At 40.3% G+C, this 230,769-nt stretch overlaps 11 protein-coding genes across 15 annotated transcripts; 8 read left to right on the plus strand and 3 right to left on the minus strand.

Moving 5' to 3' along the window:
- Window positions 1-414: 414 nt before the first annotated feature.
- ccser2a (coiled-coil serine-rich protein 2a) lies at window positions 415-58,215 on the minus strand. Its single transcript, XM_073482053.1, has 10 exons — window positions 58,180-58,215; window positions 42,589-44,093; window positions 42,286-42,497; window positions 29,376-29,469; window positions 26,551-26,659; window positions 26,257-26,437; window positions 24,343-24,408; window positions 24,039-24,158; window positions 20,257-20,403; window positions 415-6,982 (listed from the first exon to the last, which is right to left on the minus strand). Exons 2-10 carry the CDS (start codon window positions 44,048-44,050, stop codon window positions 6,257-6,259), a joined length of 3,117 nt encoding a protein of 1,038 aa, XP_073338154.1. The 5' UTR covers window positions 44,051-44,093; window positions 58,180-58,215; the 3' UTR covers window positions 415-6,256.
- A 7,016-nt stretch (window positions 58,216-65,231) lies between these two features.
- sparcl2 (SPARC-like 2) lies at window positions 65,232-71,125 on the plus strand. Its single transcript, XM_073481441.1, has 8 exons — window positions 65,232-65,294; window positions 65,930-66,002; window positions 67,052-67,163; window positions 67,425-67,543; window positions 67,631-67,785; window positions 68,778-68,890; window positions 70,069-70,163; window positions 71,070-71,125. The coding sequence occupies exons 1-8, from the start codon at window positions 65,232-65,234 to the stop codon at window positions 71,123-71,125; spliced, it is 786 nt and encodes a 261-aa protein (XP_073337542.1).
- An 8,808-nt stretch (window positions 71,126-79,933) lies between these two features.
- On the plus strand, window positions 79,934-87,289 carry ndnfl (neuron-derived neurotrophic factor, like). The gene is made up of 3 exons (XM_073481380.1): window positions 79,934-80,112; window positions 82,954-83,078; window positions 85,860-87,289. Exons 1-3 carry the CDS (start codon window positions 79,934-79,936, stop codon window positions 87,287-87,289), a joined length of 1,734 nt encoding a protein of 577 aa, XP_073337481.1.
- A 2,307-nt stretch (window positions 87,290-89,596) lies between these two features.
- dnajc9 (DnaJ (Hsp40) homolog, subfamily C, member 9) lies at window positions 89,597-92,102 on the plus strand. The gene is made up of 5 exons (XM_073482313.1): window positions 89,597-89,856; window positions 90,958-91,098; window positions 91,372-91,626; window positions 91,732-91,818; window positions 91,914-92,102. Exons 1-5 carry the CDS (start codon window positions 89,683-89,685, stop codon window positions 92,013-92,015), a joined length of 759 nt encoding a protein of 252 aa, XP_073338414.1. The 5' UTR covers window positions 89,597-89,682; the 3' UTR covers window positions 92,016-92,102.
- Window positions 92,103-92,258: 156 nt separating this feature from the next.
- fam149b1 (family with sequence similarity 149 member B1) lies at window positions 92,259-102,046 on the minus strand. 2 transcript variants are annotated; one of them, XM_073482311.1, is made up of 16 exons: window positions 101,511-102,046; window positions 100,926-101,042; window positions 100,331-100,475; window positions 99,453-99,601; window positions 99,119-99,262; window positions 98,198-98,353; window positions 97,900-98,081; window positions 97,660-97,802; window positions 97,039-97,107; window positions 96,404-96,516; window positions 95,871-96,095; window positions 94,743-94,866; window positions 94,387-94,512; window positions 94,066-94,147; window positions 93,468-93,605; window positions 92,270-93,332 (listed from the first exon to the last, which is right to left on the minus strand). In XM_073482311.1, exons 1-16 carry the CDS (start codon window positions 101,555-101,557, stop codon window positions 93,250-93,252), a joined length of 2,043 nt encoding a protein of 680 aa, XP_073338412.1. In that variant the 5' UTR covers window positions 101,558-102,046; the 3' UTR covers window positions 92,270-93,249. The 2 variants fall into 2 exon arrangements, with proteins under 2 accessions (XP_073338413.1, XP_073338412.1); XM_073482312.1 differs by lacking the exon at window positions 97,039-97,107 and having other exon boundaries at window positions 92,259-93,332; window positions 101,511-102,005.
- A 340-nt stretch (window positions 102,047-102,386) lies between these two features.
- On the plus strand, window positions 102,387-107,748 carry ecd (ecdysoneless homolog (Drosophila)). The gene is made up of 15 exons (XM_073481641.1): window positions 102,387-102,541; window positions 102,652-102,872; window positions 102,969-103,086; window positions 103,230-103,317; window positions 103,722-103,900; window positions 104,053-104,245; window positions 104,349-104,477; window positions 104,579-104,704; window positions 104,865-104,950; window positions 105,287-105,390; window positions 105,823-106,081; window positions 106,232-106,299; window positions 106,387-106,595; window positions 106,674-106,912; window positions 107,550-107,748. Exons 2-14 carry the CDS (start codon window positions 102,677-102,679, stop codon window positions 106,890-106,892), a joined length of 1,974 nt encoding a protein of 657 aa, XP_073337742.1. The 5' UTR covers window positions 102,387-102,541; window positions 102,652-102,676; the 3' UTR covers window positions 106,893-106,912; window positions 107,550-107,748.
- Window positions 107,749-107,751: 3 nt separating this feature from the next.
- Window positions 107,752-116,410, minus strand: LOC141009182 (uncharacterized). Its single transcript, XM_073481642.1, has 5 exons — window positions 116,243-116,410; window positions 113,528-113,589; window positions 112,961-113,162; window positions 110,548-110,848; window positions 107,752-110,472 (listed from the first exon to the last, which is right to left on the minus strand). The coding sequence occupies exons 1-5, from the start codon at window positions 116,243-116,245 to the stop codon at window positions 110,066-110,068; spliced, it is 975 nt and encodes a 324-aa protein (XP_073337743.1). The 5' UTR covers window positions 116,246-116,410; the 3' UTR covers window positions 107,752-110,065.
- A 6,653-nt stretch (window positions 116,411-123,063) lies between these two features.
- Window positions 123,064-137,541, plus strand: p4ha1b (prolyl 4-hydroxylase, alpha polypeptide I b). The gene is made up of 15 exons (XM_073482643.1): window positions 123,064-123,241; window positions 128,431-128,513; window positions 128,733-128,829; window positions 129,001-129,152; window positions 129,390-129,527; window positions 129,831-130,070; window positions 131,465-131,682; window positions 131,785-131,961; window positions 132,238-132,308; window positions 134,775-134,874; window positions 135,122-135,175; window positions 135,271-135,336; window positions 136,500-136,568; window positions 136,857-136,953; window positions 137,112-137,541. The coding sequence occupies exons 1-15, from the start codon at window positions 123,228-123,230 to the stop codon at window positions 137,180-137,182; spliced, it is 1,647 nt and encodes a 548-aa protein (XP_073338744.1). The 5' UTR covers window positions 123,064-123,227; the 3' UTR covers window positions 137,183-137,541.
- A 986-nt stretch (window positions 137,542-138,527) lies between these two features.
- On the plus strand, window positions 138,528-158,102 carry actn2b (actinin, alpha 2b). 4 transcript variants are annotated; one of them, XM_073481802.1, is made up of 21 exons: window positions 138,528-138,729; window positions 143,153-143,267; window positions 143,514-143,633; window positions 143,751-143,837; window positions 143,959-144,046; window positions 144,382-144,460; window positions 147,130-147,211; window positions 147,381-147,466; window positions 147,647-147,739; window positions 147,965-148,195; window positions 148,418-148,565; window positions 148,926-149,076; window positions 151,909-152,017; window positions 153,562-153,702; window positions 153,971-154,153; window positions 154,406-154,540; window positions 154,863-155,042; window positions 155,303-155,449; window positions 156,466-156,531; window positions 157,207-157,365; window positions 157,554-158,102. In XM_073481802.1, the coding sequence occupies exons 1-21, from the start codon at window positions 138,598-138,600 to the stop codon at window positions 157,710-157,712; spliced, it is 2,691 nt and encodes an 896-aa protein (XP_073337903.1). In that variant the 5' UTR covers window positions 138,528-138,597; the 3' UTR covers window positions 157,713-158,102. The 4 variants fall into 4 exon arrangements, with proteins under 4 accessions (XP_073337903.1, XP_073337904.1, XP_073337905.1 ...); XM_073481803.1 differs by lacking the exon at window positions 156,466-156,531; XM_073481804.1 differs by lacking the exon at window positions 153,971-154,153.
- Window positions 150,051-151,328, plus strand: LOC141009708 (uncharacterized). The gene is made up of 3 exons (XM_073482398.1): window positions 150,051-150,095; window positions 150,191-150,258; window positions 150,347-151,328. The coding sequence occupies exons 1-3, from the start codon at window positions 150,073-150,075 to the stop codon at window positions 151,195-151,197; spliced, it is 942 nt and encodes a 313-aa protein (XP_073338499.1). The 5' UTR covers window positions 150,051-150,072; the 3' UTR covers window positions 151,198-151,328.
- Window positions 158,103-161,489: 3,387 nt separating the features above from the next.
- On the plus strand, window positions 161,490-228,944 carry ryr2b (ryanodine receptor 2b (cardiac)). The gene is made up of 104 exons (XM_073481742.1): window positions 161,490-161,604; window positions 164,002-164,121; window positions 164,565-164,669; window positions 165,141-165,215; window positions 165,359-165,437; window positions 165,580-165,692; window positions 166,097-166,220; window positions 167,815-167,911; window positions 167,998-168,072; window positions 168,502-168,658; window positions 168,813-168,977; window positions 169,132-169,253; window positions 170,395-170,578; window positions 170,667-170,802; window positions 171,029-171,124; window positions 171,290-171,408; window positions 171,770-171,903; window positions 173,739-173,980; window positions 175,448-175,640; window positions 175,883-176,102; window positions 176,331-176,435; window positions 176,625-176,728; window positions 176,869-176,952; window positions 177,045-177,204; window positions 177,769-177,916; window positions 178,160-178,368; window positions 179,046-179,220; window positions 179,371-179,579; window positions 179,776-179,962; window positions 180,242-180,374; window positions 180,719-180,827; window positions 181,135-181,295; window positions 181,553-181,712; window positions 181,902-181,988; window positions 182,233-182,459; window positions 182,703-182,916; window positions 183,025-183,624; window positions 183,713-183,913; window positions 184,767-184,872; window positions 185,005-185,145; window positions 185,379-185,655; window positions 185,815-185,929; window positions 186,184-186,316; window positions 186,785-186,888; window positions 188,035-188,170; window positions 188,941-189,127; window positions 189,721-189,829; window positions 191,273-191,393; window positions 191,559-191,728; window positions 192,232-192,452; window positions 193,016-193,106; window positions 193,215-193,355; window positions 195,183-195,346; window positions 195,607-195,685; window positions 195,918-196,007; window positions 196,265-196,402; window positions 196,526-196,603; window positions 197,529-197,604; window positions 197,725-197,848; window positions 198,185-198,300; window positions 198,723-198,799; window positions 199,922-200,043; window positions 200,276-200,325; window positions 200,592-200,652; window positions 201,404-201,651; window positions 202,092-202,173; window positions 202,460-202,590; window positions 202,722-203,042; window positions 203,146-203,383; window positions 204,080-204,167; window positions 204,268-204,354; window positions 204,524-204,685; window positions 204,843-204,905; window positions 205,756-205,884; window positions 206,875-206,987; window positions 207,821-207,917; window positions 208,719-208,849; window positions 209,738-209,789; window positions 210,106-210,159; window positions 210,378-210,477; window positions 210,674-210,753; window positions 211,467-211,543; window positions 211,751-211,824; window positions 212,152-212,232; window positions 212,787-212,875; window positions 213,015-213,143; window positions 213,309-213,413; window positions 213,676-213,757; window positions 213,864-215,137; window positions 215,299-215,354; window positions 215,629-215,773; window positions 215,904-215,990; window positions 216,543-216,755; window positions 216,937-217,067; window positions 217,264-217,306; window positions 218,985-219,121; window positions 220,536-220,596; window positions 220,945-221,091; window positions 221,280-221,414; window positions 222,419-222,575; window positions 222,816-222,880; window positions 225,246-225,346; window positions 227,163-227,214; window positions 228,815-228,944. Exons 1-104 carry the CDS (start codon window positions 161,557-161,559, stop codon window positions 228,908-228,910), a joined length of 14,817 nt encoding a protein of 4,938 aa, XP_073337843.1. The 5' UTR covers window positions 161,490-161,556; the 3' UTR covers window positions 228,911-228,944.
- The last annotated feature ends 1,825 nt before the right edge of the window (window positions 228,945-230,769 follow it).

Raw genomic sequence — 230,769 nt, forward strand, 5'->3', positions numbered from 1 at the left:
GTCACATTACTCCTTTCGCTTGGCAGGCTGTTATCCACCCATTGTCTCTGAGGCGCGTAACCTCATTAGCAAGTGGACTATACGCAAGGTGTACAGAGGCAGCATGGTTTGTAATGAATAGAGATAAATAATGACGCTTGGTTTAATTTATTCAACAGCAAGCCTCTGCTTTGAGACATTTACTGTCAAGGATAAGGCATTCAAGTCAGATCCAAGTCTATCTCACATCTCATGTTTTGTCTAAATAAATTGTGGACAACTGTCATCTCAGTACATCTTGGCGACTTGAAGTCCTTAAAGCAGCATTTTAGGGGCCTCAACAGTGGTTGAATTTTGGTGAAATAGCCTCCGTGAGTTAGAATTAAGAGCGGTGCTCTTAAAAATATAAAAACATCAGACAAAACGATCTTTGTTTCACAATCATACTTTATTTCCACAGAAATACAACCAGTAGACAGTGAAAACATGGAAAACAAACCAAGAATGAGGTTTCTCTTTCATCTTGAACTTGAGATCAGCAGCACACAGTTTGTGTGTGAGCTTTGGCGAGGGTCTACAATCCAGATCAATGAAAAGCACTGACTTTGAGAGTCGTACTTCCCGCTGTAGGATCAGTGCTTTCCACCTGCGGCCTTTCATTGATGGCACAGCACCGTCCTCGCTCTGATCTGTAATATTTCGCCTTAGACCTACAGTTACTCACTTGAGATTATTGGTCTAACATGCGAGCAACTCTGGCGGAAACAACTTATTAAAGAAAACAGGTTACAAAGCTCCAACAGAAGACCAGCCAAAACACCTTCCTCTGACTTTTGGTTCCACCTTTGTTGCTGTCTCACATCTTAGAAAAATATGTTTTTGCAAACAGAGACACACACACACAAAAAAGAATCAAGAAATCATAACTGATAGTGTAAAACCAGATGGATTCTTTGTGGCTTTTAAATCCAGTTTAATGTTCATTCAGCATCAACAACTAACATCATTTAAAGTGCTTCAGATTAGAATTAAAAAAAAGCTTAATTTGCTCTTTTTCATTTGCATAAAAGGTCGCCAGAAATATATAGCGATCCTTCATCTTTTTGCTTCAAACAATATTGCACAGTGTACTGGAGACAGTGCTGAACAAGTGAAAGCAGCTGATACTGGTCATTATTTAGCCATCAACACAGTGAACTTGCATATTTTAGTATGATAAATATGAACAGCTACGATGCGGTGCTTTATCTGCCAACACTTTAAAATGTCTAGGTGGAAATTCAGCTTTAATGAAAATAGCCGATAGTTAGTGGTGGGTTTGAGTACATCAGTGGACTGTACCATGTCTGCTGCTGCTTGGACAACAAAGACACTTAAACACAGGTCAAGTATAAGAGTAGAGGTATATTTGCAGTTTCAAGCTTTGCAGTTTACTTTAAATCTATCAACAGGAGCATGCATTGTAGAGATGCACAATTAATCAAAATAACACAATTGCAAAGGGCGATCGCATAGTTCTGCAGGGATTCCCCTTGTTGTTTTTCAGTGAAAATTACATTTGTGACAGAGAAATTACCATTCCCACTAATCTTGAACCACATCGCAGTCCTCATAAATGTAAGAATGACTGCAATTTTTTTTTTACCATATTGTGAATCCGTACAACAGAGATTGCTCGGAAGCAAATGCTCCTGATGATGGTGTTAAACCTGCGTTAAGTGATTTCTGGAGACTTTGGAGCAGCAGAAACAAGCTGTAAATCATACATATTATCACCTTGGCAGTAGCTTGCAGTATGTACTCATTCAACAGATAGGTAGCAGCATAAGAACTCATTCGGAGTCATGTTTGTGTTCACCTGAACAATATAAGTCAAATATTTCCTCTCCTTTTAGCTCTGTTTTTGGTCTCCACTAACTTCAAAGAGACTTTTTGTTGGCTCTTTGGCTGCTAAACGCTTCACCATGCTCACCCGCAAGTCCCTACCTGTATTAGTGTCTGCTGGGTTTATCATTTTAGCATCTAGAAACAATGTTAATGTTAATGAACCAAAACAGTTGAAGCTAAAGTTGTGGCCTGAAAAACCAAAACAATGAGCTAAAAGGCGCTAAGGTGGGTATCCAGTATCTGTGGGTTTATCACTACAAGTAACTCCCTTTACATACAGTATATGTACATAGTGATTTTGATCCATTGCTACGATGCAGATTACAGCTTCTTTCAAGTAAAAATGAAAGCTTGAAACAGCGAACATACCTATTTTGCAGTAACTCTACTTTATCTTGTAAATATCAGTGGATTACCTTGTCACGAGTCAACTAATGTCTCTCAGTTGACGTGCATTTGCATTATATTGCAAGAAAACCTCTTCATAGATAGATCATGTGCACTCTCTGCTGAAATGCAGTCCGCTCAGAGTGTTATCAAACATCCTGGCCCCTTTGGTAACACTTTTCCTCTTGTGCAATGCAGCTTAATAATTTGTGTTCTCTCAAACTAAAGTGAGTCAACAGTAACCTGCATTAGAATTGATCGAAGTTGCTGCAGAGAGTTTTCAGCGCAGTTGTGGTTTTGTTATAGCACGGCTAGCAAGAGTGATTGGCTTGACTGCTAAACTGAGCAGGGACATTGATTTGGAGATGGGGAATACAGCACAGGGAGAGAAGGATGGCACTACCCAGCTTTCCCTGGCATGCGTTTGCCTTTGGCCTGTGGGCAGACACATCTCTTTTTCTTTCTCTCTCTCTCTCTCTTGCACACACACACATACACGAACACACACACACTCTTCCAAGAGAGAAACACTGGCAGCCAGAGGTGTCTGGAGACGCACATACACACATACAAAAACACACACAGCGGGCAACATTGATTTCCTGTTTGGCATTACTAAGCAGTGAGTGACACAGCTGAGGGGATGGGGCTATTCTCTGGACCACAGTGCAAACAAACAAACATGCTATGTATTCTGACCCGCTCTCCTCTCTTATACACATCCTTGACAACATTTTATAGACAAACACTCATGAGCAGGAACGTCTGCCAGAAACAGCTCATCCTGATCAAAGCGTCTTCACCATTTCATCTCGACATCTCGAATCCGTTGCTCTCTCCTCCTGCCCCGTCTCATTGTCTCTCTCTGTGAATCTCTCTCATCCCCCGTATGTTGCTTTCTGTCTCTGTTTCCGTTTTCATTAAAAGAAATGGGTTTTTTCTTGGCTTCACGCGGCAGCGGTGCTGACTGCTTGGCGGGCTCGGCACAATGTCGAACCATCCAACAGGTAAACATGTTTTATCAGCCACATGGATCCACACAAGACTCTGCCCATTTCCAAGGTAATCTAGATTCGGCCTTCTTCCTTTTGCGACAGCGGACAGATGAATCAGTGTGTACTCGGAGAGCTCATTTTGTCTGAGCTAGCAAAACAACACAAACACACCTTTATGCACTTTGTTGGAGAATTCAAAGTGTGTGCGCATGTAGGTCCTCTTGTGTGGCTTCACCGGGAAGTGAGAAGTGATGTATGCGTTCCCTCTGAGTTTCGTGTCTCTTTGAGTTTTGTCAGAGTTCCTGTGCATGTGTGTCCATGTAGCTTGTGTGTCTGTCCGGATGTGTGTGTGTGTGTGTGTGTGTGTGTGAGTGTCTCTCTCTCTCTGTCTAACTCTGTCTATGTAGGGTGCATTATTGGACGCAGTAGACCGGACAGTGCCAGAGGCGTACACCAAGCGGTCACGCGGCGTGACAGAGAAGAGAGCAGAGTTGCTGTCAGAAGGCCTTTTTAACACACTGCTGCTCTCCGTTCAGGGACATTTCGGGAGCGTTTGACTGCAAAAAGGGCTCCGCAAAGGAGAGATAAACACAATTCTCCAAAACTCCCACAGAAACACCACTAAAGCCCCGAAGGCTCCCTACCTGAAAATACCGCGCTAATACCTTTGATGTTCCCGAAGAGATGTGCAAGAGAGCGAGAGGAGAGAGACGTTTGGGTGGGGGTGTGGGGGCGACAGCTCAGACACTCAAACACACACACACACCAGGCAGCAGCTTCACACGTCTAATGAATCCCTGTTAGTTGATGTTTCCATGTGTCAGTGGGTTATTGAGGGAGAATGATCAAAATAGTCAGTGTAGACTGTACACATGTCCCTCTTGGACAGGTTATTTAATTGACTCCCAAACTCTTATTTCTAAAATCAACGTTACTTTTCTCAACCTGAATTTAACTTGTTATGTTTTCTTAAATCACATTATGATGTCGTCAAATGAGGCAGATCGCCATTTTAAGTTTTAGTGAAGAAACATCATTGTAACTAATTTGGTTGCACTGGAAATATGTGACATTTCCTTCTTCACCTGTCATATTTTCACTTGTTATGTTTTCACCTGTATCCATTTGTTTGTTGGTTGGTTAATCAGCAAGGTTATACAAAATCTACAGAACAGATTTCCACGTAGCTTGGATAAAGGATGGGTCTTGGCCAAGAATAGACCCCATTAACTTTTGGTAGGGATCCCTATAAAGAGATTGATCCAGGAGTTTTTTTCTGAGTTTTTTTAACATTTCGACATTTTCATTTATTTCTCAAGGAATAATGCATGAAACTTGCTGAAAAAAAATCATGAGCTCTACCGAGTGCCATTCTAGGTGTGACTTAGGCTTGAACTGATACAAGTCACTGTTTTGATGACTTGATTGACTCGATTTGGAGGTATAAGTTAAATGCTCGTCATTTAACTATGATTAAAACGACTTCTCTGGGTTCATTTTTTTTGTTTTCAGTTGAGTTTTTATTAATCTGGCTGTCAGTATTTCACTATTTAAAAGTCATGGAGAAGGAAAAATTGTTTTGATTTAGAAGAAATAAAAACATTTTTATAAAGTTATTTGTTTTTGAGTTAATTTCACTGAATATCAATAATTACAATACAAATTCAAGTCAATTCATTGTCATACTTTGTAAACAGGTTAGATAAATTAGCCAAAAATATCATTATTAGACAGGTACCTCTCTTTATAAAGGATATTGGGATACTTGACACTTTACTTGCTTTAATTGAGGACTCCACTTGACTTAACACAACCTGTGACCTGACTTGACCTGCCCAAGAAAAAATGACTCGGAAAAAAATAAATGTGAAATTAGATTTATCACATGCTGTCTTCTCTCTCTCATCATACTTTCTTTTACCCTACATTGTTTTCTAAAAATGCACAAAGTAACCAGAGTACTTTGTGTGTATTTGCACCTGGATGAGTGAGCCTACATTGTACCTAAGCACACTTAAGTGCTGAAATTTTCCGCTACATTATGAAAGCTAATTCCTCCCTTGCGTAATGTTTCTCCTAATTATATCTCTAGCACCAGCATGGTATTCTTTTATAAAAGCCTATATTTACATCTCAGCTGCTTTTACACAGGAGGTCTGCAACCCCTTTTGCTAATATGTGCAGGGGTCAAAAGGTCATTCAGGATGCAAGTGTGGCAAAATGAACTACATACATATACACCTCCAGTGTGGGGCTGCTTTCCACTTTGTCCCTCACCTCCATGTCTCTCATCTCTCACATTCACACCCGCTCACACACTCACATTTACAGAAACACATATTTTCATTCTCGTCGTGACAGCTCCAGAGCACTTTGACGAATTTGCTTTCCAGTCTCTAGCCTCCATTCCACTTCTGCTGCTATTTTTTTTTCTTTCCTTCCCACTTCTTGTTTTTGCCTCCATCCTCCCCGGAGCCTTCTATTACGCTGCAAAGGTCGCATTCATATCACCTCCACGTTTAAAACCAAAAGCACCTGTGTGTCAGAGGGCACAGCTGTGTGAGGACAAGTGAACTTTAACTTCAAGATGTGATAATAGCCAGCGGGTACTACAAAAGACGATGACTTCTCTGAATGGTAACACTTTTTTCTTGCATCAGCAGCATTCACGTGCATGTGCAAAGGTAGTAAACTGGACATTTATACATTCCTTCTTCCTAAATTCCCACTTAATTTGAAAACTGTCATAAGCTCCTTAGTCAGTCGATCGAAAAGTCAGGTGGGAGTTGAAGATGCTAATTCAGAAACAATACAGCCGTCACAATACCAATGTCAACGACACAGGGAGTCCCTGAATGGTCCGTGTAGGTTAATGAGCTTAGTGTGTGCTCCTTTGACACTCAAACACTAAAACAATCACACTGTTATTATGGCTGGGGAGAGAAGAGGATGAATATAAATGTCAGAGTGATTCCAGTTTGAAGTTTTGATGGCTGGTTTTCAGCTCCTCAGGGAATCTTTGGCTTGGGGAGGCATGAGCGACTCAAAGGGATCAGGATCTTGGCTGACCCAGGGTCTCTGAGCGTCCCCTGGTTGGGTTCCTCCAGGCTGGACTTGGTGCCCTGTTGATCCCTGCAAGGCTCTGATGCTCTGCGAGGCTGAAGCAGCGAAGTGCGACAAAGACTTCGAGGCTGCACCTGAGGTCCGGCATTAAAGCAGGGAAGGCCTCGAGACGGAGGTGGCAGCTGCTTGGTCCGATTCGCCAGGGGCCCTAAGGAACACCTCGGCTTCAGAGAGGCAAAGCCACCGGCGCCACCTGGCTTGAGTGCAGGGAGAGACACGCGCTTGTAAAGACGAGGAGGCTGCAGCATGCGAGGGCAAGTCGAACCGTCGGCTCTAAGGGTGACAGAGTTCTGCAGTGTTGCAGCGGGAGCTCTCCACTCATGCTGTGCTGTAGACTGAGCTGCTGATGCTGGACTGTCTCTGGCATTTACCACCTGTGGAGCCCTAGAGCCTGGGCGGTGCAGGTGGGTGCAGAGGAGATGACTCTGCTCGTCGGGGTCTGCAGGCCCGGCCATAAGGTCTTCAAGAGGACAATCAGCATCTGTATTGGTTCCTTCCTCTGGTCTAGTTCTTGTGAGGTCACTGTGGCCCTCTGTGGGGGGAGTTTTTACTAGTTTTCCCTGGTGGAGGTGCTCGCTGGGGCAGGGGTTGAAAGGCTGTAGTATTTGAGGCTGCAGAGAAGAAGAAAGAAAAGCTATATTAGTAAGAGATTAAAACGGAAGAGTCAGTGTATAATTAGGCAGGCCTTGTTTTATGTTCCAGAAATGGCTGGTCCCTTGATCCATGTGGAATATTTTGCAGCCACAAGGGAAAGCCCGTATCAAAAAGCCAACTGAAAATTCTGCCTTCCTTTGACTTGTTTATGTACTATTTAAAATCAGACCCCGTTTCCATCGCCAGCTGCTTAACCATCCCTAGAATGCAAAAGGCAAAGTCACAGAGGAAGCCCTGATTCAGCATTTAAAAACAAGCAGAGGAGAAAACCTTGCCATTTGAGCGCTTGGAATCTACTGAGGAAATCTTTGAGTCATTTTGTGATCGCTGCTGCAGAGCTTCGAAACATTCACCTGAGAGCGGCGATGCCTGCTGCCAGTGTAAGAACGTGCTGAGCTGTAAACCACATGGAATTTAGACCAACCATGGTGTTGTCCTCCACCAGGGGACATAAAAGGTGTGAACACAAAATCGTGAACACCTGTAAGATGTAATGCAACCCTACATCATCCCAGAAACAATTACTGGTTTAGTGAAGCTCATTATGTTCAATATTTGTTGAGTTAGGAGCCAGTAATTATCCTGTACGATAAAACAAAGCACGGCTTCAAAAGAGTTGAATGAACACCTCACTGGCACAGACTCAACAAAATCTCATTAACAGAGTTAGCATTTGTTTCTACACTCACGTCCACTCTCTGCACAGGCTTTATTTGTTTAACACTGGAGAATCCACAGATTTTATGTGCTTTCTGCATCACAGCTCCAATAAAAATAAATGTATATAATTTAGCTTCTACAAGAGGTACCACTATACATCCAAATGTTATATAATTTCATGAAATAACTTTTTTATACAACTATTCTGGAGCATGTTTCTCCCGATAAGCAGCAAATACAAGGCCAGCAGTACTTATTAGTCCATACAACCTCCAGCAGAGGAGAGTTGCTTGGATCAGAAAAGAAAAATCAATATTGAGCTTTATATGAATATCTTATACAGTCTATGAATTCATTTTCTGAACAGCATATACCCTCAACATCTTTAAAGATCCTTTATGTCATTGCTTATGTTAGCCTGCTTGGTTTGAATCCAAGTCTGTGAGACATAATGATGGTGATGCTGTCAGTTTTTACCATCAGAAAGCAGAAGACTGGCATTTTTCCATGAATGTCTTTGAGGAAAAGAAAGAGTCAAATCCACCTGGAAACATGTGGAACTATGATAAAGCATGAACACAGTCTTAGCAGGAACAGACCCGCTGTGAGTTGGAAGTGAAATGATCTCAGAGGATATGAATTTATAGCTGTGCAGGTCAAGCTGCTCTGAGCTGTTTCTGCCGTCAGTCATATGTGAGTGGGAGTAAATGTCCGAGGCCACAGCTCCATCTCCTGGTCCCCTGCCACAATGCGTCCACTAGCCTATTACAAAACTCTTGTCCACCTCTCAGTTTGATGTCAAGCTCGAAAATGCTGTTTTTGGATTTTAAAGTTTGTCTTTTAAAAATAGTTAAGAACAGTTCTGTTGTTTTCTGATTAGACTGTCACTCAAATCAAGAGCATGTTATTAAGTTGCTTTTAAGCTTTGACATACAGTATGAAGACTCCCCACTGACTCCCATTGTTCATAACTAAATAAAGGACTATGTTCCAATCCACATCCATCCATTTTTTTTTTTTAAAATACGTCATGGGTCACAGTCGATAATTACTGGCACCTACAGCTGCTGTCTGCTACACTACTAATAATTAACAGCAATCATTTTGAGCTCCTCACTGCTCTGCCAGGAAGTAAATATCTCAGCTCACTAATGACAGCTATCACTTCGACAGAAAATCATCAGTCTAACCAAGAAACGCACCAATTTGAGGCACCTGGAAGAAGTTAGGGCCAACTGTGACCAACCTCATCTCCAGCCCGTCTAACTGTGAAAAATGGCTGTGATGAGAGAAGCAACATGCAAGAATTTAACAAAGGATCTAAATAATACCAGTTATGTATCTCAGAAGACAATGTGATTGCAGCACATAAGCAGATGAGAGTGGCACTCAATTTCAAAGCTATATTCCATTTCATAGTATCATTTAATATAGGAGGTTGTGGAAATGGTGATTTGGATTGTGTTTGAATGTAAGCTGTGGGAATAGTGAGCAGAGGACTTTTGATTACATAGATTTGTCTCTTGCTTGCTGTGTGGGCAATAGAAATGTTCCACTGATGCCTACATTAGTATTTTTGCATGTTGTGCTGTTATTTTCTAGATTATCTTAAAACGCTTCATATCCCTGAAATCTGTACAATCTTTAGCTAATGGCTGTGAGAGTCAACAACCATCATGTCTGATAAAATTATTGAAACTGTCTCATAAAATCACCCTGTCTCTCTTCTCCTCTGGTGTCACTTTACTGCACCACACGCTATAAGTAATGATGCCATCACAAATATACAACGCAATTACATGAAAAACAGAAGCCTTAGCTTTCTGCTGCAAAAAGAATTAATGCTCCAGCTATTATGTTTTTTATAATATCATTCTTTTAAGGGAATAACAAATAAAGGTGATTGCTCACGACAGTTATATGCATTCACATCAAGTACCACAGAGGCATTTTTTAAAAGTTATTGCTTTCAAAACACTTGATCCAAATCCTTGAAGGTGGACATCTTGAACAATAAAGCACTTGTTTAATGAAGAAAAAATATAGAAAAACAAATCCACACAGAGATTTACCAATGCATGCATAATGGTTCTATACAAAATATGATAAACAAATGATATGACAAATTAAAAGACACCAATGCAAAACCGAGAAAACAAAGTAAAGCAATTTTCAAAAATCCAAAAAAAAAAGACAGGAAATGAGAGTTGAAAAATATGAAAACTAAAACAATATTACTGTGACCTCAATCAAGAAAGTTTCAAGACCACAGAACAACGGAAAATCCAACAAAAACATGCGAACGCAGACTTAGAAGGGCATGCTTCTCTGTCACATGATACCAAACCCCCAGCCCAGCGTGCAGGAGTTGGGGTTAGCATGTTGACTGCATGTTAAAGAAAGGGTTACTGTACCACGCTGTGTCATAGAAGTACTGCACTAGGTGCTCCACTCCTTGTCATAGGCATTATGTACGGAGAGGCAAAGGTAGAAGAGAACATTGGAGGTTCAGTTTCAGGTTGTTGACCGAATACACAGATGAGGAGAAGAAGGGTTAATAGACAGCAAGAGAAGGAGGTGCAGGAGAAAGTGAAATAGAGAAATGTAGTAAGAGGCACAGACATGTAAAACAGGCACTTGTTTGGGTCAAGACATTTTAAATGCACAATTAGCACCCAGTCCATGCTTTCAAGAAAAGATCATACATGAGCTCAACAAACAAACCAATTCACTGCAAAAATAATTACAGCATCATCCATTCAGCAAAACATGTGTGAAGACCTTTCTAACAAGAACTCCTTGCTGGTTGGTTTACAGCCAGAGCTCCCAGTGGGGGTTAGATCATTAGTTTCTGTCTTATATGAAAATATGACTGCATACCAGTTATATCTTGGTATGTTTCAATGTCATTACTTTTTCCTTCTACTGTTTTTCTCCCACTGTACAGACGTTCTTTTGATACTCTGTGTTTTGCTTATTTAGACAGTGCAATCTAATGGTAGAAAGAAAATTTCCTTTGACTGACTGCTGGGCTGTACTCACCTACTTGTCAAAATAAGTATGTAAACACTTGATGTGTAAACACTTGATATGGAAATAACCTGAGATAAACTAAAAAAAATACACCTGTGTCACATATTTTCACCTCCCCTCATGATATAATGCTGAGCCCCACAGGGATAGATCAAAGGAACAAAGCATCTTTGTTCCCTTCTTTATCTTTTTTTTTTTGCCCTTCAGTCTCTCACATAAGCACATTTTCTGAAGTCTATTTACCTGTTGTCATTCTCTTTACCTGCCTCCCCTACTCACTACTTTTCAGCACAGCATAATACTCACTGAGATTCACTGAGATAGGTGAGATTGTGCTGCTCTGTCATTGTTTCTGCAGAGCTGTCTTTCTCAATGAAAACAGTAAATTGACGCTATTCCTACTTGAAGTTATGGATATATTAAATATATCTGAATTGTTTGTGTATTGGAAGAAAGTGTGCAGTCGAGAGAGAGAGAGAGAGAGAGAGAGAGAGAGAAAAAGTAGAGAGTGCGGGTGTGACAGTGAGTATGAAGTTTACAGTAACATTCTAGTGGTGAACTTAAGGCTCTTCGTCGATGAATAAATGCTCATCAAGACCTGAACCAAGCCATGAAGAGGGTTAGCCACAGAGTTATGGTACGTGTCCACAGGGGCATCGTTTAACAGGAAAGCACTCAACACTTCCCAGCTTTGCACACCTGACAAAACAGGCTACAAACTCCAACAACCATGCAAACACTCACTGGCTGCACCTGACTGGACGAACCACTTGCGTGCCATATGCTCTGGGATTTCCAACCGCACCAATGTGGCAACTCATTTGGAAACTTTATCTTACATTACAAATATAGCTCAGCAAAATGTGTTTCTGAAGACAATTTAGGCGAGAAATAAGCCATTCAGTTTCCAGAAGCAGCTCGTCACACCCGACGCCACTCATCTGCATAAAGCCCTGTCTCTCAAAACATAACTGGCCACTACCAGAATACACTGCACAGCTTCAAGCATAGACAATGAATTGGAAGCGTGAAAACGACGGATCTTGTGAACACGTACCATTAGCAACAACTCTGAGGCTCACTTCTCAAGGTGGGCTGACCTTTAAGTTCTCAATAAGAGTGGTGGGGCTTGGAATAATCTAAAACATGCAGGGACGGCGCCCCCAAGGACCAGGATTGAAGAACGCTGCATTACAGTGACAAATCCCTCCTCTGACAACCCTCCACTGGTATCAAATATTGATATTTTCAAGTTATTTTATTGAAGGATAAATTATTTTTGAATGAATGTCTATAAACAGGAGGGGAGTAAAGTCAGGATTATAAGTAAAGGTATCTGCAGGCTTTAGAAAGTCAGCAAATTAGCCTGGTTCTTACTAAATAGAGCTAAAAGAGGGGAAGTGAAGCTATAAATGGGCAACATCGGAAAAGGATAGCAGATAATTAATTGCTAAGGGACAAGAAGTCAGACTGTGTTCAGTAAAACCAACAAGAAAAACTATTTTGCATGTTGCTAATCTTGTTACAAATTAATCCTAAAGTAGACATCCAGCACAAATAGTCCTGTAATTGCATAGTGGAAAAAAGGCTATTTCAGTAGTTTTAATTAGATACAAAGTTAAACTTTTCCAGGCTATTTACAGATCCCTTGGATGTGTTGTGTTATGAAACGATGGAGAAGAGAGCTTGCAAAGGATGTTAGTGACTCACTCTGTCTGCGCTGGGGCATGCTGGTACGGGTCAAGACCTGGTGCTGTGCCTGCCACGGGGACAGCAGCGGGGTGGGCAGCACACCCTACGCAGAGAAAAACACAAAGGACAAAAGGCATGACGTAACGGAACACACACACACACACACACTCTCTCACACAGGAGCATGCTAACATAGAAAACACACACTCACATGCATAAACACATTGTTAATGAGTATGGATAGCCCAATTAAGACACACACAGGCAGACATGCACACATATACCGACTCACAGGGACTGATACACCATCCATCCATCCATATTAATCCATGCTAATGAGACAAAATTAAGCCTTTAACATCAAGTCTCCCTTTTATACTTTCCCTTAAGCTGCTTTTTGGGTGGAAAAATACTCTTATCCCACACTGTCTGAGAATATCTCTATTGGCCTGTTCCAACTATTAATTAAAAGTACATACATAATATATATTACACTGTGAGTGAAATATTCAGCCTCTGATCCATATTTTTTATGGCAGCACTATTAAATGCAAATAATCTGGATGTACGTGAATTTTATATCATTATCCTGAGACTATATAAATGTTGTCTTAGATTTTAGATATCGTTATATTGCGATATGGCTTCAGTGTTGTTTTTTTCCTGATTTTAAAGGCTAGAATACAATAAAGTGATGTCATTTTCTGAACTGTTCTACTTGTTCTAAGACTTGCCTTTACCCACTTAGTCATTATATCCACAGTAGGTTTGGGTGATGCCGATGTCCACAGTTGTGGGGGGCGTGACAAAAGTAGCCGGCTAGCTATACTGAGGAGGCTAAGCTAAGAAAACTCAAATAAGAACAGCAAGATTGAGAGAAACACACTAACAGCAGCCCATTGCAGCCAATGTAAGACACAGCTGCTACCAGGTCTAATATGAAAATAATAAACGAGACATGGAGACGTAACCTTAGTGCACTGAACAGAATAAGACTTCTTTCCATTTTCTCCAACAATTCATGCCTTACAGCAAATCTGGGACACACTACTTTTGTGCTATCTGGTGGGACTCCTTTTAAATCACAATGTTACGATGGCACAGGGCTCAGAAGTCGATCACTGTCAGCCATCAGTGATAGATGATGGCATCGTCTATCAGCCCAGCCCTAATCTACATTACTGATGTTTATTCATCAAAACACGTGAAAGCGTCATCTCAACATTATTGCTGCAAAATCAATATAAAAGTATATGATCATAGTGATACAGTATATATCATGATTCATGATACAGCCTAAAGTATTGCAATATTATTCTAAGGCTGTAACGTCCAGCCCCACATGAAGCCTGTCATGTTTGGTGTCTGTGGACACTTGCAGACCTCTACCAGAATTCAAAATACATCTTTATGATTTGAACAATGTTTGGCTGCACACATACTTCAAACCACAAATGTATTTGAATGGACAGTGTTTTGATCCCAGTCTTCGTCAGGTCAAAATGTTCAAAAATGGCATCACCGCATTAATATAAATAAGCTGACAGTTTGAGTTTAAATAAATGTGTTTTTGAAGTCAGTATGCAGGCATTAATCTTTCCATCAATACTGATATCCAACAGCCTTGAACTTGACACAGCCCCTCTTAAAAATATTTGGCTGAACATCTTGAGTCACTGGCAGTTCAGAGGGATTTAAGACTGTTTGCACTTAGAAGTTTCCAACCACATCACAATATTAAGTTATTGTTAATAAGAAATGGTTAGGTATCCAAACAAAAACACAAATCAAAACATTGGTTTCCACACCTTCGCCAACTCTACTGTGTTTATTTGCCAATTTAGTATTTCTAAAACCCAGATTAATTTTCTCACATTGTTTGACACAATATTTAACTCATTATCCAATAAAACATCCACTACCTGGAGACTTCCAATGTTGTTTCTCCCTGGGCCACAAACATGATTTTTTTCTACTTTGCAATTGTTATACTTTTATACTTTTTATACAAATAAAGAGTCACAAACTTATCAATTGTCACTGGTGACCTAGACTACAATCCATTGTAGAAGAGTACAAAAACAAGGTGACACAAGACAAGTAAACAGTTTTCACAGGTGAACTAAACAATCTAAAACTTTTCCACCCATCACTTTGAAAGTTGACAGTTTCATAAGCTGGAAGGGGAAGTGGGAGGATTTTTTCATAAAGCTATTATGCCATGGGTAGCTGTGAATTTGATTCATGTCCACTGATGTGCTGAAGATATATTTCTGTTTTACTTCAGGACATCAGTCTTGGCTTACACAGTAAGATGATTTGTTAGAAGAAGAAATTAACACTTAATGTATAATAAGTTACAGAAAGAAGTAAATCTATAGGTGTTTAAAATCAGCATCTAACTAAAGCGCAATGTGACAGCTAGAATCATTGTCAATGCGGCCATTGTATTGTATTTCTCATTTTATTACACTATGCATTCTGTCGTCTGAACATTTTGTTTGAACAGCATCTGTCCGTGCACAAACATACACCTGAAAGAATACAAGTCCTTTTCTTGATACAAAACTCAACCCTCAGGTTAAGCAATTCAAAGATCCCTGACCCCCATCGGAGAGGCAAAGTGACGAGGCAGCAGGGCCATCACGTTAAGCACACAGACAGACTCAAACCTTATCAAATGCTACTCCTTTCCTCTGCTGTGGAGAGGGCCACTGCTCAAATAGGACTCTAATATAAAAGAGAGAAGTACCAAATCTGTCAGAGGCGATAGAAAACACACAGAGAGACACAGAATACGAGAAAGGGGAGGGAAACTTCCCAGCAGGTCCAGCCCAAGCTATTTCACTGCCCTCCTAGTGAGACTGCTGGAGGAGGGAGGAATGAGTTTCCCTGATCTGCTCTCATCCATGTCCTTCCTTGAACACCAACAACTGTTTCAGCGGGAGGTCTCAGCAGAAGACACCCGTCGAGGCTTCATTTTCTGAGAGTAAAACCTTAGGCGATGAGAACAAGAGGGTATGTTGGAGGGCTCTCGAACGATTCTGACAGTGCCTGGCAGCTTTATTAGACCTCCACAGCAGCTTAGCCTGTCAATTTTTTTTTTTTACAGTTTTCCATCGCTGCAAAGGCTCTTCAATGAAGGGCTAACAAAGCTTCACAGGGGCAGGAAAGACAGAAATTGGGAAAATAGAGAAGTTTTTTATTTTCCATCAACTTAATCAAAACCGTATTTAATTTCACGCCCAGTAGCACTGGGTTCTATGTATTGAATTTCAGCTCAGTTCTTTCAAACGAACACAACTGTTCCATGGGTCGCTCTTATGACTCTCATCTGGCTGTTCATGCCTTCACAGTGGGGGTGAACTACTGTGTTTTCAGGGTGCTCGGGGAATATCCTAAACAAGTCATTTACAACCAGAGGTACTTGTACGTTAGGGCCCGGTCCTATTACAAGTATGTATAAAAGGGGGGCCCACAGAAAAAGTTTGGGAACTACTGCATTAGTGGGTACTGCTGTTGCCAGGAGGTACATGGGGAGATTTTAGAGTAGCTCAACTAATTTGAAAAAAAAAAAAAAAAAATATGTATGATTTCATTAAAACATACATCCACATATTGGGTCAGCCGCACTGCAGTGTTATTCCAAATTTAGTGTGTGAATACTAGTTAGCGAGCAAGCAGAGGAAATTAAATAGTAATAAAATAATGCCTTCACCACTATATATCCACTTTTATATTATTAATAGCTAAATAGCATCCAGTTTGAATGTTCCACATCAGGAACATAATTGGTATTGTCGTTGAAGAGGTACTTGAGATCATTGGACTGGGCTTTGGGGGTTCATCTTACAAAAAAGTTTGGGAACCACTGACCTAAACCACCCACGCAATGCAGCACAAGGTAGTGGAGAAGGCCTTTCAGCAACTTTATAACCAGTGTTTCATTGTAAAACCACATTCAGAGTGGAAGGCACCGGAAGATGTTCATTGTACAGACTTTGCCTTTGAGGTTTATGCATAAAAAGTAGGTGCTTGTTCAGGGTTTAAAAATCTTACTGAGATCTGAGAACAGAGAAAGAAATGAAGAGACTGAACATGAATAAATAATAAATAAAACTGAGCAGTTGTGTTGGAAATATATTTTTTCTCTACAGAAATAACTGCCACATCACTAAACGTCATAGTTCACTAGAGGCCCCCTTCATGGTGAATCAGACTTTCTGGATTTGTTAAGCTACTTCTGCTGGGTCCCAAAAGCAGATGTTGAAACTTGTCGAAGTAGGAGTGGAATTTAGAAGTCTAGTGTAAGTTGTTTTCCGTGATCCTACAACCTTTTCACCGAATAACAACAGCGTTTACAAGAAACCATGATTCTGTGCCCCTAAAACGGCCTCTCTCTGCTTGAATCCACTAATCCACTACACAGAGCTTCTCGTGGTTTTGGCTACAGCTAATACCTCAGGTCGTGCCACAACGTCTCATTTCACTGACTTTGGCAATTAAATCCTCACCTGTCCAAGATGACTCTGCCGTTCATTGTGTATTAATGAGTGTGCATGCGTAAGTAAGTGTGTGTCTGTGTATTTGCAATGGCACGTCTGTGATGCAAGGGGGCAGACAGAGGGGATTGTGGGTGGAGAGATAACATCAGGATCTGAGAAGGGGAAACTTGTTCTTTCAACCTACAGCTTAGCACTGATCACTAACCTTATTCCACCCTCCTGTCTCTCCCTTCCCTGTCCTCTCTTGCTCTCTCTCTCTCTCTCTCTCTCTCCCTCTCTCTCTCTCCCTCTCTCTCTCTCCCTCTCTCTCTCCTCGTGACAGCAAATTGATCTAATTACATGTTAGGTAAAGAAGTAGAGAGGCCACGTTGAAGAAAGATTGACAGAGACAAAAATACAGGGAGAGAAAGAAATCACTGAAGTGAGAAAGAAAGAAAGAAAATAACAGAGGGAGAGAGCAGGAGCGATAAAAAGACATGAAGAGGGGAGGTGTGAGGAGAGAGGAGATGAAGAAGAGGTTGTTTAAAAGGCAGAGAGGGAGTAGGAGGGTAGCTGTAATTATCTTCTCTGTCTGCCACTGATGAAACACTGCCTATTGTGTTGCCATTGTTTCACTGCTGTTGCTCATCTGCGTGTTTGTTTATCTGGGTTATTAACATGGTCGGCTCCCCGGTCCTCAGTCTGCTGAACTCATTGTTGAGTCACACTGAGTGTGCCCTGCACTTGAGTACAAGAGATACATGTGGCATATCCCCCCCAACACACACACACACACACACACACACACACACACACAAATAAAGCATATGCAGACAATCAGGGTCTCATACACACACAGGAAAACACACGTCTGTGTAGTTTTTTTATTGTGCGACACACAAATTACTAAAATCATACTGCCCATGTTTTATTTGTTGCAAAAGGCAGAGGAGGCACAGAAAGAAACATGTCTGCTATTGTGATTGCTCTGGGGAGCCATTCAAGAAGCTTATTTTTCTACAAGTGACATTTAAGTGGTTTCTAATGTCACACTACATGTGCGTCTCACTGCAACAAGTGTGTACAGACATTTATTCATACCATATTGTGAGATGTTTTTGTTTTTTCCCGAGCATGCTTTTGGACTCTAAATTGGATTGTAAGCAGATTAAAATGGGAAGCTGCAGGAGCTGGTGCCCAAAGCAGTTGGTTAGGATATGTTGCCAAAGCCTTCCTACGGACTGTGAAGTTTAGAGATGAGTACATCCCCGCGCTCAACAAGAGAAGGAATTGATTAAAGCAGCCTACAGAGCAATAGAAAAAATATTTTGAAAAGAAGTGATGTGAAAGAATAGCTCGCTTGAGGAGAAAACAATAACTCCTTGAAGAAGCTGCATGAATAATAAACTGAAAACTGGAAAGTAAATGCCCTTAAATAGCCAAGTCCAAGGGTCACTGGTCATGAACTTTCTCTTTTGCTATACTTAATCTGAGTTTATAGCACAGTGAGATTTCCCTGATGTCCATATTCAAGTTGTTAGCATGACTCAACTCTACACATCCCAGTATCAGGGTGTAAATTTCACCCTTTAGGCTACTGATAAGGCAACTACATATCAGCATTAAAGCTATAAAAAGATTAGAGCTACTGGCCTTTGACATAAAATTATTCTTGGCTGATCCTTAGAGCTTAGAACTAAAAAATACTATCAGAGGGCAAGAGCTACTCCAGAACTGTGATACAGCGGCACTTTAAATGTCAGAGGAGAAAAAAAATCAACACAAAACGGCATTTCGGGGAACAAGAGGAGAAAAAAAATAATAAAAATAACACCAGATTATGAATTTGTGCGTGTGGTATATGTGTGCGTTGGAGAAGAAGTAATGAAAAGTGAAACAAATAAAGTGCAAGTGGGGAAAAAATAAATAATACTTGAAAAATGTCAAGCTAGAGAGACAGACACACAAAAAAAAACACACCAAACGAAGTATGTGAAAACCCACAAAAGGTAAAAGCAAAGAATTGCATGAGGAACACTGTGAACCCGAGCCTGCTGAAGGTGCTAAACCTGTCAGTGTGACACCAAGAGCTTTGATAACATCTAAAAGTATAAAAAGCAGAGAAACATCTGTTTCTCTCTGGTATTTGTTTACTCTGTGCTCTCTTTTCTTGGTACATTTTCAAAAAACGAAAAAGCTCACAGCTTACCTTTTACAGCAATTTCAAGCACTGAAAAGTAAAATGTTACTACCATAATGTGTTTTTGCCCGCAACACTATAAAACACAGGGCAGGAAATAGTCTCCACTCTGCTGATGACACAGTAATGTAGATTAAAGGAAGAGAAAAGAAATGTCTATCAACAGGAGTGAGCAGAACAGAGAGAAAAGGCCTCACTGCGTTTTAGTGTGTTATTATACAGCAGGTACTACAGGTCACACAGAGATGTTCCCACCATGGAGATGATTCCCATTGAGCACAGCCAGCCCAGCTTTGATTGTTGCCATAGCAACAGTTACACCGTACACTCTTGTGGTAAGCAGGGACCAATTGTACCTACTGTTACTAATTTGTGCTTTATTTGTATGTGTACTTCACTAAATATGCTTTTAACCACTGTTCATCAGCTGGGCCTCATTTCTTTAATTTATTTTCATAATTATACTGGTAACACAGCTAATCTCTTTGGTATGTTTTAGTTATATTCTTTCCTCTTTGTAATCTCCTTCTTCTTTTGATGTGTGCCTCTATGTGTGACTGTCACCTTTAAGCTGAGAGCAGGTCAATTAGGGAAGTGTTTACCAGGCACCCTGCCTGTGGCACTCCTGCTATTCAATCAATACTTGGCTGCCACACAGCATGCTATTATGGCATGATACTGAACACACTGAACACACATCCACCAATCTTCCATCTTTCTCTCTGTGTGTCTCTCTGTCTACTTCCTCCCTCACATGAAACTCTCTTTTCTGTTCTCTTTATCTGTCACTCAAACATTAACACCTGCCTCTGTTCAGTGTGAAATGTGGGTATTAAGACTGTGGCACAGAGTGACAAGCCTACTGACAGCCTTACAAACCTTATTCCATAGAGAGGTGTTATCATCTAACAATTCAGACAAGGAGGGCCAGAGAGAGGAAGCAGATTATTGGGAAACTGGCTGACTGATTTAAATGGAGTAATTCAGGACATACTGCACAGTATATACCAACGTAAAACTGAGATGAGCACTACTGCACCAGGCAAGTGATAACATATAATATCTTGATAACTGCTGAAATATCAGATTTTAAAAGTCCTGTTTCGCAACAAAAAGGTTGAAAGAGAGCAGGTTTATGGGTGCTGTGAATATTTGAACTCACAGCATGGCTCGGCAGTCTCCAGTACGTCTGGGTGGCCTTGTCATAGTGATGCTGCATCCGTTTGTCCATCTGTCTGTCGCCCTGTCGTAGTGAAGAGGGAGCCCTCTGGTGGTGGCACTGACACCTGAACTGTCGGCCTTGAGCAGGCTAAGGAGAAAAGAATATATGAATCAATGATAGAAAGTTCAAAAAACATTAACTTAATGCTGTTCATGCTGCCACACTTTCCTACTTCTACATTTATTTTGGTTAAAAGTTTGTCATTCTGTAAAGAAGTTGAATTAAATCAATCAGGACAAAGAAAAAGGCAAAAGTACAGTACCCAATTCAATTTTTAAATCCTAAATGGCTTGAAACTCTGAAACTACTACTAAATAAATACTTCAATAGATATTTACTTAGATGCTTAGAAGAGCATGATAAAGTAATGAAACAAAAAATCTCAAATTGGTTATTCAATGTGTGATCATTTTTTTTGGGGGGGGGCTTAATAACTTTGATTTGGCAACACCAGTTGCCTAAGTGTACAATCTGGACAGTTACCATAGCCATCCACAAGGTTGTCACACAAATACAAATGTAACACTTATATTAACATTTAAGAACAGACAGAAACCTACCATCAATAAAAAATTGCAATATCTGATGCACGTGACATGGTTTTAAATACATAAATAAAACTTTTGCAAATATAATGAATATCATCTCACATTTCTTCAGATCGAATGTGGAAGAAGACTGTGATTCATCAGGTTATCGCCAAGTTTTGATTAGAACTGACAGGCATGATGAGGCCAAATCAGGGAAAATCAAACCTAGGCTGTAAATCACTATTACAGGGTCACTGAATGATCCTGCAGTAAATTATACTCGCTGACATTTACTTTGAGCACATGTCCAGCCAATATTACCTCCTTTTTCATGTGTTAAAACCTTTACTAACAAACCTCTTTGACTGACTACCTGTTTGATCTTAACCTTTTTAAACTCAACTTATATCTGAATTATGTAGGAAAGGAACATCAGAGCAACTACTTTTGTGCATTACATCATTTTATAAGAATTTCTTAAAGAATTTAGTACAAAATCTATTGTACTTGTATAAATAGCAGAACAACTTGTACTTGGCTGCAAAGACGATGGCACAATCTGACAGAAATTGTACGCTTTTGCCAGCCTTGGTGAAAAACTTCAATGCAGCTCAAACATGAGGAGCGAATAATCATGAGCAGTCTGTCTGAGCAGCGGTGGAAGCAGCATCCAAAACTACATTCTGTCAAGTAAGACTGAGAAATCCCTTTTCTATCTTTGATAGCTCCACTTTCCTCTCCCCCATTATTTCATTTTCTCTTCCATTCTTCACTCTCTGCCCAATACTCTCTCTCTCACACACAGGCAGACACACACACACAGGCAGTGTGTACTGCGGTAGACTTTGTCCCCAACACACACAGCTCCTCTATTGTTTCCTCATTACTCCATTATGTTCAATTCAGTCAAGTGTTCCCCCTTCTGTCTCTCAGCAGTGTCTCTGTAACACTTCACCACCCTCTGTTTACCTGACTCTTTACCAACTGCAATATCATCTCTCAACCAATTTCAAGGACAAACAGCAGGTCAAGCTGCCTTTGACTCTCCAAATTCTGGTTATTATATGAACCAGATGACTGGCAGACTCTGAACCAGAGTTGTTTTCATCAGGGTTCATCAGCAAACGGATCCATGCCCTGAGTGTTTGGTTTTGTTGCCTTCATTGTTGATCAGTCCTGTACTGCAGGGACATTCCTCTACCCTAACATTCGGATGCCCTCCCAGTGCTTCAACAAAGACTCAGCAGAGTAAACATCTCTGTTTGTTTCACTCTTACTCTCTTTCTACTTCCCCAAACATCTTCACTCTTTCAGCCTCTACACTCATTAATGTCAGGCACAGATTGGGAAATATGTCCTCGCTTTTTCTTAGTTTGCTTGTCGGGGGCGAGGGTGCAGCAATATTGTGCAGGGCTGAAGAAACTGCAGTGGGTGGGTGCTATTTCTAATTGGAGAAATCGCATGCGGCTGGCGTACAGGCCTCGCTTTGACATTTTGGTATTTCTCAATGCGGTGTAGATTTGAATAATGTCAGCCAAGCATAAGGTTGTTTGGCTAACAAGGGAGCCTGGTCAAGACACTAATGAATGTTAGAGTGCCAGCTAAAAGCGAACAGAACGAAGGTTACTGCTAACCATGTGAGTACACACACTAGAGTGCATGTAGGAGTCCGGCAGCATGCCGAGCAGAGACTAAACTCCCACCTACAATGACTGGTACTACAGTCGGTCTTCACTGTGTTTTTATAAATCCCTCTCTGTCTTTAACATGCTACAAAGCACAGGGGGATTATGTTTATATAAAATAATTTCTCCTGTCTGTTCACTTTATTCCTTCCTTTCATGCGTTCTCTTTGTAAGATCTGATCAATATGAAACTGGAATAAACAAGATAATAAAAGGCAGTAATTGTGCTCAGACATGCTTAGTTATCTCAGATCTGTGAAGAGGTAAACTACCAGAAGACAAACTACAGGATATGCTTGTAGCACATGAAAACAACACGAAAGCAAAGAGCAAACATGACATTGGAGCCATTATAGCCCATTTGTAAGCACTCTAGGAACACACAAAGCTACATCTTATAATACTAAACTGACGCCTGTTTTAATATTCTACATGCTGCACTGACATTTGTAGTGTACAACCCAATTACAAAAAAGTTGGAACGCTGTGTAAATAAATGGTAATGGTTTGAGTTTTTGGTTACGCAGCATTTTAACTTTTTTGGCACTGGGGTTGTATGATCCCTGATCTCTTTTGTCAGTCTTAAGCATCCCCATAGTTTTGACCATTCTGAGACTCATTTGAAGATACCTCATGCTCAATGTTTGTCAAAATGTATGTTTATTACATATCCAGCCTCTGCATCTTATTATAAGAGGATGCTGCTAATTTCCTTATACTTGAGCTGCTTGATAATTGTCCTTCATAACAGCAAATATATATTCTTTCAAGGTAACAAGTCGAAAACCATTCTTCATACATGTTTCCACTAAATTCATCTAATATAGTCATTCTTGCTTAATATTGTAATTTCACGGTTGTTTTTCCCTGTACATACATCACTAATTGCATGTCCTCTTTTCCTAATCCAAGTCAACCATATAATGATAGAGAGTGTCATTTGTTTCCCTTTGAGATAAATATATGATTTGTACAAGCTGCCAATCCTCTCAGCGAAGATTTGTCTGTGTCTAATTTCACTAATGACTAATTATCAAAGAACAATACTTGGAACAATTAAAGCATCAAAACAACAGCCATCAACAACAGAAGTAACTCTCATGCTGTACCTAAATAAAAACGATCAACTGTCAAGAGCAATTTCTCACAGAGTCAGACAAAAGATCTGCACACTGTACTGATCGCTCCCAGCAAATTTAATTTAACACAGCAATGTTTCGATCGAACAGAGATGTTTGCCAGGCATTGTCAAACCTATTTGACAAGTCAAATTTGCTGGGAGCTATCAGTACAGTGTGTGGATCTTTTGTCTAAGTTTTGTTCCAGTGTCTGTAGAAGAATTTTGGATGTGCATGCCCTACACATTTAATAAGGAGAGTCTAAAACACAAGGCAGGGGGACAATGTATTCCTTGAATTTAACTGTTACACTATAACTATATATCTGTCCATACAATATATAGTCCTCTTTTCACTTGTCTTGTATCAACCTGTTCACACCAACTCACCATTTGTTCCCGCTGATGTTGTTGTAGCTGTTGACACTGCAATGTCAACTGAGCAATGGTCTTGTCTCGACTCCTCAGCTCTTCTCTGAGCACCTGCACTTCCTTAATCAGCTCCTCCAACTGAGAACACACACACAGACACATAGTATACTGCAGGTTGCAGCAGACTGCCTCAGTTGCAACATGGTAAAAAAAAAAAAAAAAAAAAATATATATATACATATATATATATATATATATATATATATATATAAACAGCGTATCCAATCAATCACTGCTGTAAACCTTAAGTAAAGTTTCTTACCTGTGATGTGGTGGTATTGTCTTCAATCTCCTCAGGGACATCTGCTGGAGAATCTGTATCCTCAAGCTGGAAACCAACAAACACACACACATACACAGGGTGAGTAACACAGTGAGCTGAATCAATGACAATTGCCTTAGGTATGCCTCAAGAGCAAAATTTCACTAGGGTGGAATAAGTTTGCTCTTTAGCACATATACTCTGCCGACCCTGAACTGTCAGCCACCGATATTAGCTACCGCAGGCATAGTTGCTGAGTATGTTTTTGAACATTCAATACGTTATGAAAAATTCCCTCATTTTAGAGGTGGCTTAAATGAGCGCATCACTGTTTTTTTGTCTGAAAAAGGGTCAGGATTTCATCTTGTGTATATAGAATGTTCAGTACATTCTTTGATTTTACCAATAAATGTCTGATGAAGTGTGGCTTGAAATCACATATTTCAGTGTTGCAAAAAGGTATTCAATTATACCTGAACTGATATAAAAATGAATCCTTAAAATGTTGTAACAAGCAAATGTTTGGAAACTAATAATGTATATTATATAACTACTTTGTCATTTTGTTGAAAATGAAAGAATTGTTACTGATCATTTAGGTCAGGGAGATTCATTTAGTCAGAACCAGCATGTGTAAACAGTAGTGGTGTTGGATATCTGACTGTTAGCACAATGAAGTAAAGATCAATTAGGATTCATCAAGGCTGGAGGCTTATTTTACAGTCGCTGCCTTGAGCTCAACATAATACCAAAAAAATATATAATTAAAAACAGAGTTACTAATGGGAGACCAAGATATTTCTCCTCTTGAGGCTTTATAGCCAAAGCATTTGACTAATTGCAGTGAGCACAATGAACACATCTGAAGGAGACATTCGATTTAAATGCAAACGCAAGTATCACTTTTTATGCCATAGAAAGAACTGAGTTGAGGCATTCAAGATGATTTCATTTTACAGAGCGTGCGGCGTGAAGTGCTTGTGCCTCTTTGCATTTCCTAGATAGGGTTGTGTTTTTTTTGGAGGAGTGTGGGTTTTTTGTGTGTGTTGGTCTCATATGTCAGTGCAAATTTCTATAGCTGGCATCTTTTATCTCTCTTCTTGTTACCCTCTCTTCTTCACATTAAATGGATTTCTCAGAATGACAGACTGACAGAGAAGGGTCTAATAAATGATCAGTTTCATACAAGTACAGATATATTCTGCACATGCAAGCACAAATGCACAATACAAAACACATACTGTTCATTAAAAGAGGAGGAGGACGCCCAGAAAATGTATTATCTAATATAAAACTTCTATGAGATTGTCACAGCACATTTAACCCACTTGTAGAGATGTCCCTATTCCCTTTACCTATCAAATTCTGTCTTAACATCTTTCTTTGTTTATATAAAGTATCTGTGCCGCTCTGCATGATGACAGGATTTACTAAAACAATGTAATTAATCATTTAAAAACGTTTAAATATTTAAAGTGGAACCACATTAACAATTAAAACTAGCTTAGTTCAGTTTTGTCAGAAAATACTTTTCTTGTTGCGCATGCTGAGCACCTGAGGACAGTGATGCAGCGTACTCCTGGAAAGCTTCTGAAGATTAGTCAAACTAACCCTCTGGCAAACTAATATAAAGCTGTATTTAATTGACAAAACAACAGTTGGAATAAACCCAGAATACCGACAGTTCACAGTATGTGGCCTCAGTATAACAGCAAACAAAAACTTGGGGTTGGTGACATGATCTGCATGTTATTTATGTGGGACATATTCAAAGGGTGATGCAACATATACAGGTCAAAGAGTTCTGTCACTTGACAATTCATACTGAACACACATATGTATTTGTGCATGTACCAATCTAACACATGTATGTGTTGCTGCATATGTGTAAGTGTGTGCAAACGTGGGTCGAACCTGTAGTAATGTTTTGAGCCTGAGCAGCTGGTTCTTGAGCGAGCTGCAGTCCTGCGTCATGTGTTCAAGTGTGAGGTCATCCAGCATCGCAATGTAGCCATGCTGCCTGCCCTCAGAGGGGACGGGCCTTGAAGAGAACTTTGAAGCCTTGAGACCATCATAGTGCTGGAACACATGGGCCCTGAGACAGAGAAAAACAGTCACGCAGATAGAAAAACAGAGTAATGTTGGCTTTATTGTGTTTGTATTTTTTTTTCTGGCAACATGTTTTTAAATCTTTCAAGCCTAACCAACCTGTTATCATTGTGAAAGTTATCTGGACCACTCCAGCGGTGGTGTTTACGCCGCTGACCCTGCCGACCAGCCCTCTCAGAGCGCTCGAAGTGGGACATCCTGTCAGGGTCTACACAGGCAGAATTTAGAGCACAGTGAGAAAAGAAATGTAAGTGCACTTCTGAAACAGAGAGGATAAAAGAAAATATACACAGTGCTATTTAAGCTGAAATTTACAAAGCCAGTGCTTGTGATATACTGTTGTTGCAAAGAATAAAAGCTCAAGAAACTCATTGTTGTTTCTGCTGTTATTTGTTAAGTGAAACCTGCTTGTGGCTGAAGATGGCTATATATCTGCAAAGGTTAGAATTTGTTTTTCTCTTTCTCTCTGTCTGTTTATGTCTTCTGCTACCACACTAAGGTACACAGGCATGCAAAATGCAAGACTTTCAGTCAGTTTTTCATACCTTGTGGTAATGAATACTCCTGTGTATATTTCAAATACTCTATTCTAGAATATCTGCATATAAATCATGATTTGAACCATCTCATTCTCTATTTCTCTCAACCCATCAAATGCAAACACACGCTCACACACACAGCGACAGGCCATTTCATTTTCAACGAGGTAAAAGGACACAGTATTTGGCAACACTCAATAGCATATAGCTGTGAAATGAACCATGACTGCAACAAAATTGACAACTAACAGAGCGCAACCCCCAGGAAATCAAAAGGACCCTTGACTTTTTATATGCCAGATAAGAAAGGGAGCAACGGGAGAATGAGAGAAAGAAAAAGAGAGATAAATAAATATTGGCAGATTGAAAGACCCAATCCAAGGAATGCAGCAGTGGTGGTTAAAATACCTTACCCTGAGTGTCACCACAAAGCACAGCAGCAGCCAGCCTGATTCATTCTGAACTGGAAACTTGAGCGCTCCCAATAACCTTTCCTTTTCAGCTCAGAAAAAGTAAAAAAGCAATATAACCGGAATATATTCCAACTTGGGAAAGGCAGAGAAACTCAGACGGAGAGTGGAGAGAAGTGACTCGTTGTCCTGTCAGCTGGTGAGCAGTTAAAGGGCCAGAGAGAGAACCTAGCTCCCACCCTACCGGGTTCTGTCTTTGTTGACAGCCTTGTTTTTCTGGGAACTCCCTAGGAACTGGATCTGGGAAGAGATGACTGTGGTGTTGGTGAGAGAGCAGCTGAGGAGGCTGGTTTGGGTCCAAGCTAGGAAGTCACCAGCTGAGGCAGGCGAGGGAGAAAAGCTGGGGCCTCTCTCCTGTCACGAGACCCGACAACTGGATGAAAATACAGGCCCTTTCTACTGTTCCCCTCTTCCTGATCTGTGGCAGAGTCAGGGTGTCTTTGGGAGAAAGGAAACACCCTTTCCTATCCCACGTCTTAGGGCCTGCCTTGTGGGCTGGGTCTAACTGGACACTTCAGCCTGTCTTGCTTTCACTCTGCCTATGTGTCACTAGCTCGAGCCATGACATAGAGCGCTATAAATATGGCTGCTTCCTGAAAAGGAGTAGGAAGGAACGACACTCACATTCACATTCCTACGGAGTTAACATTCCTCTCCCTCTCTCTCTCTGTCTATCTCCTGTCTCTCAATAACAAGGAGATCACTGTTTACAGACTAAAGAATGATTTCAGGGTGCCTCGGTAATGTAAACCCAGTTGAAAGTTAGGTACACCTAGCTAAAACTAAGGAAGTCTAATACAACAGCCTAACCCATAAAATTTACCTTTTGTTGGAGATGTTATAGATAGGTGTGTCTACAGGTATGATTTTCAGCAGGGCTGCTGCATTAGAAAGTGGCAACAGTCTGTATAGGCACTTAAACAGTCATACCCTCTGTTTGTTGCATTTCATGGCGCTTGTTTGTACATACCAAGCTTGTCAGTGTCACTAAGGTGTCAAACACATTATCCAAGAATGGCACTTTGATAGGAATGCCTTCATGACGGACGAGGGAAAATTCACTTCCCAGAAACCGTTACATTTCATGACAGGTGAGGTCAAGACTTCTCAACCTTTCTTTCCCTCACCCTTCCTCTTCTCTGCAACAACTATCTGATGAATCTTTAATAACGTTGTCACCACTGTTATTATGTGCTAATACTGTGACCTGATTACCTTTAACACCTGCAAAGAAGCCATTTCACTGATTGGCAATTGATTTACAAGTGAAAAGTGGTTACTGAGAAAACCACAACAGATAAAATATCAAGATGAGAGTGGTTGGTTTGTTTTTGAATAGTAAGCTATTAAACTAATCACGCTTTCAACATATTGTTGCTGTCGAGATAATAAAATGTTAACTATGCTCCTACTAATCCTGGTACCATACGTGTGTGTGCATCTGTTCTTATGAACAGAAACAGACAGCTGGCTGAATATTTGACAGCTGCCTAGCTGTCATTCAAGGCCAGTTGTGAGGCAGTGGCGAAGTTGTAATTTAATAACTCTTCAGCAACTAAATATTAAAAGGGTAACAACGCATTATAGAAAACAAGGTGTCCATTAAAAGATTTTAATGGATGTTACAGAGGCAAATCTTCACCCAAGGCAAGGAAGGATTCAATTTATTCAAGCCATTATATGCCATAAAAGGATATAGCCAAAAATAGAATGCTCAGACCTTGGTAATGCATTAATTTACAATTATGATCAGAACAGTTTTGCTGGAGGTGTTCGCTTATACAAAATAATGGGCAACCTCCAGCCAATGAAACTGAAGAATTTGTCATGGCCATAGAATAACCTGACAAATTAAAATTATGTGTAGGATAACTGCAATTACATTACAGTGTTGTGTGTCTTTGTGTGTGCTGACCGTGCAAGCCATCCTCTGGGAGGTCCACATCCAGCATGAGGTCATCATCGTCCAGTTCTCCAGTTCCCGGAGGGTCCAGGTTGTTCAGAATATCCTGAGAACCATGAAAATCACAGGTAACTTTCAATTCATTTTAGGTAACATTACAGGCACATTATGAGTGCATTAGAGTCATTATGTCATTTTGCCTCTGGACAAAACTGTTTTCTGCTCTGCAAGACCCACTGCTGGGAGAGATATCTCTAGACATCAGGGGCCGGATACATGTTACTCTGCTAGAGATGGAGTCAGGAACAAAACAAAAAACATTCACAAAGGCACAAACACAGCTGCAGTTGTTGCCTGCCAAAGCATATTTTTGTGTGACACATAATTTGGAAATTGTGTGCATCTCTACAAGCCCTAATCCCACTCCTCCAATTAGCCAGAAATGGATGTTCACATAGCCCTGTTAAATCTTGTTTTGACATATATCAGGATCCTTCTGTCTTTGCTCAGCATTAGCAATGCTCTTTGTTGCAACCCATCAGTATACATTTTGAGATATAAAATTTCATATCTAAGCACATAAAGCTTTAATTTATGCTGTTATATTTTGCTTTTTCATTCTTTACTGTGCAATTCAAAGGGCTACGTAAATGTACAGGAACTGGACCCAGGTGCAGAAACACCCAGGCCCCATTCTCCTTCTGATTAATTTACAAAAAGAATTAAACATGACAATGAACTTTAGTAGTCGATGTTTTTTACAGTTACTTTGTATAAAAGCAAGTAAAAAATGACTTTGGGCATATAGATTTCTGAAAAACATTTAACTTAATGTAATCAAGCCATAAATATTACCCTTGTGGACCTTTAATTTATTATCTTCTAAGAAATTAAAGAGACTAGAATGTCATGCTGTATAATTGCAATTATAATGGATGATGTTTTTAATTTTCATTATGGCATGTGTACCTTAATTTTCTATGTTGTGTTTTTTTATCGTTCATTCTGTGTTATTGATTAATGTTTTCATTAACAATGACATTTTATGAAACACTTATAATGACTTTTTCTACAATACTGTTTCATGACTGTCTCATTTCAACAGCAGCTAAATCCATATATCCACACACAGATAACAGAGCAGGCTTATGGAAAATTATCTCTCAATTATGAATGATGATACAGAACAGTTTGAAAAGCCAACAAAAACACTTTTCATAACAGCCTCCGAATATGCAGTTATTCTGACTGCTGTGCTGCTGTCTACCGAATAATTCAAAGCATACCCAAAAGCAAAGGCATGAATCAATAGTTCAAAGCTTTATTTTTCAAGGCAATTTTGTGCTTCACGAAACTAAATTGACAGGGCTTTGACTAGAAGACACAAGCATAAAATTACTCATTATAGGAAATCTCATGTGTTGCACGATAACTGACTGGTGCTCAGTGTTTCAGGTTTAATGAAGAAGGAATAATGGAGAAAATAGAATAAACATAGCATACTCCTGCACTCCTCCACATACTATCGACCAAGTTGTGGGTGGAATCTTTGATGCTCGAGTAGTCCATGTTACTATCAACCTGTCTCATCTGTTGTATTTCCTCTCGATTCCTCTGTCTTCAAGTTTCCGTCTCTCTTTTCCCCTGCACCCTTTTGCTTTCTTTTCTCTGATCTTATAACCTCCACCTTTTGATTTAAATAGAAGACAGACAAATATTTAATAAGTAATATAACCAGTTTCACTGGGACGGATGCTCTCTTTTTCATTAGCACCTTGCTCTACACTCTAACCGTGAAATGTTAGCCATATATTGGCATCAAAATTGCAATACTATCATACAGTACTGAGGTATAAATACATTTTTCCTTGGCTCCAGACAGTCTAGAATGTTTCAGCTGTCTGACAGTATACAGTACACCAGACACACAACAAAAGCATCAAAACAGCAGCAGCTGCAAGTCCTCCATCAGTGTCTGCACTGTATTCATTCAGCCAGAGTTTGACAAAACTCACAGCTAAGTACTAAATCACACACTTAGGTGTCCATGTGAAAAAACTAAATTCTAAAGCTCTCTATGGGTCAAACTCCTGCCCATAAATTGTGAGCAGCAAGTGAAGAGAGCTGCAGAGGTGAAAATAAAATTGTATAACTTACATCAGAAGGACGAGGTCAGGTGACTACAACTAGAAGAAAAGGGGTTATTGTAGGGTAGATAAGGGAAGGTGGAAACGTATGAGGGCAACTGGTGGATGAGAGGAAGAATGAGCCAAAACAGAACTGAGGTGACATTGCAACAGATTTTTTTTTCATCATGTAAATGTATATTGTGTTGTAAAGACGAGAAAACAACAATAGACCCAATGTGAAAGAAGCGTCTGTGAAACGGTGGATACATTCTTTTGAGCGTCACAACCCCCGTGAAATGACTTGTTTCACTATCATAATTTGAGCCATTTGGTCCAATAACATGTGGAAAGCCTACAAGAGCTGAGCAATGAAATTATTTTATCCCCATTCAAGTTAGCCTGGCGCTAAACCGGAAGTTAGCTGGCTCGGTCGGCGATCCTGGTATTTTTGTAGCCAGGAAGTCAAGCTTTTGGCTTCAAAACACCACTGACCACATCCCAAATTCCTTCCTTATTTACGTGCCACCACTGGATGTTGACAATGCATCATCACTTCACGCGGCAGAATTTAGCATGTTTGTCCGAGTCTAAAGTTTAGACCAAAGCTGAGCTGAGCCGAGGAAATAAAAACCTGTGTCTACTGCAGAGTCAATTGACCCAGGTGTAAATGCTGAGTTTACACATTCCCATTGAACACAAAAGCCCAATCTTAGCGGGTTTAAGTGGGATTTTTGACCAGTGGAAAAGGAGTAATAGATGGATTCTTTTACTCCTCTTTCAAAACATCTGTTTATTTGGTCTCGGTATGTCTATTGTATTGTGAGTTACATTTAAGATTTTCCCCCCAATTTTTTTTATGTTACAATCTTCTCACACATGTCCAAAGCAACTGGTTGTCTTCCTCATGGATGCTTCAGCATGTGGAGAGGAGCAAGGGATGGCACAACAAACACTGCAGGCACACTATATCCTACAGTACCGTACTGTACCCTGTAGTGTCTCAATTCTGTACAATTAGCATCACAACGCTCATCATTTTTAAAAAATGTTTCCATTCCAGCAACATTCACGACTTAGTCTCAATCTGCCTTTCATTGACTGTCTCTGTTACAGTGTGTCGCTCCAGAGGAAATTACATTTCACACTGGCAGCACACAACAGCTTAGAGTAGTGAAAATCAGGATAATCTCTCAGAAGAAGAGTGAGAGTGAGTGCTTTTATGGGAGTGCGTGTGTGCGTGCCTGTGCGTGCCTGTGCGTGCGTGTTTGTGTGCGCCCACATTTCTGCTACCTAATTTAGGACGTTTTCAAGTATAAACATCGACCTTGGACCGGTACTCATGGGAACCAAACACCGGTCCTAATGAGGCAAAATGGAATTTCTGAGGTCCTTGTTATCGTTAGGGGTGAGGTATGAATTGTGGTTTGGTTAAGGTTAGGGTTAGGCTGTCCACAATGAATGTCAATGCAATGTCTTAAGAATCAAAGCAAGACATATGTGCATGTCTACTAGGGTAACAAGTCTTCAAACAGTCTGAAGTTGAAAGGGCCTGGGTTTAGGTTAATTACTGAAGTTACATAGTGACAAATGACCCCACACTCCAACCCTTCATGTAAGGTGAGGGAAAAACAATTCTACTATACAACTTTTGTCTCAAAAAAGTTATCTCATATGTCTCATATTGTTATTGAGTCGTGTATTAGAGTTATTGGAATTTTATCATGAGTAGTTTCAAAACTATTTTGTTTAATAATGACTCCTTTGGATTGCATGAGTTCTCTACCCTCAGATTCCACTGTGAAGTCAATAGGTGTTATAAACTGTTCACTTTAGTCAGTACCAAAAAGCATCTTAACAGCAGCTTTGAGCCAATTAAACTGTAGCTGTTGTACTTTTTCTCACTATGGGAATAATTATTTAACTTTTAGCAGTATATGAATGTGACCCATGACATGTACATTTTTTATCTATCTTAGACATCTGCATGTGCCACATCAATCCTGAGCATGAGCAGCATTCAGATTCCTAATAGCCAACAGAGGTCATCCAATATACTCTCTGCTCTCACCAAAACACCAGTTGATTTTTCCAACAAACACAGCTGGATCAAACATTGACTAACCTTCGAAATCGCTGGGAAAGTCTGGAGGCTGAACTTTTCACACTTTGACAGGTTTACCCTCAAATGGCTGGGGTGGCTGCACACACAATCAACTTGCAAACCAAAATAAAAGCTCATTACAGAAACCTCTCTTAGAGAAAATCTTTTTGAAATCTCTGCTAGAAACTGGGTTTTCAAGGGTTGAATGTAAATCAGCATGACAAACAATCATCCAAAAAGGCAAAATACGGCAGCTCATTTTCAGATCAATCTTACAACTGATCCCCCCCTCACTTAGCGTTAAGTAAGAGTGTAAAGTGCCAGGGAGAAGTTTTAAGATCGAGTGTACTTTTTTCTTTTCTCTTTTGTCTCACATGATGTAAGCCGCTCTTTTCAACCCAGGACCTTTCTATTAGTTTCTAATGAAACACAGTCAAGTTACTCTATCAGAGAGGACGGCTAAAAATCAACATAAATCATATCTTTTCCCAGGATCGTTAGTTTTCTGAAGGTCAAATCCTTTCCAAAATAACATCCCAGAAAAACTGAAAAAACATGAAATAGCTAATGCAGTTCCTGTACATTAAAATGAACTGGGTTTGGGGATGAAGCGCTCAGTTACTGCTGCAGTGTGTATGTCAGTGTATAGAGTATGCATCTCTTGTGTAACATTAGCACCCCTACTTAACAGTATAATCCTTTATACTCTATATCTTGGGACTCGCTGGTGGGTTTGAAGGAGGATATGTCCTCTAACCTAATCATTTACTGACATCATTGTAATCCACTCACCCGACTCATTTGCAGCTCTTGAACTAAGACCGTTTTTCAACAAAAAGTCAATTTTCAGTCTCTGTCTTACTGAATATAACCATTGTACGCAGTGTGAAATGTAGGATAATCATAATCTAGTACACCCACTGCAAAAGCCTTACTGTCTTAGTGGCTTTTACAGGGATAATTAGGTGTCCGCTGTGAGCTCTGAGTGTTTGAGAAATGCATGAGTTGTGGGAGTCCAAACATCTAAAAAGGATACCAAATTATGGCTTCATAAGAAAAATATCAGAAAAGAAGAGGAAAATGGCTCACACGGTAAATTCGTCAAATTGTGTACTTCAACAGCATTAATTCCTTCAGTACAACAACAGTGTTGTTCTTCATTCATCACTCTGTTGCTCTGAGTGTCTCTTAATAACACAAAAGCTTTTATGAATCACCGATTAATTCTACTTTATTCTTTTTCAATGTTACAGTCAGTTACTGATAGTGAAGCTCAACACGTCCACAAGCCTGCCAGGAATCTGTATGCCCCTCTGAACTGTCAGGCTGCTTTTATTGTGAAAGACATGGGGGAACTGTTGTGTTTAGTTTAGTTACTAAACTATAAAAGTGTTCTTCCATTTCCAGCGGAAATTAGAAATAAGAGCTAATAAAATTTTAAAAAATATCATAACCCTTAGCTAATAATAACCCGTCTCTTGAGAAGTCCAGGTTGTATAATTTATGGTAATAGTAAGATAAAGGGTCTTAATTTCACTACTTCTACATTCGTTCTCTCACTGACCCCAATGACACTTGTTGCTGCCAATATTTTAGATTTTATTAATGCAATAATTAAAGTCTGATTAATTCCTCCTCCACATTTGGATGGGATAATTCAACAAATGGCAATATCCTTTTCAGTTGTTTTTTTTTTTCAGTTGAGTTATGCTATGCACAGCCAAACATTCAGAGAAAGAAACAGAGGCAGTGCGTGCAGAGTAGGAAATCTGAGTGAAATTGTTTAATTAGTTACAGCAGCTGCAGAGCAAAGCAAAATAGAGTTAGAGAACCCTCAAATCAGCGGTAAGTTTTTCCAAGATTCATCTTTTTCCCATCTCACTTGATGCTCAAGGAGACAAAAGAAACAAACAATGTGCTGTCTCTACCATATTGTTTTTACCCCGTCTGTATATACAGCCAAGTGTCTACTGACAAAACTAAGAAACTGACCTTAAGAGATAAAAACAGACTGTGTCAACACAGGAGTCCCACTGCACTCAATACCAAACAAGCAGACAACCCCAGGTTTCCGTGCTGTGTACGAGTTGCACTGTTTTATAAGCTGGTCTCAGTTTGAAAAGGCTGTTTTCTAAAGTTTAGCTTGTGGCAAGGTGAGTAGTTTGATTTTGTTGTTCTACACTGTTGCATACAATTAGCATTCTGCTCAATTTGAATATAACGATGACTGTCTTTTGAGGGTGTAAGGTATTGGGATCTTTATGCTTAATCCCTTTTATTCATCTTTATCTCATCTGAAAGACACAAAAATGCAACACATAAAATGAAAAGCTGTAAAAAAAGAGGAGCTTTTCGCCAACTGTGTGAATCCCAAAGTTGCAAATTAAGCCATTAAAAAACAAAATCACTGTAGATTTAACACATTTTGTGCAAGAATCAAAAGAATATTATTTGTTAAAATCTGATTAAAAAAAGAATTTAAAAAAATAATTACACAAAACAATAGCTCTCCCTCTCTCCTGCCAAACGTTTTCATTCCATCTGTATGTATTTGGTTGTTTACTGAATGAAACGCCCATTTGAGAAACATGAGCTGGCTTTCCTTTCACACAAGCCTTAAAAAAAATGGGCAGAGCTGGTGCCATAATGAGGGAGAAAAGACCAATGAAAGAAAGATGAAAGATCTGGTGCTGAATTACATCAGCATACGTTAAAATATCATATGGAGCATGAAATGTAAATGAGAAATGTACAAGCTGAATTGAACATGTCAAGAAGATGAAGATTCAACAAATTAAATCTAAAAGTGCTTCAGATGTTAATGCTGACTACAGCAAGCAATACATCAATCTACTGAATAAAATAGAGTCTTCTGAAAACTCAGTTTAATGTCAATAGGCTACTAATGAAATGTAATGTAATGAAATACTAATGTTTGCTTGGAAATGCAATTGACATGACACTCCATAAATAATAGGACACTGACATATTATCTATGGTCCAGTTTTTGAAAATAAAGTCGGGTGAAATGTTATTTTTCAAATAAAGTTACATTGTTGTTTATTTTTCCACTTAAACATTAAATCAACAATAAACATGGCCAACCATGGAACTGCAAGTGAAATATAAGCAATAAACTGATTACACTTAATCAAACCAATCTCGTCAGTGAAAGTTGTTTTGCTTTTATCTTGCCAGTCAGCTAATGTCATTGCCTTTGTCTTTCACAGAAGGGATCTCAACAGCATCCATTTGAAGATTTACAATACTTGAGGGCCAGCTGAGAGACACAGTGGTTAAAAAAGGCAGTATGGTAATAATCTGCAGAAAAATAACAGGACAGGACTGTGGTTGGAAACTAAAGGGAGTCATGATTGATGCTGATGGAAATATAGGCTGTAATTTCGGGAATGACTCACACTGCAGTTGTCACAAGCTAAAACTTGTATCTTTTATGTGTGTGATGGTCTCAAATTGAAAGAACAGAATGCACCAAAAGAGATGCACACAATACATTGTTTACCTTAAAGGGCTGCTTCTGTCAAATATAAACAAACAAAAGCAGTTGAGCTATAAGCCTCATTAATGCAACAGCATAGTCGGTTCACTGGCAGCATGTTCCATAAATGGCTGAGCACTCTGCAGACAAAAGGCTTAAGCACCTCACTCATTTAAACACTAATGAATTGACCTGTCTCAACCTGGCCCCACAAAAGCCTAAAATTAGAGGCAAAATAAATAAATCAGGGATAAGAGGCAGTGGTAACTCTGCAGTTTCGAGTAGCCAAAGAGAAAAAACAAAGAATTACAGAACCCCCAGGAGTTTGGCAGAAACACAAAAAGAGAAAATATGAGTGGGGTGAAAGAAGGCAAAATTGATAAACCATCAACAGACAGAACAAAAGAAAACTGATTTAAAAATGAACAAAAAACAGCCTGCAATCCAAGAAAAGAAGGGATAAGAACTAACATAATTATAAGAGGCAAAAGGTTCATTCAGACATTTTTCATGCAAGGCTTCATGTTGTGAGGAGGGACACTGAGCTGTAATTTCAAGAGAAATATATCTCTTCTAGTGAGAGAAATTCAGACACATGGATAATGAAATCAGTAGAGGAGTTCTTAAGAAAACCAGTCCAATGCATACCTTGCCATACAACTTGATTTTGAACTTTGGCAAAGCTAGTTCTTTAAGGTACTTATTCATTAATGTGTGGCCATTATGGGTTAGTAATGATCGGCCTGGATCATTATTTGGGCTGCATTTTTTAAGATTTGCAGATCAGATCTGCAGTATCAGCCCTGATAAAAACACTGTCAATCCCAACTGATCATCAACTTTAAGCTCATGTGAAGATGAAACGTGGACGATTGATGTAACTAAAATATTTGCATTTCTTGGAGAAGAATTTAAGACAGTTAATGATTTAATAAAAATTGTACTCAATGGTAATTTTGAATCCGTAGTTAGTTATGTTTTTTTCAATTATATTATATCTTAGGTGGATCTAATATTTGGTAACTCCTTATATTGAGAGACAAATATAGAGAACAAAATATTAGTTATAATTAAGTAGTATATTAGTTCAATACAAAAGGGTGACAAAAACTAGACTCAAGCCAAACTACTCATTCCATCTGTCTGACAGTCTCAACAAAACACAACATTTCTGTACATAGGTTATTTATATTGAAGATATATTGTAACACTGCACGGGCGTTGCTATTATTGTCATTTTTGTGTCCATCATTGGGATGGACATAATGGTTACTTGCTAAAAGCATCTATCAGCATGCAAATTCCTAGTGTTTCAACTTCTTACCTTTATTCTAAGCATTCATGATTGCTTGTGAGTTTCCTGACAAAATAAAATAGGTAATCTACTCCAAAACCGTTTCAATATAAATTATGCCCTGTTGCATTGCATGATAAATTGTGCTGAGGCCGGAAAAAATTAGCAGTCGCTGCGAGAGGTGGCCCTTCATTTCACAATGCCCATTTTGTAAAGCTGGTACTGTACCGGGCTGCATGGTGCATCATGGGAATGTTATTATCAGCTCAGGTAGCCCACTCCTTGATTTTGCACAGAGGCATAAGAATGCAGATAGAGCCATATATAGCCAGAAAAATACTGGGACACACAAAACCAGGAACACTAGCAGGCACATGCACATTGTGTTTTCTTAAGGATGCACAGTGCCTCCATGTGGAGTGAGCCAGCACTGCAGTGAGGCAAACTAAAGCCTGTCGGGAGCAGAATATCTCATCCATTCTCTCATACTAATAAGAAACAGGGAGAGATTTTGGTTACATAAATGCTATAAACATCATAAACATTTTTTTTTTGCTTAGAGCCAAAGTTTCACGCTTTGGCATTTTATTAATATTATTAATATTGAGCCTAATTAGCCTGCAATCATTTTTCTGCAGCATCTAATTCAGAGCAAGAGGCTTTTCACATGCTTTAATTTCTGAGACAAGACCAAGAAAGGAGCTTTAACTAGCACACTGTGATACACATTGTTTGATGCCTCAACTTTGTCACTGCAGAACACATAAGATTATGCAGAATAAATCCAAATAAGAATTACTAATCATTTTGGACACAGACACTGCTTTGTGACAGGATTATATTAGTGGTTTTCTTCTGCTCATCATGAGAAAAGATTTACTCAGTGAACAAGGAAAGAATGAGAAAGAGAAAGATGCAAACAGATGGCGAGGAAAAAGCAGAGAAAGGGGTGGGATAGAGAGAGATCAGTGCATCCAATTACAGTAAGTGGGCTCATTTCCTCTAATCAAATAGCTCAGTTAAATATCTCAAAGGCAGATTCCCCATAGAGCTGATCTTCACACATGAGCAATCAGTCTCTCTCTTTCTCTTTCTGGTTCTACCCATTTCCTCTCTACTCCTTTTTTCCCTATCTAGCTACCGGTCGCTCAACAGCCATCAACGGACCTTTCCCTCTCTGATAGCAGGGGACTACCATTATTCCCATCTTCTTAGACCGCAGATCTGTACCTCATTAAGAGATACTACTGCCAACACTGCAGAAAGAGTAGAGCTATAACTGTGAGATATGATGAGACCGTACTCAAGATTATTTTGTTGGCACGTAACATAAGATAATTCAAATATTGCATGGGAAGGTTGCACAATAGCTGCAAACATGCATTCATTCATTTTTCCACTGATTTCTAGTGGTGCTAGTAGCCCTAGTGGATTGGCCGAGGGGAGGAATGATGGCTGCCACTGATGCAACAACAGCCTCCAGTTACACTCACAAGGGACACACATCCTCTCCTTACACACTAACTCGTAGCCCTGTGGCTATTTTATTCTGGTAGAATAGAAGAGCACTGGAGTTTGGCTTTGCATATCTCTTTTGCCAGTACTATTTCATTTGCAAAATAACAAGATATTATCATGTACAATAATAAAAGTATCATCTACTGTAGAACTGCAGTCAGTTAATGTGAAAGGCATCTTGTACTTCTGAACTCCTTGTGATTTTGTGTAGCACAATCTGTAGAATATGCTTCTTAAAAGGATGATTATATATTTTATCGAGAAAATTGTATACATATATAGTAAAGTAAATAGATTTAGGTGGACCACAAGATGGCGAAATACACAAGCTATGGTCTGAACCATAGTCTCCATTCTGCTGTTATGATATTTTAACTAGAATTACTGCCTCGTGTTTGCATGCCTCCGCGCACCAGTAAAGAGCAATGCCGTTGAATAAAGGGAAGAACATTTTTTGCAGAATATTACGCTGTCACAGTAAAGTTAATCTTTGACTATTTGGATATAAATTGTTATTACTTTATGATTTTATACTTTTAGACATTTGTGTAAAAGTTTGGCATAATTATCATATGAATTGTTGAGTAATGGCCAAAAATGTGTTTTGTGAGGTTGCAATGACCTTGACTTTTGACCACCAAATTCAACTCAGTTTATCCTTGAGTCCAGGTGGACATTTGTAGCAACGTTACCTTTTCAAAGCATTAAATAGGTCTCCTACATGATGACATTTCAACTAATCTAACAAACAAACATGGAAAACACACACATACACACATACACCACTTAAGACATGCTGAATACCTCTAATCAGATACACATGGCTAAGGCACGTGCGTTTGTACTGACAGGAGCAGTGAACATGTTCGATGCTTGTGTTAACATCACATGGTAAAAGCAGTAAACACATGAATCTTATTATATAATTTCTAATCCAGCTCATTTTAAGCTCTTTACGCATTCTTGAGATCAGGTGCCTTGGTGCAGGAGAACCAAAGCAAGGCCAGCAAGCAATTAACACACAGTTGGTGGCCAGGTCAGCATTCCTCTCAGGGAGAGAGAAGCCTTGGCATGAAACTGGTGGTGAGAGCTGGCAGAAAACTATAGTTTTCTCCAGACAGTTTTGTTCTCCTTTTTTCTGCCTTTGTTCTGCTTGTTTAAGAGCTAATTATGTAAGGAAGGAGGAATTATTTAATGGACTTAGGCAAGTACAGTGTGTCACGATAAAAAGCCCTTAAGTTGTAACAAAGAGTCTAGCCTAAAGCTTTGAAGTACAGTAGTGTGTTTGGTAAAAGCCTCAAAGTATATTAGCTGAATAATGTCAAAATGAACTTAATGACACAACAAATAAGACCTGCATTAATACTTGATTATCAACTCTTATCAATTTAATGTCAAAATGTAGTATGGTGCCATTAAACATACTTGCCAAAGAGTGATTATTTTCAATTACACACTGACAGTGTTACTGTCACATCATACACTTTGATGGACCAACTCTGACTAGAACTACCACCTCGCCTTTCTGTGCATCTGCACAACAGTCAAGTTGCTATTCCTGAGCTATGGCATTTAATAATGGCAAGAACATTTTTATATATATTGAATTTATATTATGTTTTAAAGGCGTACATTCAGTAGTAGAGAAATTCAGATATCTATTGAGCTGGTTGTTTGATGCTCAAACTCTTCTCTATAGTACTCATGGAAATGTTAGAAGAGGTTCATCTGTGTAATGTGTATCACACCACTCATAAGGTGCCTTAACCTTAACATTTCTTTCAACTCCCTTCCTCTTAAAAAACGACTTTACTTGAAAATTAACCCATTTTCAGTCAATCAAGCTTACTCCTTGCCAACTATCAATCAGTTAAAGCTGAAACAGCTCTAAGTGCTCTCCAAAGTTTTTAGCCTTAGTAACTGTATCATTGCTAAGAGATTTTGGCTGCTCTTCACCCCTTTCCCTTTCTTCAGTACGCTACAGAGCAATCTGCCAGTTGGCATGAAGCGAGGAGTGAAGAGCATGAGTGCTTGTTGGCAGACAATACAACAAACTTGCTTACTTCCTTATCAATTCAATACAAACAACTGGGAAATTATACTTCAAAACAATCAACAGAACCATCATCATTATTATCAATGTTAATTTTTGGAATGAGACATTTCCATGCACTCCAAATTGAAGTTCATATCAGAATTTTTTTAAATTCTGCCATTTTGTTGATACAAGTGACCCATTTTTCTGTGGGAAACCCCCAAAAGCAGTGGCAAGAAGTGAAACCACTGGCAGAATAGCTTTAAGAAAGACCAGATTTCAGGACTGACAAATAAGAAAAACACATTTTGGTCAAAATTCACCAAAGCCGTAAACTGGGACTCACCATGCTGTTGAGTTCTGAGTCATCATAGCTGTCGCATGGATGTGTCCCAGGCCCCCCGAGGGGCTCAAGACCATCCTCATCCCACATGTAGGTTCCGCCTGAGCTGTTGGAGGGTGACAGCTCCACAGATGAGGCCTGAAGGATATCACTCCGCTCTGAAGACAACACCAGCGGCCCCTGGGAGTCCTGCATAGGGCTTTCGTCTTTATGACCTGTAGTAGAAATACAAACACAGGTTGAACTACTGGCACAAATGTAACACAAAAATGTAGTTGAATCTCCTTTCGTATCAGGTTTTTTTACCTTCCAGATCAATATTGTCCCAGTCAAGCGTCTCATTTAGAAAGCTGTGTAGGCGGGTTTGAGTATTATTGCCAGTTTTCCTGTTATCAGGCAGGTCCCCATCACTGAGCACATCTCCCACACTGTAAAAGTCATCTAAAAACTCCTCACTGGTATCGCCTCTGTCTAGAGATGAGGCAGAAGATAAAGACATGTCCTCCAGAGGCTCACCTGCTGTCTGGCCGGAACTCTGCTTAAGCACACCACTTCCTCCTTCTCCTCCTCCATCCCCAGAGCTTCCATCACTGTCACTGTGTGAGTCTGCTTTGTCAGCCTCACCGGTCCGCTCAATGTCTATTGCAGTCCCTAACAGCCCTTCGCATTCAGGGGCAGTTGATGGTCTAATATCCCCCTTGACCCTACCTGGAAATAGTGGCTTCTGCTGCTTGGCCTGTCCGGATCGAGCCAGCCTGTAGCCCAAAGGACTCCCACTGCTGCCCAATGACTTGGTCAGCACACAACTGGGTAGCAGAGGCTTCCTCAGAGCACTGGGGGTACTAGGTCCTGGCGGGATCGAGAGGGTGGGCAGAGAGGAGGCAACTGGAGGTGTTTTACTGTACTGAAGTCCTCCAAGTCCTCCAGCTTGACCTCCTAAACCTCCGAGGCTACCATTCAGGCCTCCGAGTCCTAAACCCACTCTTCCATTACTCAGCTGAGGGGGTTTGAGGAAACTGCTACGAGGAGGCCGGAGCTGAGTGTTTGCCAGAGGCCTGGCTAGCTCCACAGCCCGGTTAAAGGAGAACGAGCGTGTCATAGGCTGGCTGGTGGGTGAGGGAATCTGCTTGAAGTGAGTGAAGCTGTTCGAACGCACCATGTTGTCCAGTGCCAAGGTCTTCAGGCTGTCACTGGACTGGGAGAGGCTGTCTTGAGAGCTGCTTCTGGGAGAACTGGAGCCTAATCTTGGCCTGACAAGGCGAGACTCTGACCCTGTTCGACCAGGAATGCTGGAACCATTATGGCCCATTTTTGGACCTCCATTCAGTGGACTCTGTCCAAGCTTGATCCCTACTTTGGGACTCATCTTCAAGGGTTGCTTGGGGATTGCCTTGGGACTGGACACAGCCACCATCAAAGAACCTGACCTCCGCATCTTGGGTGTCCCTGGAGAGCCATTCTTAACCTCCTTTGCCAATGAGGGAAGCTGCAGCTGAGCTTTGTCTTCACCTCCATCGCCAGGGCTTGTGGGAGTGGTGGGGCTGGAGGGGGTTGTCCCCTCATCTCTCTTCCATTTCAGGGAAAAAGGAGAGGCACGGATCATACCATTTGGCCTTGTTCCTGGGGGAGTGGTCTTACCATCCTGGGAATGCGTGGTTGGCTGTGTGGAACCATTGGACAAGGGGCTAGCGCTCCCAGTGGAGGAGCGTCCACCGAACTTAGGCAGTCTGGATACCATGGCAGACCTGATGGGTGCTTTTTCTTCCATTAGATGCCAACAAAGGCATGGAGGAACACTGAATCACACACAACTGCAAAAAGAATAGACAGAAAGACAGAATACAAGAGGATTAGATTTAAGTGTTCATGACTTGACTTGGGACACTGACAAGCAGCTTTGCAGGCCAATTCAGTCCTTAAAACTCTTTCTTAATGCCAACAGCTGCCACATTGTGTCCCTTTCTAATACTACTTTAAGCTGGAGATATCAAATAATATGAATTAAACCAACACTTTGCCTTACCATTGTCATATTTGGTGTAGAACAGCGATCTTAGCCCTTACTTTAGATTTAAATACAAAGTAATGCACGGTAAGATTTCTGAATCACTACACTATAATACACCTTTATACACATTATATGTGTATTATTTTCATCTTATATTCATCATCTTCTTCATCACTATTTGGCTCTTTACAGTTTTTTTCTTGTTGTGACAAAAAACACGAAAAAGTTCCACTACAGGTTGTTTTAAAGAATAAAGTCAAATGTAGTTAAGAAACACACATTAGTAAATGCAGTCACACACACTTGTGAACATACACCCTTATCTGTATTGGTATTCTGCAATCTGCAATGATAAAATGTAATGACACTGCTGCAGTGGTTGCATGTCTGACTCCTTTTCAAAGACCGCTGCCTGTGAGGTACATTAGGGATTAATCTGGCAAGATTACAGGGTGAGTTGAGATTTTGTCACGGCAATACTGCCTTGATGCGAGAGAGGCATAAAGACTAAATGAGTCTCTGTCTTTATGCAGGTAATAATAATAATGCATAGCCACAAATTTTAAATCACGAAACTGAATTTGGTGCATCAAACACAAATGTGTGCTGGTTATGATCCAGTTGAAACAAGGTAATTGTTACATTAAATCTCCCAAAATTAAAGAGGCAATAAATGCAAAAAACTGGTCATTCTTAACGAGAAGTTAACGGAATAAAGACCGTTTTCAAAGAGTTTCACACATGACATAACCTGTAGCTGGCACTGGTTTTGGAGGATATGGCGCCAAAATGCCTGGCCAACAAAAAGATGGGCAAACAGATAGACAACGCCTGGGGGACAAGGGGAAACCAGTGCTGGGCAGGTGGCCAGCATACTGTGAATAGTGAATGGAGGATATACAGCATGTAAAAACCAATGGAGGGAGAACACAGGGCCGTTTCCTTTCACTCATTGTTAGATTAATTCAATTCCAATCAGCCATGTGACAAGTGTACATGTGTTGGTGGTGCACCTGCGTGTTACATCCATCTGGCTAGTGCAGGAAGATTATGAATAGAAAAGTTAGTGAGATCCAGATGGTGGGTGCTGTTGGCAGAAAGTGACCCATCTGCACGAGGAAGTCTGCAGACTCGATCCCAATGGATTTTAACCTATTGTTGCCTCAATTAATATTAATATTCACAAATACTAATTAACATTTAAGAAATTCTTCTTGTATTGTTGCTCCTAGATCAAGCAGCTTCTCCCATGTGGGTGGATCCCTTGACAAACTGGCACAGAGACACAAAGGCAGATACTGGAGCAATAATCCACTCAACTTTTGTAAGCGGTGGGGGAGGGGTGTTGTGCTACAATGTCGGTCTCTTATTCTAAGAAAAAAACTCCTACAACGCTGCCCCACATTCCCATGCACAGACACACGTGTCTACAATAAGAGAGACACACTCACTACTGCCACAGAAGTGTCTGGCTATGGCTATGCCATCATTCTAATCTGTTCCATAAACACACATGAGCACAAACACAAAAACACACAGTTACATACACAAAATCAGGTCAGCATGTGCAAGCAGGGCACCAAAGCCTCTTTGCCCCGGGGAGCGGGTGGTGCCTGTGTGTGTGTCTATGTGTGTTTAATGGGGAGCAATTAGATGTGGGGGGTTTTCGCCACTGTCAATGGCCTCAGAACCTCTCAAGTTTCATTCATATCCAGAGTGTCAGATCGCTGTTTCAACGCAGCGAATACACACACACTGCTGTTTAAATGTTCATCATCTGGGTCATCTCACTCGTCACAGAGCCACTGGAAGATGTGTGTCTGTAGTGCTGATTTTTTTTTTTTATTCTGTTGTTTTTTACTGAAGTTACCAGCTTGGTAGACAAGAGAGATGTCATTGGATCTCAAAATATTCAATCAACATTTCAATATGACAATTACTTTCTATCCATTTAAGCAACATTTAAACATGCATCTAAGTGGGTTCTACAGCAAATCATGGTGCCTTGGTAAACTGGTTGAGAGCTACTGTATTTCATCACGAATTGTTCCTGTTACAGTAGTAGATCATTAATGTCACATCACCACAGCCCCGGTCTAAAGCTGGGTAATGCCTATATCGATTTTTCAGCACTGGTGCCCAATCGATACACAAGTTTTGGTGGCAATGCCAAACCAAATGCTGTTCAAATTACCCCTGATAATAACACTGCGGAGTGTATTTTTAATATAAGAAGTTAAACTTGACGTGTGCATCAGGATAATTGTTCCTAATATGTTTGTTCTTAACAGAAACAATCACACATGCAATTTGCCTAAACAAACATATTTTCACAAAATGATTACTTGAAGCTTGTCAAAGAATCAGATAATAAGACAAACAATCTGACCTAATACTCCATGCTAAATTTCTGTGAATGAATGGTTCTGTTACTCAGTGCTGTAGATACGGTTGATACCCGCCCCATTACTCATAAAAAAAAATAAAAAAAACACACAGGTCAGCTCAAGAGGACCACAAATAAACAACAAGAGCCTAACTGACTGACACACATTCAGAGGTAGGGCAGTAAACCATGTTAGCCATCTGTCAAATGCTCAGATCTGAGAGCGTGCCCTTCCCCCCAGAGTATAACTCTGTAAATAAATATCCCAGCGCTTCACTAACATCAAATACAAGGCCTTCACTAAACCCTGTGTAAACCAAGGCCAGCAATGTACTTTCTGTGGCTCTGCACTGCATAGGAAACAATCTAAGAAAATCTTGATAGTGTGAAGGGATGAATAATGTAAAGACTCCAGGAAGACACAACTTAATCCAGGGATATAATCATACTGCCATACAATGAAAACATAAAGCTTATTATGCATACTGCAATCATTCATTTTATTCTGGCTCAACATTACTGATCAACAACAAAAATATGTTGTATCTCGATGTCAGAAAACCTTACTGTTCTGTAAATTTTGTCAGTGTTATGGAAAGGTCAACAGCCAAGATTAACATCAAACATCATATGTGGTTTCTCCTTGGTTTTACTTTCCTATCAACAGAGACAATGGAAAAACACAATGAAAGAAAGGGCAGCAAGTCAAAGAGGGGAGGTGAAAAGGACAAGAGAAAGAGAGAGACATACTGTTATAGAGTTTGAATAGGACAGACAAGACTTCAGGCATAGAGAGACCTTCTGATAGACCTACAACTTGGCATCTCAGCAGTGATCCCTGTGTGTGAAATGAGCAGGAAAGTGAGATGACATATTTTCTTACTCTCTGTCATACAGGGGACAGGGAGTTTCTGTCTGCCTGCCAGTGAGTCTGTTTGGCCTTACTTTATTTCCGACTCAGAGGATAGCCAGACAGAAAGCACCTGGCAGAGATACAGGAAGGCTGAAAAATTGGATCTGCGAGAGTGCAGTCGTTCATTGCTCTTCTGGCAAAGCTTTCACTTTTGAACTGCACACGCACTGCAGAGATGCATTCTTCAGGAGTAACAGGATGGATGCAGATAGGATGCGACAGCCCCAGGGCTATGATCTATTGGGTCATTGGGGCTACGCATGAATGGAGGTGCTCTACTACACACAGTAAATCCCCTATCCTGCTGTTTATCCCCACAGCCGGTCTGTCCCCATCTCCCAACTCTCATAGCTCCCTATCAGTACAAAGCCTTAGCACCATCTCTCAGTGCAGCAGCAAGTCAGGGTACATCCATCCTTGCTCTCTCAGCTTTCCTTCATTCGATTTCAAAAGATCTATTAAGGGGAGAATTTTATTTGACTTTATTCATACTGTGGGAACCCCTGAGAAGCATGCAGTGTAAGGAATGTCTGACCAAAAAAATCTCCTTTTCTAAAGTATTTGAGAAAAAAAAACAGTATACGATATCAAAAAAAAGAGTACCTTGTTGCAACAACATTACTGCCAAAGCACAACATCACTTTTATAGACTGTTAAAGATTTTTTCTGCTTTCCTGCAAGTTGTTTATCTATATTCATTATGTTTGCAGTATAAAAATCAACTTTGGGAGAAATAGTCGCTTAGTTACTGTTTGTTAGCCATCTTTGTATTGATAATATGGTAAAAACAGTCTTAAATGTCAGACACAGGTCACCCTCTATTCACAACATAAAAAAAGGAAAGACAAAAAGAAAAGCTCTATTTCACACAGCATTTGAGAAAAGAAAAAGAGATGACTGTGGCTATATTTTTAAAACGTCATCTACAAACAATTTCCTGAGGGTAACCCTGGAAGGCATTGATATTTTTTACACTTAATTACAAAGGATATCACCATTGTGCAAAGTTTTACAATCTCAGATATTACTGAACGTTTCTTTGCCAACAAAAAGGACCACTTTGTTTTTAAAATCTCTCTTTTTCCAGAGACAGTCAGTTTTGTTGGGTACTTTCTGAGGTCACTTTATTTAAAGTTAACTATTTCCTGCCTAGCTTATTCTTTCTTAACACGAAAGCAGTGTCTGTAACTGCAGAGATTAAAAATGCAAAATAGTAAGTAGCTTCTGCAAGATATATCAGCAATTCAGGTCCACATGGACTGTGCTCAAGCTAAAAAAATTAAAAGAACTGAAGAAAGGAAGATACAGTGGGGGAAATCACGGAGGGAGGGACAGGAAGGATGGATAGAGTGAGTTAGAAAAAGATGAAACCTCTCATCTGGTACTGGTTTGCACTTGGCATGATGTGGAAGGCAGCTGCAACTTGCCCTATGTCCATCTTGGTAAATCTGTCTTTCATAGTGCCGAACCAATCAATTATATGGATCAATAGTTACATAACACCTATCATCCAGCGCACTCTACTCTGAGACAAGAGATTTGTTTTCAAGGAAAAATGGACCACCCCAGGCACACACATAGATAACCACAATCTTAGACTAGCTACCCTCTTGTCTAAGTCAGAGGGCTCGTGTTAACCTCCTCTGCTACTGCATCTGAACCAAAGTGCAGCTTCATTTGTACACTGGCAGAGTCCAGTGTCTCAGCGGAGTAATAACTGGGCCAGTCATCTGGACAGGGGCAATAGTGGGCCACAGCTCTCTCCCTGAAGAGATTAACAGAGTGCCATTAGAGCAGGCTAATAGAATGAGACAGGGATGAAAGCAACACTGACGCTAGGCTAATGTGTATTGAGTGAAAGCAATACTGGCCTGAGTTGCAGTGATGCTTAGAGATGCTAATCCAATAAGACAGCATAGAGGGTTTGGTAATGCTGTATACTAACTCTGGTAGATCAAATGACAGAGAGCAACAGAGGAAGTGGAGAGAGGTGGAGAAAGTTAAGGTGTGACAACATCCACAGGACCACCACAGATGCGTACAGACACATCACATCACATAAATACATCTTGCATTTATTCTCCCATAATGTAGCACGGAAAAGTTAGAAAATATTACCTTAATTCAGTGAACCTATGTCGACAAGTCCAATCATTTTCATCCCATTAAAATAGGAGCTACACCCTGCCAAGTGACTCTGCACTTTGTTTCCTCCATCATCTGAACTGAAAGTAAGGCAGCGCCCAGAAGAGACAGAGCACAGGAACAGGAAGACACTCATCAGAGGTTGATCTGCCTGCTACCTCTCCTTGCATGTGTGCCTGTGTGTCATGTGACGTGTGTGTGTGTGTGTGTGTGTTTGTGTGGATGGGTGTGTGGGTGGAGACAGAGCCTTCATGGGTGCGTTTAATATTTGATAGGGCATCTTTTAGCAGTCCCACTCAGTGTGCTTCAAGAGGAAAGGAGAGCTTTTGGGAGAATACACCAAGAGAAGAAAAGAAAAAAATTACAAAGGCTCATTTCTAGTACAAAATAAATTATTTGTAGCAGCACCACAACATGGTACAAAGTCTAAAGACTAAAGCCAAGTAATGCTCCTGACACGAGAAAATGTATCTACAAGCTAAAGTGGCAATTTACAGTGTGCACACTGCTGCCCTATAATGTCATGAGATCACCAGAGGGGATAATAAAAGAAAGCAGATCCTACCGAGCACTCAGCTGCACATGAGAGGTGACTCCAGTAAAGAAGAATTTGTTGCTGTTCTCTTAAAGAGTCAGTGTGAATTCAATTTCCCCATGCTCATTTCATGGCTGACAGCACACTGGTTCCACTCAGTCAACCGTTTTCTGTTAAGTGCCGGCAGTAAAGCCATACAAGCATTGCCATTTCCTCAATATCTCCTGTTTGTAAGTGTCAAATGCTGAGATAAATCACAGCATGGAGTCTGATCAACCCACATCAGCTACCAAAAAGGGTTTGTAAGGGCTACTTAAGCTTTTATATTGAGCCTCAATCAAAATCAGCTGTTCTACACATCGTTATGTTGGTGTTCTTCAAATTTACGTTTACTCTACGTTAATTTAAGATATATACACACAAACAAGATAGGGACAAATAAAGTCTGAACCAAAATGAGTCACCCTAATGACTAGTCACGACAAAAACGCACCCTCAAAAAGTCCTCATCATCCGCCCTGACTCATCCCTCAGAGTGATTCTGCTGTGCTCTTTCCGAGGCCTGATGCTGAGCAGAAGAAGTCTTGTTGGGACTTATATAAATCTAATTATCATCACAGTTACAGCAGCCCAGATGCTCACACTCTCATCACATAATCGCATTTCTTCTAACACCACTCCTCTCACAGCGTTACCATTTACAGTTTTAAGTGTGTGTGTATGGCATGCACAGACAGACACATGAGAATCTGTTCCCTCTTGTGTATATGACCTTTACTTGAACCACACTGTGAGAAGACTGCAGTGAATTTTGACAGCACAATTTAATTCTCACCGTTTGATTGGCCACAAGGGCTGAGAAAAGCTGATGAAGCGTCGCCAGGCAACAGCGCAGGTGTCAATCACTGTCAGCAAGGTCATTAGAGCCGTTTATGTAGATGGAAGCAGAAGGAAGGGAGGACAGCAGCCCGAGGCTTGCTTTTCTTTTTGAGGTCTAATCAAACTTCACTGACACCACAGAACATCACATCATTGATTGATCACACAGGTGGGATATCACACAACTGCTGCCGACAATGTATTAATTTAGTTGGAAGATAAAACTCAAGTTTGAGCAAAAATGCAGATCAGCTGAACTGACTCCATGCTGGAATGGTTGAGAATCACTAATATAGAATTTGCAACAGATTCTTAAGGGAAAGTGATGTGAATATAAATTTGTTGGTTCAGTAGTTAAGTCATATAATGAGGTAAGTAATGCATTACTGGGTTTTAATCAGTTTGTGGAGCAACCGCCTAGCGATAGTTTAATCTAGATGGTCACATGGACATAAAAAATACGGCATGTATAGAATCACTGTTCATAATAAAAAACCCTTAAAAAGTTTGGTGACTTTGCCCCGAAATAAGTTTAAATTTCTACTACGAATGTGCATGGTTTTGCGACACCAACTTCTTTTTGGTTTAGTCAGCTCATCCCATCAGAGCACTTGAAAACATGTGAGGTTAATGTCTAATATTTGAATAGCCTCGCCTTCCTTGGTAATCCTGTGCATTAGCATGATATCCTCTTCTTCGATGCCTATTCAAAGTCCGTCTGCAGGTTCAAACTGTCTCGAACCTGAACCATGGGCTCACGTCAGTGTAACAACGTGATTGGCTGATATGTTTCCTGGTTAAAGAAGACAATTTGCTTTGGATGAGGGATATGACTCATACAACCGCAATCTCTGACGTCACAGACCTTTCAAATCAAAATGCTTTAAGTGCTCTGTCTCCTCTGTTAGAGAGCAGAAAGTTGAGCCCAACAAGCCTGTAGTTCATAACTGACATGTTAACAAAGAGCAGAAGCATCCAGCAGAAAAATGACACCATCGACTTCCCGTTTAAGACCTTTATCTGATTTCCTGTCCAATGACCAATATTCACCAGCATTTTAGGCCTATCTGCCAACTTCTGAGATAACTTTCCTAGGAGTCTTTTTTACATTTTACATGTTCCTCCTTCATTCCTTCCTTCAGCTTTCAGCTATTTCATGTAGGACAGGATAGAAGAGAAGGGTTTGTGTGATTTCACAAGCTTAGCTCATGAGTTAGCTATGTTTAATGTCTCAGCAAACTATAAAAGTAAGTCTGTAGTGGCTGAGAGCTGCATTGACTTTCAAAGTGTTGGTTCTCAGTGACATCAACAGTGTAAGCATTATTGGTAATCATTTGATTCGATGAAAATATTAAACAATTTATAATATAAAAAATATAAAAACATTACTGACTCCAGCTTCACTTGTAAAGCCATTACAACTGTCAAAGGTCATAAAAGACAGTTTTATGTAACGTATATCAGCAGCACACAGGAAGCGAGTTATACTGAAAGCACATTTCATGATCTGTTATTAAGATTGCAAAGTTACCTTCCCTGAATGATGTCAGACATGAAAATATTTTCTATGAAAATGATGACTGACAGCATGACAACAATTTAATAAAGCACAATATCACATTTAATGTAAGTGTCATGTTTTTAATCATATAAAGGTAGAGGTACATGTGCAGGATTAAGCAACGCTACTAAAGCTCCTTAAGCGAAAGATAAATCGTTTATAAGCATGTTATGTTGACTCATGACCACAATCACACACATAGCCATTAACACAGAAACTAGACTAGAGTCACATGCAGACTTCATGGCCAACTGCAAACCTTTACCCCTTTACCAAGTTTTTCTTCTGTTTTCTTTGACCAAACAATGACTTCACTCTCTCTCCTATATCAACAGCTATCAGACTGACATGTGAGTTTAATTAAAACATGTCCATCTTATCTACCCAATGTGCTGTCTATTGGGTGTTTGTTTTGATGTAAGCTATGCTGCTTAGCCATTCTTTATTGGCACAGGTTGCAGTGCAAAACACAGGCCTGTCCTGAGAGGCGAGAGATGTGGCTTTAAGAGAATGAACATAAATTATTCCATGACAAAGAGTCTGGGTTAAAGCCCAAAATATGAAACACAGTCTAAGCTTTTAATAGATCATGTTCCTTGTGGATTATCCTCTGTGAATGGACAATACACTGGTACTAGGTCAACTTCCCCTATGTTCAACTTCCATCTTTTCCTGTGCCTCCTTCCGTTCCATTCACCATAGCAATGTCTCTCTTAACAAATGCTTACCCCAACCTATACTACTTCCTAAGGGAGCACATTTTTGTACAGTAACCAGTAAACGGTCTCATAATGTATGAAGCCAGAGAGAACAAGGCCTCCTAACATCAAATAAGGCCACAGTTGGTGGTTAACATCCATCAAGTGCCATGGCTTTGTGTCCCATTTTTCACAGGGTTGAGAGCTATTAGGTCAACTGATGCAACTAGATGGGAACCTATCCAGAAAACTGTCTGATACAATCGAGTAACCTTTCTATTCACCTCAGGAGCCTTTTGGGATAAATTGATTGATTCTGCCATTAAATAGGGACCCTAACACTTAACACACCCACAACAAGTGTTATAGTGTTTTAAGATACTGCTGTTGAATTTCAGTGAAAAAAAGAGTAAATTCCTGCACATGCTCACCGCAGCCTTGATAGACAAAAAAGTTCAAGCTTTGGCCATTAGTGACCTTTTGTTCTTCGTGACTGAGACTTCAACCTTTGTTTGATACATCTAACAAAAGAGAGGTGAAATGTGTGGGAGAATTTATTCTTTTTCTCTGGAATTAAATTTTGGGGGGGGATTTGATTTCCTGCAGCACACAAGAGATAAGGCAAGTGTTGTGTGTTTTCTTTGACTCACAAATACTTTAGCAGAGCCTGGCATGCAAAATCATCATTTGACTATCAACTCCTTGTCTGTGCAGGTGAATGCACAGGCTCACATTTGTTTTTGCCTTTGAACAGGATGTGAAAATTGAGTCAAATGTCACTACAGTCAACACCTTAGCCAGCAGAAGTGTGTCACAGAAAATTTCACATTATCCAGGGTGAAATGGAAGTTTAGTAGTGGCAAAGACATGGCAGTGCTGAGTGAGTGACCAAAAAGAGGCGACGTGCCAAATGAAACTGGTACAGTAACATGAGAACAGAGACACTCAGACGTTTTATTAAGTGGGCAGTGCTGTGGAAACGAGCCATTATGTCTGAGAAAAACACCATTTTGAACAGATTTATATGGTGATTAAGAGTGACTCAGAAGTGTTTGTGCAGAGCAAACTTTCACCCTCAAACACAGCTTAGTCTACAGCTCGTTTCGTGTCCTATATGGCTGATCCTAAGGACAAAAAGACTCCATAATATCACATGACTCAGAGCTTTACTAAATGGATTAGCGCATGAGATGTAGAGGTTTTAAGGAGAGTGACCCTGCCACGTGGTATGGTGCAAGCTCAGTGCAGTAAATGAGAAACAGAGGAACCAGATGAGGCAGGAGTACATACTACATATAGAAACTGACATGAGCCACAATGACAGCTGACATGATGGCAAGTGCCGACACCTGATGAGGCATATACTGAATATTACATGCTTCTGCTCTCAATATAGGAATAGCATGCAGTTCAAATAGCGCTGCCAATAGAAATATAATGACAGCAGAGACAGGAAATCTGCTTCACATACTAAATGCTGTAACACAAGTGTTTTCACAGATAATCAGGCCTCAGCTCAGGTACATATTGGATGGAGCTCAAAGTTGGAAGATGTCAATCAAGCGCATCTTTGTACACGCCCACACAGTCACAAAAAGAAGTCTATTTAGACATAGTGAAAACACCTTTGTGGCTTTACATTATGCACATTACTATTCTTCAACAAAGCTGATGACTGCGACATATCGATCTATATTTGGTGGGATGTAAATTATCTAAGACATACTTCCAATCTATTCAAAGCTATTCAAAATCCCCCCAAAAAATTAAATTCAGTAATTATTTATTCACTTCCGTGTGGAAGGAAAGTCAGGTGAAGTGTCATTTGTGGAGCTAAACAGCAAAACAGTGTTGCAGCATTCTTCTAAATATTTGAAGTAGATGGAGACTTGTCATAAAAAAATGTCTCCACAAGTCTCCCGAGATCCCAAATTGATTTGAAAAGACGTTTCTAAGCCTAAATCTTGACTGTAACTGCTAAGCTAAAAGTGTGAGTGCAAACTCTGTCTGGAGTGGTTGTACGAGCTTGACTTTGCATCAAGAGTATAAATAATGTCCTAATGAATTAATTTGCGATCTTGGGCTTCCAGAGACTCAGATTACACAGGATGAGCTGTATGGAGCCATTTAATGTTTTTTCCGGATGTTTCTTATTTTTTAAGTCTCCATCTACTTCAGCTGTTTAGGAGAATGCTGCAATTCTGTTTTGCTGTGAAGCTTCAGAAATGTTTTGTGGACTACGATGCTTCACCCGCCTTTCCAGTGGCATTGGGGTGAGTAGATAATGACTGAATTTTCTTTTCTGGGTGAACATAACCTACTATAGTTGAGTTGAATAGCTGAATATCAGCCACTTCAGTTTCAAGGTGCTGGCTCACTGACATGACTGACTGACAACGTTAACAGAGCAGAGCTATCGTTAATGTTATTAGTATAACATAATATTATTAGCCTTTTCTACAAAGTCAAAATGTGAGAAAAAGATTTCTTGCATTTCAACAACTGTTGATTGTATTTTGACAATAACCGTCATCATCAAGCCAACACACGCACCTGCTTCTACCACCCCGCATTGTGTTCATAATGACACCTGTGCAAACACACTATTTGGAGAAAAAAAAACAGAGGGACTCTCGGACAAAAACACTCCTCAGCACTCAAAGCCCTCTCCATATCTTATTTTAAAAGAACAGAAAAAAAGCAAATAAGTTGTATACAACCTATAATGTGATATAATAAAAGAAGTTAACAAATCATGACACATATAACACAAATAGGGCCGTAACTGTCCTCAACTGTGCCAGCTTTCATTTTTCTTTATTCAACATATAAGATATTGGCTGCATTTTAAATGAATACTACTTCAGGTTAGGGTTAGTTGTTTTCAGACAATCATCCCACAGGCACATGAAAATCAGTTGTAAAGAGCGCTCTTGCCTGCCGTTTTGTTTATTCTAAGGGCATTTCCTGATCATAAAAGGGAATTTTTGCCCCAAGTTGCTGTCAGTATCTGACCCTGTGTCAGATAATCTGAGATCCTGTGTCTACATTCTGCTATACGCCTAGCTATTCCAAGCCCTGAAACATCTGTGGTCTTACCGAGGCAATGGCAGAACTGATAAGCATGGCTAAGTATAGCTCTAATGATAGGCCACATACAGAGAGAGAAGAGGGCAAGGAGGATCAGAGAAAAGTCAAAGTCAAATCAAGTCAGTGTTGGCACGGAGCACAACACCAACACACACGTAAATAAGCACAATGAACTATCCTGAATGACCTCATCTGTGGGCACTTGCCTATTAGATCCCTCATTGATTTTGAACTGTAGTTAGTAGGGTAGAGCGTGTGCAAACAAAGAGTTACAGATAATAGAGGAGAGAACTAGAATGAGAAAGAGAAATGCCATGATCAGAGAGAAATTTCAATATACAGTAAATATAACACATACAGTGGAAAGGATGACTGGAGACAGCTTGTGTCTGTCAGTCTGAGGAGCTGTTTAATACCAACCATGCCCCCTTTCAGTCTGTGATTTCTGGCATTGTCATACAAATCACTCAACGCTTGTCTGTGCTGTTTTAGCAACATACAACCAAGCACACTTTAAAATGTTATCTGATGACCTCAAGGTCGCCCTTAAGGGGCACGACAATGTCTTGGAATGACTACTATATGCATAGTAATGTGTATAATGTGTATACACAAACAACAATGACGCTGATGGTTAGGGCACACATGAGACACAGTCTGGAAAGACCCTCACATATTAAACTGCAGTTTGGGGGGTCTTCAGCCATACAGTGGAGAGCTTCAGCTGTTGTTGGGGGGAATCAGATTGTAAACACACCCTCAGCCAAGGTGGCGCTCCAGGACCTATGCTAACAGGTGCCTGAGGAACACACACGTGGATTTGCATGTGTGTGTGTGTGTAAAAGCAACCCCACCCAAATACTGGAACACCACATGGAGTGTGTCCATCTCACTTACACTAAGGGCAATCAGTCACGCCTTATCCTAACGTGTACTAGCGTGTAGATGCCAGGGAGCTTTGCACTGTCTGGGCTGTAACAGATCACAGCCTAAAATGGTACACACAGACACACAGTTACGAGACCCGACTGACAGCAACTTCAGTTTGGTATAAAAATATGAATATGTGAGGCTGCACTGCGTGGTATAAAAACCCGGGTTAAATTTGAACTCCTGCCTGAGCGGAGCATGAAGGCACGTGAGTCATCTTTAGTTACCCTTTAATCCTGACATGTGCATGAGGAATACACACGAGTGGTGCATCTCAAACAAGACTGTGTGACATGGTGAGACACATGGCAAGCAGCAAGACTTCTTCCAATTAATCTACATTGTGTGCGCACATTTTCTGGTAGTAATGTGTTATATAATGAATGACTTTTTATATGCATATTACATAAAGGCCTGGTCATCCTCATTCATGGTACAGTGACTCTTTCCAGGGCATGTTATGACTGTGGGGGGTGATGCTGTGACGTTAGAAAACATGGCCTCCTCTGCCTCACTGGGCAGCACAGAAAACACTACTAACCTCATTAGAAGCTGTTTTAGGTTGTCTTCATCAGTTTGAATGCAAAACCATGTATGTTGCTACCATGTTATGTACAAACCAGAGATATAAGTAGATGTATTGCTATATAAAAGGTACCAAATACTAAACTTACTTCCATTGTTTTCTCATCATTTCCCAATCACAACAGGGCTTATGTAACCCAATACATGTATAATATGAATGCACTTACCTGAATTAAAGCGTTTGAATCATATTTACAGCATCATGTGTCAGCAAACAGTCCACTTGTTCGTACATGTTGTAAAGTAGAGGCAGTCTTTCACTTTTTCCGGTTAAAACAGACTTTTCACGTTAAGAGTCATTCATGAAGTGATAGCGAGCCCATAGCCAAGAGTCCAGTATGTTACACACGAGTTCAACGAAGAGCACCGCGCTTGATTTACCGTGTTATAAAGTCTGTTCCGGTACCAAACGAGTCGGCTATGTTGAGCCCCGGACAGCTAAGACGAGCCGACTGGGGAATAAACACAGAAATTGTTGGGAATTTCCTCGCATTTCCATGAAGTACTTCCACTTTGTGTTAAAAACAGCCCGGAGCCACTGTTGTCACTGAGCCGCTAGTTGAAGTGTCACCCGACCCAACTGATGGTACCGAGAAAAGGCAGTGAATGAGCGTAAATAAAAAGCCGAAATCCTCACAAAAAAAAGCAAATACAGTGAATAAACTAACCGCGGCAGACGACCACAACAACACGGCGGTTCAGCTTGACTCCCCAAAGCAGTTTATCACTCCGACACCGTCCTCTCGCTTCCAGCGGGGCGGAGCGTCGACATGTCACCTGGGTCTCAGAGGGTGACACCGCGCCGCTAACCTCAGGCTGCCTGTTCGCCTGACATCCGTGTGTCGCGTTTCTGGACTCGGTCCGCCTTGTTTATCGCTCGGTCGGTTTGTTTTTTTTTTCGGAGCGTTTTGGCTTCTTTAATTCAAATCACAGCTCCGTTCGCAGAAAGCAAAACTAGCTTGGAAACTACAGCCTTCCCGCTAGACGTCGTTGTGACGTCAGAACGTAATGAGTTGTGGCTTGGTGCTCTGTGCACGCGACTTATGGGACATGCACCCTGACAGACGCGGGGACTACCAGAGCAGGTGTTACAGGTGTAGTGCCGAGAAGAGACTGCTTGCCGAAAAACGACTGCCCCCGACGGGAACGCGCATCAGTTCAGAGGAAGTGGGCGCAGGTCTACTACGGGTCAGCTGGCAGACGCAGCACCGAGAGAAATGTTTTTTTTTACTGTGCAGTCCTGTAGCCCAAGTGAAGAGGCTACGGGAAAAGAAGGGCGCAGATAAAAAAAAGTAACCTGATGTTTCCATAATGTAGGCTAGTTGTCAACAATTGATGAGGGTAGATGCTTTACCTTGCCACTTTTATTGTTGTTGTTGTTGTTGTTATCGTTGTTGCAATGTGATTTTACACCGCTTTGATCTATAAATAAAGTCATAATTCAATATCCCTGTTTCAGTGATTTTATAACGAGGATTAGGAAATCAATGCAGAAATGAATGCAGGAGTGTTTCCACGTCACATTAGATAGCAATCATATAACACATACTGAGAAATTAGTAAGTGCTATCAGAGGTGGGTAATAACGATTTACATTTACTTCATTACATTTACTTAAGTAACTTTTTGGATAACTTGTACTTTTAAGAGCATAATTATGAATACAATAATGCAGTATATATAGAACTGTAGGCTAACTGTAACAGATTGCCTTTACATTCTGCATAACATCCTCTGTGTTTGCCAGGTGCATGTACAGTGAATTTGGTCAATATCACTGTGTCACTGTGCAGTCACTTTTCAGCAGGGCCTGCCGAAAAGTGACTGCACCCTGTAAGTCATTATTGCAAGGAGTGATATTGACCAAATTCACTGTACATGCACCTGGTTTCCTCTACTATTAATGCTGAAAAGACAGAGAATGTAACCCCTCCCAATCCAGAGTTACAGGGTGCAGTCACTTTTCGGCAGGTCCTGCCGAAAAGTGACTGCACCCTGTAAATCCTTATTGCAAGGAGTAATATTGACCAAATTCACTGTACATGCACCTGGTTTCCTCTACTATTAATGCTGAAAAGACAGAGAATGTAACCCCTCCCAATCCAGAGTTACAGGGTGCAGTCACTTTTCGGCAGGTCCTGCCGAAAAGTGACTGCACCCTGTAAATCCTTATTGCAAGGAGTAATATTGACCAAATTCACTGTACATGCACCTGGTTTCCTCTACTATTAATGCTGAAAAGACAGAGAATGTAACCCCTCCCAATCCAGAGTTACAGGGTGCAGTCACTTTTCGGCAGGTCCTGCCGAAAAGTGACTGCACCCTGTAAATCCTTATTGCAAGGAGTAATATTGACCAAATTCACTGTACATGCACCTGGTTTCCTATACTATTAATGCTGAAAAGACAGAGAATGTAACCCCTCCCAATCCAGAGTTACAGGGAGCAGTCACTTTTCGGCAGGTCCTGCCGAAAAGTGACTGCACCCTGTAAATCCTTATTGCAAGGAGTAATATTGACCAAATTCACTGTACATGCACCTGGTTTCCTCTACTATTAATGCTGAAAAGACAGAGAATGTAACCCCTCCCAATCCAGAGTTACAGGGTGCAGTCACTTTTCGGCAGGTCCTGCCGAAAAGTGACTGCACCCTGTAAATCCTTATTGCAAGGAGTGATATTGACCAAATTCACTGTACATGCACCTGGTTTCCTCTACTATTAATGCTGAAAAGACAGAGAATGTAAACCCTCCCAATCCAGAGTTACAGGGTGCAGTCACTTTTCGGCAGGCCCTGCCGAAAAGTGACTGCACAGTGACACAGTGATATTGACCAAATTCACTGTACATGCACCTGGTTTCCTTTACTATTAATGCTGAAAAGACAGAGAATGTAACCCCTCCCAATCCAGAGTTACAGGGTGCAGTCACTTTTCGGCAGGGCCTGCCGAAAGGTGACTGCACCCTGTAAATCCTTATTGCAAGAAGTGATATTGACCAAATTCACTCTACATGCTCCTGGTTTCCTCTACTATTAATGCTGAAAAGACAGAGAATGTAACCCCTCCCAATCCAGAGTTACAGGGAGCAGTCACTTTTCGGCAGGCCCTGCCGAAAAGTGACTGCACAGTGACACAGTGATATTGACCAAATTCACTGTACATGCACCTGGTTTCCTCTACTATTAATGCTGAAAAGACAGAGAATGTAACCCCTCCCAATCCAGAGTTACAGGGTGCAGTCACTTTTCGGCACAATTCTCTCGGTGCTGCGTCTGCCAGCTGACCTGTAGTAGACCTACGCCCACTTCCTCTGAACTGATGCGCGTTCCCGTCGGGGGCAGTCGTTTTTCGGCAAGCAGTCTCTTCTCGGCACTACACCTGACCAAGGCTTTATGGGTCCCTGAGCAGAATTTGATTTTGGGCCCCCCGCTCCCAGCTTAAGGCACCATCCCACCTCAGCACTACCAATATCGACTATATATCGCCCGTGCTCTATGTTTGTCCATTGTACATCTAACACAACCATTATCATGGCTTACTGGTGAGCTGGAAAGTAACAAAATACACCAGCAGACAATGCTTTCACTGAAAACAAGTTAGCCTGTTAAGCCTGAGCAGATATTTACTCAGACCCAGTGACATACATACTTACACTTACACATCTGAACAAATATTTCAAGTGTTCCCTTTATTATGATACCTTGATTATTCAAATAGACCCTTGTAGTTGCAGAAATTGGCTCTGTTAATTATGGGCATGTAATTTTCGAGCTGAGTATGTGGGATGGCATCCCATTCTTCAACCAGCATTTGTCGCAAGTCAGCCAGCGTGGTTGTGTTGGTCACTCTGGCATGAAAGCTGATCCCACAAGTGTTCGATGGGGTTGAGGTCAGGACTGCTAGCAGGCCATTACATCCTCTACACTCTACACCACCTCTACACTGAGAAATCCCACTCTGTGTGTGACCAGGCTGGTGACCAGGCTGTTGTGGCTGTGTATGGTTCTTCCGCACGCTACTGAGGCTCCTGTTTGTTAAATTAATAAATTGTTAAATTGCCAATATGTCTTGTTTCTTCCAACATCAAACAAGAGTCATTAGCAGAATAAGCTGTTTGGCAGAGAAGATTTGGCAAATCTTTCATGGGCGCAACCCACATACTCAGCTCTGCTGCTCATCCCACAAATGCATGTTCCTTACAAATGTGGCACCATTTTAAAGGGAAATAAACAGGCTTTCCAATGGTATAAGATTTATTGCCAAGAAGCATTGTTACAACAAAGCAATAATCTACCAAACACAAATTGCCTTACTTTTTGTGCTATGTTTCTTTATCAACCTGTCATGTGTGACATTTCAAGAGCAACTAAGCAACCACTTAAAAATGTAATCTGCATGTCCCTAAAATAAAGGATGAATCATCTCAGGCCCTCCTGTAAAAAAAAAAAAAAAAAAAAGATAACTCTGGGCCCCTGTTGATACGGAAGCCCTAAAGGGCCATGCATTCATACATTTTATTTCCTCCGTTTTCCCGTGATAACGAGTTAATTTCATTTGTTTTCTTGAGATCTCGAGTTATTATCTCGAAATAACAACTGCCATTTTCCAGAGATAACGGGATAATTTTCTCGAGATCTCGAGATAACGAAATTTTATTTTCCCGAGATCTCGAGTTATTATCTCAAAATAACAACTGCCGTTTTCCCAAGATAACAGGATAATTTTCTCGAGATCTCGAGATAACGAAACTTTGTTTTCCCGAGATAACGATATAATTAATTCGAAATCTCGAGATAATGACTGTGATATGATAGGCCTGAGATTATGGAGACGCCCGGGACGACATCAGGCTCACTTAGATTGCACCGCCGCTATAGCTGAAGCCTTGCTAACCGTCTTTTTAGATTACGCACACTAATGTGTATATTATCTGTAATAGCAAGGCATAATGCTATTTCAGCCTGTGTCAGGCCTTGATTGAAAAGATATGTGATGCGGTGATCGATATGCTCCTGCTCCTCTGACATTGCTATACTGAATGATGTTTCCTGCAATGATTTAACATACTACACTATCGTTTTGTTTTCTCAAGATCTCGAATTAATTATATCGTTATCTCGGTAAAACAAAGTTTCGTTATCTCGAGATCTCGAGAAAATTATCCCGTTATCTCGGGAAAACGGCAGTTGTTATTTCGAGATAATAACTCGAGATCTCGAGAAAACAAATGAAATTAACTCGTTATCACGGGAAAACGGAGGAAATAAAATGTATGAATGCATGGCCCTTTATGGCTTCTGTATGTTGATACCCTGTTTGTGGTAATTTATTATGAATAAAACAGAACAGATGGTCAAGATAATAAGACAACAAGATAACAAGACCTGCACTAAGTTTACTATCATTTTTGATGATATTTTGATTTGGTGTATTCCCAGTGTATTTAATTTAATTTTAATTTAATTAAATTAGCAAAAAACATCTGATAACTTTTGTAAAAAAAATAGCCAAGAGTCATACTAAAGATAAAAGAGTAAAAGTAAAGATACTGTGTGAGGTTAGGTCAAGTAGCTCAAAATTGTACTTAAGTAGCCGACAGTACTAGAGTAAATTTACTTAAATCCCGTCACTGCATCTGATATACACTGACTTTGAGGCCTCGAGGGCCCTTGTGGAACTAGGCCCCTTGGGCATCTGCTCACTTTGCACAAGTTACCCTAAATCACAACAAAGACAACACTGACATGCTACATTACTGCCAGGATATACCCAATTTTTTCAATGACATTTTGTTTTGTTTCGTTTTACAAGTTCATGTTTTTTTCATCGTGTTGTCTCCTCAATTTAATATTCAATTATTCAGTGTTCCTTCCGCACAACAAGAGGGGCTTAGTCAGGGAAAATGTTTAAAGCATGGTCCAAATAAATATTTTAAGAGGAAACTGAGTCAAAGAGCCAACTTTGAAAACCAAAAGTATTCTCAAAATCATGGCCTTCCTTGAAGGAGAAAACAGACTCACAGAAAACTTATTTGATTTAAAACACATTGTATAATTTTCAGCTGAGTGAAACTGTTATTGGCAAAGATAACCACCAGAGAGCAGCCTTATCCCTATAATTGCCTCTGACAGTTCATAGTGTTCTCCCTCTACACACGTGTAGTTTACCTTTGGGTGTGTGTTACCGTGTTTATGTGTGTCTGTAATACAAAGGGAGTTTGAATGTGAGAAAGCCAGAGAGAGGGAGATATGGGTGTCAAAGCGAGAAGAAGTGTGACCATATGTTTTCCCTGGCTTGTAAATCTTCCTGTGGACCAGAGCCAACCTGAATTAAAAACCACTCATCTTCTTTCTGTCTTTCACTCTCGCTCTCCTGCGCGTCCCCATATTTCATCCCAGCAACCTTTAACAGCACAATGTCTTAAATGTAGCACTGATTTCAGATACCTGTGCACTCAGCTGCAATCAAGGAGCTAATGTGAGGGGGATCAAGTCAGGCAGACGGGGAAGAGCAGAGAGGAGGGGTTAGACAAGGCAAGAATGTAAAAAAAGGATGGATCAAATGAAAAGAGAAAAGTAAAGACTGCTGAGGAGGGCTGTAAAAAGAATACAGCCTCAGAGGAGCCGGTGAGACGGAGAAGAAAAGCTATCTGGCAACAGGGAAAAGCAGGAGAACACTAACAAGGGAATAACAACAGAAGAAAGGAGTGACAGAGGTAAGATGGTGCTTTTTTTCAAGCAGCCAGGGGGATAGAAAATGACTTGTTAGACTGTAATAACTTCCTCAGCTGAAAGCTGGATGTCCTCTCAGTGTAATTCAACCCTCTGTTTCCTCCGTGATGGAAAATGATTGTTTTCTCGAGACTCAATGAGCTGCATTGTTTCCCGCTACATTACCGGAATGGCTGGGAATAGAGTAATTGTTGGTAAATGACACCACAGGAGAAAGAAGAAAAAATGCATCTATAAACGAAGCACGATGTGGGTAATCTGAGAGTCCTTCAGCGATAGATTCCAACTAAAATGTAGTTGATATCATGAAATCGAAATGTAGAGGGATGATGGTTCTGGAAATAGACCCAAAAATGTATTATTTTATTATTTTTCAGTCATGTGTTATGTTCCACAGAGAGAGCAACCACAACTATGTTTGCAAGATCAGAGAGAATTAGCTATATTTTGTAAATCACCTCTTACAGGCCACTTGCTGTTTCAACCATGAACCTGAGCGCGACCTTTGCCCTGTTTCTGCTGCTGAGTCTTCACACTTTTACAGCCATGGTGAGTAAAGTAACTATTGACTTAAGTTACCAAGTACATGTAGTGGAGCACAATATTTGCCAGTGGAGTAGAAGTATAACGTAGCACAAAATGGAAGTGTTAAAACAGCGATTCCAGAGTTATGGAGGTGTGGCTCCAGTATTTTAGGGTCAGCATTGCACCTGTTTCCCATTTGATCTTGGAGGCTTCTGGGGGCAGATGTGGACTTTGGCGTCGACTACAAAGTTTCTGGAAATAAAAGTTTGGAATCGAGGCATATGACAGGAGATGGATGAGATATAGAGTACTTAGCATTTTTAATGTGGTTTAATGCATTTTTAAAAAAAATATTTGTAGTGACTGATTTTAATAGGTTGGCATGTATTATTACTTATATTAAAGGTTCATAATGAGCCTTTCAACTGTGACGTATCACACTGATTAGAACAGACTTTTCTATCAAGTGTCAGACTATAGGTTTACAATAACAGACAGGTTTATACTTGAGTGCATGCCTCTGGAATGACAAGAAAGAAACATGATCCTTGTATCCTTTCAGCTCTGCTTTGAATATAATAGAAAACTGTATCTGTGTGTGTGTGTGTGTGTGTGTGTGTGTGTGTGTGTGTGTGTGTGTGTGTGTGTGTGTGGGTCAGGGAGGCAGAGCCCAGCGCAAACAGAGACAAGCTGAGGAGAGCCTGAGACCGTATATTGGCAGAGTAGAGCCAGGTAAGATTTTAATGTGCATTACATTACAGTGGAGGAAAACCATTTTCTGGCTGCGTGTCTGTTGCACAGTATATCTTTTATAGACAGAGTACGTTCTGTTCAAGAATATTTGAACCATTTCCAAAGTGCAAGGTGCAAAATAATAAAGCATTATGGGATGCAGCAAATAAATGTTTCCACTTCTACTGATAAAAAAAGGCCTTGTAATAAATGGAGTTAATAGTTAATAAGGTCCTATTAAGATTCTTCTTAACATATGATAAGACTATATAAAATAATTTATAATAGCATCATAAAAACATTTATTGTTACATTTTAATTTCTTAAAACTCATATAAGAAAGTTGATAACAGTTTTAGCAGCTTAATAAAGTTAATAAAAGCCTCATGAGTCTCTTGTAATTTAACTAACTTACCAAATAAACATTGAAGCTTTTTTTTGTTGCCTTTTTAAAATGACTACATATTTCTGATTGCATTGATTAGCAGTTAACTATGCTTTTTGCAACCATTGGATCTAAATTGAGAAAAATGCCTTATTAAAGTGAATAAAACCTTTATTATGTGCTTCTCAAGATTTTTTTTTTAAGATTACAAAATATGCAGCAAGGGCTCCAGGCTGGAATCAAACAATGTTAATGAGCATCTTATAGGGCCTTATTACCTGTAGACTAATGCTTATCACAAGGACCTTAATATAAAGCGGTCCCAAGCACGTTCATGTATTTCCATTTTGGGTCACATATGTGAACAACAGAGCATTTCGGGCAGATGTGCAGCAATGATTAAAAGGTGGATGTCACATCCTTCATTTGCTTCACTTTTCCCTCTTCCAACTTACTTTATTGTCATCCAAAACTCTGTGACATTTCATTATCTTAATCAGACCCTTATGAGACATTTAATATCATGCTGTCTTTCAAAATAGCTTTAATCACTACTGAGCCGAATAACTGGTCATCTGAACTGGCTTCTAATCAGGCAAAGAAAACACACACGTGTCACACTAGGAAACTAAATTAAACACAGGGGTGTTTTTCCATGTTTCAGAAAAGCTTTGTGAGCTGCTCAAATGTCACAGTCCTGTGGGATCTTGGTGCCAGGTAGTTCGGGAAAATGAGGTCCTCGTCCCCAAGTGTGTCTGTCCTCAGGCCTGTCCACGGTAAATACTTCATGGCATTCAAACCAAGTCACTCTGTTTGGGATTATGATAAATATCTGTTTTTGATCAGCAAATGTATTTATCTTCATGTAAAGTTGATTATTCACTGTCTTTGGATTTGTTAAAAATACCCACATAAAACTAAAACAAGACAAGGTTTTGGGATGAAATCATGAAGAGCAGCCATTTATTTAGCTGTGCACATTGTATGATCCATTCACACATATAGTTTTGCATATGGGCACTGGCTCATGCAATCAGGCAGAGGGCACCAGTGTGCAGTGTTCTGGGGAGGACCTATGGGAATGAGTGTTTGCTGCATAAAGAAGCCTGCAGAAAGAGACGCCGCACTGGACTGGCTCACACAGGACCCTGTCTGGGTAAACACACGAAGCATTAGATACTACACACAATTTCCACTGTGCACTGCCGCCTGCCAAATGAGCTCTGTTATCTCTCTTGATCAGTCCCCAAGGCTAAATGCACTGAGGAGGAGTTGAGCCAGTTTCCATATCGTCTCCTGGACTGGTTTCTGCTCCTGAGTCGTATGGGAAAGTCCTACTCACCTGCCGCCCCGCCCCAGAGCTGCCTCAGCCATGCCCAGAGGACACAACTTGCTCAGGTAGCTGAAACTTCACGCTTGAAGTGAGCCTAAGCAGCAGACACCAACAGTCTGCATCCAAGGGGAGAGGATGTAAACATGATTTATGGTCTACCATGACCTCACCTAATGATGATGCAAATAAAAATCAATACCCACAACAAGATGCAATGCTAAAGAAACCGTAGCCGGAAGAAAAATATACCAAGGGACTTTCATTTTCACTCCCACTGTAACCTTACACTCAACATAAAGTTGTTTCAGACATCAGACACCACCGTCAGGCTAGTAGACAAACTCTGCTTCATGGATAGTCTGGCGAGAAATCGATGTTAACAACATACTTTAAGGGGAAAGTAGGTTGTGTTGCTTACGGTGTGGTCACCCACAGAATGAGACAGGAGCTCTCCAGAACACTATGTATAAATAGGATTTGGTCAATAATCACTAAATTATTCACTAAGATGGTGAATGGAGGGGATAACTTAACCTTGACCTCCTGGCCTCGGATGAATTAAAAGGAGACTAATGCATTATTTTTTACATGAAAAATGATTCATGTAAACACACAGTGTTTTGGAATATAAGTATTTTTGTGGTAATTGTATACACTTCCCTGATGAAAGATTTTGTCTTTTATTAATGTTAACTTGATCACAAATAAAAATAGAAATTTATTTGAGTCTACAGCCGTGCTAGCAGCTCTGTGAGGCTGTACTTAGGCAGGTATTTGGTCATAAACAAATCAAAATTTTGACCTGGTGATGGTGCTAGATGAAAGGTCAGGGGATCATCAAATTCTTTAGGATTCATCCTCTGAAGATCTTGAACGTGTGTATCAAATTTCATGGCAGTTCATCGAGTCGTTCTGGACCAAAGAGGTGGAACAGCTGACAGACCCATGCCCCAAGCACTGCAAACAATGCATGTTTGTTCCACGGTGCAAACAATGATAAGTTGAACAATCTGCTTCTTTTCCACCATAACTCTCACCTCTCTTCCTCTCTCTTTAGCAAAGATTTACCGTCCTTGACAAGAACAAAGATGGCAAGTTGAGCCGCAGGGACCTGAGGAAGCTGCGTTACAAGAGGATGCCACTGGAGCACTGTGCTACAGCTTTCCTTCAGTCAGTCCCACCTACAGCAGCTAACACTGCAAGGCTGCTCCCAAGAGTTTGTCAATTAGATAACAGGAGCAAATACATATGTAGTAAAAATACACAGATATGATGATTAATATGTTGACTCAGTTGGATAAATGCAGAATTGGCATCTTTAACTTCCGAAGAGTGATAAGCACTTAGCGTCACAGCATGTCATTAACTTATGACCCCTGATTCATTTGTAGTGTTTAGCCAGTAGCATGAAAAAATATGATTTAATGGCCTATTTGATAAGCAGGAAAAATCTACTTACCATACAGTGACTTAGTGGTCAATAAGGTAAGGACAGTGTTGCCCACTAAGTTCATATCACCAGTACCTTACGTCACACAAAGCTTCATAATGTGAACCTTCTGTCTCTTGCAATATGTTATTTTTTCAGCTAATTACTGAAACACCAAGGGTTAAAAATGTCACACCGCGATGCATTCGCCCCCGCTCTGTGACCAAGTTGCACCTCCCACCATGCTGTTCTCTCTGCACGCCATCCATCCATTCATCCTCCATGCCAATACCCTCTTCCTGTGTTCTCCTCCCCTCCGATCTCATGACCACACCACCACAACTCTCCATCATCTTACTCCTCCTTCATGTTGAAGCACTTCCTTTCGCCTTCTGTGCTTCCCACTTTCCTTTCATCTGTCCTACAAATAGACTCATCCTCAGCCTCCCTCTTCGTCGTTTTTCACCCTCGTCTCATCCGTTCATCCGTCCATCTTTTCCCCTTTCTATATCATCCATTCTCCCACCCAACCCCCCTTTTTCTCTGCCAGTCTGCACTGACAGGTTTTGTGGGAGTCGAGCTGGCTGTGTCAATGTCAAGCCATTCCCAGCAATGATAATGTTTATTACCCGCTGTGTCTCCCGCTGCCCATGGATTAACACAAATTGAAGGAGTACCCTTCAGAGATAACGCTCCAGGGTGAACTGAAAGACAATGGCTGTTGAAGAGCCCCAGTGCAGTTGTTTCCATACCTATAGATATGTCTTTATGCCATATATGTGTGCATCTAGACCAATCTGTCATTTTCTGCATGGGCTCATCAGAGTTAGATTGAATGCATCTGTTTCTGTAATTGCTCTGTTGCCTGCTGGTGCCATGTGATGAGGTCACCATGTGTTACACTGTGCTGTGTTTGCAGGTCATGTGACCGTAACAGGAACAGGAAGGTGACCCTGCAAGAATGGACAACCTGCCTGGTGGATCGCTCCGAGGCCTGGTTCTACCAATTCATGTGTTAGTCACAACTTTTTCCAAATGTTGATGGGAGGTTATATTTTACTGTAATCAGAAGCAGAGCTTAAAAGCTGCTAATGTATTTTATGCAACTGAAGAAACACAAGGACTCTTCTTCTTCTTCCAGCTTAACAGGATAATTTATGACACACGTTCCCGCATAATCACTCCAATCCGTTTTGCTTCAAGCTAACTCCAAAATTAGGTATGAAGCATAACTCTTCTCCTTGGGAAAATAATTTCCTGGATGATGATTAAACTAATTAATTAAAGGGGAAATTCAGTATTGCGTGTACTCAGTGTTGGTGGACATAAAGGTTAAGTTCACTGTAAAAGGAAAACTGATTTTCCACTCACTCCCATGCAGACGGAAAGTCAGGTGAAGTTTCATATTCCAAAAAACATTTCTGGAGCTTTACAGGAAAACAGCGTTGGAGCATTCAACGTGTAAAAAACTAAAAATTTGATTTTTTCACAGATTTTTTGACAGGATAATGACAAGTTTTTAAATCCAAACTGAGCTTGCTGAATTTGAATTTGAATTTTCAATCTGAATTTTTGAACCCTTAACATATACTGTATACATACTGGAAGTTGCACTACTTATTTTGACTGTTATCGGCAGCATAAATTCAGATATCAAATATTTCAGTTGTATGTTGTTCAGGTGTTCAGTTTCACATGAGATTAAAATATTTATGGCTATTATTTGCATCCACTGAGTTCCCCTTAAATATTTATGACATTTTTAAGACATTAAGCATGTGTTAGACCATTGACTACAATAAATATTTAACTTATTATTGTCTTTTTCCAAGTCCATGAAGCCAATTACCTACGTTACAATTTTTTTTTTCATTTATTTATTTCAAACAAAAATAATTTGTTTTTTGGTTTTATCCACAGCAATGAGAATGGCTTCCCGCAAGCTGTGTCCTTCAATCAAAGAGAACAACCTTTGACATGAAAACAGCCATGATGCCTGCATGTCTTTTGTACTGTGAAGAACTCCCTGAAGACAACATGGTGACTGGACTTTAAAGCTACAGGACAGCATCACCACACACTGTTCACTCATCTGTTTGACTTTGTATCGCGGCTTGTAATTTAGTGATTTATCACGTCATCAAATGTGAGGGTCTGCTGGCTGTCGGTGCATTCATGTGTGTGCTCAAAAGAGACAGCTGTCTAGACGGACTGACCGCCTGCATTGTTAATTATATTAGCTGACATTTGTAAATTTGAGTTGTAAAAGAGCTGGGGGCAGCGTTAAGTACCAAAGTACATGACATGCTTTGAATAATCAATTAAAAGGAAGGATGACATCAGTGCAGACAGGCAGCATGGATGTATACAGAATGACAAACTAGATAGGAAGTAAAGATAAGGGGGGAAAAGAAACGCGTGAGATTAGCATGAGATGACGTGACCGGAGAAAAGACAAAGAGATAATAAAAAGGGGGCGAAGGAGAGACGTAGAGGGAAGTGTTATAACGCACTGGAGGAGAGCGAGGGAGGGAGGGAAGGAGGGAGGCAAAGTGACTGAAGGAAGGAGAGGGAAGTATAAAGTGTGTTTGTGAAAGATGGGAGGAGGTAATGCACTGTAAATGGGAGTTGAGAGTAATGGAGTAATGCATAAAAAATGGATCAGAAATGAGGGAAAGACTGAGAACGGAGAGTGAGAGGGGGAGGGGATGGCTGAGAAAGCGGGAGGAACTGAGGAGAAGAGGAAACGCAAGAAAAAAGGTTTCGATGCTGCAAAACATTTCGACTCTGTAAATAGCATCTCCGAGCATGATGCAGAATATCTGCAACACTTGACCTCTGTCAAGGTCAAAAAACTTGCATAATGCAAGCGTGCTGACTTTTTGTATGTATGCACCATCTATAATACATGCTGCTCTAAAAACTCTTGTTGCATCTTGTTTGTTTGCCTCTGTTTCGCGTGTGATTTTTCAAGCGTGGCATTGCTTGTGTTGGCGCTACAAGATCAATAAGAGGATGTGAGAGTGGCCCGGGGTGGGTTCTTTGGTATGACTGGTTTCTCTGGACTAATTAGCCTTCAAATTTACCATGCCTGAAGGATGAGGGGGGGCTGAGGGGGGAGAGAGAGAGAGAGAAAGAAAGACATTGGAAGAAGAAGAAGAAGATGAAGAAAGTGGGGGAGAGATTTCAGTACTCAATATGAGATGCAGATTCGGTGCAGACGCGAGGCACAACAAGGACCGGGGACTGCTTGTTCCACATGCTGTGCAAAAAGAAAGTGCATCACCAAAAAGATGTTTTCATTCCATCAGATTTCCACTGAAAACTTTTGATAAAGTGGACCACTCGAGGGCTGCAGTTCGTCTACAGAGTGAAAAACAAGTTTAAACTGGGAGGGGGAAAAAAGGGGGAGTGTGAGGAGGGAATGAAAGCGAGAGAGATTAACTGTACTGAACTGTATTTGCTAATGATGAGTGACCTGCGGAACGGCTAGCTGTTGGTCCTGTCCCTCCTCTTCCTCCGCCAACAAACATCTCTCCTCAATCGCTCCCTTCTTCCCCTGGGACTAGTCGCTTTATCCTTAAAAAATAAATAAAATGAGCTATTGGGGCCACCCCTGGAGGTCCAGCATATCCTATACACCTCCTCCTCCTCCTCCTCCTCACCGCTGCTTTTCTTTGTGTGTCTTCATCCCCCTCCTCCTGTTTGCTAATAGATTCCCTCTCACTGCCTCTGGACCTCCACCTCCTTCCATCCCCCCATCCAAACACAGAGTTGTAGATTGATCCACCTAATCCTACTTCCCTTTCACACACACACACCTCCACTCCCACTGTCCTCCCCTGTCACACCCCATTTGGATATTACTGTGCCACCCACCTCTCTAACCTTGTTCTCCCCCTCCTCATTCTCCTCCTTCGGGTGTTGATCAGTGATCTGATCTGTGATGGTTTGCTTGCACCTCTCTCTCTTTCTGTCTCTCTCACACATTAACACACACTCACACACACACACTCCCATGGGACTCAGCACAGGAGCAGATGGGCGGCTGGTGATGACATGCTGTTAAAAATAAAGATTCCTGTTAACCCGTTGTCAGCTATAGCGCGCCCTCCCTCCGTCACGTCCCCCCATTTCATCTCATCTCTGTCAATCTCTCTCTATCGCTTTCCCTCCCTGTCAATGCCTCCTTCTCTCTTTGCTTTTACAACACTGCCCATGCAGGCTTTTACCAACTCACTGTGGCAGTGAAAGCATGCAGACCCCCCGACCCGCGGAACATGATATTTAATACATGGTTGTCATAAAGACGGCCCCCTGCATAATGCATGGCTTGTAAGCAGACATCAATAATAGATGAAAAGGCCAGTTTTGCAGTTTCTTTTCATGCAATTATGCCAAATGAAATTTTTACTCTCACTTTCTGTCGCTTTCTGTGCGGATGGGAGTTTGTCCAGTGACTGAATGTTGATAAATTATTAAACGGCAACACAAGAGGAGAGGAGCTGTGGGATCAAAAGAAATATTCAGGCCAGTCACGATGGCGGTGAAACGGAGAGAGGATGTGTGTGTGTGTGTGTGTGTGTGTGTGTGTGTGTGTGTGTGTGTGTGTGTGTGTGTGTGCGAAGCTTGTGAGCGTGTGTCACCCAAGCCCGTGCATCAATTCCACGTCTGACAGATGTCCGACAGATGCCCAAAGTCTTAGGAAAACAGACTAGGACGTGATTCTCAGATCAAAACTCTCCCCTACAGGAAAACACAGCATAAAAGTTGCGAAAACGGCAGCTCATACACAAAGTTGCATGTGTGCAGTAATCTCTCTAAGGTTAATCACCATCCAATCTTCAAAAGCAGCCGGCGTATCGTTCTCTGCCAGATTGCCGACTTTTAGAACTTCTTAGGGACTGTAAAGTGGGCCAGCCAATGGAGAGGGATACAGAGAGGAAGACTGCGGGCTTTGAAAGGGAGTCCAGCCGCAGTAAAGGGTCCTCACTCCCCCCCCCCCCCCCAAAAAAAAAGACCAGTTGTGGCCGCAGAAGTGATACATTTATTAATAGCGCTCATGTGCCACATTTTTTATTCTTCTTTGAAGTGATTTTGCAGCCAGAGAGGCAGAGAGAGAGGGGAGGTCTCTCAGATTTTAGCCTGCGGTCAGACAATATTCCCTCTGGGTGGAGTGGGTCCCATTCACATCGACCTCAATAGCCCTACACTGAAGTACCTGGTGAATGAGTGAGAAAAGGCCCCATCACAGAACGGACAGGGAGGGAGTTAGCGTACAATGTGGCGGGGCCTCTTTTTCTATTTTCCTGATGATATTGATTAAAGAGCTCAGGAGAGAGAGAGAGAGAGCACGGTACATGAGGCCCGCCATTGTGTGGAGATGAGAGGGCTGGGAGGGGTTGGAGAGCCACTGATATGAATGTCCCCCCCTCCTCCAGTCGTCTGAGAGCTACACTTGACCTATAGGTTGAGAACATAAAGCCCTCAATATGGCCGTCCTGTATAGAGACTTACATATGGTCTCTGCAGTTCATTACATTATGTCCTCCCTATAACATGAAGGGGTACAAGTTTTTAATTTCAACTCATGGAGAGGGGGATTCACTCGGAAGCCAGGCCCCAGGCAGCAAATACAAGACTGAAGCAGGTGTAGCCAGGTTAACATGAGAAAAGTATGCACAGAGAGGAAAAGACGAGTAAGAAAAAGAGGAAAAGAAGTCTGTAAGATGAGTAAATGTGAAGCTACAGCAGGTTAGCTTAGCTTAGCACTGGAGGGAAATGGAGGGAAACATCTAGCCTGGCTCTGTCACTTCCTGCCAAGAAATCGTAAAACCACGAGTTGATATTTTCACACTGTACAGTTGAAACAAAAGAGAGATAAAGTGTTAATTATTGAACATTAGAAGTGCTTATAGGCAGATTTTGTTACCTTTAGATGTAGCCAGGCTAGCTGTTTGCACCTGTTTCCAGTCTTTGTGCTAAGCTAAGCTAACTGTGTCCTGGCTGCAGCCTCATATCTACTGTAGTCGGACTCTCCAGATAGACTGTTGGTATAAAGCCTGTCATTGGGCGCCTTGTTCATAACCTGGATGCTAATGCTACAAACCTAAAAGAAAGCCCGCAGCTGTCACCTTTTCTTTTGCAGGGATCCACCCCGACACTATTTGGGCCCCGTTGCTGCATCCTGGGTTTAGCGCCGCTCAAGACGAATGTGATCGGAAGAAATACAAACAGGCCAGAATTGTTTTCCCTCCTGTTTTTACAGAACAGCCGTGAGCGTTGTATTGATCTTCAATTTAGGAACAAAAATGAATATCATATTTCTTGAGAAAAGAAGATCCTGCACTCCTCTATTGCTCGCCATCCCAATTTATTCATACTACTAATTAGATTAGCGCTACATACTAAACAGTATGAATACACTGTGATGCTGAGTGAGAGCAGTGTGCGGGGATCTTCTTTGCTCAAGACTGAAGTTACACTTTTTAACACACCTGTATCTGAGTTGTCTTTTCTTGTTTGATAAATATCATATTTTCTGAAAATTTCAAACTATTCCTTAAAGAACGTAAACAGGTATGACCCGACCATTACATAATAAAACAGTTTCTGAATATTGCATAAGAATTTGACAATTTTAACCTGTTTTATTTTTATTGCTAAGTAGGATGTAATTAATCTTCTCTGATAGAGGATAAGCATAAAAATGTATGAGATATTTGTGTTCAAGTCTCAAGAAATAGAAACGTCATAAGGCATTTCGCTACAGTCCGGCCTGTCCAGGAACTGAAACATTAAATACAGGTAAAATGTATTTACTTATTTACTATATATTACGTATTTTAATTTTTCTCTTTGAAACTTGATCTGTATCCACATTTAACAGAAGAAATAGCAGAAATACAACATTTTTGAATAAAACCTGAAGCTGAACCTCTACGTGAGCTCTGAGTATCATGATACAGTATAGAAAGTGATATAATATATGAAAATAGAAATTAGTAAATGATACAACTAAATGAGGATGATACAAGTGGCATACTGTGCTTCCTCTTTGTATTTTTTTTTTTTTTATTATTTATCTTCAAAAACAATTCTATAAATTTGACAATACAAATTGTACAAATGTTTCCTCAGCGTTGTTGAAACAGGTCAAAAGTCCAGTTTTACTCTTTTTATCTAACATGCTATGGTTTTTAATTTGCTTTAAAGGCAGCAGGCACGCTAAACATTTGCATAAATCCATTAAGCGTCTGATAGGCCGCTCTTCCTTTTAAACATGTTCATTTAGAGGCCTGATTGAACGAGCGATAAGGGCACAAAGACGGTGTAACCTCTAACATGCAGCCAGCAGCTCTGCCCCATTACAGATGTTATCACACCAGCCACAGAATGGTTAATGTATTTAACTTTTACATCACCTCCCCTTTCCCTAACGCCGCTCTTGACAACACACACACACACACACACACACACACACACACACACACACACACACACACACACACACACACACACACACTCTGTCTCACTCTTCATCACCACCCCCATTCAGCGACCTCACCGCCAGCCCCCTCACACTCACCCACTCGCTCCCTCACTCTCAGATTGCACATACAGATACAGATACACAAACACACACACACATACACACACACACACACACACAATCACACATGAGCCCATTTGAATTGCAAGTGAGCTCTGTTCACTACCAGCGGAGGTAAACAGAGGGAACAAGTGAAAAGAACCGGAGGGAGGGAAAACAAGAAGAGAAGAGAGCAAACAGGCTCCACTGACCGGATGACATTCACACACAGTGTTTAGCGGGACAAGCCTCCACGTGTGAAAGACCAGGAGAGACAGAGAAGGAGTGAGGAGAGCGTCTGGGGAGCCTTGCACCACAACAGGGGCGCGCAGGAGGTGGGACAGCCCTGGGGGGACACCTGAGCCCTGAAGAGACACCTCCTGAAGTAGTGAGTGAGCAGCACCCCATGGGAGACGGAGTCGGAGGAACACCCGACAACAACCTGCTGTCGCTCCTCCTCTCCTCGCGACCGGCTCTCATCCCCTTCTCCTCCTCCTCCTCCTCCTCCTCCTCTTCTCTTCCATCCTCGCTCCCTCTCTCATTTGATCCCATCCCTCACTCGGAGAGGGAGAGCGTGCACTGAGAGAAGGTAAGGGGGATGCATGCATGCATGTTGGTGTCCTTGCTGAGCATGTGTGTGTGTGTGTGTGTGTGAGTGCGTCAGCGTCTCATATTTCAACTGGATATGTAAGTCAGCAACTTGTTTCTTTGGATCAGTTCTTTGAGTGTGTGTGTGTGTGTGTGTGTGTGTGTGTGTGTGGTCTCTAGAGGGTTTTTCAAAAAGCTGAGACAGACGCAGGGCACTTTTCATTTGTTGCAGTATCGTTTTCATCTTGACAGCATCACACTTTTGCATGTTTAAAGGCCATTTATGTGTATTTTATCGCTCTCTTCTCTGTGATAACCACTAATTCTCCTGTTATTTGAAAAGAAAAGTACGACAGGGCAAGAGCAGACATGAAGTAGAAAAGGTGCGATACTGTGTGAAAGTGTGTGTGAGAGAAATATACAAGAAAAGGGAGAGTGAAACAGGCACAAAGGGACAATGAAAGTAAGGAAGACAGGAGTGGGGTTAATGTATTCGAATGTACACGCAGCGAGGTAGAAAATCAACCGTAAAATCCTATCAAGTTCCTTGGTCATTGCGTGTTACCCCCGCCATCAACCCCCACCATGAACCACAGGCCAGTTTTCTTCGCCCACAGTAGTTTGGGGGGACAACGGATCCTGCAGGGACCACCCCATGCCATTTAATCTGTCCCTGCCCACAGATAACAGAAGGCAGATGGTCCTGCCAGAGAGCAGGGAGATAGAAGATAGCTAATACAATGTGCAGACAGATAGCACACAGCACTCAACCTGTCCCTCTGAAACTGAGCCTGCATCAACTTCTAAATAAGGGGGCCGAATGAAAAGCAGACAGAACGAGAGAGCGAGAGAGAGAGAGAGAGAGAGAGAGGAACAGAGCGGGGTTGAAGTATCTTTAATTAAAACCCAAACAGCATCCAGAATAAATGCAGTCAGTTGACAGTCTGGGATAAACATAATGGAAAGAGGAAACCCATCTGAGTGAGCGGGACCATCAAAGTCTTGAGCTCGTGTGTTTAAAGGGGAGTGTGTATTTATTTATAGAGGGCGGTAGTTAAGTTCACTGGGCTCCCTCTCTCTCTAAGACCCAGCCTTTTCGCCTTATGAAAATTCAATTGGCCATAATTTGCTGAGGAGCCGTATGCATATTTTATTAGCCGGGCGCGTTTTTGAAGAAACAAGCCCGCCAAGCTTTTCTGTGTCTTCATCTTTATCAAGATTGAATGAGGGTGTGAGTGTGAGAAGGGCTGCGAGGTTGTGCCGCCGTCTGCTAATATGTGACACACTAGAACCCATTCGACATGGGGGCTAAAGTAAACACCAATCAGCTGCATGTGTCGGGCTGAAACGCCGAAACAAATTCATCGCAACCTCGTTGCGTGGCAATAATGTGTTTTTTTTTTCCAGCCCTCTCTTTTCTCCAGTTGCACTTTCTCCTCTTTTTCCTCCCTCCGTCTCCTTTCCCTCTAATTACTCCAGCATCCAACATCCTCCTCTTCTTGCTCTCCATTTCCTCAGCCTCCCCTTCCTCTCCCTCCCTCCCATTTCAATCTGCTTCTCTTCCACTGCATGTCTCTCAGTTAAAGCTTTATGGGTCGTTCACTCCCCTCTTTCTGTGCAAGGATAATGAGCAGCCGCCTCTGTGCGACTTTGTAGCCGTGCGACGGTTTGTGAGTTTGGATCTCTGAGCGTCCTGGGGCCCGAAAGACTCAGATGTACCTTCTGTAGCCACCTTCATGGTTCCACTGTGATTGTCATCTGATCTATAGGGCACAGCACTGACATGATACACCTTGTTAGAGGAAGGCGGGGAGTGTGTTTGTGAAGACTGTGTGACTTTGAACAAATGTGTTCTCTCTGGGGAGAAAGAGGAACACTGAGACCTGTAATCATCCTATCCGCCATCGCTAAACCCCAACCACACACACAATCGCACACCCGTATATATAAATATACACATGGAAACAGAAAACACTAATAAAGTGTGATAGAAATACAATAAAAGACAGAAAGAAAGAGAGATACAAGTCCCTCTTGTTAGGCGATGCATTTATGTATGCTGATTGGATCTGACTGCATCAGAGCACCTCCAGGTGTTGTTTGTGTACCTCTCCCCACATCGCCACGGCGTCACTCTCTCCCGATAAAATGGCCGCTAATACCCATGATGAAAGATATTTGGAGAACAGACCCATTTGAACTCCCCCGACTAAAAATAGAAATGTAGATGTAAAGACTTCAGAGTGATAATAACAACCCACTTCACACTTTGAAAAGTAGTGCGATGGGTGATTTTTTTTTACAGTGAGTGTCAAGCTGTGCTACACATACACACACACATCCCTGAGTAATATAGCATGGCAATTTCTTTCCCCCCTGCATGAATAATTCTGTCTGAATAGGATAGGATGTTTCTTCATATCAATGAATCATCAGCCGCTACAGCTCTTTACTGTCTGTGTGAATGGTACAGTAGAAATATAACTAAGTGCGTGTGTGGACGGGCTCTGATTGATGGTCTTGACCTTTCCACCGTGTGTTTTCAGAGCTTGGGTGATATCCAAGTCGCTGTGACTGAGGAAGTGAAGGAGTGAAAGAGACAGCGATGGCACTCATGTCCCTGTCCTGGTGTATCGGTGCAGCTTTGGCGCTGTTTTGTGGCTCTTCGTGGCCCCAGGCGCACTCCGCCCTGGCACCTGAGAACGAGGTGCCGCTTCGCCCCACTACATGGCTGCCGGAGGGAAAGATCACCTCCGTAACTCTCCCCAAAGGACGAACTCGCAGGTAGGGAGACAGATGGGGTGGGGGAAAGGTACGAAGCAATCCACACTCACGTGGTCTGGTTGCCATGCCTGCTGCAACTCATGACAGTTTTCAGTGTTGATCCCTCTGTTGTGATAATTTTTTTGGGAGGAATCAATTTGTTGTCTTCTCATGATTCTGGATTTGACAAATACTACCACTATAACTGGGTTTCTGCAGTGCAAATCTTCACATATTTGTGTTTTGGACAACACAATCGCCAAAATAAATGTTGGCAAAATACGTTTCTGCAGATTTACAGATAAGTTAAAACTCATGTCACAACACTGTGCTTATGCTTCTAGGTTAAGACACGAAAAAACACTTGGTTAGGGTTAGAAAATGAATCATGGTTTGGCTTAAAATTTTGGTCACCACAAAGACGGCTGGAAATGGCCCAACATCTTTTCAAAGATATCTGTTCATTGTCGCCACAAACAGGAGTTGATGTTGAATGCATTATCAATAGCAGGCATTCAATCCAAATCCAAATCTTCAGTCTAAACAACTCCTGCTCTGTTCTGCTCTGCCATGGTCAGCCATTGTCACCTCTCCAAACCTGCGCCTACTGCAGAGTTTTGTATTTTTTGTCCGTATGTCAGGGTTTTCATTGGCCCGTCTGAGATCAGATAGCCTTATTGGCTACAAAACTGCAGATGAAAGGTACCCAAAATGATGACGATGATTTAATCACAATACTTTGAGTAGTTGTATTTAGTTACTTCCACCTCTGGTTGCCTTTAACTCAAATTTTTACTTTGACTACTGAGCAAAAGTACAAAAGTATTAGCATCAAAATATACCAGTACAGTACAAGTGCAAAAAGTGAAAGTGGTGACCATACTTTAAAGATGGGTCTAATCTGCTCAGTAGCTTTTGAGTTATCTTATCTCAACCTAAAATCATACATCAGAATTTATTTATTGATTATTTTTTGTATCATTAATCTGAATATCTGAAAAGTGACAAATTAAGTCATCAAACAAATGTAGAAAATGGAAATACCCTTTAGTAGGGCACCTGATTAAATGTACTTAATTACTTTCCACCACTGGCTGTGATGTGCATGAAAAGTAGTTATGAGAAGAGAGGTAAAGATAATCAATAAGTAGTGGTTTAAATGGTATAGTATGGATATTTAACCAAACCTGAACATGGACATTGTGACTGTATCCTGTATGAAAACAATAATGTAACAGTATAAATAACTTACGTACATAAAAAACAATGTTAGATAGCATCCAGATTAAATCCACTCAAACAAACACATTGGGAACATGACGTACTTGAGTAATTGTGTTCATCTGATGAGCCCGTGGGAGTATATGACAATACAACAAAATAGGCTGTGAACCACTTCAGTGTATATAAAATTATGAATAATGCCAACAACAATGTACCTGAGTCCCTGGACTCCAAATGACTTGTTTAGTTCAACCAACAGCCTCCAACACTCACCAACTATCTACAAAACAGGGGAAAAAATGGCAAATGGTCACATTAGAGAAGATTTTTTGTTTTATAAATGTCTTAATCCAAACTGAATTCAAATGTGTTCACTGTCTAGTGATAAATAGAACAATTTCCACATAAAAGTTAATCTTTCAAGATAAATTCACAACTTAGCAATAGTTGAAATTAAGTTGAAGCATCAGTGTCAACCCAACAAATCTTTCTTGAAGTGATCAGTCTTGAAACAAGTTTGTAAAAGTTCATCCGACTCTTTCATGGTACAAAAAGTGAAGACTCTCCTCATCTGCAGTTCATTGAAGACCCATGAATAAATCTTCAGGCCTGCTCATCAGATTCACCCTTGTTTCCACTTCAGTAACGAATCATCAGCCATCCCCCCCACCACCACCACCACCTTTCTAGACAGTGGCTGATTCCAGCACCACTGTAGAGCGAGCGAGAGGAAGTGGAGCCCATTTGGCCTGAACCTTACACACCAGTGCCAGTGCTCGCTTTCTAAAACTGGGAGCTGAAAATTGCGAAATGCATCTCCCTGTGTGCTGCAGTCTGTCCACCGGTGCAGTCATGCAAAACCGCACAGCAAATAATGGAGAGAAAACACTGATTCCGAAATTAATCACTCTATTAAATAAGCCGCAAAGCGCCCTTGAGAATGACAGTGTCGCACATCTGTTTGGAAACAACCACCATCTGCACAGAATCATGAATAATGATGTTTGTAAAAAAGGAGAGCAAATATTTCTAAACAAATGCGCACGCAGTTGCTTAATTTTCACGATGGGTAACTAGCTGTGAAGACACGACGTGTAACAGCACAGTTTGGGTCTAAAAGAGGCAGACTTCTCCCGTTCAAGTTAAAATTAGACCAGACCACCACAGTGTGAATGTTAAATGTCCTTTACATGCCTCTGAACTGCCATCTAACATGCCAATCTGTAAAATATCGCATCACAATAAGTTTCCATGCAAAGCACGATCCAGCAAACAGGCAGATATAAATCTGAAACTGTCAGTGCAGCCTCATCATGTGATTCCCAGGTCACCTCTCCTGATGTGCTATCGAATGTCTGATCAGCATGTCGGCAAATGGAAACACAGAGATCGGCAGATGTTTGAAACAGCTGCAATGTTGAAATTTCTCAAGCTTTAGCAAAGAAAATTACAATCCCCCCATCGTATCGGCAAATCGTCCAACAAAATGAAAGAGTGCTGCACAGTGTGCACAGGAAGATACCTTGTCTTCTCATCCATCACCTTGCAGCTGAACTGAAACAGGATGTTATCTTTTTGACATTCCCCATGATGAATCGGACAACTTCTCGCGGTTATCTCCTGTGTTTTCCTCCACAGGCTGTACTTCACGCTGAAGAAGAAGGCGCCGGCGATGTCGGTGACCGTCAGCCCCTGTGACCTACCAATCGAATGGAGCTTGGCTGCCCGCACCCTGAAGGACAAACCCCTCAAGAGCCTGCAGTGTGAGTGAACAGTAAGACTGAAGATCATCACTACATCTGGCTAAGCCAAGACGATCAATTAGATATTATCATCACTGAACAACAGATAGGGATTTAGTGGAGGGCAAAGACTCTAATCTTACTTAACTTTGTACAGCTTTACGCCCAGAATCTGTAGAAAGGACGCCAAACTTTACAAACACAGCTAGGCAAATAGGCCTCAATTCGATTCTATTCACGCAAAAACCACATCAGAAAGGAGCACTCAACAAACAAACAAGCTAATAAATAAAATAAAACGATCTATTTCAGTAACACATTTAGTCCAAAACACAGTAATCCACACATAAATGGTAACAAAATGGCTAAAAACACTGTGCTTCTATGCCCGCCCTAGAGCCTACAACAGCCAATGCATGATAGTGTAGGTGAGTGACCCACTCTTTCTTCTTTCCCCTCTCTCCTGAGACACTTGCATGCCAGCCTCCGGTTGATTGATGCATCATGTAGCCTTTGAGATTTGAAATCCAGTTATATATAATTTATTACAGTTTTTAAAGTTAGTTTTTCGTCAGTTTTTAATTATAGTTTTAAACACTTTGAATAGGCTGTTTTTCCACCTAAGCACTTGTTTTTGACTCTTTTATAGGCACAAAGCAGGTGTAAATAAGGACACAAAGAACTGTAATGACTTTTGGCCCCTGTTACTCACACGCAGGGGTATTTTGAGGTCACAAAATTCCAGGCGCCTGCTTATTTCCTTAGAAAAACATGTGTTAAGTGTTCGTGATGTTATCTCATTTGAACTCCGACCATATAAGACTATACAATGTGGACTCATTGTGTTTTCCAGCCAATAGAGGCAGTTATAGGTCATCTGCAGGCATATTTTTCATACTCAACTCAAAGCGAGAAAAATAAATTAATAATTCAGTGTGTTTTAACCTACAGAGCTTCTGACAGCATGGGAAAAAAATCTGCTTATAACCTTATAAGCCCAGAACCATGCCTGCATTTAATGGTTCAACAACAGCTTTGAATTAACTTTGGGCTAGACTGGGTAAGGGGTTTTAGGATAATTTTACATAAATTTGCAGGAATAAGGACAGTTTTTTAATGTTTGCAGCCTGGAGGTCATAGTTTCAATTCAACACTGCTGTTAGATCACAAACTGGCCGATGTTTTTCCCCAGTTTTTTTCTTTTTAGATTAAAAGAAGGCAGATCAGCACACCTGTTTTTGTGTTTTTGTTTTTTTAGTTTTAGTTTCTTTTTTCTAAATGCCACCCACTAACTGAACAGTCAGTGTGATCATATCTGGTTGTAACACTGTCATACATTTCTCATAAAGCTTTAAATTTGGATTTAAAACCTTTAAAACAGACTCACATCAACCGCAAGGGGCTGCCAACTCTTGATTCAAACACTGAAGTAAAACTCTGCTCTTTTCAGTCTGCAATATTTTGTGCTTCAAAAAATGTAAGGCAGCAAAATTACAAAAATTCAGAGCAAGTGCTGAACGTGAACCAAATCAAATTTCCGACCCAAAAAAGGCGCTGATTTCCAGAAAAGAAAACATGCCTTGGAGTGCTCCATGAGTACTACTCCAGGTTAACTAAACAAGCTCCTCTACGTGGTAAAATAACATTATGAAGTTATAAAATGACACATGAATCATTCAGACCCTGAGCTCATGGGTCCCCATCGCCAGCCTGAATTATTCACTTTGATTCTGAAACATTTGGTCTCATTTGAGGAGCGATTTCTCAACTCGAGGAGAGCTGAACAGCGAAGACGAGCGTTGGCGGAGGTTTTCTGGCGTTTAATTGCCAGTTGCGTCATTCAAGTGGAGAGTGTGTGCTTCACAATGACAACACTTTAGGTATGAATGGAGAGGCTGGGAACCAAGTTTTGAAGTGGCAATTGACATTTTATTTATTTATTTGTTCATTTATGAGGTGGTTAGGATTTTTATCCATATCAGCCAGGTTCTGTTGTTCAGTGTTGTGTGCAATTTGCGGTGCTTATGTGTTCTGCAACCCCTCTCCTCCCCGTAATAATTTGTTATAACTTAAAGCATTTCCCATATTAACAAGATATTTTGACGTTCTAGATAGATAGTTTTGTTTTATTATCACGTTATAACATGATAAATAGATAAATAGTACAGGCTATTGTTCTGACAAGAGAACTTTCTTGTTGTAATGTGATAAGATTGTATGATATACTGTAATAACATGAAAACATCTCGTTATAACAATAAACTTTATAACATCATGCTAATAAATATCACCCCCATGCTCCTCAAGACTATCCGAAGGATCTGAAAGGAATATTTTGACATTTGTTTGAGATGGACTCTGCTTTCTTCCCTTGTGCTAAATATGGAGCTGGAGCCAGGAGGCAATTAGCTTACCTTAGCATGAAGACTGGAAGCAGAGGAACACAGCTAGCCTGGCTTGATCCAAACTTCAAACATAGCTGAAATAAAAAAGCCCTTGCTCTCTTGTTTTTTAATAAAAATCTCTTCACAAACAGACATGTAAAAACTTGTGGTTTAATGGGAGATTCAATGCTGTAACAGGCCGGCTTTCTGGAGTCTGTAAGCTGAGCAACCCCGTGATGATGAAAACTTATAACGGAGCAGAGAAACTTTCCCCGTCACTAGATGAATATGAAAACTCCCTTCTAGTGTCAAACTCCACACATCTTTCTGCGCAGCGAAGCTCTCACATTCAAGTGATGTAACAGTAAGCAAAACACATTTCTGAGTTTGTAACTATTTTCCTTATGTTTTCTCACAGGGAGCACCAAAAAGAGTATGCCTGAGGTTTGGTGGCGAGGTCCTGGGACTGAGGAGAAAATGCACAGTTTCACAGGCAACTCAGTGGAAACCTACAGGGGTCCTTCCTACCCCCATGCTTCCATCTACATCGTGAGGCTGCGCTCCAAACAGCAGAACACTCGAGCTACGGTGTACCTCCACGAAGGCCCGGGGCCCTCCGGCGCCTTCCCTCTGCTCCCAGGTGACCCTCGAGTTCACACATTAGGTGTCGGCATGACCAGCGTCACCCTCAGCTGGGCGCCCAGTGCCTCCATAACCAGCCTCCCACACACACAGAAGGGTTATGAATACTGCGTCCTCGTCAACTCTCAGCAAAACTACCCCAGCCTCTGCGCCGCGCGACAGAGCATGAGCAAAGAGAAAGACCAGAAACAAGAGAAGAAGGAGAGGAGGAGGAGAGTGACGGCGTGGCCCATTTTGAAGGAGTGGTGGTGGCAGCAGTGGGACTCTTATCCTGAACCCAAGAGTCCACCTTCAGCCATCACCGACGAGTACGCTGACCTCCAGTGTGCGTGTCAGGGGATGGAGAGCGTGTGCACCGTCTCTGAGCTCCTGCCTGAAACTCAGTATTACTTTGACGTCTTCGTGATCGACAGGATGAACGGGACCAGCATGGCGTACAAGGGGGCGTTCGCTCGAACGCACGAGGAGGCTCGAGCGGCGATCACCACGCTAAGAGAAGGGGAGCTGAGGTGGGTGACCTTCAACGACAGAAGCTCCAACTCAGAGCAGTTCTTCACTTTCCGTCCTCGGGGCTTGCAGCAGAGCGGGCTCCTCACCTTGCAGAGCTGCGGGTCAGGTGAGAAGGTCAAGGTCACCGTGTCCAGTAAAGGTCAGGTTTTGACCTCGCAGGCTGTGGGGGGAGATTTAGCACACATTTGGCTCCAGGGAAGTCCTTCTTATCTCATCCACTTGGAGAGAGAAGGAAGCAGCCACATCTCGCCTGCGACAGACCCAGCTCTGCCTGGAGGTCTGACGGCTTCTGTCAAAATGCAGACCTCCTCGGCCTACCACCGCAGAGGGGTCCCATCTCTGCCCTCCACCTTGCAGATAAAATCTTTCAACCGGTTGCGTGGTTGCAACAGCGTCACCCTGGCCTGGATGGGCACAGAGGAAAGAAGCCTTTACTGTGTGTATCACAGAAAGCTGGGGATCGGTGAAACAGAGGCTCTAACTGCTCCCTGTCTGGGGCCGGAGTCCCGCTCTGACACCGAGAGGGTTCTCTGCAAGTATTTCCAGGAGCTGAATCCTCGGCGGGCCGTCACTACAGCTGTCATCGGGGGCCTGGAGCCAGGGATGGCCTATGTGTTTGATGTCTATCTAATGAGACGCTGGGGGATCCCTATCAAGTACGCCAGCAAGATGGTGAAGACCAGAAAGGACTGCTGAGCTGCCGCCCCCTACAGGAGGTTTTAGGACTGTCCCGGTTGAAGGGAAAATGCATCGGTCATGGACACGCTGTAAAGACTGACCATGAGAACGAAGCCATTTGACTGTTGTGGAGAGACTGTTAACCATAACAAGAGAATATTCCCTCTGAAGGAGCAATGGTTTTGTTAAAACTCCACTTGCACTCTCCCTGCAAGTGGACGGAAAGCAAATGGGAAGGATCTGCACACCAGCAAAAGTTCATAACATTTACAAAACGTGCTTTCGTCATTTTGTTTCTCATTGTTGATCATGATAATGACGTGCCAGTTGTCCAAGTGCTTATTTTGTCTGCGGGTACGAAGGACAGATGAGGTTTGTGATGACAGAAAGTCGATACAAAAACAACAACAGAGACTGTGCCAAATAAGCAACAGAAACAGATGGGGCAATAATTGGATAACATCTGAGACGGGGGGTTCGCAGTGTATATCTCCAGTGCTGCATATTGTACAGGCTTATAAACACAGATGGGCGCAATCTACAGATGCTTACTTCAAAGTCAGTGTGTATCTTTGTGTTCTGCTTTCGCATGAAGCAGTGAAAAATACTTAGTGACTCGCCTCATTGTCTTTGATGTATTCTTGTGCTGCTTCAAACGCACCAATAAATACTAGGGTATCTGTACGTTCTTGACTGAGTGATGCATGTGTGTAAACTGGACTGTTGGATTTGTTTTCAGATAGCATCTACTTTTACTTGTTACAGCTCAGTGACATCCAGATCTGTGACATTTAACTGTAGGAAGATTAAATGCATTTATTTTTGTAACTGGACGGGGCTGCACAGGAAATATTACAGAGAAACTTAAATATAGTTTCAGAATGACTGTGGTTTGAAGTAGCCCTGCAGAGTTATTTCTGTTCTTTGGCTGTCAAGTAATTACTTTTTTTGTATTTACCAAAAAAGCTGCATTAGAGAGATAAAATGATAGGGCTGCAGTCGGTCTAAAAAATGTCCGAAAATTGTCAGTGCGTCCCAAAGCCCAAGATGACGACCTCAAAGGTTTTTTTATGGCCACAACCCAAAGATATTCAGTTTAGTGTCAGAAAGGAGTAAAGAAACCACAGAATATTCACATTCAGGAATTTGGAAAACTTTATAATTAGTCTTTTAATTGATTATTTTAAAAAGGTTGGTGTTTAATTTAAAAGTTGACAACTATTTATTAATTGTTGCAGCTTTATTAGATATTAAAATATTAATTCAGACATTTTTGGCTATATAATTTGATAACTTTATTCAAAGTACTGTTAGAATACATGCAGGTTTTGGATGGTAATATAAGTTTAAAATCAGGATTAGGTTAAAAAAAAGTCTAATTATTTAATAATGATCAATTTATTTGGGGAATTGGGGTTACAAGATTGTTACAGTTGTGCTCACCAGCTTCATTTAACTTTTTGACTGGTATCAATGGACCACGGTACTCAAATTTAGTGTAACTCACGATAGCTCCATTAAAAGGTGCACTATGTAGTTTTGGGGAAGAGATTTTAATCAGAAGAGAAAGAGAAAGTTCTTCATTGACTGATTTTTTTTATGCCTCAACAAACTAAATAAACAAACTCTCTCTTTGCTTTCATGACTTAAACCGGATAAACAAATGTAACAAACATAAAGTCTTTGGGTAGTTTTGGAGAAGAAATTTTATTTGTATGCCTAACCAAATACTGTTTTTAATACTGAATAAACAAACTGACCTTAAAGGACAATTTCATACTGTTTTACTGTGTTCATATGTGGCGGACCCTGCCACCTTTCTAGCTACAAACAGTGTTCTGGGGACTTTATTTCCCTCTGAGCACAGCTTCTTTTCTTCTGAGTTTGCATTATTACCTCATTAATATTGTAAATATTAAAATTCACATTGTGAATGTCTTCTTCGAAACGACATAGTGCCCCTTTAAATCACAACATATACAGCAGAACAACTGGAAGCACAGTTATTTATGGGATGTATACGCACATAAATATTATTGAAGAAGGTAGGTCAATAAATAGAATGACAGAAAATGAAATAAAAATAAACTTTTACATGTTTTACAGTCACGTTTTAAAGATTTTTTAAATAACACCTGACAGAATAAAATCCTCATTACGCAGTCTGACGAATTGGATCATGGGAACCAATCAGAGAGCGTTTGTGTTTGTTACGTAAGCACGTCGCTCTACGTACGGATGTATCTGACAGGCCAGCGCGCCAAATTGATGTCGCCAACAAAGGAGAGGCAGAAAACATGACTTAATCGACTCCTGCGTGATTAATAACAAAACGTAGCCGTAGGAGCGTTTGATAGTCGTGAGAGGAAACATTTCACCGCTGAAGACTCGCACTGACGGACTCTGTCAGGATGGGTTTGCTCGAGCGGTGCGAGGAGCTCTTCAAGACCTCAAACCTGTACGATTTGCTGGGCATCAACAAAGAGGCAGCCGAGGCAGATATCCGGAGGAGTTACTACAAAGTGTCGCTCAAAGTGCACCCAGACCGGGCTCCCGATGACCCGCAGGCCACAGAGAAGTTTCAGGTAAGCGCTCCTCGGTGTTTACTGTCAGATGGCGCACACAAACACGAGCTAAGGTTACCAGCTGGCTAACACTGCTAGCTAACTTGAGCTTAGCTAGTGGCAGTGAGGAAGCTGCTTCTTACCTGTTTAATCACTTTGTCATGAAATGTGCAGTGGATGTAGAGTTGTTTTGGACATTGCTTTGTATGCGACACATTGGCCAAAGCCTATGAAAGCCTTGATATAAGTGTAGTTAACCTTATCTGTAAAATAACCCTGCTAGGTATGTCCAACTTACTTGTTTTGAAAGATCTAGCTCCTCTTATTGTTGCCTATTTACTAGTTGCAACACAATTGTTTTAATCTGTTATCAACCACATATTGGCAATGAAATAATGCAGATTAAAGGAGGGTGATATGGATACAATCCTCATTATGTTTTGTGTCATTTAATTGTATTTCACATATTGCTACATTATACTGTATTTTGTAGTTTACTGCTGTACATAGATCAAATAACCAGATGGAAGTGTATGTGTCTTTTTAGTGTAATTTAATTATAATGAAATACCTGACAGATTATTTAATTATTATAATTATTATAATTATTTATTTCAAGCTAATTGCAGAGAACATCAAGTCTTTACTGTAGTGGAATTAAAGGGGCAGTGTGTAGTTTTGGAGAAGAAATTCCCATGACTTAACTGCATGTATTTTAACGGTACTTTGAATTAAGTTATCAAATTATATTGCCAAAAATGTCTGAATTCATCTCTTTATAAAGCTGCACTAATTGATATATAGTTGTCAACTTTTAAATTAAACACCAACTTCTTAATTACACCTACTTGACAGATGTAGACATACGGTTTATATCTAAATGTACACATTCTGGGCAAATAATTAAAACAACATGGACGATGGTTCGCATAACATTCACATAATTAAAGTCTCATCTTATCTGCATGTCATATCGACAAAAATGTTAATTTCAGGCCGATTCTGATGATGTGCTGATATTCGGGGTCGATATTATAAGTGTATAATAGTGGTACGTACCTCATTTTCTAGTACAGCTGCATATGGGATTTTTTTTTCTTTTTTTTTCTGGTTCTTCTTCAGGTGTTGGGAAAGGTGTATGCAGTGCTGAGCGATAAGGAGCAGAGAGCCGTTTATGACGAGCAGGGGGTGGTGGATGAAGAGTCTGACGTCCTGAGTCAAGACCGCTGCTGGGAAGACTACTGGAGGCTGCTCTTCCCTAAGGTATATGAGCACAGCAGGTGTTTTCTGTCTCAATAGGGAGTCACGCACTTTGCTTTTGTTGTACATGCGATGATGTGATGTGTTGGGATGAGTCACTTGTATTCCAGGAACTTTATGGTAGATCATACACAGTGATAGGGAGCAAGTTTATTGTGTCCTAAAGCCTACATTATGAATACACCTGGAAGAACATCAACATCATTTTCTAGCCTCAACCAGCATCTGTTACACTTGTTGTCTTGACAACCTCCTGTCTCTCCGTCCATCTTCTAGATTACAGTGCAAGACATCCTTGAATTTGAGAAGAAATATAAGGGCTCTGATGAGGAGCGGCAGGATGTGATCCATCTGTACGTGCAGCACGAGGGAGACATGGATGCCATCACTGCCTCAGCCATGTGCTGCACCCAAGAAGATGAGCCCAGGCTCGGCAGCATCATCCAGGCCGCGATCGACAGCGGAGACGTCGAAGCATTCCCAGCGTTTACTAAGGAGAGTGTAAAGAAGAAGAGGGCTCGTAGGAAGAGGGTGAGAAATGTGTTAAAGCCATATATCTACACTCACACAGGAGTAGTCTCTAGTATCTCATAACTTTGTCTAATCTAACCAATGTGATTGCATTTGACCGTCTAGGCTGATAGAGAGCGACAAGAAGCAGAAGAAATGCAGAAAGAGATGGGGCTTGGTGATCAAGATGACAGTCTTGTGATGATGCTTCAGGTAAGAGACGCATACGCACGTGTATGAAATTGGTGACTGGTTTGTCTTGTCTCTTTTTTTCGTACAGTAACCATCCTTTCTTTCTCATTTTCCAGCAAAGACAGAAGAGCAGAGAGCAGAATTATAACAGTTTCCTGTCTGACCTGGAAGCAAAATACGCCAAAAAAAGTGGGAAATCCAAAAGAGGGAAAAAGTGACAACATGCAGGCTATGGTTGAAGAAGAAAAAATGCACACACGTTGCAGCTGATGTCCTCATTTGTTTAAAAAAAACACAGTTTTAGATCATATAATAGAATTCAAGTACATTTTGAAGCCGTTGCCTTCATTCTGTGTTCCTCCTCTTTCATCTGGCCTCAGTAGCTTTTCATGTCACACTTCATCAAAATGTAAATGCACCTTTTATTTGTCCATAAACACAAATAAATTCATATTTATATACGTTGTTTGTACACAGCTTTTTTATTGTTTTGTATAAAATACAATCAAAGAAAATGCCTTGAAGAAAAGCTTTTGATTTTCAAGCTTTGTCACCTTTTGTAGCATGGCTGTCCGATATATTATTTTAATAACTACTGAAAGGAAAACTACCCTGTGTGCAGTAACCCTGATGTTACCTGTCACGACATCCCCACATGGCTTTACTCGTATAATAAGGAAAAACAAATTACCACAAATACAGCATTTTGTACAGACACAATTAATTCATCCTTTAAGTTATTTACATGTTTTTCTTTAAATGCCTCCTGTGTTTCTACATTATTACGGTAATGTAGTAAAAGCATGTGAGCTGCAGAGAAGTTTTGTCAGTGCTTATACATCCACCACATCCTCTCTTCTCATGTGTATGATGTTAATGTAGAGAAAGGCAACTAAAAACTTGCAAGGTGGCATCTCTTGTTCTCGTTCCAGTGAACAATGAGACGCTCTGGGTCGATTTCTTTTTATACATAGGGCTGCAGACACTTGTGTCCTTATAAAAGATACAGTACCAAACTCTCTGATGTAGCATCAGAGAGGGGAAAAGTGCTTTTTATCCTCTCTATCCCTGTCTGGATGGATGTGTTATTCCCTGCATAGTCATTTACCAGCACAACAACACACTGCAGAGGATAATATACAGTACATTCACATATAAATAGATATATTTACACATTCAGATCATACATACATGGTAGAAATGTCCACACATACAGCTCATACTGTACATGAAGATGGAGTTACTGTTGATTTGTGTTTGGCAGCCACATAAGCTGATTTTTGTAATACAAAAATAGGCTTCTAAACAAAAAATTCACCAAAGCAACATGATATGAAAAAATCCTGCTACTTTTGTAAAATAAAATAAAAAGTTTAGTGGGCACAGATGCTGCAGAGTGGTGCACTTTGTTGCGCTGTATAAAGGTGAATGGCTGAATTTCTGAAGAAGGGACTACAAGCCAGGTCTGCTGGCTCTGGATGAGATGCCTCCGCGGGTGTAAGACCGAGGTGCGACTGACACAGGCACCACTGGAGCTACAGGAAAAAAAAACCATCTCAAGTTAATGAACACACTGAATCATAAACTTGAAAACATCCTAGTAGTAGGTAGTGATTCATAGTTTATCTTTGAATCTGGAAGAGTTTCATCAGCCGCTTTTATCTACTGACTTGAGACAGGGGCTTGTGGGTCTGGCTCCTCTTCGTCTTTGATGGGCGAGTGCCCCAAGGGGTGGTGGGAAAACGAGTCCAAGAAGGATGAGCTGCTGATGCCAAGACTAATGCCGGTCACACCGATTCCAAGAGAGTCTGTTGGAATGAATGAATGAATTGATGCATACGTGATTAACTGATGTACTACAAAATCCATCTTATACAGGCACTGGGTATGAACAGTACAGTACAGTGGCACACGCAAAAAGTAACCGCAGATGATAAGTAGGAGTCTCAGTGTACAGGAACAGCTCAACTATTTGATACTAAAAAACAATTAGCCTAAAGTAATGACTAAATAGTTGACATTTTTAAATAAAAAGTAATGGATGAGCATTTTAATAAGCTGAAATAGATTAATGGTTTCAACAGTTAGCTTTAAGTTAAGGTGACCAGTAGGGGTGTAACGATACATCGATCTGGATTGATATATCGGTTCAATGATCATCGATCCAAAAGCATCAATACTAATCTGACAGGGCTGTAGGGTATCACAGCCCTTTTCCAGCAGCCTTTTGTATGTTTTTCATTGAACCATTCAAGTTGAATCTCTGACCTGTGCCGACAGAGGCTCTGCCCGGCCGCCCCTGCCCGATGTTGTCCAATACTGTGAAGGAACGACGGTATGGAGTGTCCGACTAGAAAAAAAAAACAGGGGTCACACAGACTGTCTCTGACACTCAAATCACATATCATCATTTTGATATCATCATCATCATCATGATAAACAGAATATAAATGATGCCAACTCATAACATAACATTAAAAAAGCCCTTCTGTTTTAAACCTGATGGGTTAAAAAAAGAAAAATAACACAAAATCATTGACCTACTACTGGTAATAGCATGCCTTATGTTTATGCGTAAACATAGCTTACCCTGTATGTGTGAGTGGTGTTTGGGCGAGAGAACACATCCAGTAGGTGGTGGCGATCCCTTGGTATTGAACTGCCAGCCTCGTCAATTATAGCACTGTGAGCACGGCTGGACGGGCCTTTCTGACGCTGGTCGCATGAAATAAATGCACACATACACAGTTAGTTTGCTGCATTTGAAAACTGAATAAATGCAACAGCAATATTGTTTTTTGGCCTGTATACTTTATGTGACTGGTAGATATCTGAAGCCGATTATCTTTTTTATAAAGCTTTCAGTTAATCTGTGTTTCTGTTGAGGTGCTGTTACTAGTTTTTCATTATCAGTGTAGTTGTGTTTCAGTGGTGTTAAAGTGTACCTGTGCAGGTTTGGACTGTTGTCCTGAGTGAGATGACTCTGGGTCTCCGGTGCTGATGGGGGGAAGGAGTGTGTTTCTACTCAGAGGCAACAGCGGAGATGTCAGGCGGTCGCTGGCTGTTGGTCTATGGATGAAGATACACACACTTCAATAAAGACAATAAATAAAATATAAATAGATAGATTGTTCCATGCTGCATAAATGGCACTAACATATATCTATCTCTGAAATAATTGAGGGCGCTGTGAAAATTCCCAGCTTAAGTGTAAGGATGAAAGTCAAAGTTGTGATAGCGTAGATGCTTTTTTCAAGTAAAGAACCAATGTGATTTGTAGATAGCGTTCGATTTAAAGTGCTGGTATGAATTTCTTCGCCACCATGCAATAAAATGTTCAAAGTAATCTCTTCCTGGACAGAATTTGATAAACAGTGACAGCACCAAAATATCAAAGGAATGAAAGGATTAGTTTGACATTTTGGGAAATGTGCTAATTCGATTTTTTTGCTGAAAGTAAGACGAGAAGATTGATACCACCCCACTCAAATCTGTAACTTTATATGAAGCTGGAGCATGGAGAGGGTTTGGTTAGCTTAGCATGAGCTCAGCAAAGAATAAAAACAAGTTTGTTTTTTTAGGTAGTGATGTGCTGGACTATTTCTTGGCAAGACTTAGACCTAGAGTTGGGTCTCACAATGATGACAGTAAAGTAAAAGTAAAATCCACAAAAGTTTTTACACCTCAGTTTTCAATCGTCTCATCTAACTCACAGCAAGAACGCAAATACTTACATTTCCTAAAATATTCAACTATTCCTTTATTCCTAATATGATACAGTAGTTGCTGAATTTTGCAGAAGGATTGAAATTCCACTTGACAGAAAACTAAGTGGCTCACTTGACAGTATTACTCTTTCACCTACGGTTCATGACAAGTTCATCTGTGAAGTTGGTTCCTCAAATGAATTATTCTGCTGCTCACAGCCATAAGGCATGAGTTGAAAGGGAGACTGTTTTCAAAGTAATCTCACTCTGCCTCTGCACAACCTCAGAGACCGTAGGGGAGAATCATGAGAGAGTAAAAAGCTAGATAGGAGTTTGGGTGGGGTTGGCGAGGAAGCGAAAACTCACAGACGTGTCCCGCGGATGACCTCATCCATGGATCCTGCCGCGCTGGACTGACTCAGGCTGGGAACCAGTGGCAGGAGAGTTCGGGGAGGTGGGTTCCTGCGTCTGGCAGACTGTGCCGGGCGGGACAGCGAAGAAGAGCTCTGCTCCAGGGTTCGGCGTGGCCGAGGTTTGCTGGAGGGGACCACGCTAGAGCCTGGTCTGTGACATGGCCGCTCTTCTGGCTCCCTGTATGGGAAGGAGCACAATCGATGAATGATGCATTTTCACCTGCTGCCAGCTGGCTGGACGCTCTGCCAAACAAGATGTAAAGACCTGGGACAGAAACATGGCATGAGGCGATGTCCCTCGTTTGGCAAAATGTATTTACCTCTAAATGGAGAACAAGAACTACAAGACATCTATTCACTCCCATTCAAAGAGTAAAATAACATGTTTGGAATATACAAATGTGTGATGGATGTGTCACTTATTTCCATTTTATTTATCAATTTGGCACCAAAGCTCATTGGTTGGAAGAGTAAAATGTGTCCTACTGGTTTCTTTCCAGCACACCCAGGTTCCTCTGCTGAAGGGGGATGCTGTGGATCACAATGAGGTCGTTCAGGTTGTGCTGCGTTGCTGCTGCTCCTACTGGGACCCTCCCAGCCTGGGAAACAGTATGAGATGAAGGGGGAGAAAGTAGTGAGACAGAGGGAAGGTGGGGGAGGAATGATAGAGGGAGCAGGGACAGAGAGAGGTAAGACAAGAGACATAATAAAGGAAGAAAGGCAGGTTAGATACAAATAATGCATTTTATGGAGGCCAGTGGCCACATGGTTAGTTAATTCCTTATGTACAATACAGAATATTATCAAAGAAAGTTATGTATCATGCACTGATGTCAGGGGACCCATTTTCAGCTATGCCACCAACCAAAAGTAACATTCACAACACTTAAAATGCAACAAAAGCAATAACTAGCAAAACAAAGCATTCCAACATTCTCGTTGTGACAGAAAGGAAACACGTAGTGCATGTTGAAGTTGCAGTTAATTAAAAAGACTGATGAAGATTTGTGTTAATCAACAGGCACAAGCACATTTACTCTAGAGATAAAGACAATGAGCCGCCATGGACGACGTGCGCACAACACGCCACCATTTTGGCTCTAAGTGAGGGAGTTACATACACTGGAAGGCCTTTTCTGCTTTTTGGATTTCCGTCTGGATTTGTGCTTTGAGCCCCTTGACTTTGTGTTCTTTGAGGGGAAAAAAGGCATGACCAAGAGTGGAGATGGTGGATATGGAAAGGAAGGAAGAGGGGTAAAGGACATGGAGGTAAATAAAAACATGGAAAAAGACAGAAAATGGGAGAAGAGGAAAAATAGACAAAAGAAACAGTATTTGCAAGGTGAAGGGCAGAGAGTAAAAGGGGGAAAGAAAGAAAACAGTGACACAAGTTAATGAACTGGAAGCACTGAAAGGCTGAAAGAGCAACAGGCAGGAGTGAAAAAAGGTGACGATCAAGTGTGGATTGTGGAACAGAGACATGACACTAAAGTCAGCAAAGAGCTTGCAGATATGAATGCTAACAAATGTTATCTCTCTATGTTATCTCTCTTTTATTTTTACGTCATATATTGCATTCATTATCAACTTAAAGAATACTAAAAGTGAATTATAAGTGTGTCTTGTATTGGGCTGCTGTCATTGTCTGTTGTCTTAATACATAAATAAAAAAGACAGATTCTGAGGTTTGAATGGATCTCCTGACCGGCTGTGGGGAGTAAAGTGAAATGAGGCTCACGGACCTGAAACTGCAGGCCAGCTGTGAGCGGGGGCACCCTGCTCTGGCCAAGTTTGGGCAGCATGGTGGGCAGCATGGAGAGCAGCAAGAAGGGATTCTGGGAGTCTTGCTGCACGGGGCTCAAGTTCCCAGAAATCTTTTCATCATCTGCCAATCACACAATCCAAATACAGAGTATAAGAAAGGACATTTCCTTGATAGAAATGAGGTCAAATACATGCTTGATAGTTAAATTCAGCCCTACTTGAGGTGCAGCATTCCCAGTGCCGTTGAACCAGCTCTTTCATCCAGCCAACCAGCTGCCGCCACACGTCATCAAACAACAGGTCGAGAACAGCTTGGCGGCGACACCGGTATGGCGAGACAGGGGGCAGACAGTGATGCCTCCGACCTGACTCTAAACAATCCTGCTCCCACACCTCCTCCCTGTTTAAAACAGATATGATAAATCAATCAATAAATAAATAAATAAAAACAGCAGCTGAGGTTTACATCAGTTTCTGGAATAAGCAGCATGAGGAAAGTGATTAACTCACAAGTACCTGCTATCAAAAGCCAAGTATTCCTCCATCAGACCCTCCACTTCAATCACTCTCGGCTTGTCATGACTGCTGGAGCCACTGGAGTTGCCAGGAAGCCCGTCCAACTCAGCTGAGGAGGACTTAATCAGCGCTGCTCTCCTGCCCTGCACATTCAACCTTCCCGAAACACAAGGGCACACGTAGTTAAGCACTTTAAAATGTACACATAAAATGGTACACTCACAGACACAAGAACATGCATGCTGTATGTTCTCTTTGAATAAAAAAAAAACTCAAATTCAGCAGACAACTCCAGCCTGACAATCAGAAGGAAAATCCTGATACAAGCATGCACAGTCTCACACTAGTCATTATGTCAACTCAGTTTTGAGAAGTCAGACGTGGCACTGCCTTGTTACAACCATTAAAAGTGTTGGTCCAAGCAACTATTAATCACAGCCAACTAGCTTGACTCTGACCCACAAACCCGACTGATAAGCCAGTGCATCTAGGTCACAAAACCACAGAATAAGGCAACGTTCGTCTATAATTGATGCACTAACACCAGTCATGTGGACAGCCAGCCAGCTACAGCAACATACAGAAGTTCTTAAAGACCACAGATTCACAGTTTCAGATATGAAACCTATAAAATGGTCCATTTTCCTCATTTTTGGAAAAGTTTCCTCCAATTGAAAGCCAAATAAACACATGCCAAACTGTTTCTGAGTGATGCAAATACCAGTTACTAATCAATGTATGTTCAAATCAGTATACAGAACGATCACAAAATGGAGATTTTGTTTATTTGTTTAAAATTTAGTTCAAAAATGTAAATTAATCAGGCAATGCTATACATTTAATAAAAAAGCAAAAATGTGCCTTATATCAGCAAAATGTATCCAACAGGTGAATTAGTGAGTCACTGCAGTGAAGACTTACTCTGTGCCACCCTTATCTTTCTCCTGCGTCTTCACACCGCTCTCTTTGCTTCCTGTTGGGCTGCTGGCAGAGCTGCCTCTCCCTGAAGTAGCGTACCACTGGAATCCTTCATCACTGGGACACACTACCTGAGTCCCCTGGATCCTGAGGGACACAAACACAGTGACAAAAAAAACGGAAAATAATTATGTTTTCATGAAAGAATTCAAATGCTTTTTTTTTTTTTCCAGGTTTGTCTCCACAGTCAGCAGTAGTCTTTGATCTCACAGCAGCCCTGTTTAACTCAGAAGTAAAATGTCAGAAGGTTGGTAGCAAACTGCGGAAAATGTAATACCGAAGATGTGGGAATCGTGTGGCCCACTGCTGACATTCATCCTGCAGCCCCTGGAGTATTCCTCCTCCGCTGCCTCTCCCCTCGTACAGCTCTTTGTCGATCTCCTCAAACATTTGCTGCACCTGCCGTGACGCTGCTTTGTCGAACTCCTGTGGGACAAAAAAACAGAAAGGGACAGAAACACAGGAAGGAGAGTTAGTCATCCCTCTGTTATGATACACCAGCTCTATGACTGAAAGCTCCTGCTTTGTCTGTTCATCAGCTACTGGAAAAACATTGACACATTAATTTTTTTTTAAATCTCACGGCAAGCTTAAACATACATAATTGTCAGCTTCTGTATGTGTTTGAGGTCAAGCTAGATCGTTCATATGCTATAACAAAAAAACAAGAGAGAGACGAAGGGAGAGAGGGAGAGTTTAGAAAGTTATTTTGCGTTACTGTGAATTTTTTACTTCTCAGAAGCAGCTTGAGGATAACAAACTAAATAAATCATTGAGTCCTGGAAAAGTTTTGTAGGACCAGCTGAGGCTAGAAGAAAGCACACCAATACCCAGTGGAATCAGGCCTTGCATACACAAAGAGGTAGCAGACAAACAAGGAGGGCGTCTACCATACGATGCAGCGATTGGTTGATGTTGTTCTATTGTTTTCCACGGGTTTGCAAAAAAGTGACTGGAGGTAAAGTAAACTGACGTCTGACATGCATGAAAGTACATTTGTGGAGTCTTTTTTTTTTTTCTTAAATCTATGCAACAGAATAACAGAGAGAATGGAAAAATGCTAGAGGAAAAACATCTGCATGACAGACAGAGCAGGGCTGGCATCATCGCTTCACACAAAGATCTTTTTTTTTTATTTCGCAGGAATAGACTTACATCGTAGCCCCAGGAGAAAACAGAGCTCCTCTCTGTGGAGATGCCAGTGCCTGTGGAGCTGTGGATACCTGACCAGGACTGGTTGGAGTCTACCGAGATGACGGTGGGACAGTCAGAGTGTCCTGAGGCAGCAGACGTCTCTGAGCTGAAAGGAAAGGACAAGGGAGTTATTATGTCTATGTACAGTTTGAGAAGTACCTGTAGGGGATATCAAACACTCCCTCTTCCCACAGCAACACATGGACAGGGAATTTAACAAGCGTTTTCAAAGACCTTGACTATAAACCAGGTCTCAAAGTGGAAAATACAGGGCAAGTGTCAAAGTCATTGAATATTCCAACAGCCTGCCTCATTATTTATTCTTTTAACTGCACATCTGAAGGAGGCAATGTGATATTTATTAATCCACTGCTTCTGGGTGTCTTGTTTCACATAGCGAGAGCCCTGAGACTCAGTTGTCCACTCAACAGGGTGTTACATTACAAACAAACAGGCAAGAGTGTGTTTGTGTACTGATTGGAAGTGGTTTGATCTTTGCCTTATTGCAGAACAAGCCAGAGCTGCCCATTTTGTAAAACAACCAGGACTGGGTTACCTGTTGTGGGCAGAGACAGCTTCCTGGAGGTCATGGAGGTAGCGCTGAGGGGTGTGGTTGTCGTCTGCTTCCTCTGGGAGAGGGTGGTGGTCGAGGCTGCTTCGGGACAACCCACGACTGCATAAAAGACAGATTGAGAACATTGATCTGAAAGTCCATTTGTAAGATTACATTTTGGAGAAGATAACCTGATTGCTGGAAGATTCTGGTGGTTTTGCTTTAAATACAAATATAGTTCACTTCACTGTCGACCATTTTCAGAGGCATAACATCATGAAACAAGGACAAGTTGTCCCCCCAAATAGTAGGATGGCTTGAAATGGGTTTTGCAGTTGAAATGCTGGACATCATTGTGGACTGTTATTATGTCTGTCTAAACCAGGCGGCAAATGTGACAGATGGACTCTCTGGATCAATAAAAATATTATTTTACACTGTTATTTGATCACGGAGTAGTCAATCACCTATCTTTCCCCCAGTGTAGATAACGTCATTCAGTCTCCGAGAGCTAGAAAGACCTTGTTTACAGAGTCCAGCTGCTACAGTAGCATATGCAGAAATGACACTTGTATGTTCGGTACTCACATCTCAAGTTTGTGCGATACAGGTCTTCTGTTGTATCGTGAAATCATTCTCCTTCCTCTCCGTTTTAGAGGCTCAAGCCCTCGTCTCTCATTCTTGCCTCCACACCTCGCTGGGAACACTTTAGCAGAGCGTCTGTCATTTCCTCTGGTCCGCGGACGAACACCTTTTAATGCAAAAAAGCTGGACAGGGCTTTGGTTACAGATGCTAACGTTAGGAGGAGGCTACGTCTAAAAATATGCTAACTAGCGTTACATGGACGGACGGGTATAACATCGAAAAGGCACGGACGGCATTGTATGAATCCTCAAAAGACATATTCTTTTAAAGTAGCCTTGCTACATTAAATTAGCCTCTTGTGTGGTCCAGAAGTAGCCCATGAATTATGTTTAAGCTAGCTACATCTTAAAATACACGAGTGTGTAACGTTAGTGTAGCTAGCTGTCACTACCTCGGAGGGTTTACTTTGCTAACGTTAGCACCACTAACAACAATAACACGGCTGTCATGGATACGCAGCTTCGTAGCCCCGTGGTCTCATGGGAAATGGATTTCGGACTGCCGCAAAGTAGTCGGTACGTCGTTGGCTCTTGCACTACAACCCCCAGCATCCAATGCGTCAACGTGAACGCGTTCCTGAAATGCATCCGCTTGTCGTTGGTGGATTATAGTTTGTACTAAATGCTCAAAATGCGCATTATCTATTAAATATTAAAAATTAGATTTTCTTTAAATTGGGTAAAATATATTTTATTTGAGATGTAAATTTGGTATAATGTGGGTTGTTCTTTGTACCTAGAATAGCGACAATTAGTTCATAAATAACGTAGGAACTATCATTTGTTACACACTGAGGGTAGTCGAGTTTAATTCACAGTAGGACCTAAACAGTGAGAGATGGCGTGATAGAAACGTACGATGCAATCAGAAAAGTTTATATTTTTCTCGCATGTAAATCTCTCCGGACTATATTGATAGTACGTCTCACGTTTAAAACGAGAAAAGGTCTTCGATATCAACAGTAATAATTATCGTAAGTTTGCGTTTAGCTGTTAAATAGTTGACTGAGCCTGTAACTAATGCTTCACTCTTCACTCTTACTTTCACGATTGCTAAGACTTTTACCTGCTGTCCTTTCATCAGGTAATATTTTTAGAAAACTGCTACAATGGACGCCCTGCAGAGGAGAGTGATTCTGGAGGACATGGTTCAGTACAAGCTCTTCTTGGTCCAGTCAAATTCACAGCAGACTGAGGAACATCTCCCACATCTAGCAGATGAGATTTTGGCAAAGGTTGCGCCTTTCCTGATACAATACATCTGGCAGCATCAGTCATTTAACCTCAAGTATCACCCTGAGAAAGGTATAGTCTTCAGAGATTAATTGATTTTTAAAATGGGTACATTTTGTTTTTTTCTTGGTCATGTAAAGACTTGATGTTTGTTGATTTTATTGACAGGAGATGTCCCTGCTCACATTGGAGGTCAGACTCAGTTTGGGGACAATGTGGAGGACGAGTGGTTTATTGTTTACCTCCTGCAGCAGATCACAGAAGCATTCCCAGAACTCGCTGCCAGGTGAGACAGGATGTGTTTTGACTTTATGCCTTAACAATTTAGAAAACTAATGGTTTCGTGGCCACATTACAGTGCTTAAACATGGACCAGTTTCACCTGTTTGTAAATTGCCTTCAACTTCTGTATTATGTTTGTGTGTGAAGAGTTGAGGACAATGATGGGGAGTTTCTTCTCATTGAAGCAGCAGATTATCTTCCCAAATGGCTGAATCCAGACACCAGTGAAAACAGGGTGAGTCAGCCAGATAAGACAGATATGATGATGGTTTTTTTTATTAGTTTGTAGTCTTTAGTCTATTTTAAGGTGCACTGTGTAGTTTTAGGGAAGACTTTTTAATCAGAAGAGAAAGATCTTCACCAACTGATTTTTATGCCTAACCAAGGAAAACACCATTTTATACTTTTTTACTTTGTTTATATTTGGCGGACCCTGCCACCTTTCTAGCTTCAAAAAGAGCATAATAAGAACCTTATTTTCCTCTGAGAACAGCTTGTTTATTCAGTTATAGAAATGATAATACTTTCTGAGTTTGAATTTCTTCCCCAAAATGACATAGTGCCCCCTTAAATATCTATCTCTTGTCATCATCTGCATTTACTATAAGCCTTCATTCATTCTCCCATTCTCTTCTGTAGGTCTTTTTCTATAAGGGAGAGTTGCATATTCTGCCCTGTCCCTCTAAATCCAGTCCAGTGGGGATCTCAAAAGATGTGATACCAAGTGTGGCACAAGCTCTAGCACTGCTCTCCACCCACCCAGAGGCCTGTCGGGCAAGCCCAAAGATTTGTTCAGCCATGAGGAAGCGACTAGAGGGGTGAGAGGACGTCTTCACTTGTTTAAAGTCTATTTTTAATACACAAATTTGTCTGCGAATTCAGCATGATTTTTTTTGTTATAAACAAGTATCTGGCAGATTCTGTAAATGTACAAAACATGTAAAAGCTTATCATTCTGTATTTCCAACAGGTACCCAGAGAAGATTAAAACTAACCTCCATCGTGCCCACTGTTTCATACCGGCTGGTATTGCCACAGTGTTGGCACAACGACCAGACCTGGTCGCCCCTGCAGTGTCGGCGTTCTACCTACGAGATCCAGTAGATCTGCAGGCGTGTCGAAGCTTCAAGACTTTTCCTCCTGATACGCTCGTCCTTACCTCGGTAAAAGCACTTAAAGATTCATGATTTTAGCATTCTTGGCAAAAAGAAGAGGTTGACCTTCTTTATACAAACCATAACCTTGCTCTTGTATATATATTTCTAGGTGACATTCACGCGTTGCCTGTATGCCCAGCTGCAGCAGCAACAGTTCAGCCCTGACCGGAGGAGCGGCTTCACCCTGCCACCTCGCTCTCATCCACAGTACAAAGCCCACGAGCTTGGAATGAAACTGGTGAGCCATCATCCATGTTTCCTCTACATTCTGATCCTGTTGTTTAGTTTGTATTTGATTATTTGTCTGTCCGTGTGTGTGTGTGTGTGTCCTGTTCTCAGGCCCATGGCTTTGAGATCCTGTGCTCTAAGTGCAGGCTGCCATCGTCAGAGCCTGATGCTCCTGTCAGTTGTAACCCTCAGTGGAAAGGCTTCGTGGACAGTCTGAAAAGGAACGGCTACTTCCAGGTTAGTCTCACGTTTTCTGAATGGCGAGCCACTTTGCCACTTAGCGACACTTGGAATGTTAGGTTAGATGTAAAAACACACTTTGTGAAAGATGCAATATACACAGCATTTCTCTACAGCAGAGTGTTTAAGTTTTTGATTTTATTGTTGTCAAATGCAGGAAGAACTGGAAGGCTCAGCGCATTACAAAGAACTGACAAGATCTGCAGAAAACTTCTTTAAACAGTCGGTTGTCTCAAAATCAAGGTGAGAACTATGGATGTGCATGCATGTGTACGTGACTAGAGCTGCAACGATTAATTGATGAATTGTCCATCATTAAATTAATCCACAACTGATCCAGCTTCTTAAACGTGAATAAATTCTGGCTTCTGACTGAAGATTATTGGGATCTGGCAAAACAAGACATTTGACACTTCTGGGAACATTAATCGACAGTTTGTTACCATTGTTTGACATTTTATAGACCAAACAACTTTGAAAATAATAGTTAGTTGCAGCCTTATACAAGACTTATTATTGTGAATATGCCTGCATGTGACATCTAAGTGCATCTGTCTGAATGTGCCTTTTTTGTCTCAGTTCTTCAGCCCCGGGTGAGGAGGTTCTCCAGCTGCTGCACAGCTGCAATCCACTCAACTTGGAGGAGCTGAAGAAACAAGAGGCAGAGCTCCCCCAAGAGGACAGTGAGTGAAAATCTATCTTTGGTCCAAATGGTGGCTAATTTTGACAGCAGAAATAAAATATTGAAGCGTCTGAATATAGAAGCTAAGAAACCATTTTTGCAGGACAACTTATGGGTTTGTGTGTACATTGTTAATATTTCCTGGGCAAAGAATAGGGTTCAGATTAGAGACATTACCCCTCTCTTAAGTGTTATTTACTCAGTTCAACATTAAACTTTGTTACTTTTTACTATTTCAATTACTAACCATAAAGTTAGGCTTCTCTGACCTTGCTAGAAAGTAAACATTTGTCTGTCTCTGCCACCTGGGATTTTCTGCTTCCTGCCAATTCCTTTCAGTTTATGTCCTTTTGGTATGCCTCCTCCATTCTCCTCCCTGTCGCTCTTTCAACCATTTCCTATAATTAGTTTGTCTTTGTGTGTCTATCTCCAGGTGACAGCTGGCTGGATATCACAGCTCAGGATTTGGAGCGAATGTTGCAGGAGAGGAGCGGGGGGAGAGCCGATGTTGGCAGCAAGAACTCCGGTTCCACCAAACAGACACAGCATGTCGAGGGCGCAGAGGAGAGGAGAAAGGAGACACAGGGCGACAAGGAGGAAGAGGAGGACGGTTACAGCCTGGTGGCGGTCAGTCGGGGGATGAAGGACTTCCTCAATGCCATGTCATCACATGAGGGTGCTGAACTGCCCTGGTAAGACACGACTGACTGACATTTGAGTCCATGAGTAAAATGATTTGGGATCATTTGTTTTTATTTTCCACGTGATTGCAAAAAGTTAATGCATTGTCCAATAAACAGTGTTTCAGTTCAGGGTTGACATAGTTTTTCTTTGTATTCCAGGACCAGTTCAACTCAGCCTTTTAGTTTTGACCCTGATTCCATGGCCAACGCGCTGGACAGACTTCTAGGTATGTAGAAGTTATGAAGTAAAAAAATAACTAGCAGAAACTTGCCACAACTTCCTCTCTTCACTGATTATGTCTTTATTTTTATAGGAAGCAAAGAGGAAGAGCTAGATTCAGATGATCTAGATGATGAGGATGAGGAGGATGATGAGGAGGAGCAGGAAGAGGAAGAGGAGAACGGGTTGTCTGGTCAGGCAGAGATGAACGGGACAGAAACTTTGGATGGTCTCAGAAGATACATGGACCAAATGGACCAGGAGCTGATGAGCACTAATATAGGACAAAGCTTCAATCTGACGGTAAATTACGTTTTGACACGAATCATCGCGAATCTAGTCAGGAAACAATCTTTTTCACTGTATTTGTCCATTCTGCAGAATCACAACAAGACAGGACTGGTCAATGGCTCCCCTCCAGCCACCGACAGTCTCCTGACGGAAGAGACGGAGGAGGAGATCCAGCCTCTTGACATCGACCTCAATCTGGTCACAAACCTGCTGGAGTCCCTCAGCTCTCAGGCTGGACTGGCTGGACCGGCATCTAACCTGCTGCAGAGTCTGGGTATACACCTGCCACCCAACTCTGATCCCGCATAGAGGACAAGGAATGGACTTCGGTAATGAGTGAGGCGATATTTGGCTGGCTCAAACAAACGGAAAAGCGTGTCTTAAGGCTCCATTGCACTGACGATACTTCTGGTGGCCAGCATTCATATTGTAAACAAACAGGGTTATGTTTACATTTAATGATTCTCATCCAAATGTATTATGTGCACTGTAAACACATTGGGTGCATTTCCTACATCGTATAACATTAGCAAATATCTTTTGGAATGTGTTTTAAACCTGCTTTGTTTGTAAAATACACACAGGAATACATTCATCAAATCGTGCTGTTGTTTGTTCAATTTATTCAGTCAAGAAAATCAATAAATGGAGATTTTTCTCTTCTAATTGAACTTTCTTCCCCAAAACTACAAAGCACCCTTAATGAGAATACACTCAAGACACCGAAATAATTTAATAAATTATTTTACAAATTTTTCTCCAGTGGAAAGTTTCCTGTTGTGGTAATATACAAAAAATAACTTTTATATGATGTCCTAATCAACTCAGCTGTGATGGGGACATGTTTATAGCAGTCTAAAAAGAAATGTATTAATCTACAGTTGTGGTTGCAGTAAAAAAAACAGATTTTTATTATGTCTGTTTTGTCATAAATCTTTGTTTTTTCCATCTTCCTAAATCCTGCAGACCGTGCTTGAAAGCAGGACCCATCTACAGAATACATGACAGAGAAAGTGGTCTCCATTGAACTCAACTCAAGTCAAGACAAACCATTTTGATCAGATTTAGAGGATTTTTAATACATGCTGCTTTGTGTGATGTTTGTGGTTTATGACGGCACTTGCATTTCATTGTTGGAAACAGAATAAATATTTTTGGAAGGAAAGCCTTGTTGTTTCAGTCTCATTTCAGTTTATTCAGGGCATACAGAATCTCTATTGTGCACCATCATCATCAGGTAGATCAACATTCTTTTCACATTATTTGTTTAAACAAAACAGTAAAACATTTACTTTCTGTCTTTAAATGTAACATTTAAATAATGAAAGCATATTCTTAGATTCAGACATAATTTAGCGTCTAAGAATAACTTAAAAATAGACTCAAAGAAAATGGTTTCAGCACCACTAAATTCTTCTCATCGTGGTCCCTTCTCATCTGACAAATGTCAGCGGTCAGACTCATTCAAGGGCAACTCCTACAACCTGTGGTTAAAAATTAATTCAGCCAAGGACCTGAGTTTAAATATTTTTAACTCTGTTAATGTGGTAAAGTAAGTTCAACAGAATTGTGTCCGGTACGAACGACCTTCATCGTTATCCTTCTCATCTGAAAAACGTGTCAGAATCATTCAAGGACAACTTCCACAAAACTTCGCTTGAGAGTTTAAACCTCTGGAATACTGTTCAGTACATTAAGTTGCATATACAATAGGGTTCAAACATCTGTGTCCACTATGAAGAACTTTTTCTGTTTACCAGGCAATAATTAAAAAAAATTATCCACATTTTCATGAATATACATGAGGGAAAAATGCTTGTTAACATTTGCCTGTTATTCTTGTTTCACCTTCAGCTCTGAAAAAAAACTTTGAACTGTGCTGCTGATTTGTGCTTGTTTCATTCTCTCTCCCACTCAAGCCACGGTCTGTCTGTCGTTGTTGTTAAAAAGTTCCTGCCGCTCTTTACTAAATGGGAACAGGGTGATCTTTGTTTAGATGGTTTGGCCTTCAGATGTTTTGGTTATAGCCCTGTCCTGTACAGATGCTCATGTGCAGGTGCCTCACTCCTCTGATACTGTAACATCCAGGCACATTTTGTATGAGAAAGGTGGTAATTACCAAGCAACATAAATTGCATTTCTTTAAATTAGTCCTAAATTACCAGAATAATTACCCCATAATGTATTGAAAGTTACCCCAATATTATTTCATTATAATATTCTGCCTTTTTCTGACAAGCAGTTAATGAATAGCTGGTGATTGCTTTAATACATTTACAGGAAACCTCCAACTGGTTCCTGCTTAACTTCTGCTGATCATACCATTTGAATTTCTAACTACTTCCCATCAACAGGCCACTGAATTGAAGCGAGTTTTTACAGGATGGTTTCCAACTCCTGCCCAACTTCTGTTTATCAGTAGTTTAAAGATCATTTTTTAAATGTTGAAATGGGAAGTTGGTCACTTCTTGTTTTTTGTTAAGGAAGTTGTGTTTGTTGGTAATTAGCAATTTATGGTGCCTAACTTTAAAAAAAAAAAAAAGACTGATAGGAAAATTCTTCCAAAGTTGGACCGATCTGCTGCAATTAAAGAAATTTGTGGAAAAAAAATAATTAAAATTGTCCTTAAATTTACTGATCTGCAGAAGTTGGGCAGAAACTAGCTGGTATTTAAGCAACGGAAAGTCACTTTCATTTATCGGCCTGCTGAGGTGAAGTTAGACAGAAACTGGATGGAAAATAAAATGGCATGTAGAGCAGATTTTAGGCAGGAACCGGGTGGAAGATTCCTGGAAATGTATTAAAGATTATTACCAGCTATTTATCATCTGCTTGTTGGAAAATAGCAGAATATTATTATTAAATCATGCTAGGGTCATTATCGAGGTAATTGGGGGATAATTTCAAGAAATATTAAATATTTTGCTGGTTAATTTCCACCTAAAGTTCAGAAGAAGTGACAAAGTTGCAGAAAGAGACATGTATTAAGAGCATACGCAGTGTGTGTTAGTATTTATAATAAATATGTTATCAGTCATCATCATTAAAGGTGCTACTTGTAAGAAAAGATCATTTTTGAGTCTCATTCCCAACTCGTCAAAAACTGACGCTTTGGGATTGTGGCCGACCCGTCCTACAATCCCAAAGCATCAGTTTTTGACGAGTCGGGAATGAGACTCAAAAATCAACTTTTCTTACAATTGGCACCTTTAAGGCAGACCTGTCAATGGAGTACTTGCTCATAAAAGAGAAATACGCTGGTCCACATGTAAACTTTTGGACCCAGCTGTAAATCATTAGCTTCTTATGGCTTTGCTATCATGGTTCTGATTACTTGATACATGTTGCTTTTCTGCTGACATCTTGTATTTAATTTCAGCTGATGCACAGATCATGTTGGCCTGGTCGAAAGTCTGAAGGTCAACTTGTAATAAAATGTCACGCTGATACAGTACAAAACAGTCAACCATTCCCTCAAGAAACTACAAAAGGTGGAGGAACGGCTGCACCACCTGCCTTGCCGAGTGCAGCACTGCAGCAGCCAGCGGTGAGACACACAGAGCCGATACACCGACCAGAAAGTTCAATACCATCCCCAGCAGGAGGATAGCGAGCAGGTATCCGTGGAAGAGCAGGCTGTGCCAGCTGCTGTGACTCAACACCTGCCAGGGACTGTTTGGGTGCAGCAGCCACAGGAGGCCCAGTATCCAGCTCTGGTTGACCAGCTGGGTGTAGTAGATGTCAAAAATGGAGGCTTGGGCATCAGGGGGGTGGCGGCGCTCAGCCTCAGACACTTTAGCCAGCCATGTTAGAGAAATACTGTGGAGGAGTAGAGCCAGAGGTGCATACATGTACTCCAGAGTGTCAACGACTGCCAGACCCTGAGAGACTGCAGAGAGAAGAGATAAGAGAGGTTGATTGGAGGTGAATTTGTAACCATCATTTTCAACCTTAAGCGTTTTACCTGTGATGACAAACGACGTCCCACTCAGGATGGAAAGCACAACAGAGATATGGATAGAAGGGGGGGAGGCCAGCTTCAGGCACAAACCGAAGCCCACAGTTACTATGGGCAGCAGAGGCAGGGTGATGGGGTAGAGGCCGACAGATGAGCTGCTCGCCTTGGCCCACAAGGCCAGCACGCCATGGATGCTGCTACAGACAGCAGGCACCAGCAGCCTCTCACCCAGGGGCCTGGAGTAAGGCTTCAGAGGCACCAGATCCAGGAGGTGGAGGAGATTTAAGAATAAGAGAGAGACCAGAACCTGGAAAAGACAATATCAAAATAAAAAACCTTAAATGAAGTACAAACATCAAACTCTATTTTATTTACATTGAACTATGTTTTATATGTTGGCAACCAGCGAAACATACAAATGTAACACCATGCTGGGGGCTTAATTTGACCAAAGTCAGTATATCTGGAACGTATTCAACAAATATGTTCATCATCCCATTATTCTGCCTGGGCTATAATTTATTAATTTAAAGGTGCACTATTTTTTTTGTGGAGGAAATTTTAATCAGAAGAGAAAGATCTTCAAGCTAAATAAACAAACTCTGTTTTCATGACTGAATTAACTGAATAAACAAACCGACTTTAAAGGACAACACAATTTCATACTGTTTTAATTTGTATACATTTGGCGGACCCTGCCAACTGCCTACCTTCAAACAGAGTTCTGGAGACCTCGTTTTCCTCTGAGAACAGCTTATTTAGTCACTTATGGAAATAATAAATATTTCATTGTAAATATTAAAATTTTGAGTTTGTTTTTATTCTTTTTCTTCCCTCCTTGACTCATTCACAGCAGACACACCACTACTACTAATATGAAGGGCGGGGCTTGTGGTAGTTTTTTGTGTAGGAGGTGGTGTGGAGTGACACAGAAAGGCTTGGTATTGATAAAGATGTTTAACCAAATGGCTCACCAAAGCACTGAGCCATAAATGTTACTGTCCAAAGGTCGAAACCACCTAATGGCTGAGCTTTGTGAATGAGAGTCATGTGTGTGTACCGGTTGAACTTGCCTAGTGGTTAATGGCCTATTAGATGTAGATGATATGTATATGGTCATGCAAAATAAGGCACTAATACGTGCTTGATGGTGACTATTAAAGAACCAATATGCTGCTTATATGAATGCTAATAAGCAGCTGGTCAGTGATTAATATTTGTCCTTGACAATTATTGATTATGATTGATATGATATGATTATGATATGATGATTTTACAGGATAGTTGTTAATCATTGGTGCAGTTAACTTCATATCTGGACAATAAAGTGTCAGCTGCTGGCTATTGTAACTCTGTGCGTGTATGTGCTTGTCTGAAGGGCAGGGCTTGTGGTAGTTTTGGTGTAGGAGGTGGTGGGGAGTCACACGGAAAGGCTGGGTGTTGATAAACACTAGATAAACATGATAGATGTTTAACCAAACTACTGACTTATAGATGTGACTCTGTCCAAAGGTTGAAACCAGCTAACGGCTGAGCTTTGTGAATGAGAGTCACAGTGTATGTGTATAGTTTGACCTTGACTGTTAACATGCATTTGTTGTGGGTACAACGTAAATGAAAACGTATGATTTCTGACATAGTTTTTATGGTTAACAACATATCGAGTGGTTTTACTCAACAAGGCGACGCACACCTTAGATTTACAAGTTCTGATGTGGACACTGTGGGAGGAGTTGTAAAGGCTTAATGACATTAGTCTGCACGTTAACAATGACTTTATTGCAGGGGTTAAAGTTGCATTTATCCATGTAGCTCTTTGCTTGTGTCGCAGGAGTCCTGAGTCCACAGATCCTGGCTGTTTGTCCTTCATCTATGTGTTTATTTTTAGTCACAAATCATTAACTTGATACTTCTAAACAAAAGAACATACATATGTGACTTGTTTCATTTTCTGCAAGTTGAGGTTTTCTCATTCACTCTCTTAGTTTATGTCCTAGTAGATGTAGAATATGGTCATGCAGAATAAGGTATTAATAAGTGCTTCATAATGACTGATAAAGAGTAACTAATATGCTTGCTAATAAGCAACTAGTTGATAGTTAATATGTGTTCCCTAATATAAAGTGTTATAGTTCAGTCTTCAGTGTGAGCACACTAGTCGTTGTGTGACCTCCCCATGTGGTGGCAGAGATACTGTAAAGGCAAATGTAATTGCGGCATAAGCAAATACCCTGCTGTCAAAACACGCAGAGCTCTGTGTAAACAACAGCTCAGTCATAGTGTGGGGAGTTGTTTTTCCACTAATAGTAAACTGCACAGGAGCTGAGCAAGCAAACACTGCTCTGCTTTTGATTGATTTATTCAGATTTAAGCGTGAATTGTCCTTAGAAACAAACAAGCCAGGGCAGCAGGCACCCACCTGGCCGAAGCAGAGAGCCACTGCATACGGGTAGTGGTACTGAGGGATGAAGATGCCGGCGACAAAGTTTCGGAGTCTGTCAGCCAGGCCATATATCACCACGACCAAGAGGCAGAGGGTGGGAACCAGCGGCTTCAGCACATGACTAGATGAAAGAGTCTTTGTCGCCGAGGCACACCATCCCCTCAACCGCCTCCCTGAACTGTACACAGGAACAGATATGAATCACACATTAACAATGACATTTTCTGCATGTTTGTGCAGGTTTCCCAATTGCACTGCTGTGAATATACAGCAGTTTGGTGAGCACTACATTTTTAGTTTTAAGACATGAAATTCAAACCCAGCTAATGTTTGACCCATTACCCCTGAGCTTAATGTTTTATAATGCTCCCCAACTGGAGTCAGTGGCTTTGCACTCAGGAATGATGGGTTTGCATATCTGCTGTCATAAATCTAACACCACTAGTCTGTCTATGTATGCAAATACAGTTTGGCTCTATACATACAGCTGCCTCTCTATATTTCCCTGGTTCCCACAATTTAAAAATACTTTTAAAGGATTACCTTTTACCCAAAAGACATGGTGTCATTCTGTGCAGATGTTGCCGGGAGCATGGATCTGATGTCTGGAGAAAAGAAATTCAAGATGAGTACAACACTGTAAACCAGTATGGAAATCCATACGGCATCCAAAGACCAACAGAAAGGAACACCCAGTTTAACCACTGACTGTCATAACATCCTCACTTGTTATCTCTCTATGCTTGTTTTTTTTCTTGTTCTTATTTAGTTGAACGTCGTTTATTATTTTGGTAATACTTTAGATTGCCACCTACAATGTACAGCATAATTCTTCCCAATTAACAGTGTGATATTTGTTCTTATGGATACATATGTACAGGTACAAGGGAACGAGATGTGAGGTTAATGGTGAGTCTGATTTAGGCAGATGTTGGTGTTGTTTGTACAACGTTATAATAAAAGGGGCTCTATGTGATGGTACGTGTCCATAAAGGCGTTGTTGAGAAATAAGCCATGCAGTTGCTGAAACTGTCTTGATTCTATTTAGTTTTTCTTGACTTCTTATTTTTGGTCAGGTTTAGGCAAGGTAATAGATAATAATGTGGTATATTGTAGATACTGAGTAGTACCTACTTCCTTCGACCCTAATGGACAACAATCTGGCACTTGGGAGGAATTTAATGAGAGCTTAAGTACTTTTATGGTATTCATTCCAATACAAGCGTGTCCGTGATTAACACTCACAATGGAGCAAAGTGAGTGGCAATTGAGCTTTTTAATGGACACTATAAAGATGTTTCGTATAGACATCGCCTTCGCGTGTTTGGCATTAGGCCGACTCGATGTTTGTCTGGAGTTAGTTTACCTGTGGAAGAAACACAGTGAATTTGAAAGTCAATGACTCACAGCTCGTCATATCCTAGTTTTAAACTGTGCAGTGACCCATTTTCCATGACTCCAGACTTCATGTCCTCTTGCTGTTACTCTGTGACAGGACATACAATTAATCATCTACAGCCACCTCATCATAAAACAAGACTTTCCACTTCCTGCTCTCGATGTCTAACAACAATGAACGGCATGAATAACAGATAATCCACACGAGCCTAAACCAGCTCAGGCTGCTGAAGTCCCCTTGAAGTACACTGTCACACTCCATACTGTGAGTCGGCCTACTTTACATATATAGTAACATACCATATACATATGCACCTGATATGTTCCTGACAGTATTGTTAATACTGCACATCCGTAAACCTGTTCTCCTTTTGTTATCCTCTGCAGACCTACCCTTACATTCTTGGGAAGTAGTTGACATAGCAGATTGATAAGCTCATTACTCCCTAAACTTCCCGTTTTGTTGCTCTGTTCTTCTGTAATAACAGAACAAGTAACGTTTCAACTTCACATCTTGTTCCCTTGTGCCTATACCACTATACTATGTATTGGTTCACACTGTACTAGTACATCTTTAGTAGAAACTGAACAGAATTATTATGTATGTAGGACTGGGTTGATGATTAACACGTTAAATCATGATCTGACATGCCTGTATATTGTGGTACTGACAGAGGATAATTGTTGATGTGTACCTGCAAATCGAGTAGAATATGAATTTTAAAAAATTGATATCGAGGGCTGTGATCTAAAGCATTACCTTTTCTTTTTTTATTTTGATTTATTGATGGATGAATATCACTGTGTAAATATTCTAAAATAATCTACATAACGTAACATTGAATATTCTTATAGAATTTTACTCAGTTCAAAGAGATGTGGGCGTAAGATTTCAGTTATATTGCTCAAATTAAAAAAATAATAAAATAGTAATTAAGTCCATATTATGAACATACTCATAATGTGTTATAATGCACCTTGTGATGCGATGTATTATCATAGTTATAAGCACTCGTGGACATTATAACATAATCATAACTCATTACTACATCAATGTCTATAATGCATGATAAATAATAGTAAAATGCCTTAATCCCATAATTACAACTTTTTCCCTCTCATAATGTAACACAGGCACAATGTAACACATTATAAGTATGATCATAGTGTGTTATGATGCATTATATACATGGGTTACATAGAAAGTGATTTCAAAAATGAAGTTAAAGACAAAAATCATAAGCAAAACTAGATATATTTAACATTTATCTCATCATTTCAACTTTCTATCCCATAATGACGACTTTTATCTCCATGACTACAGGCACACTATAACACATAAGTATGTTCATAATGTGTTATGATGCATTATATACATGGGCTACATAGAAAGTGATATCAAAAATTAAGTTAAACGCAAAAATCATAAGCGAAATTGGATATATTTAACATTTATGTCATAATTTCGACTTTTCTATCCCATAATTCCCTTTATAATCTTAATTTTTTTTATCTCCATAACTATAGGGACACTATAACACATTATAAGTATGTTTATAATATATGATGATGCATTATATACATGGGTTTCACAGATACTTCATTGATAGTTATTCCAAAATTAAGGTGAAAACCTTCATAGAGAGCAGCCTCGACAGGAATCATAAGCACAACGATACATTTTAAAAGTTACACAGACTAATAGACTCATTTAAAAGTCATTGTCTACATATAGTCTAACTAACAAGCGCTGCTAAAGCCAAGAAACACCGCTACTGACTATCAGGACAACACAAAGACAAGTATTTTGGGACAGAAGCAGGAAAAGCGTGACAAAAGCGCGCGACAGGAATGACTTACCATCTGGATTTCCTCATAAAATCATATTTAATCTTGAAAGCACTCATTCCCTCCGTGATGCCATTCACTGTATGTTTATAATAACATGAGTATTGGTGTTAACAGACGTGTCTCTGCCACCAGGCTGCTGCTGCTGCTGCTGCTCACTGAGGCTCTCTGCGCCGCTCTGCTGCGGACATTCACCCCATCTGCTTCCTCACCGCGTCCAGGTGGACTTCGGTCCATGCTGTGTTTGTCCTTCCTATAATTAAAGAGGCAATCTAGTTGGACAGTTATTGAAGGTCCGCATCTCCGAAGATAAAGGGGAACACACAACATCCGTGATACCATTAACATGCCTGCCTGCTGACACATTTTACTACACGTGACCTGGAAAAGTGAGAAACAGGCGCCCCCATGAGAGGAATGTGACCTTCTGCTGTGTGTTACCATGTTATCTACCTCAGAATTGATTCTGGATTCCTGAGAGTAAAACCCTGCTTTTTCTGTCTAGCTGACACCTGTTTGTGACATTCCTGACACTTCTCCCCCTTGCTTTATGTTCACTAGCCCTGGATCCCTGTAGCTGGAGTCCTCATGTGCCACATGGCAGCTTAAGTAAACAGACCCATCAGGCTGAGACTGAGGGGAGCTGGTCTGTGCACTCTGGAGCTCAGACAAAGCCGGCAGTGGCTACACACATGCTTCTTTGGTCAGTGACTCTAAAATACAGCCTGCACACACTATTAAAGCTTACTGAAGCCCATACCTGTCAGTTAAAGGAAGCAAAGAGATAAAACCATGTTATTATGAGAAAAAAAGTCATAATTATTAAATAAAATGTCATAATTGTGACATAAAGAGTCAAATGTATTGGATAAAAAGTCACATGGGATTAAAAGAGGTCACGATAATGTGATATGAAGGTGATAAGTTATGAGATAAAAGTCATAATTATGGGGTAACAAGTCATAAATCTGAGATAAATAAGTCATAAATCTGACATAAAAAGATGAAGAAAGATTTAGAAGTCACAATGAGATAAAACGTCATAATTATGAGATAAAAGTCACAATTCAGGGACAGAGTCACATTTAAATGATTAAAAAAAGTTTAAATTATGAGATAAAAGTTCATAATTATGGGATAAAAAGTCATATTTATGAAATAAAATAAATAATAATTAGAAATTATGAGAGAAATGTCATAATTATGAGATAAAAATAGTCAAAATTATTAGATATACAGTTATCAGTGTGTTTTATTTGAATTGATGTTACCTGGCTCTATTGCCTTATATGTATTATAATTTCATTTTATTGTTTTAAAATGTACTGTAATATTTATACATATTGTGTTTCTGTGATGTTTTCAGGGCGTCATCGCAAAAGTGAGCTTGCTCTCAATGTCCATCCCTGTATAAATATAGGTAATGATGATGATGATGACACAGGGGCCTCTAAATGATCCAGAACACTATAGTGGCATGCCTGTGGGATGCCGGCGACTGTTTTCTGTTATGACTCATGGTGTCATTTAGGCTGCCTGAGCATTTAACACCAACAACAGAGCGAAATATTGGTCGGTGACTGATCATATATGTACAGATGACAGCACGCTGTTATGTATGATGTGTGTACTGGGATAAGTAGAAACGTGTGTACATACTTGTGTGTACGCTCATGTGAGTGATGTGTGTGTTCCTCAATGACAATTAACCAGGTTGTTTGCGCTGAGCTCACCCAGGACGACACCAGGGGGCAGTCATACTCTGTTTTCTGATGTTGGACACAAATCTTCTCTCAAAGATTTGGACACAAGCGTAAAATAAAAGACAGCATACATTTTTCTATTTTGGCCTTTTTTATGGCTTTATTTTCGTACAGCTGACGATAGACAGGGAACATGATGAGAGAGAGAGGGAATGATGTGCCGCAAGGAGCCACGAATCAACTATGTGTGGCACATCAGATCATATTATGAAAAATTTAATTAGCGATAACACCACACAATGGACATATTTAAGATGACAACAATGTGCATATTGTAGTGTGTTTAATCTGTTCAATGGGAAATGTAATTAGCAGAGGCTACATAACACACCAGACAGGTTGCAGTTTAATTAAGTTTGTTTAGTTGAGTCATGGCCAAACATTCAACCTGTTGACTCAGATGCTTGAGTCAAGAACCTACACTATATCTCAAACGAGGTAAACATACAGTGACCAGGTTCAATGGTGTTTAATGGAAGGTCATGATCATAAGGAGCAAGAGGGGCACAGAGCATCACGAGATGAGAGATGGAGGTGGATTGGGTGGAGGGAAAGAGATGAAGAGGCTGTGACTAAAGGCTGTGACTCTTTTTTATAACTTTGTTTATTGGGTTTTGCGAGAACATACAACTGTGTCATTAGAGCATTTATAAAAAGTTAAATATATATATATATTTAAAGAAACTATAAAAGCAAAACAAACACACAAAAAAATCCCAAAAAGCAAAAACTGAGAAAAACATATATCAGTAAGTTACCATGTGTGTAATAGACACTAAAGTTGCTTCAAGAATGGACCGAATATTTCCCCAAATTTATGGAAGGAGCCACTTCACAAAAGCCTGATTTTTTCCGATCTAAGACAAAAAAAGGATGCCTCTTATCCAGTGGGTATGAGAGGGAAATATGATAGATTTCCAGTTTGTAAATATTACTCTTCTAGCCAGTAGGATGACCAGGGCTAAGACACCTTTTTCGGTTGTATACTTTCTATGGAGAGGGAAGGCAATGTGGAGAACACCCCAAACCAAGCACTGACAGCATTTGATAGAGTATCAAAAATCTCTGTCCAATAGTTATATCGGGATGGACATCTATCGCAGTGGCTGGTGATAGATCTCAAAAATCTTAGATCTTAGACAACCTAGTCTAAAACTTCAATATTTAAATGAAGTAAATACTGCCCTAATCTTTGTACTGTTTGGAGGAAAACTTGAAACCTGAGAAAATTTCTATGTACGCTGCAACTATTATGGGTTATTATTAGGTGAAGTACGACTCCTACCCAGGTCTCTCTTCCGTCACCTGTCACAGCCAGCTACCATGTGCTCTTGACCGTTACTGTGTTTCCAAGACCACCAGCTAAATTAGGTGAAAGGCTGAGACAGGGTTTAGAAAGAATCACTGCAACGACAAATAGTGCATGGTGGGTTTTTCCAAATCTTTTTACTTTGTTACTTCCTATTGTGTTGTTTTTAGAGAATATATATATTTTTAACATCATCTCTTGGTTTCCTGATGTAGCATGTTCTTCTAATGAAGGGCCGGTGGGAAGAGCTGATGCATCTGTCAAATGACTTCAACAAGATGGGCATAGTTCTGTTCAGGTAAAGAGTTCTGCTGTTTTTTCTAAAAACCTAAATCAGTGGATTGGATGGGTCATCATAAATTGGTGTTGTGTTTAGTTTTGCTGTATCATTGTGTTTATATTGCATGTCTGTGTGTTTGTCTGTCTGTGTTCATGCCAGAGTGAATAACAGATGCAGAGCGGCCTTCGGAGAGCCTGTCAACACATCCCAAACAGTGGGCAGCATCTGTGACAGAGAGGTCAACAGTACAGGCAGTGACCATTCCTCCATCATACCTATTGGGAGCAAAGGTAAAGGGAGTATTTTTACCTTTAACTCTCTCACAAAAAAATGTATGAACACACAACTACACACAAGCAGACACTCTGTACCTCTCCTGCCTGCAAACAGTGTGCGAGCCAGAGGAGGTGCCGGTTCCTGCTCTTCCAGAAACAGCTTGTGTAGAGCGAGGCTACATCACCCCACAGCAAGCGTACAACCTGCTGAATGCAGAGGAAGGTCAGCCCGCCCTGCATGATCCGTATTATATTCTCATCCTGGACTGTCGCAGTGCAGAGAGGTGAGTGCTGAACAATAGGGACGCAATAGATGCAGGAGCTCTGTCATATAAACTGAGCTATACTGTAAGAGTAGTGACATCAATAGTTACCAGCTTTGAATAAACACATCCATCATAAAAGGGACCTCCAAAATAATAAGGGATCTAGTTACCCAAAGCAGAGCAGATCACATGACAACCAACAATTAATTCATCCTACCCAAAGTAAAACAAATAGTCAAACAATCCCAAATAAATTCACTATTACCTTCTGTTTTTAGTTTAAGTTTACTTAAAATACACAAATACACAAAACATGTTTAACATATGATATAGATCTTTAGGGGTAGCCTATGTACTCGCAAGTAAACACAGAACATATTGGACATGATGCTATACTTGCATTGCTACTACTTAATGGGCTCTCACACTGGCCTTTTTACTAGTTTTTACATTGCTTAGCGATTTAACTCTGGATATCTGCACCTTATTTTCTGTTGCCTTTGTTTGTAAAGCATTTTAGTCAACTCATGTTGTTTTAGATGTGCTACAGAAATAAATATGTCTTGACTTGCCTCAACTTGACCAGCGACACAGCTCTATGGATTGCAATCTCTGTTCACTGGTCCAGACTGAAATATCTCAACAACTATCCACTATTTGCTCAAGCACCACTGTGCCTACAGCCTCACAGACCCTCTAACATGGCTGTAGACTCCTGTTAAAATCTACCTGTGTGATTGTATTGATGTTTTGCTTCCTGTCTTTGTTCTGCCACTGGGATTGTTTCTATGTGTCTTATTTCAGTGGGCAGTGTAAAAGCCAGGGCAGACTCCCCAGACCTCCAGCGCTGTTTCCTCCAGCTCAATGCTTTGGGAATGGACCCTGTCATCCTGCTGGGGGGATTCTCAGCCTTCAATGCCCTCTATCCTTTTCTCTGCTCACCACGAATGGTCCTGCTGGAACCAGAGCGACACACCCTCACCATCTACCCCTCAGAGATCCTGGAAGGAGCTCTCTACCAAGGCTCTGTATCCCAGGCCTCTGACTACCTCATCATCAAGAATCTTCACATCACACATGTGGTCAATGCCACTGCCAAGTGCCCTAATGCTTTCCCCAACATTCTGTGCTACCTGAGGCTGCATCTGAAGTGGCAGCTCAGCGCTAACGCTGGCCTTCCTCATGGAGCATCGAAGCTGGTCCCTGCTTCATGCCCTGCACTGGTTGAAGGAGAGGAGGACATGGCACGGCACCCAATGTGAACTTCCTGCGTCAGCTGCTGACCTTTGAGGAGCAGCTGTTTGGGAGCAGACTCACCTCCCTGGATGACATTCGCCGATGACTGGAAGAGGAGGATACACTGGATATTTTTTCCTACAGTTGACACTGAGAGAAAGTTTATGATATTTGTTTTCACAAGTTCACAAGTGCCAAACTGAGACTGTACAAACAGAGGTGGATTTTGTACTCTAATAAAGACTTTCAATGATCGGATAGGAGTAGACCTATTTCCCCCACAAAGTTTAAAGTTCACCCAAAAATGTCCTGTTCTCACCCCCATGCTGATGGAAAGTCGGGTGAAGTTCTGTAGTCCACGAAACATCCACAGCTTAATGGCAAAACCACTTTTCAGCATTCTCCTAAACAACTGAAGTACGTGGGGACTTGTTTAAAAACATGAACATGCACCTCGTCCAGCATGATGCACCTACTTTAGACGGGGTGCACGCTAACGCTTCTGGCTGAGCAGGTACAGTGAAGATTTCAGCTTTAAAAAGGTGTAAATAATGTATTTTCAAATCAATTCTGGATCTCGGGGCTTCTGGACACTTGGATTACGCCAGACGAGCTGTATAGAGCCTATTTATGTTTATTTTCAGTCTTTTTTTACAAGTCCCCATCTACTTGGAGAATGCTGCAACGCTGCTTTGCCGTGAAGCTCCACACACACTCCATCTGACTTTCCATCGGCATTGGGGGTGAGTAGATAATGACCGAATTTTCATTTTTTTAGGTGAAGTTAACCTTTAATCTTCCGCCCCTGCACAGCGTTACCTGTGCTATGCTACAGTACTCCTGTCATGACATTTTACTTGGTGATATTTGATAGTATAGATTAATAAAGTGCATTTATAACATTTCACACAAGAACGGTTGCTTTTATTCAACGTCACTCCACGAGATAATGATATTCTGATAGTCATGCTGACTGTTCATGTGGAAAAAGTATTTAAAGGCTGACTGGATAGCCAGTGTGTTTATAACACAGACACATACATCGTCTGTAGTGTTTACGTAGAGCATTTCCTAGTGAAGTTTTGTTGCATCTGGTATGAGAAATATTGCAGCATACTCCTCACACACACACACACACACACACACACACACACACACACACACACACACACTTAGCTCCACCCTGTTGAACTCAGTAGCAGGCAGCAGGAATTCCCTCCCTCCAGTCACACTTATTTGGGTTGGGAGGAAGGAATTTTCTGGAATGTGGCAAAAAAAAAAAAAAGAAAAGAAGGGGAGACAGCAGGTTAAAATTGTTTTAAAAACATTTTTAAAAAGTGTCTTTGGGCAAGTTAAACATTGCAAAAAAACTGCACAAAACATCACTTTTGAATGGAGATACTGAACCTACGGCACACACGCTTTCTGCCAATGAAACTAAACAGGGGAAAAGACACATTCTAGCACGAGTCTGAGAAAAACCAGAAAGCAAATATGAGTTTTGTAGCACAATTCAACACGTGGCAGCAGGAGGGTGATGTTATAAAAACGCATTTTTAAAACCCCCCAAAAAACACTCATCCGCGTCTGTCCCAGCACGGGTCAGAAGCCAGCTAGACACCTCCCCTAGCAATTTACAAACGACAACCCCTAAAGTTCCGAGTTAGAGAGAGGGAGGCTGTATGAATGTGAGAATCTGCACGTAGCATTCAGACTCGGGCTCTCGGAAAGCCAGCCCCTGACCAGCAGATGGCCAAAAGTGCACCGAGACATCACAGTTGAGGACGAGGCACCGCCGGGCTGCTCATCTTGTCACCGTTAACTGCACCGAGACCAGAGGACATCCGACAACAGCTCTCTCCGACAGGATGCTCTCGTTAAGGTAAATATCGACTCTTGAATCAAAGAAGGTGGCCACAACTCGTCTCAATAAAAACTTTGCAGCCTTTTCATGTCAGCTGTAATGTCAATTTGCGATTAATGGCCGTCTTTTTCCTGTTTTTCTGCTTTTTTGCCGTATACCCCGTGACGACCGCTAAACACTCGGACCGTCGCTTAGTTACGTTATTCCACTACTTAAAGTTGTTAGCCGGCTAAGCTAGCTGAAAACCTAGCTAACCTGGATGAAACTTTTCACAAATGTAGTGTTTCTCGGCGGCAGCGGAGAAAACGGCGAGGCTTGACCGATTAACAGGCAGACGAACTAGCCAGACTCATTTATTCCAGGCGGAAAATAGCGAGAAAAGTCAACCCAAGCCTGAGTTTTTGCCAGTGAAATTAGCATCAATGGCATTCCTGTGCAATGCAGCGTGGGATGCTGCTGCTGCTGCTGCTGCCTTCACTCTGCTCCACATACAGTACACTGAATAACAACTCAAAAACACACGGGTTTTATTTATTATTTAAGACATTTTGTACATTAACAATCACACAGTCTGCCATAGCATACACCGCAATGAACCAGAGTAGGAATAAAAGCTAATATATTAACTTGAAACTTGTGACGTTACGTTTGTTTTTGTTTTTTTTATATGATTGTTGCTTTGCTAATTATCTAAAGCCATTTGGGAGTAAATAAAGGCATTATAAAGCCCCCCCTGCTGTCAGTCAGCTTGCAGGGGTTACAGGCGGGTTATTGCAGGTAAGTACAGTCAGACTCCATTGGGCAGTGCTCGGTCTTCACATGAGTTTCCCCGGCGGGGAGGGGCGAAGACGTGGCAGTCCTCTTCCATCCACATCCTGTGATATCTGACTCCACAGCCTCTCTCCCTGTAAAAACTTGGAGGAGATAGTTGTGATGGAGGCCAGATTTCTCAGCGAAGAAGCCACTAGAATAAAATGCAGACTGAGAGGAGAAGTCTATAGCATTTGCTCAGACCTGTAGTGACTACAGTGAGGCTGAGGAGATGCAATGAATAATAAGCATTTAACAGTGATACTCGGATTTACATTTTTCTTGTGATAGCAGTACAGTACTGATGTAACATATTGTAATTTTATCAAAATAATACAGGTTATTTTATTAATTGTTCTTTGCCTTCTTACCTAGAAGGCTACATTTCCCGTGTGGATACTGTGGATACATGTTTATGACACGACAACAGTTGTGTTGTCTTTCTTATCTTCTTTGGCTAAATGACAGTTTAGTCATTATCTATCCACCCACATGCCAATGGAAATTGGTGGATTTTGTACTGTAAGAAATACATTAGTTAGATTGGATAGTAGTAGACCTATAATCCCCACAAGTTTAAAGCATAAGTTCAACCAAAAATGAAACATTTTGTCATATTCTCACCCCCATGCTGATGGAAAGTGGGGTGAACAAAGCATTTCATGGAGCTTCACAGCAGACCAGCGGTGCAGCATTCTCTTAAACAACTGAAGTTGATGGGGACTTTTTTTTATATGTTAAAAAAACAACAACAACTGACACAACATAAATTGGCTCCATACAACTCATCCAACATGAACTAAGTTTTCCAGAAATCAATTTGGGATCCCAGGGCTTCTGGAGATTTGGATTGTGCTGGGTGAGCTGCATGGAGCCATTTCTTTTACAGTTTTTTCCTTTCTAAAACATCTACTTCAGTTGTTTAGGAGAATGCTGCAACACTGTTTTGCTGTGAAGCTCCAGAAATGTTTTAAGGACTACGAAACTTTCACCTGACTTTCCATCAGCATGACCAAAGTGAATAATGACTTCAATTTTGAGTGAACTTATCCTTTAACCTTCCTCCCCCCCCAAGAGAAAATACTCCACTCCTTGCAGCTTTTGGTATTTGTCTCTCCTACATTTAGATTGCACAAGTAACTGGTTAAGTTCTGGTCTCAGGGTTTTGTTGAAAGTCGTTCTAGGCAAAGTAGGAAACAGGAAAACATTCAGTCAGTATGAATAAGTCCTATAATGCAGTGAACATCACAGCTCATTATCTTATAATGTAAGATGTTCTAAGGGTGAATCAGTCCTTGCTAATGCCAACTGTGATCCTCTTCATCCACAATTATAACATGAGGCTGCAAGGTAAAAAAGAGTCTCCTAATAAACATGTCTGAACAGAACACAGCACAATTTACACATAGTTTGAGAGGTTGGACGAAAAAACATTCAGGCAAATGTCACGCAAAATAGCCTTCTCACAAATTGCCTCTCAGTGTCTGTGACAGGTTTAATGTTACACGGGCCTGGGGAAAGTTTTGGAGCCCTCAGATGTCCTGTGCGCACAAACACTCTCACTACCACTCACTCTCATGTGTGGCATGACACATAGAGCTAGATGATAGCTGTTATACTTTCAGCTTTAATCTTGACATCACGCTGCTACAACATTATAACAACAGATGCACATAAGCTGTCAGCCTGTCATTACAGTAATTATATTCTACTGAGTCTTTTTCCTGGAAAGCTAAGTGGCACAGGCATATTTATAGTGTTCAGGACTGTGTGGCACCACAGATTTTGGAAAAACGGTAGCAACAGTTTGGGATAATGGTGATTTGCATTTCGCCTCACAGTTCCTACCTAAATATACTAAATAGATTTGAATTTAAAATAATTTTATTTAGCTTTTAATTGAATACGCAGAGCAGATTCATGCTGCTGCTTGACCGAAATTGAAACGTCATACGAAGTAATTCTTTTATTTTCACTGAACAATTTTGGCAAAGTCAGAACCTGCCTGAGCCTGTTGTCTGCTTCCAGTCAAAAGGCGTTACAAATCTGCATAGATGCACGTTTCATGCATGACCTTTACTTTGCAACCAGGTGTACGTGAGCATTTGCAGGGGTTCCTGTGTGTGCAGTATGTATGTAATGGTTATTTACAGTGCTATTGACATACATTTACCTCTTGTGTTTATCCATTATTTAAAATAAGCTATAAATCGGACTAATACTTTTTTTTTGAGTTTGAGAAAGTATTTTGGTAAGGCCTCAACTAAAAATATTGTTATTATCGATTAATCTGCCCAACATTTTCTTAATTGTTTTGTCTGATATGATGTTTTAATTCTATAAAATACAAAAAAAATATAAAAAGAAACAGTAAGAAAAGGCTTTAAAAATGTCTATTTTCTTCGGAGCAACAGTCCTTTACTTAGAGATATTCACTTTGGAAAGACGTAAGACTAAGACAAGCAGGGAATTCTCTCATTTGAGAAACTATTTTGCATTTTTCTTGCAAAAACCCAAACAAACAACAATCTTATCGATGCAGCTCTAAGCCATGTTTACACGATGAAACAGAACCTGGGCGTATTTGTCACTAAGTTAAAAGCTACCGTTATGGATTCTCTGAATGTTTGTTTGATAGTTCACAGCAAATTTAGCTTTACATCATTGTAGTCTTTACAGTTACAAATCAGTTAATCTATATGTGTTATTCTCTGTACACTTGCTCTGACTTCAAGTTAAGACTCCAGGTCAAAGACATCAGCGTAGTGTGAGAATTTGTCTGTTAACATTATAATGAGGGCCTTTTATCTTTGTTATGTCTGACCTAAGGAGAGTCTTGCTCAGTTCACAAACAACACAGTACTGTCTAGCAAAGCTTTTTCAAGTAGCAAGAGAAGAGCCTAGCTGTTCAGTTTGTTATCTTACTTGTGTTGTATATAAACTACATAATCCACTAAAGACACCCAAAGGTCATAGTTTCCTCATCTCTGCTGTCTTGGTAACAAAACAGGTACTCCCATTTGGTTAAGATCCCTCAGAGACAGAAGAAATACTGACGTGCATATACACAGCAGCCTCAGACTTGTGTTGGAATAATAAAAAACACTTTTCCACATCTCTTTCCTTTGTTGGTTGAATTGGATTTTTATGACAATGTGTTGCACAGAAGTTCAGGAATGTTCAACTTTGGATCTTCTTTCAGTCCAATTTGTTTATTTGTTAACATGATATCTCATGTCTATCTAATATGCCAACAGACTTAACAAATTTAACACTTGTAGAAAGTTAGGCCATCCGCCGAAGAATGACTCATTTTTGGTGCAGATCAGGATGCAGGTGTGTGGATAGAGGAAATTAAAAAGAGAAGTAAAATTCTGACACAAGTATCCCATGATGTCTATTGTTATGTGGTTTTTGATCCAAATCCAATTGCAGATTTCTGTTATTGCACATTTTCTTTTACCACAATAACAAAGATGTTATTGTCCTCGCAGGACTCCTCTGCCACTGACCAGTTTCAACTAAAGTATATGAAAATGGGGGAATACTCTTAAGATACACCTGACTATATGTCTGCATACATCTTCCTGGCAGTCTGCCTGCATTGTCTTCTAATTCTCTGTCTGTATGGGTAAAGAGATCACAGTGCCACTCCTCACAGACTCGAAGCCCAGTAGTTGTTACGGCTGTGCCAGCTTCAAAGCCAAACCGGACACAGTGGCAGCAACCAAAGATTTATATTTGGCTTAGTGTGGTGGTGGTTAGGCTGCTGCTGTTTTCTAGGTCAAGACTTGCATGTCTGTATTTCCGAAATGGTCAGTTCACCTAAATCACATTCAAAAGTAGTGAGATAGTTTTGACACAACTGCCGCTTAGACTTCTGCTCACTCCACAGCAACACGCCTAAATGCGCACAGTAGGTCTGTGGATTATGTGGTCATAAATGGTGCAAACAACCAGGTGTTTATTTCAGTTGCAAGGAGCAGAGCTGGAGAGAGTAAATGAGGGCAATCAGGGAGATTTAGTACAACAGGAGAAGTAGTAATCTGGATGAGTTGTAAGGTCTGGAATGTTTAATGTGCCTCACTGGGAGTGAGCTCAAGAAACCCAGTTGGTACATGACTAAAAGTGGAAAAAGGCCTACAGCCTGCAGTATTAATTTGTGGCTATTGGTTCTGACATGACAGTAAGTTCTCAAGCATCACACAGAGCCTTGATAGGAATTCACCATGGTTTGTAAGTAGTGAAGGAGAGGTTATTCTGAGGCCAGCACAATTTTGGTAGCACTAAATTCAGGAGACATGACATCCAGCTGGAACTAAGATTTTTTTAATAAGCATGATTCGGTTTTCAAGTTATTTTAACACAACTGACTAAATCTCTCTCTCTTGCTTCAGGATGGAGCTGCCATGTTGGTGTTTATTGTTGCTGAGCTCCCTGAAGTCCCTCTCAGCCGGCAATGACTTCTACACCTCTATAGGTAAAACTATCAGGCAACACTTGCCACTCATATTGTAAATAATTGCTCCCTCTGCTGACTTTAGTGGTTCTTTTTGAAAAATGTTCATGTTTAACCATATGGAAGCAGAAAAAGTCATGACATTGTGGGATCCTTTAATGATCTGATGACATTAGTGAAGCTCTGTGCAATTTATCATTGCAGCTTTAAAGTTCACCATGTCTGATTTGTGTCCTTCAGGCCAGATGACTGATCTGTTATACACAGAAAAAGACCTTGTCACCTCACTAAAGGACTACATCAGAGCAGAGGAGAACAAGCTTGAGCGTGTCAAACAGTGAGTTTGTGGACCCAAAAAGATATTAATGGCATACACATACTGTAGGTGCACTCAAAACAGACACTTACACAGGTATCTGTACTGCACACAGTTCTTAATATTTATGATACATGATTTCATATTGCTTGTGAATCATGGACTCACTCTGGATTACCATCTTTGTGTTAGGTGGGCTGACAAGTTGGATTCATTGTCAGCCACAGCCATACAGGACCCCGAGGGCTTCCTGGGGCACCCTGTCAATGCCTTCAAACTTATGAAGAGGCTTAACACAGAGTGGGGGGACCTGGAGAGCCTTGTACTCAGTGACACCACTGATGGTAAGGAAAAAGAAGGATTTTAAAATACACTAAACACTATGATTATTTTCTTTATTAATCGATTAGTTTTTTTGGTCTTTGTGGTTAGGAAAATGTCGATCAAGATGATGTCCTCAAATGTCTTGTCTGCTAACCAAATTTTATCATATTTATCGTCCATTTTACTGTTTTTTTTTATGTACATACGTAATCATCCGACTCTGTTATTCTCTGTCCTTTCTGGTCTGTCTCCTTCAGGATTTATTTCCAACCTCACCATCCAGAGGCAGCACTTTCCCACAGATGAGGACCAGACGGGGGCTGCTAAAGCTCTCCTCAGGTTACAAGACACTTACAGACTGGATGCCCACACCATCTCTACAGGAGACCTACCAGGTAAATGCCTACTTGACACAAAGTTTTTATCTCTAAGGACCTGTTGCTTTCCAGGAAGCATTCAAATTAAAAGACATGGACAGTAGATAGCAGACCATGCAGGCCTTTACTCAGGGATATTCACTTTAGTAAGATGTAAGACTAAGAAAAGCAGCATATTCTCTCTTTTGAGAACCTGTTTTGCATTTTTCTTGTAAAACCAAAAAAAAACAATGAATCAGTGAAACAATGCCAGGTCTTTACTTGGTTTCTGTGTTGCATCTTCTATACCAATGTTCCCCTACTGTATCCTCTGCACACTAGGAGTGAAACACAAGAGCCTAATGACAGTGGAGGACTGTTACGAGCTGGCGAAAATCGCCTACTCTGATGTTGATTACTACCACACAGAGCTGTGGATGGCCCAGGCCCTGAAACAGCTTGAAGAGGGAGAGGAGTCCACTTTAGATAAGGTGACAGTGCTCGACTACCTCAGCTACTCCATCTACCAACAGGGGGATATAGAGCGAGCCCTGGAGTACACCAAGGAGCTGCTTGCACTGGGTGAGTCCCTGCACGCCTTCTGTTTACTTAGATAAGACTGTAATGATGCGGAAATAGCCTTAATTTTACCAGACACACAAAGACCCTTTAAAGAAAGGAAAGCACATCAGGATTGATTATCTAAATTGTTGGAATTAAGTCAGTCAGTAAGTTAGATAAATTAGGCAGCAAATGAGACATCTACTTTGGTTTTAACCGAATGATATGCTTAACAGAGGCCAACATTTCCAAGCCACACAGACGGACCACAGCATTCTAGACCATTAACATTGTTATGCCAAAACATCCAAGCCATTACAAGTCTGTGAAGTTTTTTTCCACTCACAAAATGTTGTTTTAACCATCACAGTTAGATACTGATCTAACATTTGTCATGGTTGTTTGAACATTTGGCATTATACAAAACAGCCCCAGGGCCATTCAGAGATGAAGATAGAACTTCTTCTCCTTTTATTAACTGATGGTTGAGAATGTACAGTAAACAGAGAGTACAGAGTACAGCATCTAAGTTAATTTACTTTTGGATGAGGTGAGACTATGTAGGCGCAAACGTGGTACATGTGTGAACTTGCTGTCAGGGGAGAGTATTGATACTGCAAAAATGTAATATTGAAACCATATATTCAGTATCAATATTTATTGATATTTTAATACTTTTGACAACACAACCAGCCTGCATCCAATAAGATTTGATCACAACATTTATAATCTTTATAGAGGGTGATGAGATTGCAGAGCATTATCTTTTCATTACAGTGTGGGGTTTGGATCACAGGTCAGGTCAATCCTGAAATGAGGTTGCTTGAATGTTAATTAAAAGTGACTGATCAGAGCGCTTTATTATTACTCTTTTTTATCATTTGATGACTTGTATGATATCAATTCTAGACTGTGCAGGGAAGCCTACTGATGCAGTGTGGATGGGAAGGGCTTTGATTAACAGGGTTGGTGGAACAGTTGGACAAGTCAGTCTAGTGTGTTTCTGGTAAGGATATTGTTTTATAAACATCATCCTACCAGCCCCAATTTGGCACTTTAGTTTGTTGCATATTCTCTTGATTAATACTGTAGATGATAATAGATGCTGCAATACATTTAATCTGATTGTCTTGAAAGATGAATTTGAAACAATGTTCTGATGAAGCCTTGGCGGTGACCTTATACCACATTTTCCTCCAATTCAGCCCTTGAATTGATCCGTCCTGTTTGTACATCTTGTTTCTGAGAACTTTATACGGCTGGACAGAATAAATAGCATATAATCATGCCATGTTGGAAGCTCCGTTATTGTGATTACATGGGGTGTGATATTCTGAGGTGTTATTACTGTCGTTGTCACTATTTGTAATCACCACTATTATATCTGTTGTATTTCTGGTCTCTCATTTTCCTAGACCCAGAGCACCAGCGCGCCAAGGGCAACCTGAAGTACTTTGAGTTCCAGTTGGAGAAGCAGAAGAAGGCTGCAGAGGATGAACCTCCAAAAAAGGAGGAGCGAGAGAAAAGAGACACAACTGAGAAGAAGAAAAAGCCCAAAAAGAAGGCCACCTTTCAGCTAATCCCTGAGAGGAAGAAGTACGAAATGCTTTGCCGAGGGGAGGGCATCAGAATGGTGAGGGAGAGAAAGAGATACACAAAAACACAATTTCTAATTTACAAAAACACACCTTGGTTTCAACTCATTTGTTTTCTACTTTCCTTTTCTCTCAATCAGACCCCCCGCAGGGAGAGCCGGCTGTTCTGCCGTTACTATGACAACAACCGCAACCCCAAATTCGTGCTGTCACCCGTCAAACAGCAGGATGAGTGGGACCGCCCTTACATTGTCCGCTACCTCGACATCATCTCTGACAGGGAAATCGAGAGGGTCAAGCAACTGGCAAAGCCACGGGTAAGCGATTCTAAGTAGTTTCACATATAGCTCACATGATGCATGTATAAAGCTATATTGGTCACTTACTGTAATAGATAACTGCGATTTAGTAGGAACATACTTTCGTCTTTTTAGTTTCTGTTATGTAGTTTAGTTTGTTGAGAGGTGGGAGCTCAAAGCTGTGAGGTTGGTTGATGTGATGCTGTTAGTTAGGCAAGCACACATGCACACACATCTTTGTATGTGTGTGTGTGTGTGTCTGTGTATGGGTAAATCATGTCCCTGGCTTCACAGCTACGCAGGGCCACCATCTCCAACCCCATCACAGGAGTGCTGGAGACAGCTCCATACCGGATCAGCAAAAGGTAAGGTACAGCCAGGAGAGGCCAAGAACATGAGATATATGAGGGATCTGAGAGGGAGATAGTGGGATTTTTTCCCTCCTTCTTCCCTCAGTAGCTCATACCATTTCTCCTCTGTATTCCCGCCCGTCCGTATTATTCAGTTTCACCGCCCTGCCAAAGCGTAAAGGCTCCTGAGCTGAAGCACAGGATCCAGCTGAGAAAGATCAAAGCTTTACACTTTTGTAGGCTATTACTGGTTTATGGAACAAAAATAGTTTGAAATGTGCTGTCATTTTGGATTTTTTGTGGATACGTTTCTGCTCAGGAGTCTGCTACAGAAAGGTAACACAAGAAGATAGCGGATGGGGAAAATGTGTTACTTTTTCTACTAGTTGTTATTAACATAGCTGCCTTTATGAGCCAAGAGGTGTATCAGAGGCACTCAATTATAGATTTTCAGAAATTTGCTTTCTAGCATCGCCTTTTGAAACACACTCTTGGGCCTTCTTAAGAAAAACTTTGACACCTAGTGACCGGTTCTGCCTGTTTTCTCTCTCCCTCTTTCCTCCTCTCACTTTCCACTCGTCCTCTTGTGTGTATCATATTCCATTGTCTTTTTTCCTTCCTTTTTGTATCCTCTCTTCCCCAAACTCTGTGTCCTTCCGCTGGGGAATCTACTGTAGTTAAGGCGAGCCACGGTGCATGACCCTGAAACTGGGAAACTTACCACGGCCCAATACAGAGTCTCCAAGAGGTAAGGGGTCACAGGTTACTACAGTGCGCTCCCCTCCATCCGTCTCTTCGCCTTTATTTCTGTGCGCTAGCTGAAACACTCATTCAGCCATGCACCGAGTAAACCCCATGGAAAAAATTTAAAGAAGGAGCTACACCTGGAAAAGTAATAATAGAGGAGGTTTTAATTTGGTTTAAGTGAAAACTTCAACTGATTTCCACCACACCAAATTGAGCTAAAATATAGTTTAAACCAAGCAAAACTATCCTCTGTTGTTGCTTTTTGGTGTAGCTAAAATATTCTTTCTTCCTGCAGTTTACCCAGTGATTTAGGGATTGTCCTGGAAAATGCACAGTAACAGTAACAACCTGTTTTCTTTCCCTCTGCCATCCCTCCCAGGTTATTTGAGATCCAAAGCTGAATCTCAATTCCCCATTGCGCTTTCCAAGGAATGAATCTGTGTCGCGTTCTCATATGAGCTCATTACAACTGCTGCGATTCTACTTTCTCTTCTTCAACTTCCATATCAGCTTTAGAGATTAAGAAACAGAGTCTGGATGCACAGATAGATGTATGCTGCAAGTGTGCGGAGAGAGAGTTATTTTCCTGCCGTTACCTTGTAGTTAAAAAGATGTTTTCACTGATAGATAAATTGCCTATTGTAGGTTAAACTTACATCCCACCCTAAAAATATCAGGCTTAGCAAGCCACCAAAACCCCCACGTTTCTTTGGTTTTACTGTTCTTGGCAATTAATGTTAGGCTGCGTGGGTGTGGTGCCCCTTTGATGTGTTTGTATGCGTACGTGTTAGCCAGCATGTATTTCCATTTCAGCGAACATTAAGTGATAGAGAGAACAGACAGACAGACAGACGGATGCACTCAGAAGAGTTTGACCGCTTTCTGAACTGGCTGCAAGACACATTAAGAAAAACACAAGCTAATAAATTTTAGCTCACATTTGGTCCAGCTTTCCTTCAAACTATTACTTATATCAACAGAAAAAGAAATGACTCATCACAGGTCATACATTCTCAGAAAGAGTTCCAAGAGACAGTGGGGGGTTGGAGTCATCTTGTAGGCTGTGAGAGGTCTCAAAAAAGAGAGCAATCGGTTCTATCTTTGCTTGTGTTGGTATTGCATTGTATTTTCACTTCTATTTTAGTATTATATGTGGTTTTACAGTTTTTTAAAGTGCATTCTGTGGCCTTTTAATGGGTGAGCCAGACAAAATGCCAATTTGAATTTTACAATGCGGTCTGCAGAACTGAAGTTTTGTCATGCCTTAATAATTCACGAGAAGTGCCATGCTCAGTCAAGAGCTCATTTCATTAGTAGCCTTCTCTTGGACTGGGGTGTAACAGTGAGAATGAAAGGAGGGTAGTGTCAGCAGTTAAATCCATGAAAATATTTTGCCGTAGTCCTCAACCAGACTCTTGTGTCCACATTCTTAACTGCACACATAGTTTGAAATCAGTACAACCCTGTACCCTGAGCTGATTGGAGATTCTGAATGTTGGGCCAGTTTCCTATTTTTCATTTTCTTCATACCTCCACAGCCTCTTTTTCTGTCATCTTGTAATGCCAACTTCGCTTTCGTCCAGAGCTTTTCACAGCATGTGTTCAGCATGACATTCGCCTGATTCAGAAGAAATCTCTGCTGCCCTCTAGTGGACAAATATGTGCCTCACTGACATACTGTGTAGGATTTTTCTCTTCTTTCTCAATTGTTGTGCTTTCCCTCCTGCGTAACAGCGCTTGGCTCACTGGCTATGAAGATCCAATGATTGAGACGATCAACCAGAGAATTGAAGATCTTACAGGGCTGGAAATGGACACTGCAGAAGAGCTGCAGGTAAAGAGTTACTTCATCAGTAGAAGGTGTGGGCGTTCAACACAGTTTTTTTTTTGTTCTTCTTTGATTTTGATTCAAGTTTTTAAAGGCAAAACCTTTCTGAATTGTCAGATTTCTTTTATACATGTAAAAATGTACTCGAACAATCCCCTTTCCCCTCAAGAAGCCTCTTGTTTGTGTGTGATAGTCTGCTGGAAACCTTTTTTTGTATAATTGTGAGTCTTAAATCATTTTATGATTTCTGTAGGTTGCAAATTATGGCGTTGGAGGTCAATACGAACCTCACTTTGACTTCGGAAGGGTAAGACTTATGATTAACACAAGTAAATTTACATGTATATAAATGGACAGTAGTGTTAATATGGCAAAACAACCTGATGTTGACTGTCTCCACAGAAAGATGAGCCAGATGCCTTTAAAGAGCTGGGAACTGGGAACCGCATAGCAACATGGCTCTTCTATGTGAGTAAACTCCTAAAAACACCAAAAGACCAATGTTATTAACTTTCAGTTCAACATACAAGGTGGCCAAACCATCATGTCAGAAATGCTGGTGTGTCCGGCTTCACAAAATCATTCCTCAAATCCACAGCACCTTACTTTAAATTCTAATCAAGAGCCTAATGTTTTCTAACGTACTGAATACTTCATGATAGGTTTCAATAGTTCTCTGATTATAGAAATCATTAAGCTTCAATGAAGTGCTGGAACTAGCAGAAAAATAATGACATCAAGAGTGAAATAAATTATTTGAATTCACTTAAAAACTTTGAAAATTATGTCAAAGATTGGGGTCCATTGGTCAAAAGTGCTGGATCATTTCAGTAAAACATGTTTGTCCTTATTTTAACTTAAGAAAAAGTTTTGTTGACTTTTACTACACTTACAGCCTGTCCTTGTTCTGTATTACTTTTGAACACTTATCAGTCAATCACAGTCATTCCTCACATGAATGTACATTGTAAACAGTTTACAATAGTGTATGCCATGTATACTGTAGCATATATTAAACGAATATGTTGCTGTTATTACTCTGAAAGCAACCACTAACAGTAAAAGAGCAGATAGCTATTTGAAGTGCCTGAAGGAATCTCATGAGGTTTTAACTTAACAAAGTTGAGGGAAGGTTTATTCAAAAATGAGACCTTAACCAGGCAGGACACCACATGGTGCAGAGTAAAATTTAGTCCCTGTGGTTTAAAAAGCTGTGTATAAACCGGGCCGATGCAATGGGTGAATGAGGCTCACCATAAATCTTCACCTTTGGTTTTGGTCAGGGAGACACCCTGGTATTACAAGAGGGACTGTCGGTCATGTTTGCTATGCTGATGCAATAAGGAGGATGTTATATTTACTTGAATGAGGAAAGATGGGACAAAAATAGAACCAGCGATGCACTCTGTAAACATTGCCACTAAATACAGTTGATTTATTAAATACATCATAACACACGTTGGATTCAAATGAGAATCCAACGTGTGTTTTACAACCTGTAATCAGTCTTACACCTACTATTGCAGTTGTACCGCCATTGAGCTTTCATAATAGAGCTTATTAGGACAACATAATTATTTGACATGATGGATAAAGTCTGACTTCTCTCTGCCTCTTTGTCTGTATTCCAGATGAGTGATGTTGCAGCTGGTGGAGCCACAGTATTCCCAGATGTTGGTGCAGCAGTTTGGCCCAAAAAGGTAAACGCTCAGGTTCCACCATTTATTATGAAACATTTAAGTGGCTGATTTGGCCAGATCTTATAGCCAAATGAATGCTGTATTTAATTAGTATAGAATAGAATAAAAAGTGTAAAATGCTGTGCTGTTGTTTTCGCCATTCGGTGAGGAATTTTCCTTTTTTTTTTTAAACACTTTTCAGAATCTTACTTGGGGAATTAATTTAGAAGACCGATGCTGACATTTACCAGCTGTTCCTGGAGGGAACCACTGCTAACCTCTGCTGCCTGTTGTTTGTGTTTATATCAGGGCTCTGCAGTGTTCTGGTACAATCTGTTTGCCAGCGGGGAGGGAGACTACAGCACCCGACATGCAGCTTGTCCAGTGTTGGTCGGCAACAAGTGGGGTGAGCTCCTCTTTGTCTGGTTCCCTGTTAAACCATCCATAAATACCTGAGTAGACATCTCTTGCTAGAGACAATTTAAATTTTAAAGGCATTTTCATCTACTGTCAGAGTGAAACCTGGTTTTGAGTTTATAAGTTTTATTATTTCTTTCTCTTTAGTATCAAACAAATGGATCCATGAACGAGGCCAGGAGTGGCGGCGACCTTGTGGCCTAAATGAAACTGAATGATGGCCCCCCTCTCTCTCTCCTTCCTTGTGAACCACCCAGGACCAAAGAACACTGCTGCAGATGATACATGGGGTCCAGATAGCTCACTCCCTCACTACAAAAACCCCCTTTTTTCCCTCCCAGCTGTTCTGCTCTGAGTCCAGAGATTGTTTGGGTTAATGTCAAGCCCCTTGGACAGTATTAGCATCGCTGTGACAGATAACACATTCTTCAGGTTGTCGGACGTTGGAGAAATACTCCCATGTGTCCTTCATTGAACTCTGTGTGAACTCTACTCTGTGGTGAGGTTATCTTTCAGGAGGAACCAGCTTCCTCTCGGTCCCTTTGGACCTTAAAGTTCACCTTTTTAATTCATCGTATTCCTTTCATTTCTTTGACAGAGCACATTCGGACTGTGGTTTTTTTTGAGAAAATGAAATATTTTTCTTTTTTAACATTTTAAACAACAGGGTTGCAAAATGGCTCATTATTCATAGCGACTTTTAAGAATGACTCAGCACATAAAAATGGCCAGACCTTCCACTCAAAAAAGGAAAATTGGACCACAGTCCAGGATAGCGTTTTGGGCGAAAAGTAACACACTTTATTCCGATACTGCACATTTTCCACATATCACAGTGCCTCAAAGTGTCTTTTTTAAGCTCATGTGAAAGGTCACACTATGTTATTTGTTGTAGTCGAGCATTAGATGTGACTCCTGGACACAGTTACATGCATCCCGATTCTACATAAAATTTACTGTTTCTTACGTTTAACTCGTTCATCACAGTGTTGTGAAGGAGCGAAATGTCCATGAGCTGTCAGAACAACAAAGGAACAATAGCATATGAACACTATTAAATGTAAGAGTGGATACACTACATTGTGCCATGACAGGTTTAAATACCCAGTGTTTTTTTGTTTTTTTTTAGAGTGAATGATTGTGGTGGGTTTGTAACATTGTCAGTGGTAACCTGTGCCTTTTGAGAGTAAGAATAAATAGGTTTTCCAAGGAAGAAACATTTTATTTATATGTCCCAAGCCAGTTTTGTGTTGTTTTATTTTGTCTCAAATGAAAGTCTGAACTTGTGTTTTTTCTACAATAAAGACTATTTTCTTGATCTCAAGTTAATAAACTGTCCTGCTGCAGTTTGTGTGGGCGGGTGTGTCTGTGTGTGTGTGTGATGGGGATTTTGGGGGAAGGTATGAAGGCCGTCACGTGACTCTCCAGTACTAATGATACCGTCGCTTGTTCATCTGTGGCAACCGGGGCCAGACGTCTGTCAGGTCGGCAGGACAAGGGCAAGCGTGAGAGAGTGACAGAGAAGCAGCAGCAGCAGCAGTTTGGAGAAGAGAAAGTCAGAAAACTATCCCCAGCTTTACAGTCGATCCAGCTGTCCGTCGTTAAGGACAAGACACAGTAAATTACCGACACAATGATGACGATGACCCAGGTGGAGACCACGGTGCACTATGATAACGGCTATGAGGAAGAGTACATGTTACAGGAGGATGAGTGGGACAGGGACATGCTGCTGGACCCTGCCTGGGAACAACAGCAGAGGAAAGTAAGTCCAAATAACACGACTGTTTCAAAATAATGGAACCATGGATATATTTACGAGAAAACTGTGTAACCACGTTACTCATCAAAAGTTTTAAAAAATTAAAATGAAATAAAAAATAGTTTGTTCTTTAATAGTTTCATACAACTCTGTTAACGTCAAGTCGACTGTAATAAAGAGCGGAACATCCGGTTAAGAGTTTCACAATAAAAGCGATGATGCCGAATCAATGTTTTCAGGAGTGTTAAGCGCATTAAACGTGGCAAAAGATAATAAAATCGTAAGCATTTGCTTTTTATATTTATTAATGTTGCGTGTACGTGTGGGGAGGCGCAAACTCGATTCAGACACATCTTTAATAAACACCAACTGTGCGCATTTTATCCGGAGTCGTGAAGTCATGACCCGCCCTACTCTGCCTCTGATTGGCTGATGGTCGTTGCCTTTACTGGCTGGGATTGGTCAGGTTTAGGCATAAACAGTGCGATTGGTTAGAGTTAGGGTAAAAATATTAAAGTAAGCCAATCAGAGGCAGAGTAGGGCGGGTCATACTTTCGCACCTACTGTGATTGACTGCTGTCGCCTAAATCTTTTCTCTATTAACTTAAAAAAAATAATTAATAAATAGAAAGAAAAGGATTGTAGATTGTAAGAAAATATTCTCACATTACTTGAGAATATATGTTGCGAGCCAACTCTTCGGAATCACATCGCTAGCTAGCTATCAATAACACTAGCTAGTGTTGTTCAACGTTAACTAGCTAATGTTAGCTTGTAGCAGCTAGGCGCAGTGCAAATTCACCTTTATGGCGCTTAAAAATTAAATTGATGATCACAAAAGTGAAGATATCAGGATTTCTGGTCTTTTTTTTTTTCTCTTTATTTATTGTTATTTTTTTTGCGACCATTTGGAAGGATTCACGTGTAGTTTTAATTTGAAGGACAGCGTCACTCGTTTCCCGGCGTGGTTCGGCTCTGCGGCTGCTCTCTTGACGCAGCCGGGCTCCAGGGCTGGGAGTGCTTGACGGACGGATGCGGTGGGTACCAGCTAACAATAGCCCTGCCTGCCAGCGGCTCTCCAGACCGCTGCCTCTTCACTGATACGCGCGGAATGCGAGCTGTCAACAGATGCTCCTAACACATGATGACGCTCTTGGGATTAGAATGGACGCTGCGTCTAATTTTAACCTCGGGACCAAAAGGCATTATAGTAGGGTTAATCCAGTGTCCTTGGTGCGGAATTCTTTTGTTTATAGAAACCACGCAGAAATAGTGTACCGGCAAACCAGCTCAACTTAATATAGCCTCGGCCTCCCACACTGTGAGTTGGTTTTAGGGCTTTAAACTGCAGGTCTGTGCATCAGGCCCAATGTCTAACACCCCCCCCCCCCCCCATCCATCCCCAACCCCACACAGGGATGACAAAACTGTGTATTTTTGGTAACACGAGGCAGCAACACAGACAGTCGGCTATGTTTCCAGTGTTTATCTTTTCACTTATTATAATTTGGAGTTGACAAGTGCCCTCCGGAGAGTGGTCTGGATCTGGCAGCAGCTGTTTCAGAGTGATCCGGATTGATAAATGAAGGTTGCGTGCGGTAACACTTGTATAGTGTTTCCTTTTGGTATTGTGATACTCCAGCTTGTTATATACCTTCCACCCCTGTTTGCATTCACAGTGAACGGTTGTGTTGCCACAAAGCTTTTGTTTGCTCCATTAGGGGCTGCTTTTTCCGAATAATTTTTTAAATCTCTCATCTAGCTCAAGCCGCGCTGCAGAGGGCTTATTTCAAATCCTGCCAGCAGCTGTGGTAGCCTTCCTTCAGCAGATAATGTTAATGGGATGGCACTTACGTTGGCCTTGTTGTAATCTATTACCTGACTCAGACAGGTTTATCAGGGAGATTGAAAAAGCCCTTTAGTGCCCAGTCATGGTACAGACTCCAGCCAAATCTGTACTGCCAGGATGCTGTGTTACTTTAAGTGAAAGCGCAGAAGTGCCATGAATAAGCAATGAATATGAGTTGATGTAAGTTAAATAGGAGACAGAATGTCGAAAGTCCGTCTTTAAATATTCGTTTCTCATTTATTTTGCATCACAGCCTGCCAGTCTCTGACCTAGTGAGGCCCCCAAAGGCATCGACCAGCTCAGTGACTCAGTTCAGGGAATATTTTTAGCTTCAATCGTCACTGGTCAGTAGTGCTGGAGAGGAAGGCGGGCAGGGTGGGGTGGGGTTGGGGGGGCTTGGAAAGTGGGCAGCAGGGTTCTCCGACTGTGGCTGGGTCAAATTTGGAGGACCAGCGGGCCACGTTTTTTAACAAGGAGGGCAGCAGTTCAATGTCACATACACCCTGAGGACTCACTCAGTGTGGAATGTAATGGCCTGTAATATTCTGCTTTTACACTGGCACCCATATAAAGTCCGACTGAGCACAAGGATGTGTAAGAATCAACACTGGAAAACATGCTTAAATGTCTTACTCAAGCGATGTAATTATCATTAACTGATGAAAATACAGGAGGAAAAATACAATCATGTATAATTAAAGGTAGCTTATTTAGAAATTCAAATGCTGAGCTTCTTTTTAGAAAAATAAAACATGTTTCATTTGATCTTTTTCATTACAATGTTTTACAAAAAAAAATCCCCAAATAAAGAACGGAAAAAAATGCAAAATCAAGTCAAGCAAAGAAGTAAAACCGTTGTGTGCTTCCATTAAAGGAAAATACAGATGACGTTTTGTAGTCAACAAAACATTTTCTGGAGCTTCTCAGCAAAACGGCATGCCAGCACTCTCCTAAACTGTGGAGAGATGGGGACTTGTTTTAAAATGTAAAACAAAAAAAACAAACAAAAAAAAACCTTAAAATGTCCTCCATACAGCTCCATCGGGGTAATCCAAGTCCCCAGAAGCCACGAGATCCCAAATAGATGCTTTCAGCTTTGCAGTTACAGTGAAGATTTTGTCTTGGGTGTAAATTACATCAAATCAGTTTGGTCAGTTTTGATCTTGGGGTGCCCGGAGACTTGGCCTGTGTTGTGTTTTGCTGTTAAGGTCCAGAAATGTTTTTGTAGACTACAAAATTCAACCCACGAGACGAGACAAGAGCTCTACATGCATAAAGTTAGCTTGCCAGTGCGGGAGATTTTTGGATTCTGGTTGGTTTAAATGATATTTTTTTGACTGTGCTCCCATCCTTTATCCATGCATGTCTGTCTTCATACCTCCACACAGCAATGAGCTCGACCTGGAGGAGCAACATACATGCACTATGATAAAGCTATCTCCTTGCAGCTGTAACTAACCACATCATAAGTGGTGAAATGGTGACGGAAAGTGACGTGAGGGGAAAACTTGCTCTGTATCCACGTGACATTTTCGCTCATGTTGACACGGTGAGACGTTTCGACGGTTTTTCCTCCCGGTCTCTTATCGTGAGCCACAGCAGAGCGGTCTAAATTTAACACCTTATATCGGTCGGAATGTGCTCTGTGGTCGGCACCCAGCTTTCATCCGAGCAGCGATGAGCCCCTGTGAACTCTGCTGCTGGCTATTGCGAGACTTTATAAAAATAGGAGGAGAAAGACAATGATCCTATCTTAGCTTGATTTACAGTATTTCAGTACCCTACACGGAGAGTGTTTGTTCTGATGGTTGTTATCTGTGGACCTGTAGGAGAAGAAATTGGACACTAACGGGTCACTGAGGGTTAATGTGAAAATGTAGCAGCGGTCAAAGAGGTTAACATCGATTATATAGCCTGAACTTGTTAAGCTGTTAGCTGCCTGAGTTTGTTTAGGTCTTCTCTGGAGGGGAATATCATGTTCATAGTGTGACCCATATAATGTAAAGGAGAGAACGTGAAGGAGAACGTGCCATAAGCATTTATATAGATTAATATTTTCTCTTTTGCCTTTTCTGTTTTCAATGATCCATGGTGGAATCAGCAGAGCTTTACAGGAAGTGTAGAAATAACAATTTCAATGCACTGAACACTATTTATTTGTACTGTGACATCTCTGATCTTCTCACACCATACATGCCCGGTCACAACCCGAGGTCCTCGGCCAAGGCTTTGCTAGCTCTTCCACAATCTAAGCTGAAGGCCAGGGGTGACCGGGACTTTTCTGTTAGGGCCAGACTCTAGACGATAACTTTAAATCCTTCTGAAAAATATATTTTTTGTTCATGCTTTTACAGGGTTTGTGGTCTGAATTCACTTTGACCTCTTAAAACCTTTTGCTTCATGTTGTTTAATGTTGAACTTTTTAAAAATGTTTTTATCATTCTCTGTCAACAATTTTCATTTTGCCTCCAAAAGCACTCTAACTCTGTTTTGAAAAGGGCCTTATAAATGAAATGTATTATTGTTACTATAATATCAAGTCCTGTTTTTATTGAGCCATATGTCCTCTCCTGTTAGACCTTCACAGCCTGGTGTAACTCCCACCTGAGGAAAGCTGGGACTCAAATTGAAAATATTGAAGAGGACTTCAGGAATGGACTAAAACTCATGCTGCTTCTGGAGGTCATCTCAGGTTAGATCAATAAAGGAAGACGTCTCTTTTATAACCACATGTTTTCCTAGTTCCTTTCAGTGATTTACTCTTCGTGATAATGCACCAGTACGATGAAATGCACTTTTTATTCACTGTTAGCAGCATTTTCAGCATAGTAGGATTCATTTTGTGGTTTATCTAGCTTTTAATTTGATGTAATTGTATCATTAATAGTACGTACGTAAACTAACATACATATCTGGCTCTGTCACATAATGTTTCCAGGAGAGAGGTTACCCAAGCCAGACAGAGGGAAGATGCGGTTTCACAAGATTGCCAACGTCAACAAAGCTTTGGAATTCATCACAAGCAAAGGAGTGAAACTGGTCTCCATTGGAGCTGAAGGTACGGAAGCCTCCCTCCATATATTATAAGACTAAACGCCGTCTGAACTCGCATACATGGGTGATTTTATTATTCACTGTTATGCAAACTGATTGTAACACGTCGTTTGTCTTTCAGAGATCGTGGATGGGAATGTAAAGATGACTCTTGGAATGATCTGGACTATTATCCTCCGCTTTGCCATTCAGGACATTTCTGTGGAAGGTGAGATCGCAGAATCCAAAGAAACCAAATCATGAACTGTAATTTTGGTTTTAGAAGGCAAAGCAATCTGTAACTTGTGCAGCATTACAGGATTACTGTCTGTGATCTCACTTTTCCTCAGAAACATCTGCCAAGGAGGGTCTTCTCCTGTGGTGTCAGAGAAAGACTGCCCCCTACAGGAATGTCAATGTCCAAAACTTCCATGTCAGGTAAGTGTGTTTCATTTTTGTCTCGATGCTGTTTGGTTACAGCAATAATTTATGTGATTGATAGCTCATCTAGGTGTCCTCTGATTGTATTTAGTCACGTCCAACTAAAGGGATTATAAATGTCATCATATTACAACATATTGTTGTCATTTCATTAGGTCATGCAACACATATCACAGTAATGTAGGGTCTGTATAGTCAATTAGTTCATCTGATAGCATTATGTCAGTTTAAACAATTCAAAACCTCCATTGGTCTCCAACAATGTCATCTCTGAGTCAGGTTAGCATGTTTGAACTGACATGTTGGTTCTCTCTGCTCATTGGCCGGTGAAGCTGGAAGGATGGCCTGGCCTTCTGCGCCCTGATTCATAGACACAGACCCGACCTCCTCGACTACTCTAAGCTCAACAAGGTGTCGTGTGGTTTCACCTGTAACCAGGATGCTGTGTTTCAGCCCCCCAAACACTAACAGACTGAATTCCACCAAATTAACACTCCTGTCACACCATGACTGATGAAGACAATTACATGTTTAGTGTAGAATAAGGGTACTTTGGGCTACTTTTTACGACATGTTGATTGAGTCAGTATCTAGGACTGCAGGTGTAGGCTATGTTTTTGAGAGTTTAAGAGTTACTTGCAGTGCTCACCTGGTTTCCTACAGGGTAGAGTTTGATCCAGAAATGATAAAAAATATATGGCAGTTTGAGATAGAAGTCATTTGTTGGGATTATTGGTACTATTTATGGCACACACCAGAAATATGTGGCATTTCATAGGACCATAGCAGCTAAATTATTTGAGGCGAATTAAGGTGAATGTTTTGCTGTAGATAAACAGTGTGTTATTTGGCTAATGGATGTAATGCTGCTGAAATCTGTGGATGTGTTTCTTCTCCACTGCTTGAATGTTTTTTTTTTATTGTAAGTGCATGTAATTAGTTTCACCTCATGCTTCATTATTCTTAACAAAAGCAGCTTACTTGGTGCACAATTTCAGCATAATTAACATAAAAGAGAGTGTTGCTTTAGTGTTTAAGTCTGTTTGTGCGCCCCACTGTGCCCATTACAACAGTGGATTTAATAATGGGGATATGTGGCCTCTGTTGTGTGACACAAACCTGAAGTGATTAATATGACTATATTAATATGAATATTAAGTTTCCTCATCCAGCTTTTTCTTTGTGCTTTGTACTCGAGATTAGATGTTTTTCAGGTCAAACAGACCCAAAGCTTATTTAAATGTACTGGGTATTGACTCACAGTGTGTGTCTATAACCAGGTGAGGGCCTCAGTGAGCTGCGCTGTGTATTTGGAGTGCTCAGGAGCACAGCTGAAAGCCCTCCTGTGTCTATTAAGACAATAATGCACAAGTAAGCCACCTTTTTCTCTCTTGGAAGAAGGTGCTCTCTTAGCCAAATGGGAAGGCTGTGGCTGCTGTGCTGAGTCTGTTTTTGAGTCAAAACCAACAGAGATTTTATCCATAAGGTTTTATAGTGATTTTATCCAATGATTTCATGAAGCAAATATTGGAAATAAATTGTCTGTGGCCTAAAAAATCAGACCATGTATTCAATAGAAACCAGATTGCTGAGCTCAAATAGAAAATTTGACACTACTCAGGCCACATTTGGCCTAATACTAGGCATGTATAGTAGGGGAACACCATGGCTGGTTACGAAGAGTGACATTTCCATTTGTTTTGGAAACAGAAGTGCTCACTTCTCAGCACACAACTCAGTGGCCTGACTTGGCGATGACCCTGAATAGTCAGAGAAACATGAGCCTAGTCCCTGCTGAGCTCAGGCTTAGCTTTACCTCTGCTATTGTCCACGCTGTGACGTAGTGTTCCTCAGTTAGAGGCTGCTGGTCATCACGACAGCCAGAAAGATGTCTAATGAAATAATTAAGTAGTCAACACTTCAAGATTATTGCGAGACTGGTGTTGACTTTCACAATTAGGAGGCTACCAAATCTATTCCTCGGTCTCTTTGACATAAATGTTGACACATTTAGCCACACCTCGACTCTTCAGTTCTGCTCACGCTGCCAGGAGACAGTTGCATCGTATGCCAGGCAGCTGTTGAGTCTGGCTCCAGGTGAGCTGTTGGTTAAGCTTGCAGTTTTACAGCCAGCTGAGACAGCTCTGGTCAGGGGCGTGCACACACAGAGGCCTTGGGGGTATCCTGCTATCCATCCGTCCATTGCTCCATCCCGTCACCAATTTACCACCCTATCCATCCATCTATCTGTCCTGCACTGGATCTGTGAGCAGCTGGCCCCGTCATGTAGTGTGCTGGCCCCCAGCCCCCTACCGTTATGGAACAGTGGTACAGAGATAGGGACAATAGCAGCAGCATGATAGCATGATCCATTTACCCCGCTGTACTCACTCACCTCACTGACTGCCCCATTAGCGGGGAAGGGTTCACTGTCAGCTGTTAGCCTAATGCACCACTCCCACACTTGGTTTCTCCCCTCAGAGTCGTTTGTGTGATAAAAGCTAATTTCTTTGATTATATCTGTCATTTTCAAGAGATACATGATGTATATCGTAGGGGTAAATTGCTTCCTTGTGTAATCTATTAGTCGATTCATTTACTATCTGATTAATTTATGACAGTTTATCATAATAGTATAGCACATGTCAGTTCTGAGGTAAAAAATAATAATCATCGTCTGTTTGTGGATTCATTAATGTGAAGAATTGCTTTTCTTTCCTCTCTTTTAAAATACATCACTTTTGACTAAGAGATCAATTGCTTAAATAAAAAAATCAATAATTGTAGTCATTTAATGTAATCTGTAGTTAAAAGCTCAGTATGTACAAAAAGTAAGTCATGTTAATGGATTTGAGAGTGAGACTGCTTGAGGCTGGTTTCATGGGACTGATCGAGCTGCAATCATCAACATTGGGAAGCTGCTAATAAATAATAATAAAGAATATAAATTTAAAAGGAGGTGCATGTACAGTAGGTGAACAGGGAGTATGATGTGTCCACCATAGCGGGGAGGTCAGTGCGGTGGCATTTTAAGTCCAGCATTGCTGTTCAGTGATGTAAAATTGTGTTTCTTTATTTAGGATGATCCAATGGGGAACCTGAACCTGGCGTTTGACATCGCAGAGAAACATCTGGACATTCCCAAAATGCTGGACGCAGAAGGTAATGTTTGATGAAGTAGATGTACCACATTTGAGTTCATTTAAATTCGTTTTTTGAAATATGTGTTTGCGATATGACGTTCACTGTGCTCCTTTCATTCTCCAAAGTTATTTTCTACTTTTTTCTTCCTTTTTGCCACCTTGACTTTTCCTCCCTCTTGATACCACAGATATCATCAACACCCCCAAGCCCGATGAAAGAGCTATCATGACCTATGTGTCCTGCTTTTACCACGCTTTTGCTGGAGCCGAGCAGGTAAAGTGGTTGAACTTCATCCCTTACAAATGAATATTTTTTAGACAAGTTTGATTTTCTGAGCAACAAATCTATTATGAGGATGATGTTATCAGAGGCATTGGAAAGATCGATGGGAGCATGGCCCACTGTGTTACTTTGCTTTTGTAATTACGATATTCTTGTGCCCTGTGCTCTCAGGCAGAGACGGCTGCCAATAGGATCTGTAAGGTGCTTGGTGTAAACCAAGAGAATGAGAAAATGATGGAGGAGTATGAGAGACTGGCCAGTGAGGTAAAGTAATTTTTTAAATTTCCTTAAAATATTAATGGATAATGGATATATATAGTTCATATTACATTCATCTTTTTTCTCTGCCTGTTACATAAAATAAGTTCAAAGTTAAAGTACAGACAAAAAATATCTGAAAAATCATCAGTCTTCCTAACACACTGCTATCTTCACATGGAGCTCTCTTGCCTTTCCTCTTATTCCCATCTTGTCTTTTGTGTTTCCCAGCTGCTGGAGTGGATCCGCCGCACCACTCCCTGGCTTGAGAACCGGACCCCTGAGAAGACCATGGTGGAGATGCAGCGAAAGCTGGAGGACTTCAGGGACTACAGACGCCAGCACAAGCCCCCGAAGGTGCAGGAGAAGTGCCAGCTGGAAATTAACTTCAACACCCTGCAGACCAAGTTGCGCATCAGCAATCGCCCTGCCTTCATGCCCTCTGAGGGGAAGATGGTGTCTGTAAGTCATAATAAGAAGTGTTCATGATTGGGTGACCTCTGATTATATCAATTCTCATGGCACATGCTTTAGAGGTTAAGATTCTACCGATAAGGGTGATTTGTTTACACTTTTTTGCACCTTCAAATAACAATTATTGATAAAAAATGTACTGATTTGCCAGGGGGGAATCAATACAAAACATCTTCAGTAAGTAAGGTCAAACTGTGATTTTTCATACAGGACATAGCAAGTGCATGGCAAGGCCTGGAGCAGGCAGAGAAAGGCTATGAGGAGTGGCTCCTTACAGAGATCCGTAGGCTGGAGAGGCTGGACCACCTGGCTGAAAAGTTTCGCCAGAAAGCAACCAATCATGAGAACTGGGCCAGCGGTCAGTTTTGGTTTGGCTTTTTAACTGTTCGCATGCAACTCACACTGCTACAATATGTTTATAGATATGCATGTTTATCTGTTTATCTTGACATGTGAGCTTATCTACAGGCATCTGTATTCCTGCTTCTCTGCCAGCTGTTCAGTGTTCAAGTGTTTCCTTTAACCCCAGGGTTTTGCTCCTATTGAGATTGGATTGAAGGTTTAAGAGTCAGTCCAATGCAATCAGCCTGTAGTGGACTGCAACAGGTTGCTTTCTTCATCAGCGATGACCAAATAAGGCCAGTGTGTAGATCTAACCTGCTAATCATATTTTTGTACCTCATTCCCCTCTCTCTCTGTTTGTATATGTGATATTCAGGTAAAGAACTGATCCTCTCCCAGAAGGACTATGAAACAGCCACCCTGACAGAAATCAGAGCGTTGCTTCGAAAACACGAGGCCTTCGAGAGTGACTTGGCAGCTCACCAGGACAGAGTGGAGCAGATTGCCGCCATTGCTCAGGAACTTAAGTACGCACTCCCTTTAGCAGACGTTTGCAGTCATGTGTCATGGAGGCCCTCGAGTATTTTGTCTCCTTCTGCCAAACACAACATCACGAGGGGGTGGTGGTGGTGGACTAATAGGAAAATCAACTGATAGAATCGTGTTTCCTGTTTTTGTTATATATTATTTGAATAGCTTTTTTTGGCTTTGCACACTGTACAAATGGCAGCTGTGATTTTAGAAAGGACATCTGCACAACACAACTAGATTCCACATTAGTTAAATAGTCTCAAAACCTCTGATCTCTTAGTTCACAATTGAGAAAGTGGAAGAAGAAAGAAACTGTCTGCATCCAAATCTCCACCCTCTTTACTTGCAGACTGAGCCCTCACAGACTTCAGTTGTACGTACTGTGACGTGTTTACCACCAACACGTCAAGTCTGCAAGGGCGTGAGACTGCAAGGGTGATATGTGCCACTGATAGACAGGCCTAAAGACTACATTAATAAAGTGCATATGGTTACAAGGTAAATTACAAGATACATTTATTGTCATTTTTTACCTCTACAGTCCATACTTCTAAATATTTCTGTGTTATAATGTGGTTGAATATTATTTCTAGCCTTGTGGGTAATTAAAATCAGTGCAGTCTGTTGAATTCTGCACTCCAAGCGGACTGTCTGGAAGTCTGCAGAAAGTCTACTTGAGGGCCTTTGTGGACTGGATTAATGGTGGGTTTGGACAGCCTTCAGCACTCGCGGACTTCCCGCGAACGCGCCTGCAAGTTTGCAAGTCTACAAGATCGTGAAGCCTGGATATTTGGATACGACCACCCTCTTCTCAGTTACAGATGAGCAGGATGGAGGGTGTGGCTTACAGGCATGCTGACATTTTCATCAGGAGTCAATGATGAACACCTGTCCTTCGTTATCTTCCCCGTCTGGGATTGGCCAGAGTATTTCCTGTTTCATATTTAACCAGTGCTCTGTTGAAGAGGATGTCATTTCAGCTGACAAGCAAAATGACCATGACCATTCCTGCAAGGTACGTGCTTGTTAAATTATTATTTTGGTCTGTTAATTTTCCATAAATGGTTTATTTTTTATGCAAGTATTTGACCATGCTGTTTTCTCTTACAGTCAATTGCTCCTCTTTGCACTGTTAAGCTGGAATGTCCATTGCTATCCTGTTAAAACTGTTAAAAATGGTAAAACTATCACTTCACTGAAACTATAAATATACTTTATCACATGCTTTCTTAGCTTATTCAACTCACCACAAGTTGTCTCTCCTAGGCTGGAGCCAGCGTGATCCTAATGAAGGCAGTTACACTAGCATGGAGGCGTTTCCTGGCTTCTATTATGGTTCATCCCAAAGTTTTCCTGCTCAACCTTCCGATGTGAATGACCCTGCTGTCTCCTTCCTGTATGAACCAGAGAAGGAACAAGTGTATTCTAGACCCGAATCCTACCCAACAAACCCTACTCCAGGTGTGTCCAGCGTGGCTCCATGGAACACTGCTCCTGTTTACTCTCCTGTGGCAGCTTCAATGACTGCCTATGCCACGTCCAAAACATCTCAACCCATGTCTGACATTGGCCTTCCTCCCCCTCCATCCTTGTATCAGGCAGGTGAGCTTGAAAGGTATACAGGGACCTTGGCACAAGGTAGTTCAGAAATGGAAACCGAAGAGCTAAATTTCGTGCCCCCACCGCCACCACCTGCTCCATATCCAGGACCTGCCTATCAAGCTGGTGAGTTGAGTAAATATGTATCCATCTCTGAGCATGGAAATGAAGAGAGGGAAACAGAAGAACAAGGTTTTCTGCCCCCGCCTCCCTATGCCGCTTCTCCACAGGGAGCTAAGGAGCTGTCTGCTTCTTCTACGTCTAAATGCCCCAGGCACCCAGTTTCCCAGGAACTGGGACCAGTGGGACCAAGCGACTTCTACCTCTTCTTGACCGGTCAGCTTCCTTCTGGCACATTGTCGCACTTCCAGTCAGACTACGAGAACGGCAGAGACAACTATGGTGAAGTCCAGAGATACTACTATCCTGTAGCTCAACAGTCAACCGTCCCAACTCAGACCCAGGAACTCCCCAGTGATGAAGTCTATCAACAGCCTCAGTACTATACCAAAGCTTAACAAGACTGTAAGTCTTCAACTTGAAGCAGATGATGGTAAAGGCAGCTCTACTCCCTGCAGTTAACTAAAATGTGTACTGATGTCTGTGTTCAAGTTGCTTGTTTTGAAATTTTAATAAAATGATAAATGAAGTTTCCTCCTGTGTGTAAATGTTTTCACCATCGCTGTGGCAAACAACCTCTGAGCTAGTAAAATGCTGTAAAAGTTACCCTAATCTGATGGTGTTGCTGGGTTTCGACAATTTTGATTGTGCTAAAGGAATACAAACACCCAGCTCAAGCTATGATACTTGGTGACATCTAAATCTTTACAAAGTATTAACCATAAATCTAAACTTGGTTTGCACTTAAAAGACTTGCCTGTTCCCGGTTTTGTGACTTAATTTCCCTTTTCAAGCATTAAAAGTCCATAATGTAATTTTCAGGCCTCTTTTGAAACCGATTTTCTAAGAATTCATTACAACTGCAATTGCACATGTGGTTTCATTTCTCAACATCTGGGATGGCAGTTCATTTTACAATTTACATTTTAGCAGTGTCTTTCTAGTCTTAGACCTTTTTGCAGTTTGTTAAACCATTCTCCACTATGACAAAGTCAGACTTCGCTCAATTGCTATCCAGTAGCTTTATTTATATATTTTTATTGACATCTTGCTTGGGGAACACTTCAAAGCTCTTTTCCACAGCTGAAACAAACTGCTTTGTTTTTCAGTGAGCTGGATTACCACGACGTGGCTGCTGTGAACCAGCGCTGCCAAAGCATCTGTGACCTGTGGGACAAGCTGGGAACCCTGACTCAGAAGAGAAGAGAGTCACTGGAGGTGAGGGCAACATTCAAAGCTAGATGAAATTGACTATGTGAATTTATGACTCCAAAATCCATGCTTAGTTTTTCTCACATGCTTTAAGTGTTTCTTCATTATGGGGTTAGGGGTGTGTTAAGCGTGTGCTAACACTTGAAGGATACTTTTGTTTGTATATGACAGGATATGGTTGTCTCCACAAGAGTGTGCTGATGTTCCACATGGGCTACAATAGATGCAGAATAAAGTTGCATCCAAGAACAACGTAATCAAAATGTCAGTGTAAGCATATTTAGCTGCCTGTCAATGACATTTGAAACAGTGAAGACAAAACTGATTGATGAAGAGAGATAATTGGATCCCCTCTAAAATCCCTGACCCAGATAGAATGGTAAAATGGGAGTGTAGAGGGGATAAAGGAGAAATAGATGTAAGAGTCCCGTCTGTGAAGGGACTGGCTGAAAGCCCACTAGCCACTTCCTCTGATCCATGCTGGCCATTCCAGACCTGCAAATGTGTGAGGGCCTGGGAAAAGGGCCAAGGATTAAGTCTGAATGACAGTGACAGGGGTCTGTTTTCTGTCCATCTTCCACTCGCTGCCATCCCCTGCTCAGAGGAGGGACTTTGTGAGGAACAACTGAGCCAGAGCTGGGGGTTAATAAGGCCATACCATCCACCCTGGGATCATAGCTAGATTATGAGACAACAGGCCCCTGGCCACAGACATGGAAATGGCCCCTCACCCCTCCTTTATAGGAGCACACCAATTGAAGGAGACAGCGTCTCTTTGTGGTGGTTTTGTGTCTTTGTTTTATCCTCCTTTTGTGTCTCTTTGTAGTTGTTTCTATCTTTTTGTAGTCGTTTAATGTCTCTGTGGTAGTTTTGTTTGTCTTTGTGGTATTTGTGTGTCTCTGTGGTATTTTGTCTCTTTGTGGTATCTCTGTTTCTTTGTTGTCTTGTGGTAGTTCTGTGTCTCTTTGTGGTACTTTAGTGACACTTTGGGGATCTTCTCTGTCGTCTTTTTGTGTCTCTTTGTAGTACTTTAATGTCTTTCTGGGCTACTTTTATGTCTATTGTCTTTTTTTGTGTCTGTGGTAGTCCTGTGTCTTTGTGGTAGTTTTGTATCTCGTTGTGTTAGCTTTGTGTCTCTTTGTGGTGACTTTGAGTCTTTGTAGTCATGTTGTGTCTCAACTTGATCGTTCTGTGTCTCTTTGTTGTACTTAAGTGTGTCTTTGTGGTTGTTTGTGTATCTTTGTTGTCATATGATTGATTTTCGCAGAGAAATGTTAAAACTCCCGAAATAGAAAGCTTAGGCCCAGGAGCCCTTTGACTCCTTGGGTCCCATGGCCTGTGTCTAGTAGGCCTGTTGAGTGATCCATCCATGCCTGATGTTAGTCATGAAAAGAGAGAGGGGATGTTTGTTTTGGGATTTTTTTTGTGAGATATGAAAATGATGAGTCTTTAGTTCAGGGTGGAGCCTAATCATGAGCTATATGTTGGATGGTATGGTTTTTTTCAGGATTTTAATACAACAGATATGTGATATCTTGTAATCCTCTCAGCGGACAGAGAAGCTGTTGGAGACTATTGATCAGCTGTTCTTGGAGTTTGCCAAGAGATCGGCTCCTTTCAACAACTGGATGGAAGGAGCCATGGAGGATCTGCAGGACATGTTCATAGTGCATACTACTGAAGAGGTCCAGGTACGCTTACTACCAGCACTGCAGATTCACTCAATTACTGTCAATTGTCAAAGATACTACTATTTCACAGTGTTGCTGCTGTTAAAACATCCCCTTCAGATTAACCTGCACATATTTTTCTAGGATTATGACTCATGTTTGTAAGTTTTGTTACATACAGTAATGTTGGTAGATCTGTCACACCAAAAAAGAAAACCACATAATGCTATCACTCTTGACAAAATTGGAAGTGTAATAAAATGTATGGACTTCCCGTTTCCTGTTCCAGAGTCTAATGTCAGCTCATGAGCAGTTCAAAGCTACCCTTCCTGAGGCAGATGCAGAGAGACAGGCCATCATGGGAATCCACAATGAGGTGCAGAAAATTTCCCAGAGTTATGGGATCAAGGCCAACATTATCAACCCCTACAGCACCATTACAATTGAGGAGCTTCTCAACAAGTGGGAAAAGGTAGCTACAGCTATAACACTACATCTTAAAGTCATTATTCCGACAATGGCTATCGTATAAAAGCATTAATTATGAAACGGGAACAAGGAGTGCTGCTCTTATGTTTTATCACTGAGTTGAAGCACCCAGTAAGCATCATGAGCTTATAATAGTGGCATCATTCTGTTTAATGTTAATGGCTCTTTTCATGAGCAGCCATCTTCTCTCACTTACAAATAAGCCCTTTTGTGTGTGTGTGCGTGTGTGTTCTAGGTGAAGAAGCTGGTTCCTCAGAGAGACGGTGCCCTCCAGGAGGAGATGGCACGCCAGCACGCCCACGAAAGGCTGAGACGACAGTTTGCTGCCCAGGCTAATCTCATTGGACCCTGGATACAGGCCAGGATGGAGGTTAGACATACAGGCTTCATAAGCAATTCGACAGTTATCTCCATCTAATTAAATCATGACCTAAAATGGAAGATGATTATATTCCAATGCATTAAACATAAGGGAGGTACAGTGATGGTGGCTTTCCTGATAATTATGATGATTGGATAATGCACATCATTATTATTATAATGCACATCATCATTAAATGCTATACGTCCGGACAGAATTTACTCTTAGCCACAGGTAAATGACTCCCTGCAAAACATCTGATCTTTAGACCAGCATCCTATCATCTAAATTACTCCAAAAATTAAGTTGACCTTGTGTGTTATCCTTACAGGAAATTGGGCGCTGCTCCCTGGAGATAGGAGGCACCCTGGAGGACCAGATGACCCAACTGAAGCAATTTGAGCACGTCATCGTTGCATACAAGCCAAACGTCGACAAGTTGGAGGGAGACCACCAGCTGATCCAAGAGTCGCTGGTGTTTGATAACAAACACACCAACTACACTATGGAGGTACAGAGCAGTGGCAAACATGTACAATAATGTAATGCATGTACAGTATTTGCAAACACATACAAACACTCTTACATAAGATACTCATTGCAACTCTGCGTGGATACTGAAATCACATAAAAGAAGGATATATAAGGAAATTCATGTGCCAGAGTTGCTAAAATTACAGTAACGTACTGTAATGTACATAACATTCAATATTCTGCTTGAGTTTCAAGTTTCTCTGTGTCAACACATCTGCTCTGTCCCCACATCAACAGCATATCCGTGTGGGTTGGGAGCTGCTCCTCACAACCATTGCTCGAACCATCAACGAGATTGAAACCCAGATCTTGACCCGAGATGCCAAAGGCATCAGCCAGCAGCAGATGAATGAGTTCAGATCCTCTTTCAACCACTTTGACAGGGTACAGCTCTCTACCAATTTCACTTCACTTTTTTTTGTCCATTTGAGTGACCGATCTAAAGCAGTCCGAGCAAAGTAGAGCAGGTGGAGGAGGTAGCCTTGCATTTAGAGATAGTTCTATAACTGTATTGCACTTTGACCAAAATGTCCTGCATAGAGAGTTGTTTATGTGCAAGATGCTGAATTCTTACCAGACACAGGGGCAGCGTTCAGCCGCTGACCCTACATCTGACCCAAAGCGACTCCTGGTGGAGACGGTGGATGAAAATTCTCCTCTCACTATCACAGATTCCCACAAATAATGCAATTTAAACAGAAGCTGCTATTGTACTGTGGAATTTTAAGCTGTATTTAGCTTTATTTTATGACTCGTGAGAATCTTTAATGAAAGTACAACAATGGATGACTTAACCAAGTATGCTGTTTCATTTTATTCAAGCTATATCTGTAGGAAGTTCACAGATGAACTATGCTTCACAATGCCGAGTAACAGCATGGATAATACACCTGACAAATACAGACTTCAAAGTGGCAAAATATTGCTGTGTACTTAAGTCCCAGATAAGAATGTTTTGTGTATAAACTTCCATGTGCACAGTCTGTGCATGCAAGTATATGTGTGACATTATAATTGCTTTTTTCCTGAGTTTTTAAACTCTCAAACCTCTTTTATTATGAAATCTTCAGCATCTTTAATGTCTTATCGGAAAAGCCAAAAGAGTCGGTGCTTAAAGTTGAAAGCATTCCTACTCCGTTTATTTTATCATTTTGAAAAACATCTGTCAGTTTCAGATAAAGAAAGTTTGAAAAAAAACTGCACCTCAAATGTGTCCATTTAGAATTTGGTCTTATAGTATTAATGTCATGTTTAACACTGTTGACAAGCATGTTGTTATTTATGTGGCACATTTAGCTTTTGTCTCTGTTGTGCTTTATTTTTGTAATCTCCTTTCTCTACTTTCCTCCTTGTTTCTTGTTTCTTGTATGGTGAACCTGAAATCTGGATTCCTACTGTAGAAGAAGAATGGAGCAATGGAAACTGATGACTTCAGAGCCTGTCTCATCTCTATGGGTTATGACTTGGTATGGTAATTCAAATTAGAGCATGCATATCCGACCTGAACCCAGTCACGTTAAAGATATAAAATATATTTACATATCTTTTATATCTATGTAGAACAAGCATTTTCATGGTAATCTACTCTGTACATAAAAACTTCACTGCTTTTCCTCTGCTCTGCTCGCATTCACAGCCACTCTCTGCTGCTTGCTCTCTCTCACTTACGCTCAGCCACACACTTGCTACGCACACACTTTTTATTTTAACTGTTTCATCAATACTAGAAATGTAACTGTAGCAAGTAACTCACTTTTACTCTGCTCATTCATATTTTAAGGATACAAATTATATTCAGCTATGAAAAAAGCCCTATGAGTCAGTAGAGAAGTACAGAGAGTAGTTGCAATTGAGATGTTACACCACCTGGTCTGCTTGTTTGGTGTAAACTGGCCGGTTTTTAGAACGTTGCAGACCGGCACATTGCAAGTAGTTGCATCTTTTAAATTCGTATTGTCACTAATCTTTGGTCTGAACAGGGCTTGAACTAAGTCAGGCTGGAGTTTGGTTAAGATGTAAAAAAACAGAGCCTGTCGAGTTCAGGTTGGGCTTAGTAACAACTCTCTCAAACTTGATCATGTTGGGTCAGAAAAATGTGGCCTGAGCTTCAAACTCTCATTCTCCATCTATGCCTTTCTTAGGGAGAGGTGGAGTTTGCCCGTATCATGATGCTGGTGGACGCCAACGCGACTGGAATCGTCTCTTTCCAATCTTTCATTGACTTCATGACCAGAGAGACCGCTGACACAGACACTGCCGAGCAAGTTGTGGCATCCTTCCGGATCCTGGCAACTGACAAGGTATTTGTGTGTGTTGGTGTGACTTACTGGCATATGGGCAGATATTCTTAGCCAGCACTAATCTTCTCTGTTCCAGTCATTATTTCCAAGTATTTGCCATGACATCTTGATTTATGATCTACAATTTGTTCATGAGCTTTAAAAAAATGGATTACTCTCTGAAGCGTATTTTCTTTCCACCACTGCAGCCCTACATACTTGTGGATGAGCTGAGGAGGGAACTCCCCCCTGAACAAGCAGAGTATTGCATCATGAGGATGCCACCATACGCCGGTCCTGGAGCACCACCAGGGGCACTGGACTACACTGCCTTCTCCACTGCCCTCTATGGAGAGAGCGACCTTTAACCCACTAGAAAACCTTTCATCTACTGACCGTTTACCTAACCCCCCGCAACCCCAACCTATCATGTTTTGATGAATTTATGGAATCTATAAGAAAGTTGGATCAAATATGATGAATGAAATGTGTTTGTGACCATACCAGGTTTTTTTGTTGAGTAGTTTTCTGAAGCATTAGACTGTCTACAATCATGCTGAGCATTGTGTCTTCTTCTTTGTCCTCTTGGATTAAAGATGCCCCCTAAACAAATACAAATTGCCATGTTCAGATTATATTGAAACAAAGCATTGTACATTTTATCTTATGTGTTAAGGTTTTTGTGCACAAAGTAGGGTTCTGTGATGAAGGTGAAGCTAGAAGAGAGATTTACTTCATCAAAAATACAGATTACTTAACAAGATAACAGGATCTTTCTGTTTTGGAGCTTATCAATTGAAGAAATCTGATATGGAAGTCCTCTTTCTTCTAGCAATGCCATGTATTGTTTTCATGCTTCCCCACAGTGCCTTTGTTTTGGGAATACAGTCTTCTGATAAGGCATTTTGAGATTTTTAAAGTAAATTTCAGTTTGCAAAAGCAATTTTAGACCTACTGCCATTCAACAATAAATAGTGTAGAAAATGGGTTCCCAAAAGGACAAAAATATACAGTACCAACAGGGAAAGTTGGGAAGCGACATGAATGCAAAAGTAAATGTTTACAATTGCTCAGTTGTTTCAAGGCAGAGAACACGGAAGACTGAGTGTGCAGTATTCATGAGAAAAAATAAAACATTTTCTCAGGCAGCAACACTAAAAAAGTAAGCTGACACTTGCATGCCTAGAAATAAGTACAATAAACTCCTAAAATAAATACACTAATATGAAGATAAGGATCAAATGAAGAACAAAAGGTCAAATCCTAGTTGATAGGAGCTAGTAAAAACAGGGCTAGATTAAAAATAAAATTGTCTTTGGTGGTAGTAATTATCTAAAGCCTTATGAGGTAATCTGCAAGAGATTCAAAGGATCTGGTCTGTATTACTGCTTTATTAAACATGAAATGTATTGGATATATATCTAGCATCTTTTTATAGATATTTTTCAATTTAATCTTTTGGCTGCCAAAGTCATTTTGCTATTTCTAGAGATGGGTAATCATTATTTTGCTTGCTCCTGCTGAGCTCAAAGAACATCACTTATGTAACTCCATATTTAGGCATTATTTAGTTGTACCACTTTAATGTGTATACCAACTCAAAATATTAACTTAATTAGTCAAGTTATTTCCCTGTTCTCCTTTGTTGGTACTGTTTATTTTTGGCCTTTTTATATGCTCTTGTTCTACACTATTGGAGCATAAAATGAAGAAAACATAATTTTCATGCAGTCACAAATTGAGTATTTAAATATACATTAGTGGTAATGATTTAACCAAACTGTGCTGGTGTTGCTCATAACACTTGATGCTGACTCAAATGATGTTCTCCTAAAACAATCTATGTAATGCTCTTAATGAAAAAGAATGATAAATCAAACATTTTGTGATCTTGATTTCACAGCCACTGGCAATTTTTGAAACATGCCAGAAAACACTGTGGAAGTTAATAAAACAAATGGAATTTTCTGTTTAGAGGATAATCGGCCACTTCACACAAACTGAACGCAAGGCACTGGAGCGTGCTATAAATTTAATACTCTATTTAAATACAAGCAATCCACCTCAGACATCACCAATAGGTGATCGCTATAGGTGCCAGAGCTTTGATTTGTTGTATTTTAGTAGGAAAATAAAGATACTCAGGCAGTACTGACACCTTGAAGACATTTACTGGCTCAGTAATCAATCAAGTCAATGAGTTAAACTTTGTACTTGAGGGTATATGGATTAATTAAATAAACTGTTTGTGACTAAATCAAACATGTATTTCAACCTGATAAATCCTTGCTTGTACTATGTGTGTCATTTGCAATTTGTCAGTAGATTGAAAAATATTGTAAGCCTTAATCCACATGTAAACAAAAGCCCCATCAGTGTGGGTTGTAAAAATATCAGGACAACAAGCCTATATTTTCATTTATGACCGGGTTTCTATATGCAAAATTCCCCATATCTGTATGAAATTATTGAGGGGTTGATCAGGTAAAAAGACAATAAAACAGTACATACTGTCAGACTGGAAGATGATACTGATGAGATGGGTTGTGTGGGTTATATTGGCAGTAATGGGAGAGTTGCATTTTTAGTTTTACAAGCTAAGAAGTACTTCAATATGCTTGGCCAGGGAGAAAAGTTAAGCTAATGAAAAATATATTACTTGGTAAAGTAGTTCAGACTTTGTAGAAAAAAGTGACATCTGCAATGTCATCTTCAGAGGCTGCAATTATTCCTTCGTCCTATTAAATGAAATTGTGGAACTGGGTGGAAAGAACAATGTGTTAAAGATTTAGCTTTTATAGAGCACTGACACTCAGGGCTAAAAATATAGGAAATCTCCACTGGATTGGATTACAGAACAGGTCAGTGAATCACAAAATTCAAACGGCTTCTCTCTCTGCCAAGCAGAGAATGTGGTCAGCAAATGTCACTGTAATCAACCTATTACAGTGTGCAACATCTTCTGCGGAAGTGGAAATTTGGTACACGTGTGGTAAAGGTCATGTAACGAAAATGGACAGGGATCCTGTGGAGATAACGCAGCCTTTAGTGTATGTTATTGTACTTAATCCATTAGACTTTTTATGTATTTGTGTACAAGTGGAACTTACAGTATGTTGTGGTGGTGTGCCTTGGGAAAAGTCAGGGGGTGACCAGAAGCATTAGGTTAGTATCTGCCCACATAAACCAGGAGTATCCAAAACAATCCATCTGTTAGTTTTCCAGATACAACAGGGACAAGTAAAAATTTTGATAAAATAAATTGATGAAAAGGTTAGCAAGGGTTATTAAAATCAAGCAGAAATTCCCCCGATTTTCTTTTTACTTTTTATTTTACTGATCATTTTTTCCCATTAACGCCAAGATGTTTCCTGCAAAGAATTGTGTAATTTGATAGAAATGATGGGGAAACTGAGACAGCGTTGAGTTCCAATCAATTCAATCGTGGACTATTGCATTTAACTTCTCCTACGGGGATGAATAAAGGTACATTTATCTTATTATTACCAAAAAAGTGCACTCTGGTGTCTACTAACTAAAAAACGTACTGCTCAACACAAAGGAAGAATCGGGTTTCAAGTAGCCTATAAATGAATAGGAAAAGGATTATTTACTTGGGCTTGAATGATGCAGTTATTTAAATTACATCCATATTCACCCTGTAATTATAAAGCAAAGAGTGATCATTATGTTCCTAGTGCATAATGAGGAAACAAACCCATACAATAAAGCATTACCAGGCAGTAACATATAAATATTAATAATTAGATACACATCTTTCATTAGCACTGCCATGTTTAGTCCTTAGAAAGAACATGTCAGGTAGCATCCCTATTAGCCTGCATGTTCAGATGCTAATGCTAGCTACATAGTGACGATAGAAATGTACCTTACACTGCAGGCCCAGACCTTTATCCTTTTCAGATAAAGAGAAGGTACTCTTATAGCATTATAAGATATATACAAGTGAATAGCTGTGGGTTGACATGGATGCTAGCACCAAAAATCTTTCTGCACTTGACATAAACACTCCCGCCAAAACAGCAGCTGTGATTAATAAAACAAAATGGACGCCCTTATCTTAACTCCGCCCACACGTTAACGTCTGTACACCTTCTTCTCCTGCTCCTCCAGTCTGGCTCGGCTCTGTCTCCCCTCTGTGCCACCAGTATTGCTCGAGTCTGTGCTAATGCAGCTCACTTGGTTCAAATAATGACTGATGCTGGAGAGAGCGATGATGAATTTCAGTTTCTACGAACGGTGAGTCAGAAACTTTCCAAACTAATGCCGCATTTAAGGGCTAATATTTGGTCAATGCTCGGCAAGCTAAGCTAACGTAGCTAGCTCCAGGGGTGTCAACAATTAGCTTGCTTAGTTAATAACCTAACATTGCTCTTCTGAAGGCAGCCAGTCAACATCTCATAAATATATATTTCTTAATCAACTCATGTTTAAAATGGTGCTTTTATTCAGCGTTTGTCTTGTAGCTAACAAGTCAATAGTTAATATTAAGCTGGTCTATCAAAATCAAGTAAGACTTTATGCATGACCCAAGGCTGTCAATTAAAAGATGCTCCTTTCATGATGCTATTCTTCTTATTAAAATTATAAATTCTTATCAAAAAATATTGTATTTATCAGTATGAAACGCATTAAATAATAACACTTACAATTCATTTAATTGATAATAAATGTGATTATATACTGCACAGCTCCGAGCAGCATTCTTGTTATCTTGGTCACTTTGTTTAGTTTTAGTCACTGGTAGTAAAGGAAGACCACAAATGGCTTTTTTCATCCTCACTGCGAGATGCTATCATTGCTCCCGGGTTGTAAGTTGTCTCACAGCTTGTTATCTTTGCCCCTTGATAAGGGCATGTCACAGCGAAAGTGTCTGGTGTGGATATGAGACAAATACACATGGTCCCACACAGGCAGTAATGGAGGTGGTTACTGAACCCAGTGCTCAGATTTGTAAATTGATCCACAGTATGAAACTACACTGTCGATATCAGTGTCACACATTATTACATTAAATGCAGGGTTTCCCCCAGGAAATTGTTCAGCTATGGTTGGAAGCCATCCAGATCCTAATGAATCTTGTTTCATGGTCAGTTTAGTTAGTAAATGACGTGACAGGTCATTGCTTCTTGTCATAAAAGTGTATTCACTTGCCATAGTGTTAGCTTTGGCCGTCACTGTTTGAGGAAAGATGGGCCACTTCCACACAATAAAACACCATAGGAAACCCTGAGGTGTAAAGATTAGAATATACAGACCACCATAAGTTTTAAATCCAAATGAATGAACATGCATTTCCAATTGCCAGGGCTTTTGGGACATTTGGATGAAGTTTTATAGCTTATTGTATATTCACTTGCCGAATTTACCCCAAAGAGGAGCCAAGTCTTCTAGCCATCTGAATGCCACATGGTGCGTCAGACTTGGACAGTGTGTTTGACTGATTGCAGAGTACTGCTGATATGAGGAGTGGACAGCAGGGTGAATCAGGGGTCACACGGTGCAGTATCTTCCCAATATGGAGGTATACAGCCCGGGTACGAAGAGGTGTTGGTAGTCCTGGCTGTACTTTGGAGACCTGTCGTCTGTTGTCCCTCTCTGCAGTTCCTTAAATAGATGTGAAAGGCCTAATTCCTTTGGCGTGGTCCATTTGGCATTTGACTTAAGATAAGATACAGATGACAGGTGACAGAGATCTACTGTAAATGCATCTACAGAAGGACTAGACCATGTTTTGCTGATATATAATAAGGGGTTTATGCTTACATTTATTGTGCCCTGAAGTTATTAATGTAGGGGCACAATAATTCATTTGAGGGACATTAGTGCAGAGGATGCTATTTCTTATGGAGCATTGCAATCACGCTTATTCAATGTTCAATGTGTATCCAAATATCTGAGTGAATCCATTTAGGATTGGTGTTCAAAGTTTTAAGAAACTGCCAAAGATGCTTGGTCTATACTGTATGTTCCAAAATAAATGTATAGTAGTGGATATGAAATGTTCATTAAATACGTATGTATCTGGCACACGGAAACAACAACAGCCTGCTGACGTTCGCCCACATTATTTTTAACTTTTAACTTTTTTAGACTATTTAACCAACTGTCAGTCCTCCTGATTCAGAACCTTTAAGCTGATAAGCTTAAGTTATTGATATGATATGAATGGAAGTTGAATGGAAGTTGGAAGAATGTGTCTCCTGAAATTAACATCACATTATCAGCTTGAACGTTTGACATGAGAAGACATATAACTCTGTGCAGTAAAACCTTCAGTGATACATTTTCTTCCCATATACTCTGTATATTTTCATGTAATTCGTTCAGTGTTTCTGTTGCTTATGTTTTAGATTGTTGTGGGTTGTTTTCATTATTTCCTGAAGGCCAAATTCATGCTAGCAATGATTGGGTCACCAAAGACCCAAAGACACTGTTATCTTCCCTAAAAGGATTCTATTGAAAGGATATTCAATAGAAGGTTTTTTGTCTCTTGGCCTAAACACATTTCAGAGGGTGCACAGAGTGCTTGAATCCTTTCGGTATGATAAACATTTATTATTGATTTGTCCTTCACAAACAAACAAGTTGAATCTTAATATACTCACACTATGAATGTGTTGTTTTTTTTTTCAGGGAGATGATGTGGTTTTGCAGAGTATCTTTACCTCCCAGGAGGAACATGTGAAGCTCTGTCTTGCTGCTGAGGGATTTGGCAGCAGACTCTGCAGGCTTGAGTCCACTTCGAACTGCAAAGTAAAGAGCTCCATTTTGATGATTACACAGTATATTCTCATTGCCAGTGCAGTCCATTTGTCAATTATCCTCACACTTCATAAAATTCAAAGTACTGAAGAGGGATGTGTAAAAATGAGCAAATAATTTACGAAAAAGTGTCTGAATGTTTAACCTGTTTAGAAAGACTAAATGACCTCTAAAATAATAATATAACACATAATATTATATAATATTTCTTTCATGGTTAAATTATCTTATTTATTTATCGTCCTTTTTTTTCCAGCGTCTTTATCTTGGATAATTTATTAGTTTTCTTATTTTTGTATGCCAAATTTTCCCTTTTTTCCCCAAAATGCTGTGGTCCTTGTCACTGCTAGTTGCTTTGTCACCTTATGGAGAGAGTAGACAGATATGCAGCTACCTCAGTGACACATGCTCTGTTGTCTCCTTATTTCTCACAGAATGTTCCACCAGACCTGTCTGTATGTGGCTTTGTCCTGGCCCAGTGTCTCTCTGTTAGAGCCCTGCAGGAGATGCTGACCCACAGCAAGCACCTGGCTGCAGAGGTGCAAGTCTTTTCTTCTTGTCTCCCAGTGCATCTCAACACTTATGAACAGATGTTATTTGCTATAAATCAATGTCATTGTGACATTCATATTTTAATTTAAATTTGATCAAGATTTCAAGACTTCAAGAAAGTTAAATATACGTTGACTACACTAAAGATAGTGATCTTATCTGTGGCTATATTGGAGAGGGATTTGGACTGTATTTATTCATCTGGAGCAACAAGGTTAACATTATCTTATAACGCTGACAAATAAGCCATCATAAAATTGGAACACCTGGTTTAGACATAAAGTATCAAGCAAACAAAATGAAGCACATGTTTTATGATTGTTTGTTTCTGATATTCTACTTAATTTTTTGCCATTGTTTGAACTGATGTTTCTATTTATATAATTTTGAATTGATTAACTTTTCACACTGCTGTTACTGTGATTACTATGAGTTCTATAATGCATTCTGATTCACAGGTGGAAGGTGGAGGAAGCCATCGCACCCTTCTTTATGGCCAGGCAGTGTTGTTTCTACACTCATACAGTGGCATGGTGAGTCATCTTGATAAAATGCAGAGATAAATCCAAATATATCCGGCTTTTTTTTCAATTTTTTCCTTATTTTATCAACTCTAAAAGGACTTTTTGCTCATATTTTCACTAAAATGTATTTCTACTATTCATTTAACTCCTAGTATCTCAGCTGCTTGTCTTCATCTCAGTCTTCGACTGACAAACTGGCTTTTGATGTTGGTCTGCAAGAGGATAAAGCAGGTATTTTAGTATTGGACCTCCTTTAAACAGTTAATGATTGAGCTGATTGATTGATTTTCTATAATTGTAATATAATTTGGTTTATTTTTAATTTCATCTGTGAATCAGAAAAAAACTGACATCTCTTTGTTTTGTGGTTCAGGTGAGACATGTTGGTGGACCGTCCACCCAGCATCCAGACAGAGGTCAGAGGGTGAGAAAGTGCGTGTTGGAGATGACCTCATATTGGTTAATGTGTCCTCAGAGAGATATCTGGTGAGTCAGTAAAGACTTTTTAATGCCTAGATGACAAAGAATCTGCTTCAAATATTTCAGACTATTTTAAATGGCAAACACCCTCACCCTGTTATTCATCTAAAGAACAAATGAAAGACTAATACTTAAACATTGGAAGTTGCTGAATTGAATGTGTGTTCTTTTCCACTGCATTTCTTCTCCATCCTTCCTCTGAGCTTTGAAGAATGAGAAACTACCATTTCTATGTCATTGATTTAATTTCCTTTGACTTTCTTCAGTTGTCTGCAATCTGTGTTCTCTTTGCCTCTGATGAGTTGTTTAGCATAATTGTTTGGGATAACAACTACTGTAGGAGTAAAATCAGGAGCTGTATTCATTGTTGATGAGCCCATTTTTGTTATTACCATTTTGTTTCTTCCCAGCACCTGTCCTTTGGCTCTGTATTTGACAACAAAAGCTTGAGTGACAGCCTGATTGTTAATGCAGCCTTCCAGCAGACTCTCTGGAGTGTTGCTCCCATCTGCTCTGGAGGTGGAGTTGCTCAAGGCAAGTTTGACAACTGACTGTTGTGTCAAAAAACTGAGAATGGTCAAAGAGGTATTCCAGCAATATGTGATGACCCTTTTTTGGCTACTGATGTTAGAGACAAAATCAGATTGCAAATGTTAAAATGCCAGACTTTAATTATGCTAATTAGCACTCGTGTTAAGGCATTAACACACTGGGGACCTGGCGAATAAACAGCACGAATATGCAAAATACCCGCCTGCAAGTATGTCCCATCGAAACTGTTCACAACGGCAGTGACGCAAATAAGTATCCTCCAATATGCATGTTTGCAATACATGTATATTCAATAGGTGATTTGTTCATTTTTAACATATATTATTTTATTTCCTGTGACTGAAGTTTGATCTGAGTATTTGTGCTCAAAACATGCTGTCTCCTGTCGCTTTGAATAATCGGTACAGTCTCAGATATGCGACATACAGATTTTGAATTGCCCGTGGGAAGAATTTAGTCCATTCTTTCACTTTCTATTTTTTCTGACTTTTGTCTCTCAACTCATCCTCGTCTGTGTGTGTATCTGTCCGACTCAAATTACAAGGCCTAATACCATACACAGATTTTATTGTCTGAGTAGCATCACATGAGTGATCGACAATGCTTGCCATTGGTCTGTGAGTTTCCTGGGCCGCTTATGCTGTAAAGGCTACAAAAGCTGTGCTGGTTAAAATGGAAACACCTTTTTAAAATGTAATAATTCTCTATAATGTATTAGTTATAGGTCTGGGTCTATATAGGACCCTGACATCCCAGGGGAGATGAGGAGGGATGTCAGGTTAATAACTGGGATGCATTTTTGTCATTTGCTAACCAGGGGAATGGAGTCTCCCCCACCTCTACCCAGAAATCGCACACTGGGTATATGATCACATTAAAATGATATGTACAGCAGCCCAAGCAGGACCGGCAGAAAAACAAAGATCTGAGAGGGCCCTGTGGGCAGCACTGACGGGCTTGCTGACAGGTAGAGATAGGTTGAATATATCGGATTCTTCTCAGCTGCTTTTCCAGGGGCTCCAGTCAAGGCAGGTCTATCAAGATTTATTAATACGTTAACACCAAAGTTACAAAAAAACTAACCTATTGAATCAGCGCAGACCAGCAACTGACATGTTCTGCGCCGTAAATTTAATGTTTTTATCAACGCAGTCTGGTCGATTTGAAGAGAGGACAGATGGATATAACAGCTTCAGTCCCCTGTAGGTAAATCTCACTTATATATATCAGTCTGTCTGTGTGGGGCGCAGTCAAGGTTACTCATTCCAAGTCACCTTTGTCACATTGTCTTTATAAATTTGTGTCCTTTCTCACATCGATGACAAACATAAACAATCAGGTCCACTATTGCCTTGTACAAGAAATCAATCTCATTCCAAAAAAACAATGCGCTTTTCCGTCCCCCGCGTGTAAAGGCCTCAAGAGCTGTGCCTGTCATTACTATGAAGCATACCATCTGTGCTATTATTGTTACCCTTCTGATACCAGTTACAGCCAACAAATGGCCTGTTTCAATGATGCAGTAAAATGTCTCTTCAGTGGAGAATATGCCTGGTATCTGTTGTGCTAATTCTAGGATACCTGAAGGGGGGCGACACGTTGCGGCTTCTCCACAGCCATAGTGATGCATGTCTGACTATTCCATCCGCAGAGCACGGAGAAGAGCTGCAAAGGTCAGTTGACAAAAACAGTCTCCTCTCATGCCAGCCAGACAAACCTTCCCTTACTTCTGTGGTCATGTTTTTTTTAATTAATCTAGGATAATGCATTATGAGATGGGATCAGTCTCCAGCCATGCCCGCTCACTGTGGAGGCTCGAGATTCTGCGTGTTGTGTAAGTACACATGTGATGTCATGGTCCACAGTTGTACACTTATTATTGGAAAAGTCCAACAAATTTCATATTCTCATTTGCAAGAACATTTCCAGAAAAAAGAAAATGATGCACACAAACGCACAGTAGTTGGTTGTCGTTCAGACCGTACAGGGAGTCAGTATCATTTTGCACACAATGCCTCTGGTCACTGCCAGAGCAGGGCCAAGAATTTCTGTTTCTGCTGTTTTTTTTACTCCCACAAGGGCTGTACAGTGTTGCTGGATCACATTTAATATCATTGGCCCAGAATGGATTAGGGTTGTTCGTCCCTGGTTTGCTCTCCTGCCGTTTCAACCATAAAGTGGAAAAACTGAATCTTGTGAACTGTTAACTTTCCTTCAGAGGAAAACAAAAGCAATAAAAAACAATGCTCTTGATATTCCTCAGTTGGAGTGGTAGGCATACATGCTGGGGTCAGCCTTTCCGACTTTGCCATATGACCACTGGGAGGTACCTGGGTCTTACAGAGGAGAAAGGCCTGCATCTGGTTGATCGGGACAAGGCTGACATCAACACAGCCTCCTTCTGCTTTAGATCGTCAAAGGTCAGGAGCCAAAAGAGAAAGATACAAGATACACCTTACTTTTTTTTAGGGCTGCTGTGATCAGTTCATAATCCAAAAGTTTCTTTATGATCAGTTAATTATTAAAGAAATACATCAGTGTGTGATACATGTAACAATAGTTTTTTGTCTATAGGAGAGGCTCGACACTGGCACAAAGACTAATTTTGATGGCATGGGAACTCCAGAGATCAAGTATGGAGACTCCATATGTTTTGTTCAGCATGTAGACTCTGGGCTCTGGCTCACCTATCAAACTGCTGATGCCAAATCTACACGCATGGGAGTAGCTCAGCGAAAGGTAAAGCCTTACATTCAAATTACCGTTGTAAGAGAATTATTACTGATGAGCCAAAACCTCATTTTATGTGTCAACTATCTTGAAAGAATATTAAATGTGAAAATATACTGAATCCAAGAATGAATAAGAAACAATTTGCAAATTAATTTTCCAGGCAATTTTGCACAGAGAGGGTCATATGGATGATGGGCTGACGCTGTCTCGCTGTCAGAAAGAAGAATCTCACACTGCAAGACTCATGAGGAATGCTACACTCCTCTTCACTCGCTTTATCAGGTACTGGATGCTAATAATAACTCTCATTCTGATACAGACATGGCTACACTGATATAGTGAAGGTTGTTTCCAGCTCCAGTGTTCTCTACCTCAGTAGAGATTTAGGCTAAATGTTCTGCTAAATGTCTAATAACAAGTGAGTTTATGGTGTGTATATATTGACAGATATTTACAAGAATTTGCAGTACAGAAGTGATTCAAGGTTTGAAATAATCAGTGTCTTCTTTGCATGGAGAGCACTGACAAGTTGATTTTTCAACTGTAAATGTCCCTCTCAGTATGTGTCAAAGATTAAAAAACAAAAACAAACTCAACCTATCAAAATGTTTAGTCTTAATGTTTTTACAACAAAATCAGCTGTTTCTTATAAGACTTTCTTAAACTTTCAAATATTGAGTAGGCTTTAAACGCCTCAAAATTAGTTACCTGTCAGGTTTTAGTCCTTGTTGTATACCCGTCGTACTTAATGTAGTACCTATGGCCTGTATGAGATGTGCCATGGTTTTGTACTTTATTGTGTATTGTGCACACGTACAGAAAGATACACAGACATAATAACCAGAAACAGTACCACAGACTTTTTCAAAATACCAAAACATTTTCAAGATCCCATGGGAATTCTACCATGTATCTAAAAAAACTGAAAAAAATGCAAAAATAGGTCTCTTCTGCACTGAGAGAAAAATTAAAAAGATGGAATAACTTGGGGCTCAGGTTTGGGCTGCAACTAAAATTATCTTCATTGATGATTAATCTGTGAGGTAATGACAGATGACGTCCTCAAATGTCTTGTTTTGTCCACAACCCAAAGATTTTCAGTTTACAAAAAAAGGAGTAAAGAAAAACAGGAAAATAATCACATTTAAGAAGCTGAAATCAGAAAAGTATGACTTTTTTCTTAAAAAAAAAACTGAAATGGATTTATAGATTATAAAAATAGTTGATAATTAATAAAAAAAAAGAAATTAATTGATTAATCGTTTCAACCAGGTACTCACATAGTGTGTCACACTTTCAGTTTTCTCTCTTTAAAACGCAAATAACAGTTGATCAATCGTATACAATGGTACTTGATATCCTTAGGCCCTTGGCACCTCCTATGATATTTTTTTTTATTATACCTAACCCACCTTTTCTTTAGGAAACTGGATGGTTTTAGTCAACAAGGAAACCTCACGTCTGTCAGCCTGCCAGTGGAGATAGTAACATGTAGTCTGCAGGATCTAATAAACTATTTCCAGCCTCCACCAGAGGGGCTAGACCATGAAGCAAAACAGAACAACATGACGGCTCTAAAGAATCGGCAGCACATGTTTCAAGAAGAGGTAAATAAATCTACATGTGTGAATGAATAAATCTGACTTATATGGGATGTGTTCGTCACTGTTCCATAATTACACCATTTCTTTTCAGGGTGTGATAGATTTGGTCTTAGATTGTATCGACCGTCTACACCAATTTAGCAGCGCGTCTCATTTTGCTGAGGCTGTTCAAAGTGACACAGGAGAAGAGTGGGAGACCATCCTCAACCGTTTCTATGAGCTACTAGGTGAGAATTAACACATATCTTTTCAATATGGATGGCTCAATACCACTTTTCATTTTCAATAATGGCACCACAGCATTGATTATCCACTGACACAGATAACAAATAGATACATATTTTCCTTCTTTGATATCTACTAAGCTGTTAATAAGCCATTTAAATGCATTTATCCTAAAAATGATCCAGGAAGACTTCTTCCTCTTATGTTTCCTTCTTTTTACCCTTTCAGCTGCTCTGCTCCGGGAAAACCGTGTAAACTGTGCGCATTTCTCAGGTTCTCTAGACTGGCTGATTAGCAGGCTAGATCGGCTGGAGGCCTCTTCTGGTTAGTTGGATTTGTGGGCATTTCATTAACAATTATATCTTTTAGAGCCTGACTGATTTCTTTTTTATTCTCTGTTATGTAGCATAGATGGACTAAACTAAATTTGTTTTTACAACCCCAGTGCATAAATATCAACTATAAACAATCTCCTACTGTTATGAACAGGAGTCTTGGAGGTTCTGCAGTGTGTCCTAGTGGAAAGTCCTGAAGCACTGAATGCCATCAAAGAAGGACACATTCATTCAATCCTTTCTTTTCTTGACAAGCATGGATGCAACCACAAGGTAGTGTTTACAAGGTGTTTGAAATAAAGATCATGAGAATTAATGTGCATTCTGCAAAATGACCATTTGTTGCCTATATTGTCATGTTATTTCTGCGTTTATTGTCTGGAATGCAGTAGCTTATCTAAATTTAGATTTTTAGGGGAAACAACTCATCTATTATTATCTTGGAAATGTCATCTCAAAATCTGCCTGTTATTTATGCAGCATGGTTTGGAAAATAAGCTGTCAGTGTTGCACTCATGCAAAAACAAGTGTGGTGTCAATAATAGCAGTTTTTGATCTGTTCCCTAATGTAGGATAATTTCCATGTGTTTAATGGAGCTGTTGCTAGATGAAGTGCTGACAGGTTGTGTTCCAGGTGCTGGAGGTGCTGTGCTCTCTGTGTGTGTGCCATGGTGTGGCGGTCCGATCCAATCAGAACCTCATCTGTGACAGCCTGCTGCCAGACAGAGACTTGCTGCTCCAAACACGTCTGGCTAATCGGGTCACCAGGTACAATTTTCCAGTGTTTTCTCCAAATAGGATGACTTGGTTTTGTCTGAGTTATTTTTTTATCCTCCATTCTGTCATATCTGTGTCTTTCTAATTTTGTCTGTTCACTATACACACAAATCAGACTTCAACAAGTTGAAAATATGAAAATAAAAAAATTATAAAAGCAGATTTAAAATGTGTCTGTGTTGCATGGAGTGCATCTTCCCATATCCTGTCCATTAATTTATTCTTAGAGCCACCACTGACTGAAGGCTTCTTCTCATGCTTGCTCATGCATTTGTTTAGCTGAGTGCTGTTTGTCAACTGTAGAGATGATACTGCTGCTGCCTGCGGTATCCTTTTATTAGACTTTCATCTGTAATGATGTCTATGTCCTTGGTACAAGAGACACTTCAGTTTCTCCACAGTGCAGCACTCATTTTTTCTGGGTTGGAGTTCACAGAAAAATTACTTGTCTCCTTCAATGTCGCTCCTTCATTTGCTGCACTAATTCTTTTTGTCTGATAGATCAGACCAGGATCTATTCTATTTCCTCGCAGTTATCAATCATTTTCTCTGAAAAGTTGCCCGCTGCCTGAGATGGTATAGCTCAACAGAATTAATGTTTGGACACTTTGTAGAAAGTTTCATCATATTTCATGTTCTTTTGGCCCACTGTGCCAGTCTGATCTTGTAGGCAGTTTCCATTTCATTTTTCTTTGAGCTTGTTTTTTTTTCTTTTTACCTCACCTGCTCTTTTTTTCCTCAGCAGCTGCCTTCTTTTATCATGCTTTTCTCTATCAGCAGCCCATTTTGCTCCTCAGGCCTTACAGCTTATTTTGTTTCATATTCTTCACACCTGCTCAGTCCATTCCCCAGCCCTCTCTTTCTCCTCAAGTCATTTCTCATTCTATCACTTTTACTTCTTGTTCCGCTAAATGCTTTATTAGTACATCTGCTTTCATTTTCATTTCCTGTATCTCATCAATTGCATATTTCTCTTTTCTATCTTCTCTTGCCTGCCACATTTTGTCAGTTCTTCCAGATGCTCTTTTTCCTATTCTTTTTTTTCTTTATCCATTCTTCTTTTCCATTTTTATCCAATCTCTTCTATCATCTAAACCAAATCATATTTTCTCTCTGTTTCCTTTTCCCAATATCTCAAATCCCTCCTTCCGTGCAGTGTCATGAGAGCTCTGTCTAGGGCAAGGTTAGTGTCATTATATGAACTGGCATTTATTCTCCAGACACCCTGTTGGCCAGACTTAATTCCATCACCACGTCATTCTCTCGGTCACATACCTCTCCACCGTATTGTTTCTCATACGCTGCCTCTGGTATTATTTCTGGTAATTTAGTTTCAGCATTGATATTGGGAGGTCAAAATGAAAGCCTCTACAAGAGCCTGGGTCTGTATTTGTTCATTTATTTATATATATATATGTATATATATATATATATATATATATATGTATATATATATATATATATATATATATATATATATAGACACTGCATGGACTGATCCCATGAGAGTTATGTTCTTTGTGGGCTGCACAGAGTACCAATTGCCCTGAATAAGGGAAATGCAGTGTGGGGTCCTACATGGTGTAGTTATGGTAAAAATCAAAGAAGCGTACCTGAGACTGAGATATTCATTTCAGTGATTCTCTGTGATACAAGAAAAAAGTCATTTATTTACACACTCCAATATAACATACCCCCTAATCTATCTTTGCAACTTCACAACATCTTTCACAAATGAGATGAAAGAGAGGCACCACTATCCATCACTGTCTTTTATTTGCCATTTTTACTGACTTTGGTTTGCTCTCCACATTCTTCCACCTCAGCATGAGACCAAACATCTTCTTGGCTATGGGGGAAGATTCAGCCCAGCATCGCAGGTGGTACTACGAGCTGGTTGTGGATCACATCGACTCCTTCCTCACATCTGAGCCCACACACCTGCGTGTTGGCTGGGCTTGTACTGAGGGCTACCAGCCCAGGCCCACAGGAGGTGAAGGCTGGGGGGGCAATGGAGTGGGAGACGACCTCTGTTCCTACAGCTTTGATGGGCTTCACCTCTGGTCAGGTGAGGATGAGATCAAACCAGAGTTTACAGTAGAAGTTTGGCGGGGGAGTAGCTCACTGAAATATGTTGGCATGTATAACAGCTTTTTGGTTCTTGTTTAGTTTTGTCAGTCTTTGTACTGACTCTTAAGAGTTTAATTTTCTAGATTTAAGAGTGCAAGATATCTAACAAAGAGTACAAATATACAGTAGACCAGCAGAAAGTATGAGCAAAGCAATCTAAACATACTGTACATTTACACACACACACACACACACACACACACACACAGAGTATACATGTGTTTTGCAGGATTGAATATAGGATGTCACATCTACAAGAAAGATTTATGACCCAGCATAGAGTGTTTATTTGTCCTCTGTAATCTTGAATTCCTTCACAAACTCAGGCGAAGAGACTGCATAGTAGACTTTAGGGACGTTTTAAAATCATTGCACAATAGAGTATATTGCACCACATACAAACATCGGCATCTAGAGATGGTAAAAATTTAGATTAAGAAATCTTTGTGCATTTAATTTGGTGCCATATATGGTTTATGTACCATGTCTAATTAAAAGGAACAATAAAGAAATTCAATAAACTAGATTTTATTTGCCTTTTTGGAAAGCCTGAAATCTCAGCAGCTATTGAAATAAAAGCAATAACTGCCACTGTTCAGCAACAGGTACCCAGAGAAAGCCAGTCATCTATTACTGCTTGTTACTTAAAGCCTACGAAGAGAGATATGGGGAGAGATTGCTATTAAACCAGCAGCATTTATCATAATAAATCCAGAAACTGTCCAGTCTCAGGTACTGCAACAACACTGAGTGCAACGGAAATTTATTCCTTTTTAGGAATTAAGAATTGATCTGATAATAAATAATGATGTACTTTTGTGTTATATCAATGATAGCCATGCGGTGGGCCCAGAAGCATGTTACAAAATTATATGTCGCTATAATCTAAGCCTAAGCCTTTTATAGCATGTTTTGAATGCCATAATTACACAGAAATGTGAACATTGTTTTGAAATGATATAAAACCATACAATTTATTTTAACTTATTTTAAAGCAACGTTCAGTGAGAGGATCACAGTGTTACATACTTGTTTACTTCAAGATACAGGTTTTCAACACATAACATTGTTATGAAGTAATGAGTTTTGTTTTTAGTTAGCACCTACATTACATCTGACAAAGTGTTACACACCTGGCATTTGGATTTATGACAGTAGTGTTGCACTCAGAAACTGTGGGGGCCGCCATTCACACAAATCCCAATTTCTACATAATGTTGCTTTAAGTTTTGGGGGTTTCATTGAATGGTATGGTATGTTTTCAGTCTTAGTATTGCCTTACTGCAGATAAAATGCTGTCTCATTTTGAGTTGAGGAGAAGTTGAGTAGAGGAGGAACTACTAACAAACAACAAAATAAAAGAAATCTGTACATGACTTTGAGGACTGTCTCTCCTGAATCTCAGGCGGTGTGGGCCGTAGAGTGAGCTCTCCCTTCCCTCACCTGCTGAAAGATGACGATGTGGTCAGCTGCTGCCTCGACCTCAGTGCTCTCTGCATCTCCTTCAGGGTCAATGGTCTGCCTGTGCAGGGCATGTTGGAGAACTTCGGTGCTGATGGCCTTCTTTATCCTGTGGTCAGCTTTTCTGCTGGAGTCAAGTCAGTAGTTGAGATCTGTTTTTGTTTAACTGTCTAACTGGTTAATTCTTGACTTAATATACTGTCCTTACTAATAAGTTTAATTTGTGTTTGAGTAGGCTGTCATTTTCCTATAGTAAAGTGTAATTATAAATGTTAAAGATAAGTCAAATGTTTACTGAAAAATCATTCTTATGTATTTTTGTCTCAGGTCACACTTCAATGCCAATAAATGCATTCCTTTTCTTTTTTCTGGAAATCAGGGTTCGTTTTCTGTTTGGAGGACGGCATGGAGAGTTTCGCTTCTTGCCTCCACCTGGTTTTGCTCCATGCTCTGACGCTCTGCTCCCGAGAGTCAAGCTGAAGGTAGAGCCATGTCAGAAATACATTTTGGATCATGGAGAAGGGAAACAAGAGCTCATTGGCCCCTTAGTACCTACCACTCCAGTGACCTTTACTCCCACACCAGTAGACATCAGCAAGGTAAAAATCTACATTTTCAAACAGATTTTATTTATAATTTTTACTTTTTAAAAATGTTTTAATTGCTAACATATTGCACAGGTAGTGATTTTTGATTTTGAAAAAGCATTATATTTAGTCCGATATATCTAATTGAATATATTGTTTAAAAAAATTGATTCTTTGTCTTGAAAGATACCATACCAATGTAGTGTTAGTACGTTTACCCTACTTGTATTACCATCATAGGTAGTATTGCCCCCACAACTTGAGGATATCCGAGAAAAAATGGCTGAGAATATCCATGAAGTCTGGGCAATGGACAAGATTGATCTTGGATGGACGTATGGACCTGTAAGAAAAGAGAAACCGCATTAATAATTCAATGACATTGAATAAATTGGATAAAGAATAGTTGTTATATCCCCTTGTCACATAGTATGTCGGAGAATAGTATCATCTAAAGCTTGACTTGAAACTTGTCTGTTCCAGCTCGCTTCAGTTTTACTTGCAGCATAAAAAATATCAGCTTTTGTCAAACAGGCCAGAGATGAAGTGAAGAAGCATGATCCCTGTCTGGTTGAGTTCTCCAAGCTGTCAGAGCAGGAGAGGAACCAGAATCTTCAGATGGCTCAGGACACCCTCCGGTGAGCAATAGTACAATAGACAGATAGAATATTATACTTGATTACTTTTGATTCATTTGTTGAACATGATACAAATAAATTACAAATAATTAGTGTCTGTCATCATGTTATTAAGATTAGCAAATGTTTTTCCTCTCGAGAACTCTCCTTGCCCTTGGTTTCCACATTGGTTTGACTGATGACCATGCTGAGGAGAGAGTCAAATACATGATACTTGCCACTAAGTATGTACATGTTGATTATTATGTTTAATTGCATTTTGTTTGGAGCCCCTGCACTTGATATGCCTTATTCCCTTTTTTATTTTCTTTCTCAGGTATGAGCAGCCCAGTGGTTACAGACCTGCCCCAGTAGACCTGAGCCACGTTTTTCTAACCACCGCCCACCAGGAAGTGGTGAACTTGCTGGCAGAAAATGATCACAATGTTTGGGCTAGAGAGCGGATCAAGCAGGGATGGACTCATGGAGGCCAACAGGTTTATGCTCTGTTCTGGATAAGTGCATTGGTCAGGCATTACTGAGGAGGAAGTGCTTGTGAACTAGGGATGCAAGTTTGGCATAAAATGTCAGAAATTGCCGAAAACTGTTTCCAAAGGCCAAGTTTCAAATGTCTTGTTTTGCCCACAACCCAAAGATATTCACTTGACTGTCATAGAGGACTAAACAAGAACAGAAAATATTCACAATTACGAATTTGGACAATAAAAAAAAAAAGATTGACTGAAAACAATTAATCAATTATCAAAATAGTTGGTGGTTCATTTAATAGCTAATCTATAAATCGACTGTTCATTGCTGCTCTAATTTAAACAAATAATCCTAATCCTATCAGTCATAGTATTGTATGTAGCCTTATTCAAACTTTTTAATTGTTTTCAGAAAGTATTAATAGAGTATATGAAAAAGTATTTTCTATACATTGTCTTTCAGTCACAACATGAAATGCACTTTGTAACAACATGCTCTGGCAGCACTAGCATTGATATTGCTTTCTTACAGATACAATTCCTCATTTTTGCTCTTTGCTTCTGTATTTTTAGGATGTGAAAGCGAAGCGGAGCCCATACCTCGTGCCCTACGGCCTTCTTGATGAAAGGACTAGGAGAGTGGGCAGGGAAAGTGTCAGAGAGGCTGTCTGTACCCTGCTGGCCTACGGTTATAGCCTGGAGCCCCTCAGCCAGGATCGGAGTATGTCTCAAATCATATCAATTATAGTTTAGTTTATTACACTTCTATTTATTGTAACCAGCCTAATGTAAATTCAATTAAGATAAGGCTCTGTTTCTTCTCTACTAAACTATATAAGTTGCATCATGTTACTGAATATTTACATTACTTCAAAAATGGTCAGTGTTGATACACCGATACACATTTGAATGCAAATCATATTTTGGCACATGACAATATTTGTTATGCTTCCTCGGTTTACAGCCACATTATCAAATCCATGTCTCTTCCCTGCTGAGAAGTGCAGAGTGTTCAGACCAGACAGGTCATATGCTGTAATCCGGGGGAAGTGGTACTTTGAATTTGAAGTAGTGACAGCAGGAAGTATGAGAGTGGGCTGGGCCCGACCAGGCTGTACCCCTGATAAAGACCTTGGCTCAGATGAACAGGCATATGTCTTTGATGGATTTGAGGTGAGATATACAACTTTGAGAAGTCTTAAAGAGGTGTTAATGTATCATTTTTATTAAACAGCAATAAGCCTCAATGTGTGAATTTTTTGAAGCTGTAATGTGGATTTTTTTCTTTTTGATAATAAAACTCATCTGTGTTGAAAAGGGGCTTCAAGTTCTTGCAGTTCTTAGACATTTCTTGATTTACTCTTACAGTGCTCAGAATTACGATATAACTCCATGAAATAACAAGTCAATGTGTTTTCGGCTGTGTGATCTGGAGGATGTTTTTTTTAGATCACACAGAGACATAAATGTGGCTTTATACTTATCTGTAAAATAACAAATCTTATGAGAGAAATAAAATTTCAGCATTTAAAAGTTCAACAGATTATGTAAGTCACGTATCAAGGCAATACCATCTGAATTCAACTTGGTGCTTAACCAACAACACGGCTGTTCACAATCACAGCAAAGCTGTAATTAAGATGTGTCGTGCTGATAAACAATGGGTGCAATCAAACACAGAGAAGCATTGTTATACTTGCCACTATGTAAAGAACATAGACAATGAGCAATGAGTCTGATGATCCTGTAAGCAGTGTTGGTTCCTTTACTTCATTCCCTGTTCTTATGTGAGGCTTCACACTTGTCTCTTTTTTCTTTCTAACTCCTCTTCTTCTTCCTGTTGCGTTCAGGCTCAGTGGTACCATCAGGGCGTCGAGCCCCTGGGATGTCCGTGGCAGAGAGGCGATGTGGTGGGTTGCTTGGTGGACATGGCTGAACGCACCATGATGGTCACGCTCAATGGAGAGGTGCTGTTTAATGACAGAGGATCAGAGCTGGCTGCCAAAGACTTTGATATCAAAGACGGTCTGAATGCTTTTTATTACATAGAATTGAGGACTAACTACTAAACTGAACAATGATATATCAATACATTGGATTTTAATTTGGCATTACAATCCCTTAATTAAAAAAATCCAACCTATATACTATCCGACTTTTCCCAATATTTCTCAGGCCTGTTGCCTGTGGTCAGTGTTGGGATGAATCAGGTGGGGAGGCTGAACTTGGGCTGCCAAGTGGACTCTCTTCAGTACTTCACTGTGTGTGGCCTGCAGGAGGGCTATCAACCATTTGCTGTAAACATGGCCAGAGACCCAGCCCTGTGGATGAGTTGGAGACAGCCTCAGTTTACCTCCATAATGCCAGATGATCACAACTTACAGGTTAGTTTAGCCATCTGTAGGCTTTATTATACCTGGTAACTTTGACATGATATGATATATGTATTTTCAGGCATGTAGTATGGTGCAGTACTTTGTACTGATTTCGTTACAGGCCTCTGTGGGACCCAGGGTTGCTTGTAGCAGTAGGTTAATTGACAACACCAAACCTGAGAACCTTGTTCAAATCTTATTCAAGGTCACGAGAGTCTGCGGCGCAACGGATTCAATATCCAGCCTGAGGGTCTCTCAGCGGGTGTTTGCACACCACGGTGGAGGCAGCGACATGTGCTTTTTCCGGCTCAGCATGCCCATCCAATGTGCTGCCATCCTCACTAGCCCTGTGGGGGGTGTGCTGCCAGTGGCCTCCAACTCTCTGTCTCCAGGTTTGGATGATACTTCATTATATCATTTCATACACAGTATGTATGTTAGCAACACAGAACTCAAGATGACTAACAAAGTACCACAATAAGGACTGAAAAATTACTGAGCTGTTACAAGATAAATACTGAGTGAAATAATTAGTATGTGAAATCTTGATAGGTGTTCTTTGCAGTTACCCACTATCCAGATTACTTACATTCTACCATTGCGACCTTGTTGAGTTGTTCTGCTTAAGCTCCCCAGGGCCCTGATGTAATTAATTCCCATTGTCCTTTTAGGAAGGAAGGAGCAGGAGGAGGTGGACTCTGACTTTGAAGTGCTGAGGAAGTCAGCCCACAGCTTTGGTGGCTCAAGAGATGAGCTCAACCACAAGGATCATAGTTCAGACAAAACATCAAGACTGAAACAACGGTATGTATTAGAAAAAAAAAATTTGGGATAATATGTCATGAAATGCATATCATTTGGAATATAAAAGTGTAAACACAAAAGTGTGAACATTTGGGTCATCAATGACTATTTAAGTTGGAAAATCATGTACCAGTTATTTAGAAACTACTTTCTCAATATTTGTCTGCCAGTATTGGTCTAAAATGACAAGAGCATGAAGCATGAAGATTTTCAAAATGAAATGATCGAAAATGGAAGAAATAAAGATGTTAAAGTAAACCAGCTTGCTGTCTCACCACAGTCTCAAACAATCTGATGAGTTGATTGAGCTATGTACAAATTAAAGTGTATTTCTATTCTTAAAGGTTCATGCTGAAGAGGACTAAACCAGGTCTTGTTAGCAGCAACTCATCTGCAAGACTTCTAGAAGATGTCGTAGTTGACAAAGATAACCACCTTATCCAGGGCTCCAGAGTAAGGCTCTTATTTTCTCATCATTTCATTAAGAGATAACCACAGAACATAAAAAAACAACACTAATAGGAAAACCAAATATTTTTTACTGGTATGTCTACATTTTTTAAATAATAACAGAAAAGACATAATATATTTGGACACTATGCTGCCTCAGGGTGAAATAAATTTAAACAAATTGCACTGCAGGGCTTATGCACATGGCTAATGCCTCAGCTCTTTGCTGGTTGATGCAATTATCAGCCATAATAAAAAATGTGGAAATGCAAATACCAAACGGTAACACCATCTGACCTCTGTGTTTCAGTATCATTACTCAGTGAGGGTTCTTCCAGGCCAGGAGCCGTTCAATGTGTGGGTAGGCTGGGTGACCACTGACTTTCATCAACATGACATGACTTTTGACACAGACAACGTTCACACTGTGACTGTCACCCTCGGAGATGAAAGTGGCAAAGTTCAGGAAAGGTCAGTATACACCAAGACAGTTAAAATGTTCGTATGCATGACTTTTAAATACTAAATGCAGTACAATATTTTGTTGATTCTGGTAATGATAATTTATCTGACACCATAATTGCAGACCTTGTTATAAAATTCTATTTACTGCACTCATAACTATACTTGTGAAAATGATTCTATTGTCTCTTAAAATCACTTGTGCATCTTTCAGTTCTCATGACAAATTATCAGACAATTAAATATATCCCTATCCTTTTTCACAGTGTGAAGCGGTGCAACTGTTACATGGTGTGTGCTGGAGAGGCAACAGGCCTGTCTCAGAGCCGGAGAAGTTCAGGGCTAGAAATTGGCTGCTTAATCGACACAGCCACTGGGCTGCTCACCTTCACCTCCAGTGGAGTGGAGATGGCCAACTTCTGCCAAGTAAGTCACACAGGAATTTATTCATGATTTGTTCATGCTAATCTGTATTTTTTCTTCTCTATTCTGTATTTTTTGTTAAAAGTAATGCATTTATATGAATTTTAATTTAATATACTATACATCAAGCCTCATTGAGTTGTGTATGCTATGCTTGGGAGAATAATTTTTCTTTCTCCCACCACTTATCAGGTGGAAGCCAGTACAAAGCTGTTTCCTGCTGTTTTTGTGAAGCCTACAACCAGCAACATGTTTCAGTTTGAAGTGGGAAACATAAAGGTAGAGGAACTTATAATTAATCCCGTCAAAGACATTAGAAGAACCTTCGGTTTTTCATACTTGTCTGCTTGTCAGCATGATATAATTTAGAACTTTGGAAAAATTGTTGTTGACGAATTGGATCAGTAATTAATTAGGTTGCAGCTTGGAAAGTTAGCGAGCCATTCAGTGTTGAGAAGTTTCTGCTGGATGAGATAATAAATCTGTAATGTTGTTTCCTGCATATGTTTTCCTCTCCTTCCAGAATGTGATGCCACTGTCAGCAGGCTTGCTTCGCAGCCAAAGAAGGAATGCCACTCCTCAGTGTCCTCCAAGGTTTCAAGTCCAGTATCTCAGTGAGTTTTCGTGGACCAGAGTACCAGACTGTGCATTAAAGGTGACAGTGGATCGGCCAGATGAGCGCCATGGATGGAGAGTCCAGTGCTCTGAGCCCTTGCTAGTCATGACCCTTCAGATCCCTGATGAAAACAGGTTAATGAGCTGGAATAAATATATGTTTTTGGACATGGGCTTGCAGATTTAAGTGCACAGGAATTGATGCAAGTGTTGTTAATAACACTGCTTTCTACCACATGTTTCCTGCTCCTCTATGATCTGCAAGCACAAGGCATTGCACATTGTTTTGTGTATAACATCATTCTGACCTTTTTTAATTTGATCTTGACCAAGCAACAGCGCTGAAATTGTCTTTTCTTTTTGATTACACACGACTAGGTGTGTTGACATTTTGGAGCTGTCGGAACTTGATGACCTCTTGACTTTTCATCACCGCACTCTCCTCCTCTACTGCTCTTTATGTGCCCTTGGAAACACCAGAGTTTGCCATGCCCTTTGCAGTCACGTAGACCAGTCCCAGCTCCTTCATGCCATTCAGAATCCCCACCTCCCTGGCCCACTCCGCTCTGCATTTTACCAGCTGCTTATTAAGGTGATTGCCTGTTGGAGTTCATGTTTTTTTTAGGTAACATTAATCAACACCAGGATGTGGAAACATTGGTATTTGAGGAGTAAAAAAATGAATATTCTTGTTTTTTAGGTTCACCTCAGCAGCCATGCCACTGCATGTCTGAAGATGAACCACGAATACATCGTGCCTATGACTGATCAGACCAGAGAAATTACCCTTTTTCCCAGCCCTTCTAATGATGTAAATGGGGGCAATGGTATTCCCAGCACTAGTCTTAGCACATCCCTTAAACCACGGATGCATTTCTCATCTCCTTGTTTTGTCAGGAGTGATGGGATAGAAGGAGACTGTGCAGTTGAAACAGCCAGCACTGACAGCCCAGAAATCCCTCTGGACATATTGAAGAACCTGACTGTGGAGATGCTGACAACTGGAGTATGGGCTGTGAGTCAGGGTGTGAGAGATCCTGTAGGAGGCAGCATTGAGCTGCTGCTGGTTCCTCTAATTAGGCTGTTCTACACCCTGCTGGTTATGGGGGTATTTAGGGATGAGGATCTCGGAAAAGTTCTGAGCCTGATAGAGCCGAGAGTCTTCTGTACGGATCCTGAAACCCCAGAAGAGGAAACTAGTGATGATGAAAAAGAATGGAAAGGAGGCAACAAAGAAGGAGATGACACCCCGAAACAAGCACTTCTTCAAATGAAGCTTCCAGAAGCAGTCAAACTTGAGGTAAAAAAACCCATCAGATTTCTTTGATGTTTGTAATTTTCTTTAAAATTAATCATTAAATAAGATTTTAAAACATTTTTCTCTCCAGCTCTGCCATCTGCTGTCTTACCTGTGTGATTGTCAGATGCGCCACAGGGTCGAAGCTGTGGCAGCCTTCTCTGACAGCTTTGTGCATCAGCTGCAGGAGAACCAACGCTTTCGCTACAACCAAGTCATGCAAGCACTCAACATGTCAGCCGCTCTTACTGCCCGCAAAACGAAGGAGTTCCGCTCACCTCCACAGGAGCAGGTTGAATGGGCTGAGTTTAAATTATGGTGTTATATTCTTATAAGCAGTTGCTAATATTACAGTGTTTCCCACACGTAAACTTTACTTGAGTGGGCTAACCAGGTGCACGAATGGCAGAATTTTTTGAAGTTTTTTACTTTTATTTTTTTATCCATCTGAGAGAACTACTCCATCTGCTATCTCGTAACTGGTTGACATTCTGCTCTCAATCTACATCTACGTCCGTCCTGTAATCGCACTGATTGTGAGGCAACCTCTCCTATTTAATGTTGGCCTACCTATGCTGTTAATTCGTACCAACTTGTAAGTGCACCCGATTGTGGCACTATCATTCGGTACCACATTGGTTTCCATGGTTTCAATATGCTACATAATTTACCATAAGCTTCCATGTGGCTCAGCTGCTGTTGTGAAAAGGAAATCAGGGGTTAAAAATATCCCAAATGGGAGTTGTGTTTTTTGGGTGACTTTATAAAACATACTGCTGACAAAGAAAGTCAATTGAGCAGTCACAAATTGGGAGAGAGAAACAGAAAGGTGAGGCAAGCCAGTGTGTGTGCGGTAAGGTGGAAAATACTTTGTAGGCAAATTTTAAAAGCAATCCTGAAAAAGATAGTCGATTTTTGTGGATCATTCTCAGGTCACCAAATACCGTCGCTTTGCCCCCCACAGCCACAGGTACACGGCCTTTCTGTGGGAGACACTGGAAGCTAGGAAGATTAAGAGATGCGGTTTCTGCTATATTCCTGCTGTGCACTCTAAAATACATAAATAAATGCATGGTTCATAATATGACTGTGGCTTTTCTTCGAAATGTGTCTGTACTCTTGTGTGATCTATGACCTGTCTGTAGATCAACATGCTGCTGAACTTCAAAGAGGATGACCTGACCTGTCCATGTCCAATGGAAATCCAACAGCTTCTTCAAGACTTCCATCATCTCCTCAGCACACATTGTGGTTGGAGCCGTGTTTATCTTTGAATGATTCATTAATAATCTTCACTGAGCCAGGAAACCTTTAAAAAAGCTTTAAGCAGGCACTAACCATAATTGCCACTTTGGAAATCTCATCTTTTTTGGTGTTGTGCAGGAATTGAATTGGACAGTGACACAGAGGATGAAGAGGATGCTGAGATGTCTCTGAAAAGTCGACTTCTCAGTCTAGTGGTGAGAGTCATCGGACTGAAGAAGAAACCAATAGAAGTGGAGGAGAGCAGACCTCAGAGTGCCAGTAAGTGCACCTATATTGTCAAAGCCTGTCCTCTCAACATTTATGATACTATGCTCTCCAAAGCGATTGCATTTTATCACTCTTTCATGCCCTATTAACTTACCTTTGTTATAGTATCATGCATCATTTTTTGGTTCAGGATTAATACCATATGAAACATCACCTTGGTTGCTATAAGAGAGGAGTTTAAAGAAGAAGCAACAGCAGGTAACTTCTAATTCATATTTCACCAGAGTCCCTCAAACAGCTGATCTCTGAGACGATGGTACACTGGGCTCAAGAGACCGAAATAAAGGACCCTGTACTGGTTCGGGCCATCTTCTCATTGCTGCACCGCCAGTATCAGGGCCTTGGGGGACAAATGGCTGGAGCTCTCTGCAGAGCCTATACAATCAGCCAGGCTTCAGTAGAGGACACCATGGCTCTCCTGTCCTCCCTGAGCCAAATCCGCTCCCTCCTTAGTGTCCGCATGGGGAAAGAAGAGGAGAGGCTGATGATCAGAAAACTAGGGTAGGGGGAGATTTGCTTCTATTGACACCTCATGATTATTGTGATCTTGTTTATCTATTTGTATTGGATAATTTCTAACACATAGGCATCAATATATCATCTGTAGTATGAAAAGTCATCATACATCCACTTTTCTAATTTGCACTGTTTAATGTACAGAGACATCATGAATAACAAGGTTTTCTACCAGCACCCCAACCTAATGAGGGCATTGGGGATGCATGAGACCGTGATGGAGGTGATGGTCAATGTTCTAGGAGAAGGGGAATCAAAGGTGATGGATAAATTAAAATTCATAGTGATAATATGGACAAAATGTGTGTAATCAATGATGCAGGTCTTTTCATTAATTTGTTACTTGAAGTATTCCGTAAGGGTAATGGTTATAAAATGCCCAAGGTAAAATAATGTGTTCTAGCTGATGTGCATCATTAATAAGGCCATACTCCCTACACACAGGGTTAGCTATTTTGCACCATCTGCCTACTCACATATTCTTGTATCCATGATTTCATTTTCTTTTGATAGGAGATTTCCTTTCCCAAGATGGTGGCCAGCTGCTGTCGATTCCTGTGTTATTTTTGCCGCATCAGCCGTCACAATCAGGGCGCCCTGTTTGACCACCTCAGCTACCTGCTGGAAAACAGCAGTGTTGGTCTAGGTAAACCATATTCTCTCACTTTTATGTATACACAGTGTAGTGCAAAGTAACAGAAACTCTTGTAAAATGTACTGTAATGCATCACAATACAAAAACCCTTCATTACATTACAGAACTTGATTTGTCAAGCCTTTTTGAGACCATAGCTTATAGCGCTGTCTCAAGGATGGCATTCAATTTCAAACATTTAACACTGAAAGTTTCTTTAAAGTAGTTTCCAATGTATAGTACAGTCTACTGCAGGGCTGTTTTATTGAATGACACTGATATATGTTCACTTTGTCTGACCCTTTTACTCTTATTATCTTACACAAAGAAAATTGAGAAAATAGTTCTCTTTTGACTTGCTGTTGGTGTGAATTCAAAACCCCTGAAGGTGAAGGTGATAGAATCTTGTCCTCATGATAAGAAACCTCAATCGATGTTAATGAGAAGGTGTTCAAATTGTTTTATGCCTTTGTCCCTTAGCTTCACCGTCCATGCGTGGGGCCACTCCTCTGGATGTGGCAGCAGCCTCAGTTATGGATAATAACGAGCTGGCCTTAGCGCTGAGGGAACCTGACCTAGAGAAGGTGAGGCCTGCTGTGCTCTTCTCTGCAGTACTGCTGTTAATAGTATCCATTATGTCATGTATACATAGATACGTGCTGTACTCTGTAATCAACATACTTTGCCATCAGTAATTATTTTGCATTGGCACTCATCTGTTATTTGTGCTCAGGTGTTTGGTGGCACTTTTTCTCTCTGTGTGTATAATTTTCTCTCTGTTTACTCTCCACCACCCTCCTCCCATGCAGCGTGCAAATGCACTAATGCTATAAATTTAAGTAATTAACTATAAATCTTGGAGAAAGCAGTCTGTTCACATTTGAATAGCTTTATTTGTGTCAATAACGCTGCATATTTGACAAATATTAGTCAGGATGTAGGTGACATGCAGCAGCAGCTGTAGTGTCCATGACGCTTAATATATTGAGCAACTGCTTGCATGACTGCAACTAGTTACCTGAAATCAAAAGAGGGCAAAACCAACATAAAAGTGATCAGTTCAGTTTCTAAAGTAGGCAGAATGTTAGGTATGGCAAAAGAGGACGCAAATGCAAAACACCAAGACAGACAGGGGAAAACAAAAGGCACGCTTTAATAATGTACGCTGGTGTCGAAAAACCACAGGCTTAAATAAATGGGGATTAATTATCAAATGAAACACAGGTGAATAGGAAAAAAAATTGTGAAAAAGACAAAGACATGTAAAGCAAAACATGAGACGTGAGGAAAGAACCTACAAAATAAAACAGGAAATAAGTGAATTAAAACCCAAAAGACGACACAAATTGTTCGACATATGATATGTAACATTTCTGCATTAAAATGTACAAGAAATGACTAGACGTTTGTTATATATTTTGTCAAGATGTGTATTTACATTATCCTAAAAGGTTCCAAGAATGTTCAAACCCAAAAAAAGACTTGCGTAACATGAAAAAAAATGATTAATTACTTTTTCTATAAACATTTTGGCCTGATTCATTGTTTAACCAAGAAGAACACAAATCCCACATGTCTTCTGTTTCATTGTTTTGATCGAGAGACCCCTAGTGGCAGAGATTGCACACTCTGTGTTTAGGATTCAATAAAAATCTCTTTTCTGTCAACCATTTTTTGTACAGTAGCTACAATAGCCCAATATCTGTAAAACTAATATATCTGCTATTCAGGTGGTGCAGTACCTTGCTGGCTGTGGTCTCCAGAGCTGTGCTATGCTAGTGGCTAAAGGCTACCCTGACATTGGTTGGAACCCTGTGGAGGGCGAGCGTTACCTGGATTTTCTACGTTTTGCTGTCTTCTGTAATGGTAACCTTTTAGTTCTACTAATAAACACTTAGAGGAAATCATATGGTAGCTTAAATGGCAAAATATCAAAACACTAGTCTTTTCTATAGTTCTATAGGCGATTGCTATTCTGATGTCTCAGTCAGTTTATATAATTTAAAATGTACGTAGTTACATAAACTTAACTGTCCGCTTAAAGAAATTTGATTGGCTTAATTACATTATTGACAATTTGTCTTAGAGTAAGTCTTTATTTTTTGGCAGCCTTAATTTTTTAATTTTAAATTATTTGACCAACTGTATCATGCATTTATTTTTGTACACTTTTGACTTTAAGCCTGTTCAAGGCATTTATCCCTTCTCAGATATTTGCTACAGTGCTAGAACAGTAAGCAAACAAAGTTAAATAGACACAAGAGGCTGCATCATTTTATGCTCCCAATTAAGTAAGCTATTTGCAATAGAGGTAATTACTGCTCGTTTTTTTCCACTATTGATTTTTTTCTCTGTAGCAGTACCCAGAAGGCATCTGATCAAATTGCCCTTGAGCGTGTTGACAGTTCAGCCAAATGACGTTCCCTCTTTTCTATGCAGTCCATGAGCTGTATTAACCTGGGTATCATTATTCTATTGATCACCTTGGTGTGTTATTCTGATTATCAATTTCCTGTCCTATAAATTCAGAGTATCTCTGAGAGAAACAAACAGATGCTCTCCCATGCACACAATCTACAATTTCATCCAGCCCACTGGTGGTAAATCTTAATGTTCTGTACACTCCTGGACTGCAGGTGAGAGTGTAGAGGAGAATGCTTATGTGGTGTTGAGGTTGCTGATTCGCCGGCCCGAGTGCTTTGGCCCTGCCCTGCGTGGTGATGGAGGAAATGGTCTCCTAGCAGCCATGGAAGAAGCAATCAGGATTTCAGATGACCCTTCAATGGATGGACCTTGCATCAAGTACCAGTCCAACAGAACACTGTCAGTATTAGATGTTTTATTTTTGTCTCTTAACATCTTAGGAGCTAAATCAGGTATCAACAATTTGATGCTGCATTCAAAATAACTTTGATTCTGTAGTTTTGTAATTACACAAAGGCCAACCATGGAAAGCTGTCTAATGTACTAGTTTGAACTATGCGTTAAGACTATAAATAGCAAGTTTGGAAACAATTCGATAGTTTTAGTAGTTTGTACATTTCTCAGTATACAAAAACAATCAAAATATACACAAATGTTAAAAAGCATTGTATTGGATGTAAGCTTGTTCAGAACTGTTTTCATGTCCCCTAATCATCTACTGGCTGTAGCCTTATATTTGATACAGACATTTCCAAATTTACGAAAGACGCGGCCCAATTTGTAATTGGAAAATGTTCTAGGGCCCACCCAAACACTATTTGCCTAAAATATTTTTTATTTGATAAACCAAGCAATTCTGTGTGAGCGTGGGACTGAATGAAATGAAGTAATTTTCCCTCAGGCTTTTTTTGGAGCATTTCTTAGCAGCATCCTTAATTATTATTTTAAACTCATGACAAACTTGTGACCATTATGATTGTTTCCTGTAACAGAGATGTTGTCCAGGACAATGATGATGACCTCATTCACATGGGGCACGCCATCATGACCTTCTACTCAGCCCTTATCGACCTGCTGGGCCGCTGTGCTCCAGAGATGCATGTAAGTGTTTCCCCAGCCTTTAGCGACCATTTCGCATCAATATCCACTGATGCCTCAAACAATAACGCCTAATGGTGAAAGTCTGCAAACCGCTTTGTAAAGAATTAAACACAAAAGTAAAGTCAGTTTGTTGCTTTCACCTTTCCAAAGAACGTCCTTGTCCACATACTGTGTTTAAACATGAAATTGAAACATTAACTGTGACTGTTTGTTCATAAAATTCTTCAATACCAATGATCCCAGTATTCATCAGATTAAACTCTGCTACAATGAGACTTCTGGTTGCACCATACTGTATTTATATATACAGCACGTATTTGTTGAATATTGGATACACTATTTTCATTAAAGCGAAAAAAAATTAGTTTCAAACCCGGGGCTTATGTCTACATATTTTGGTTTGCAAATGACTAATTGGTACAAAACGTTTTGGGATTGGTCCAGTAGATTGCTCCAGCAGGCAGCTGCAACACAGGCTATTATGGCTGCAATGTAATCCTTGTGGGCACCTTTGTCTCTCAATGTCTGACAGAAGGTCATGTCGACTAAAAGTGCTTGTTTTTGCCACTGACAGGCTGAGATTGTTGTTCTAAGTGTCTGACAACATTAAGGAAAGGATTCAAACAGATGGACCTTTTTGTTAAACCAGAAACATCCGCTATGTCGTTCTTGCCAATTCCACCAGACTCCATTTACAGAAACAGTCATTTCATCACTGTAAAACATTTCATTCAGACTCGATGAAAACTAAATAAAACTCAATTTCAGCTGTTCCTACAATCACCAACTCTGATTTGATTGTGTTAGATGTGAAAATATTCTGGCTCTACACGCTTTTTTCCCCTACTGCTTCTCCAGTGTTCGCCCTTCCTCTCACGCCTTTGTCAATATTTTAACATCAAACGAGGTGAATTAGATGCTTAGAATTAGGTACTTATGCTGAGCGACTGTCAGCATAAGCACCTGATAAAAATTGGCTGTTATATGATGCCTCTTTTTGTCCTTTGACAGTGGCTTTGAAGTGCAAAGTCAAACAAGGCAAGGTATCGTTTTGTGTTGCATCTTTCAAACACAAAGTCATTTAAAATGTGGTTGACAGGAATCATCACAATTCATTGAAACCATTAAAAGATGATGAAAAAGTAAATGAAACTTTAAAAAGAAAATAAGATTCAAAGAAAGTGTGAACAGAACCACAACATTTGCAGGGAACAAACAGAAACAGAAAATAAATCAACAAAACAGTCCCTGCTCAGTTTCTGCCACTCAATATTAGGATGATGTCCTAAATATTTTATAGAATCTGTGTGCTTGTAAGAAACAATATAATACAGTATATGTTTATAACTGTATGTCTTTGTCAGTTGTATTTGTTACTGTATAAGCAGTCTAAGTTGTAAATGACTGACCAATAACAGTGTTTTGTTCTGAATTTTTATCCAGTTGATTCTAGGAGGCAAAGGAGAAGCTATCCGCATCAGAGCCATTCTGAGGTCACTCATCCCCATTCAGGATCTTGAAGGAGTCATCAGCATCTCTTTTCAAATCCCTGCAGTGTCTAAAGGTGAAATGATCTTACATTACTACAATAAATCCAACTTGCAATAAGCCATTATACAGAAACCTGGCTTGCCTATTGAAAAATGATTATGTGACAATGGTTTGATGAGAGGGATAGACACAGAGTGTTGGTCATTTTATCTAATGTATTTTTCATTTGTTTGTCCAGATGGTCTGCTGGTTGAGCCCGACCTATCCACAGTGTTCTGCCCTGACCACAAGGCAGCTATGGTTCTGTTCTTGGACAGGGTTTATGGCATCGAGAGCCAGAGTTTTCTTCTCCACCTGCTGGAAGTGGGCTTTCTTCCTGACCTTCAGGCAGCTGTCTCTCTTGACACTGTGAGCAGAGATAATTGAATTTAGTTGCCCTGTTAACCTGCTTGACAAATCCAGTGTAACACTGTAAGAGTGACCTGTGACTTCGTATTAGTTCAAGCAGCACCTTGTCCCCAATGAAAAATATCCCTCTCTTTCTCCCCCAACTCTAGCATTGACTGTACTAAATCCTAACATTACTGTGACTGTTGAAGAATCCTGTTAAACATGACCTGATTGATTGAACAACACTGGCTTACGTAATAGTTTGTCGTCTTAATGCAATGCATGAAACGTTATAGTATGCATCACTCCTAATAAAAGTAAACATCAGTTTTTAACATTCATTTGTAATAGGCTTGTTGTGATCTGCAGCTAAATCTAAAAAATAATTCAATTGTCATTTGTTTTGATCCCTCTTGTATCCGAGGAAACATTTCTGCTTGCTGGTCCCTTATTGTCTGTTTAGTTCCACTAAGTTATTTGGACTCAGTGTAAGTGCACTCCTCTTCGCTTTTTCATTACAGGCCGACTTAGGATCCACTGATATGGCCCTGGCCCTCAACAGATACTTGTGTACAACTGTACTTCCCCTGCTCACCAAATGTTCAGCTCTCTTCTGTGCTTTGGAGGACCATGCGTCGCTGGTGGATTCTCTCATCCAGGCAATCTACAGCCTCTCCAGAGCTCTAAGCTTGACAAAAGCTCAGAGAGACACTATTGAAGATTGTTTGTTGGCTGTGTGCAGGTACGGTTTTAGCTGGTATGATGAAGCATCCACCAGAGTTATTGTTCTGTCTCCACTCGGTTATTATTGGCAAGATTTGTTGCTGACTTCTGCGGATAGGATATTGATTTTCAGCAAGTTGTTAATAGATAAAAAATGTTTTGGTTCACTGTTATTTTTGGTACCTGCCTCTCCCCTTTGCTATTTTTAATTTATGAATTATTGCACCATTTACTTTCAATATCCACTAAACTCACTGTCTCTTTGCTGTTTGACCAAATCACATGTAAAGAAGAGAAATGAGAAACAATTGTTAAAAAAAGGCAGACACATCAGCGCAATCCTAATTCCACTCATTATATTTAATGATTCACTTTCAAGCCTGTTTTGCCCAATTGAGATATAATTTGCCAAATTCAATTAAATGTTAAATTAATCAACATCTTCCCCTTGGCATCTTCTCAATTTCATGTGTCATTCTTCGGAGACATGATAATCAGTCATCGCATCACTTATTGTGCGAGTGTGTGTTTATGGTGTGTGGCTGCTAATGTGACTAATTCTGCACTCATCGGTGTCCTCAGTATACTCCAACCATCTATGATGCAGCCTCTTCTTCGACGTCTTGTCTTCGATGTTCCCCATCTCACAGAGAACAGCAAGATGCCACTAAAGGTGGAAACACAACTTGATTTTTTTTTTTACAGTATATGTGGAAAATATATTAATACACCAAATGAAATGATTAATCTTATTGACTGTGATCAATATTTCATCTACCAGCTCTTGACCAGTCACTATGAGGAGAGGTGGAAGTACTACTCATTAACTGGAGGGCAGGGTGACCAGGGTTTGGCCTCTGAAGAGGAGCTCCACCTGTCTAGAAAGTTGTTCTGGGGTGTGTTTAACGCATTGGCAACAAAGGTAAACCATATTGAATACCTGTGTCTATCTTAAAATCCTATTGAAATGATGTAGAATTAAAATTTTATTTTTCTTGAAGAGCTAAAAAAGTTGCAGAAAATGAATAAGGGTTCTTATATTTTGGTTGTGTAATTCTATTGATTTATTGCCTTTTTTTTTATCCATCCTCTTTCAGGAGAAACACTTATTTGATTTTCTCCTTTAGTGAACTTCTAGAAAAAAGAAAAAAAAACAGAGTGCAGGAAGATATAACTGACTTGAGATTCAGACTTAAATGTTCATATCCTAGTATGAAACCTCCCACTCCTTCACATAGTTGTTGGAAATGTGAGACATAAAGCAATAAGTAAATCTTTTCTCAGTGCACCATAAGCAGGCACCAGCATATTTCAAACAGACACTTACCTGACTGATTCAGAACATGAAATCATCAAACTAAGTTCATGAGGTTTTTCCAGTCCCACTTGTGGGACACACCAAACAGCCTCAAAACTGAGCTAAAGTCATTATGCATTGTACATTGTGTAAATTTATTGCACAGTAAAAATATTACACAGCACAACTCCCTGTGAATGTGCTGTAGTTTAGGCACACAGTGTTTCAGTTGTCACATTTATACTTATACTTATACTATACTTTATTTACTGTGCTTACTTTAGATTGGTTTCAACTGAAAAATAACTGAAGGTGGAGATTAACATTTTATATTAAGAAAAACTGGTTATATAAACTTAATTTTACACCAGTTTTTGCATTGCAGGGCCCAGTACAGTACATCACTTTGTAACCATTTTCATTATATACTTTCTATCCAGTTACAGTAAGTTAGTGGGTTTGTGTTGGCTGTGTTGTGTTCGTTAACCAGATTCATTATGTAAACAAAAAAAGTCTCTTTTGTTGTGGGAAGGGTTCCTCAGCTGGATTTTTAGTTTGAGAAATTGGATTTCTTGACTACTTAAGTAGGTTTTATAACAGGGTTTTTACATGGGAGAGAATTTGTTGAGTGAAAATATTTCTGCAAAAGGGATATGTCTTTGTATCTAATTAAAACTTGAATTCAATTAGCTGGTTTCCTCCTGAGTAGTGTTATCTTTGTAAAGTTCAGACACATGCAGACTGTAAACATAATAATATTAATAATAATAATAATGATAATAATAATAATAAGTACTTGTAGTACTTGTAGTACTAGTATTAATCCCCCCTTTTTTTTTGTTTATTTTGGAAACACACAGGCCCATAATACACAAATATGTACAAACAGAACCTATGCATTAATGTTGAAGAGGTATCAGCACGAGGGGACTGCTCCATATCAGACATTGCTCAAGGGCACCTTGGCAGCACCCAGGATGTGAACTGGCAACTCTCTAGCTACGAGTCCACCCTCTTGTTCCCAAGCCAAGTCCCTACGGACTGAGCTACTATTATGTTAATCTTAAAATCACATCAACTAGTGCATTGCTGGTGCCTTGCACCTGGACAGTATGCTAGATTTATTAGAGATTACTGTACGTATAAATATGTGATGACTACTTTTTATTGCTGTTTATTTTTGTGGTGACAGTGGAGACAATTATTTTAATGCCTATTTTGTTGTAGTAACAATGTTGTCTTTGGTATCTATTCTATTCTATTTTATTATTACTACTTGTATCTATTTTCTGCACTACACAGCTCAGGGAAATGCTGTTTTGTTTTTTTGCACAAAGACTTGAATCTTGAATCTGGTATTATTTGTCTCATTTTATTGCCCAGCTGCCCCTGACCCTGTCTTATCATTTCCCATGCTTTTCTGCCTCCCACACTATGTTTCAAACTCTACAGCCTTATGAGCCTCAGTTATTTAAGCTCTGCATCCAGTGCCTGGCTGCAGTGGCCAAGGCCGTGCCTCCTGACCACATAGACTCAAGCTGCCTGTCCAATGCAGACAAAAAAGCCTCCATGGACACAGAAGGACACTTTGACCCGCAGCCTGTCGATACGTTGAAGTAAGATACTGAGCAGGGATATTTACTGTATAGATTTTGGACAAAAAATAGAAAATGTTGATTCTGGATATCCTGAAGATGACCTTTTCTCCTCATAAGAGGTGTAAGCTGTAATTCGGTTGGCAGAATTGAGTTTGGTACAAACAATTATATTCAAACAGGAGTCGATATGAACATTTTTTTTTCATGCTCTTTCCATTAATACAATGTGCTGTTGTTTACCAGAGCTAAATTATGTATTATTTCTTTCCCTGCACTAGTGTGTCAGTGCCAGAGAGACTGGAGTTTGTAGTGAACAAGTATGCAGAGCATACTCATGAGAAGTGGTCTCTGGACAAGGTAATATCAGTGTAATTATTCCTCAAATCTGAACGGTATGTTAAGTCTTACAAAGTAGGGCTGATATATGATATCCTGGTCAGGACTGAACCACTTAAGAATACATTCCTAGGATACTTTTTCTGATTGACAGTGTCAGAACATCTTTCAGTAGTGTGGTTGAGCTAATATGTTGTCTGCATATTTTTACTTGAGTGTGATTTTTACTGAATCTGTGTGTTCTTTTTGATAGTTTGCCAATGGCTGGGTTCATGGGGAACAACTCTGTGAGAACACCAAGGTTCACCCTCTCCTCAAGCCTTACAGGGCCCTGGCTGAGAAGGTAGACTGAGTAGTCTTTTTTTCAGTAAAGAAAGCAGTGTACTGACAAACCCCAGGGGCACTTGCATAACAAATGTGGTGTGTGTAATATAAAAAATTAAAATACCTCAGTTCATGGTCTTTGGTGTATTGAGTGGACAATACGCTTCTTTTGAAGCTATCAAAATAGCTTGAGCATGTTTTGCTCTTCTGCTGTCCTTTGACGACCTACTAATTTAAATGTTACATGAGTGGTTATCTTTATTTCTGAGTTTATAGGAGAAGGAGGCATACCGCTGGGCCATTAAAGAGACAATTAAGAGTATGCTGGCCTTTGGATGGACCATAGAGAGGACGAAAGAAGGAGATGCATCTGGCACGCATACCTGTACACGCAGAGTCTCTCAGTCTGGACAGGTATGTAAAGGGCACATGCAGTTCACCAAATGTATCTCTTACCACAAACGTAATCTCATTCACTCTACTCGATTTTACACATCTAAAAGAAAATAGTAATCAGCTGTTTATTGTCTTTTTTAGCTGTCTTTTGAAGGAGCATCAATGTTCAGCCCCAAACCTATGGATATGAGCAGCATCACCTTATCGTGGGATCAATGTGTGAGTGATTAATACATTCTTAAAATAGGTACAACTTTGGTTCTACTTTAACACTATCTGCAGTTGTGGTAACGCATGTCTATTATTCTGTGCATAAGAAAAAGTGTTTTTCACTTTATGTTGCACATCTTAATCATCCAAATGATAAGTTCTTCCATGTAAACAGGATTATTTCTTTTATTCAATCATGTAGCTGGCTTAAGTTAATGCATTTTCAGTCTAAATGCAAAGACATAATTGTCTTCTAAAACAACTAACTGACACAAATTTCATTGCTTGAAAAGTTAAGTTGCCTTAAAACGATATCTCTATATCTTGTTGGAGAAGTGGGCCTGGATTCGCCCCCTGGTCCATTTGAATACTGTCTGAGCTGTTATGGTTGACCATTATTTAACGGGGTAATATGTAAGAATGTGAAGTAATTTACGTGTATTATGGTAATCGCTTTATTGCCAATGTGTGAACGGAGTGTAACAAACCTTAAAAAATTTGACCTTCCCCAATTTTCTTGCTTGCATGCTCCTAAGCAGCAAATGCCAGATCTATACAGTGATGGCAAGTTACAGCTAGTTGGCTACCCATTGTGTGATTGCTAACTAATTTTATCACCAGCAAAATATTATCTGAGTGGATATATTACATGTTAGGTATTTATATGAAAATTATGTTGACTTTAGCAAACAACAAATGATGAATTGTAGAAAGCAAACAATTGCTTTCTACTAGCCAAGAGTGATGCAAGTCTGGCACAGCTAACTAGTAGTTAGCTGTAACCTAAGCTAAGCCAAGGATAGCCAGCTGGCTGTAACTAATTTGCAAATGGCGAACTGGTAAGTATCATAGAGTCAATGTTCCAAATAAAGTATTTGAGCATACTGTCAGACAGCTGTAAAACTGATTATAACCCCTTTTTTCATTTTTGTAGGGCATGGCTGAACAGTTGGCTGAAAACTACCATAACGCCTGGGCTAAGAGGAAGAAATTTGAACTTCAGAGTAAAGGTACCATACCATGGTGTCAACAACTATTTTGTTATTTTTCTTCAAATCCTTTCCTCTCATCTCGGGGAGCACAGAACAGCTAACAAAATTGCAATGTATCCAACCTGTTTCTGTTCTCAGGAGGGGGTGGCCATTCAATTTTTGTACCCTATGATACTCTGACTGCTAAGGAGAAGACCAAATTCAGAGAGAGGGCCCAGGATATACTGAAGTTCCTTCAGCTCAATGGCTACACTGTGTGGAGGTGAGTACAGAATGAGCTTATGATTGCAAAAGGGCAATGCGATACAGTTTGTACGAGGTGGGAACCAAATGAGCTGTTCCATTTCCATGTCACAGCGGTATTGCTCTCTTAACTCTGTTTAGCAGGCATGACGGCAATCAGACCCCTGCCTTTACAGAACAGCCGGTGAATAAGACAATTGCATCGCCTCTTTATCTTCCCACTTCCTACTTATGCTTGCAATCAAATTATGAAAGTAAAACACATAGTCCAGACTATATAGTATTTAAGTTTAGAACTCTGTCTTTTCAAGCAGCAGTGTTTCATTAGCCCTGTTTGATTTCACTCTCTCCACAGGGATCGAAAGACAGTCGAGATGGACTTTCCAGCCGTAGCAAACTGCTTTGGATACACTTTCCTTCAGCGGCTGCTGTCTCACACTGAGGATGCCCAAGAGCACATGCTGGAGCTGGGTAACATTATAGTGTTCAAGAATGTAAAGACAAAGAATAAATCCTGGAGATAAAATTAAATGCAAAAAATGAAAGATCAAAGATATGAGTATACTATGTACCTGATACTGTAAAGTTTTCAACATCACTGGGCTGTGAGTGGTCATTTTATAAATAATAAAATGAACACTCATTAATAAAATGAATGTAGACACTCCTTTGACTCTACATTCAGCAAGGCTATGTCAGGTTAGTTTAATTTGAATCATCACAAAATAGTTCACACCAGGTCTGAGGAATATAACCCTGTCTTTCTTACTTGAGAATGACAAAAGAAACACTTTAATTCTTTATATTTTTCTTTTTTTGTCTGTTTCTAGTGTCATCGTAATTTAGACTTTGATTGCAAAGGATTCAGTATTTCATTGCACTTTTCTTTCCAGAGGTGATGCAAGCCAGAGGACAGATGTCTAAAGGAGAGAGAGCTCCACACCAGCAACCAATACATTTTTTTCCCAAGGTTTGCCTCTGATCAATGCATGTAATTACAGTTGAAATCTACTGTCTGATATGGAATCTCTAACATTGCTTTCGCCTCCTTCCAATTTCATTTTTTCCAATGCCATTTTCTTTCCTCTCCTTTACCATTTTTTTTTTTTTTTCGTTTTTTTTTTTCATTTACGTCATCTAATTAGTTTTGTTAGATGGTTGCCAAGGGCAACCCCCCTAAGTAAAACCCTTTGTGGCTGTGTAATTTATTTAACCATTTTGAATATCCATGTGGGTGTGTCGATTGCCATCAGGATTGATTAAAGCTTCCCACACAGTTCTGCCTCCAAGGAGACAGCGAATGAAAAGGGTTTATTTTTCATTGATGGGAACCCCTGAGTCAGAACCAGTCAGCCAAGACCATGAACAGTCAAGCCACAGATCTCTAAAGCCCACACATCCCACTCAACCACATACTCACACAACCACGCATGTCTCTGTGCGGCTGTCCGTTTGTCTGTTTGGTAATTGCAGTTCCTTCTTAGGAAGAGCTAATCAAGTGCAAAATGTTTAACCTCTTTCCCCCCTCAGGTCATTGTTGGCTCCATCATTACAAACTCATGTTTAACGGGAAGGCACTGCTCAGACCCCGAGAACTTCTTCGAAATTCTGGTCATGATCTCAAGACTCGGCTGATTTATGATAAAATGTGTCTAACTAAAAAGTGATAAACAAGACTTCTAGAATTAGCTATTTGATGTTATGATGCAGCCAAAAATAAAAAACGTGTCTTTGAATTAAATATTTTTCTCAGTGAGTCTTGCTTCAATGAAGCTTTGGGAGAAGCGAGCACAGAAGTTATGCAATGTTGTCAAACAGGGTAATTGTAAGTCTAAGATGACTGAGAACCTTCATCAACATCAAACAAGAAAAATATATTTTTTTAGTTTATGACACTTTGAAGCTGGTCAGAAGAAATTCAAAGGGAATGCATTCATTACCTTGGTATATTGGTGCAAAACAAACAGTCAAAAATATGTAAGTAAATATAAATAAAGATGAAAGCAAGTTCTACAAGTCAAGACGCATAAATATAAAACTGAAAACTGACAATAACACATGAAAAACAAGTAACCTCTACTCTGTTCAACAGGTTATCCTTCCTCTTTTGGAACAATATCTGAAGAGCCACCGTCTGTATTTCCTGTCCACTTCACTCAGCTCAGGTAGTAATAGAAGCCATGCCTCAAAAAAGGAAAAGGAGATGATTGCAAGGTATGTGCCACCCCCGGCCAAACTTTCAGTGTTCTTCTGCTCTTGCACATTGTATTGTTATGTGACAATTTCTTCAGACATGTTTAGCATAATAACAGTTTTCTTTCATTTAAGTTTTTTTAACAAAAGAATCCTCATTCTTCTTTGCTGCCATTCTTCTGATTTTGTGTCCCATAATTACTTTTTCCACTCCCCTCTCATTACTTCACTTGTCTTTTCTCCTCACATCCAGCCTCTTTTGTAAGCTTGCAGCTCTTGCGAGACACAGGACCTCACTCTTTGGTAAGGATGGTGGAAATAAATCTTATTCAGACATTAATTTGCACCACTTGTTCTCTTGTTTGTAACTTCCTTCGTTTGCTCTTTGGTTGGCCACAATTGTGTCGGTAATGTTTAGCGTTAATTTTGTTTCTGCTCACTCTGAGATGTAATTGCCAAAGATTCCTTGTGCGTTTCTGCATGTTATGTTGCTACATATCGTTTTGTCTGTCCATATGTGCTGACATTTTGGATTTAATGTGTGTGTGTGTTTGCGTTTTTTCCCCAAGGAAACGAAGCCTCCTTAGTTGCAAGCTGCCTCCATGTTTTAGCTCAGGCTCTGGATGCCAGGTAGCTAGATGGCACTACTGTCACATTCTGCCTGAATCAATCCCCTCGCTCTGCCTGCGGTCATATTAGTGTCACTCCACCATGTCTGAGGATGAGATGATTGGTGTAATTGAGCCACTGATACACTGATGCTATCTAATTGTGGTTGATATCACTTTTACTCCCAGAGGACAATGCCTCTGATGCATGAAGCTAGAAGTAGAATCTTGGCTCTGCAGAGATTGATGTCATTTGGGCTTGTCTGGTGGATAGATTAGCGACTGATTTAGGACACTTAACTGCTTTTATTATAGCTAAATAAAAGAGCACTGCACCAGCAATTTGATTTTGTGCACTTTTCAAATAACATTGTTCCTTTTACATGATCTATTTTTGCAAAAATCAAATCGATTATAACTTTAATCACGCAACTTATTTTCATCATCAAATATTGTCACATTTAGTCATTTAGTCTATGAAATGAATAAAAAAAAAGGAAAGTGAAAAATGTCATTACAATTTCGCAGAGCCCAGAGTGATGTATTCTTTTGTCCAACCAACAGTCCATATCAAAAGATTTTCCATTTACTATCCTAAATGACAAAGACAAGGAGCAAATACTCACATTTAAGAAGCTGAAACCACCAAATGTTTGCAGTTTTTGTGTGAAAATAACTGAAACGCTCAAGCAACTAATCTTTTCAGCTCTAACATACTGTACATACAGAAATCTTTGCTTTTCACAAACCCTTTTTTCACCCCTTGGCCTTAGGACCTTGATGAAGTCAGCCCCAGAGTCTATCCAAGCATCCCTGCATTCGTTCTTTGAGGCAGCTGCAGCTGATCTGGAGATGACTGTGGAGAACCTGTCCGTGACCTTGGTTTGTTTACCTCAGAGTAGAAGTCAACAGGCCAGAGGAGTGGCCAAAGTTCTCAGCTACACAACCTCCATTCTTCTTCCTACTCTCACTTTCCTCTTCCAGCATGCTGGCATGCAAAACTATGGAGTGGACCTCCTGGGTAAGGGCTACCTTAATAAAATACAGAGATACAAATGAAGACTGTGAACATATCATGTCACTATAGTAAAATTAAAACCACCACCGCATGTTATCATTAGTCTCATTCATTTCCCTCCGTATGCTGTGGATCTGGATGAACAGCTGGTTTCCACACCCCTGAAATCACTCAGGGACACCCTCCCCTCCACTTCACCTTCCTCATCTTTGAAACCAGCTCTCATTAAGTGTCTCAGTCATGACCACAGAGCAGCAGGAGCATATTGTCTCCCTCACTAATATCCTGACCTTCCAGGAATCATTCATTACCTGAATCAGCAGCCACCCCGCTAGTCTATCTCTGTGATTGTATGCTATCAGCTTTCCTACTCGATGTCCTTGGCTGTTTCTGAATGAAACCCTACAAGGATCTCAGCTTTAAGCATCAACTTGTTTTTCCAGTGGGGAGTATCCAGGTCTCCTGTTATAGGATCCTCAACAGCCTCTACTCTCTTGGCACCAGCAGCAGCATCTACATGGAGGGGTACTGACTTCAATGTTTGTGCTAATGACAATAATGATTTCTTTTTATCACTTAAGTCTGTGCTTTTTTTTTTTTTTGCATAAATGTTTGGTTCAAAATGGTACTTGGTCATGGAAATAAGCATGGATTCGGGTTATGAAGTATGTATTAAGGCTATAAATATATGTATGAAGGCCAAAAGAAAGCAGCTGGCAGCTTAACTTAAGTCAGCAATCCTACCCAAAAGATAAGATTTTGACATTAGTCAGCCACATACTTTTTGTCCTAATATAGCATATTCATACAGACAGAGGCCAGCAGCAGGCACTTGTCTGGCAGCCTTGACTGGGACATTTCCTGTATGTTTCCTGGAGCCGGCCCTAAACCAAAACAACCCTTACTCCATCTACAACACAATGACTGCTACTGAGAGGGAAGGTAATAAACAAACACACTGATATTTATCTTTTTTTTTTTCGTTTAATCTTGGGCCACTGGAGTAGCTCTTACCACCCACATCTTGAACCATCTGTTTTCTCTGCCTCATTTTCTGTATCTGTTTCATTTAGACCTGGGGCTGCCAGACCAGGTGGAGGACATGTGTCCCCTCCTACCTTCTCTGGAACAGGCTCTAGGGGAAGTGGAGGAGTTGGCAGGTGCTGGTGCTGGAGCTCGCCAGACCCACTACGTCCATGTGACAGAGGTCACCTTGCCCATGCTGTGCAGCTACATGTCTCTTTGGTGGTGCTGGGGCCCTGAGGGCCATCCAGACAGCCCAATCTGCACTTCTGTCATTCCTCAGCATGCAAGTGACCTACTTGGCCACATCCTCCGGATCATCCACAACCATGTGGGTACAAGCCAGGGTGACTGGATGAAACAGATGGCAGGTATTGTGATCATGTCCTACACAGGTGTGGATTTCTTTATTCCACATCAGGTGTGCCTTTCATTCCCCATTTTCACATTATTAGTAGTTGCCATGTCTTTCAGTTTTTTCTCAGCCAATCATATGCAAAGCTCGCGCTGAGCTGTTAAAGAGCCACTACCTGCCACTGATGGAGAAGTTGAGAAAGAGGGCAGAATGTGTGCTGCTTGAGGAGGAGCAGATGAAAGCAGAAGTGTGTGATACCTCTGAAGCAGAGTTGCAGATACAGGAGAAGTTCACTGTGCTGGTGCGAGACCTCTACGCCTTCTATCCCCTTCTCATCCCATTTGTGGATTCTAATCGGTAAGTTGTGCAACCTAGGAGCTTAAATGTTGAAAAGCAAGCTTATTTGATGAGGCCAAAAGTCTCTGAGTAATTTGAAGTATTCACTGATTCAATAAAAAGTGAAACTCATTTTTACTATATTTTATAATGACTTGACATTACCCAACCAATAATTATCATCTGGACATCTGAAGTTCTTCAGAAACCTTATGGACACCAAATTTACCATGAGTGATGGTTCAAATTGACAAGAACCGTTCACTAGATTATGGATTCAAATGCGCGACTCAAGACAATGCAGTAAAAATCGGAATCTCTTTTAATTCACAGAAGGATTTGGTACACAGGTAGGCAGTGAGAGCAGGCAAACAGTCCAGAAGGGGTTAGGCAAAAGGCTGAGAAAAAAATACGAGAAAAGATCAGAAAAAACCACTACACCAGGAATAAAGGCTGGAACGCTTGACACAAGGGATGAAGACGAACTGGCACGGGGAAAACATGATCTAAGCAGCAGGACGAGACATGGCAGAAATGGAGAAAAATCATTTTGTTTAGTTAAACAACTATTGGGGACTGGTAACTAGTTATTGTAAAACAGGACAAAAATGCATGGCAATGAGGGGTGATTTTACTTACAAATTCAGGCATAGGTTTAGTTTTACAAGAACAATTTTGTATTGATAATGTGATGTGTTTTGGTCTGTCTCGTCTCAGAGCCAGCTGGCTGAAAGAGTCAAACCCTGATGCCGAGCAGCTGTTCAGCATGGTGGCAGAGGTCTTTATTTTCTGGGCCAAATCTCATGTGAGAATGACTGTTTTTTTGTCTCATGTCAATACTATCCAAGTGAATATTATACACTATAAAGCCTGTCATTTTACATCACCTGTGCTTGCTACAATAGAATTTCAAATGGGAGGAACAGAACTACGTGGTCCAAAATGAAATCAACACCTTGGCATTCCTGGTCAACGACAACAAAATGTCCAAGGTCAGCTGTATATCTAAATTGTTAACATCATGCACACTGATGTGTAAGAAATGCATCTCTTTACATCAAGGACACTATAAGAAGTTCGATGGTAACCACAAAAAAATAAGCAACTGTCAAGTTAAGGCTCAAAGAAGTTAATTTACATTCATGGCTGTGATATACTCAGTTCCACCATGAGAAGAGGAGGATGAAGAGGAAGGGAGATCGTTATTCCACACACACCTCTCTCATTGTGGCCTCCATGAAGAGACTGCTCTCTGTGGGACTCAGGGTTTGTTTTCCAAGCGACCAGGGCCTTATCACAATGGCAAAGAACGGCTTCACTCAGGTTGGTTGGAAATGTGGACAATACCAGCGTTAATCTCAATGTAATGAGGGTAATTTTTTGATAATCTGCAGCATGGTATGATAATAGTGAAGGTGGGTGTCTTAAGATATCTCTGTGGTATATGTAATTAATGTTGGGCATTGTTTGCTTTTCACAGAAGAAAACTGAAGATGAGATTCAAGAGCATGTTTTCAGTTGCCTTCTACATCTTCAGAGTCAGGTGAAGGCTGTCACTGCATTTTCATTCTTGTGTTCTTACTAGTACTTTTAGTTAAATGAGAGGATCAGTTGTAATTTTCCGGCATTTCATTTTGATTTTAGGCAAGTTTCCCTCGATCCAAAATTAAAGAAACCTATTAAAGAGATTGTTGACTGACATCGACTTCAAATATCAGTCTATACTTACTCAGAGTGCAAACACGGCTCACATCTTTTCTACTTTTGACATTCTGCATATTTGTTGACATGCTGAAGAAGTGTGATTAGACTGAAGAAGCTCTTGTAGCCTGTAAAATACAAAGCTGTTTTTCTTAATAACCTCAAGTCAGTGACTCATTGTTCACCAGGGATACAGAGTGTGCATGCAATATTTGTTTATGAGTCAGTGATAAATATGTTTATTCATAAGTCAGTGATGAAAAAATCATAAATTCTGCTTTGTCATTAGCATATCAAACTTATAAACAGAACAGTGACCATATTTGTCACAGTTCTTGATCCATCCTTTGTTGGTTATATGAAAAATTGTTATTATGTGCAGTGAAATAGCAGTCAGTCTAGTTTATCTGTTTATCATATGAGAATTCAAGCAAAGAAGTTAAAGGGAATAGGGAAAGCAAGAGTCATGACAGTCATGACAAGATTCTTCTGCAATGTTTATTAGCCTACCCATTTTAAACTGAACTCCTTTTCACAAGTTTTGCCTTGTTAAAAGTGCTTGTTCTGACCTGCTAATTCCTCGGATTCAGGATCTGTCCAGCAACCATTCTAAAAATATCTTTAATTGAATGGTGGAACTATCAAACAAAAGGAATAAATGCCATAAGTGCCATTCATTTTCCTCTTTACAGGCGTCAAACTGCTCAAGGCAGGAGACTCTTTATTCAGAACATCTGAGCCAGCAAGGGGCCATCACTGATGCCCAAAGGACTGTAGACAGGATTCTGGAAATAGCTCGAATCCTGTATTACCTGGACCAGGTGAGCTTTTTAAAGTATATAATAACATTATCAGTAATACATTTCAATAGTATTTTATCAAGTCTGCTGAAAATTTGTTCTGGTACTACTTCAACAGTAAAGAAGATGTAACAAGAAGACAATTTTTGTTGGCCAAAGTTAATTGAGTTTTGTAGTTTTTTAACACGTTTTAATATTTACTTTAAATGCGTTCCCTATTTTTATCACTATTTCATCATGTGATTGCATTTACTGTTAAACATTCTTATGAGTTTTATTTGGAAATATCTTTATCAGAATATTATCTATAATATATACTGTATAATATATAATATATCTAGAATATTTTAGAGCCATCTGCATGTCTTGTCTTCATTGGGCTATTAACTAAGTATCCCCCAATGTGTGGTGTTTGTTTAGGCTGTACTTCTATTCATTCTATAAAAACTGTTGATGCAGAGTCTTCTTGTTTTCTGTCAATATAGTGTGTAATAAAGTGTCTTTGAGTATGACCCTCCTTGGTCATCATTAGACTCTGAATAGAAAAAATATTTTTGAGTAAAGACTCTACTTGCAGTAGTTACTGTACTGTAGAGCTGCTGAATTACGTTTTTCATCTGATTTAAAGTCATCATTAGTTGGTTCCTGCATATCTTTGACAGACAGTTGTTGAAGCCCCACGTTCATTGCGTGCTGACTGAACTACAGTGCTGCACTTTTGATTAATTTCTACGAGCTGCTGTTAACACAAGTTAGGGTTTGCTTCCCTCTCTGCTGTGTGATATCAAAAGGCTGGGGATAAGAAAAATAGGTGTGTTCATATCCCAAACATGAATTTATTTTGAATATATTACCTCAAAGAAAGTAATGCCTGCAGTACTAATGCATGATAAATGCAGGCCAATGCATGAAGGTGAACCTCTACACCATCTACCATTGTAACCCCTTAGGTCATTTGGGGTATTATGTGCTCTACCTTGTTGCATTATCTATTTTTGACTTTTGATTAAGGTGGAACACCCGCAGAGAAGCAAAAAACCTGCGTGGCACAAGGTCTTATCCAAACAGAGAAAACGAGCAGTGGTTGCCTGCCTAAGGATGGCTCCCCTCTACAACTTACCCAGGTAACAAATGTTGTTTGTATGGATGCTTTACACCCACAGAGTGCTGTTAGTGCTCTGGTGAATTCTTATTAAATGCAGCATGAGTCTTATCATAAGGAGATAGGCATCTAATGATATGCCATGTAGATTTAATTTGGTGTTTTGTGGACATACTGTTTTCAGACCCTCTGAGATATGTGTCAAATGTTTAAGATTCAAAATAGAGAGAGAAAAGAGTTAGGGAAAATAATTAAATTGAGGGTAATCAAAAAGTTTTTACCTTGATGTGACACTGTTATAAAATCAAAGAAGTTTTGTAGTTTGGGCCATTCATTGAGAGCTTTGTTTTGATCACAGACTATGGCACAATATAATCGGCTGATGGCACAAAATGATTGAAGGTGATTCTGCATTTCAATCACATTCTGTTGAATTTCTTTCTTTGCATCAGAAAAATACTTTTGTTCACACTGAGAAAAGGTGAATATGCTGTATGAACTTAGGCAGTAGCATTGGGCTACTACACAGCTGTGATTAGAATATGAAAACAAAAGTGGCTGCGTGCTACGTAGAGTAGGTGATGTAGGAATTGTATTTTGGTGTTTGTGCCTTCTGAATTATACTGAAGCTGTGCTTGAGCATTCTTTGCTTGCTCGTGGATGTAACAATCATTCCCATGGACTGGTAAAAGAGGCCTTGATTAACGAGTAATAATGGGTCTAATCAGAGCTCTATTAGAGTTTAATAGTTTCCTTCCGTGCTGCCTTTTTTCTGTCTCTCATTTACATTTGTCCATAGCAAATAAGACATGCAAATCTCTTCTTGTCTCTTCACCCTTTCCTCTTCCTCCTCAGACACAGGGCTGTCAACTTGTTCCTCCAAGGCTACAATAAATCCTGGATATCAGCTGAAGACCACAGCTTTGAGGAAAAGCTTGTGGAGGATTTAGCTGTGAGTGGAAAAGCAAGTCATATTGACTTAAATAATTCTGTAACAAGAGTTAAACAGGCCTATATATTGAATTATGATCAGTTGAGAAAAAAAAATCCTTACATTTCTCTTGATTAATTGTCTGTTACACCTTTAACTTTGTGTAGTACCTTATTCAGATAACTGAACATTAGATTAACTAGAAAAGTGCTGCTGCATCCAAAAAGTGAAGACACAATCCCAAAAATGAGAGCTAACAGTCCTATTTGGACTCACACAGCCCTACGCAGTATGTGGGCTGCAGATGTAGCCAATTCAAACAAACACTCTGCTGCACATTTGCTTTACGGGGGGTCAGCATACGTTGCATGTTCAATGTAGTCAAAACCTGAAACCCTAGTTTAGTATTAGTTCATACTGTTGTGTAGAATTTGGACAGGGTTGCCAGAATAGTGGTGCTTATAGGGCACATTTACGGGTACAAAAAATATTTAACTCTGGTCAAGTAGACAGGAGTGATGTTACATTGTGCATGTATTGTATACATATATATGTATTGTGCATGCCTTATTATTTTATTAACAGTTAAATCATTCAAAATGTATTTAAAAGGTTTAAAAAATAATCAGGGTCTTTTGAGTACATGTAAATGTAGCAGAAAATGTTTTGTCTCCATTGTGCATACAGTATAGTGTGTGTTTGCATGGGAGAAAACCCGCAGTGTGTAAACTAGCCACCCACCAGCGACTGTGAATGGTCAGAATGTGACATTATTTAAGAGGACACATTAGTGTCTTTATTCTCTCCCTCTCTGGACTGCAGAAGGGAGGAGTGATGAAGCTTTGTGGAGGTGACAGAGAGGAAGAAAAGGAGGTGGAAGACGGTGCCAAACCAATCGATCCCCTCCTACAACTCATTACACTCTTCAGTCGAAGCGCCCTGACAGAAAGGAGGTGTGTGTTTGTGTGTGTGTGTTTGTGTGTGTGTGTGTTCATTAAATGATCACATGCAGTTAAAGCCCCAGTCTACTTTTATTGCAGGTCAAACCCATCACCGGGAAAGTCAATATTTAATTGGTCAGAAGCGTGATTTTTTGGTTCTAAAACCTGTGGCCATTGTTTTCTGAAAGCTTGTTGTATGTTTTGAATCTTGGTTGGTTCACCCTGCAGAAATGGTACAAGTAACATATTTTTTTCCCTGAGATACCTTTTAAATAGAAGTGTTGGTTGATAGTACGACTATCGTGTCGTGTTCCAGTACTGTTATCAGGTTATGCATGGACACCACTGATTAGTCTTCACTTTATTTGTTCTAATGCAGAACCTGTTTGTCGAACAAATTTGTGAATAAGTATCCCTGTAGTTCTCTTTTTATTCATGCATGATTGAGATATTGATCCCATTCAGGTATTGTTATAATATTCCTGCAGAGACTGAGAGCACTACATTAAAAAGCTGTTTCTCTCCACATCAGCATAGACATTAGAGGTTGGAGAGCACTCTCAATAGTGCAGCCACTGCAGGGATGTGATCCAGTCAGCCAGATTCTAGGTGTATTGCTGTACTGCTGTGGGTTTGTCAATAAAAATGTTAAGTGCCACTGGGCAGGCACACACTCTATCCATACTATCCATACAATCCATACAATGCTTCAGGGTATTTGTAGGAGCTGCTGCATCAACTATATAAATAAGGGGATCACATTTAAATTATGTGAATGCATCCTGTGGTTCAGTTACATATTTACCTGCACTCTGTCGTTGACCGGCCATTTTAAAGAACTCTACATCTGTTCATGCCCTGACATCTACTGAAATTATCTTGTGTCTTCTCTGTTCACAGTAAGCTTGTAAATGACAGTCTCTATCAGTCCTACGCTGCTATTATGGCCAAGGTAAAAGATCATGAAGGATTATTTAGATTTGTAATATGTTTGTTAATGTGTTAGGATAATATACTATGTCATGCGTTATTGCAAAAGGTAATAACAATATTTTATTTGATAATTCCTGGTTTCGGAGGTCGTAGTATTTGTCCATAGTGTATAGATTTTGCAGATACTACAAAGTTTGGGTTGAAAGTCAGAAACATTAAAGAAACGTAAACTGCACTGATATAATGGGAGTTGGTTCGTTTTGTATCTCTTCCACGTTGAATTCTTTTCTACAAATGATTTGTCACCAAACTGTGTTGTACGTTTGCTCTCTCAGAGCTGCCAAAGAGAGGATGACGATGATAAAGAACAGGAGGTGGAAAGCTTTGAAGTGAGTGAATGAGCTCTTACTTTTAAAATGCATTTGAAGTGTTTGATGCTAAAAGTATTTTTCCTATTTAAATGTTATTATTATTATTATTGTAGCTATATGAGATTATATTATCAATAATAATTAATTGATATTTAAGTTACATTCATTGAGCAAAATGTATTAACAAATTATTAGAACATTTTATAAAATAACTTTGTTTTGCTTGTGTGGCTCAGGAGAAGGAAATGGAGAAGCAGAAGCTGCTGTACCAGCAGGCCAGGCTGCATTGTCGTGGAGCTTCTGAGATGGTGCTGCAAACCATCAGTGCCAGCAAAGGTAGGAAAAGCTTAAACACTGAAGTACATGGCTTATATTTAGGTTACTCTATTGCTTATTGTAGCTGAGAATAAAGTGAGGTTTGTCTTTGTGCTTCGCCCCTTTACATTATGATCTGTAGCAGTCATGTAATGTTTTTTTTTTTTTAGTCAGCACAGTACATTCTCTGATTGTGGTAAATTTCACATCCCATCAGGGGCCATGGGCTCCATGATTGCTCCTACATTGAAGCTGGGTATCGCTGTTCTCAGTGGAGGGAATGCCACTGTTCAACAGGTACAATACTTACAATATACTGTATAAAATAAAATACAAGTTATACAACTTGTTTTTCTTGGTATCCCCATAAACGGTTTGCAGTTCACAAGTCTCGTACATTGGCCATTTCTCCCTTTCAGACAGGGACTGGAGATTTTTAATATTGTGAAACAAAAGATTATTATAATTAACACAGATAAGAGAAAGAAGAGGTAAATTAGATTAGGTGACACTAAGAAATAAGGTTATTGCAGCAGCTAGATAAGATTGCTAGATTAATTGCATTCATCATTATGTATATTAAATATATATATCAATGATGATAATAAAATAGAGCATCAGTATTGAAACTAGAAAAGTGAAGCTGTAATACATGGTCTATAGTAAAACGTTGAGGACTGTGGAAGATTTGATGATAAATTGAATGAATAGAGATGTCGTGACACATTATATGGCAACTCACTATGGAGCCAAACACTTAGACTATTCATCCAGTCGTATTTTGATTCAAATTGAAATCTCTTTCTTCAGCAAGTTGAGTTTTTACCTATTCAGACTGTATCACTTTCATTACGAAATTCTCTGTCTACTTATGAAGACGGTGCCTTGACACTGAGACACTATAGTCAAGCTTTCAGTGAGAGAACTTTTTTTTTTAAGGTAATCATATCTGCTTCAGATGAGATCATGCAGCATTTGTCTGACTCATCTTTGATGCTTTTGTTTGATAGAAAATGCTGGATTATTTGAGAGAGAAGCGGGATGTTGGCTTCTTTCAGAGCATGGCTGGACTCATGCTGTCATGTAGGTGAGTGAGTATGAGGAAATTGTATGACGGAACCTGTCAGATGTCACAAAGGCTTCATGTAGAGATTGACAAAAACGGTAAGAGTGCTAAATCTCTTTTTATCCTATTGTGTGTGTGTGTGTGTGTGTGTGTGTGTGTGTGTGTGTGTGTGTGTGTGTGTGTGTGTGTGTGTGTGTGTGTGTGTGTGTGTGTGCGCGCGCTATCCAGTGTTCTAGATCTGAATGCATTTGAGAGGCAGAACAAAGCAGAAGGATTAGGCATGGCCATGGACGAGAGCTCAGGTACTGTATTCATATGGAAATATGAAAGAAAAATCAATTTCTCTGAAACCATGTCATAGCATGCAGCCAGCTGTGAGATCCCTGGCCTTGAACACACTCTAAATTCCAGCTCCAAATTCCCATTTTTTTCTCTGCGCTTCTCAGTCTTGAGTAGTATCTACAGCTGTCTCCTGTCACTCCATTGTGGCCTGATTTTTCTGTTGTCTTACCTCTCTAAATTCTTCATACATTCTGTCACTCATTCTGTCATACGGTTCCTACTGTAGGTTCTAGTCTTTGCCCTTCATCCTTTTATTTCTTGCCCTTTCCTGCCTATCTTTCTCTCAGGAGAGAAGGTGATGCCTGACAAAGACATAACCTGTGACCTATTCCGATTTCTACAGCTGCTCTGTGAAGGACACAACTCAGGTTGCCTGCCCTCACCACTTACACACAGTCACAAAGTTCCTTTAGATTATATTGATTACAATAAAAAATAAAGGACCGCATTATATTTACACAATATTGGAAAAACACTAACATTGGGATATTATGGTTTTCTGCAATATATTATTTTCAACAGATAATGGCTCAATAGAGGCTATTGTTAAATTTTATCAAGTGCTGCAATGTCAATGTTCAACTTGAACACAAAAAACATGACTAAAATGTGAAAGACCTAGAGTTAATTTGCATTACTTGACATTGAATGTCCTTCAGTGTGACTATTGTGCATTTCCAAAGTGTGAGGACGATGCTTAAGCTATATATTGTGCAGCTCTAGACCACTATAATACATATTTGAGTGAAAAAAAGAAAAGAAAACAAGTGTTGTTCCTCAGTGTTACTTTTAATTGAGTTTACATACGGCAAACACACTGCCGCTGCTCGAGTTGAGGTCCATTGTCCGATTATATTATCTGCACATGAGGAAATTAATTGCAATGCTCTTTTCACATTCTATTCATTCTTTGTGTGTTAAGAGTTCCAGAATTACTTGAGAACACAAACGGGCAACAACACCACTGTCAACATCATAATATCCACTGTGGATTATTTACTGAGAGTACAGGTAAGCCCACAGTGACGGACTTTCCTTTGTGATGCTGGAATAAGTTTTTATTGTATTTGGTTACCCTATGAATGCAGGTTCCTTGAGATCCTTTATTTATACTCATGAACCCCAAATATTTGTCTGTGCAACACTGTAGGAGTCCATCAGTGACTTCTACTGGTACTACTCAGGGAAGAATGTGATTGATGCACACGGCCAACAAAACTTCTCTAAGGCCATTGAAGTGGCCAAACAGGTCTTCAACACGCTCACTGAGTACATACAGGTCAGTCAGTTTCTAGTAAATGTCATAGTGTCATAGTACGTGAGCTCATAGGCATGCCAATGTCAGCCTTCTGTCTCTTTACCCTTGTATTTGTCTGGAACTTGACTATGTAGGAGTTGAGATGTTTAAAATGATGTAGATCACATTGTCACTGTGTTCATCCAGGGACCGTGTACTGGAAACCAACAGAGTCTGGCTCACAGTCGTCTGTGGGACGCTGTTGTGGGATTCCTCCATGTCTTTGCCCACATGCAAATGAAGCTCTCTCAGGTATAGCACAATGATCCACTGAGGTTTAATTAGCTTATTTCCCTCATAAAACATAAAATGACAGTGTACTTGAGGGTTTCTACCCCAGCAGGACTAATTTTAGTCTGCTGGTGATGTTATTATAAAACATTTACTGTGAATCTGTTGTTGCAACCATTCTTACTGCTTCTGGTAATGTGTCTTGTAAATGCATAAAATGAAAGATAAAAAATGAAAAGTACAATTTTAAAAAAATAACTGCAAATATGTTTCTTACGTACAGGATTCAAGGCAAATTGAGCTTCTGAAAGAGCTCATGGATTTACAAAAGGACATGGTTGTTTTCTTGCTTTCCATGTTAGAAGGCAAGATTTTCACTTCTGTTGTTTTCACAATTTATAATCTTGAATAGATTACAAGTTATCATTAAACCAGAATTTTGTTCCCTCTGCTCATCTCTCTGCCCTGCAGGTAATGTTGTTAATGGAACTATTGGAAAGCAGATGGTGGATATGTTGGTGGAATCATCAGGCAATGTGGAGATGATGCTCAAGTTTTTTGACATGTTCCTCAAACTCAAAGACCTCACCTCCTCAGATACCTTTAGAGAGTATGACCCTGATCAGAAAGGCTGCATCTCGAGGAAGGACTTCCAGAAAGCTATGGAGAATTGCAAGTGCTTCTCCCAAGCTGAGACTCACTTCCTCCTCTCCTGCGCAGAGACTGACGATAGTGAAATAGTGGATTATGAGGCGTTCGTGGATCGCTTCCATGAGCCAGCCAAAGAAATTGGTTTCAGCATCGCTGTTCTCCTGACCAATTTGTCCGAACACATGCCCAACGATTCAAGACTGAAGACATTCTTGGAGCTGGCACAGTGTGTCTTGACTTACTTCCAGCCCCATTTAGGACGTATTGAGATCCTTGGCAGTGGGAAGCGCATTGAACGTGTCTACTTTGAGATCAGTGAATCCAGCCGCACACAATGGGAGAAGCCTCAGGTCAAAGAATCCAAGAGGCAGTTTGTTTTTGATGTGGTCAATGAGGGTGGAGAGAAAGAGAAAATGGAGATGTTTGTCAATTTCTGCGAGGACACCATCTTTGAGATGCAGCTTGCAGCCCAGATATCTGGCTCTGACACTGGAGAGAGGCATGCTGAAAAAGGAGAAGAGGAAAAGAGTGAAGAAGAGCTGGACAACAAAGAGATGTTTTTCATGTGTAATTGGCTGATAATGCTGACATCTCTACTTTCTCTCAAAAACTTGAAGACATTGATGAAGATGACCCTGAAGGATATCCTCATGTCAGCTGTTTTCCTTCTCAGATTGATTTTTATGGCTCAGGTCCGATGTATTTCTGCTGTAATTCGCAGCATCTTATATGTTCTGTACATAGCATTTGTTAACGGTGGGTTCATAGAGGGAGCAAAACGGACGAGGATATCAGACTTGCTGGGTGGGATCCTCGAGCCAACTCTTGATGAGGTCATGGGGGTGCCAAGTGGTGTGGATCGGCTGAGGAAGTACTCTGCCAGTTTGTCTTCCCAGAGAGAATTGAGGGAGATTGGGCAGGTGGCATCTGCGACCTCCCCCAGGGAGGTGGATGTATTGTCAGACATCTTTGGCCTCAAAGTGAGGAAGGATGGAAGTCAATACAGACTTATGACAGAGGACCTCACTGCCAGCCTGACTGACCTGTTCCACACAACCTCGAGAAGAATTTCTACAGCTAGTTTTTCTGAGACGGTACAGACTAATTTTAACATTTTTCATCACTCTTTTATCTTTAGCTTAGTTTATTTCATTTCTCTCGAGTTATGTGGAGCATGATTTTCTTGGTTTTGTTCTGCTTTGATACTGTACTGATTCATGTTAATTTTTGATTTCCTCATGAATGTTACTGACAGCAACTTAAGGCCCACACAGCAAAAGAGGAAAAAACAGAGAAAACGTCTGATGTAAAGTGAGTGTCTTGCTACCCCATTAAATCTTCAAAGAGGCTGATTTAACTTCCTCATACAGTAACATCCTAAGTAATAGATACAAATAAAGACAATGGTGGATATGGTAGTGATGATCATGGTGTCATGGTGCATCTAAAACAGGTTAAGCAAACTGATGTCACACTTCATCAAAAAAAACTTTTAAAAAGTTTGTTTTCATAATCTTCAATATTATTCCCTTGTCAAAATAAATCTCTTTGACCTTCTCTCTGATTGTGCTTGGACCATTCACAGTGGGAATGCATCTGAGAGAAAAACTGAGAAAGAGAGAGCAGAGCCAGAATGGAGAGCCAAGAGACGCTCTAATAAGTCAGAGAACCCAGAGAGCCAACAGTCAGCCCTCTGGGAGATGATGAGCACTTATAACAAGAGTCTCCTGGTAATAAACAAATACACCAACACATGCTTGTGTACTTATGGAAACAAATACAAAAGATACACACTTACAGGCACTTCAATTTGAATACAGAGGCAGAAAGCACCTGAACAGTTTTCCTTTTTTCCCACAGAATTTCTTTGCAAGGAATTTTTATAATATGCGTTTACTGGCTCTGTTTGTTGCCTTCGCGATCAACTTCATCCTGCTCTTCTACAAGGTGAGTGCGTCGTGAGAGGAAGTACATTACATCAAATTTGCAAGTAATTAAGTACAATTACTCTCTACTACAATACACTTCGAGAGAAATATTTTACTTTACTTCAAATACTTTTATACTGTACTTATCTGACTGATTTATCTGACTCACTCACAAAAATGGAATTATCACATGACTGCAAATTTGCTATACTTCAATTATTTACATTTTGCGCCTGTCAACATAACCTGCTGATCTCACCCTGTCCACTCCATAAAACATAAAAGGACCAAGGGAAGTCTTCTTTATTTAAAAGCTTTAATTAATTAATTTGCAGACTCGTAAACATGCTGCTTAGATTCACCAGCTCCTGTATAATTGAAAGTAATGATTTAACTAGAGAGAACTCCTAGATAACATCAACAGAAGACCGCACTGTGTCAGTGAACTCTTGTAATTTGTTTTTGTTGAATCATGTTGCATGACACTGTGTGATTCTAATATTTTGTTAAATAAGTATACTTTGTCTTTGGTAAGGTCAGTCTTTCATTTGGTCTCTTCCTGTCTTCACAGGTAGCTTCTTCAGCTGCATCACAAGAAGAGGAAGGAGTGATCTCGTCTGTTCACAGAGAGGAACTGGACTCTGCTGCAGAGGATGACGACGAGGGCACAGTTTATTTTGTGCTGGAGGAGAGCAGTGGATACATGGAACCAGCACTTCATTTCCTGGCTGTAGCTCACACAATCATCTCCTTCTGTTGTATTATCGGTTACTACTGCCTCAAGGTAAACTTGGCACATGCTTTTGCAGGTTTATCATGGACACGTTTTACTTTTACAGTTTCTCATCATCATGTAGATCTAGAGTATATAAGTAATTAACTAATTGGGCACATTGCTAACAAAGATACACATTACAAGCATTATTTAAAGAGTCAAGTGATCACTGCAGGCATGTGATTGGCAGGTACCACTGGTGATCTTCAAACGTGAGAAGGAAGTGGCACGACGGCTGGAGTTTGATGGGCTTTATGTGACAGAGCAGCCCCCTGAGGAGGACATCAAAGGCCAATGGGACCGACTGGTCATTAACACACCGTATGTTCATAGCCACAAAATCAACTGGGCTGATGTCACATTTACATCAAGTAAAAACATGTTTTGCACTTTAAGTTTGAGGAGCTCGCTGTCTGCACCTGTTTATGGTCATGGTGCAGGTTGTACTGTGATGAAATGTTTCACTTACAGTTGAACAACATTTTCTTCATAAATATTTTGTTTTATATGTTTCCAGATCTTTTCCAAGTAATTACTGGGATAAATTTGTGAAGAGGAAGGTAAGATCTTCAGAGGACTGTGGCATTGGTTATTATGCACAGAACAAATATACATTCAATCTACAGTAAATGTGCTTATTCGTGTATGCAATTGTGTGCATATTTCACTCAGTGACACTGCATTAAGAAACCAAATGAAATTTAATGAGCCATTTAATGTCAGGTTCCACACTGGATTTTATTGTCTCCAGAGACCATGTGACACGTTTAGCTTCCTCATTCTCATTCCCTCTTGTTATGAAGGGAGATGAGATTATTCTTTGATTCAAGAAAATCACTAGTTCACAGATTATTTGATTCAGAAGAACCAGTCATCAAAATCCCAAATGTCTTCAAAGAAGCACATGACTTGTCTAATACAAAAATGGCATCAGACCAGCTTCTTATCGATGATGCCCTCGTGAGAGTGCCAAGGCTGGGAGGAACATTAGCCATATTGATTTTACTTCTTAGGACTGTCTAGGTAATTTCCTGAAATAACAATTTAAGACAAAGGGCACAACAACAATGGCAAAGTGGCCTGAGTTGGCTTAAGGCAGGACCAAGGACCCTAAAAAGAAGGAAGGGAGATGCTTGGAGAAACACACTAAAACCCAACATCATCATCCTTTCATGACCCTTCCTTCTTTTAAAGGTTCCTTGAGCGGGAAAAGGAAGTGCCCACACAAAGCTGAATGTAATTTGTTGCGCCTACTTTCAATCAAGCAAACAAGCTCTGAACTAAACCTCTCTGTAAGCAAAAATGTATTTTAATTAAATTAGTTTTTTGTTGCCTCTAATTAGAAAAAATTAGCTGTTTAGCCCTTCATGACATTGAATTTAATTGAAATTGTGAAAAAGTGGCTCTTTTTTGAAAGGATCCCCACAGAGCTACAGTTTTTTTTGGAAGCCAGCATCTACTACCCTCCAGTAGTGTCACTGACTTTTAAAGCACTTCAGTTTGGGCCTCAGCTTTTTGTCACTCGGGTGGCCACTTGCTCTTTATGAATTACATACAGCACTGCCACATTGCATCTAATGCTCTGTATTGCGTCAGTTTAAGAGCCAGCAGTAAAATAGATGGAATAATACCTTCAAGTGCTTCTGGTCATCCACTTTTGAGTTTAGAGGTTGTAGATATTGCTTCCCAAATGTTGAAGTACTTATGTTTGTAATAACAAAATGGCTCTGTAATAAAACTAGACTTTAGTTGGCACTTGTTTCAAGTTAATAAATCAAGTGGCTTAAAGTTACTTTTAGCCGCGGCAGCACAATAATCAGAAACTCTGCATCTGTCATGTGATTGAATTTAGAATTTACTAGCCAGTGTTCACTGTACATACACAATTTATTCAGAATATAAGCCTAGATTGAAACAAATGATTTGTGTTCTGTTAACCGTCAGTCCTTTACACAACCACCATGCTACTATTGGTAGGTGCAACCACTATGCCTCCGAAAAAATACTGTATTGTCAGCACAGGTATCAGAAAATCCTTTTTTTTGTTCAGTATCTATCATAAGCAGTCCCCTAATGTTGTCAGCAAAACTAAGCTGCCATCTCATTAAGGCACAGACTGTGCAGAGGGATTCAGCCAGATACCTCTTGCCATCTCTTGTCAGTCTTTATTCATGTGAAAAGACACTGAAGAGACTATTGTTTTAATCACTATGTAAATCCGTCTTCTTCTCCTGTCAGGTGATGGATAAGTACGGTGACTTTTACGGCTGTGAGAAGATCAGTGAACTCCTGGGTCTGGACCAAGCTGCTTTAGACTTCAGCTCTGAGAGAAAAGAAAGGAATAGGCTCAAGAGAGACGCTGCCTGGAGTGCTCTGTGAGTATTAAAGGTTTTCACGGGAAACTGCAGCTATCTAGTCTGTCATTTATTTAGCCTTGTATGCATTTTCCGACCAAAATATGGTGGATTAGTGAAAAGCATTGCAGTTTAAATAGTTTTCTTCTTGTTTATGTGCTTCATACAGTGAGGCATCAAAGGAAAATAGTGTCAAATAATCAATTAAATAATGAATAAATCTGGCCTTTGATGGGTAATAGAGTATGCAGTTGAGCAGGTGGCTGTACCGAAAGAGGCTTGCATTGATGATAGCGATGTGACTAACCCTTTCCTCTAGGATGGCTTCATGTATGTTTGCGTACAGGCAGAAAAATTATGAAAGTAAAACTCTTTGTATAATGCACTTAACTTTAGAGGTGAATAGAAATCCTAAATGAGCTCTATTGATGAACATTAACACAACAAGCTTATTTACTGTTATGTCCAGCTCTTGTATGGGCCAGGGGTGGAAAAATTACACAGATTCTTTACTCAAGTAGAAGTACAGATAATAACTCTGGTAAAAGTAACTAAGTACAGGCCCTGAAATGTACTCAGAGTATAAAAGTAAAAAGCTTCCCTCTGAAGATGAGCATTTCTACTGGCTATTTCTGTGCAAAGCTTATAAAACCTCACACCATATTGATATAATTCAAAGACTATCAGACTCAAAGGTAGAATCAGTAGGATTTGTCCGAGCGTCAAATATTGACATTTGGGTTGGTAAAGTGTCCCTCGCAGCAAGAAAATTGAGAAAATAAGAAAATACAGGCAGTATCTGCAGGGTCTCTGCAGATACGAGGCACTAACACGCCTTTTCTCTGCTTTTGAGTCTACCTCTCTATCTGTTTCCATCTTGTTCCATCTTTTATGCGTTTCCTCTTGTTACGTCTGTCGTGCGTGATATGCACTGATAGTTGAAATCAGTCTTGCGATGTTGGGAAAGGCGCAAAAAATACAAATAATTGGTAATTCCCCTCAAATGCATAAAGTAACAAGCCTGTTTTGAAAATGTAAGGAGTAGGAAATGCAGATATTTGTGTAAAAATGCAGGGAGTAAATTTAAAAAGTTACAAAGTGAAGTACAGATACCTGAAGAATCTACTTAAGTACAGTAAAAATCACCTTGATACCAACATTTAAGCTGCTTGATTGTTAATAGCCAATATGCTATTATTTATAGTCATTTCATTAATATTGTGTATGTGTCTGTGAGGTTGTGTGTTTGTGCGGGTTACCTAACTAGGGGTGGCCAGACAAAAGAAGGTCCTAGAACATGAGGCTGTACTTGAAGAAGAACAGGACATTCTGAGCCCCTTATCAGACCGGCTCTTTAGAAATGACACTGGAGCAACAATGGTCTAGGTTTAGCCATGGACATCTTACCATTATGTGATAATGATATTTATTTCAGATTCAGCTCCATTGACATGAAGTACCTGGTCTGGAAACTAGGAGTTGTATTCACTGATAATGTAAGTTGGGTTGTGTCTAATATTAAATGACTTTTGCTTGATTTGTTTGTGTGTGCCCTCTTGTTCCTACAAAGACAAAGATAAAGGTGTCACTTCCTGCAATTTATGGTAACAGATAACGTAATATGACCGAGCAGTGTGTGTCGAACATATCAGATATTTTACGACTTATTCTTAATTTGTGTAATCTCTTGTTCTACTGTGCTACCATTTTGTTGGATACGATTGCTGCAGAAGTGACGGTGGTAATATCCTGTGATTCTGCCTTATCTAAAACACACATTTGTCTCTCTATCTGTCCTGGTAATCTATATTGCCTGTTTTATGTGTGTGTGTGTGCACTCACAGTCCTTCTTGTACTTGGCGTGGTACATGGCCATGTCGGTTCTGGGTCATTATAACAACTTTTTCTTCGCTGCCCACCTTTTGGACATCGCCATGGGCTTTAAGACACTTCGCACCATCCTTTCCTCTGTCACACACAACGGGAAGCAGGTGTGTGAATGTGTGTGTCATTCCTCTCTATCCATCTGTCTTACTGTGTGTTCATAGCTGCAGTTTGCATTCATGTGATGTTTGCTTTCACGCTGTAGGGTTATATTGGGGCTTTTCTAAGAAGAAGAAGCGTATTAAAGCCCATCTGCCTCTGTCTATCCTTTTGCAATTATGTGTGCGTCTGTCAGTTGGTCCTGACTGTAGGCCTGTTGGCGGTTGTCGTGTATCTCTACACTGTCGTGGCCTTCAACTTCTTCAGGAAGTTCTACAACAAGAGTGACGACAAGGACACCCAAGACATGAAGTGCAATGACATGCTTACTGTGAGTTAAATTAGCATACTGACAAACTGCCTCTCCACGTTTATCTCTTTCCCTCTATCCTCTCTATCTCTCGATGTTGATCTTTCTAGTACAAACACAGCCACACACTCATTTTCACCCCCTTCAGATCGAGAGGGGTAGAGGAGGATTCTGACGCTGATCCCCATTGTTGGAATGAGAAATACCTCTTGTCTTAGCTCCTGCGCAACTTTTCATTAAAATGACGGACGCACGGATACAAAACAGCTCCTCAAGCCTCAGCACAGCTTTTTGTTTTGCCATTCACAACATTAACACCCCACTGCCTGCTTTATTGTAATGTGGATTCCACTGTCACTCACACAAGCAGGCGGATGGGCAGCGATAGCATTTGAATAAAACCCTACTATTATAGCAGACAGGGGATATTACATTAACTCCTCAGTCACACTCACTGTGATATTGTTTATGGTTGACTTTCAGCAGCACTTTAGCGACATTGGTTTAAAAAGTCGAATGCAAAATGGGAAAAAATCTGAAGATTAGCAGCAGACATCTCACTCTCTATACTGTTTGGTCTCAAGAACTTATATGAAACAAGCAACAGTTATTAATTTTGAATGCTCCTTGAAAGTTTAACAAACTATTTTTTATGTTCCTTGTGGAAAATATCATCAAAGCACAGTACTGTAACTTAAACTTAACTTTTATTCTTCTTGCCTCATACTTAAACTCCTTGTGGGGAAATGCTGTCTGAAGAATATTGATTAAAAAATCCCACTATTGTGTGAAATTGTTTGAAAATGCTGCTTGTTTGAAACTGTTAAATTCCTACCCAAAAGCATACAACGTGGAGACAGGCATGAAAATGCAGCAAATACATTCTCAAGTTGTCTCTCTTAGATACTTTACATTTTCACTCTTGTTAAAGACAGCCTGTCTGGAATGAAGAGTGTAAGGTTTAAGTGTCCACAGGTGGGATGCACCCTACTGTATACAATAAATGAAAATGTCTTCACTTTCAGTGCTACATGTTCCACATGTATGTAGGAGTGCGTGCAGGCGGGGGCATCGGTGATGAGATTGAGGACCCTGCTGGAGATGAGTTTGAGGTGGAACGCATTTTCTTTGACATCACGTTTTTTTTCTTTGTCATCGTCATCCTCCTCGCCATCATCCAGGGTGAGTCTCAATGGCTGAATCTGTTCTATACCACATGTTTTTACCAAGAGACACTGAAATACATTTTATTCACCTTGTTTGACAATAATACATTTCATGAATTTTTCATGTGGAAGTCGAAGAAGAGCAAAGTATCTGTTTATTCTGCTGAGTCCTCAAGTTTCACTGACATCTGTCATTCACATGAATACCTGTGGACAAACAGATACACAGACGCACACAATAGTGATCTTTTTGCAGGCTTGATAATTGATGCCTTCGGGGAGCTGCGTGACCAGCAGGAGCAGGTGAAAGAGGATATGGAGGTGAGATTTGATACTGGCGCACACAAACTCTTTCTTGCACTACTGATGAATACCATTCAGACAATTTGAATACATTTTATGTGGTATCAAGGTTGTGCAGTCTGTAGTGCTGTGTCAGATTTAGACAAAGACTACTGAAGAATAAATACATGAGTCACTTGTAATTCAAATGTGTGTGAAGAGATGACTGTGATTCAGTGATGTGGGAGCTCGTCTCACTGAAACAATCTAACCATTGGCCTTAATGTCCTACTTAATAATCAGTGGGTGATAATTACAGAAACAATCTGAGGTAATTCAATCTGGTCAATTAAAATTGAATTAAATTAAGTTAAATTACATTTTTTAATCAAATTAAAATCTAAATCATAAGTGTACCTGACACACATGGAATATAGATTTTGGATCAGACAAAAATCACTTGCTGTCTTTTTCAATCGTTTCAATCGTTATTTCATATTTAAGTCCCAGATTCTTGTTTCACTCATGCTTGCATACTGACATGCTGTCAGAGAATGTAACTGTATTCGGAGCGTAATAAGTGAAGGCTAGATGCAGTAGAATAGAAATGATCATGCCTTTCTTCTTAATTATGATACCACAAATGTGATGCCTGTTTTGTTGGAGGCCTATCGAGTTGCTTTAATTACAGGGTAGTGACAGTGAATGCACCCCTCAGTTTGCAACAGGTGTGAACAGAACCCTGCCAAAGCAGACCCTGCAGGCAGAACAAGAAAGGTTGAAAAAGACTTCAGTATGTGGTCACGCAGACTGTCAATGAGCAACAGGTACAGTATTTAATCAGAACAGGCAAACAAGTCCAAAGGTGCAGGAGAGGCAGGCAGGTAATCAAAGGCTTGACTGCTGAGGCAACAAGACACAGCACAGAGGATCTGACAAACAGTGGTGAGCTACCTTCTAAATATAAAAGGTGCACATGCTGTGTCCCTGGATACGATATTCAGCAGTCACCATCTCTCACTGTAATTCACATGGAAAAAAACACCTCTCATGAAAAATAGAGAGCGATTGTGCAGTTGACTAAAAAACAGAATCCAAGCTGAATTTTTGACAGATTACCAAAGGTTGAAAAAGAACAGAAGCAGACTGAAATTATCATAAGAAGTATTCTATATATCACAGAGGTGGTGTTGGTTAACCGAATATTTTCCGTTTTATAGACTGAAGACAAAAAACCTAAATAGAATGGCCTCGGCAGCAACCTTCTTTGATGTTTTTGATTACGCTCAAGCAAGCACCCAGTTTAAACCCTTAAGCTTGAGTTCTGGCTACAGCACATCAATTGAGTTCAATTTAATTTCTTGTAAATGTTTTGTTCATATCATTTCATTCATATTAACCTGTTTAGGCACATTGGGCACATTTTTTTTCATACCCTCCGCTGTCGATGCAGAAAAACAAGAAATCGTCATGTTGACATGATACATAACCGTATAGAAGGTGTCTCTGTTAATGTCTTCACTACGTGCCCTTATAAATTCATAAGCCGTTCAATTATCAGTTTTTTCCCCTCTATATTAACTGTTATTGTGATCAAATAGAATTTTTCTAAATGAAATGCTATTAGCCTAAATAGAGTTTGTCTTAATTAGTAAAAAAATAAATAAAAATGAATAGTGATAATCTTTTGATAGAATTTTTACCACCCTGTCCGTCAAAACATAACCTCTAGTATATAGTATAGTATTGTCATGTTTTTCTGGCATCAGTTTTTCATTTGTGCTTCCATGTAGTCTCTATATAGTATCTGTCCCACTGTGTGTGTGCCTCAAACAAATAAAACAGTGCCAGGAAGTTTACAGACATTTTTTCCCACACAATAAAGTTGAGATGCAATTTGCTCGGCTGCAGTCAGCGGTGATAAATCAGCTTCAGCTGCCACTTCCATCCTCCCATAATGTTGAGCCCTAAATAGGAATGCCCTAAAATATATATTGCATTAACCTTAAAACACAAACTTCAATTTTCATTTTACCAAGACAAAAACTTTGTACAGCTACAGTATAAATGGACAAATATGGTAATTTGCCTGCTTAGTGCCCACATAAATGATCTTCAGCAAGTATACCCCCCTGCGTCTTATGAAAGCCTGGCAGTGAGTAATCCTTTAAGTATTAGGTTGCTGTTATTTACAGCCTTTTGCCTTTTGTGGGCCTCCTTTGAGTGTCTTTGCAAAAACAACTTAAAAGGGGCCATATTTTTGTTCTAGCACACTGAGTTTGAGTCACAGACCACTGAAAACAGAAGGTCTCTAGTCTTACTTTTTTGTAATATACTCTAGAGAGCATCATGTGTCAAGCCTGTTTCATGAATTATTACATGTCTTACATATCTTCTTCTGCAGACCAAATGTTTCATATGTGGAATAGGAAGTGAGTATTTCGATAAAGTCCCTCATGGCTTTGAGACTCACACTCTACAGGAGCACAACTTGGCCAACTATCTGTGAGTTGACTCGTGCCTCGGGTTGCTGATGTCTTAACCCAATACTAAAATACAGAACTTGATATGTGGTCACTTAAAAAGGCATGTTACCTTAAACAAATGTAGTTGAACGTAAATATTCTGCATGCTCCACCTATACTGAACCTTTATCGGTAACAACATATTAAAAACCACAATTACACCTCCAGTAGTGAACTTACAGGTTAATCATTATATCAGTATAGCCATAAGAACAGTTACTGCCAAACTCTGATACAGTGTGTGTTTTTCTGTTTTCCTTTAGGTCTGTTCTTGGTTTAAAATATTAAAGCTGTTATATTTATTTAACAGCCAACTCAGCAATTATAATTCATATTCAAACCTTTGCATTGTTTCATATTTATCAACATTTTACTAACAGCGTGCAGTCATATATGTTTGCAGAAACAATTAAATGCTGCACCAAACTCTGTAGGAAGCAAAAAACATTTTGATCTGTAGGCTTAAAATGTCAAGAAACTCCTCCACCACACAGATATAAAGACATGAGCAGGTAAGAATAAGAGCCCAGCCAATACTGGATTTGTGGGGCCAATGCTGATATTAGGGAGTAAAAATAAGAAAGACTCTTCTTTTGGTGCCAGACTCCAGAAAATGAAAGAAGACACTTCAGAGAGTAGGTAAATGGCTGATTTGTTACACACATGTTCGTCCCTCAATATCATTTGCAGTCTCATCAGTGATATTTGGTCAGAACCTGCCCTGTTTTGTCACAATATTATCAGCTCTTTCAATCATTTGGAGAGAAAAATCTGTTGTTAACCTCCTCTCTGAAGTGTGGTCTTTCATTTTCTGGATGCATTTCTTCTCCAGAAGTCAAACAATTTATATATGTTGGGTTTTAGTATGTTTCTACATGCAGCATCTCCCACAGACTTCAATAAAGCTGTCACCACAGTCTGGCACCAAAGCAAGATTCGGTGACATAGTCACCCTTCCTTCTTTTTTAGTTTCCTTGACTGAAACAGGAAATGTAATTCAGTAATTATAGATCACGCCAAGCATCTTTTTTCAGCAAAAAAAAAGACAAAAAAATGTACATATCAGCACATATACACCAATACCGATATATCTCTGATCTGCAAATATTGGGCTATGGATATATTGTCCAGGCTCTAGTCTAATCTACCAATCACAGGATACTTGCAACACATCTTACAAAAATATGACAACACATATTTTTGTTTTTTTTTACTTTTCAATGGTTGTGCACGGACATCACCTGTGTGGGTGCACAGTTAATCACTGAGTTAGTGAAAACTTTACCACTCTGTGGATGGTTAAAACCGGCTATTTGGAAGGTGTTGATGCATTGTGGACCGTTGCCACATCAATAATTGCCATTGGCAAGAGCTTATTGAGCCTAATTAGAATGGATTCTGCGAGATGTGTGCTTCCTCTGACTGATGGACTCTTCCCTGCTCATGTCTGTGGGGGTTCTTCATTTGACATTTTAAGATCACCTGGTAAAGGTCTACAAACTGAAACCTCATAATTCATAATTTAATAAAGTGAGAGATCACTACTTTTTATTATTCCTTGCTTCTTGTCAATCATCATATATCTGCGAGCATTAATTATCAGAATACAGCTGCTATTTTTAGCTGTATTTCTACTTGAAACGCCTGACAACTGCTTCCATAATCACCACAATCCTAGCACTTGTGCACAGAATTTAATGATCCAACTTTCTACCTGACTGTTTATCTCTCTCTGTATCAAATCCAAATTTGTGTGGGAGGTTTGTGACATGAATCCCTCTTCTCCGTCCTTACAGATTTTTTCTGATGTACCTGATTAACAAGGATGAAACAGAACACACAGGGCAGGTATAACAATTATCTCTTCTGATCCAATCAAAGTTACAATAAGTTGTGCACTTCTAAAGCTCCTGAACAATTCAGCTGTCATTGCCAAATCTCACATTCTGTAATATATCCCTGTACAATAGTTCCTCTATTTCTCTGTGACCTTTTAATTCCAGCATTTGCCACTCCTACGACAAAGCTGTAGAGTAACCTTTTCAGCTAAGGCAGAATCTGTATTCACACTGTCTTTCAAAAGCTCTATCAGTCCCAACACGCACAGTTTATGATAATATACATGCCAGACATACCCCTTGATTACAGTTTCTCTTTTTACTCATGAGCCATTGCAAGTAGGAGGTTTCAAATTGAAGCTGGCAAGTGTTTTGATTCACTTGTCCTCTTATCTTTTCACTTTAACATATTTAAAATCATCTGTTGTGTAGAGGAGAACTTTGTAATGAGCGGATACATTTACAATTTCAAAAGAGCTGCATCTTTCTTTTTCTTTCTCTCTCTTGTCTCTCACACTTGGTATACACATCACAGTCAATAACATGGAGGGGCATTATTGTAAAAAATAATATGTTTACTGGGAACTATTCAAATGTTCTTTGACCATTTCCCCCTTGGGAAGAGAGTGAGAGTGATATGCTAGCTTTACCTGTCATACTGTCGGTTGGGCTGGCACTGGTTTCTTAAGACCAGTGTCTCTCAAACTTTTCACACCACGTAACACCTCCGAATATATCGGGCTCTCCAAGTACCATTATGACAGACGTCGAAACACACTGTCTTGCGCCATTTGCTGATAATGTTAGCAGCAGGTGTGAATGCTTTAGTCACCGGCATGAGTGCTCACTTCACTGCCCTCAGCTTCAATTTAAACAATATTCTCCTCCATCTATGCACTTCTCCTCCTGATAGTTTGGAACTAGTGGCTCAGGACTAATCTAGCCTGCCTTGTAGTAACTAATTAGTAACTAGCCTTAGTGGTCCAGAGCGTTGTGCTAATGAAGGATGATAATGAGGTGTTGGTGGACGGAATTTTCCTCTATATAATACTATTCAGCTGGAAACTGAGCTTTTCTGGACTGTTTTATTATTACTCATTTCTTGCAACACTGACTTATTTTAAGGTGGCTACCATAACATGTAGGTATTCTTCCCTCACACAGTTTTAAAACTAGGGAAAATACATATTTTAAGGCAAGACGACAGTTGCGTAACCTATTCAATGTTTCGGATTCGAAAATTATGAACTGTCCCTAATAGATGACGACATGTTTAATTGTAAAAGCTGCACAGTGTGAATAACAAATCCAAATCTTATTTTGAATAATTTGGATTTATTTCCTATTGTTGTAGCACAGAAGGCATTTAAGATGTGATGCTGCAGAATTGATAAAGGAAAATATTACATTTTTTATCAGGCTGAATTATTTTTTTCCAAAATGAGCTGGGCCCTGGGACTGTTTATATTATTTCAAAAAGTCTTCTCCATCAAGCCAAACAAACATTGGAAGAGCTCCAGATTTAAATTGTGTTTTCTGAGGACATTGTTTAGATTGTTGTTTTAGTGATGCGCGCTAAAGATATATCACCACTCTGTTGTCTTTGCCAGGAATCCTATGTGTGGAAAATGTACCAGGAGCGCTCCTGGGAATTCTTTCCTGTTGGAGACTGTTTCCGTAAGCAATATGAGGATCAACTGGGATGAAAGGAAATCTGAGAGATCTAAAGCCTCCCAAGATTATGTCGTCACACAGAAGCCATCTTGATTGATGCCCTTTGACTCACTTTATTACTTTGAATTTTGTTGATTGTTGATTTTGGAGTGATTTTCCCTCTGAATATTGCATATATTCATGAGTATTTCTAAATTATAACGATTAAATTATTTAGAAACTAAAGATTGAGCACCACTTGTTTATGTTCAGATCCCAAATTTAATGAACTGTTTGTTTTGTGAGTCCTGTGGGCAGGAAGTTGCTCGTTTCAGTGGTTTCTTGAGTCTTCCACAAAAGTATTGTGACACTTTACATCATTATCTCAAGCAGTCAAAGCTGGCACTACAGATACAGTTCCTCAGCTGGATGTGTCTCTGTAGAGCTCATGTTTTGTGAATGAAGTGATTTGTCTTTCTAATCACAGCCTCCCATCCCTTTCCCCTGTGTGACATCCAGATAAACACTCTCCCTCTGGCATTTGTTCTTTTCACCCTCCTTACTTCCCCATTTCTTTCAGCTCTCACTTCTGGTCTGGTGTGCTCATCTCTTCAGGATCCTTCTCCTCCTCCTGTCCTTGCTTCTTGTTCTTTTTTTCCCACTTCCCTTGGCTGTCTTGTCCCTCATCTTCTGCTCTTTTTCCCTTCTCATTACCAGCCTCTAGGCAGTATGCCAGCAGGTGTCTCAGTGCTCAGGTCAAAATATTGCAGTGGAAGTGGATTGGTGAGCTTAACGATGCGATTGACCGCTGTCACCGACGGCCGTGAAAGCATTTGGGGAATCCTCGGGTGTAACTCGGCAACTAAACAAGCGTGTCAAGTTTTGTTAAAGTGTTAAAAACTGGCCCTGAGTGTGCATGTGTGCAAAGAGCCTAACAGCGGGATGACAGGCGTGGGAGGGCCACCTACGGATATTGTCCTCATTATGCAAAGGTCAAACACTGGGCTTACACAAGTCTGCCACTGATATGTATTCATATTGGTTTTGAGTTATGACTTGTAAGCATATGGTGAAAACTCATTGAAGAGCAGGGGAAAAGTCTGTTGGTAAAGGAGAAAGGGAAACGTTTTTGATTATGTTCTTTGCATAAACAGAAATCTTGGTCAGAAATTTGGCCAATTAAAATCAAGCTTCATAGATATGTCAGATTGCTTCTGTCTGTCACTATTAGGGCTGACGTAAGGAATGTTTTAAAGGGCCTGAAAACTTACGTTCTCATCAGCTTCTTTTTATGACTGATGAGGTTGTGTATGAATGCACAACTGTCTGCCTCAGTTTGAGTTTTTGGGTTTTGGAGCGTTGTGGATGGTTCCTGTGGGATGGTGGATGATTTATAAACTATATTTTATCAGGCTGTGGACTGAATTTTAATACCAATCCTCAGGGTTGGAGAGAAAATCATCTTATATGACCTGTCAGTGTAGGCCATTTCAGCATGGAGTTTGATTATTGTCACAGTCACAGGCCTGTTTTCACCATCCTCTAATGGAATCTGAGATGAGTGTGACTAGACTGTGTTTGTGTTTGCTTCAAATATTTTCGTCACGTTTTCTGAGATATTTTATCCTTACAAGATGCAAATCGAAACATGTATAACATTCCTTTGACACATGCGGTGTATTTTTGAATTTTAAAGGGCCAGTTTCCTGCAAAATCAAAAATACATATTTTTCCTCTTGCCCTTTGACACTCTTGGTGTGAGTTGGTGAATTTTGGAGATATCAGCTGTACACGTCTGCCTTCTCTCCAGTATAATGAAACTAGATGGGACATGGCTTGTGGAGCTCAACGCAGAAGAAAGTGACCATTAGGGTGCGGCTCAAACAGAAAGAGTAGTGACCCGAACTCGACA

The sequence above is a fragment of the Pagrus major genome, chromosome 15 (genome assembly GCF_040436345.1).
Source record: "Pagrus major chromosome 15, Pma_NU_1.0".
Taxonomy (NCBI): domain Eukaryota; kingdom Metazoa; phylum Chordata; class Actinopteri; order Spariformes; family Sparidae; genus Pagrus; species Pagrus major.

Excerpts from the sequence above, each read along its gene's own strand:
- LOC141009182 (XM_073481642.1), bottom strand. Across the intron at positions 110,849-112,960 it reads TGGCTCTCTGCTTCGGCCAG|GTTCTGGTCTCTCTCTTATT; the intron begins GTGGGTGCCTGC and ends TGTCTTTTCCAG. Across the intron at positions 110,473-110,547 it reads GACGTCGTTTGTCATCACAG|TCTCTCAGGGTCTGGCAGTC; the intron begins GTAAAACGCTTA and ends TTCTCTCTGCAG.
- ecd (XM_073481641.1), top strand. The coding sequence starts at position 102,677 with ATGGACGCCCTGCAGAGGAGAGTGATTCTGGAGGACATGGTTCAGTAC. Across the intron at positions 104,246-104,348 it reads ATACGCTCGTCCTTACCTCG|GTGACATTCACGCGTTGCCT; the intron begins GTAAAAGCACTT and ends ATATATTTCTAG. Across the intron at positions 104,951-105,286 it reads TCGGTTGTCTCAAAATCAAG|TTCTTCAGCCCCGGGTGAGG; the intron begins GTGAGAACTATG and ends TTTTTGTCTCAG.
- actn2b (XM_073481802.1), top strand. The coding sequence starts at position 138,598 with ATGATGACGATGACCCAGGTGGAGACCACGGTGCACTATGATAACGGC. Across the intron at positions 152,018-153,561 it reads AGAGAAGAGAGTCACTGGAG|CGGACAGAGAAGCTGTTGGA; the intron begins GTGAGGGCAACA and ends TAATCCTCTCAG. Across the intron at positions 155,450-156,465 it reads CTTTCAACCACTTTGACAGG|AAGAAGAATGGAGCAATGGA; the intron begins GTACAGCTCTCT and ends TTCCTACTGTAG.
- ccser2a (XM_073482053.1), bottom strand. The coding sequence starts at position 44,050 with ATGGAAGAAAAAGCACCCATCAGGTCTGCCATGGTATCCAGACTGCCT. Across the intron at positions 29,470-42,285 it reads ACTCAGAACTCAACAGCATG|GATATTCTGAACAACCTGGA; the intron begins GTGAGTCCCAGT and ends CATGGTTCTCAG. Across the intron at positions 26,660-29,375 it reads CCCAGAGGATGGCTTGCACG|ACCCTGACAGGATGTCCCAC; the intron begins GTCAGCACACAC and ends CTGCCTGTGTAG.
- fam149b1 (XM_073482311.1), bottom strand. The coding sequence starts at position 101,557 with ATGATTTCACGATACAACAGAAGACCTGTATCGCACAAACTTGAGAT. Across the intron at positions 100,476-100,925 it reads GCTGTCTCTGCCCACAACAG|CTCAGAGACGTCTGCTGCCT; the intron begins GTAACCCAGTCC and ends CTTTCCTTTCAG. Across the intron at positions 96,096-96,403 it reads GGTGTGCTGGAAAGAAACCA|GGAGCCAGAAGAGCGGCCAT; the intron begins GTAGGACACATT and ends CTTCCCATACAG.
- ryr2b (XM_073481742.1), top strand. The coding sequence starts at position 161,557 with ATGACTGATGCTGGAGAGAGCGATGATGAATTTCAGTTTCTACGAACG. Across the intron at positions 179,580-179,775 it reads CAGATGATCACAACTTACAG|GTCACGAGAGTCTGCGGCGC; the intron begins GTTAGTTTAGCC and ends ATCTTATTCAAG. Across the intron at positions 227,215-228,814 it reads AAACAGAACACACAGGGCAG|GAATCCTATGTGTGGAAAAT; the intron begins GTATAACAATTA and ends TGTCTTTGCCAG.
- dnajc9 (XM_073482313.1), top strand. The coding sequence starts at position 89,683 with ATGGGTTTGCTCGAGCGGTGCGAGGAGCTCTTCAAGACCTCAAACCTG. Across the intron at positions 89,857-90,957 it reads AGGCCACAGAGAAGTTTCAG|GTGTTGGGAAAGGTGTATGC; the intron begins GTAAGCGCTCCT and ends GTTCTTCTTCAG. Across the intron at positions 91,099-91,371 it reads GGAGGCTGCTCTTCCCTAAG|ATTACAGTGCAAGACATCCT; the intron begins GTATATGAGCAC and ends TCCATCTTCTAG.
- p4ha1b (XM_073482643.1), top strand. Across the intron at positions 128,830-129,000 it reads AAGCTTGAGCGTGTCAAACA|GTGGGCTGACAAGTTGGATT; the intron begins GTGAGTTTGTGG and ends TCTTTGTGTTAG. Across the intron at positions 132,309-134,774 it reads CCATACCGGATCAGCAAAAG|CGCTTGGCTCACTGGCTATG; the intron begins GTAAGGTACAGC and ends CCTGCGTAACAG.
- ndnfl (XM_073481380.1), top strand. The coding sequence starts at position 79,934 with ATGGCACTCATGTCCCTGTCCTGGTGTATCGGTGCAGCTTTGGCGCTG. Across the intron at positions 80,113-82,953 it reads CCCAAAGGACGAACTCGCAG|GCTGTACTTCACGCTGAAGA; the intron begins GTAGGGAGACAG and ends TTTCCTCCACAG. Across the intron at positions 83,079-85,859 it reads ACCCCTCAAGAGCCTGCAGT|GGAGCACCAAAAAGAGTATG; the intron begins GTGAGTGAACAG and ends GTTTTCTCACAG.
- LOC141009708 (XM_073482398.1), top strand. The coding sequence starts at position 150,073 with ATGACCATGACCATTCCTGCAAG. Across the intron at positions 150,096-150,190 it reads ACCATGACCATTCCTGCAAG|TCAATTGCTCCTCTTTGCAC; the intron begins GTACGTGCTTGT and ends TTTCTCTTACAG. Across the intron at positions 150,259-150,346 it reads TGTTAAAACTGTTAAAAATG|GCTGGAGCCAGCGTGATCCT; the intron begins GTAAAACTATCA and ends TGTCTCTCCTAG.
- sparcl2 (XM_073481441.1), top strand. The coding sequence starts at position 65,232 with ATGAACCTGAGCGCGACCTTTGCCCTGTTTCTGCTGCTGAGTCTTCAC. Across the intron at positions 66,003-67,051 it reads TATTGGCAGAGTAGAGCCAG|AAAAGCTTTGTGAGCTGCTC; the intron begins GTAAGATTTTAA and ends TCCATGTTTCAG. Across the intron at positions 68,891-70,068 it reads TGTGCTACAGCTTTCCTTCA|GTCATGTGACCGTAACAGGA; the intron begins GTCAGTCCCACC and ends CTGTGTTTGCAG.